We start from the raw sequence: 288,358 nt of genomic DNA, 5'->3' as shown, positions 1-288,358 counted from the left end.
CAGCTTGCTCAAAGCCTCTTCCAACCTGGCCTGGAACAACTCCAGGGATGGAGCATCCACGACTTCCCTGGGCAACCTGTGTCAGTGCCCCATCACCCTCACAGGAAAAAATGTCTTCCTAAGATCTAATATAAATCCCCCTTCTTTCAGCTTAAAACCATTCCCCTCATCCTGTCACTGTACTCCCTGATCAAGAGCCACTTCCCAGCTTTCCTGTAGCCCCTTTCAGTACTGGAAAGCTGCTATAAGGTCTCCTTGGAGCCTTCACTCCTCCAGGCTAAGCAAGCCCAACTCTCTCTGCCTGTCATAGGTATGTACACTTCTATAGGAAGAATTAAAGTGCTGTGCTAGTGCGTTCCTCCTCTGCACAGCTCTGCAGCACAGGCACAGGGCAACAAGCACGGCAAGAGCCAAATTAAACCTCTTGTCTGAAGGATCCTTGTTCACCCTGGACAGGTCTGTAGTAACAGGCTTGCTCCTTGATCTTTGTTCAACAGGGACCAAAATCACTGGAGTAATCAAGGGGAGAGGAAAACAGGAGAGAGTGTGTACTCACTGCGATGCTCAGCAGCATTGGAGGGTGCAGTGTCATTTCATGGCCGGGCTGACTGCTAGACTGGAGACACAAAGAAGAACGTGGCAGATCTGAAGTCTAGGATGTTACCAAATGAACCACAAATTAAAACAAAAGCAATTCAGGCACCTGTGCTTCTGGCCATGGCACAGCTCAGCAAGCCTAAGACCCCTACCCCGCAAGCTCTTGTAAGAAGGAAATGCACCAGAGGCACATGGTGAGGAAAGGTGTTGGATTTGGCCAGAAGCACCCAGTAGACTATTGCCCCAAAAAGCCACACAGGGAAACTCAGCCCCAGACTTGGTTTTACGAATTCAACTCACTTCTTACCATCCAAAAAGCTTTCTGGCACAAATGTGTCTAATCCAGGAGAGGGACCGTCCCATTCCAGAGCCACCAGCATCACCAGTTTGGGCTGGAGGGAGCAGTGGGATGTGGGAGCAAAGACGAAAGAAGCTGCAGCTGTTGTTCAGGGCAGTTAGGTACATTCACAGTGCAACACATGCACCTGCATCCCTGCCTGAATAGCATGAATACTCTTTTTTGTTTCACTCTTGATGACAGGAGAGCCTTAATTGGGCATGAAGAAATTCATCAAGCAGCAGTCTAGTGTGGCTGACGGGTCCCCATAGCATCTGGCAGCTGCCTTGCTGCAGCCCCGCGGCTCCTCAGCGGCTGGTGGCTGCCCCAAAATAGCTCAAATATCATCCACCTACTGCAAGCAGCACCACTCGCTGTGTGGAGCAGACAGTGAACCCAAAACCCTGCTCCTGCTGCTCCAGAACAGCACATGGGCTTTACCAGCTTAGAGTCGCAATGACTGGGTCATGGGCAAGCAAGGTCTCAGCAATTTGCTGGAAACAGAGATGATAAAGTATGTTTCCAACCTGAGGAGCTGTTCAGAGGAACAGATTGGAGGACCTGACACAGCCCTCTAAAACACTGGGAAATTTCTAGATGGTTTTTTTGCCTATAAATTCAGCAGGGCCCAACCCACACAGTGGCGAGGTGAAATGGAAGCTCAGCCATTGATTTCAATAGCTGCAGGCTTTTACTCCTGGTTTAATGTATTTTTAAAACTGGGGTGAGCAGGACACATTCTGGGAACGGAAACATCACCAGCAATTTCATCTCCTGGAATAATTTACCTGCACTTGCCTGTGCTTTGATCCAGAAGCTGCTTCAAGGACACCAAAAATCCCTTCTCCCATCCCCTTTTCACCCCTTAGCACACTCCTGCTGTGCTGCTGTCAGACTCAGCTCAATAATCTCTGCAGGCACAGGGAAGGCACCCTGGTGGCTTCTGATGTCCCCTTAGCAGAGCACCGACGCGCACCCCAAATACGCAAAATAAGCCCAGGCTTCCCCTCTCTCCTTCACTGGCAAAGAAGGTTACAGGGTCTCCCTCTTTAACTGGGATGGTATTTTATGGTCTTGCCCTGTTTCTTACCCTTCTAGTCAATGAAAATAAATAAATAAACAAAAATAAAACCCCTGGACATTAATTTCATTTCTGGTATTTTTATTTAAAAAGAAGGTTTGCTAACAGCAATCAGTACCGTGGCCCAGGCCCCTCAATGCTGGCTTTAGCAGTCCCTGCGACTTTCTCCCCACTCTGTCCATCCTCCGTGCCGGGGACAAATCAGGGAATTATCCAGCTTTAACAACCACTCCTGAATCACGGGAAGCTCCTTGGGATTGCAGACTTCTTCCACCTTGCAGTTTTACTTTCTGTCTCCTACTATCTCAGGAAACCCCTACAGCTTAAGCTGAGGTTCACAGCCAGGTTTTGCTTTATGATGCAACTAAACTCAAGTAAAAATGATTTTTAAAAAGTGCCAGGTTTAAAAAAAGATACATAAAAGAAATAATTTTCTGGAGTTGGAAAGAAACATCATCCCTTTGGTGCCAGATTAGCTCACATTTATCCGCTATAATGTTTCGTATACCTTAATCTTAGGCATCTTCATCTGACACTAATTAGCAGGCTGGAGGCTCCTAAGGGTACAGTAGCTTCTATGGTCCAAAACATGAAAGTGAGCTCTTCCTTTTACCACTTGAAGCACTCAGCTTTTAAAGAGACAATGTCAAGAATTGCAGCCCCAAACTGTATGCTTTCTAACTTAAACACAGCAGCAGGATAAGGCATAAAGGTGATGATACCCTGCCATGAAAGCACTGCAGCGTGTGTCCCGAGGATGCTGTGTAGCACTACTTGCTCCCCCACAAATTAAACCCAAACTGCACTCAATGAACCTCGGACTCACCCACATTTTGGCACTGAGAGCTAATTAGGAGACGAATGGAGTAGGCTAAACAAGCAGAAAATTAAACAGGCTAATCAGACCAATCTAATTGCTTCCCTCAAAAACCCCAAACTTAGAAAAAAGCAAACGGGGTTATAAAAACTTCTTTATATTTTCATTTCTTTGACGTTCATCACTAGGCAAGCATCCCATCAAGATGCATCTGACATCCTATTTAGCCATTCAGAACGAGAGCTAATCGAAGCTTGAAAGAAAGGACAGAGCAGGACTTCAGGAACACAGCGCTGCCAGTGTATGCTGGTTCTTTGTGGAGAAAGTGAAAATAAATTACTTCGACTTGACAAAGTTCCTCAAAGTCCCGCAGTCTCTCTGCTTGGCTGGGTCTCACGCCTATAACCAATATTTCAGAGGTTATTTCTGGAGGGAGAGAGAAAGCAGGCTGCTTAGCAGGTAGCATTTGGGAATTCAAGAGCTAGATGTACTTATGGTTTTCACGAGCCCTGACAGATGTTGAGTGTCTTTGACTGTGGCACAGTAAGCCACTTAATACTAATAGTACCGGTTTGCAGCAGCAAACCTCCATCCTGCCACGTTCCAGCATCTTTGCTCCTTTCTAAATTGCTCCTTAGGAAAGGAAGAGAAAATACGGGCTCAGCATCTTCCTCACTGTCTGCCCGGCTCAGCTCTGATGCGCCAGTTCTCTGGAGACCCTCACATCTCCTCTCTGAGCAAATGTCACTAGGATCTGCTTAGCACAGCTCCCCACCACCTCCTGGAGACCAAGCTGCAGCCTAGGAGGCTACTCCCTCACCCCTCTTAAGGCTGCACTCGGCCTGGTTTCTCATGTTTCGGATGGATCTGTGTGCGACCCTGTCAGGCACTGGTCCCTGCTAGGCAGGAGACTGGTCCTGCTTGGTGCCACAGGCAGACCCTCAGCTGTGAAAGCCACCAACAAACCTTCCCTGCCCACCCCGCTCCCTGCCCCTGCCCCTCCCCGCCACGAGCACGGAGCCAAGAACATGCCTTGCTGCAGAGCGCCGGCATCCTTGGCCAAACAAACTAACTACCAACCTTGGAACAGTCACGACAAACGGCTTAACGTTTACCCATCACCTAACATACCCTCAAAAACCAAGGCCACCTTCACACCCTTTGGATGTAAGTCAAATGCTCTTCCGAGCCCAGCAAGCCCACAGCAAGGGGTCTTGCCAAGGCCAGTCATGTCAGATGCTCCCGCATCTCTCCTGCTCCTTCCTTGGTGAACACCAAACAGTTATAATACTCAGGTCAATATATATAGGTACCACGTATAGATATTTGTGTCGCTGTTCTGCGCATTAACAAAGACAACCAACCCCACCAGGTACCACTTGTCCTTTCTGCCCCTCCCCTTCTTCCCATGGCTGTGCAGGAACGTGGCCGGGGACCAGCCTACGTGGCCCCGTCGCACTCTCCCACTGTCAGCTTCAAGGCTCCCTGCTGGTGCAGCGTCTTTAAGGCTTTGAACTCCAATGGCATGGTGTGTGGGCTCGCCTGCGAGGTGTAGCCATACTTCAGGCTGTCGTAGTAGTGGTACTTGACTGGATTCTGGTTCTGGTCCAGAGGAAAGGGCCAGAAGCCGTAGAGATAGATCTGGTTGCAGAACCGAGTGGCTAAGGTGTACATGAGGAGGCCAGTGGTAGGTCGCTTGATGTGCACCTTGTTTGTTAACCAGTATCTGCAAAGGAAGAGTAAAGCACGTTATTCCCCATGCACAAGAAGCTTGTGTCTTGCACATTTTCTCTCTCCAGCGTTTGACTGAGATATATTGGTAATTCAAAGTGAGAGGTTTCTGACTAGCACAAGAGAGTTCCGTGCCAAGAAAAAGCGTCTCTAGGGATTGCTTCATGAATAAGCATCCTCCTGCTCTCTATCTGGCCGTTATATCACACTTGTTGCTATGGCATTGAAGCACCTCATGCCTTGGCAATCCTCTATGAAAAACAAATTGCTTGCAACGGTGGCCTCCACTACTTCACCCTACAATTATCTTCCAATCTACCTAGGAGATCAATACCATGGACCAAACCAGCCACATGTCAAGTAGACTCCAGCAACCTCTTGAAGCAGACACACTCTCACACACACACACAAGCTGATGATTTTCATTGATGAATGAAGAGTTTTACTCTGACACAGTAAACACAACAGGGCTGTAAAACCGTTTGTCTTGGAATAAAGGGTCACGAGGCTGAAAGGGCTAACATATGCTGCTATGTTCCCATTGCAATCAGTGATTGCTACTGTGATCCTGGAACAAAATAGATCACCGCACGCTGCAACATCAGTCCATGAGATACGCAACATGGCATATTGCAATATAAACTTTACAATATGTGCCTGCTGCTGAAAAATATGTTAGTTTTATGAGGGATGGCAAAAAGAACAGGGGAAGGAGACACTGTGTAGTGATGCATGAGCGGAAACAGTATCAGCAGTTGCATTTTGGGCTGCCAATAAAAGCTATTGTAGCCTCAACATCATGTAAGAAGATGCTTCCTGCACCCAGTGTTTATTGCACAGGCAACTTATTTGGTTTCCTCAGCAGAAAAACGGTCAGAAGAGCAAAATCAGAAAGCAAAAGGTTTGGGGAAGGTAGAAAATCTCTTCCCCACGAGCACTCCCTCCTCCCCCAGCACACCTGATGCTGGGGCTGCCCCATAGCAGGCAAGGATGGTGCAGGCAACACACCCCACTATGTCACAGCACGTTGAAGGCCACAGATTATTTTAACAGGTATTTCAAAGGGCTTGAGTTCAGGTGGGTGACTAGAAGCACAAGGATAAAAAGCATGAGGAAGAAGAGCAAAGCATATTGCATTTCCGTGCTCTCACCCAGAGGTCTGGGATCCTGAGCTGGGTCCTGCTGTCAGACATGGAGCCATGGGAAGTGTCTTGCTCCTCATATGAACTTTCTGCAAGGTTCCTGAGGGTCTGGTGCTCAGACAGCAGGAACCCTTGGGAGAGCTGAGCCTTAATCCTGCAAATTAGCTTTTCACAAAAGTCATTAAAATTTAGCAACCAAGGCACAAAATGTACTTGCTTGTTCTCAGCCAGATAAGAGAAAAATTGACTTTTCTGGTGAATCAAATTCTTGAAGTAGAGCCTCAGCATGTGCGGGGTTTTACTGGGGTCCAAGCACCTGTTGCTTTGGGAAAAGACAAGCACAATGTTTTGGGGAGGTCCTCCTTGCCCAACTTATCTCCTTGACATCCAGCACAAAAAAGGAGCTAGACATAGAGGGAAAATTGGTGAGGACTAGCATCTCAGAGGCACAGCATCAGCATTTTCTGGGCTTGCCTCGCCATATGGGTTGCATGATGGGGACACAGCAAAGCTCACTGCGGTGCCAAGGCAATCTTCTCCCACAGGTAGACATAAAACAGCCTCCTTGATGAGTCTACAGGTAAGCACATTAGACTCCTGGTGCATGGAGAGAAATGGGAGATTATCACAACCATTTAACACTGTGAATTAGGGTATCTTCATGCAGCAGGGAAACTACCTGTGAAGAACTATGAAGCCCCATTAACCATGTGGCTTTGGGCAAAGACAACTGTCTGGGTTTGTCCTGCAGCTGCTCTAGCCTTCAAATTCTGCTTTCATGAATTTACCAGCTGGAGCACAGAAAGATACTGGAGATCTTATACCTGCCCAGAACATTAACTTTTGGGTTCTTTGAGAGGCTGTAAAAACATTATGAACATACCACAACCTCAACAGCATGATTAAGTGAGTCCTGCACATGGGTACAGGACATTCATGCAACCACCAATGTTTTAAGCATATTAACAATGACAATAGTGACCTGGGTCAAACACAGAAGTACTCTACAGAAACATGCCATCCTCTGGAACAGGCTGCCCACGTTGAGTCACCATCCCTGCGGGTGTTTAAGAGATGGGTAGATGAGATGTTTGGGGATATGATTTCGTAGTGGACAGGTACAGTTGGAGCTGATGATCTCAAAGGTCTTTTCCAACCTCATGATTCTATGATCACAGCATGCACAAACAGCCTTACCAAGACCAACAGGCTTGCACAACTAGAACCTAAAAGCAGCCCCACTGAAACCAATCTGGTGTAGTCGCCTCAGCACATGCAGCTAATAAGGACTCACACAATAATATCAGGGTAAGGAACAATGAAAATTCAGTTTCTTATAATAAAAAAATAAAAACCTGGCTCTTTTATCTGTATTTCCCTCTTATTGCAGGTATGGCATTGCAAAAACATGAAGGATGACAAGCCTTGCTCCCAGAGCATCACAAATTCTTGCTGGTGGCTGTAGCTTTGGGAGGCAGTGATGGACTCCAGGCTGTCCCAGCTCACCCACACAGATGACATATATAACATAAAATGACCAAACCATATCACAGGCCATGCCATAGTGCTTGCAATTTGTTTCCTGGACAGTGACAGTGGGAAATCTTCCAGTGAGGTCTGGGGAATACTTTTTAACCACTGGTTCGTGATGGGAGTATGGGAGCTACGTAAGAAGATCTCCCTCTTATCTCTACCATCACTGACCACTGAAACAGTGACCACATTCCTGGTGCAGTTGAGAACGGCTGGGAATGGAAATAAAACCTAATTAATTCTATAAATCCAAATGAGGTTGTCTGGGTGCACATGGGATGCTGTATCAACAGCACACCTTTAATATGTGAGGTCCGGGATTTTAATTAGGAGGAAAGATAATCTTGAAGCAGGCAGTAATTATTTTTCAAATTGGCTACACCAATCAACATAACCATTAACTGCAACATTTTATGGAAAGAGACAGCAATTAAAAGAGAAGAGCAAAGAACAGTCCTGAAGCCCAATACCTCCCTTCTCTGAGCAATTCTCACAGCATGGACCTCCTTCAAAGACTGAAGCTGTGTCATTTCTGTAACTAAACCCTCAGGGGTGCAAGCAGCTATACAGATAGGCTGGTGCCTGAGCGGGATGCAGCTATGAACAGGAACTGTGATGCTGGCAGGCAAAAATTGTCCGAGACAGCTCTTGTTTCGGATCATGATAGTGACAGATGGAAAATGCTACCAGATCTTCAAGGACATGTTTTGTAAGTAGGCAGCCTAGACACAACCCCTAGCACCTAGTTGAACTAATACTTGATGGTAGCCAAGGACAGAGGTTTCAAGAACAGTAGCTAAGAGAGTATTTTCCTAGATGGTAGGTGGTTCTGGTTGCTCCTCAGCAATGACAATTTTTCAAGTTTTCAACAAACTCTAGAAGTCTCCTAATCAGGACTGCAGAGCAGTGCTGCCAGCTGCCTGACCACACGTGCATGCCTCCTGCAAGGGGACTGCACTGCAGCCACAGGGGAAGCAACCGCTGTATTTGGACCTTGAAGCTCAGTGGGAATCCTTCAGGAGACAAAATGCTCTGAAACTGCCCCTAGGAAGCCACAGCTTCCACCTGAGCCAAGGAAGGTGGCAGTCTCCACATCACACATCTAGAGCACACACCTCACCGTGCTGACAGTGCTCATCCTCCCCTGACATCACCAAATTCAGGGAGCAGAGCCTGAAATGCTGGGTGCAAAACTCCTCCCTGCAGGCAGTGTTTGAAGACCACTAGCAGCAAGGTTAAGGTCCTGCTCTGTATTTACCCATCACCCTCTGATGTGTTTGAGAAAACCCTAAAGTAATTTGTACACTCCAGGTAAGGGTTAACGTGCAGGATAAAATGAACAGAAAATCCATCGCCCTGATTAAATGAATAAAAAACTCGGGTCAATGAAGAAATCAAGTTTCAGCATTATCAGCTGCATTATTTAGTGATACAAATCAGAATAGCTGAAATAATGCAATTTCAGACCCTTTAAAAACAGCTTATTCATAAAAGTGTAATACAAACACAAGCTGTTGTGGAGGTGCTAGTCCTTGACTGTCAGAAGCATGTTATCAGTCTGCCACACACATCCTACTTCCATTAATACTCATGAAAAAAGAGCTACAGATAACGAGAGCGAGTGCCCCAACAGTGCTCCACACTCACATTGGTGCAGGCGAGAACAGGACCCGCTGCTGCTGGCAGCACACAGACATTTCCCAGCTGCTGGGTGGATGGAGATGAAGTGCTGGAGCCCAGAGAACAACCACTCTCCCCTATACAGCTTCTCCCAGCCCTTTTCTGTCCATGGACCAAGCCTCCGCTGTCACCTCCACTAAAATAGCCGAGAGCCATATACAGCGATGAGATCTGCGCTGGACAGATAGGAATAGGCAGGTCCTCATCCAAACTCATGCTGACATTGACTCCAAAATCTAAATCTGGAGTCACAGATGGGCTTTATTCCCAGATTTGGGCTGGGGAAAGCCCAAACAACAAATCAAGCCTCTATATCCAGATTAGATCGGTACCGTGTGGCTTAGGTCTGGTTTTGGTGACTTGGCACAATAAAATAAATGCTGAGTCACAGATAAACAATTCTCTTCCCCTCCAGATCTTGAGCTCTGTGATGTCCTTTCAAACACAAACGTTACTCAACACCTACAAGTTAAAGCATTGCCAAACAAGCAGAAGAAGATAAATGTAACTGGGAAGGGGATTATCCTATTGCTTTCCCCTCTTCTTTCTATATCCCTCCCCTTATTTTGAAAGACAAAAGACTAAGTCAGCTTCCTCATTAACTGAAACAGATCAAATGTCTTGAGTCCCAGTACAGACACACCACAGCTCAGGTACAATGTGCCTCAAGTGCAGAAGGGGAGAGAATAATTGCTCACACAAGGATTTCTTTGTGGGATATCCACTGATATGTGGCTTTCCGAGGTGTTTGTTCCCCATATCTGACCCTAGTCACACGCTTGTGAATGGTTATTTCCATCCCTACAGCCTCTGGCCATCTTCATTCTTCACCTGAGTGTAGGATCACTGTCCTTAACCTTCTGTGGGTCCAGAAAGAGAAGGCTTTAAGGCATGAGTCTTCAGGGACAGATATTCCAGAGGACCTCTTGTAAGTGTAAAGGACCATAAGGAAGGAAGCATGAAGCAGTTGGTTTAGAAACCCCACAACTGGGTGACACTGGCAAATCAACAGCAGAACTGATCTCGTGACAGAGAGTGAGAAAACACAAGCTGAGAGTGCTGTGAGAAGGAAAAGCTGCAGCTTAGGTTTGATGTATTAGAGAAAAGAGAATCCTGTGGAGGGATGCAAAAGAACAAGGTGACGCGATCAAATCAACAGGTAAGGAGAAAAACCTACACATGTGTGTCCTGCATGGTTACAAGCAAAGCAAGGCTGTGGGAAAGGATGTGGCATAATCAGGATGCCAGGTGAAGAGAGACTAGAGGAGGGTTTCCACCAAGGCTCACAGATGGGAAGCAGCATCTGAGCAGCACTGCCCTGAAAAACCAGCAAAGGCTTTGGTGTTGTTTGGGTGTGAGGACTCAGAAAGACATTAGAGGCAAAGATGAATCCACCTTATTCCCCACCAGGCTGCACTTCTGATGATACGCACCAGAGCTGCACTATGCAGGCTATGGATCCTGAACAAGGCGCTCACTGTCATGGCTATTTGGATGTTAAACCTAATGGGAGACCCAGTCAAGAAGCTGGAAGATTTATTGATTTTTTAAATTTTTTTTTTCTTTCAGGAAGCTCTTAACAAAATCTTACAGTATTAGAATTGGTTACTGCCAAGAGACCCTCATGATGAACACAGTGAAAAATGCTAGACTAGATTATACAAGACAAACTGAAACACATCCATGAATTCTCCACAAGGAGTGAGAGTCAAACCTCCAGACACAATTATTTTCCCCTGCTTCCTGCATTTCATGTTATTTCTCTGACAAAAGCTGATTGGCAGTAGGGATTACAAGGCTTTTTGGAGGCACTAGCGGATGACTTATAAGGGGTTTGCTTGCTTCCTAGCCAGCAGACAAGCACTGCACTCGCCAGATGAATTGCTTGGGAGGCATTTTATAGAAGTGCTCTGAAGTGAGTCACACACCCTCAGAACGCATGGCACCATCCCTGTTCCCACACGCTGGCCCCTTGCCACAGCACAGCTTTCCTCCTCAGCCTAAGGTAGAGACTTGGCATCCTTCTGAGCATCTCCATCGAAATTCTCATGGCTCTGTCCCCTCCTGGCATGAAGACGGTGAGTTCAAAAGTGTAAGACCTACCATCTTATTGCACAGATTATCCAGAATCATCAACATAGAATGCTATCAGCAAACATTTAAGGCATCTTCACAGATAGGAAGGTGATGTCTCAAATGATACCGTGAAAGACAACAAAACTAAATACATTTTACTTATCTCGGCAACACACAATCTACAAGTGCCCCAAATGCACTGAAAATTTTAGGGAAAAATGCTCAATTGCCACTGAAATGCATTCTAGTCTGGGGGAAAACAGAGCAGGACAATAAATACTGTGGTTCAAGGAGGAGCCAAGAACTCTGAAATGTATTTTGCTGATAGTGAAGGAAAGAGAAAAAGCAAAAGTTTTGTAGCTGAATTGAAGTTGGCTGAGACGTTAGCCTTTGTAGAAAGTGCTATTCCTTGGAAAGAAAAAAACATGTAAGAGTGTCTTAGCTGAAAGACTTGCCCCATTTCTTTGTGATTTCTAAACCAATTTAGGATAAAATATGAAAAGTAGCTTTATCCAGCAAAAGATAAGATGGGACATCTCTGCAACTGCGGCCCACTGCAGAACAGAGGGATGTTCTGTGGGCCTTTGTGGATTATCAATTCTCTGTTGCATGCTACAAACCACAAAATGTATTAATTTTGCAGATCTCAGATCTGTCAAAGGGAAGTTTAATGCTATGAACCAGCATGTTCCACAGAGAGAGCTGGAGAGAGGGGAAGTTGTTGGAGACCATATCCCTGCAGCAGGAAGGAGCTCATACATAAAAATATAGAAATAAGGCAGTATCACAGAAGATGAATAAGTAAAATCCTAGTGATTCTGGTCAGTTTGACCTAAGGAAAGACTCCTCCTTCATCCCAAACGACAATATATCAATTACCCTGAGCAGATGGTCAAGACAACCCTACAGGTACCCAAGAGACTTCCTATACAGCACCAAGAGCATCAGCAGACACCCCTTCCCCTCAGCCGTGGTCAGTTCGTTCAATACTGCCTGAATCGCCCTTAAATCTATTCATGTCCAAACCTGAGGAGGCTGCACAGAGGAAAGGGCTAACAACAATTCTTAGCTTTCCCCCAGAACAGCACAGTCCTTTGCCCCCCAGCTCTAGGAAGTCCCTCTGCATGGCTCCTTGGCCAGGCCATAGCATACTGGGTAGGCATTGAAGTGCTCCCGTTAATGCTGGCTTTCCAAGGGGGCTGTAGTTTTAATTATACGAATAGTTAATTAGTAGGCAACCTTGTTTTCCTGCTGATAAGTGTGAAAGCAGGAGGGCAGGTCAGGCAGCAGCTCCCTTGGCTTAGAGGGCAACCCCTGACGAGGATTAGCATTGGCTTCTACAGTTATTATTGAATTAGTGCTGCCTCAGTGCAGCCATGACCCACCTTTCCCTATTGCCCCACAGCACAGTGACTGGCCCGAAGGACAGGATTGACGTCTCAGCTGTAGCTCAGACCGGGTACTTAGAGCCTTTCATCAGCATCAGCCAGTGTCTGACCACGTGCCATCCCCAGCACCCACCATCAGCTGCTGCACCTGCTTGCTGGTCTGACTGGTTGCATCACTCTGAGCCCCAGTATGTTTTAAGAAGCTCAAACCCACGTTTGGGGCTCCAACACTGCTCTGTGGGAGACATATAGGGACAACCAGAGTGCCAGCCAACCTGGCTGGACCACAGGGCTGCAGCACAGGAGGACCAGGGAGGTGCTGAGAGCTAGAAGATAATCTCAGCAGCAGAGCTTATCAAGGCATCCTCCTCTTCTCCTGAGGGAAAGTGATGCCCAGCCCTTGCCAATCCCTCTGCAAAGCTTCCTACAGGAAGTTTCTGGCACCAGGAATGGTTGCCAGCACAGGATTAGCAGCCTGTTGATTTAAAGAGCTTATTACAGGAGCTTAATTCTATTTTGACAGATGAAAGTAAGTCAATTACTGCTAGAAATAGCTCAGAATTTGGGTTGTGGCTTCCCCCTTTCCCCTCCCTGCAACTTCTGTAAGTTGTAGTATTGCTTCCTTCCCTTTCTTTACCTCACAGGCAGCTTTTACTGTAATATGCCTCCATGGCACTGGGAAGCCTCAAACACAGGCACTTGGGGCAGATAAGGTTCTTCTTGCTTGTTATTGCTGCCTGCAATGCATTGCAGCACCAGAGCCTCCATTGCTTCCAGCCTGCCTGGACTGACTGCAGAGCTGTCCCTCACACTCCTCTCCCTGGAGCTCCTGCTCAGGCTTCTTCTTGCAGGAAATGACCCCAAAATCTGCTTTGTGCCCACTCCCTGCACTGGGATGCAACCTAAGCTGGGACAAAGCAATGCCCAGCATGGATAAACTGACCAGAAAAGCTCAGGCTCAGAGGCGTTCAGGGGAAGAAGTGCTCAAAGCGATCAGGAAACATTAATGCTGAGGCTTAGAAGTGGAAGCACCAGTTACCCAAGTGAATTCACAACCTGTGAGATCAACAGGGTGTAGTCAAGATCAGAAGACAGCTACTGCCATCTCCAGCATAAGCTATGGCCTGCTTAGACTCTCTAAATGCCTACTGAATCATGACTCTCCCCAGAAAAATAAAGCAAGAAACCAAGAGCTTACCCCATTCCCAAGCCATTTACACGGAAGTCTCACCCCTACGGCACTCTTATGAACTCCCCATCCCCATCATACCTGAGTCTCATACACACATGAAGTTGCAATGAGAGAGCAGAAAAATCTCTTATTTCCCTCCCAATACATATTCTTTCACTACCACCTTGCTCTATTTAACTGACTAGCAAGATTAGATCATGTCAGTCCCCTTGCCCTGGCTGGTCATTTCTGATGAGCAGTGTAATTGGCACCATTACAGGAGCACACAGGCTACTCATGAACAGCTTTGGTCCTCTGCTACTGCCAAGCCCATCCAGGCTGCCACAACCTCCCTGATCTGAGGAGCTTTGCAACACTTGCATGTGTCACTCAAGCACAAGACAAGCAAGCTCAGTGAACCAGCATGCACACATTTCTCCAAGGAAGCCCTAACTGTAGCTTGGAGAGTTACCACAGCGACATCCAGGCTTATAGTTAGTAAAACACTGGAAGACTTAGGTTTCCTCTATTGCATGGCTAAAAGACCTCACACTCAATAAAGCAGAGCGGGGAAATCCTGCTTGTGAGGTTGGTCCCCAGTTCTCTTCGAGGGACCAGCCTCTGCCCATGGAGTCCTCCTCAAGGTCTGCAGAGAGAAACAGCTTGCACTGTTCGCCTCCAGCACAGACCCATCGATCGCTCTTCAGGAAGTCCACAAAATACTGCTCTACACACACCAGAAATGCTCTCACCCTCGGACAGCATGCAGCAGGCGCAGTGAGGGGTAGGCAGTCCTGACGTTGATGTGGTGCTTCAGGATAAGCTCATTCACCCACTCCACACGCTCCTTGCCTCCCTTGGCCATGAATGCTGGGATCCAGAGAATGCTGCCATTGAGGCTGTGGAGACGTTGCAGCAGCTTCTCCCTCCAAGTCTCATTCACCAGGTCCTCAAAGGCTCGTTGGATGACTGAGGGGTTCATAGTCACCAGGTCTGTCTTCATGCCCACATCTTGTGAGTACTCTTGGACAGGGGCCAGATTGCACCTGTAAAGGGAAACACGGAACAGCCTTTTACAATGGACATGAGAGAGGGCAATGACAAATTCTGATGCCAAAACCCAGGGCCAGTGACAGACATACCCATTTTCCCTCACTTTTGGGAAGAGAAGGAAGGAGAATGTGTGTCTGCAACAGAGAGGCTCTGACCTGGTAACGATGAGCCATCCTAATATCAGGTCATCATTCCTCAACATGCTGGCACGTGTACACATATTCCTCCAGGGTGATGCTAATAACAGGCATAACTTTGGTGTCTGGTGGGTGGGTTTGTATGAATCGCTATCTCTTCTGGTGTGGTTCAAAAATAACATGTAGCAACAAACCTCCTCTCTTTGCTGCCATGGCAGATTTGAAATGAAACAGACTTTCCCACGCAAGGAAAGTGCTCACCTCTTAACTCTAGTCCTGCTGGGGTAATCTTATCCCAAGTCTCTTTTCTCCTCTTGGCGAGCCTCTGCTAACAGCAGACCTGGTGGCACCAGCAGCTATAAAGACACCAGTAGGAGGTGGATGCCAAGACATGGTTTCCACAGGGTTTGGTTGTCTGGAGGCTGTGACTTTCAAAAAAATATCTTTCTGTAGTATTAATCGGTGCCTCTCAGGCTGTGCAAGCGGATACGAGCACACGTGCTCCCCCGGGAGCTCCCATGCCATAAGCATCCAGAGATGAGGGCTGAGAGGCTGCAGGATAAACTGCCAACAAACCACCCTCATTATATGGTGATTTCCTACAGCTCCTCACAGGGGGATCTGCAGCCATTAAGCCTGCATGGCTGTGCCATGCATGTGGCGCTGCGTTAATGCTACTGGGGACCAGATGATGGGGAGGATGCAGAGATGCTCCCCCAGCATGGTGAAAACCAGAGGGTAACCGTGTGTTTGCACACTGTGTGCTCTCCTGCAGTGTCTATAGAAGTTACAGTATTTAACAAGCAGGAATTGTATCTTAACCATCTGCCTTGATAATTAGCCATTACTACCATTTTCTCCAATTTACAGATGGGGAAACTAAAGGAATGGTGTGAAGAAAATCCAGCTACTGGCACAGGAGGCCCTTCTGATGTACTCATTGCAGGAATAAAATTGCTGAAAATAAACACTGGATCTGAAGATCAAAGCTCTATCCTGGACACAGAGCCCATCACTGGTCACTGCCAACCCCGCTGAGAAGGCTGCCAGGATGTAGGAAACTTTCCTCGGGAAGATGCAGGTTCAAGTGGTGGCTCAGATATCCTGCAGTGTCCATGCCAGACCTCCGCTAATATACGTAGCTTGGGAGAAGTCACTCAAAATCCTAATCCTTACACCAAGAAAAGCTCTTCTCCTGAAACTTTGCTGCCTCACATGAAAGCCCCTCCTTAAACTTTGCCGGAACAGCAATAAGTACTTTTACGCTTTGCTCACTCTGGTTACACTTCAGGACACAAACAACAATGCCCCGTCCCCCATGGACAGGACAGAGCTGCTTGCAGCCAGGCAGCCTGGAGCTGCCAGGTTTGCAAAGGGGGCAGGGGTGACATTATCCTCATTCCCATGTCATGCTGGGACTGCCTCTGTGAGCTGCTGATGGATTGGGCTGTCTTCATAATAGACCCGCCAGAAAGCAAATGTCTGCACATACATAAATCATCAGCAGACTCCTACAACCCCTCAGCTAACAGACGTACACGGGTGATGGGGATGGGAGGGCAGGTGTGCTCCTCCTCTCCATTTCAAGCATGTTCTGTAGCAAGTTCAGTGTGTGTCCCAGCAGGGGTCAGGATCTGCAACCACAGGTCCATAGGACAGTGCACCTGCAGGGACATCAATGCTGGGGATGGAATGGCCATAGTGGAGCATTACTAAAGATGTGCACAAGTGTGGTTCACCTAGTGCCTGAGGGCAGAATGATTTGGTGTATAATCGTGCTTGTGCCCATGGGAGAGTCCAAAATAAAGTTTATTTGCAAGAGGGAAAGTATGCGAAGAAAGAAAGGAGGGAATGCTTGGGACTGGAGGTGCTGGGGTGTAATGGTACGCTATGAAAACACATGGAGTGTATTTGCAAGGACACTGGGAGAGTACTTGGTGGTAAGGAGAAGACCTTCCAGCAGCATGTTCAAATTGGTGAACTCTAAACATGCACACAGGGTTGCAAGGTTGTGCTGCACCATGCAGATCTGGACTCCAGCCCCTTTCCGCCTTCATGAACCCCCCAAAAGCTCTCCATCCCCATTGTGTAGCAGGGAGTGGGCCCCTACCTTATCACAAAGCTATGTGCGTCAATCTCAGGGCCACAACCACTGCTGAGCAGGACCCCCGAGTTGCCCACGATGGCACAGGTAGGGAATTGTTTGCCCTTGAGGGGTGAGGTGCGAGGCAGCAGCTCGTACAGGTTCTGTGAGACGTTCATTGTGCTGTCCCTGTCAAAGACATAGTGGATGATGTCCCCTGGCTTCAGTGTCCCTTTCAGCACTGAAATGTCCTTCTCCGCATCCAAGAACTTCAATATCTGTTTCCTAAGTAGAGGAAAGAAAACAGCCCCATCAGGTGAGGTACAGAGATAACCTGGGTCATACATAAGTTGAACTCTTGCCTCCTAGCTACCCTCTTTCTCTGCCTAGTACATCTAATGGAAGCTCTCTGGCAACAGCTTACAAGCAGGTATCTTCATCCTAATGCCCACTCTTTCTCCACCCATCCCTTCCCAGGACAGGCTCACACGGTCAGCCTGCCATTAGTGGGGGGGTCCCTGCATTTGCCTTGGGTAGAGGGTCTTCTTTCCGCCTCCACAGTCCACTGCCAACACACGCTAATTCCACTTGGCCTGGAAAATGGGGGCTCAAGTGCTCCTTGTTTTGTTGTCACAAGGCCAGCTGGTTCAGCTGGGAATTCATTTCCAAGCGATCGCTTACAGATATGAAGCCTAGCTCAGCAGGAGATAAGCCTTTTATTTCTTACTTGACTTCTTTAGATGATATACAGAGGCAATTTGCCAGCTTGCACTGGAGAGAACCAAATCTGTCTCTTGTCCTATAGGTAATTACCAGTACCTGATCTTCAAAGAGAGTGTCTGGTTGTGTCTCCATTTGGATGAGGCTGGTTTAATGTTGTGCTTAATGCTTTCATTACTTCTGTCAACAACAGCTGGAGACGAAGAGTCATTTATTACTACTTCAGCTCTAGAGAAAAGAAATACAGGGAGAGGGAAAGAGACAGGATCTGTTAGCATCCCAATGGCACTTCTAATCACTGTCTTAGGCTCTGGCTTCCGGAATTCAAACTTCATCAGAAAAGCAAAATTGTTATTAACTAAACAAGAACTGGAAGCCTGTTTGTATTCTGCTACACTCAAGCAGTCAGACACAAATCCTTAAATACCTGCTTGCTTATGTGAACACAGACTTACAGCCAGGCACTGCTCTACAGAAAACACAATCTTACACATCTAGCTGTTGAAATGCATGCAACAAAAACATAAGCAGGTTCTGCAAAGACAGGCTGGCAGATGCACGCTCACAGACAAGACACCTCAGTGCCCTGGGGAGCCCCCAGAATTCATAGAGACATTTCCTACAAGGGCAGCCAAGGTTGCCAATCTGCTGCCTTGTGGTCACACATGAGCACCCCAAACTGGAGGCAGCTCAGCTCCAGCAGCTGCTTAAAATCCTCGTCAGAGAAGTGCAACCCTTACTTAATCCAAATCAAAAATTAATTTAGCTGAGCTTCTGGGTGCTGCTTGTGAGATTGGGCTACAAGCATCCCATACCGAACAGGGGGAAGTTGGCTCTCTGATAACTTTTCTCCTTGTTAGAAGAGAGCATGAGGATTTCAGCATCCGTATCACCAGCTCCAGACCCAAAAATGAGCAAGGTGATGGGTGACAGCGAGGTGCTGTGGTTTGGAGATGGTCACTGGGAGACCCCAGCCTTTAACCCTTGCTCTAAGAAGTGCATCAGTACCAGCACTTCAGTACCATTTACATCAAATGGCATGAATTAAGGGAGCCTCTGACTATTTGATTCTAGCAGCCACTCTCCAAAGAGAATACCCAAGCATCTCATCAAGAAGCTGTGCATATGTCTGCAGCCCCGAAAAAACCTTCACACTTCAGAGCACTCTGAAAAATACACAGCCAAAGCACTCGCTATCAGCTATAGAGAATCTCCCCCTCCAGTGCAAAGGGCTTTTTCCAGTTGGGAAATAGTTTGTAAATAAGTACATTTATAAAAATGTGTAAACTCCAAAGAAGGAGAAGAATGAGAGATGGGGCAGAGCTGGTGGCCTAGGCTCATGGATAACATCCAATTCTTAGGAGCACATCTCCAGCCTAGGGAAGGGGCTCCTGAGGACACACTGTGGCTTGTACCGTGTAATGTTTCAGAAAGTCAAGGAAATGAGTTTGTAAATGCTGGCTACCAGTGTCCTTGTGTGTGTTTGTACAGCACCTCTCCAGAGGCTGCCAGTCAAGGCTATTGAATTTGTTTGCATATGGCAAAACTTTCTTACAAGGTGTGAAAATCATAAAGGGAACAGGGTAAAGAAATCTCGGGAATAACTACGATTTTTTTGGTTTTGTCCATTTACTATGCTTTGATCATGGGTGGTGATCATCTTAACAGAATGACATCACTCCTCCTTGTGTGGTGTCACTAAGCTTTGCTACTATGTCACCTGGTAATGCTGGGCTGACATGAAATTATTGTAAAAATAACACAGAGAGACAGTGAATGAAGCTGCAATGCCACGAAATGACTCTGCAATGGAACAATGTTACTGAAGTGCATTACGATAAAAACCGAATGAAGTTCTGATGTTAAAGACAGCGATCGCTCTTCTAATAGCACGTAGTAAAAGTACGAAAATGGCAACTCTATCATTGGCTTATTTTCACAATAAGTAACTCTCTCTTTCTCATTCTCTCAATCACCGCAACTTGCAGATCCTTGGTTATTTGCAAATGATTATTGCACTGAGCTGGGGGAAGAAGGGGGAGAAACGATTAAGAAAATGCAAAGCAGAAGTGAAAAGAAACAGATACATTTGCTAAATAAGAACAGCACTATCCAGTGAAGAGGAGAAGCAGATTAATAGCTGCCTTACAGCAAAAACAAATGAACACAAAATCTAATTTACAAACCTATTAGATTTGCTATGTAAGCTGTTCACAGCTGATCTGATTGTACCTCTGCCTCCAGAACTCCTGCAAGACAAAGGAAATGCATTATTTATAAACCCAGCTCCTCTTTGCCAAGCATTGTTCAACAGTCAAAAGATCCTGCTCTGAAGGGCTCTGAATGGAGACACTGCTGCACCATCCAACATCTCACCCTGTCTAGAAGGGAGATGTCCTGATGCTTGTGAAGGGTTTTTCACATCCATCGTCACTGCTGCCCTACTGTGACTGTAAAACCATTCTGGCAAAAAAACCTCCTAACGAATACCCGCACAATCTAACCAGCCATCAAAGACATCTGGTCTCTGTCGTCAAAGCAGCATGCAGCCTACAGGTTGCATTAAATACATCTCTACATTTTTTTACAAGTCGGGAGTTAGCGGTGCATAGAGGTCTCCTCTATCTCCAGGCTGCCAAGGGACTTCCCCTGTCCTTCTCATGTGGGGACTGAGCTGGATGATCTGGACAGGATTCCCATCACTGTCTTCATCTTGGGCTTTCAGTTAAGAGCACCTAACATGTCCATTTTGTCCAGACCAAGCCACCAGCCTCCTGGGTGACTTGTGGAGAGCTCAGCCTCACAGTGTGACTTCTCCTGGCTTCCAGGGCCCCATTCCAGCCCTCTCTGATCCCATGAGTGCCCTGAAGCCCCTTGTCTCCACTACTGTGGCAAGCTGGCTGAAAATACGAGGCCAACTCACCGCGGTGATTCGCATGTGGGAGCCGAGACCCCAAATGCCTGTCCCTCCCATGGCCTGATACCTCTGCACAAGGACAGGTGCCAGACCTCCCTGAGCAATACCTGTGGGAATGGGCAGCCAAAGTTTCCAGCACCAGACACTAGACTGGTGCTATAACCAAGAACAGGTGGGTCCAAGCTCTTTCAGAAACCAATGCCACTCATGATCTATCAGTGTTCTGTTAAAAATCATTACATACAAATATTGGTCTGCATCTAGTTTACTGCAGAGCCCCTTCTTGCTCCAGACTGCTCTTTTCAAAGGAATCATAAAGAACAAGTGGCACATTTTCTGTGATGCTCAGTGGGAGTTAAGCTCTGAGTTAGACACATTCTAACTGCCACGTGACCACTGTTCTGTTTTATTGTTTCCCTTGCACAGATATCCACATGAACAAGTTCATAAAGAAAACCAAATTCTCTTCCAGCAGAAATATTGTTACCTGGAAATACATAACTTAATGAAAATGTATCTCAGGAGCACGTATTTCTACCAGTCCTGAAAAAAATCCCAGCTGTCTTAGACATAAATGGAAAAGAAATAGAGTGTGTGGATGTTTGGTGCCATCCAAAAACATTTTCAGACTTGCTGGATGCGATGTAAATTCCTTAGCTGGGCCGAGCACTGACAGCCCTCAGCACCACATAACATCAAACCCTTGGAAAAGCAGTGACAGTTCCTTTCCTCCCTCCTGCTGGAGATCATCTCTGGTCAAAAGTCAGAGCGATTCCTGCTCCGACACTCTCCTCTTTCCTTTGACAAACCTGCGAGTCAGCGAGCTGTTTCATTTTTTGGTGCATCAAGGGAACAGCAGGACTAGCTTATTTCTAGAGCCTACTGGCATTTAACAAGCCTCCGCTTTAATGGGGTTCACCACAGGGTGTGGGAGCAGACTGGATTAGTGTGCAAACCATGCATCCTTTCAGAGACATCTCCTCTGAAGGAGCTTTCCAAATGGGATTCACACTCCTTCACACTTGCTGTAAGACAGATAGGGACTGGATTAAAGGCTTAGAAAAAGAAATGCTGCTCCCTGAATACGTGCTGGTTCACAATCTTTGCAGGGAAAAAAAAAAAAAAGTCATAGAAATTAGGAGAAGACCTGTTAGCTTCTACCTCATCCATGTTTGCAGCCACGGCAGGACTGATCTGAAGCATCACAATGTATTATTCAAATGCATTTATCCAGTCTAGCTTTACATGCCCCCAGTGACAGGTCTCTGCATGTCTCTTCCTGAAATTAAGGCAGAAATCAGGGCTGGAGATATTGGACATGAGGAAGACAAGTTCAGAGCACATCTCCCAGCTTGCTGTGTGCAGAGGTGGTGGGGAAGGAGGTAGGCTGCCCAGATCCGCCACTGAGCAGCCCCTCAAGGATTGTTTCAGGGGTTAGTCTTTGCACACACACCCCCCCAAACCCACACTGTGAAAAGCAAGTTTTCAAAACATTGTAATGCAAACAGAGCAAGAAAGATTCTGCTGTCATATATGAGCATGGAGGAGGTCGCTCATCAGTGGAGGAAAGCAGGGCTCTGCTAGCCATCTTTTCATGACTTACTCCCTGGCCACAACCCCTGCTGCAGGCCAGCATGCAGCCCAGCAGCATCCAGGATGCTCTTCGTGGACACCTGAGATGCTGGCAAAGACATTGCTCTCTCTACTAGGCTTGGTTTCTCTCTTCAAACCATGAATATTGCCTGAAGCTGGTACATGATACTCACCTGAATTTCTCTGCCTGTTTAATGTATCCTAAAATGCTCCTGTGACATCAAAACCAGCAGCCTTTTGGCCCTTTGTGTCCTACACTGTTAGCTTGTGGGCACCCTCCCTTTGTACAGCCAAAGACAACATGTGCTGTGAATACAATACCATGGGAAGTATTTCCCTGCCCAGCCATCCAGCCAGTCGGTACCACCCAGACAAACCAGCTGCTCAAAACACCAAACATGGTATTTTCCAATGTCTGCAATACTTCATTACCAACACAGGCAAGCCAATATCACTGTATTGCTTCCCTTCCCCAACCCGGGAAGAAGAAAACATTAAGAAATTGGAGGTACTAATTAAGAGGCACATGTTACAAAAAAACCAGTCAGGCCATTTGATTATACCTTGCTGACCTGGAGTTTCAAATCTCTTGGCTTCAAAAGGCAAAGACCAACCTCGATTAAAACTGCACAGATAGGCATTGATTTTGAAAAGCTTTCTAGTGCTACACCGTGTTTAAATTGAATTGCTTTATTAATCTAGTTGTTATCAGTTTGATTGTATAGCCAGGTCCACAAAGTACCAACCTGCTTTCTAATCCAATTATTTACAAAACACACTTATTCTACTTCTGTTGGGATGCTTTCCAGTGATAAGTCACATCTATATGTGGTCACATCTATATGTGATCCATATGTGCTAATGCCATATTACTGGCTAATGCCACCCTTTCTCATTTTTGCTTTGAGATTTTCAAGCTGAATTTCCAAATCTGAGATATTATATAGGTCAAAACATTCTGTGCTCAGATGTAAAGTGACACATTCATATATCAGAGGATAAGAAAGAAAAGCTGTCTTCTGGTTCAGGCCCATATTTTCTTCGATGAATAATTTCTGACAAATCAGGTATGCAGAGACTTTTCTATTCACAGGCCATGAATGGGCTATTTAGGGGTTTTGCTTCCCTTTTCATCGTTTCCCACTTCCTAAATGATTCTCTTAATTGTTGCTAGGTACAGTTCAGTCTTGCTTCGAGCAATTTTGATACGTGAAATCAAAGCTGCTTTGACTGAACAAGTAGGTCACACAGCCTCTTTGGGTGAGCGGATCTCTAAGAGCAGGCTTTATGCATCCACGTTCTCAGGCTTACAGATTCAAAAATGTGTTTTCCATGGATATTTTACAATACCCACCTTCAAGTCACACTTCCCCCCAGCATCTGTGACAGACAATACAAATGGGAAGTGGGTATGAGAAGTATGAACTACCCAGAAATTTCAGCCACCTATTTAGGCACATTTGCAGAACCCATTCCTGGTGGAACAAAACTTCTGTGTCTTCCTGACCTTGGGCAACCCAAGGCCTCCTCTTTGCCCTCCTCCTCATAAAAGACAGGTAATAACATCTCCATAACCCCTAGAGGAACTGCTAAACAGAATTTATTCATCAGAATTTCTCAGAAAGAGAGTTCAGAAAGCCACAGTCTTTATAGGAGGAGTTCAAATGATTACACTTATCAACTACGTTTTCACAACTTGCTTTTGTCTTAGGCACATTTTACAACCCTTGTTTTACATCTGGGAAGTGTGTGTTCAGTGGCTTGGCCCTAACACCAAAAATGACAGTCCTACAAGCCAGGACAGGAGAAGACACTATGGGCTTACAGCAGACCTGTTCTCCCAGAAATGCTGCTTTTCACTCACCAACAATGAGTACAGCTCTTGCTGGCTGAAAGGGTAGGACGTATCACCCAGAGGACCACAGGAATTGATCTGAAAAGGTCTCACTGGCCTGAAATGCAGATGCAGCCATTGGTCTCCTGAAATGGCTGCAGGCTATACCCATAAGACAGTCTATATCAATTAAAAAAATATATATCATAGCTATATTTACCTTGCTTTTTAAGGGTTGCTCTGATGTTATTGTCAAGAGTGGAATTTCTGTTTTCTGTCTGAAGAGCAAACAAGTGTGATGCCAAGCCTGGTCAGGGACCATCCTCCCGAAATCACTGCCCCCCCAACAGATGGGGTCTCTGTGAGGCAGCTGGACGGGGAGGGGATGCCAAGCAGGATGCTCACAGACCATCAGTAGGATGCTGCTTTGTGGCCAGATGGATTCAGTCACTGTAACTAAGAGTTTTGGGGAAAGGGAGAAGCTGCTCAGCTACTGAAGATGAAATACAAACAGATAGATCACCCTCCTCCTCCCAAACCTGATAGACTTGCTCTTGCTGATGCTCGCAGTGATATATAATCCTGTGTGCGTTCATGGGCGTAAGCCAGACCTTGCAACACCGGGGACACACTGGTACCTGCACACCACCTCATTAGAGATGGGCTTGGATGCACCAACCGCTCTATTAAACAAGTGAATACATTTTGCTGACTAAGAACAGTGTAGTCATTAACTCCAGGTCTTTGGGGGGAATTGCCACTTTTCCAAGTTATCCATGGAAGTGAAATAATTGGCTTCCAAGTGTCAACCTGTCTAGTCTGTCCCACAGGGTGGAGGAGTAAAGGTGTCCCAGGAGCCCAAACTGAGCAGGAACCAAACCTAGAGGCTGGAAACTGGGATTACCCAGGAATCGTATCGTGGCTTTCCATCCGCACATCAGGGTCTCACTAGAAAGATGGAAGAAGTTCACATTCATTCGCAAGTCTGCTCGTGGGCTTCTCACTAGACGCTCAAGTTATTTCTGCAGGGTTTAGGTCAAAGCCACCCAAATCCATAAAATGTTCTGCTGTCACAGAATAGACAACATTTGGAGAGGAAAGGTTTCACTGCTGGCAAGTGCCACAAGTAAAACAACTTGCAAATTACAATCATAGAATCATTAAGGTTGGAAAAAATCTCTAAGATCATCCAGCCCAACCATCATCCCTACACCACCATGCCTACTAAACCATGTCACAAAGCACCATGTCCACACATTTTCTGAACACCTCCAGGAAAGGAGACTTTACCACTTCCCTAAGCATCATTTCCCAACGCTTGATCACTCTTTTTGATAAAGAAATTTTTTCTATATCCAATCTAAACCTTCTCCAGTGCAGCCTGAGTTCATTTCCTCTCATCCTATCAGTTGTTACTTGGAGAAGAGACCAGCACCTACCTTGCTACAATCTCCTTTTAGGCAGTTGTAGAGAGCAATTAGGTCTCCCCTTAGCCTCTTTTTCTGTAGACTAAACAGCCCCCATTCCCTCAGCTGCTCCTCATAACACTTGTGCTCCAGATCCTTCACCACCTCTGTTGCCTTTCTCTGTACATGCTCCAACACCTCAATGTCTTTCTTGAAGCGAGAGGTCCAAAACTGAACACAGAATTCAAGGTACAGCCTCACCAGCACAGAGTATATGGGCATGACCACTTCCCTACTTCTGCTGGCCACACCATTTTTGATATAAGCCAGGATGCTATTGGCCTTCTTGTCCACCTGGACACATTCTTGGCTCATGTTCAGCCAGCTGTTGACAAGCAACCCCTTTCCCATCAGGCAGCTTTACAGCCACGCTTCCCCAGTTAGAAACAAAAGCCAAAGTCAGGCGAGAAATGTTGGGAACAGAGATACATTTTTGACCCTGGAGATGGTGTTCTTGAACACAACTTTATACATTTCCTCTAAGACTGGTCTTTGCCATCCAGAAACACAGCTTTTGGAGGCTCGTTTCTCATCTCACCTCCCTGTATCACATTTCATAACACACCAAGAGGAGCCAGGACATCTGACACCTGCAGATCATTCCCTGAGATATTTCACCAATCACTTCTAAGGCTTTCATCATAGGGTGTGGAGCAGATTGCGAATAAGAGAAGTGGTGGCCATTGGGTAGGCCTGTGTACCTGCACTTGCCTGGTGAGCAAGGTTGTCTCTGTAGGGATTAATTTGGAAGATATTTCTAAAGCATTTGTCTGCTAGTATGAAAGATCCTGCAATACATCTTGATGAGACGTTTGAAATCACACTTCGATGTGTTTAAAATCTCACTTGTTCGTATTGTCACAGCTTGGCAGCCTGAGTGTCAAAAACTTCCTAAATATCAGGTCCTATTTTTACTGCTCCAAGTGGCATTCTTTTTATCGAATCATACAATCACATTTGGGTGGATGCGCCCACATCATGGCTTTCAGGAAAAATCACCTCACCCTGCTGGGGTCCTGATGCAGCTCTGAGCCGTGGGGGTCAGTGCTTGTGCAGCCCGGCTGGCAGCACAGCATCATCCAGCAAGCCAAGGAGACTCGGTGTAAAAGCACCAGCCAGCAGCCTTGCTGTTGCTCATGATGCTTTCTATCACCCGCCATGGATGGGGAAAGGCAGATCTGTCAGTTTCATACAAACCAGCTTTGCCAATTTGCTCGGTTCTTCCCATGCCCCAATCCCACCTCCTCCATGTCACCCATCCCACAGGATCCTTCCCAGGCACCACAACAAGATGGGAAGGTCAGAGACACTTAGCATCCCAACCTCTCAGGCGGTAACAGTGGCTCAACATCAGCTCCCACGTAAATGAGAGCAGGGGTTGGCCCCGAGATCTCTGCCTGGCTACAAATGACTGCAAGCATGAGCTGAGGACACAGGAATCAAGACACATGAGTCTGCAAAACAGACATACCTATTGCTTAATAGGGAATAAGCCAATTAGGCTGAAATGCTTATGTGACAAAACTGGTGAAGAATCACTAGAAATGGCACAGGTCCAATGACCAAAGGACACAATGGAACAGGAGGGATGCCCGTGGCAGCCTGCTACTAGGACACTGCTTGGGTATTACTCTGCACTGGGGTAAACAGAGCACTGCAACCAAATTCCTGTCCCTGCCTTGAGCTATCGGGTCTGAAGGACCTACAAGAGATGGGAGAACGCTTGGAGCAGCCTGATGGTAACTGCGGCCCGTGAAGAAGCCCCAGTCTAGGACATCCTGGCTCTGCCCTCAAGCCAGCATGCTCTTTCCCTGAGACAGAAATGTCTCTCTTGTACCTGCAGTGTCAGGTCTCAAAACAACACACACATGCACCATAATATTAGCATGGCCTGACTCAATCACCCCAGAATGCTCGTTTTATCACTGTTCTAAAGACAAAATACTAATAAACTTGCAGGGCTCAAATGCCACACACTTCACCTCTCCCATCCTGCATACTGGCAGGACCTTATTCCTTCCCACACCTAGGTCTTCCATTGGAAGTTTATTCCTGGCACCAGCTCAGTTTCTTTTGCTGTGTTAATGAAATAGCCAGCAAAGAAAAAGTCATTGAAGCAGGCAAAAAGGACACCATCAGGGGCTCTGGATTTAGCTTGTGTATTTAGTTCTCCCCTTCTGGAAGGCAGAAGTTAAAAACCCAAGAATCCAGCAAAGACCTAGAAAGGATCTGAGACAAAAGCCTCATTGCTTAAAAACCGCATATATACTATGTATTTTTCTTGAGATAATTTTTTCAGCCAACAGAGCAGAGCTATCAGGGAGTGCAAACAGCAGAGCATCAGTCTTGCAGCAGATCCTGACACCCTGAGCATTTGCGTCCCAAAAGGCAGAAATCCCAGTGGCTCCTGCAGCATCTTGGATGCTACGTATCTTGGGAAATGAGAACAGTGCAATATAAAAAGATATTGCATCTGAAGGGCTGTGGGTCCCCGGTCTCATCCTCCCACACTCATCTTTTGCCTTGTTTTCCCACTGCTCTGCACAACCCTTTGGAATACTCAAGGCCTCGTGTGGTTTCTTCTGCCACTGTTGATGTGGATGCTGAGGACCTCTCCTGGTCAGTAACATCAACCTGGAGTGGTTCTTCTGCACAAGCATCCTCGAAATAACATCACATGGCTACACAAAGAGTGCTGGAAGTGCCCAGGTAAGAGCTGCACCCTGCAACCAGCAACTGCCTGAGCTATTTGCCCACCATCACAGGTACTTGCCAGTGACAGTCATCTCAGGATCTTCACAGGGACTTAGCCCCTAGATGAGAATGTCCAGATGCCAAATATTGAGAAGTTGGCAGTGGTTTCAGAATTTGGCCTCCTCTCCCCTCTCCTGGCTCATAAAGCTACACCATGAAAATCCAGGCAGCAGGAAGAAGTTTAATTACCAACCGATCAGCTACTGGTTGACAGTTGAGTATGTTTCTGGGTGCCTGAAAAAGTGCTGGAGATGTCTTATGACAATGCTTAACCTTTGCAGGGGAAACATGCCCTGTTATAACCGCTGGCTGAGAGCTGAATTATATTCCTGAGGATGCCAGCAAAGTCTGGGCTAGGAGGTGACAGGTTGCAATGGAAGAATCATCCTTCAATTCAGAGCTGCCAGACACACGGGTGACACCTAGAACCTACTGCAATGCTGTTTGACTGAGGGAGGTCTTGAGAAAGTGCTTCAAAACTGTGACTGTGACAATATGTGCTTTTAAAAGCAGTCCTGCCCGTGGAGAGCGCTGGACAGGGAGGGATGGCGTGCTCAGCATGCAGATGGCCAGCCTACGGTTCTTTTGTGTTTGTTTATGATTTCCGTACACAATAACGAGAACTTTATTTGCAGTAGTAATAACAAAGAGTACAGCGCTTAAATTTGAAAAGAGCTGACCCAGTGCAGGAGCAGCCAGCTCAATGAATCAAACACCGTGCAAACAAGGAGCCTCAGAAGGGTCAACAGCAGGGCCAGCAGAGTTAGCAGGGTGATGAAGCTGCTGACTGCCTGACAGAGGGGAGCATTCCTAAAGCTGATGGCATTTCTCCTTGTAGTGTCACCCCCGAGTGTGTTGATCATTACTGGGCTGATGCACAGACTTCTTCTAACGGGGTTACTTGATGGCAGGACGTGGCATTTGTGCTGTGGCACCACTTACTGCTTCAGGACCGTTCTGGTCCCAGCAGCTACATACTGAGAATCTTTACTACAAGTTGCCCCCTGGCTCATCCTCCTTCCTGCTCCCAGCCTGCCCTCTCACCCCACCCGATCGCCGCTACCCCAGCAGGTTTTGACAGGACCACGACCATCTCCCTGGATCAGGTCTTTCACTTCCCAATTGGAGACAGTACTGCTGCTGTTGATGAGGATGCATCTAACAAGGTCACCACCACCATCAAGGCTCCTGCTCAGCCAAGAGAAGGAGGTGTTTAGATTTACAGTTGCAACACAAAGAAAAAAGAACTGTAAATACACTCTTCCCCCTTTCTTTCTATTGAATTGGAAGGGGCAGAGCTGCTGACACCAGCCTGCTCTGCCATTGTGTTTGCTGAAGGACACCTGAAGCTCTGCTCCCAGTGAATTTACTGTGTCAGGAAAATCCCTTGTTTCCAGAGGCAATTAGGGATGGAAACCAGAGAAATACCAGAATAATTATTGTCTAATATTGTAATTTGGGCTTATTTCTTGCTGCCAAGAATGACCCAGACATAGGGAAAAAAAACGATGGAAGCAATTAGAAGCCCGTCTTTGGAACAACTGTTTTCTACAGCAACCGTGCCTATAGATCTGTTTAAGTAATGCTGGTCTCAGGGACGAAAAAATAAAATACCTGTAGCCTGAAAGCCCAAGGAAAGATAAGGGAGCTCCTGTTAAACACTTTCCTGGAAGATGAAAAGCACATCTGCATGCAAGTAGACACCAATGAAAAGGTGTCCAAGCAGAATAACCCCACTTGCTGCATAGAATACAGGAAAAAACCCGACCCCTTTAGACATGTCCAGGAGAGACCAGGAGGCTCACAGTGGCAGCGGGATCTGCTGTGTCACTGCTGGCTGCAGTCCCAGGGCGTCGCTCTCTGCCCACGAGTAGAGCAGTAGCATGGAGCGGGCACCGTGCTGCTGACGGCTGAATCTCTTAACCTTACCGCTAGCTGCTCAACAAGCCTTCGCTAAATGAACCAACATTTGCAACTCCTTGTTCTCCGCAGTAAGAAAGACATTTCCTTTGCTTTTCAGATTAGAATAGTGCATTTGTAGGGTTAGAGATGGGAAACAAAATGCCCACCTGGGCAAAAGGGAAATTTAGAACACTTGTGGGAGCTGTTTTGTTCTCTTCATTGCTCTGGTCACTGGGGGTGGGACTGGCCAAGGCTTTGGCAACTCTGTATGCAAGAAGTGTTGGTTGGTGAAGCGCATCCTCTACCCCAGCTACTGTCCTCTTCACTGGCAAGCTCAGAAATTTCCTCCTTGAGTGTCTTGCAAGCTGCTGACAATCAGGACTGGACCAAAGTGTAAGTTTTCACCAACTACATTGGAAAGGTCTTAGAGGGACTGGTTACGTTTGTGGCATCAGGTTTTCTTGTTGTTCCACTGGATTGCTTGGGGGTCTGCTACTGCCTTCCATCCTTCTGCTCCCAGCCCTCCTCCTGGACACTGATTCCCGTCCGGTCCCACTACCACCACCATTCCCTCAGAACTCAGCTTATAGAAGGAAAACTATGGAGATGCATTTCCTTCAGCTTGCTCTAGGCAGAAGCACAGGGGTGTCAGATATGACTTTTTGTGGTAGCTACTCCTGTCCCTGCCAGGGCAGCAGGAGATGCAGGGATGCTTCACAGAGAGTAAGGAGAACTCTGCAGCCAATCTAAAATTAGCTGCTTGAGCTCAAGATGTTGTCAGAAGAGTTGCAATCAAAACTTACAACAAGTATTTTCTTACTTAAATCAGTGTTCCAACATTGCTATTATTTTCCAGCCCAATGAGTCATGGGGCTTTTGGTAGATCCCTGTCATACGCAACAAGCTCCATTGACTCGCTTTATATGAATAGTTACAGGGTGCTTGTGGGTTTCCATCCTGCAGAGAGCTATTACTCCTCCAGAGCAGACTAAATAATTGTTGGCATGTGTGCACCTGCCGTGTGAGCACACAAAAGCGTATGTTGGTGGAATACAGCACTTCTTCAAGAAAACCTTCTGATGGAGGGCAAATCTTAGACTAACTCTGGGTCAGGCATGGTAAATCACAGCCTAAAAGACCTAAATGGGACATTTATACTCCGTAGACCAACCCTGACAAGAAGCGTTATGACTACAGCACACTACAGACCACTTGGAGCAAGCACATCAGCCACTATTAAGGACACAAAATCTCTTTGTGGCATTCCTGAGCCTTTGAAAGGCAAGCATTAGAAAAGGGCACATGAGGAAAAAGTGGCAATTACTGACAAGCTTCCAGGCAGGCCAGCAATATTAGATACTCCAATTCATCACTTAAAAAGAGCAGAACGTAATTCCTCTTGTAATCAGGATAGAAAAGCATGTGGTCTGGACTAGCAGAGAAAAGGTTGACTCATATCAAGTCCAACCCATTACCAAGTGTCAAGTGCTCCCTAAGATGGCTCACATGCTAATTTGAGAAGTCACCTGGTGGCAGCGGGTCAGCAGCTCCCTCTACAGACAATCAGGACACAGCTGGACCCCTGCAGAACTGCTACAGCTGATGCATAATAACAAAGAATCCTTTTAAACTGCCACCAAGGAGCAGAATTTTCCTCCCTGTAACCCACAATAATTATTCCACGCGATGCCAAGTCCTTTGTCTTACTCCACGGTGAGAGGTCTGGCCCATTCCCCTACCCTGGGGTGGATGAAGAAATAGCTGTGATTGCATTTGCGTTCCCCAAGACAGACGCGAATGTGTCTTTTGTTTCCTTCCAGTGAAACAAAGAGCCGGAGCTGGAGCGATGGAGGGGAACGTAGGCGCCACCGGGCTGCAGGAAAAGTTCAGCAGCCCAGAACCAGGTGGTTCGCAAAGTGCCAAGACCGTTCGCAACAGCAAGACTTCACCGCGACAATGTACACCCGTGAGTGTGAGGAGCAACCCAAGGTGAGCAGTACGAGAGCGCCTGCTCACCCGCTGACATCCCGCAGCACCACCGAGCCTACAATTCAAGCGATGCGTGTATAGGTGATACGTATATATAGCGACAGGGATGGAGCAGAATGAAAACCTGCATGCAGGGGTGGCTGCAGGGCACGAGGAACAGGCTAATGAGAGCAACACAGCACTGGGAGCAAGAACTGCTGAATTTCCCTGTCCCAACACCTCTTTGTTTCACTATCTCCTGTCTGCAGGAGGAGGTATAAGAATACCTGGAGGAGGAAGACGGGACCGCTCAAGAAGCAAATATCTTTCTCAGAAACCTCTGACAGGCAGAGCAGCTTCAGCCACCCTTGGCTCCTACTTCGCTTTACCTGTGATGCTGGGAATGATTGTCTGTGGAAACAGCACAACTGGGTTTTTTCCCTTTTGCCAGTAATATTACATTCTTACTTTGTACCTAATGAACATTTTGTCCTTTCTTTCTGCAATTTCTCAGTATTTATAGGTGAGAGAAACACGTTCCCCCCTGCTCTTACCCATATGAGGCGTATTCTTCCAAAGACAATCCAAATCACAGGCAGGGGGCAGGGTATGTGTAAAAGTGGGCAAGCTGTTCGCTCCTCACAATAATTAGAGAGTGTTTCAATGCCAAGGAAAAAGAAGAAAAGAGTTGCACCTGCCTGCATTTCCCAGCACTTTTCAGTGCTGTGAGCCTGACAGGGGGATACCTGGTCAGATCTTTGCTTTCATTTATGCTCGGGCTGCATTGACCAAAGCAAAGGTGGTCTGTAGGGTTGTGGAGGAGGATGCTGAGACGTATAATGCATCAGCCAAATACTCCAGACCTGAGGAAGGGCTGCACAAAAAAACAGACCTCCCAAATCTCTCGTGGGAAGGAACTCTTCCCTCCTGGATGCACAAAGAGCTCCTGGAAAACTTTGGAAGGGTCTATTTCTCTACACTGTTGTGCTCTTTTGCTGTCATGCAGTTGACCTTAACGACATGATCTGTTTGCAAAAGATGCTGCTACCATGTGCCCTCAAACCTGAACACCCTTTATTATTCCCTGAACTGCACAGAGGGCACTTGGCTCTTCCACATCTCCCCATCAAAATGCTTCAGCCAGGTCGGAGCATTGTGTTGACCAACCCTGGTACCACAGCACTACACAAGGATGAAAAGCCTTTTATGCCACACTCCTGTGCTGAGAACTTAAGAGTGCAAGTGTTTGGGCCCCTGCTGTGTTTGGGATGAAAGAGTTCACTATACCTGAACCACTTGGGAGATGCAATGGTGAAAAGTAGTGGGTGGGAGAGAGCAAAGCAAGAGAAAGGGTCAGTTTGCCCTGCTTCATGATTACATCTTAATATAGCACCTTTGCTCTCTCCATCTCTGTATCAGAAGCACAGCTGATGTGGGAGCTTATCTATGAAAAACTGGTCTAGGACTAATGAATACCAGAGGGCGCTGGGACTGCAGGACTCCTCTTTCACTCCACGGGGCATAGGGTGCTCCTCTGCTTTGCTAGCTACCTTTTGCACTATTATTTCTGAAATGCTGTGCGAAACAAGCTGCTCACTGTTTCTACAGAACTTGTCTGACCCTGTTGCCATTTCTGCCGCTGCACTGCTTGGCAGTACTTCCTCAGAGGAACTAGAGCAACAAACTCAGATGCCAGGGCTTGGAGATAAGCAGCCAGCAAACATCCGATTTCCATACAATGAAGAGAAAAGAGAGGAGAAGAAAAATCCAAAACAACACTGGGAATCCCTAATGAACTAGGGTGAAAAACAGGATAACTAAATAACAAAACAAAATAGATTTTCAATAAGGGCACGGCAAGTTCTAGCAGAGAGATCTAGCAGATAGACAAGGAGAGACAAGAAAGAATAGAAGCCAGAAAAGAAGATGGGAGGAAAGCAAGGGGAACAGAGCAGTCTGTCCGATGGGGAGAATGCTTCAAAAGCTTTCATTTCCTTTATTATTATATAGATGTTATTATGTTTCTGGAGAAGGCTACTGACCTTTAAGCACTTCTTGCCTGTGGCATCCAATATAATATAACAATGAAACAATGACAAACATCCATGCACGTCACTTACAATTTCATCCCCAAGTGCCAGGTATTTGTTTTCACGGAATGCAGCAGGGCAATGCTACCTAGTCCCAAACAGAAAGACCTGCTGCCATGTGGGCACTATGACTGCACCCCACATTACTAGAATTATTTGATTTGTTTACTGTCGTGAGTTCCTCCTCAAGTTAATGCAAACCCTCCTCTCAGCATTTGTTCCTCTCATCCCCTAAGTTTCCAAGCAGCCCTCAGAGATGGGATTTTTTGGGTGGGTGGGGAATTACTCCTCTCCGCAGACTCTGGGGCTGCTTTAGCACCTGCCACACAGGGCGCCTGCAGGTAAACACCCACCCTGGAAAGGATCAGGTAGGGGTGATCACAAAGCTCCTGACACGGCCTGTGGGGACAGATGAGTAGGTTGAGCTCTCCCACTCTGCTCCACCATCCCCACCCAGCTGGTCCCTGCTCAATCTCTCCCACCCCACGGACTGGTCCTTGCTGAAGCACCCTGCAGACCGGTCCCTTATCTGCCACCCCTGCGGACAGGTGCCTTCTCCATCATGCCCATCCGCACCAGCACTGGCACCCAAGCCCTCTGGGCTGCAACTTGTCCCACCATCCCCGACCAGCAACACCAACGTCCCTCTTAGGGACCCGCTCCATCAGTCCATCAACCTATGAGCACTGCCCGCGCCCAAACCCCTCTCTCCAGACCAGCATCTGCTCCAACACCTCTAAGCAGACCCATACCCGCTCCAGCATCCCTACCTAGACCTGTGCCTGATGGCGCACCCCTGCCCGGTCCAGCATCCCCGTGTTTCTGAGGGGTTCCCCTCCCGCACCCCTGCCCTGCCCAGCATCCCCACGTTTCTGAGGGGAGCGGTTCTGCTCCAGCCTCCCTGCCCGGTCCGGCTGCCCGGTGCCCGGCGGAGGGCGGTCCCTCCTGGGGCTGCTCGGGAGCGGAGCGAGCTCCGTTCCCACTTCGGCGCGGCAAGAAACCGAGAGAGACGGAGACAAAGAAACTGTCCGGGCGCTCCCCCCCTTCTCTCGCCCCCGCCGCCTCCTCCTCCTCCGCCGCCGCCGCTTCGCCCTCCGCCTCCAGCATCCCTGCCCTCCGCGCCGGGGAAGGGGACGTTTACCCGCTCTCCTCTTCGATCTCGGAGATATCGGCGAAGATGAGGAAGCCGACGAGCAGCGTGAGCAGCGCCAGCGTCCAGCCCCGGCACGGCAGCGGCATGGCTCCCGGGAGGGGCTGGGGCTGGGGCCGGGGCCGCTCCGCGGGGTGCGGAGCGCGGCACCGTGTCCCGGGCTCAGCCCCGGCTCAGCCCCCGCCGCCGCCGCCGCCCGGCGGGGCCGCTCCGCCCCCCGGCGCCCGCCGAGCGCCCGTCCCGCCCCGCCCGGAGAGGGGAGGAGAGGGGAGGGGGCGGGCTCTGCCCCCGCCGCCCCCCGCACAAAGTTTGCGGAGCCTCGGCCAGAGGGGAGCTGCCGCCTCCCCGGCCGTGAGAGCACCTGCCCCGCTGGGAGGGGGCGGCGGGTGGGACTGAGCGGGGTTCGGGGTCCCCTGCCACGCAAACGGTTCCACGGCTTCGTGAAATGGGAGACGGGGTGGGAGCTGGGGAGCGGGCAGGCAGGGAGGTGCCCCTGGTTGGAGCTGGTCCCTTTCGACCCAAACCGTGCTATGCACTGGTGAGACCGCTCCTCGAATCCTGTGGTCAGTTCTGGGCCCCTCACCACAAGGATGTTGAGGCTCTGGAGCGAGTCCAGAGAAGAGCAACGAAGCTGGTGAAGGGGCTGGGGAACAGGCCTTATGAGGAACGGCTGAGAGAGCTGGGGGTGTTCAGCCTGGAGAAGAGGAGGCTGAGGGGAGACCTCATTGCTCTCTGCAACTACCTGAAAGGAGGTTGTGGAGAGGAGGGTGCTGGCCTCTTCTCCCAAGTGACAGGGGACAGGACAAGAGGAAAAGGCCTCAAGCTCTGCCTGGGGAGGTTCAGGCTGGACATTAGGAAAAGCTCTTCACAGAAAGGGTCATTGGGCAGTGGAACAGGCTGCCCAGGGAGGGGGTTGAGTCACCTTCCCTGGAGGTGTTTAAGGGATGGGTGGATGAGGCACTGAGGGGCATGGTTTAGTGTTTGATAGGAATGGTTGGACTCGATGATCCGGTGGGTCTTTTCCAACCTGGTGATTCTATGATTCTATGGTTCTGTGAAATGAGAGAGGGAATGGGAAGTGGGGATTTGCAGAGAAGCGAGTGGGGATGGGTGCTGGGGAGCAGAGCCAGCAGGCAGGGAGGTGTTCCTGCCCATGGCAAGGGCTTGGAACTGGATGGTCTTTAAGGTCCCTTCCAACCCGAACTGTTCTAGGATTCTATGGTGAATAACTAATCATAGTGTGGCAGGGCTGGTCCTGGCTGCGGGGGTGCCATGGGCAGGGAGGAAAACTGTCATGAAATGAGACAAAGCAAACTACTGTTGGTGATGGCAGTGGACGTACATTTCCCCTCTCTCGCAAATGAGCTGATGTTTCAGGGATGTAAACAAAGATGATCCCCTCTACTTTACTCTCATGAGACTCCACCTGGAGTATTGTGTCCAGTTCTGAAACTTCCAACATAAGAAGGATATGGAATTGTTGGAACAGGTCCAGAGGAGGGCCATTCAAGGGCCGGAGCACCTCTACCAACGAGGACAGGCTGAGAGAGCTGGGGTTGTCCAGCCTGGAGAAGAGAAGGCTCCAGGGAGACCTTAGAGCAGCCTTCCAGTACTGAAAGGGGCTGGGCAGGGACTTTTTACAAGGGCTTGTAGTGACAGTACAAAGGGGAATGGCTTTAAATTGTATGGGGGAATACTTAGACTAGACATTAGGATGAAATTCTTCACAATGAGGGTGGTGAGGCACTGGCACAGGTTGCCCAGGGACGCTGTGGGTGCCCCCTCCCTGGAAGTGCAGAGGGTTGTAACTAGACGATCTTTAAAGTCCCTTCCAACCCAAACCATTCTATGACTCTATGATGAATAACTAATCACACCTATCTCTATTGCTATTAATACCCTTTTTGGCAACAATAATTCTTTATGCTACTATCAGTAATGACTGACATAACTACACAGTCCTGCCATGACTCTCCAAATCTCACTGGAGTTAGAACCCGCAGAATTCATTTAGCAGAAACCTCACAAGGTGCTCCTTTCCCAAGGCAGTTGGATGCCACACTCGCAGCCCCTGCAAACAACCTCCTGCAGGAATACTCTTAGGTTTTGTTATGGAGAGAAAGAGTTGCTTTCTATCCAGAAAGGGAGATTAAAATGCCCCAAAGTTGGGAAGATGGAAAAAGAGACTGGCTGGACCAAAGAGCAGCCAAAAAAAGACCCAAGAGGTCGTTTCCCTACATCCCCCTTATCTGTTAGTCCGGTGCCAGCCCTGGAGAGGAGAGGCTGGCTGTGCTGGGGGTTAGGCAAGGCCAGCCTGGCAGAGTATATCCAAATCCAAGCATAATTCTTTCAGACCAGAAAGTTGCTGAAAATCAGAATATCTAGTGATATATGCACTACTGAGCTGGAGAGGGATGCAGTGGATTTATAATGCAGCAGATAGAAGAAGCACAGATGTGTTGAGAGAGAGAGATACTAATTGCTTACATATTTAAAACAGCATCTTTAGTCTAAATGGGAGGCACCATTAAGCAAAACAGAGCTATTAACTGGGGCCACTTGGAAAGCTGCCATTTCCCCTTCTGTGCACGCTTTTTGCATCAATACAAAAGTACGTTGCTCAGGGCATGATACGCCGTCAATGCTGTGTGATTCCTGCCCTGCTTTGCACCAGGGTGAGCATGTATGGGGATGTGTAACACCAGGTTTGTGTTAATGGGAAAGCGTATTCAGTGGAAGACTTTTCTTTTTGTCTGGATTACATGGAGAAAGTAGCCCCTTATGGCCAAGCTTTCCTGGGTGTTCTGAAACTCCTGTAGAAAGAGGAGACAAACAAATCACCATTACATTTATAGGTAAAAAATACAGTCTGGTGCAATTACACTGTAGTATGTATGGCACATTTACAGTCCCGTATACAGCTTTTATAATAGAGCATATTCGGGCCCCTGGAGAGAAAGTGATTTTAGGTGGTGGAAGTAGCCTCATAATTTACCTTCCGTGTAAATCTGAGAAAAGCCTTGTTTTCTTTCTGTTTTATTCTTCTTGAACTCCTTTTGCTCACCTGATTCTGGAGTTTCACAGCAGTGTGACTGGCCTGAGGATAAGAAAACAGGCTTTGAGGTGACCTTGGTGATTCAGGGACTGACATCGGGGTTTCCCGAGATGCAGCGGGGCAGAGCACCAGTCCCCTGTGATTTGGGAGCACCGCACTGCATCTGGCTTCTTCTGACTTACGCATCCTTGAGAGTACAGATGGAGATATCTGCTCCTGCATCTTTTTCAGCTCCATCCCAGGTGGTGTTTCAGCTTCTTTTGTCTGATCTTTCTGTTTCAGTTGCCAATCACAGTGGCAATGTGCAAGAACAGAAACCTGGATGGAGGCTGAGCAATAAGTGGGGGGATCATTCAGTGTATGGTGGGAGTTGGCTTGGCTGGATGAGAACTCTGAAATGCTGCTTCTGCCAAAGAGTAGCTTGTCTGAAAAGACATTCTGGGATTTGACTCTGCTTCTGCATAAGTCAATGGAAATGCTACTATTAACTGAAATGAAAAAAACCCAAACCCTCCTTGCATTTTGAGCTGAGAGTTAAGCTTGATGCCCTTCACAGGAAAGCTCCACTGCTTGGGGCTTGCACAAAGAGCTCTGTGAATCCTGTACTTGGTGCCATCTGTTGCTTTATTCCTCTGAAAGATGTAGGTCGGAGAGAAAGGTCATTCTTCAGCTGATCAGGCTTCAAACACAGGGACCAGGACCTTGAAGTACAGCTGGTTCTGAACAAGGAGGCAGCAAACTATGTAGAAGATGCAGGAACAGTGCAGTTTGCTGAATTATTTTGTAATCAATTAACAAGGCTGCCCAACATCACCAAGCGCAACTCTGCAATGAAAACCTAGAGATCTTGTTGCACTGCTGAGAGCTAAATTCTGCACAATCAAGAGTCTCACCATTGCGACAGAAAAAAAATGAATATAATAGATACTGACTGCAGGAGAGGACATTTTACTCTGCATTCACTACAAGTCCATCCTTTACAGCTTCCTGGCTAGATTTGGGGTAGGAAGAAATAGCATCCTAGTTTCATGCATTGTTCATTATCCTGAAGAACTGCAAACTGCTTTGGTGCAATTGCTGTAGTTCCTCAAGTGTTAGTCGTTCTGTGCATTCAATTCGCTGTGAATCCTCACATGATTCAGCTTAAACAGGTGCATAAATGTTGCAGGATTGGGTCCATAAGCGTCCAGAGCCTCAATTTTATGTCTCATTTGTAAGATGGGTTGCAGGAAGATGAGAGCAAACTGTCACAAATAGACTGTTGTGGTAGAGTAATATGTTCTGAAACAGAATAAAAGGTTATTATATCTTCTAGTTCCTAATAATTTGAGGAAATAATTCTGTATCCAGAACATTTGCAGTAACTACAATAAGGTATACTTAGAAAAAAAAAATCCTAGCATAACAGCAAAAAGAACTGCACCAGAACAATATTGCATTTTGCTGCTTTGAAGGGAAAAGAGAAAAGAAATGGCATTTTTACATTTTCTTTTGACCTTTGAGAAATATCAGGAATATGTAGTAGCCATATTCACCAACAATAGCTCAGAGGATTTAGAGAATAAGACTTAAACACCTAGGGACATTTACAAACAACTGGCAGAGAGGCAATGAATTTAAGATGTGGGTATGAAAGGCGCAGATACACAGGGAGTGCAAAAATAATACATATTTAAAATGCTTTTAATCTATGTGAGAAGCATCATTGAGGAAGGTAGTGGGTCCTGAACAAGCAAAGGGACAGAGAAGATGACCCATGAGGTCTTTGTCATGCTATCACAAATGGTAAGACCTGGTGCAGCAAGAGGTCTCAGGGGACCTTTCTCCATCAAATCTGTAATGCTGTAAAATGCACATAACTTTTATCATATCTGTCAACCAAAATGAACAATGTTTACAGCCCATTTTATACAACTAAACTGTACTCTGATGTGATGAATGGGCATGACAAATGAGAGCCTGTATTAACCAGGGTCGCGAGGTTTCATTGCTGCATTATTGGCAACAAACCCGTCTCTTAGTGCTTTCTCCAGTGAAACCCTTGGTCCCTCCTGCAAAAGACAGGCAACTCCCGAGGGGTATGAAGTCTCTTTTCTTCCCCTGAATGTTCATTAGCAGGAGGGAGGGATGCTGATTCGGTAGGTTTGATGCTCTCCCATCTTCTCCTGAATGCTCTTGCTGGTCTCTGCACAAGTGAGGGATCATAGAATACCACTTCAGCAGCAGTTCACAGCCATTTTGCTCAGGGATTAAAGAAAACCACTGGTGATAACCAAGGAGCTTCCAGAGCTGTCAGGTTCCTCACCTGCCTTTATTTGCTCTCAAGTATCAGTTTTCCAGCTGGATCTCAAAGGAGCTAGGACCATTGCTCAAGTGCATTCACCTGCCTCTTGTAGGAGCTGTGAGACTTACTAAAGGACTCACAAATGCTGGGCAAAGTTCATTATAGGCAGATTGATGTGAATATGGTTTGCTTTTAAGAAGACAGCACTGAGGTACGTGGCAGAAGCATTTAGATGTGTCCTGATGTCAGTGAATCTGAATTTAGTCACATCAGAAAAGCCCATAACTTCCTATAGTCCATCCACTGTTGAATTGACTGAAGAAGCATCGTTAATCCTCATCGCTTAGGCTGAGAGAGCCCTTGCTTTCCTTCGAGGAACAACCAAAACCCTCATTGTTTCTCTTCTCAAGGATTTTTGTTATTGGAAGGAGAACTCCAAGTCTGTCATCTTCTTTATACACAGAGTAGTGTAGTAGCAACAAAAAAGCTTTTGTGGATCACAAGGAAGGGAGAAGAAAATTGAACTGTATTAATTTCAAGCTCTATTAGTATTTTAAGAAAGTAAAATCAATAGAAAAGGATGGACTCAGTAGGGAACGTGACCTTATTTTCCCAGTGTCTGAAGGAGAAGTGCACACAATAGAGAGACAAAAATATTCACATCATAAAATCAGATTAGTTTCTTTGATGTTGAAGAAGAGAAGTTAAAACGCTTACGTAAACTGGCATCATTTGACTGGCATTTAGGAGAAGTGCCCTAAAAAGAAAAAGAGCAAACCCAAAAAAACCACAAAAACCCACCCCAAACCCACCCAAAAATCTACAAACCCAACCCCATCCATTAATCCTTTCTCTTTCTTTCTCTCCTGCAGTAAATTGCAAAAATGGTGTGAGCCATGCAACATTTCATCAACTAAAACTCACCATTGTCAGAGCAAAATGTTTGATATAAAACAAGAATGATCTTTCTCTCTTTTTGGTCAGATAAGCTGGTTTGCATTAATAAAAATGCCACATTCACCATGATATTGATAATTTGCATGTGAAAAGCGTTCCACCTGGTAATGAAAACAATTTTTCAGTTTTGCCACCACTAGTCACAAGAGATAAGGTCTGCTGTCCTCCCCCTCACAATTAACCACATACACACAAAAAAGGAAAAGGTAGAAACAAGGGAAAAGGTGGAATATGTGTGACAATTGCAAATTGCCTGTTATCCGAACCCAGTGCTAACATATTGATATTTCCAACTGCAGATGCACAACTGGCACTATCTTACAGCCTGGCCGTGTGTGCGTTCCAAGCCAAACACCTCCAGGTTGGGAAGGCAGAGCTATGTCCTTGTAGGAAGTTTTTATACCGTATTAATGACTTTCTTCGGGGAAAAGAAAACCCTAAACCAGTTTGCATCCCCCCCCTTTGTGGTTAGCAAACCGCTGGGTGGCAGTGCTGCGTGTGCACATATGTAAACACACACACACGCTCATTTTACGGGGGACACCACTTTTCTGGGAGAGGGATCTCAGACCTGGGTGTGTTTTGCTCATCCTTGATGCACTGAAGGCCACACTGTGGTGCCCAAGGCAGAAAGCAGGAGAAGAAAGGGCTGAAAGATGTTCCACCTTTGAAGAGCGTGGATGATTTCTGTGTTTCCATCGACCTGTATGAAACTCCACAGCTAGGCGTGAGTGCCAGAAGGTCAATTTGGCACTCCAGGCTGATCCAAGCTGCCCCAGCCTCACCTGCCTCACCTGCAAGGTGCACTCGCAAGGTTTGGCTTGCCCGGTGATCAGAGGAACAAAGCAACCCTTTGCTTACAGTCCTGAAACAAAAAAAAGTACCAATTCCCCACCCTGTTCCCTGCCTCTGCCCTAGCCCCTTGTTCTTCCCACCCCATAAAGAAATATCGCCAAAGCCATATTTTCAGTGACTCAGAATATGCGCATGTGCTTGGTTATGTATGAAGCATGCACATTTCTTGCATATGGTCAGCAATATTTTGAATTTAACAACAGATCTCCCTGAGACAATTCCGAGCTGCTACATATTTCTCATTTTTAATGGCAGATTTTAAGCGTTTGATAAACAGATATAGGCTTCAGATGACAAATTGAAACCTCATCTGGTTTTGAATCATGTCTCTTAGTTCAAAGCTGCTAAGATGTGGCATTTCTTTTAGGTTTGTTTCTGCAGTACACCTTCATCATGGTAATTCTGCCAGCATTTCATCGCCTTTAGAGCAGAGGTCATATTTGACTTTAGTTTTGGCCAGTTGCAACATGGCTGGTTTGATTAATCTTGTCCTGTATTTGACAGAAACCCAATTACTCTGCACAACTCTGTCAAAGAGGTAAATCTACCTAGTTTGGATAAACAATCCTACGTGTGAGAAGAAGAAATAAGCTGTGTATGGGCACCATGAAGTGTGGGAGGGGATTTCTTGCAAAATTAACTTGAGAGATCAGACTGTTCCTGCCTATAAGAAGATAAAGTGAAAAAAGACCCGGAGAAGACTACACAAGAATAGATAAGGAAGAGGAAATCTTTGTGATGTTCCTTTGAGGCCATCCAAATAAAGAAGACAGTGCTGCTAACCACTCCAATATCTATCACCTCAGTGATGAGCACACCTGAGAAAACCTACAAGAAGGCTGTCTTGCTTTTTCCTCGTCTTCTTATGGTCCTTGGGAAAATTTTGATCTAAATCTTTGCAAAATGTGCAGATTACAACAGCAATTACAACCACCAAAAAAAAGAAAAAAAAATCACATGCACACATGGTCTTTTGCAAATGAGAACTTTTCTGCAAAGAAAACATGAGTTTCAACAATATGTTCCATTTAGCAAAAGTGACAAAATCTTAAGGGGCAATGTAAAGAATGTAACTTTCTCTTCTCTCCATCTCTTTCTAAAGCTAAAAATCTGCCATGTAAAAGGCCTTCATTTCAGCTCTAGAATGGCACTTGATTTCTGTCTGCAGTGACTGTAGTTTTGCCCCTCATCAATAATGAATGCTTTTTTTTCCTCCTCTTTTATACTAATATTTCTTGTCCTTTATGTCCTTTGTGGTGAGCAGAGCTGCTTGAGTGACTTGCTTAGGCTTCAGAATAAAGGGAATTTTGAAAGAGTAAATTAGAGCAGAGAAATTTCCCCCAAAGAGCTCTAGCCAGAAGCTGAAGGGAGAGCATGGCTCCCAGATTAGCTCCTCCTGTGGGAGCAAGAACAGAACTTTGCCTAAAACTCTCTTCTTGGCGGCCAACACCAAGAAAAAAAATCATCTACATTCAATCCCAAAAGCTCTTAGGGCATTGCAAACACCCCAGTCACACTAGGAGTAGCCAGGACAGGATATTTTCAGTATTGTACTCCCCTTCTGGATCCTAAATTAAAGTTTTTGAACACACAATCCTGGTTATGCAGCACTGCCTTCTTGAAAACCCACCTCTCTGGAAACCTGATTTGTCAGTTCAGCGAGCCTGTTCCTTGGGAAGGAAAATTTTAGTGCAGCTTGTGCCTAAATGTGGTTTTTGCTCTGATCTTAGATCATTAGTGTCCTCTGTAGCGAGGAATATGAATGATTGATCTGCTGCCGGATTGCACCTCGCACAGTGTGATACCAGCAGAAGGGGGAGACTGCACGTAACACTCCTGACAGGTTTAAGTGTTCTGTACAAATGCAGAAGGAGTAAGACAGAGAAAAAGAGCCAGCATGTAGGAGAGAGACCACAGGCATGTAACAGCCTCCCTGACCTAGTGATTTATTTATGGCATTCCTAGAGGGGAAGAAGCCATGCAAAGATCATGAGCCTGCATGCTGCAGTAAGTGGTATGCTGGCATATATTTAGGAAGCAACAATACAAGGCACAAAAACTGCAGAGGGTGGGGAAACGCTTCCGCTCCTTGTGAGGTTATTGAATGATTAGAGTCAAGGAATTGGAGAGTTTTATTTGGAGGAACAAGAAAGGTTTCCCTTGCGTATTTCTATAAATAAGTTACATGAAGATTCTAGGGTTTACTTCCTTGAAAGCCAGGGTGTTTCCTCTCCCAGAGCACACCTACACCACGCTTTCCTCTTGGTCTGGCCAGTTCTTTCATGGGGCTGTGCAGGGTATTCTGGTTACTGCTGGCCATCTTAGGTCTGTTAGAGAAAAGGCTCCGTTTGCACTGAAATGCCTGGGAGATATATTTCACAGCTAGCTGCTGTCTCCAGGGTAGGTGAACGATGAAAGAAGCATTGCAGAGAATAAGTCTCCAATATAGCACAAAAAAAGGCAGAATCTGTGTCAGCTGAAGCAAGTCGCAATGTTCATCGACCTGATGAATACTTGCATTGGCAGTTGGAAACGTTTATGGAGTACAGTATTGCATGAGGCAACTGCACGAGGGAACTGCACCAAGATTAAGCCTAGACTCAGTGACAGGCCTGATTCTGTGAGGTACTGAGTCTCTGCTCCCGATGAAGACTCTGTTACCTTGGCCACCATAAATAGATGCTACTGAAGTGGTTCACTTTCATTTTGGAATGGTGCAGCAGGACTTGCAGCAATGGAGCAGGAGGCTGCACCCTGACATGGGGAGAGCAAGAGGGAACACAGGGTACTCATTAGCACTCATCAGACCTTTCAGATCACAAAACATTAAGCCCTAAATGAAAACACAATCTCACATTAGAGTTCTTGACTCTCATGTCTAAATTGGACCTCATCCAAAACAAAGATCTTAATCAAAAGCCTGGGCCACCCCATTTTATTTCTGAATTTAGTTGCTGCTTTATCTCTGAGGATTTCAAAAGGGGTAAACCCCTGTTCCTTGGGATCTGTTGGGACACAGGGCACTAAGTTTCCTAATTGCTTCTTCAGCTGTGCAAAGCTGAGGGACTGGTGACTTGAAAAAGTCTCAGAAGCATCAGCATTGACTTGGCTTGAGGAACTGGATTTAATTTCTCCAAGAATGGACTTAATGCTTGGACTGATATCCCTATCAAACTTGTCTGTCATTCACAGATGCCTAATGGAAAAAAAATAATCTCCGGTTATGTATGGGTATATAATAATCAATCAAGCTTTATCGCTCCTGCTTTCATTCTAGCAGCTTATAACCACATAATAAAAACATATAATGAAAACATCATAAAAGCACACAGTAAAAACACGTTCACCATGCAAGTACTGCCGTCTTAGCACATCCTGGATACAATTGCTAAAGAGCTCTTGAGGCTTCTGCTATGTACTAGTAACCTCCATAATACTGCATCACACCCACCCTTTCCACTTCAGGAATGGTATCTATTGAAATGATGGTGGTTGTGGAAGACGTACATAAACATATGAATTCAAGAAACTAAGAACACAAAAGGTCTCCAGAAGACTTTTGCCTTCTTGGCTTTACAAAGTTGGTTAGAAAATTCTGCGAGAAAAGCCTCTTCAGCCACTTTTTTGTATTATAGCCCTTATTGGAAAAACTTCATGAAATCGGTATTATATTAATACTCTTAACTGTGGTTTAAATTAAGGTTCATCTTCACAGGCACTCCTTTGCTTTACCTCAAAGGATGCAAACAGCTTGCTCTGCCTCCCTCCTCTAGCTTTGTTTTCCTTTTCCTGACACTTTTTCATATAAACTTGCTCTTGCAGAGCATGGTTTGCTCTCACTGTAGATGAATCAACACCCTGAACCTGCAATAGCACCTGGACTGAAGGATGACTCTGCTCCCTGACGAAAGATGTAGGTCCGTGCTGACTCTGCTTTACATCCCAAACTGCTTTAATTCATGTGAGATTGCTCTGCTGCACTGAGATACCAGTGGCAGAATAGAGGCACTCTTGGACTTCTTTTCCCAACCCATGTAGCAGCCACTCCTTTATGTGGTGAAAGTTGCTTAGGTTAAAGCCTTGTGTAGCTGGCCACTGAACCTGCCCCCTCGTCCTTTCACATATTTTCCTGGTTTCTCACACAATTATTGCAATGAGCAAATAAATGAGAAATTAATCATCAATCCCTTTAGCAACTTTATACTTCAGTAGCGCCAGAATAGTTACCTCTCACTTTAACAAGAGCCTCTTGAATTCTTCTCTCTTTCAAAGATTTTGTTTTGGTTTTGAAGCCAACATTATAGTGACATTGTGAACTTAATGGCTCAGCTGCCGGTTGATTTTTCTTTTTTCTTTTTTTTTTTTTGAAATCCAAAGATGTTACCAGTAACATCTAAGATGACTGAACCTGGTTATCCTAGAGATTAAAGGCAATATTGTTCCCAGTTTTTTTTCCCAGCTGCTTATTTTGTGTCTTTGGGAAGCACTTAGCACTCATATGGCTTTGCTTTTTTCCGCTGTTACTTCTCTCTCCTTTGTTTGCTTGACACTTTCATGCAGAGAAAGGGGAGAAACATAAACTAAGCAAATGTGATTTGATCACAGAGCTGGTAGGGGGCAGGTACAGTCAATCATGCTGCCTTGAACTCTCTTGTGTGCGATCAGCTGGAGTTTGTTTGGAGAGAGTCCTCTGATATAATGTAGCACAAAGATGCCAATCCAAAGCCCACGATCAAGGGATGCCTTTGCAAGGACTCTGGGTTGGGCATAGTATGTAAATATTCCCCAATATAATTTGCAGATGTGGGGAAAAAAATGGAGGTTACTTTACCAAAACCTGAAGATTGATTCAGCTGCAGAGCAGAAAATCCTGGCCCTGGTCCTTCAGTTCCTCTCATGAAACATGAAACCACCATCAGATGCAATTTTTTTCCAAGTTCTCAACCTCTTCAGAGGCACACTAAATTAACCTGAATTCCCTTGGCTTCCCTTAATCTTACAAAAATGCAAGATGCAAAGCAAACCCCTTGTTAGCAAACACATTACAGATGAAGGCAGCAAAGCCACCCCCCACTTACACCAGCTCTGAATTTTGTCCCTGGGATTTTAACTGTTCCTTTATCTACTGAAAAGGAATGTTAAAAAGTTTAATTGGCATGTAATGAGATAACTATAACAAGTTAATTAGTTCTCAATTAAATTGCGTTTACCATACGTTCTGAACGTGTTGCTAGCAATTAATGACACCTAATGAACTTGCAATAGCAACTGAGTTTACAGCGATAAGGAAAATAATAATAATAATGCTCACACGTGGTTTCATAGCACATTAGAAACGACAAATGATTTAATAAGTATGTGGTTAAATCACCATATCTTGTGCAGCAGCTGGAAGGGAAACATCTAACAGGGTCTGAGAGGAAACAACTGGCTTTCAGGATAGGTCTTGTTGGGAAAAATAATTCCCTGAGAGCTGTAGGAGGATTGCGAAGGAGAAGGGAAAGCAAAGCTGCAGGATAAGGTCAATTCTTCAGTTTAGACTTAAGAAACCATGACAAAGAAAGATCATAACAAAGAATTGGAATAAGATGGAAACCCTAGTGGATGAGGGAAAAGGGTTAAATTCTTTTCAAAGATCACTTAAGCAGGTGAGTATATGGAGAGCAATTTGTCTCTGTGTTCAGAGTTAACCTCCCCTTAATGCTTTGCACCATTAGAGTGCCACACTGAATAGGCATTAGAAGGAAAAAACTCTACAAACTAATTTACATTTTAATGAATTTTTAATTGAACAAAAATCTGTTGTTTCTGTTTAAAGATGCAGTGTTGACTTTGTGGTCTGTGCTGCTGAGAGCCAAGTGGGATCTTAATGTGATAAAAACAATGATAACGCTAAGCTTAATTAGGTTTGAAAGCGTGCTTGGTAAAGTGGCATGGAATAAAAATGTTACCTTCCTGCATCAAAGCTGAGCAGCAGGGTCAGGCAGAACCTGGACCTCTTGGCCATCCTGGCTGCTATGATGCAAGAAACAGAGCTGCAAAGCTCAACTGATGGCACAAGTCATGTGGGAGAGAAAATCTTGATCCCATGTGCAATAGGATCACCCACGGTAACTTTAGTTTCATCTTCTCCTGACATTAAGTCCAGTTTTAATTACAGGCAGGACCTACTGGTTTTTTTTTTTAAACATTATTTTCTGCATAAGAGGCTGTATTCAAATACCAAAGCCTGGGAATTGCACTTTCCAAGGCCAGGATTTGGAGGCATTTGCTCTCATCCCCTTTTCTGTCTTGGAGCGTGCCTCCAGCAAAATAAACATATCCTCCCGCTGTGCATCCAAGCCTACCTAGAGCTAGGAGGCTAGAGAAAAGCCCTTACATAAGGATTTTTGACCAACTGTGCTTAGATTTAATAAAAATGCTCCCCTGCATTGAGGTGCACTCATTTGCATTTTCTCTGGTGTACCTGTAATCCTCTTCCAGATATTTTTAAAGCATTTTTTTGTGTTTTTAATGTCTTGTACCAAGCAATGTGCAAGTTGACCGTGACACCTCCCCCCTAAGAAGCTCCATGAAATGGCAGCAAAGCAACTGTTATAACACTAGTTTCTTGCAGATCCTTTTCTTTCATCCTTCCTCTGGCTGCATCTGCTCCTGGGAGGATTGCTCTTTTCATAACACGCCCAGGGTTTCACATAATTAAACCCTGGTTTTATTAGTTATTATTTATTAGGTTATTGTTGGTTTGGTTGCATGATGAGCATAAGCTGAATATACCCCTCACCTCCACTAAGAGTCTCAGTATCTGACACCTCAACGAACCCAAATAAAATCACAGCAATCAAAAACAAACTATGGCAGCAGGTTTCAAAACCTGTTAAAATCACTGTGTGAGCTTCGTCTTAGATATCCTGCTGCTACCTACCAGGTCCTGCATTTTGCAGCAATTTACTCCACTCTTGCTCTGTTATGACACTTGAATTTATATTGTGTTTGAGTCACTAGCCTTCAATGCTCAACTTTGTTCTTTACATTATATGCCACTTTATTTTTTCCTTTTAAAAGTAAGGTTTCGCCTGACCAGCGCCAGTGGACAGTAAGTTGGTGCCCTGTTAGCATGGGCTGGAAACATGTTCCTTCCTAAACAGAGTGAGTTTTTCACTAAAAGGATCCTTGCATGAATAACGAATGCAAAATTGTTGAGACCACCTTGTCACACACCTGAAACTCTCCTTATTTCTAGTTGGAAGCAAGCAACTTTTCACTGCTCCATCAATTTTTCAGCTGTTGATGATTTCAACTTCAGAAGCATTAAGCTCCAAACTCTCTTCCCCTGCTTTGCTGCTCTATCTTGGGTCTCTGGAGCGGGATCATCTGAATAGAGCCACAGCTCTCCTCTCCTTGCCTTAGCTTGGGAAATCATTCCTTCCTGCCCCTCCTTGCTTTTCAGCAGCAGGAGCTGTTAGTGAAGGCTGCTGTTACTGGGTGTGATAAGCAGAGTGGTCCAAGAATAGCCCTTGGTCCTGACAGGGCATAATCCCAGAAGAGCTGGGACATTAGGAAATTAATGGAAGGGGAAAGATGTCACTGGGAATTCTGAATTTTAATCAGAGACAGCAGGACACAAAGCCACATATATTGGGAGAGGAAATGTACTGAGCACAGGACTCCGCATAATTTTGCCCTTCTGTGAGATGTCACAGTGGGGATTCGTCTGCCTGTAGCAGGTTAGTAGGGCCTCTCTGGGTAGGCAGAGTGCTGATGACTAGTTTCCCAGGAGCAGATCTGCAAGAGGTTGTGTTTCCAATGTATTGTGGTGTCTCTAAACTCCTTTTTTCGACTTGGCCATTGAGCATGGGCAGTCCTGGAGCTGTAAGGCTGGATGCAAATCCAATTAGCAGGGCTGCAAAGTCTCAGAAGATGGGCAGAAACCAAGGAGAGGCCTTTTTGCATGTCTTTCTCTTGTGGGAGCTTGTCAGTCCTTAGCCCATAAGAACGAGTTATCTTGAAATCTAGGAAACAGCTGCTAAATGGCAGAGATGTCTTTGCATTTATACGATGATCATTACTGGAGTGCGTGAACCCAGGCTTCTGCAGATAATTGTAAACGTGAGTGGGTGCCACCTCATTTTGCTTTTTGCTTCTTCTTTCAAAAGAGATCTTGCAACAAATTGTGCCCTTCCTCCCCGCCTTTCTCTTTTCTCTTTCCTTCTCTACCTTCATCCTATGCTGCTGCTGTGGGAAGTTAAACGTCAAGTCAATTGAACAATTTTCTATTTTTCTCTGACAGTTGCAGACATTTGAGACCACCTGGAACTCCTGTGGCACCAAGTGATGGACCAGACCAAGAAAGCATTGTCTCCCTCTCTAATGAGCCTCAGTGATGTGGCTGGCAGGTCCTGATAGGCTTCACAGCAGAGGAGTCTCTCTGCCATAAAGGTCACTTCCTAGTCAGCTTAGGACATTTCCTTGGAGGGATTTGTTGCTGAGGGCCGTGCTTGAGTGCAGCTTGATCTGGTGATACAGGCACTCAGACTGAGAAAACACTCATTTTATTGCCTTCAGAAATAGCGTGTAACTCAGTAAACTACTCTGGATGCCAGACAAAATAAACAGCAAAGACACGAATCACCATTATTTACTGTCGAGGTCTTTGCTGTCTGGTGGGTCCAGCTGTGCCAGCATCTGCAGGATCAGACCTCATTGCAGAGCCAAGAGAGAATTTCTGGACGTGCAGCTGCACATGAGTTTTTCAGAACAGGCTCAGGGGTTAGGACACCCCAAGATGTACCTTAGAGGTGTATCTACTACTAGCATCTGCTTACGAACAGGGAGAGGGTGAGATATGGAGCTGACTGTGCTTTTGCTGAGCTTGCGTGTGGAGTGGGCACAGCTGGCAGTTCCAGCACAAAGCTGAACATCCATTCTCAAGCGCTACCAGTCACAATTCACTGACCAAACACATATGACCAAGTTGCTTTTGTGATGGGCTGGAAAAAAAAAGCCAGCTGGTTGCCTTTTTTTTCCTATTTAGGTGGCTACGGCCCAGCACTACAGAAAAGATACTTCTCAAGTAAAGGATCCCTTCAAGATTACTTCTTTCCATAGCTCTATTTAAAATATCTCAAATTCTCCCTGATGATTGAATCAGATCCATTGATCTTGCACTGCAAGCTTTGCCTGTCTTTTCACCTGCTTCTGCCTCTGTTGCACATAGCCTGGTAATGACTTCAAGCTACAAGAGCTCAGTGCCTCCTCATAATGAGTCCATTTGTATCACAAAGCCTAATTTTCAGTACCTGGATGGAAAATATTTTCAAGATGCCATTCATGAAAATATCTTTAGTTCTGCACAAAGGATGATTTTGCAGTTCTGTTTAGGAAAATGCAGACAACAAAGGGAATCTAGCACAGAAGGACCCACAAAGCACCTGTTCCGCATACTGCAGGTCACAAAACACTGTCCATTTCTCTTTACCTAACTTAATATCTATGGCAAAAAATAGGCTCACAATATATTGTTCAGCAGGATGTCTCCCAATGTCCTAAGTCAGCATCTTCGGGAGAGAAAGGTACATGAAAGATGGATTTATGTGAATGTTGCTGCAGTCCTTTAAGATGTTGCCTCCTCCTCAGAGGGGAACATGGACCTGGAGCTCAGTTGCACTCAATCCAGTTCTGGCATCCTTCTTCAAAGCCACCATCTCCACATGTTGCAAGATACAGACCTGTGAGCAGAAGAGGCTGGGGTACTAAGCTGAGCGGAGAGAAGCTTTGGCAGATAGGCAGCAAAACAGCTAGGGGTTCTAATTGCTTATGCTGTTGCAGCAGGAATTCATCTGCCAGCGCTCTGTAACCACGAGGTCCTAGCGAGTATGTGGCTGTACACCCATTTCCAACAAGGCTTGGGTCAGTCGCGTTTTGTCCCCCACCTCCATAATGGGCATAGGCATAGAAAAAGAGTCTTTCTAAGTAGGGTTGATATCATTGACTCAAGCAGAGATCAAAAACTCCCAAGAGATTAGGCCTATGGGCTTTGAATGTGGATAGTTCCTAGCACAACAGACTCCTGACTTCAGTTAGGCCTGCTGCAAATTAATAAGTGTAATTAATTGTATAATGGATAGGAAAAATTAAACAAACCATTTCTGCCCTAGAAGGTAGAATTTATTTTTCAATAGCATACTTTTCAGGTTCTCACCAGGCTTCAGCTGCTTTTTGAATAATGAAATAGATGAACAGGTGAAATACATATGCTTAAACCAGGATCTTAATTTAAATGCATTATGGTCAAACAGGGCATGTTCTACACAGGCAGAGATCAGTTCGATAAAGCAAGGTACAAGGTGCTTCAGAAGTGTTTAAAAGCTCTTCCCATTCGGCAGGAGTGGCTCACATTTGCAAAACATTTATTCAAGTCTTAGTTGAAAATAAATCCTTGAATGTAGCTATGCTATTGAAAGGTCGCAAAGTGGCAGTGGCCTCTTTAATCATTGTCCCATTCAAGCTCTAATCAGCACAGCATATGCAGGAATGAGTGGTGGGAGCTGAGAATCACCTCCTCAGCAGGGTGAGGTTGTGTGTGTCTCTTCTTTCTAATTAGAAACTCTATTCAAATGTTAATCAGCAACACCATGATTAAGAAGGATTAAAGGGAACACTTGGACATTTCTCCACTGATGTGGCTAAAGAGGTTTTTGATTTCTTTTAACAAATAAGGATGTTTTTCTCCTGCTGGAAGTCAGTTTGTTTTCTGGGTCTTGTTCACCTTAGCAGAGAGGATGCCACCCCTCCTCCACAATGCAATAGAAGGCAGGTTTTTTTACCCCCTCCTCCTGACCTTCTGCATTTGTCAGCTATCTGAGCCACAAATCCTTGATAAATATTGTTGGTCTGCTGAGGCAGTGAGGAGAAACTCGGCCACCACAGCCAAGAGGAACTTGGGAAATACTGAAGACAAAGATGGCCTGAGAGAAGGTCACAGGAATAAGCTCTCTGCTCCCCTGATACTACCTTTGCGCTCCCTCAGTTACTCTAGTACTTTAATGCCCTTCTTATCCTATGTATTCCTGGCCAATATAGGCCCCTAAACTGCCCTGCTTGGATTTTTCTTTAAAGAAAGGAAGAAAATCACTAGTGGGGTGAGATAAAATCAAATTAATCTGAAGTGAATAGGAGAAGTCAATGGAGGAATATTCTTAAAGCTGATTGAAATGGACATAACCCTGCAACTGGAAAGGACAAAACCACTGGATGACTCCAGACCAGACGGACTGATGGACCACAGAACCAAGGGGCACTTTTCCATCTAGAATTTCTCTGTTCTACCCTATTCAAAGGGAAAAGATGCTACACAGCTAGAGACCACGTCCTTCTCCAATCCTCTCCTGAGGTGCCTGCATCACATGGCATGTCTCGCTCAGGAACACCACATGTCATTCCCAGTGCCCCATAATTAGGGAGAACAAAAAGTTCTCTTGTGTTTCTCCTGAGAGTTGAGCTCAGCTGGCATAAAATGAAACCATTTGTCTAATGGTCTAATATTTGGAAAAGATCCCTTCAAAGAGACTGTACTGGAACTGGCTAGTCCTCCAAACACATGAAATGATTTAATTAAAGGTGACAATTTAAACAGATATTCTAGTGGATAGTGACCTCATTGTAAGTCTTTATTTCACCATCACAAAATGTTAGCAGCAGGTGAGACTGCTCTCCCAAGTCAAATGTTGCAACGTAACCCAAATCCTGACACAAAAATTTTCTTCTGAACTCTGGGGCCAGGGAGTACTCCCTTCATTTGCATCTTTCAAAAAAATGAAAAATCCAAATAATCGGTTCATTTCTGGCAGAGAATTTGGATGCTGCCTCCTGCATCCATGCATAATCCTCAGCGCAGCATTCATTAAGCTGTGATGATTCATGACTGGCTTCTCCAGCTGAGAAACAGGATGTGTTTAGCCCTCAATTGCCCTTACTATCTGGAGGCATTTAACTCCAGGTGTGACAACATACAGATTGCTGTGGATATTTCAAGACTGTTCTGCAAAGTTAAGTGTTGACTTCAGTTGAGCTTCTGACAATACAGAAGTAGCCAAGCAGGGATTCAACCCTATACTACATGTTATATATGATTGACTGGGGCAAAAACCTACCAGTGTCTTTAATTCTTCTTGGTGTTGTATAGGGGGAAAAAAAAGTGGTGGCAATAATAGGCTGTGTGCTTGCAGAGTACTTTCAGGCTGGATTTATTTTTAAAGTCAGCTAAAGGATAGCACGGAGTCGTCAGGGACTTCTGAAAATTAGGGCTTTTTGAAGTGTACAATTCCCATGTTGAGATGCTGTTAGCAGTCAATACCCAGTTTGAATCTCCAAATATCAGCTAGACATTCACATCTCAGCCACCATTACTCAAAGAGTGACTCTTTGAACTAGACTCCTGTCCTTATCTGATGGAAATAGCCTGTAATCTTGGGAGGCGTATCTATGCCAGGTTTGATGTATCCATTGTGGAAAACAATGAGTTCCAATGGAACAGACAGTTGTGTAAGCTATACAAACTCATAGTCTACTGACCTATGGCAACATTCACATCCCTCCACTGTCACTGCTTGCTGATACCTGCACTAGCGATTAAGTGTGGCTAGATCAACCTGTCCACGTGACAGTAGAGCGTCACAGAAAAATCAGTGGAGAACTGGAATTGTAGCAAAGTTTGCCAGAGGGAAGGTGAGTAGGAAACAATTATTCTCTATTCTTGCAGCAGAAGAACAAGAGTATATCAAATGAAATTCTCAGATTGCAGAGTTAAACAAATAAGCACTTTTCACACGTATTTAAAGTGGAATGTGCTGCCACAGGATTCTGTCAAGGTAAAAATATTCCTGAACAGAAAAGACTGCCAAGAACCATTAAAAATAAATACTTAAAAATTGCCTAAAGAACCATATACACTACTACTGCCTAAAGGTGAAAGGACACAGGGAAATATTTCCTCTCTTCCTATACAAAACGCTTCTTCTGCTGATCAGTTTTACAGACAGAAACCAGAGAAAACCTGATGTTTGATTCAGCTGAGTGCAACCATTCTTACAGAATTACAAAAAAAAATGTTCTGTTAATGGACTTGTCCTTTCCAGGGAAGTTCAGGATCTCCAGATATAATTTTGACAAATTCTTGAAGCTAATTATATAATCAAATTTGCCTTTGACTGATGCTGGACAAGGACAGTCTTGTTGGCTGATTACAATTAATCCCAAGAGTCGCTCCATGGACTAATGGATTACCATGACTCCTAAAGGTAATTTCCTACCACCAGAGCACACCCAAGACAAGGTGAACCCCATGATAGAAATGCCATCCATGTACTTACCCAATAAGGATAGCGTTGCAAGCTTCTCCTCGCACTCAAGGTCGCAGTTCCCCTGTCTCTCAGCGTGAGCCAGCAGACTGAGAGGAGCCTGTCTCAGCTTCACAGCTGCCTGGGCCTCTGACATTTTACTGCTGTCACCGTGGCTGTGTCCATGCAGCATAATTCAGTGCTCTGCTGAGTAGCATCAGCCAGCTCTGATTCAGGCAGCAACTGCACTATTGGCATTTGAGCTGCATGCACGTGGAACTCCCTGGAAGTTAACATACATTGTTTGTCACTCACAGGACTACTTTGCTTTCTCATGCAACTTTGCACCATGGAGACACACCTTTGCTTAATATTAAGCACATGGTGGTGAGGCCTAACAACCCCTTTGCTCATCACTGAAACTGTAAAGACAAAAGACTACAAAGAAGAGCCACATTGGGCTGTGCCATCTTGACACATCTTGTTGCACTCCTTGCCTGCCTCAGGAAGGTGAGGAGGGAGACTGGCGGGGTTAACAATGGACCAGAAGTACACACTTACAACTTTAGTTGTTAACATCGTCAAATTCAGGGGCAAAGCTTAGCAGAGCAAGCAGCATGTCCCTTGTGGTTTCTGCCTGCACAGCCACCTCCTCAGCAGCCTGCAAGAGCCCTGCAAGCCTGCCTAGTGCTATATGGGTCCCAGGTGGTCCAGCCAGCATTTTCTGGCCACATCAAAAGCCCACACTTGGAGATGTTTTTTTCTGTAGCATAAGTGAGTCATGTCTTGGGGCAGCCTCAGCTATCTCCTTATGTTCACTGTGGTGCTGCCATTTCAAGATCTTGATCTCCTGTGGACAAGGGTGAAATACTCTCACTAACGAGCTGGCTCTTCTTAGCTAGACTGAGATCAGCTGGTGCTATTTATCCAGGGACAAAGAGTAGGTATCACTGCACTGGTATTCTCCCTGAGAGCTTAGGAGATACTGGTAAAGTATCAATCCCCCGTGTCTACAACTTCCACTTAATGAAAATGTGTCTTTGCGTAAGACCCCTTCTATATGCCGAAGTATTGGGCACCTTCATCTGGCAATAAAATTCCCTTAAAGCATTTAAAATAAAAAAATCACAGAGCTACAAAACACTGAGGTTTTGATCACAAATCGTTATGCTTCCCACATACTTAGAAATATATTCATACCTTGCTTGCTTCTTTCAGCTAACACTATCTCCAGAGGAGTTCTTCCAACTTCACCTACTTCTTGACTTGCAAAGAAATAAAAATCTTGATTGATGATCACAGGCAGATGTGATGAAAGCACCCCAATCAGAGGTACAGTGCTGTTGCCTCAGTAATTGTTTTCCTACTCCCATGGGAGGCAGCATGTACCAAGTGCTGAGTTTGCCCTTCTGGTAGGCAAAATTCTGCACCAGCAGATCTACATAAACAGCCACAAGTTCATCTCATAGGGCAAGAAGAAAGAAAAGAGATAAATTCAACACACCTCCCTGCCCTTGTCTTTACTGCTGTTAACATCGAGGCGTGAGCATTAGACAGTGGCTGTAGGGCATTTGTTTTGAGGTCGTATTTGGTTCAACAAGGAGTCTAGATAGAAGAGTACTCTATTAATCTTACAAGTTCTCGCTGCTCTTCCATGCATTGAGAAAATCTTAGGCAAGCTGGTGCCTTGAAGGTGTAGCTTGTCCTGCAGGGAGGCTGAATAGCGGCTTTACTGCAGAGCAGCCTGGAGGAAACATCCTGGCTGATCACACCAGGTCTTGTCTGGAAACGGGGGAGGGAGGTGCTCATCTTCCTCTGAAGTAGGGCTGATCTTCCAGGGTGCCATGACTTTTTTCCAGATCATGAGTTAAAGGAGTGCTGGATAAGTTACCAGTGTGAATGAACAGATAGGTTGCTTTTTAGGGCAGCAACGCTTTGCTTTACATACAGTAGGAAGGATATTTCTGTGTAAGGCACTGGGTCCTACAGTAGCCTGAGTCCTAACCTCAGTGGGACCTAAGGTTGATCCCTTTGGTGATTACAAAAATCAGCAGTAACTGCAAACAGCTGCATCTTATTGATGTGTCTTCCAAGATGCTGCAATTCTTACCCCCAGGCTGTCCTTTGCAACCCAAAACACTCTCTTAGTGCACCTTCTTTAGCACGTGTTGGTGATGTCTGCCGTAAAGAAGTAACCACGTGTCTGCTTTCTTGTAGTACCATGGGCACGGACAGCCTCTAAGCAGGGACCAGCCAACACAAACTCTCTGGGGGTCACCAGGGATTCTGGACCCCAATTTTGCAGGCACAGTGGAGAAAAAAGGCAGCCCATCAAGTAAAGTGATCCTACTTTAATGCTAGGCTCCTAATACTAATTCAGTAGTTTTTACAGCAGCAATAACGAGCCATAGAGCCATGGAAAGACAGGCAGGCAAGGTTCATTTTAGATAAGGTAACCATGACAAAATGACAGTGTGACAGACAACTGCACAAGAAGTCTCTCCACAGTTAAGGCTCTACTGATAAAATGATGCAACCTTCCAGCAAGAGCTGCTCAGTCGGGTCCAGAGCTTCAGTTGCTGGTGTTTCTCAGATGATAACTTCCAGGTAGGATTCTTCTCTGAGGAGAAGGAGAGAGGGAACAAAATTTATGAAGATATGGCTATTTTGGGATAGAAGGCTCTGGAGGTCCTGCAAGTAATGATGAACATGCCTATAGCACTGCACAGTCACTTTTGGGTTTATGTTTTCCTTCGTTGCAAGATGCTTAGTTCTCACAGTGAGGTCAGGAACACCGTGCTGATTTACAAGCACTCATCCTCTGTTTCCCACCCCAGTTTTCCCCACTATGCATACACATGCACAAAATTATTGAATTGTTAAAACCTGCTTCTGAGGGCCAAGATCTAGCCCAGCCCTCCACCTCCCTCTCCCCCCTGACATGGCACAGGGGAGGGTACACCAGCTTTCTCCAGCTGCTGCGACTGAAGGGCAGCCTGCAACAACTCCTGTGCACTGAGTTGGGTATAATGCTGGGTGAGAAGCCCACGCTCCTTCCTAGAGGTGCTCCTGGCTTGCTTTAGCCCTGGTCATCCCTTTGCAGTGTGATGCCCAGAGCCAGTGTGCGCTGCTGCACATGTGCACCCCTGAGCAAAAAGGACTGGGGAAGCAGCTCCAGATAAAGATTTTTGGCCGCAGCTCTGAACACTCCTCTGCAGATGAAATATTTATGATGACATGTTGCCTAGCAATGACCAGATTGCCCTGAACAAGCAGGAGATAAAATATACTATGGGATGTAGGAACCAGGGAGAGACTGTGAAGAGGAAAAAACAAAAAATATCAAAGAAAAACCAATTCCAAATGGCCACTGATTTTGCTGGGCTGAGGACATTTTACTAGTAAGAGGTGAAAAATAGATTTTGTTCAGTTAAGTGATGGATTGGTCAGACTAATTTCAGCAGCTAGGTAGAAGGCTTACAGGGATAAAAGCAGGCAGTCATGGAGCACTTAGCCGTTATGTAGCAAAATGGTTTATTTTTGTCACTGCTTGGCGATGTGTGTCCGGACAGCACTGTCCTGTGGTGTTTTCTTCCCTCTTGTTGTCAATGTGCCAAAGCTAATTAAAGCGATCTGGGTCTGTCTGTGAAGTGGGATTTAGTGAAACAACCTAATCAGGAAGACAAAAATAGCATGTATTTTTGTTGTTTGGGGGGAATTGGCTGGCTCAGAAAGAGTATGGAGGGGAGAGCTGACATCGGATGTCGTCTGTTTTGCCATCTGATGCTCCTCATTTGTCCTAGTGTATATTCAGAGTACTTTCTGGTTGTTTTTTTGTTTTCCATCTCCTAGATTTAACCCCAGTTCCAATAAGCTGATGAGCCAACAGGTGAGTGAGCTAGTGTTTCTGAAAAACAGCTGCTTTAGAAAAGCTGCCAGTACATCTGCTTTTCGATGGACCTCAGTACAAAAGAAGGGAAAAAGGGAAAGAGAGAAGTTCTTTTTTCTGTGAAAAGAGATCATCTCATGACTTCATTTGCAGCATTTGTTTGCTGCAGCCTTTGCAGAGGCCAGCTGTTAATAGATGGGCTGCATGAGCCTTCTCATTCAATTTATCACCAGTCCTGCACAAAATGATTCTGCTGCTTTCGCAAGGGCACAGTCAATCTAACTATCTCACATATCTAGAGAAGTCCTGATTACTTTAGCATCTACTGCCCGGTAATCTTTATTCTTTGAATAGCTCTATGGGAAGGGATAGCTCCATTTTACAGATTCACAGAGAAGTAGTGCTTAAAGCCAGAAGGGAACATTGCATTGTCCAGCTTAACACACATTGGGACATTTCACCTCTTACCTCAGTTCTTTGTGCCTGAATGATGTCCTCTTTCCTCATGGGACCCCATCCTGCCACCAAGAGATGGCGACTCCCTGGAGAGCTTATTGGTTTAGTTAACCTTTTGGAAACTGCTTAATCTCAAATCAGTGCAAGGTTGGTTACAGCTCTGAGCTGGGTGGGTGATGCACAGAGACCCTGAAGCCATAATCCTTAAAAGCAAGTAGGCTCTTCCTTTTACTTTAGGATTCAGTGGACTTTTAAGCATCTAAATTTTTTGAGGACCTGAATCTGTGCATTGCTCAAGGATCCTAAAGAATCAAATCAGAGCTTCTGGGTCAGAGATGCCACAGTGAGCTCCCTTTTCCTTCTCTCAAGAGGAGGTCTTTGAGGGTTTAGTTTCAAAGGTTTTCATAATCCTAAGGAATTAATTGAAACTAGGGGCTTCGCAACAGCCACAAGGGGTTTTGGGTTTTTTTCCCCCTATTTTTATTTTTCCCATTTTTATTTTTCCCTAATAATTTCAAAGTAATCCTCAGAGGCTGTAGTGGAGACTAAAATATGGATAAAGTCCAGTCTCAGAAGATATTGGTAAACTGGGGAGTGAAAAATATTCAGATCTGGACAAAGTGATTTATGGTGGCGGGTGAGGTAGAGCTACCTGTGTTGGGTAAATGATGGCTAAACAGGAAGGTACTAATGACAAATCTATTTGGAATATATAAAATATCAACAAGTGACCATTTCAAGTGGGTGCGTGGCAGCGTGCTGGGGAACAGTGTAGGTGCACTGGCAAAATTACACTCTCAGCAGCGAGGTTGGTGGTAAGCTGAGGAGGAATGGTCTCCACAGTGGTCAGAGGAGCAAATGTGTGGCTTTTGCTTGGGAATTTAATAATCAGCCTGAAAGAAACAAACCCCTCAAATATATGTGAGCGACTTTCCTGACCAGACCAGGAGAAGTGCAGTGGGATGGGACCAGTGTTTTTCCCTCCCCAGGTTTCAGCATGCTCATAGGCTCTGATCCTAGCAGGCTCCTTCAAGCACTTTGTCAACAGCTTGAGTTTCTGTTCTGCTCTGGCTTCATGGAAGCTTTTTCATGGAAGCTTTTTCAGCTTTGTCATTTTGATAGGCCAGTTCTATGACATTTTCTCCTCTGCTGGATTTGCCAGGCAGAGGCAACGCTTGCTAGTCGAGCTCCCAGCACTGTCCTTCCACAAAGCAGTCCCCGGGCACCTGCTTGGGCTGCAGTGATCCTTGCCAACCTTGCAGCTTTTCCCCCCAGCTTTTATTCAGCGCAGATGTTTAGCTGGGAACCCTGGGGATGCTCACTCAATTGCTTGTACAGTGGAAAGAAATCTCTTTCTCCAAGGTGGTCTATCATTTTGGAGCTGTACGTAGCAATGGGGGTGTTTGTGCCAGCAGTTTTGGGGACAAGGTTACCTTGCCCTGTCCTGAATCTCACTTAGAGTCAGCATGGGGGAACTAATTACTGCCTTCTTCAATAGATAAAACAAAGGCTGTTTAACTTTTGATGAGTGAGTGCATTGGGAAATGAATAGAACAATCTTAAACGCAACGGGTTATATGGTCAAAAAGAAGCAGAATGAGATGGCAGGTTCATTCAGCTGCTAAAATTGAGGCACAAGGGGCCAGAACATGACCCTCTCTTCTCCAAACAAATAAAAGGCTGTTTGTCAGAACAGGAGTTCAGGGGTGGAGCACATCTGTGTCAGGAGCCAGGCTCATCAATTACCATTGATGGACTGTCCCTGGGGAGATATTCTCCTCCACACCAGATAATGCTGAGTCAAAACCATGCCCTTCAGGAGCACTTCTTACCCCATGGTATTGGCTTTATTAGCAGCTGGAAGTGCGAGAAGCAGCAAATGCAGGGAGGAAGCCCCAGCTCCCCTGGGTTCAGGGCCTGGCTTTGGCAGTGGTTTGCTGGATGCCCTTGGAAAAGCCAATTAAGTTTTTGTTGCCTCAGATTTCTCAGTTGTACAATCCAGAGCTGTTCGCAAGCATAATTAACTCATACTCTGACCACAGTTTCAGGCTTGTGGTTTGTAAGAAGAAGGCCTGATTATTTCAAAAATTAGATATTGAAAGTATTAATAGATTTTTAAGGCCTGAAGCAATGACTGTGCTAATTTATTTAGACAACATTCATTAACCAGACCACAGAACCTCTTCTAGCAGTATCTACACTGCAGGCATGCCCGGAAGACCTGTGTGTGCAGCGGCATAGCCTCTAAAGAAATGTTAAGTCTTGATTTAAAGATCTCAAGTGACAGAGACTTCATCACATCTGTAAGTCAGCTGTTGAAAGGCTTGTTTACCTGCATTGCTGAAGTATACCATATTGCTAGTCTGAGTGTATCCAGGATCAGTTCCCACTGTGAGAAGATTAAAGAGCCGTAAATGTGAGCAATCTCTAGCCCAAGTGGGAAGCTGCAGACGGTGACTGAGAAGGCTCTTTGCATTCTGGTGGATAAGCTGAATAGATTAGGGCTTTAGCCTTTCAGAATAAAGCAGGTTTTTGAGATCTTAAATCATTCCTGGAACTCTCTCCAATTTTTCCACTTTCTTTAAGTTTTAGATGCTCAGACTGAAGAAAATACCAAAACTGATCTCACTGGCATTGCATTTAGATGTAACACATCCGCATTACTTACAATCTCTGTCCTTATTCATTCATGGCTCATATTTGTGCTCTTAGCTACAGCTTTGCGCTGGTAGTTGGTGTTTAACTTTTTTTTTTCTTCTTTTTACTACCTTGCTCTATTCCAATAGAGCTTGTGAACCCTCTCAGAATACCTTTTTACAACCTGATAGGTGTTCAGATATAAGGATATCATGAATAACTTGATAATTTGTTCCAGAATAATTTAAGAGGTGCTAAGAAGTCAGTCTCAGTTGCAGAGGTGGAGTCAGCTAGAGTTGTTCAACCAAAACTTGAAATAATACCCTGGATGGAGACTGGAATTAACTTGCAAGGTGGGGTTTGCTGCTGGAGCACATCAAACTTGGTGTTAAACTTATGAAATATTTTTTTCTTTTTTTTTTTTCATTCCTCACTGTGGGTTTGAGCAAGAACCAGCTAAGAGAATTACACAGGGTTAGGCGCTGCAGACATTTATTCTAAAATTTTATTGCTGAAATGGGAAAGGAAGCAGAACATCTGACTTGATCTGGGACAGTAGACCAAAATATGGCCAGGAGCAGACGAGCTTGTGTTACCCCATATAGGAGAGAAGATGGACAGGGAGAACAGATTTTCACTGGTGTGTGGGTTACACCTGTTCTTTGCTTGCACCTTCATTAAATACAAAGTCTTTGCAATACATTTGTGAGTTGCTGTGGGACCGCAGATGACAACTTTTGTGTACCCCAAGTAAGAACCGTTCTCAAGTACACAGCCATGGGGCCACAACACAAGAAATTACAAAAAAATCTTTGAATCACCAGGCTATAGAAGTAAATCAGAAACAAAACATGTCCATCAAAAAATAATTAAAACCTCTACCCTACTTCTCTTCTTCAACATGATGAAGGGACTATGGCTTTCTTATGGGTCTTTGTGTAGTGGAGAAGGACAGTGTATTTTCACAAGGAGCTGTTGGAGTTGTCTCTCAGACAACACCTGCATGTTCTTCTGTTGCTCCACCTCTGGTCAGAAGAGAATTGTCCAAATTGAATGATGATTGGAAATCATGAACCGTGAAACAAGTGGAAAGGCAAGCTGAAGGGAATGAGGACGAAGTCCTTCATGGCAGTGGTGAAAGGAAGGGGGACTGCTGGCAAAGGGGAAAAGGGCAATAGTTTGCAAGGTTGAAAGGGAAGAGCAAGTTTCCCTGAAAAATCTTATACTGAATAACTGTGATCAACCACATATGGAAATGTTTTGGCCTCTGGGAAAGTTCCTGAGGAGCTTCATAGAGGGCTTCCGGCTGCTGCACTCAGATAGCGAAATATCATCTTGGAGGCTTTGTATTGATGCGTGTGGAGCTGGACCATGGGAGCAGGCAGTGCCATGATCACCCATGTCATATATTAACGCTACCCAATTATGGGCCTGTGATTACTGGGGTATGTGCTGAAATATGTTTTTCTTCTGGCAATGAAGGTAGCATTTGCCTTGGGATGTCAATCAATAAAATATCTGCCTTAATTCCTATCGATTTATGTATTCATTATAATACCATATGATGAAAACCAACACTCCTGCAGTTTCACAGTCCCTGCAGCAACAGCAGCAGAGCTCTTGCAATATCCATTTTGCACAGTAAACCTCCAGATTTCAGATAGAGACAAACCCCTGTGAAACTCCCAGTGACTTCAGCTCTCCACAGGACTATGAAGGGGCAACCGTTAGTCACTTTGTATTGCTGTGGACAAGGGACCTGTGTTCACTTTCACCTCCTCTGCCGAATGAATGGGAAGAGAAAACCTCTCTCGTTCTTTCTACCTCAATTCAGCAATGGAGAACAAAGCTTCTGCTAAGTGAAAGTGTAAGCTTCAATATCCCATTGGTTACAAGACATGTTTACAGCCCGAAGAGATGCTCGGCAGCGCAGTGATTGGCTCTGCGTAATAATAGTGACAAAAGCTCCTTCTCCTGCCCAGGCAGCATTAAAACCTCCACTGCACAAAGGGCTGGGTGGGCAGCGGGGCTGCTGCAGGTCTGATGACACTCTCACAAGGATGCCCGGCTTCTGCTGTGCCGTGTTTACAAGGCAAGTGGGGTTTTATGCTGCTTTTGGCTCAGCGGGATCCTGCCAGTGTAGCAAAACCTCCTCTCTTTTACCTGGGAGGTGGCAAAACACTTAAGTCAAAAGATTAACTCTGACGTGGCTCTGTAGCTGCTCCGGAGGGGCAGAAGTGATGCAGCAGTTCCTCCAGCCTGAAGAGTGAGGGTTTGGGATGGGGCTGGCTGCTCAGCTTGCAGCTTTTTCTTCTTGGTTTAAAAATATCTGGGTTTTGCTATTCTTATACCTGAAACAATACTCAGAACATCAGGCAGTCCCAGAACAAGGCTACTGAGGCTTATAGTGTGATTCCTACCTCGCTGATACCCTCAGTCATGGCTTCTTGCTTTGTTCTGGGGAAGCCTCTACATTTCCCACTCCTCCAGATGCCTCTCCCAGATGTAAATTTATGTGCTGGCAATTAGAGTTAGCACAGGCAATTACGCTTCTGGGGTTTCTCTTTGGTCTCACCTCATCTGAGGAAGTCAATTAATCTCCCTACATCTTGGTTCTTCTGCCTGTAAAATAGATAATAATGCAGGCACTGCTCAGTATGGTTTAACTGAAGTGCTGCATCTCCCTGGCTGAGAGGGCTGCAAAGGTAAGACGGGTTTTTTATCTGAGGCAAAGTAAAATCCTGTTGTCTGACTGGTGGTCATTCTCCCTGCCGAACCACTAGCAGCCTGTGCCCACTCCTGGGATTGAGTGGGTCACCTTCCAGGACCTCCCACTCGCTGAGGCTCTGAGCCACAGGAGACCCTGCTAAAAATAACAGTCCTGGCACTTCTGCTCAGATGCTTCAGTTCATCTGTTTTGCTTTTTATTTTTTTTTATTTTTAAAAGTGCTGATTTCACTGACATTTCTTTTTTAAAAAAATGAGGAAGGAAAGGAGAGAAATCGTTCAAATAGAGATGAAAATAATGGCCCTGATAGGTGGTCACTGCTGAATTGGGCAGGAGGAAGGTGAACTGCAAACATCTCCTGTTGGGAGCAAGGGTGTGCAGGGCATAAAGATCTCAGTTGCAAATAACTGCTGGTCTGATATGAGGAGAGCAAAGCTATAAAGGGGAACAGCCCCATTATCATAGAATCACCAGGTTGGAAGAGACCCACCGGATCATCGAGTCCAACCATTCCTATCAAACACTAAACCATGCCCCTCAGTACCTTAAACACCTCCAGGGAAGGCGAGTCAACCACCTCCCTGGGCAGCCTAATGACCCTTTCAGTGAAGAATTTTTTCCTTATATCAAGTCTGAACCTCCCCTGGCGGAGCTTGAGGCCATTCCCTCTTGTCCTGTCCCCTGTCACTTGGGAGAAGAGGCCAGCACCCTCCTCTCTACAACCTCCATCTTGCCCAGGGTTGTACAGTGGGGGTAGGACACAGTCCAGCTCTCCTGGAAGGACAGGCCATCCCTGGGATCACAAAACCTCTCCACGCCTCCCCTCACCACACGACATTATTCCTCACATCCTCATAGCTCTACAGAGTGTTACATGGAGCCTTTTTTTTTTGCAGTGAAAAGCAACCCAATTAGATTTCAGGAGGAAAATTTACCAATTAAGTAACTTTTCTACTGAGAAAATTGCTGTGCACATGCCGTATCTCTTCAGAAGGAGATGTCCATTAGCGCTAATTGTGCTGGTGGCTTTAGTAATGGAGACACTAGTCTGTTTGGAGTCAGATGGACAAGCTTAATCCTATTTCAGTTACGCTACTGAACAGATAGAGGATGTTAATTACTTTAGTCACTAATTCTCTGGTTCACAGTGTAACCCATGATCCAGAGGGGAAAAGTTTTGTGTCCCATTATCATATCCCCTGCATCAACTAATGACTCAAAAAAATAAAGCAACATGTTGAAATTAATAGCTATTTCTACGTGCTTTGTGACAACTCTATTTTCAGTATCTGCTCTTTAAACACACAGTCTTTGGCTGCAGAAAATATATTGTGTCAAAGCTGTGAAAGCTATTTATTGGATATTTTTGATATACAATGAGTGCTTTTTTGGCATTAGTCCATTTTACAGCCACTTGGACTGTAAGGGGAGAGTAAGCAGCTCTGACATGAGTAGAGGAGGATGAGCAAATTGAAGAAAATATAATTGCAGTAAATGAACTTTCCAAGGCTCAAAGTGAACCAGAAGAAGAATCACTCTGGGGTATGGAGAATCTCCACATTCCTCAATAATAACTTTTTCCAAGAAAAAACCTGTAGCTTTGCAGCTAATAGGGTGTACCCAAGGAAGATACGGGAGCAGTTTGGAACCCTCCTCTGAAAAAATCCTTTGTGTTCTCAGCAAAAAATATCCTATTCACTATATTGGCCACCTTCCCAAAATTTCAATTTTTCATTGGAAGCCTACAGATTTGTCTATTGAAACCAATTTCTTCTCATAATTTGTGGTTTAGAGACTGAACATGTTGATTTACTATCTAATAATAATAATAAAATATTCTCGAGTTCCCATCTCTTCTCATTTTCTCATCCCATTAGTCTGTGCTCATCCATCTTAAACCATATAGGAAGGGGTTTTTCTGAGGTGCGGTTTGTTTTTTTTAAATAATGCTATGCTAAAACAAAATTTGAAATTCAGGCACTGACATGTCTGAATGGGTGCACTGAGCCTTCAGAATAATTTTTATGACAGGCAGACAGGTGAAAGGGAGAAATCACAGGAGGATTCAAATGTCTTATAAAATGCAAGAACTAACCTGAGTGTTCGCATCATGCTGAAACAGATGGCTTTCTGGAAGGTAATCTATTTTCTCAATTTGGTGTTGTGGAAGGCACATAAACATTTCCTAAGGAGAAGACGACTCCTTGTCTTCTGATAAAAGGCACCCGCCCTCAATGCAGCCAGTACCTGAACAAGGAAGAAAAGAGATATAACTGAAAAAAACATATAAAAATCAGGTTGCATTTTTCAAGTCTTTGTTGGAAAAGGGATGTGGAGAGAGTGAATAGTCCTAATTATTATCTGAGAAGCATTCACAGACACTAGCTTTGGGGAAGCCTGTGGCAGGTTAAGAGAGCACATCAGCAAGCGCACACAAATGAGGAGATACCTGCTCAAAGAAAAACAATGCATAAAACATCCTGCTTATGCAAATGTACGGTGATGACATTACCAGGCACTGATTAGGAAATAAATCTGATTTGCTTAGGGCCCTTTTTAAGCTATCTGGTAGCTGTAACCTTGACCCATTCCTCCTTATTTGCCAATCTCCTGAGGTTAGGTTCAGTACTTTGAGATTTGCAGGGGAAGGAAAGCTCCTGCTCTGAGGGTGGCCTGCAAGCAAGACTCCAGACACGGCCAATGAATAGGTCAGGGTGGCTTTTGTGTTTGCCACAGGTGAAAATGACTCTTATTCCATCCTGTAAGCTTCATTGTTCTTGCTCCTAAGGATGCTGGGGTATACATCCTCTCCAGCCTCGCCCAATGGAGAATCTAGTCATGCAGCACAGGAAAAATACTGAAATAACTTAAAGAGCAGGTTGGTTAGAAGTTCACTTCTCATTGTGTTTACAAAAGATTATAACTTTCTGGTCTCGCCGCAGGAGCAGAGATATCAGGAAATGGCAGGAACGCTCCATTAGTATCAGCTGATGTGGTCCCACACACCAAATAGCAGTGCAGTCCTTTGATCGCATTCATTGCTAGGAAAATTTTTCTGATAAACAGTGGCCATTAGCACATTCTGCAAGTGCCTTTTCTAAGCCCGTCTCATCTCGGCATCTGTGACCTGCAGAGACTGGTTCCTAGCTCTACAAATTGGCAACAGATCACATTAACAGATGGCCTTGAGTACACACGTGCCAGGACTCATTATGTGCCTCCTCTTCTTTTTATTTTTTTTTTTTTCCAGGAGCCATGTGTGGCCTCTGTCCAAGTACGTGGCACCATCTCTCATGTTTGGGATCATGGTGACACACCTTTGTAATACAAAAAAGGGGCTATCTCTATTTGTGAGGCATTCTGAAGTCCTCACTCACACTCAAAAGGAGCGAAGCATCTGTCTGGTTTGAGTAAACAGCTGCACATTGGTTTTGGACAGCTTGGAGTGGGCTGCTGGCAGCCTACACAAAACAAAGCTGCTGGGATCCACGCAATCCTTGCTAGACTCCTAGCCTTAGTACATTCTCCCAGCCAAAGCAAACCTCAAACACTCCCTTGGCTGAGATTCCCATGGTAGCCACAGCACGTGGAGCATGGAGTAGGAATTTTGTGGCAAATGGCAGCAGGCTGCAGGCAAAGCCCTTGGAAAGGATGAAGAGCCTGGGGTTCTGATCAGGGCACGTCGCTGGGCAGGAAACCTCAGCCAGGTTGCAGCTAAGGGACTCAGGTATCGTAGATTCCTCCTGATTTAGTGGATGCTGGACTTCACACTTTAAGCTTAATTTGCTTTATTTAGCTTCAGATCTGTGTTATTTACCTGATGGAGAAAGATTCGCCCCTTTGTCTTTCTGAAGATCACCGTAACTCTGCTGCCTCTCTAGTTGTGTCAACCTCAAATATTTGTCCTGGGAGAAATACATGTCATACACTGATCTGTCAGTCACTTCTTCAGGGATACTGAATCTATTGAAAAGAAAAGCCTGGCTTTAAATGACATGTCATGCTAAACTGTCTCATTACCTCAAAAGTGAGATGAAATGCATTCTCTCTACGTATCATTTTTCCCCCTCTATATCTCAGTATAACCCTTCATTCATGGGAATGGTGTTTAGCCTGGAAGATTATAGACTGGTCATAACCAAAGAAAAGAAGAGAAAGATTTACTTCAGTCATGTCAAAGGGACCTCAGTGAATATTAACTGATAAAGTATACACAGATCTCAGCACACCCTCATTGCCCCGCTGTGAATTTATCCGGCTTGATAAATGGGAGCAGTTTATAGAGCAGGCAGAAATTGATATGGGAGAGGTTTCTATCTGGAATGCTCTATATAAATTACTGGATACTTATCTGTGAGTAATTCCCTTGCATATGCTAACTGTCCAGATGCTTACAGCCAATGGCAAAGGCATTAGATAACCTTCGATTCGCAGTTGCTGGGGGCAATCTTCATGCTAAATAAATAGTTCATCTTTTTTGGGCTCAAATGTTGTATCTGTTTGCAAGCATCACAGGTACTGGTCTAGAAATGGATACTTAAGCTATAATTTTTTTTAAGCGGTCCTTCCTTTTTTTCTGCCTGCAATTTGTGCCTCCACTTTACGTAATTTAGCAGCCTGCTGCTTCTGCCTCATCCATTTTATCCATCAGGTTTCTAATGTGCCTATCTAGGTGCCTGTCAGGTAGATGGGCAGTTAAAGACATGATGTTTTAGATTACTCTTTCTTGCTATACATGCTCAATTGAGGGCATAGACTACTACAAACACATTCCTATATTTGCCTGTTAGGCAACTTTGCCCACAGTTTGCTTTTTTTTTTGCTACAGACCTACGTAGCTGAAAAGGAAATATTTTTCTACTAAGCTCAGCAGGCTTGGTATCAGAATTCACCTGAGTAAGAAGTGAGGCCAGGATGAAAATCAACCACTCAAAACATGAAGAACATTTCCCAGCACTCAGACAGGTGAGTGACAAATATCATCTTCTTTTGACATAACGCCCCACACCCCAGCTTAATACAGACATTGCACAGTGGTTTTGTGGCATAACCTGAGTTTGTAGCTCTATTTTCTAGAAACAAATTCACTACCTTTGATTGGAAGTCAAAGCAGGTTTTTTTTTTTCCCCAAAGGAACTGCATTGGTGCTCACAGCCCGTCTTGGAGGCCAGTGACAACCAGGTGTAAACGAACCAGGAGGAAGTTCATCACACAATGAGAAAACTTCAGTCTGCTGAAAGTCTCTGGGCAACTTACAGCAGCAAATCAAAACCAGATGGTTGGAAGCTGCTACTTCTCCAGCTGTCAAGTACTAAGCCAGAGATTCCCATCCCATTGTGATCCAGCTCCTAAGCCAGAGAATTTTCCAGCCTCATGGTGAAGGTGAACTGATACTGTGATCAGTGAATCAAGCACATGTGGCCAAAAGATGTGATGTGCTGGAAGCTGATCTGCTCTCCTTGCCTGGAGGGACAGAGCCTCCCACAGAGAGTGGGCACAAGGCTCAGGAGGTGCCAGCTGCTGCCTTCAACTTGAATCTGATGCTACATATCAGGCAAAGCGTGAACCTTCAGGCTAACCTAGAAGCTGAACAAGAGTGTCTACACTCCCCTCCTCATCCCAGCCATGAAATAAACTGGAAATAATTAAAACTGGGCTTAAGATACTATACCTCAAATGATCTTTGCTCTAAGTTTTGCTGGCTAACAAGCTGTGCTGATAAGTGCGATTTCCCTTGGAGATCAGTGAAGCTGGCTCTGACTGTTTGCTGGATTTTTATTTCACAGCTCTGGAAAAGGTGCTGATCCCATGCCTCATTCTTGGCATTGCTAGGGTCCCTGGCAGAAAGCTGTGCACAGATCTCACCACAGGGAAATACTTTATTAATCAAGTGCTGACACATATCCTCGCTATTTTTTTCCCCCGTGGTGGTCAAACATGTCATTTTGCTCCTAAAAGATGTCACCTGCAATTCTGCACGGCACAGCTGTATCGCACGGGCCTCCATGGTGGCAGAGGGTCTGGCTCTCAGCCTGTGCCTTTGGAAAAGGAGCCACGTTTCCCACCAGGCCTCTGGGATCTCATACAGATGCAGACACAGAGCTTGCATTTGACAACCTTCTTCCACCTTCTGAGGTTTAACAACTTGTGACAGTTGATTTCTACTGGCCAGAGCCTCTGGGGATGCTCTAAACAATGGCATCACACCCAGGCTTGGCTCTCTTGGAGTCCATACCCCCATCCACGGGTTTGCCACCCCCAGTGTGGGAACATCCTAACATCTCACATGGAGGCAAAGTGACAAAATGTCTTGTTCTCAAGCTTTCCTGGTGATGCCCAGTATTTTGTAAGCTTTTATTTTGTCTACCACTGCGCATTGAACTAATGATGTTGGAGAACTATCAAGAGCAAATCCGACTGTGCCCTTTCCAAGCTCAGTAGAGATGGCTTAGTTTATTTTCCCCTAGATTCATTACAGGCAGTTACACTGAAGCTCAGATTTACTTATTCACTCAATTTTCTGAGATCCTTCTGAGGTTCCCCACTATCATGATGGCATTTGGTCTCTCAAATCTTCTGCAAAGGCAGAGCTGAAGGGACACAAACCCAGTGTGTTTGAATGTTGAGGAGCATCAGTGCACCCTGAGCTCAGCTCTGTTTGGGCCTCTTGCCTGCTAATCCTTACTCTTAAGATTCTGAAAGCAGATTTTACGCCACTATTATTTTTCCATAAAAAGCTGACATTATTATAAAGGTCAATGAGAGGTAGAAACTTCTTTGCATTAGTCTCTTTAGCTGAACCTGGGAGCTACCGCCCATCTGCCAGGGTAACACTGGAGATAAGCCCAAGGTCTAAACTCAGCAGCAAGCTACCACTCTTCTAGACCTGGCCAGTACAAATAACATCTTTTCCTACTGCTTCATGCCTGTGATTTGGCCTGGAGAATATTTCTTCTGCATGCTGTCAACTACTATTTGCACAGATTTCTTTAGACCCAGCATCCAATGAGTGTCCTATGCAGAAGGAAATTGTGAGCAAGTTTCCTTCTCTGTCTCAGCAGAGCCGTGCACATTTCCATCTCAAAGGGGAGAAAACCTAGATGCTATTTCTGCCTCCTCATGGTTTGTTGCAACAAGGACTCCCCCTACTACCTGTCCCAGAGGAGAGAAGAGTTGCCTTCATTTCTAAATTTAGCTTTAATGAGTGCAAAATGAATAAGGTAGCACGGGAACCTAATCTAGTTAGCAAAGCAACAGCAGAAAGCACAAGGTACTTGCAGATAGCGTTGGATTTTGATATCCTATGCTGAATCCACAGGAGCATGGAAAGGACTCAACTTTCCCACAATTTCAGTAGTTAAGTAGGTATGCATTTAGGTATGAATTCAGCAGGTAGTCCTTCCTTCCAGTGATGACAGCGGAACTGTATTTGGCCTTGAGCAAACACAAGTGCCTGCTGACTTTACTGCTTGGATGCTGTTGATGAAGGGAAAAATAGCACAGGCTGGAATATATAAAGTTCTGTGCAAAATCTTCCACTTGCCACAGCCTGCAGATGTATTTCACTCCTAACATGTGCCCTCTGGCTGTTCCTGCTATCATCCACGCTTTCTGGTCTGACAGTGCTTGGGTTGCCTTACTCCTCAGGTCCTGAAGCACTATAGGGCTTTGTTCATTTTGAATCAAAACTCTTTGCTGCATTTATTCAAATCCAGAATCCCAAAGCAACATTATTAATGCACCTCAGCCTTGCTCCAGACCCAATTCTCCACTGATGCCCTTTGGTCCCAACTTGCATCATGCTTTCCACCCTTCACAGTCCAAAAGAATGATGATCTACTTCATAAGGTTCCCCAGCACCAAGATCAGGCTGCCAGGCCTCTTGTACCACAGATCCTCCTTCTGGCTCTGCTTGTAGATGGGCATCACATTCGTAAAGCTTCAGTCAACTGAACCTCAACGTTTAGCCAGGATGGCAGATAAATGTTGGAGAGAGGCTTGGTGAGCACTGCTGCCAGCTCCCTCAGTACCCTTGGGTAGATCCCATCCAGCCCCATAGACTTGTGCATGTCTAAATGGTGTAGGTCACTAACCATTTCCTCTTGGATTATGGAGGGTTTATTCTGCTCCCTGTCCCTGTCTTACAGCTCAGGGGTCTGGGCACCTTGAGAACAACTGTTATTACTATTGAAGAGAGAAGTGAAGAAGATATTAAGCACCTCAGTTTTTTCCTCATCCTTTGTCACTGTATTTCCCCTCACACGCAATAAAGGATGGAGATTCTCCGTAGCCCTCCTTTGGCTGCTAATTTATTTATAGAAATGTGTCTTATGATTGTAAATGATCAAGGCATTTCCTTTGGTCTCACATGAAAGCTGAAACTATCTTCAGAAACAACAAATTCCCCCAGTTCTGTGCTGATGCCACCACTTTCTGCAGAGTCCTGGGGCTTCCTTGGAGGTCTGTGGACCAGATACACATAAAGGATGTGCATATTGAATTTCAAAAGCATCTCTGCACCCACACCTTCCAGTGAAGTCATCTGAGGAGGCTGCAATACTCTGAATCCTTTCCTAATTAGATCAGCAGTCTCGTCACCTCTTGAGAGGGCTTGGTATATCCTCTGGCTTTTAGAGGAATTTTGTATTAAAAACAGAGATCTGATAAATTGGAGCCTCCCTGAATACAGAAAGAGATGCAAGGACAATAAAGTCTTTCCCTTTCCCCTCCCTGCAGTTTTGAGTAATGATAGCTAGAGGAATACCAGTTGTTTATAAATAACCAATACCCTTTTCATCCAAAGGGATTTTAGTAGCAAATTGATCCATTTTTTTTAAGACATAGAGGGCATTTACAACACGCTCCATCAGTTTTCCCGCTTGGATTTCAACTTTTAAATACTGCAACCAGATAATCACAGAAGAAGAAATAGATATTATCTTTAATTTCTCACTAATTTACATGGACTTTGTGTCAGGGTTGTAGCAGATATAAATTATTTTTATACATATTTCCATATCAGGGAATGAATGAAAACAGTAAGCACCATCAATTATTCAATCAAGTACAAAGGGAGCAAATCAGCTGTGTATAAGCAAATTGCTCATATGAACACTAGGGTCAATTATCCCCTTATACAAGATATTTCAGCAATATATAAATTAATACAAAAGGATGGATTCATATTTCAGTGCTCTCTCAGTTGCCTGGTATCATGTAGATACTGCATGTTTATTTATCACTGGTGGGATGAGGGTTCATTTGTATGAGTAGGCATAAAGATGACACTAGATCTGTGGCTCATTACCATCTGCAGGGTGAGTTGATAGAACAAGGAAATGGTGCCTAAGGAAGAAGGCAGCATTATCATTTCCATTTTACAGATGTAGATGTGGCTCTTCGGGACACGGCTTAGTAGGCATAGTGGTGTTGGGCTGACTGTTGGACTTGGATGAACTTAGAGGTCTTTTCCAACCTTAATGGTTTTATGATTCAGGTGAAGAGTGAAGGCCTAAGGAAATAAGGGCAAGAGGAAGTGTATAAAGGACCAAGAAGCAAGTCCTGTTTTCTCAGCACATGGTGCCTGAGTCACAGGGCTTATGTCTGCTCAAGAAGCCCTACACCTCAGCAATACAGCAAGCAGCTGCAAAACTGCAGCTTTGCCCTCACCACCTCCAACAAAACAAATGGGATTTAGAGATGCTCAAAGATAACAGGCAGCCCAGAGGTCACTGGGGAGCCAAATTCTCACATTCATAGATCCCATAGGGGAGACCTGTGTGAGCCAAAATGAACCAACAATGGTGTAGGGGTTGTGAAGATTTGTATAAATGATACTTGCGCATTTTCCTTGGAGATATTTCTGACCTTTGCCATGAATGCTCATACAAATGATATTTTTGTTTGAGAGAACAATTGTGCAAAGGAATATGCTCAGAAACGCACATTTGAGTGAAGCTTCACTACAAAGGGGCTTATACAGCCATGCAGAAATCTTTTCTGCGTATAAAAGTTTCAGTCCCTCAGGATGTGAATTGAAGTAATACGATCTAGGTAATACATTTTGCAAAACAGAAAATAGCAACGAAAGGCTGGCAAAGAGCCAGATGCAATTGAAACAAACTTAAGGACTGAGATACATCATGGACCCTGTTTGAATAAGGAGCACAGTCATAAAAACCAAGCCTGTTCATTCATGAATAATACAGGACCAAGAGACAGGTCTGAATTTGTCATGTAAATTATTTACTGTAACTATGAAATGGCCACCTGTCTAGGCTCACAGCAGTGTTTGAACCTGGACCCTTTAAACGAGAAAGGAAAAAAATGAAGTTGCTTAAGCTATAGAGGAACTTGTTTGCTACTGCGGAGCAGTGCTCTCCTGCCCTCCTGCCCAGAGCTGTGAGCCGGGGACGTGACCTCTGCTGGGCTGAGCCCTCCATGTTTTTAAGGCAGGAAGCATCTTCACGGGGGTGAGGGGTCTTGTCATCTTGTTCTGCTTATGAGGTGCATCATCAGTGATTATTTTGTCCCTGGTGCCCAAACTGGAGACCAAAGGGACCCCAAGGTATCCTAAGAAGCCAAACCTACCAGCAGGACGTCTAAAATTCCAGAAGGTATCAGCACAGACCACCTCCAGAGAGAATCAAAAAAAAATCCCAGCAGATCTATAATAAACTACTTTTGAAAGCCACTTGGCATACTTGTTTAAATAACCTCTCTTACTCTCCAATTCTCTTGTTTTTCTCAGGGTTATCACGGAGAGGAAGATATTGATGAGTTACTGGTGTGTCAGGGAGTGAAGTCATTTACTCTGCTCTTGAAAGCATTTATTTTTGACCTGATTCTCCAGTGTGTGTAGCTGCAGCATCTCTTTATTCCTTCATGTTGATTTGGACATCGGGAGAAGCATCCTGAAGTAGAGGCAGCGCACAGACACAGTTAATGCTGCACTGCCTGGGACTAGAGGAATACCTGTCACCTTCAATGCATCTTGAAAAAGCAGATACCTTGTAGCAAGGAAGTCAATAGTTGTTTAGTTATACTGAGCTTCTAGAAGGCAAAAACTCATTTTCACTTCTCTAAAGAAAGGAAAGGTCCTAGATATCAGTGCATTAGCTCTTAAGAATGCCCAATCAAAACACTGGCTCCTGGAAAGGTTGTCACCTTTTAAGAGAAACGTCTTACTGAAATCAGCAAGGTCTTTGTTCTCTCTCTCATATGAGAGGGGTGATGAATGAAAGCAGGCAGTAGGCTCTTAAACTTTTCCCCAGAAATAACCCAAAACTTTTCTTTGTGGTGCATTCTGGCTTTGTTTGCACTTAACTAGAAAACTGAAAGAGAAAAGAGAAAAGGTGAATGATGCCAGGCCAGGCTGTCTCCGAGTTTTGACCATCAAAAGGCTTCTTCAGCAGAAGCAGCATCAGCACGTGTAGTGTGGATCAAGAGCTACCTACAAACTCCAGCCCTTCTAGAAGGTACAAGTACTGCTGATGACTTCCCTCTGGATATTTTTTCCTGCTCTTGCTCAAAAAGGTAGCTTTATCCCTGACCCACACAACACATCTGTCCTTTTCAGATATCTCTAACAATTACTCCACTCACGCTGGAAGGCAGCATTGCCAGTAGGAAAGTTTTGATTGTAGCAGTACATTAACTAAAATTCTAATTAACTGATGCACCTTTTTATTGTTTCACATTTCCACTATCACATGGTCTGCTGTGCTCCAACAGTACTCTAAAATTCTAACTTGTTTTGTCTCTCCTGGCTTTTAAATACTGTTGCATTCCCATTTGAGATACACATACCAAACCAAATACATATGCATATTTACAGATACATTCACCTTCTCCTGAGTGTGGCCCCCAAAAGGCTGCTGCCGTAATTGTTTCTAAAGCCTCAGCCCGAGCAATGATAAGTTTTAAATATAACTACAATAATACCAGGTAGCTAATTCCAGTGATGGCAACAAAAGAGCAGGGAAAGGAAGGAGATAAAAAAGGAAGCAGCTTAAATAATATTTGCTGAAAAGACGATCCTAAATGTTACTAACCTGATTCTTCTCTGCCATCAAAATTAGAGTGAGGTATCTCTGGTTCAATGAGAATAAGACCCTGAAAGGTGGCAGAATCCTTTCTGTTAACAAGCCCGTAAACTAATGGCTCTTGAAAAACTCTGCACACCAGGCTTTATGACCTGCAGATTAGACATGATGCTAGGGCAAAGAGAGTCCCCTCTAACCTCATCTTCAGCTGCAAAGTGCATTCCTGTGATGAGCAGGCACTGGGAGCTGCCTGAAGGCTCCTGTTCATGTTGCACAGACCATCCTGTAGTGTGAGGGGCAAGTTTACTCCTCACTGCCATACTGAGTCTATCTGAGAATAAGATGAAAGTCTCTGTCCCCTTTTCTCTCTCCTCTCAGCAGAGATTTTCTTAACTTGCTGTATATTGAGGCTGGTTTTATTCTTTCTGGCCATCTCCCAAAGGTGAAAATGGGACCTCTGCTGAGCATCATCACCACCCTAGGCTCCAGGCTTTTAATCAAAACCTGAAATTCCTTCTATTTAAGGCCAGGGAGGTGACTAATGGACAAAACAGCCTGAAAGGTGGAGGAATGGCTCTACTGAAAACTGATGTGGCAGCCAACAAGGTCAATGTGCTCGGCTAATGTTCATGACAGCCAGAAAGCCCTGTGGACTTCATACAGGGAACAAATCCCCCTGATCTGCACTTTGTCCTCCTCAAGCCCATATTCAGCTTTTTCCCCCTTACCTACGAGGCCAGTGAAGCTACCAGATTTCTCCAGCTGCCCTTCACCTTCATGGATTTTTCACCTCTAAAATAGGGATCTTCTTACTGGGACCTCCATATTCCTTAAAATACTGCCTGTAGCCATGATGTCTCTTGCAGCCAGTGCTGTGTTCCTCCCACCCATGAACAGAGGCAGCAGGACTTGAGCAAGCTCTGCCCCTGAATTTGGTGCTCCCAGTAAGAGAGCGAGCATCGCACTGGCAGGGCAGTGCTGGCAGCTCCTTCCCAGACCCTGTCGGGAGCACCAGCAGGGAGACACAAATTTTCAAAGAAGCAGACACAAAGCCAGTTTTAAAATGAATGTTGGCCTCAGACTAACAGGGAAAATGCACCATTTGCTTTGATTTTTAAATACATTAGTTCTTCTCTCAAAGACTGAATCAATGGAAAAAGGAAACTGAGTGATGGATAATCCTTTACTTGTTTGGGGATGAGACTTAACCTCACGCTGTCTAGCATGGACTGCTGTTGGGTCATAGCATGCTCTTGCATTTCCCTCAGAGCAGCTGTGCTTGCTCCCATGTCTCGGGTAACCACCAGGCTGGTGATGCACTAAATGTGGGCACCGGTGTGCTCTGGAGTGGCAAGAAGCATCTGTGAGATACTCCAGAAGGTCTATATGCACTTGTATTTTTGAAATAGGGCAAAATATTGGATTTTAAAGTTTCCACAAAACTGTAACGTTAAGCAGAAAAGATTGAAGGCAATCAAAACATTTCATTTTGATAAAAGTCCAAATACTCTAACTTATTTTATATGCTAATAGAATTGAAGCTACAGTTTCCCAAAAAAAACCTCATAGGGATCCAATTTCAACAAGACACTGCAAGCTTATCAGATGTCATTTGTATTAAATGCCACTGGAATGGAGCTATTCTCACAAAAATTCATAATTATGAAGAAATGACGTTTCTTCCTAATGGACGGTATTCTGACTATTTGTATTTAGTAGTCTGGTTTTTCACCTTGCCTGCACAACTCAAAGGTTGTTTATGTGAAAGGACAAGTGCCATAGAATCACCAGGTTGGAAGAGACCCACCGGATCATCGAGTCCAACCATTCCTATCAAACACTAAACCATGTCCTTCAGCGTCTTGTCCACCCATCCCTTAAACGCTTCCAGGGAAGGTGACTCAACCCCCTCCCTGGGCAGCCTGTTCCAGTGCCCAATGACCCTTTCTGTGAAAAATTTTTTTCCTAATGTTCAGCCTGAACCTCCCCTGGCGGAGCTTGAGGCCATTCCCTCTTGTCCTGTCCTCTGTCACTTGGGAGAAGAGCCCAGCACCCTCCTCTCCACAACCTCCTTTTAGGTCATGTCACAAAGGAGCCCAAATCCACCACATTATAGAGGAGACACCTGCTGGGGACCAAAATTCTTCCTTGTGCTGCTGAAAGTTGACTCATAAAACCAAAGCTGGTCTTGATATGCAGCATCTCTTTCCAAGCAGGCTGAAAAGATTAGTCATTTCCCCCTCTATCCCTCATTTATCAGTCTGCATCTTGTTCTTTTTTTTTGTCAGGCACTTCTGCTGGCAAAGTTTGCAGAGCACTTGTCTCGGTTAAGCCTCGTTCAGTGTCAGGGACTGGAGGTGTTGCTGCAGCACGGCTCACAGACAACAGCATCGTTTGGGAACGTGCTGAGCGCTTTCCTCTGCCCTGTACAAAAGCCGTTTTGCACCGCACGCCTGTATTTACTGAGCCTCATGTCCACAACTCCCTGCTACTTGCATGATATAAAATGCCATTTGCCATACAGAAAGCAGCAGGGCAGCTTGGGAGCAGTGAGGGAGGAGGAATTTAGAAGGCTTACAGAGGCAGTAATGGCCAATAGCACCACAATAACAAAAGGGCAGGTACCACGGCGGCATTTTGAAGGCCTCTAGGTATCTGCAAAACGCAGATGTGCCTAAGCCCTTTGTCTCCCCATCCAAGGCACAGGAAACACAATTCAGCACTTGGCTATCATTAACACACCTGCTGTTTAAAAGCAAGATTTGAAAGAAAAAACCTTCAGGCTCTCGGTCTGCTGAAAGTACCTGTGCGATCTCATTACCTCATATGAGCCATGAGGCAGGATCCATCCCTCCAGAGCTGAGAGACAGACAGCAGGAGGTACAAACAGAAAAGCTGTGGATTAGCAGGCAGCTGCCTCTTGTGGAGCAACCCCTTTCTCCTGCTAACGAAGCCTCTACGGATTTGCAGGGAGGAGACAGGATGGTCCCTGGCTGCTCAGGGTCAGCCAGGACACAAGCTCTCTGAAGACAAGCAGTTTCTGGTCTTGCAAGGCACAAATCCGTGCTCCTGCCTGGCCTGTACTCGTCACAGGAGTGATGGGGAACAGAGACGGGGATAAATACTTACTTTTGCCCTGCTGTGAACGACATGGGATCTGTTCATCTTCCCTTCAAGGCTCTTCAAACAAGGTTTGTAGTAAAAAAGGTTACAATTTTACAAAGGTTACATGTTTCATCCTTCCAATATTCTCCACTCCTGTCTACCAGATTGCTGTCTGCGTGATCCCTGTGCCGGTGAGCACATATCCTAGGGCACACTCTGGTTGCAAGCACAGGAACAACAGAATACAAAATCAAAACCAATCCTTTCAAGCCCTAACAACTACTTCATGCAGCAAGCTCAGAGGCACTGTAAGGATCACCTGAGGCTTCAGGAGCAGAGCAAACTTGGTGAAGAGTTAAGATCTGCTAAGCATATTCCTGGATACACAACTTTCTCAGCTTGGGGCTCTCCAGATTTCATCATCAACCACTGCCTTAGACTGGGTCCAGGCTCAGAAGATCACAAGCAGTTTGATACCAGAAATGCTGCCAGCATCACATCCTCCCCGAGTCCCTGAGACTGGCTCTGTAACAGCAAGGCTTACCCGAGGTCCAGGGACAGCGAGGAAGAGATGCATCAGAGAGGGCAGATAAAGGAGGAGAAGGAAGGAGGCAGATAAACTTACGCTGTTGATGTGATGCATCTGTGAGCCCTTTCTAATTAAAGCGGGGCTCACAGCAGAGTCACACAAAAACCACTGCTGCCAATTAGGGAGGGCTGAGCACTGACACATTAACCTCCCAGTCTCGAAACATTAACTTTACCAGGTGTAATATCTTCTAGGTGACATAAAGGTTAATAATCTGCATCCACAACAGAATCCAGCTCGGTAAATACCCAATTAACCGGGTTCTGTCAGAGATAGCAGCAAAATGCAAGGTCTAGGACAGCCGAAGGAAAGCCCTGAAAAGCTGGGTGTGATGCATGCTGGTGTGCACACCCACCGGGGGGGACAGCGGGGGACCTGTACGGAACAACCAGTGGAGCATGCAGGAGTGATACCTTCAGAGGGATTCTGTGTAGCTAGGCTGAGGGAAACCAGTAAATTGAAATAAATAAAAGACTATTCACTGTCAACATGTAGTAAAACATTTCTTCCAGCCTTCCTCTCTCCCTCCTTCTGAACTATTCTCCAAAGCTTCTGTTATTTGAAAGTGAATTCAAAGCTACGGTGGCTGGATTCAAGCTGTATGCAGTAAAAGAGAAGGGTTTTTTTTTTTACTCATTTTTAATCTTTGTTTTGCCCTCTGCCTTCCAGAAGAGGGAATTGGAACAGGGAAGGATAAAAACTGAAACAAACAAGGAATAACTGAATATTCAACTCAGTTTGAATGTAATTGCCTCATTTAGCATCGTTTTGTAGAAGCTCAGGAGAAAATTATTTTCTTTTTGTACAAAAGATTTGAAGCATTTAAAAATAATGGGACAAAGAAGTGCTCACTTTTAATCTGACCAGTGCAGCAGCTAGAGCAAGCGCAGATGGATATCGTCACATACTCACGAACACGCCACTCTGCTGGCCTGACCCTGTGGCACTGGGCGCTTTGATGGAGATGAAGGGAGAAGCCTTTGCAGTTCTTGGAGCATGAACAGCTGCAGGGGTTCAGGGTGCTTTGCAGGGCTAAGCCACTTCACTGAGTTCTTGCTATTTTAGCTAACAGCTCCCTGTTTTTTTTCCTGCACTGCTGAACTGACACAAAGAGTGTCAGACACATTCGTCATCAATAAGACATTCGGTATTTTTCCTAACTGCTCAACTCATATACCCCTACTCATTGTCTTCCAGGTGTTCAAGTTCTCCCATTCTGCAACCATCTAGGATGTCCTTGTCCTCACCTCCTTTCTACAAATATTAATTAAACTTCCCTTTCAAAAAATCTGCCTTACCTTCTCTGTCAGAACCACATCTTCACTGGGACCTCTCTTCTGAAGGCACCGAGTATGCACAGGAACACGTTCAGCCCCACTGCCATTCCTACCAACCTTTAACCTCAACATCAAATCTCCCACCCAAAGTCTCAACTCTGCTTTTACTGAAGCTGAAACCTTTTTGGGAGAGGGTAGAGGTACCAGCCCAGCCATTCAAGCTGGGAAAACCAAAGAGATCATCCAGTGAGACAGAAGAAGAATGAAAATAGTGGTTTTAATATAATTTACAGCAAACTTACAGTATGTATTTCACATCACATATTTCTAAACTGCTCATCTGGAAAATATAAGCTGCAAAAATACAGAACACAGTACTCAAAATATATCGAGCATGTGGTTTCTCTTTCTTTTTTTTTTTTTCTATTTTTTTTAAAATTAATTGTACAGTGAAACATTTCCTTTTCCAAACCAGGTTTCGGTTTATTCTGGAAGTGCTGCTAAACATCTGCCAAATTACCAGCAGTCAAACTAGCACACTTCAAAGACCTTTCTAAGGACCACTTTCCCTTGGGCATTGTAGGACAAGACTAACCTACAGCCCAAGGTAGGAGAGCAGCACCTGGGCTCAATCCAAGCCCCATGCATAATGCTACAGATCATCTGTGCAGAGAAGAACCTTTTTCACATACAACCACCCACAAATGCTGCCCTGCCTAGGTGACTATGAAGAATGGCAATAGTATGAGGGGCAAACATCACTGACTGGTCTGGTCCGGTCCGGTGGTTGGGAGATACTCCTCCAACATTGTGGACCCTGCTCAGAGCTCTTTGTGGGAGTTTTGAGCCATAGGTGTAACAGACCGCATGACTTGGTTGTTTCTCCAGCAAGAAAATGAATGTGGAAGCATTCTCCACACACCAATGGAAGATTGTATCCACGTACCAGCTGCAAACACTTGCCAGAGAAGTCCTGAGCTTCTGAAGTCTGGATAAACTTTCATCAACAAGCCAATTAAAACATGCATGAGGATTTGGAGGGCATGTGGCAGACCTGCCTCACTGAAATGTGCCAAGTCTGTGATTACACCATGGGGAAACAGGATGGAGAAGGGAGCAGGTTAAGGAACAAAGTAAGTTCCTAATATTCTTATTAGTAAAATAAAAAAAAGCCCCTCAATGTTTGCTAGAGCCACAGAGGGGCCATCTGGTAGAGTTAAGAACAGGAGAACTTCTTTCCCAATCTGCTTTGAATTTTAAGCTCTCAAATTTGCTCAGCTGTAGGTGCTGCTAGGGGATCTCAAGGGTGGAAAATAACCAGGTTACTCAGGTAAGGTATATGTTCCTGATCAACCTTTGGTAAACACCCAAAGAGAAATCAGCCAAACTAAAACTGCTTTTCCTCCATCATGAATAAACAGCCAAGTACTAGCTGGGCAGTACTGATGCTTCTGCTCACAAGCCACTTCAATTTAAGAGCTGCTCTCCTCCTGCATATTTAAGCTGCCCTCACTCCCTCCACTCTGTCTGGTTTTCACATAGTGCTTGTGTCTCATCTATACAGGGAAAAAGGAATTTTAAAATTCTTACAGCAAACATTTCCCTTCTAATGCCATTTATGCATTTCTAGCTCACACGACCCCAAATGGCCCCATGCCTGGAATGTGATTCAAGTATATACAGCAGGGAAAAAAAACATTTCTGCAGACTGCAGTTGACTTGTATCAAAAACTTAACCAACAGCACATTTATTGTACTTTATTTACATGGTAGTCACGTATAATATAATACAATACAGCGTTCCATTTGCAGTGGTAGGCACTATGGGTTTTAAAAGGTCACAGCTCTTCCCCTGCTCCCATCCCCACCCCTGCTCCATATGGATATGGTACCGAAGTAAGCCAAGAGCTCCATTTTGCTTGAAACGCTGTGAAATCTCAGCGCTGCTGCACCTTTCCACTGAACCCTGCTGAGATGGCTCCTTCCTAAAAGTAGATGATGGGAGATGCTTTCATGTGCTAACATGGTGACTCCCGAACTTTGGTGGTCACAGACCACAGCAACCCTTAACATTTGTCAGGGACAGCTGTGCACAGCCTCATCACCATGCTTTGCACTGAAAGCATCGTGAAGGCAATGTGGGGCTGTAGACATGTTACAGACCTCTGAGCACAGCTTATAGGCCACCTGTGATCAACAGAACACAGTTTTGGTTCCACTGTAAGATTTTAGGAAAATGGCTGTGAGTCTTCAAGAAGGATCATCATCCTCCAATTAGGCAGAAAGAGCCACAGGTGAAGAACAGGGGGTCATTTCTCCCTTTAAAGTTCACACAGTTAAGAGTTGTGAGGCACCGAAAACATAGCACTGAGATGTAGTTTACATTGAGGGGTAAATGAGCTGGTATTTGTGCGATGCCATACTGCAAAAGAAAAGGGTATTGAAGGGCTAAGATATATGTAGCAGGGAAAGATGCCTTTTGCTGTCCTACCACCAGGCAATTAAATTGGGAAGAACTACGATATGTTAGTCCAGATGCGACTCTCGAATTTCTGAGAGACTTTTGCTTCCAATCCAAGAGCTGTGCAAACACTACAAATAAAATTTGCACCACCTGCTTCACCTTAATACCAATTTGGTTTTGTCTGGGTTCATACCCTTCTCATGTTTGCTCTCAGTAATTACTCAAATGAATGCATTAACTGGTAGGAACACCGGGAGGGGCAGAGAGTTTCAAGCATCTGTGAGAGAATATCCCTCAAAAGCGGATTGTGAGTTGGAAGTGGAAGCCAGCACTTTAGCTGTCCTGGAGCACTGTATGTCCAGTGGTGCTCAGCTCACTGGCATTGAGCAAAGATCCTCTTACTTAATTCCTAATCAGATATTTTTGAACTAAATATTTGTACTGATATGAAAATCCCAGCCTAGAGAACTCAAGGAGCAGAAATATCCCCCATGACTTCTATGTCCAGCCAGAACAAAGCAACGTGTATGAATTACAAGGAAGTTTTTTCAAGTCCCTCCAGACCACAGATGATTTGTAGAAATGATCTTGCAAATACACTGGAGGCGTCTTCTTGGTTTTCTCAGCAATTTACAAGAAAAAAAAAAAATTCATTTATGCAGCTGCTATAAGTTATTTGCTGACTTGGACTTGACAAGTTTCTTATTGCTTTCTGCCATTGGCAGACACCAACTTCATGTAGAATGAGCCCAGCACCACAAACTCTTGGGGTATTGCTAATCTTTTCCTTCCTAGGGCATGACACTCTTCTCAGCCACACTTAATGTGAAGAAAGTGAGGGAAACATTGCAAACTCATGGTATCTCAAAGACTCCATCCCTGGAGTCACTCCATTCATCAAACAAATAGAGACTGAAGCAAGGTTTTGATAAGCAAAACAACATATACACTACATATATCCTACAGTCCCACTCTTGCAGTCATCTAAATGGATTCCTCTGCCCATGCGGCTTCTCCTGAATCCCCTGTGTCCTCTCATGACTGAGGGACGCTCATACCTGAGCAGCTGTGGCAAGACTGAAGCTAAAAAAAAAAAAAAAAAGTGGTCCACCTTCATACTCTGTCAAAGAAAACACTGGTATTGCTTCTGAGGAGACAGACCCTGCTTGTGCTCCACTAAATTCAGGGAACAGACAATGCCCAAAGATTTTACTTGGCATCACTAGTTAATAAAGAAGTACCTAATGTCTAAGAACTTCTGAATAGCCATTTGTTTTTTCCAGTGAAGCAATTGTATTAAGACTCAGATTGGCTAGAAATATGAATGGAATGACAGAAAACATCATTTGCAGCCTAGAAGTATTAGATTTAGTGTATAAAAACGGAACAAACTACAACATTTTGAGCATTTGTAATGCTAAGTGAGACCTGCTGGCATTCCAGGCAAATATAAATGCCACTCAATAACTCTGAACACCTCATATTGACTTGCTTGAGCCAAGCTGTGCTTTGCCACTGGGAGGAAGGAAGAACTGTGGCTGGAGAAAGGAAGATCATGGTCAATTTGGAAGAAATGCCCACAAACCATGGGTGTCAGGGAGGTATGGCAGGCACGTCGAGCCAGAAGCACAGAAGATAATCCTTTCAGGGACTCCAGGGGGCTCAGCCACAATGCCCTGGTTGTTCCTTTCTGCTTTGGATCAATCTCAGCCATCAGATAACAGAAGCTGAGCTTGGCTCATGACAAAGGCTCCCAGCAAAGGTCTGCCCATCTTAATAAACTGCTGCCTACATTCACACCAATTGTTTCTTGGCTGCCTGTCTCCTGGAGTTGCTGCCAACAAAAAAAAGGTGAATTACAGTAGCAGCATGGGATGTTGGGAAATGTGAAATCAGATTTGGGTAAGAAAAGCAAAAAACTCCTAATGCAAATCGTCAGTATTATTGCTTATATTCAGGGGTTCTCTGCCCTATGAACAGAAAGCTTGTGAACTTTGCAGGCATTAATCAGACCTAGAGAGTGAACAACAAATCTGCTTCTGTCTGCAAAGACAGTTCATGTGAAACTAGGGGAATAGATGAGCATGGCTGTCTAAAGGCAGAGTAGGAATGTGTCTGGAAACTCTTGTGACTAAAGGAACAAAACTGTTATCACATCAGCACAGTGAATCTTTTCCATGTGTCTCTTAATATTGACAATTCCCCATGTCACCTTCCAAGAATAAAACAAACATCATAACAAGATCGTCCCTGGTCTTAAGAAAATACTGAGCCCAACACGCTCAGCTATGACTAACTCGTATGGCAGCAAAAGCCACGGCTGACCGAGAGGCTAAGGCTTCACAGTGCTGGTAGCCTTCATGTCATCTTGGGTTTGCTATGGAGTAAAACAGGTTACGAGATGGAGTCACCCTTCTGTCTCCCAGGACCTCATTTACTGAGAAAAAATAGGTATCTGACTAAGACACAAAGGCAAACCTTAAGTACATTGTCTCCAACAGCAATGTGATGAGCTTAAAATTCACAAGAGACTCCAAATCTCATTCATTCCCTTAATTCTTGAATTTTTTTTTTTCCAAAAAAAAATGCCAATGCATCTCAGCCATTTGGAAATAGTCCAATCACTTTCCAAATGTCTGCAGACAATCAGTTCAATTCTGAAGCATTTTGAAGCACAGCTAACTCAGCTAATTGAAGCTAATTCCTCTCTGCATCTTTCCCTTTTCACCTTCCTTGCAAGGTGAGACCCAAGTGAGATTAAGAGTAGCAGCACTGAGTAGTTCAGTGCATCTTGTGGGCCTATGGCAGTGTGAGGCCCCTATTAGTTGAATTCCCAAGGAATGGATGGTTTGTCTCAATAATTCACGTTGGCCTTTTCAGTCCCACTGTACATCCAAGATGTGCTGGGTAAAGTCAGAAAAATGTATGATTTCAATATATATATAAAAAGAAGGTTCTGAAAATGCATCCCCTTGTTAACAAGGATGCAAAAAACCCAATTCTAGTGTCATCTGCACCCAGTTTAGATTGGGGTCTCCTTTTGATTCCACTGAGGCTACACCAGAGTGGTATCTGTGTAAGGGAAAGGAAACCCCAACCTCAAGTCATGCAAGGCAACTGGACAATCGCATAGAGACTGCTAGATCTCAAGTAGTTTTTGTCTTTTTTCAAACATCCCATTACTTAGCAGGTAGCCATGCAGCCAACACAGTGCTTGGAAATGTCAAAATAACATTTCTGCTGAGACTGAGGTCTCAACAAACCCCTGAATTTCAATGCCCCTGAAAATGGAGGAAAAATTTCCACCATTGGATCGAGACTGCACAGCTCAGACCATACCTCTGTTTTCATTCCCAGGAAAGGGCATTTTTCTAACTGCATCCGTGTTCTTAAGTTTCCTGCACGGTTAAGGCAGTTGCGGGATGGAAGCAAAGTGCTGACAGGCTAAGGCCCATAACTGCAATTTGGGAAGCGGGAGGATGTCTGAGACTTTTCATTTGTTATTCTGTACCAAACACTGGGTTGCAGGAAAAACTGACTTGTGGTTTTGAAACCAAAAAAAACAAAGAGCCTGCTAGGATGGATGAAGGTTTTGGTCTGTGTGTTTTCTTTAAAGCAAAGCTGTTCTTGAATCTGTACCAAAGCACTGACAGTAAAGCCCTTCATGATCCAGGCATCTGATAATCCTTAAATAAAAAAAAGGAGTGAGACGGGGAGAGAGCTTTTCAAAAGTCGCATTATCAAAAGAAATAAAACAACAATCATGCAGGAATTTTAAGTTACAGCTTAAAAATACTGTAAGTAACCCCATTAAACTGCATCTCTCATACATACCAAGAGAAGAGACGAAATGAAAAAAAAAATAAACAAAAATGAAAATGAAACGTTAAGTGCCCTGGAATCCTGTTTCTGTAACTCCATTCAAGGGGGGGCTTTTGACTGTACTGACAAAGAACAGCTCTTGAACACCGTGAGTTTGTTTTGCATCATGTCAGCATGCCATTCTCCTTCACCTTGGACTTTCAGAGTGGAATAAAATGAAATCGTGAAAGGGGTTATAGAATTTCAAGCAATCAGGCTTTTAGAAAGGCTCTATTCTGTGACATTTGTGTTTGAGTCTGAATGTGTGTGTACAGTACAAAATTATGAGCTAACATTTGAAAAGACAGCAGTCTATGCAATAAATTTGCAGAATGAAGAGAACTGTACAGAATGATTTCAAAGGCTTATACTTGACAATTATACATATTTTATGAGACAGTTATGTACCCTCTGCCTTTTTAAAATTCATTGTTTTATGGATGCAGTATCTCTAGTTTAGCAGTCAGGATACGCTAAACCAATCTAATGGTCTAAAAAGCATCATTTACCACCCAACATAACAATGGCACTGCATAGCTTAATAACTTCTTTTTTCCTTAAACTCCTTCATTAATCAAGTGATTCTTAACATGGCTGAAAACCAAGAATTAAATAGCTGCAGTTACAATATTTGTCGAATATTTGGCACAGTGGAGTTTATTTGATACACCCTTGCTTTTTTTTGCCCTTAATGTTGCTGAACATATATATAATGCTGCGCGTAAATTACAAAGATACATGTAAAATCAGTCAAGTGGAAGCAGTTTGATACCCCACATCCATGTTTCAATGCTAGATAAGAGCAAAATCTGCTAAAATGGTGTTGAACACGAGTAGTAACTAATTAACCCTCTGCATTGTCCCAGCTCTGGGGTGTCCACTGCCAGCAATGGACAAGGACTTGGTGAAGATCTGCCCTCCACCAGCTGCATGGATGGGCCATCCAGCATTCAATTGTATGTGCTAGGTGACTCCTCTAAACATCTGCATGTTCACAACAGCTTCAAAATACAAACAAAAAAAGAGCTTTTTTGATTACGATGCTAACCCTTAAAATTCTTCTGACATTTAGTTCATTAGAAATGGGTTTGGTTCCTGGGGAAAATTCATTAAACACAACCAATTTGTATTGCTTCCCAGCAGGAATGTTTTGGAAAAGAAAAATATGCATGCAAAATAAGCCTGACCCAATGCTTCTTGAAATCAGATGAAAGCTTCCCCATGATTTTTGCAGGCTTAGATAAGACTGTATTGCAAAAGCAAAGCCAAATTTCAGCCTGCATGGGTGCCTCTTGAGGATCTGAATGAAAATTTCAGAGCTGCTCAACGCTGGCCAGCCTCTGCTCCTATAGCTCAGCCTTCCACAGGAACACTATTTGCACATCTAAGGGCAAAACATGGCCTCCAGGAGGGGAGATTATTCCATCTTCCTCACACGGCTTCCACCAAAGTCAGTGGAACTTCTCAGGTGAAAAATAAAATCAGTTGTGAGAGCTGCAGGATTAAGGTCAGTATTCCTTTCATCTTGTACACACACATACACACACACACACGCACGCACGCACTTACTTTAAAGAAAACATCCATCACACAATTTCTAGATTGCAAATTATATATATATCTCTTTAAAAACTGGAGAGAACATAAACAGCCTCTCCATATATATATATGTATTCACCGAGTCACATAGAATATGAAAAAAACTATATTATGTAAATCATCATATTATCTATAATTCTCCAACTGACAATTGTTTTTATAGAGACACAGTGCATTTGTTCTCTTTTTTAAAAACATTATGTGTCTTCATTGGCTTGGTAGCATATTAGAATGAAGGCGTATGGATAAAAAACGCAGAGGATTAGACAAACCCTTTGAGTCCCATTATGTTTGGGTGAATTAAACAGGATCCTTCCCCAAACTAGCATAAATAAATCCTCCCTATGGAAAAGCATCAGCAATTTAAGGGTTAACATAGATTTGGAAATAATTAAAAAAAAAAATCTTATTAGGGGACTACACAGACAATATTTGGAATTCATCCCCCTTTAAAAATGACAGCACATTTGGCAAGTGTGAGCAAATGTCTTGAACTTTACTAGGTTTGAGAGATCTGAGCACAGCTATTCACAGACAACCCCAAACCTGCAATCTGCGAATAAGCCTCGGCTGGAAGGACTCAGATACCTTTAACAGCATTGCTTGCCACCTGGAAGGTTTCCAGCAGCTTTCAAGGTATTTATCGTGGACTCATGGCTGGTGACAAGAGTGTGACTGGTGGAACAACTCCAGCACCGCTCCCTCTTTGCTGTTACAGAGCGCAGTGAGTTTGAACAGCACCCAGACCGGCTAACCCTTCAGCCCACACTGCGGCACTCTATGGATTCCTCGGACCCCATTCGCAACTGCAAACGATTATTCCAGCACTGCTGTTATCACCTTGCTTTCTCCATGCCTCATGCCCATGCCTGTCCGTTTGCTGAGCTCTGAACCTCTGTAGATGCCCTTCTTGGTAGCTTGTACTGCTATCAAAGGGGCTGGTACCCAGCCACAGTGGCTCCCTGCTTTCTCCATCACCCTGCAGGATGTCAGAAATGATCCCAATAAAAGATGCTGTTCTCAAGAATCCTGGCTAGGTCTGATTTTGAGAAAAAGACAAAAGTTTCCTGTGTTGCTGTTGTTGTTTCGCAGTTGTTTCTTCATTCGTGCTCTCTTCTTGTTTTTATTAAAAAGGACCTTTGCATTATTAATATAGTTCACCCCTCCACAGTCACTATAAAACAGACTCCATATTTTCACACCACTCATGATCTTCAAGGTTATAGATAAATTTTGTCCTATGTGATGGATTTTGGGGCACCGAGTCCCGCCCCAGATTGTCTAGGGTGAGAGTAGAGGCAAAAAACTCACTAGTGCTGAGACCACCTTCATGGTTCTTGATGTATCTTTTATAGTTTTTCCTCAAGCACTGCCAGGTGGTTGTGTATAAGATGAATGCAAAAGACTTCAGAGCTATAGCAATGCTAACATACAGGTATCTATAGACCACATTGTCGTATAGTGCGCAGGCTCCTTGCTCGCCACAGAACGTGCTCCAAAACAGACACGTGGAGTCAATTCCAGCCCCAAAGATCAGCGGAGGTGGGATAAAACCTGTCAAAATAAGAGAGACAAATCATGCTTTTATGATCCTTACGATACAGAGACCAGACATGATTGCAGTGAATGGAAAGAAAGGATACTTTATCAAGGTTAATGGTCCCAGCTGCAGCCTATGATTCTAATTTTTAAAGTTCTAAATTAACCTAAACAGAGCTTGTGGATGAGTTTTTAGCTTGGACTCAACATCTATGGAAAAGATTCCTGCCCATATCAACTTGCAGGAAGGATTTTACTTGAGTAGAAGTGGCTTTTATTAAGCTTCTCATTTGCCTAATGAGAGTGAGTGGAGGGGTAAATGAAAGAGGAGGAGGACAGCCTTGCAGCTTGCTCTCTGTTCAGATATTGGTAATTCTACACACTAGGGTGTTCACCTGAAGGATGTCACAGGACTCCAGTTCAGAGCCTGCATTCAGCTGGGGCACTGAGGTCAAGTTTTGGACCTTTCCCTCACACAGAAGAAGGTTTTCTCCAGGTCTAAGGAAAATAAACAATCACCTCTAATAGATGCTAAAGATTAAATCTGAAAAGAAGGGAAAATTTCAGTGCACCATTAAACGAACTGTCACAGCAGGACTCTCCCACAGCCACTGCAGCTAACTACTGATGAGTGTTCCTCAATCATAGTTTGCAGCAGAGCTGTAATCTTAAAGCAAAGTAATCACTCCATTCTCATTTAACTAGTAAAGGCAATGTTTTTCTCCTCTACTTTTCCCCATTCTACAGGGACATTGCAGAGTCCCTGTTTCACATTATCCTCACAGTGTTTAAGACAATCACATTCCAGCTTTGCACTCCCCAGCCAGCACAAGTGCACCAAGCTCACAGCGCTCAGAAGAACATGTGGATGTTCTACATAATGTAAACCATTTCTCTTCCAACCATTATACTTAGGGAGGGAGGGTGGAAGTGGATAAATCCTGGAAAAAAAACTGATTAATTTAATCAAGTGGTGGGTTAAGACAGCAAGCAAAGGAGAGCATGGTCTCTATTGAAACCAAATGGCAGATGGGTAAAACATACCCTTGGCAGAATCACTCCACTTGTAGGTGCTGTGATCCCTGAGACACTATAAATACACATGCAGACAAACAGACACAAGGATTGCAGTTTCTAGACAGAAAAGTGTTTAATCTTGGATCCAGTTTCATCATTAACCTGGATTTCCAGCCTTAAAAAAGATACCTTCCTTCAGCTTGTTATGAACAAAATAGTGACATTCATGACACATATCCTAAGACTACAAATAAATTGGTTGTCTTCACTGTTCCCTTTGGTAATTGAGATGTCTTTATTTTATTTTGTTGATGACTAGCGCTCTGCAGATTTTGTTTGATCTTCCTTATACATTAATAAATGCAGGAGTTGAGAGAGGCTATATGGGCTTTTGCTACTCATTTTAACCAGTCATTAATAGCACATATGTAGTAAATAAAAACAAATGATAGAAAAGGAAGACAATCTTTCTATTAAAAACACTAGTTTAAGTCATCACATCTAAAAACCTAGTTATGTTCTGGAAAAAACGTCAACACCGACTCCCTGTTTGTCATTTCAATGACTGGAAATACCAGACTGGGCTGGTTTTGCTTCTAAGTTAAAAAATGTTTTAGGTTTTGGGTTTATTTTTGAAACCTGTGGAGAAACACACACTCAATATGGAATTTAAGAATTCAGCTGGACTCCTGCCAGAAACAAGCAAAGAGACTGAGTTGCTGACTGCAGTTTGTGTGCCCAGTGCTGCACTGGGACTGGATGCCACCTAGGGGGTGACATCCAGATGCGGCAGTGACCAAGGAGGGAGGAGCCGTACACTTTCTGCACGAAGAGAAAACTGCATTTGGATTATGATTTTGAGATGTGAGCCCCTAGTTGTTACTATGCTGAGCAATGTTGATACAAAGCTTTAGCGATGCATAGACTGAACTTCAGAGAGAGCTATCATCTCCATCTGCTGGCTTCAGACCGCTTTCCAGGTTTTCAAGATCATTTGGGCTGAAAATTGCTCTGCATAAGGCTTGAGGAAGGACCTCTTTCACTGAACTCCAAAGTTACACCTATGGGAATGTAGGCACAGATATGGAAAGCTAAAAAAATATATATATGAGAAATTTCTATCAACCAGTGAGTGTTTCAGGTCATTTTTACCACAGTAGAGGACAAGATACTCACAGGAGCAACTTGGTGCCTAGATGCTCTGAGACATGGGAGTTGAGAGGTTTCACTGCAGATTGGTAAAGATCTTCTGAGAAAGAAGCACTGTGTTTTTGTCAGGGTGGAAGAAGAGAGGGAAACAAAATGGGCTCACAGGAGAAACAAAAGTAATTGCCTTGGCAGGCAGAAGCTTTGCTAGGATGCATAGTGAGCATCATCCAGAAGGGATGCATCCAGAATCTTTCAAGTCTAAAAATCTTTGCTATTCCAGACAGACATTTCCATTCTGAACCTTTGGGTCCAATGGCACTGCTTTACACTCTTTTCTGATAAACTGCAGTAACAGTCTTATATGAAGACACTGTTACACTGTCCTCTCTCAGCAGAACACCTATGAAATGAGATAATACATCCAGGAGGACACCAGGAGAATTCAGTCATGTTTCATGTTATTACAGTGACTATTAAAGAGATTCAATCACGTTTTACCTCTTACTGCAAAGTGTTGCAAAATTTTCTGCTATGTATATATTTCACTGCAGAAACTGTAGGGCTGTATAAAAAAACTGCTTCAGTCTTACTGAAATCCATTAGCTACGATTGCACCTTCGGGTCTCATCCCTCCTGTATTTAATACTCTCCTTTGGTTCAAGAAGCAGCTATTATCACTCTCTTCTTAAGTCAAAGCTTAAAGGTGAACTTAAAGCTTTTAAAATAAATCAGTAAAGCTATTCTCAAACCTCAGGTTGTTAACGGCAAGATTTGGATACTCTTGCTCATATTGAAAAGTACTGTCTCTTCATTTTCTGTGGGTTCAAGCTACATTTCTAATACGCTTCGGATGTATTGTCTTATTTTGCGCGAATTCCTTAGTGACAGAGTAACATACAAAGATTTAAGTTTAAATTCTTACTGTGGATTCTTTATTAGAAGGGAAAAAAAAGATCAATTCAACTTAAGCATGCACGTCTGAGCCTGGTTTTGGAGAAATTCAAGATGCTGCTATCTCAGGAGGTTTCTCTCTTTTGAAAGTAAAACAGAAAAAAGAAAACATCTCTCCCCTTCAATACTTTTTCCTTTGGAAACAACAGCTCACAGCCACCCTCCTCGCACACTTGCCTGCTGACACTCTGCATTCAGCCAGCAAGAGCTGAAAACAGGCCAAACCCCGAGAGCAGCCCCGACAGCTAAAGAAAGTGCTGTCTTTGCAAGGCTTCTACCAAAGCAGACCCAAGTCAACCCACTGGCTTCCCTTTGAGTTCTCTGAGCCCTGGATAAGATCACTTGATGGAACTTTCTCTGACTGCAGCCACTTCACCAAAAGCAATGAAAATCTAACTGTTTTCATTGTAAACTGGTCTGGGACCACCACGTCCCTTTCAGCTAATGGGGAATAAGATGTTACAAAAAATAAGTACATGAAGTCACTTAATCAAAGTGATGTATGGTACTGTGGGATTTTTGGCCCCTTATTTCCTAGTGTCTTGCTGCAGCCTAAGAGATGGTGTTTTACTCTCCAGCTCATTCTTTTGAAAGCAAGGGGTCAGGCAGGGAAGGTACTCCCCATGCTCTTCTAAAAAAAAATGGAAATTCCACCCCCGCAACACGCAAAAGCCCTGTACGTGATATGGACCCATATAATGGATCACAGAGGATTTTGCCCTGAACCATTGAGATTAATGAGCTAGAATATAGTAGCTTTAAACCAGGAGCCATCTCTTCAGAAGAGGACAAAACCCTCCATCCTGAAGCAGGCAAACAACAGCACAATGTGTTCCTTTTAATTGATACATGAGAAGCACATACTGGTCCAGAGGAACAGGCACAGCATTTAAATAGGGTATTAACCCACAGGAGGATAAAAGGACTCAGCCCGTCTCATTTTACTGTTTTCCTTTCCAAGAGAGCCGAAGGAAGGGACAAACACACCATGTAACGTAGGTCCTGTCCCTTAAATGAAGATGAAACTACATATTCCTTTACTTGAGCAATATGCAATATACTAGTAATTTTGCAAACTGCTGACATGTTAATAATAGATATAGGAGAGTAACTGGTTGTGTGGGACCATGGCAGAAATGGTCATTTCTCAGGCAATGCTGCATTTTCTTCCATTAGCACAATTCAAATGTCCAGAAAAGTGCTTTCAGGAGTCCTGACATGGTGTCCTTCAGAGAGAGAGCTTGGACCCCATCGCATCAGACGCCGCTCATGACAACCACAGCATTGCATGGAGTAGATATTAATTTTTGAATGTTAAAAATACAGGGAGGAAAGGATAGGGGAGAAAGACATGAGATTTTTGTACCTACCTAGCAAACGGAGAAGCAGGAAAAGCACCCCCAAAGCGTAAGACTTGAGTTCGGGGCTCACGGTTCTGTAGGAAGGAGGGAGGGAGTGAGTGAAATCGATTCTCGTTGTTCTGCTGTGATTAACAGACCCTGTGGCCATTCTCTGCTGTCAGCCAGGATGCCACCACCACCTCTTCAAAAAGTCATTAATGAGGTTTTTCTTCTCCCTCCGCCTGAACTGCCTACAGCCCCAAAAGTAATTGCATTGGTGATAGGTTCAGGAATTTAGCTAAGTCATTAATAACAACAGCTAATCTTGTCATTGGATGGGGAAAAATGAAATTCCCATCCCAGTAAATGATCATTTACAAGCTCCCTATCATGCTTTCAAGGTTCCAGATATTAAGAATTGGAGGGAGAGAAAAATTTTGTTCTGAAACTTCACAGACTACTGGGAACAAGAAAGGGACGACGGACCAAAAAGTTGAGTCAGGCTGTTACATCAAGCCTTCCAGTGAAAGTGTTCAAGAAGACTTGTTTCCACGTGTGTGAATTTAACACTGAAATTCATTTTATGCTGGGAAGACAACAGTTGCACTGCCTTTTGCTATGAGCACAACCCGCTCTATCGCATTAGTGTTATCCTTCAAAGGTGCTTTAAAAAATAATTCATAGCTTTCTAATTCGCTTAGCTCAAGGATGCTACTGGCTGAAGTCATCCTCTTGGGGTAGGCTTAGCAAAGCCTTTGGAATTTCAGAAATCCTTAATTTGGTCTTAAGTCTTATAATAGCATTTTGTTTTCCACAATATATAAAGGGTGGAAAAGCAGCATATGATCCCCATAAGAATAGATTCATCATACAGGGGAACTTTAAAAGCCTCAGCTGCCTCTTCCGTTAGCTCCTTCCAGAGGGCTGCAGGCAGCACTGCCAGTGGCACCCATGGTGGCAGTGGTGGCCCTCTGTATAAACGAACTTGAGGTGCGTCAGACACTATCGATTACAGAAACAGCAATAGGTTTTAAGTTAAGACCTTTCTGATCACGTGCCCTCATCTCACACATTACACAGGCCACATCACACCATGACCCCTGCACAAAGCCTGTAAGCCAGTGAATTTCAGCGGACTTTTTGGGCAGACGCCCCAGGCTCAGAATGAAGCCTTTTTGCCATGAGGTATCTATCCTTGGAAAAATGTTTCAGTGGTTAATGACTTGGCTCAAATAAGATTCTACAGTTGCATGGGAAATGAAGGAAAGAGTATTAAAGTTTATTTTACGGAAAAAATAGATTATCACATGAAATATTCACAGAGGGTTTTTAATCAGTGGTGGTGTCCTTCCATTCACTTTTTTGTATTTAAGACCAAAGTCAATCCCCATACCTCAGAGTGGAGAAAAAGTTGCAACCTGAAAACTTTTCCTTTTCTCACTGACTACAATACTGAAAAAATGACTTGCCTAGACAAGACATCTAATTTGTAGACACTGAAGCTCACTTTAAAATTAATCATACGAGCTGCCTATGCCACTTGGCACTGCCGTGGACACCAGGGACATACTCAAATGCCCAACTTTTTCAGCAGGAGGGCAGTTGCAAGAGCACATGAGGTGGTATATGGCAAACAGCTCTTTTCCTTGCATTTTAGTAGCTGTCAGTGATTCTGAGAGCAATGTAGTTACTAATTTGGATGTGTGAATTGTTTATTTCCTTCAGCTCTGAGCGGAATATTTTTAACATTTCCTTCGCTTTTCTTATTCCCTTGTATTCTTCTACCTGGGTGGCGACTGGCTTATCTCATTTGAAGTCGACACTAAGACGTATCCATTCAGGATCCTACAGGTACTGGCAGCTCCCTTGAATAAAGAACTCTTCAAACTTCAAATTACTTTTGCCACAATATTTATCATGAGAAATTTGATTTCCCTTTAGCTACTGTAGATGCAAAGAGAGAAACGAACTAGTAGGTGGAATATCTCATTTTGTATCCTGCAGGGATACGTGCCCTCACAGAGCTGTTCTGTCCAAGATCCACTCAAGAGTGCGTTTCTAATACAGACCTTATTGATTGAATTTTATTGGAATTTTCCAGGGAGCAGAACAGATCTGCTATTTATGCCTCTGGTTATTATTCTCAGTAAGTGACAGCCTGGACAGATAAGTAATTCTGGGTAAACGTGGGCTTAGATATATATGTATATCATAAGGTGAAGTGTTCCATGTGTCTGGAAATAACACAATGTCTGCTATCTGAATAAGCTACTTTTGCCCACCTATTCATATTGGCTCAACTCAAAGATGTCCTTCAGACATTCAGTTTTCCTCTGTTCTTGGACTTGGTCCAGGGTAAGAGAAGTTAAACTCTACTCAGTGTGGTATTGATCAAAGCTAGCTTTTGCCACACCCTTTCACTTTTCCATGTTTTTAATATCTCCAGGACATCTCTAAAGGTATTTTATCAAGGCATTATATGCTGAGAAGAGTGGGCTGCAACTCTGCTCCTTTCCTGATGCAGTTGTAAAGGTCTTACTGCCTGCCTGGAAGCTGCACATCTGGATTTCCCTTCCCATGCTAATCCCATCCTTGGTAAGAACAAGCTTACCCATCTTTCTTTGCAGCATCCCTGCAGGGATCTTCTCTGTTGGCAAATCCAGTCCCTCCTCATTCCCATTTTATCAAAGCTGTATTCAAGCAATTCTCATACTCTGTTCAGCAGTCTGGTACTGTAGGCACTGAACTCACTGGGGCCATGCCATGGACCGGCCAGGTGCTACCAGTCATAATTATTTAATTAACGCTTGAAACAAACTGAAAGTCTGCAGGACTGCTTGGGTTTTCACATCCCCAGTTCCTGTCTTCATGTAAAGGCAGTAACGTACGAGAAAGCCTGTGCCTACAGCTCTTCATCTGCTGAGAAGACTCAAATAGCTCTTGAAAATATGGGCAGCTCCTTCAAGGTGCCTCCATCAGGGGCTGCTTAGTCAAAGGCGGATTTTCTGATACACTGTGCCTGCACTGAAGCCAAAGTCATTGATATATGGGGACATTCAGCAAAAAAAAGGCAGAGGCCAGGAGCTGTGTAGGCCCCTTGGCTCCCTGCAGCTCCCAGAGGTATCTCATGGTCCTCCCACCCCTGCTCCCACCCCATGAGCAGCCCCCAGCAAGGGCATTGCATCCTCCTGGCAGTGGTCCTACCTGATGAGGATGATGACTGACGGCGTCTGCGCCATGGCCCCAATCATGCTGCAAACGCACATCACGCAGAGGAATGTTAAGAAGGCCTCTTCGCAGCCAGGACTGGGGCATTTGCCAGGAACGACGGTGGCATTTTCAGCAGGGACTGAGGTGAGGCACGAACAGCCACTGAGGTTCTGCAGAGGAGCACAGGGGTTCAGGGGAAATGAAAGGCATGGTCCCCCTTCACCTTCCCTCTGTAACAAGGGCTTCCAACACCCACTCTGAATCCTCTAATGGTCAATTAAATAACTCCCAAGTGCTTATTTGAGGGAGGGTTGAAAGGATTTCAGAAGCACATCAGTTCTGATGCGTGCTACCAACAAGGGAAAGCTGTCCCTTGGCTTGTTTCTTTTCTTCTGCTCCTTTCAAGTCTCTCCCATAAATGTCACTGCAACAAAATTATTATCCAGTTATACCCCTTTGGAGGAGAATAAAGAAATGATCTGTGTCCCTGAGACAAGGAAGATCCCCAAATTATGTTCTAATTATCTTCTTATTTACCTCTATCCCTTTGGCTGTTGCCATTAAAACTGAACTACACTAAAAGCAAGTAAATTGGTAACCCTGTTGTTGGCTGTGGGTTCAGTGCCTGCTTCCAGCCCCCTGAATTCCAGGAAGGAGCCAATGGATGCTGTGGCTCACCAAGAGCTGAACTATCACAAATTGGCAGCACAGACCCTGCTGGACTCATGTGCACTACAGGGCTAATAAACAACATCTGGTTCAGAGGGATTTGTATTGAGCTAAAAGCTTAAGTCAGGCTAGATAAACTTTATCAATATGTGATCAGAAGGAGGGTAAAATGACTGCATTTTTCTTTGATCTCTCCAGCAATGCAGGATGTGAAAAGACGCTTTGTTTGCCAGTCAAAGATTTAGGGATTTTTTTTTTTTTTTTATTTTCCAACTTGCCCTCCTGAATTTCTGAGTGGGGGATGTCAGTGCAATTAAGGCACACAGTACTACCAAGAAATCCCTTAACGAATACAGAATGAAATGATCATAAATGATTCATGGCTTGTCTTCATCAGCCCGCTGGGTTTGCAGGTCACATGTTTGTAAGAGAAGTAATGCCATAAAATAAAACATATTGAAAAACAGCTAAATCTCCTCCCCTTCCTCTCTACCACATTCAAGTAGAAATTCCTTTGCTTTTCTGCTGGGGTTCCCTTAGGACCATACAAAAGCACTTACTGGTTCACTGCCTCCAAAGATAAGGATCTGTGGGGATACTACTCCAGCCTTTCTGACACCAATCACTTTCTTCTACACAGGAGTCAAATGATTTTCTTCCAAATAAGTGCACAGAGGGCAAGAAAGACGGCAGTGCAGAACTCCAAGAGAGGTGGAGTGCAGGTGCCTTTCTGGTTGGCAAGCCATAATTAACATAACAAATTTCTGTACTGTGAGTTAGAAGCTGCCACCTGTAGGCTTCGAGATGATGACAATTAGCACCACTGCAGTGATGTTTGCACAGAGACAACAGGAATTTGTAGTTCCTGGCTCTTACTGCAGTGCATTGCTAGCAAACACCCTAGACACAACATCTAAGCCCAGGGAACTACATACCTGTCCTGAAATAACTTGGGACAAAATTCACATCTTGGCAAACATGCATAACTGGCTGCTTATTTCCCATGGGCTCTCATCAATGGAGAGAAAGTACCTGGTTCTGGCAATGGTGAGGTGGATTCTCCTCCTGTTGGTGTGATATTTCACAAACCACAAGGCAGGTCCCCACTTACATTGCCTGAAAATCTACCCCTCAGTCCGCTTCTTCAACCATTTTGCACCAAGGTGCTAGCCCAAAGCAGCACAAGTAGTTTGTACCAACTACATCCACTTGCTTAGCGCTACGCCTCACCCTTACCTGGGAGATCTTTGATCTTTTATTACTGAGACACTATACAACTCAGAGACATCAAACAAGGAAACATCAAAGATGGATTTTTACCTCTGTCCTGCGGAGAGGCAACTTCTTGCTACCCCTGCCAAATTGCTATTGATTTCCTTGCTTGCAACCCCACCACATTCAACTACACGTTACCACAGCCTTCCACTACCCAGCAGCTCACGTGTCCATATTTTCTGTATGCACATGAAGCTGCACAGATGCAGAGTTTGCACCTTTAACAGCATCCTGAGTTTGGGATAATTTTCTTTGTAAATTACCCACATTTTTAATTACTCATTTTTTTAAACCCTGGCTCTGCCAGGGAAGGGACAGGCTGGTATTCATGCATCTCCAGCCAAAAGGGTAAGAGAAGCAATGGCATCAAACAGACAAAACGTCTGGTATGCAAGGTTCATTCCCAGGAAGGCTTTAAAGAGAAATTCCTGAGGGTGCCAGAGCTCTGCCTATTGGCACTACTACTCCTACGGCTTTTTGGACTGGTGCACCTCTGCAACCAGCTCAGTAAGAGAGAAGAAATGAAAAAGAAAAAACTACCTGAGCTACATATTGCTTTTAGAAATTGTTCACAGAGGAAAAGCAGAGAGAGGCAGTCCGAAACATCCAATGTAGTAAAGTTAAATAAAGCATTCAGAGAATTTTATGTCCAGTAAAAAGCAACCCTTGGCTCATCACAAACATATAACATTCACAAGACCCTCTAGACAGGTCATTACCTGGATTATGGGTTTAAAACCTGGTTTGGCAATTTGGCTTTGCCTCAGGGCCACTGCATGGCCAAACTCGTCCATAATTCTTGATAATGCCCCTTCCAGAGGATGCTATTGCTTTGTGTTAAAAACATTACTGCAAAAAAAACCCCCAAGACAATGTGATGTAAAGAACCCCAAGATGATGACAAAAAGGCAAAATAAGGAAGCATGAGTAAGAGAGAAGTTGAGGGAGAGTGAGGTTTTTGCTCAGAGGTTTGCTCTTGCAGAGCATGACGTCAGGCAGCTGCAGACTGATGGGGTCAAGCTGAATTTTTATTACTCTGCTTCTTCCAGAGGCCCTGAACTGCACAGTGAGGAGGTCACTCCCAAACTCTAGTTACGGACCACACCAGCTGCATTCTTCTTAAGGACTCGGTGAACTGGTGAGACACTGTTCTGTGTGCCCTGTACAAGCTGGCTTCTTGTTAAAATGATCCTGTTGCCGCCCCAGGTGCAGACCTGTCTCTTACTGGGAGGAGGAAGAGAGCAAGAGGTAACACCTTTGTGTGTCACACACTTGTGAAGTCCCTTGTGGGGTTGATGAAAGCACCTTGAGACTGTAGTATTTCAAAGGGATGCCTACATCTTCGAGGCTGGAGTGGGAATTCAGGAGAGAAGAGGTTTAAGCAGGATGAGCTCCCAGTTCATCTGGGCTGTGAGGCTATACTGGCTAGCAGGGAGCTTGCATCTCTGGGAGGTTCATCTCTTTAGGGCAGGAAGGGAGGTTTGATATTTCTCAAAAAGGAAGGATGAAGCCATGGAGGGATAATCGCGTGTGGTGAGCACTGATGTTTCTGCAGCCACAAAAGGTCACTGTGACCAGGCTGATCTCCCACGGGCTCCACAGAGGCAGCATGGCAGCAGTCAGCATGCCTGGCATGGCTCTAGGCTGGGAGCGAGGACTGTAGGGACCTCACCAGTTCCCACCCATGGGAGCAGCAGGCACTAATTTTCAGCATAATCCTGAAGAATTAGCATTTCAGCAGCAAAAAATCGAAAAGCAGGCTTTTAAGATGTTAAAAATTCCCCACATTGTCTTTACACAGAGATAGTTTGGTCTTTAAGAGTTTTCCAAAGGAAATATATTCTTAGATATGAAGAACTGAAAAATAGAGAAATGTCTTTGGATGGAGTCTCTGCTCCCTTGACAACTGCTCTTGCTGCTGCCTCAGAGTAAAGCAAGGAAAGAGAGAGAAGCAAGAGGAGCAGAAGAGAAATTTAAGTGAGGGTGAATAAAACCAGGAACTGGTGTCTAGGAACCAGATTCAAGAGAAGAGCAAGAGGAAAAATAATACAAGGATTGCGCAGGGCAAACACAGGCAAGTGGAGAAGCAGGGAGATGGAGAACTCCAGGAGAAAAGAGAAGCAGGTCCCACAGCTCAGGCTAGTGAGCTCTCATGGAGGATCTGTGTTCTTCCCGTGGACAAATGTGCAGATCTCCTCTCACGTTCCTTGGTTCCATGGTAAGAAGAAAGATCAGAGAAGGAAGAGGAGGATGGGAAATCCCATGCCACTCTGTGGGTGACACTGGCAGACAGCTGCTGAAGTCAGTGGGCATTTACATGACAGAGTAAAACATAACAGCAGCTCAGGCCCATCTGAGATACAAGGTCAGCTTTTGGGTGTGTAACCACTGATGTCTGTAAACGAGCTAATTGTATGTGCTAACTTCACTTCCTGGCACTCACAGAATTGTTCCTACAGGTGAGAGGTCCCCAGCAAAGCCCACTCACCGTGCTGCTGCAGCCAGCAAAGCAGGCAGATAAGTACGTGACTCCATCTGCCCCACAGACTGGAGTGAAGGAATCAGTTTGGCATTCACAGTTGTTATTGCAGGGGGAATATGGGTCCAGAGATGAGGTTGGAGTTGAGCTGTGAGAGAAACAGAAAGAGAAATTAATGGGCAGTGTGATGGTATTGGCCAGCCTTCCCAATCGTTGCCATGCAAAGATGGTTTGGGGGGGGGCAGTTAAGGGAAACAAATTACTAAAAGCAGTGGACTGGTTATGAGGATCCCAGATTTAAGAAATCCAAGCTACACCCTTTCCCTGGGGACAGAAATACCCTGGCCTCTGCAACACAGAATCTAACTTGAGGCTTGGGCTGCCTCGTTATCCTAATGCAAAGCCCCAAGGAAACCCAAAGAGATGCTGCAGAGATCGCTCTGTATTTTTCTAAAATAGTAACTGTGAGCAACTGACAGCCTTAAGTTGTCATCTTCTAAAGAGTGCCACCACATACTGAGAAGCACCAGAAAAGAAAATACAGAGCAACTCCCTCCAAGTCTTGTGAATGCTACAGAGCACTGTAGCCTCATTTTTCCCATTAAAATGGGCCTGGAGCCACGCACATCCTCTCTACACCGTATCTGAATTTCTAGGCATCTAAAACCTGGTTCTACAAATTCCCCTCAGGCACTTAAATGTACAAAGCAGTGCATGTGCCTTGCTCCTAGGAGAAACCAGATGGTGTAGTGGACCCAATGCTACATAGGTGGCCCATAGTGCAAAATAAGGTCTGGCACCTTTCAATTCAGTTTGACCAACTTTCGTAAACTCAACTGTCAGCTGCAGGTACCCAACTCTCACAGCGATGACTGGTATGAAAACATCCCAAACTAAGAGCCTTAGACAACATTGCCTTCTATATACTTGCTGTATATGGTTGTCTAAGGGCCAGCACTGCTCAAAGTCTGCCTGTTGAGGACAATAAAATGGCATTTATGTTGGTAAGGCTGCATGAGACCCTGAAACCCTCTGGGAACTCACTTGTTTCCATAGGGAACAGTAACCCCTGCCACAGGTCCTGTGTCGCATCCCAGGAACAGGAAAGACACGTAGCAAGCTGTGGACACTAGGTTCACCAGCATGGCCATCCTGATAGCTCCTAGAGCAGACAGGCTGAGCTTCTTCACCAAGAGGCCACCCAGGAATATGCCCAGACACGCGCATGGTATTGCCGTCATCCCTGCAAGAGAAAAAATCTGTTAGCAAGAAGTGTGACCCAGGCTCAGTGAATCACATTGTTACAGCTTTTTACTTCCCAGCAGAAAGTTGTGTGTGCTAGCATGGGGAAACCTTGTAATGACCAACTAGTGGAGTAGCACCAAGCTGGGGTTGCCCAAAAAGAGAGGAAAGGTTACAAAATAGGTACTTGCCTTCCACTGAGGAACTGGGATCTTCTTCCAGTTCTCATGCATATTCGAGGGAGATGCCAAAATTGCTGAGGCAGGCCCACCCTAACCTAAGCAGCAACATCTCTAACACTTCATGCAACAGCTGGCAGATGAGAATTTTCTGAGGTTTCCAGAGGCTTTGGATAAGCCAAGCTTCCTATACTATGAAAACATCAAGTCTTCCTTAAAGAATCTTCTTAAAATGTGAGGTGCAAAATCACTGCCAGAAGTGACTCACTTTCCAGGCATAGAAAGGCATTATCACACTAAGCTTGTCTGGGTTCATTTTAATCCTTTTGCCACCAGTTATACTCCAGACCTTACCTACCTGGGCTAAGCTTAGAAGTGCATCCAAATCCTTGCACTTCCAGACTCCCGTAAAGGCCAAGTGGGAAATCTTTGTTTATATTGTGAAGATTATGGAACTATTAAAGTCTCCTTTCATAGTGCTAGGTCAGAAGCAGGATGTGCTCTGGCTTACAGAGTGATTCCCTCTTTGCTGACCATCCAGCTGTACTCACAGGCTGACTGACCAGGCATCTCTCACCAAACAATGTAGCGGTTTTCCTTTTCCCAGTGAGTTAACAGTGAATTTGCTTTCCTTTGCCAAGCCTTTAATTTTCAGGAAAGATGGAAGAGCCCAACATCTTTGAGATCTCTGCCCTTCTGTCAAATCCTATTAAAATTCACCAGCGCTTTCCTGTGTTTCTGGGGAAGGCAAGATTGACTGCAGGGGATTGTTTCTTTTGGAAAACCAGGCCAAAACCAGAAGATATCAATGACTTCGATGGGAAAATAAATAACTGTCAGGAGAGCAGCTTGCAAGCTCCTTATTTTGGTATTAAGATCCATCCATTTCACAATGTCCTAGTTTTTGACAGATCACTGCCAGCTGCCCATCTGGTGAGCTGTGGTTGCAGATCATCCAAGATCAACTTGTAGATGTCTTAATTGGGTGCCACTGAAAGGATGGCTGTCATAAATAAATTGTTGGGTTTGCTTGGGAATAAGTAGCAGGAGAAAATAAATGAAAATCCTGCCTGTGCATCAGTGTCCCGACAGGGAATGAATGAACATTAAGAAATATATATATGGGAAATGGCAGCAGCATAGCATGGGGAGAGAGAAGGGGCATTTGAATGATATCGCTTCATACACAAAGGGCTCACCTAGAGGGGAACTGATTGCAGTGGGCTGCAGTGGAGAGCACAGTGGAGGAGGATGGATGCCAGAGGTCTGCTCTGGGCTCTGCAGCCAAGCCACAGCTCAAGCCCAGCCCTCCTACTCAGAGACATATTTCTAGATGTTGGGCACTTTTTGGGTTGTCTAACTGGTAAAATAGGTTGTGGTTACCAGCTATGCTGAACACTTTTAAATGTCTTCGGGTGCTGGAGATTTGGTGGTCCCTGTCATTACTCACCCAGGAGCTGGTTGGCAGATGAGGTGGTGAGGTTGAACTGCTGCTCCAAGTATTTTCCCAGGAAGGCGGCGAAGCCAGCCACGACTGCAATCTCCATGCAGGCTGCCAGGATGATACAGGTGAAGACGGGATTGGAGAGTAAGTGCTTAGTTACTTTGGGGATCACTAAAAGAGAAGAAAAAAGGAGATGTTTTTGTGTAGGCTCTGCTTCAGGGGTTGGAGATGCCTTGCTGCTCTCCTGCACGACAAACTCAATTCGAATCAGGAGTAATTTTCTGTTCTGCACAGAGAAGGTGGTTGAAAAGTGGCAACACCAGAACAAAGTGAAACAAATAGTGTCATTTAAAGATTCAGGTATCAGGAGGGTGCGAAAAGAAGTCACTTGTCATTACACTTACGTCTTAGAGCTGATTTTGAAATTCTGAAGGATGACTGTTTTCCAATATTGCTTTTGCTTCTCCCATAGGGAAATCAATCAAAGCTTAGTATTCTCCTTCTCCTTCTGCTTTCCCTACCTGCTCTTCATGAACAACACTGAGTCAGTGAGTGGGTTCCATGAGCTTTCGGACACAAGTTAACCCAGCTTACACTTGACCTTTCCTTCTCCTGCCATAGAGATTTGCTTCATTTTCTTACTCCCCCATAACACTGACTCACTTGCTGCATATATATATATATATATATACACTTTCTTGCAGCATATCTGGGTGCAAGGTGAAATTCTCCTGCGTAGCCTGGGGCTACAGCCACCCATGGGGGTAAAGGACCTCATGCTTGGGACAGGCATGTTAGCCTGTATGTTCCCATAACCCAGAGCTTCATCAGCAAAGCACTGGCTCCCCACACAGACCCTGCCAGCCTTTGTAGCTGCAAGGGTAGAAGATGACACGTTGAGCTATTCACTGTATAAGGTGCACACGTGCTGTATTTTCATGATCCCTTGGCTCCTCCCTCTCGAATCATTAGCACCCAGAGTCCTCTTCTCCAAACCCGTCTCTATTTCCGATAAGCAAACACGAGTTACCTTACAAAGGGAAATCTGGCTAATGAATCAGATAGCACATTTTCTACTTCAGTGAACATTTTAATTATTGCCGAGATAACACAGCTTGAAGAGGAAAGCATCCCAGTACAGAAGAGAGCCTTGCTTTGTTTCAATACCTGATGACTAATTTCTCCCTGAATTAAATGTGAAAATCATTAAGTTTGAAAATTACCTCGCTGAAGTGTAGTGAAGCCTCAATGGACCCCTATTTGCATTTTCAAAATCCATCCCCCACATCCCCCATGGTGTACCAGGGTCTGGCAGATGACGGAATTCTCTGGTGCTGGCTCCTGTGTTCCCTTAGGAACTTTTTTTGGTGCAAAATCTAATTGCACTGCCCTCAGCACGTGAATGCACAGGTCTTTATCAAGGCTCTGCTTGGGTCCCCTTGGTCCTTTTTTTTGGGGCAGGGGAGAAAGGGTTATAATTAGGTTCAATCTAACCTTTTTGAAAGGGACCACTCCAGTTTTGGGTCTCTTTATATCACAAATGCTTTTTCATGCTGTATAAAATTCCTGCTTCCTGAGCATAATGAAGGTGCAAGAGGCATAGTATTTTTAGTAGAACAAGGTCAGGGGGGAGAGGGAAAAAAAAGGTACTGGTAGGGAGAAATGGGGGTGGGGGAATTCAGCTGTGGATAGATCTCAGAAGCCACCTGCTGCCTCCTTCAGTTCTTTAGTGGCCACCTACAGAATTTCCTCTTCTTGCCAGGAAAAGGAGGGAAAGTGCAAAGGTGGACTTGGCAGTGCTGAGCGTGAAAAGCTGTATTTAAGGTATTAATGCCTGTTGTGCCTCTGGAGTTCAGTTTGTTCGAGACTAGTGGATTCCTTGACATGTAGCTTTGTGCCAATTCAAATGCAACAACACAAAGGTCTACATCTAACTTTATCCACCAAATATCCACACTGGCTGTGTTTTGCATGAGGGAAGTGAAGATATTTATTTTGGAAGTTAGCAAAGCTGTTAGCCAACCATCATGCATTAAGAAGGTCAAAATCCATCCTTTCTACTTGGGGATGGAAAGCAAAAATTTTTGCAGTGTTATTGCACTATCTTGCCCAAGAGAGGAAGCCCTCGTGCCTGCCTTGCCTGGCAGTGTTGGACTACAAGCCCCATCGCTTCATCATTTCTTCTCCTTCCTGTTTATCTGAGTGTGAGTTTTCTGGGACAGATCCTGTTCTCCACTGCATGTTTGACCACCGTCTACTGCAACAGGGCTCTGCACCATCTGGAGGGTATAACATAAAACCCAATGCAATGAGTGCAGATGCAATGCAGGCAATGCCTTGCAGCCTCCACCATCTCCTCAGCCAGGGCCAGCTCATTCCTTTTCATTTTCTAAAGGAAATGATAATCAAGACTCCCCATAAAAATGAATATCCTTTCATCATGCTATTGCCACCCATTAAGATGAATCATTTGACACCTACTGCTGCCTTATCTGTCTCAGTTCTTTGGGTGAAATACCTCTGGGAACGGGATTAAAAGTCAGCAGTGAAATTTAAAAAATCTCTCAATAGACTAGAGTGACATGCTTTGAGCTGCCTGGCATATGGTGCTGACTATGAAGGGAGAATGGGAAATGTCTGATGGAGACTGTAAAGCCTTGAGGAACACAACTGTGAAGGATGGCACTTCTCCACTGGAGCCAATCCCAGTAAAAGTCATGATAAACATTATCCTGCATCTTGTCGGCCCAAAGGTTACTTGAACATTTCATAGTAGCTCTTTGGAGCCATAAGTCTGAAGTCAAAGTGCATTCGCCAAATGGGAAAAGGGAAAGGTCTTTCGGATTCAAGATAGTCTCAAAAATCTACTTGGAGAACCCACAAGTTGTATCAGACATGGCACAGAAAAACTCACCCTCCCACGCTCAGAAGGACCAGCTCATTTAACATCCTTATCCCAAGGCACCCAATACACTACAGAAATGCTAGCAGAAAAGTGATTCTTATAAGAAAAAGAAACCTCAGTCACTTTTCACTGCTTAAGTACTTACAATCCAACTCTTCAGATCACCCATGTGCAGCACTGGTCATAGAACCACGTATAGGTTGGAAGGAGCCCAGGAGGATGTTCCAAAGCTCTCCAACACCCCTGCAAATGCCTCGACTTCCCAACTTCTAACACCCTGAACATCAAGCATCCTCTCTATCTCCTGCTGTGGGGCCAGCTGTGGGTGACAGGCCACGGGCTTGACAAGCAAACACACTTATGTACACCAAGTAGCATTGATTTGTCACTAAACATTGGGGAGTACGAGGGATAATTGGCAACCTCATTACATGAGGTTTAACTACTCTCTAGAAACGACAAACTGTAATCATCACGCTGGTGCTTGAAATGAATTGTTTGGAACATTACAATCACCAAGGCCCCTTTTTCCAGTGGAGCACCCTATGGAGACATGTTTCCAATTTGCAGTAAAGATGAGAAACACAGAAAGCAAACTAATAAATTAGAGGGAAGTTTACAGCCCCATCCACCTAGGACAGTGTGGTGAAAGAAAGGCAAAATGTAATGTTGAATCAAAATACTACTTTCTAATAGAAATGTAGAAAGCAAGCCTCATATCTGAACAGAAAACAAAAGGCAAAGCCTCCACCTGGCTTCAGGAATAAGGGATGAAGAAAATACTGCAAGTAGCAAGAAGAAAACACCTACTGGAAAGAGGTAGCTTCTATAAAAGAGAAGATGGGGTAAGGCAAGATGTGCTGAAGATATCTCAGATAAGTTTAATCCATGTGGCCTTGGCAAAATGAGTATCACAAAGGATATGAAGGAAAAGGATGATACCTATGTCAAAGGGGCTTCTTGAAAGATACAAGCTTAAAATAACAGTAATATTTTCATGCATGGAAAGCAGGTTCTTCCGGTCTATCAATGTGCCTCCAGCAACCACCTTTGCTTGACTTCAGAGGGGAACATAAACCTCCTTCACCCGTGTCACAGAGATAATGGCAAGGCACAGTATCTTTTTGGAGACAGACATGCTCTGCCTGACCTCAGCTGCTGCACAGCTTCTGCCTTGAAGAGTGGAGGCTGAAGGTCTTTCTGAATTAATCAAAGCTTCTGATAACAAGGATGCTGGCTTTGAAACAGCCAAGAAGAACCTGCCAACAAAGTCCACATCCTCATGAAATCCAAAGCAAAGGAAATTAGGAGACAGACTGGACCTGATGTGGGGGCCTTTTATGATCACCCGACATCCTCTTACCTAAGCAAGCCTTTTAGATCTTGGTAAGAAGCCAAGACCCACATCCAAAAAGGCATTAAGATCTTGGTACCCATCTAGATCTGGGCCAAAGACACACCACTCTCGCTGGGAATGAAGCTACAGATGGACCCCTCTCCAGGATGCTGTTGCGTGATGTTAACAGTCATGAATTTAAAACAACATGTGTCAGCCATTAATCGCGCTCAATCTCATGAACTCCTCTGGAGGACTACAGGCTCTCCATGGCCTGGGACCCTCCTCCACAGCTGGGAGCTTCTGGCCTAGTGGTATGTGTCTGCTCCCAGAGACCACTTCTGGGGAGAGAAATCCAGGATTCGGAGCAGCTCTCTCTCTAGGTATTCAGCAGATTGGTACACAGAGCTGGAAGAGACCGAACAGAAGACAAGACAGCTGTCAGCTGTACATTGCAGCTCTCCTACGCTCTTGAAAATGAAGCTGGACAGAAACCAAAATGTTTCCAAATCTAGGGAATTTGCAGTTTTGAAATTCATTTAATTCCATAGTGAGTTTTCTTTTAATTCCTTGTGAATGAGCTTCTCTCTCCAAACCTGGAGGATTTCATATCAACTTCAATCCTTTTAGGTTTTTAATCTCTCTTGCCAGCCAGACAGGCACAATGTAATGAATTTCTAGTTTAAATCGTTGCAAAACAAAATGCATTTAGAACAGAATGTTTCAGAGGTGTTAAAACAAAGCCAGGAAAGCATTCTGAAACCAAATTTCATCAGAACTGACCGCTCAATTCAGTAGAAGTGACATTTCCGTAAGAAAAAAAAAAAGATTTTAACACAATATTTCCAAGCACGTCCTGGAGCAGGTGGTGGGTTAGAGGCAGCATGTTAACACAGAGTGAGAGGGCAGATGCCGGACAAACACGAGCAGAGGGCACAGGTGTCCTGACACAGCCAAGTATCATCTCTGGCCCCCAATAGCAGAGAGGTCCCCAAGGCAGACCAGAGGTAGGAAAGCAAAGCTGTGCCCCTGGAACAACATGGACTGCTGCAGCCCATGCCTAAAGTGCTTTCACAGTCCATATGGAGAGCACAGGGCTAGAACAACCCTGCCAAGCTGCCAGGTGAGAGCAAAGAGCAATGGCAGCATTTATCCATCCTTTCCCTGCTATTAATCCTTCACTTCCCTGTACTCCCTAAAGAATTTGCGTTGCCTAACTCAAATACTAATCAGGTAAAGTGGTGCTGCATTCATATGCCTGTTTAGCAATGGTAACTGCCTCACAGGACTAGCCCAAAGCTTTCTTGCCTGAGCTGCTGTACCCCTGCGCAGAGGTGCTGTGGCAGCTACTCACTGCCTCTGCTGCCTTTGATTACCTCTTCACCTTGTGCTGTTCAAAGACATGGGTTTTATTTCAAGTTTGAACCTCCTCTTAAGGCTGCTTCTTTTCCTGGCATGAAAATACGCCACAGGTAGAGATGCCATGGATTCCCAAGAGCTGGGCCCTCCCTCCTGTTTAGATCTTGATAGAGATGTAAAAGACTTTTCAACACTTCCAGCAGGTTGCTTTTGTATTAGTCCTAGCTTTTCTGCGTGCTAAGGCTAGAGAAAGCCAAGGAACCTTGCCCAGCCCTGCATCTTAGAATCATATAATAGTTTGGGTTGGAAGGGACCTTAAAGATCATCTAGTTCCTACTCCCCTGCCACGGGCAGGGACACCTCCCACTAGATCAGGCTACCTGAGGCCCCATCCAACTTGGCCTTGAACATCTCCAGGGATGGGGCATCTACAACTTCCCTGGACAACCCGTTCCAGGGCCTCACTACTCTCACAGTGAAGAAATTCCTCCTTATGTCTAGTCTAAATTTTCCACTCTCCAGTTTATAGCCACTGCCCTTAGTCCTATCTCTACAAGCCTTTGTAAAGAGTTCCTCCGACTTCTTCTCGGTCTCTTCTTCCTGTCATTCAGCAAATCTTGTAGAGTCTCGAGCATCCCTCCCACATGCCAGCCATGCCATGTCACTAGCTGATAACCGTGACCCAGCTGGGAGTGTGTCTCCAAGTGACACCACCCTGCTTCCTCTCCTGCCATGTCCACTCATGTGTGGCAGTCATGGCAAGGCTTGGAGAATATAAAACAAAATAAGAAATAATCAACCCCCTTCAGTAGCCAAAAAGGTGACTCAATTCAGCCTCCAAGGATGAACTGTTGATGCACTGTGTGTTGGCACTATCAGTCTAGAGAAACAAATCTTCCTCTCCTCTCCACACTACGCGTAAGAGATGGACAATCCACACCTCCACACTGACAAGGACCTACAGATGGCACACACAGGCCCAGGACTGAGATGCAGAGACAACACTTGCTGAAAAGGAGTCAGAGTTCTGGCCACACAAACCCCAGTGAGCGTTTCCACCCCTAACCCCATGTACAGGTACATCCTCTGCTCTTTAGCTTCACAAATACATGCAAATTCCAATGTCCATAACAGTACAGAAGATATGACAATGCATGCACAGATAATTTTTTAACTCCGTATATAATTATCACTCCTTTTTTTCCTAGGATAAAGGCTAAACAGTCTGACTTTCCTCAAAGGAAGCTTCATAAAATCAACGAATAGGTTAAGGATACAAGGTCTTGCCAATAAGAATGCATACGCATTTTTCAGCTGCTGGCAAAATAATGTATATACACAGAAAGATTCAACCCACCACCTTAAACATTGCTTATCAGAAATGAATGAAGCACATTTGTCTCCCCTTTCAGTACATGTCTGAACATCTCCTCCAGTCGGTTACTTTAGCAAATACGACTCTTGACCACGTTCCAACTGTGACAATAGCAGCAAGAGACTTGAAAGGAGATGTCAGCTACCAACACTGTCATTTGTGACAGCCTCAAAGGCACAACTAAAAAGGTCATTCCCTGTCTTATTTGATGTGATGTAAATTGTATTTCAAAGTCCATCTACAAAGAGACTTCTGGAATACCGACTGATTTGAAATGGGGCTACCTGCAATGAGAAGATTAATGTGGAAGACTGTAATGCCTCCTGATGTAACCAATACTGTGAAGCATATGAATGTGGCAGTTTAATTTCTCTACTTCAGTGAGCAATAGATGCTCTAGCAACCACCCCATAGCCTCCCTGAGGGTAAGAAACTCAACTTGTGCAGCACCATCCTCAGGGAGAACTGCTGTCCCTCTGTGCAGCATGGACATGACATGTTCTTTCATTTCTCTACATGAAAATCTGAAAAAATTTCCAGTGCGCATTCCCAGAACTTTGGCCAGAAGCAGACGCTCTGATGAATCCACGACAAAAGCCACAGAATTATCCAGGTGGATGCACCATGGGAAAAGCCCACTCCGCAAACCTGACACACTCCTTGCAACAAGGACAAAAGGATGAAGAAATTAATTCTACTGACAAATTTTCAAACAATTTATCCCTTTACCTTTCTTTTGAACTTTCTCATCAAATTAAGATTTCACATCTTTGACCTTCCCTTAATGAACAACCACATCAACTATTCAAGGCATTTTTATATTTAAGAAAACACTTTTCTCCCCAAAGTCTCTTTTTTCTTCCCAACTGCATCTCATTCAATTCACAATTAAGGTGACTGCACAGGGAGCAAGTGATTTTGTCCTTCTTTATCTACGTGCATTAAGCAGTAATGAAACCCACTCTGCCACAGTGACAGAGAGCGTGAGCGACCACGCTACGGAATCACCCTCTCAGATGAAGGATTTTCTAGTGCAACGTCTAGAAAGGATATCTGCCCACACCCTCCCACAAAATGCTGGATCCTTAGCTGACTTTAATTAGGGCCAGGTCCATTTCCATCACTGCAGGACAAAATATGGGGTTTTCTATTCTAATTCACTACAAGTCATGTACTGCCCTGCCACTTTGCTGCTATTCTGGGCAAGTACCCACCTGGTCCCCATCAGAGTTTAAGAGCTGCGGTGGTGCCCAGCATTACTGCTTTGTATCTGGGATTGCACTAAGCTGCAGTTCCAATGCTGAGAGCTCCTGGGTTTTTTTTTTTAAGCTCCCTTGACTGGCTTGCTTTCTGTTTCAGGAGGCAGAGAGGAGCAGGTCAGCAGACTAGAAAGAAGTTCACAAATTGCTTTGGCAACTGTGTTTCCCTTCATTTTTTTACCAACTCTACAGGACTGTGGTGCATTTCTGGGGCTTTATAGTTTAAAAAAAAACCCCAAACCTTTCAAGTGGAACAAAGTCTCTCTAAAATGAGGAAAATGCCACAGATAATTAGAAGCTAGGGACTGAAATTTCAGGATACTGAGGGTTTTTTTTGATTTTTGTGGGGGACTAGAGGTATATAGCCCAAATCAGAGACCAACTGTAAATCCAACCGGATGTTAACCTGTTGCTTGACACTTGCAGAAAATGTCTCACCTCGTAGCTGTTGGAAGCAGGTCGTGCTGCTCTCCCCATCTAGCGGGTGCCGCAGGACCCCATTGCTTGGCTTGGGTCTCTCATAGTCCCTCTCAGGAAGCATGGCCTGCTCGCTCTCCCCGGTGTGCTCTGGTCGAGGAGGCAAGGACTGCGGGAACCCGAACATCGGCAGGGATGAGAAGAAGAGTAAGGCACCACACAACAGGAAGCCTCCCCACCATGCACCAATCCACCGAGGATCGTCTGGGGTGATGTCCAGCTTACCTGGAAGAGCACACACATATGTCAGTGGCCTAGCTGTCAAGTGAAGGACAAGAGCATTAATGATCCCATAGGCTGGAAGATGTTTGTTGGGGCCTCTGTTGGCTGGTGAGAAGCTCCTAGGCACAAGGTGGGGACTCACTGCGCTTCCCACATTGATATCATGTGAGCCACCAGTGCATAACAACCTCCAAGAAGTCCTCAGGACAAGCAACCCATCACCCTGTCTACCCAGATGGTATATCAAGTTTCTGCAGCACCCTGTAATCAGAACTTTTCTCCAGTCATTGGCTTTGTCATCTCTAGGGTGCTGCCATGTACTGGTGTCCCACGTGCTGGTACCAAGGTTTTGGACATAACTGTCCCAATGTGTCAAATGTGCACACATAGCTAACATACCTACTGGCACAAAGATCCGCACAGAGAAGCAGCAGCACAGACAAGGTCAATGCATCTCCACCAGCTTACCCTCTTCTACCAGGAGGCCAATGCCCCTTTTGGTTTGAATTTGCAGTCCTTTTCAGCAAAGGACAGTGAGGCTTTATGGGCAACTGTGACTGTGTAGAGGGTGAAACAGTCCTAAATATTGGAAAACAAACGGACCCACTGCATCAAATGGGCACAGAAAGAGCAGTCATCAGAAAATGAAGAAAAGCAGCATAAAAGACATGGATATATTGTAGGCCATCACTCAGCAGAGATAAGGGAAAAAAGAGTGCTGGATTCAGTTTGGGAGAATAAAAATAAACAACAGGAGAGAACAAACTGCTCCTGGCAGCTGCTTCATGCCACAGCCACTTGGCAAGCCAGTGGAGATGCCCAGTGCTGGAGCTGACTTGTGGGGAGATAAGAGTTTGCATGGCTGGAATAACAAGCTCCTTCATTCATGATGTCTGTCTGGTTACCGTCACTCTGAAAAGTCTGTCTCAAGCAAGGCAATCAAGTTGTCTCTCAAGCAGAGACAGAAGGAAACTCTTTTCTCCTTAGGGAAAACAACACATAGCTCTCAAATAGATATAAATTTTGAAAAAATAGTGTTCTGCAGGGACTGAATTCTTCTGCTGTTCTTTCTTCCTGCCTGAAGTGAATTTTTTTCAGGCTCTTGGGAAACAAACACAGCCACGTGAAGAAACACAAAACCCAAGGTCTTCTTCATATCCCATTCCTAAAATAAGTCCTGTACCGAGGGCAGCGTGTCCGTGTGCCCTGGCATCCCACACCTCTTGCCTGAAATGAGGAGTAGGACAGGGCTCAAGCCTCTGGAGCTCAGTCTTCTCATGCCACCCTGAGCTGCAAGGCAGAGACAGCTGCAACATGGAAACTTTTTCTCATACAAAAATAGTCAGAGGCCATGTGTGCCCCAGCATTTGCATGACAGTGATGGACCATGGCCAAAGCCAGCTGGACCTGCAGCTGGAAAGTGCTATACCCTTCCTATAAGCTGCTAAGTCACAGCCCCACCAGGCTTCATCGTTCTCCTCTGTGGCTCTGTATTTGTCTTTGATAGTACCAGATGTAGATATCCAGAAAATACACAAGAAGAAAGGCAACATATTCCTGACGTTATTCTTGCAATTTGTGTCTCAGAGGCTTTCTAAGCCAGGTTTGGCGTCATGTTCATTCTTTTCTTCTAGAAACTCATCCAATTAATTGTGAAGCCATTTGTAAACTTTCCACACCCCACAATGAGGAGTTCCACAGCTTCACCTACTGGGAGAAGAAATATCTTCTTTTGCACATTCAAATCTGGAATAAATCATACTTAATAGTCAAGGATTCAAACAAGCTCCTCTGCCTAGAGGACCAAGCAAGTATTTGACATAACTTTGCTAAAGCCAAGAAATAAAAAGGGGCTATGTGGTGTTTGACTAAGCTGCAGTTAGAAGTCTTAGGCATCAAGAAAGATACTTCTTTACCACTCATTTGACGTAATTTAGATAATTTTATGATTCTTCAGCTGCCACATAAGACCAAGAAAGTGCAGTAGCCCTTATCCAGATTTGCACAATTCTGTTCTGAGTCCTGCAAAGTTCAACTCCATCCTGTGAAGAGGTATTTGCAACAACACAGAACTGAAAAGCACATTCAAAGGGAGAAACACCCCTGCAGCAGGATAAAAGCCTGTGGGATCAGAAAAAAGCTAAAAACTATGGAAAAAGAATCTGAGCAACTGAGGGAAAAGAATGAAACGTCAGATTTGCAGTCCATAGCCGAAGGGCTCGGGAGAAACAGAGAACAGCCTGTTACACACTGTCCTCTAGCGGCAAAGAGCGCACAGTGCAGGTAGAAATAGAATTTGCAGATACGTTTCTTAATGAACAAGAAGACAACCTGCAAGCAATTTGCTTTAACCCAAGTGCAGAGTCCAGGTGAACAATATTCAGCACTACTTTTGGAAAAAAGCAATAAGGCAGTAGGAATGAGCCTGTCCAACGTGACAGGGTCAATCACATAAGGTGCCAAACATGAGCGTGTCTCCATCAGACAGCCTGGGCAGCCCTCCCAGGTCTCAGAGAAGGCTGCTCTGGATATAGTAGCCCTGGCAAGGGGACTGAGTTGACAACTTCTGAATCCCAGTCATAAAACCCCTCTAAAAGTGACAACCATACATGCAAGAGGCACTCAAGATGGAATGAGAAGTAGCTACCAGCTTATGAGTATCAACATTTTTGTCCTGCTGATACAACATTAACACACTTGATTTGAAACCAAACCCAGCTCTCCTTACTTGTGTCAATGAAGACAGCATCCACGTAGATTTTGGTACAAAAAGAGCCCAAGATAAATCCACAGGCTGGTCCAAATACCAGCATCGTAAACAGGATCCCTACAAGGAGAAAGAAGAGAGAAAATTAATATTAGGCTCAGGTTATTCATTGGAGGTGGTTCTGCCTGTCTCCTGCAAGATGCCGTTGCCCTACTCATTTCAAATAGATAGGGATGTGTCTGTACGTCAAATGCTTCAGGCAAAAGAGCACCCTAAATGTGTTTTGCTTTTTCATATCTCTACAGGAAAAGGAATAGATGGAGCTGTGATAATGCTGAAGGATTTCTATTGAGCTGAGAAGACAGTGTGGATGTACACTGTGTTTTGGTTGGCTGGCTACTCTAAAAGATGTCTTTCTCAAAAGCACAGGGTAAAGTCGACCTGCCTGATCCACACAGGGAAGTCTACCTTTGTCATCTCCATCTAAATTCCTGGTAGACAGAGATATCTGCAGAATTTCGGGCCCACAAATCTATACAATGCAGAGATGTCAGTCTGCTGGATAAAGTCCTTTGATAGAGGCGAAGCCCTTCTCCCCACTGTACCCACATAGCAAGTATTTCCCAAGGCACACAGCTCTTCCAACTCCTCATAACTGTTCGCTCCTCCTGCAAAACCTACATGCAATTGCCAGTGTAATGACAGGCAAACAGCTATTGTTTGCAAATTACTTATTTGCTTCAATACAATATTTCAAAGCATTTATTTTCACTCCCATTTTGGCCCTGAAACAGGAGCACTACAGGCACACCGCCAACTCTCAATTATCCAGGGCAGAAAGACAGTGGGACACAAGGATAATCCAGAAAAAGAAGCAGTAAAGATAACACAAAACGTTTGTAACAAATAGACAATAGGAACATATTTGGTACCTTCATGTTTAGGATGGGAAAACAAGTCCCCAAGGACCCTTGTAAATAGCTTTCCAAAGGAAACATAGGCAGGTCTGAGCAGCATAGAGCAGACCAAACACCTGCTCATTCACTCTGGGGCCAAGTGCTGCTGATGGACTCATGTGCAGTGCGAGGGAAGGGACCCTCACCCAAGGATGTGCTGGGCTGTGCTGGCACCAGTCTTGGTGTCACTGCTCTTTGGAAACATCCTGTGAAGAAGCTTATTCGCATCTGGATGCTTTTCTCACTCTCCTTCAGCAGTGGGGTATAGCCCACATCTCTTGCCAAATCGCTCTAAGGGTGCTGCCTGGCATCTCGGTGCATTCATAATGCACTTCAACACAGCTATCTCCGTCTGCAAGTTCCTAAACTAGAAACTTTCATTTTCTTAGTTATTTCTCTGTGCATTTCTCAGGAGTCAGAGAAATGACAAGACCTGCAACATATTCCCATGAGACCACCAGCCCTATGCAAGGCAAAACACACCTGCCGATGACAGCTTAGCCAAGCAGAATAAGCTGGTATGGTCAGAAATAACTCCACCTTCATTTTTAAAATGCAGAGCACAAACTAATTCTTCCAGGTTTGTGGCACCGTGACTTGGCTGGATTAATAAGTAGGCACAAAGCAACAGCATCTTCAGCCAGCCACTTGTGCAGAAACCCAGTACACTAATGCCTTTACAGCTATCACCTTCAGAAATAAGAGGCAGAAACAAAGGTGTTGGGAAGAAAAAAAAGTGTCAGGTTGTATGAGCCACTGTAAGAAGTCACCACTGTCAGAAGATTAGCAGAAGCTGCCATCCTTTGTCCCATCTCAACTAAGCTCAAAGTTACAGCAACAGCACCATGTTGCAGCCATGCTGCCAGCTTAAATTAGTCCTCAGGGTCTCTGCCCATATGCCCACATCAGCAGTGGAGCAAGCTGTATCCCCTTCCACAGTCACTTTGTCCCCAGGCACTGCATTTGGGCTCCATGATCTACCAGTAAGTTGGGGAATTTGTGCTCTTCCATCAACAAAGCTGCTTAGGAGGCCTGTGCCTTGCTCTATAAAGCTGCACATGGGAGATCCCAGTCCCTGGTTATCTGCAGAAGCACTTCATGAGACGTGAAATTAGGGAAGAGACAGATCAAGAGAGCAAGAAGGGATTTCTTTTCCCAACACACACAGCACCATCTCCCTCTGTCCCATCCCCAACACCTGCCCTTCTTGGCTCTATGAAATATCTAGTGGCATTTTATAAAATATCTAGATTACAATATTTTTGGTCACTAGATGGCATCAGTGTTTGTCATTCATCCTATAAATACAACGTGGAGCAGGTTGGGTGAGGTTGAAGCTCAACAGGCTCTCCAAACATGATGGTGTTAGAGGTGGTGGTGGGGTAAGTGTGTGTCCTACGGCCCCTGGGAAGATTGCACTGATGGCACGGTGCCATCTTCACCCAGGTATCAGCCACACATGTAATCAGGCTGCACCCTTTGGCTGTCTGCATGCAGGAAATCACAGACTTTTAGAACAAACTGCTCTAAAACTGTTGAATTTTCAGTCTAGAGTTGAAATACACAGCCTCTACCAGAGGACTGGCCAGTGCTGTGACTCTGATGAACAATCCAGCAATCAAATATCAGGTTTATTTTTGATAACTTTCTATGAATTATGAAATTCTATGTAATTCTAGTCAAGCACACATGTATACAGTGTGTCGTGCTCCCAGGAGATGTGCCTGGAGCAGTGACAAACAGAGCTCATGGTTCAGGTGAAGAGCTTTTGGATTTCAGCAGGACTCGACATTGTTCTACTTTTACTTCCCTACCCTATAAGAGGTAAGGAGAAGGAAAACTCAGGAAGACCTGAGCATCTTCTCTTTCCCAGTCCTGGATCCTCAGCCCAGACCCTTGTACCCACTACCACAGAGGGCACCAGCAGAAAAACCCGCTCCTCTAGAGATGCCTGAGGTTTCACATCCACAGGACGACCCTCTCTGATGGAAAGTTGCTGCAGGCACCAAAGCACTCCAGGCTGCGGCAGGTTCCTACAGGCATCAAGGAGCCAAGGGGGCCGCTGAATTGCTGTGCCATTGCCCTGATGGGACTTGTGTATGCCAGCAAAAAGGTCTGCATGGCCAACTTAGAGCACCCACAACCCAGGAGAGGGCAGCTCTAGGCACTGCAGGGTTGGTTTAAGTAAGACCTGGAGGACAGGATACGTCAGGCATGACCTGCTCTCCACAGGCAGCAGATACCTGCAATCATTTCTCCCCACCCTCTTGCTAGTTAATGATTTTCTGTAAGTGTAGAACAGCTCTGGACAACAGGGAACACACCAAAATTGTCATTTGGTGCTGATGCAGGCTCACATAGCTAAACATGGAGAGAGGTAAGGACCAATTCTAACTCTCTAGGTGACACCTTTTGATATATTAGTGTTGGGTTGAAGAGGGACAAAAGATTGTCCTGTGATGACCTCCAAACCACAGGCACAGTTGCCAGACAAAACCACAGAACTCAAGTGCGTTTCATGGAGCAACGGGTGAGACAAAGAATAATAAAAAAAATTATTCTTCACCAAAAAAAACCCCCAGGGAGTATTTTCTGCTTTTTCCAAAGTAGAAGAGAACAGGGACCTTTGGCTAGTGGTCCATCAGCAGGAGGGAGATGCTTATAGACACAGCTCAAAAGCAAATGTCAGAAAGCTGCGGGTAGTGCAGGTACATGCACCGGCACCTGAGACAGGTGAATGCTGCCCCTTGGCTCTCTGAGCATCGCATGGTAAATCACCACTGCAGAAACTGACTGTGTCCTCAGTTATTAAAACAGCACATTTTGCCTGGCGTCTACTGCAAGCGGGAAGGCATAATCTGCTCTACAGGGTCCTCGCTAGAGGGCAATGTGGGACAGAGCATCCACTGAACAGGGAAACCAGTATCTGAGATCTTACAATAAGGTATTAAATTATTATTCACCTTTAGGCTAGCTTAAGAAACCCTCATGTTAATTGTGTTTTTACTTTTTTCTATAGTTTGTCCTAAAATCAAGAAAACAACTGAATCATTCCATGCCCTTTTTGTTATCTTTTTTCAAGACTGATAAAATCCTACGATTGCAGTAATAGTACCTTACACTTTATCTCACAAGTCATGCATACAGTGATGGATAGTTTAGGGTCTGTACAGAGCTGGACCACACTCAAAGATCAATGGAGCACACTGCTGGGCACAAGAATAAGGCTATCAGGCAATTGGGATAGAGCCTGTGGTTGAACATTTATGTGGAATTGAGGGCTCAACGGGAAATTACCCAAGTTAAAATTAGCTTAAGACATCCTTCCTCTTTCGAGAAATTCTGCATGATTGCTGTACACCCCCGTTATTAGGAAAACACTTCCCACATCATCCACCTAGCCATGCAACCAGGAAGCTGTTCATTAGTAGAGAAAGTGGTCTAGCAAAACCCCTTTTCTTGGTTCTGGGGGTGCTGCTAAGGATAAAGAGGTGCTAAACTTGGGGCTAGCTTTCAACACCACTTCCTAGGTCTTTTCTCATGCTTCCCTCTTTTATATCAGCCTTATTTGATAGAGCCAGAGAACACTAATATCAAAGCAAAGAGATAAAGGTCTAATCCAGGTTCCATCAGCCTCTTGCAAAACTCCCACTGATGTCAACAAAACCAGCGATCAGTATATGATACTGCAGCCTCATTCTCAGCTTAACATTAGTTTCTACCCCTCAGAGCAGCACATTACTAATTATGCTCCTTGAGGATACTGCCCTGGACCAAGGAAGAACACGTCTTGTCCCCTATGTTAGCTTTACACAGAAGAGTGGAAATTAGGATGAAAACCATTTCTCCCTTCTGCATTTTGCTGGTATTTTTATTATTAATTTTTGAGTTATTTTTTAAATTTTTATGAGATTATGGCAATTCTCAGAAATACTCAAGAGATGCGAATTAAAAACCAAAATGACCTTGCTTTGGGACATTTTGTTTGATAACTCAAAAGTATTTCATTTCCATTTGGGCCCTTTTAAAGCACATATTTTGAAAATAGCTAATAATTTTCAGCTTTCCTGCTTTATTCGCTTCACCAGTCTCCCTGCCTCCCACAAAGGCAGAAAAAAACCCAGAAAGAAGCAAGCCAGGCTGGACTGAGAAATCGGAAATATCTTCCTCCTCATCTTTTCAAATGGAAGCATTTCCCAAGTCTTACTTTGTCCTGTCAACTAGCAGACATTTTCCAGGGGCTGAGGAAAGGGCTGGGACAGAGGGACTATTAGATCTGACACTTTGTGATGGGATTTTATCACTAGGAAGGCCTAGGACTGATAATGCCATTTTCCACTAGAGCAATGGGAAGGGGCAGCAGCAGGTACCACTGCATCTGTGGAGAGACCGTGGCACAGAGACGCTCAGTCAGTCACATAAAGTATACAAGAAACAAGTTGCAAAGACAGGGATAAAGGATGTCAATATTTCAGTAACAAAGAGCCGTCCCTTGGCAAACCAAGTTGCTTTCCAGCAGCAACAGGATCCTGAAACACAAGCAAACTTACGTTGTCTGCAGCATGAAAGGGGCAAAGCATCAACTTGACCTCTGTGATGAATTAACTGGGGACAGTAACTCCCAGCAGTAATAAGACATCGAGGAAGATGCATCAAGGGTTGTCAGCCTCAGCAAGGTACAGCAAGGAGGGATCTCAGGTACAGCTCACTAGGGAATAAGAGCAGCTTCAATGCAGTTATGGGCTGAGAAAAAAAAAATGCAGGCAGCTAAAGGACACCAAGACACTTTGATTCAAAGCCGCAGCCTCTGACACAAGGAAATTTGTTTTGGAGACGTCCCGCAAGTGCCAGGTGAAAGTGAGCCAGGCAGGTGAGACAGCACGCAAAAATATCAGAGCAGGAGCCATTCCTCTTACTGAAGCCACACACGTCTCCCATCACATCCCCATTTCTACTTCCCAACCCCTTTCCGATACAGCACTTCCCACGTCTGTCCTCTTCTAACTACAGGCCTTGCTACTTTAAATGACAGCCTGAAGTAAAATGGTCAGGAGTTGGGGTTTTGTTTTGCATTATGAAGGGACTAAGGCACTTTGTAAGGGGATTCAGTGAAAAATTGTAGGAATGTCAGAAGTACCCTATAATATGGAGAAATAAGAAAATTAAAAAGTCATGTTAAGCTGTCATCTTGTCCTTATACTCCTCTTAAGTCCTGAAATGAAGCATTACCAGCATCTGCCATTTATTTTGCCCAGTAACAGACTATGCATTAATGTACAACAGCAAGATATCTATTTGTCACTCACTCCTCACAATGTTTATATACAACTCAAGGCCTGCTTCAGGAACATACCTGAATCAAGCTATTTAGCTTCAAAGGAACTGCCCTAGGAACACAGACGGTACTAAACCAAAGCTTCTGTCCTCATCTGCCTCAATATCAAACTGGTCCAAACATCAAATCTTCCAGTCAGAAGTCAGTGCCACTTCCAGGTTACCAGCACAGCAACTTTATGCTTCTTTATGCCTTTGCTCTGTGTGCTGGGTGCCACATGTCTAATGTTCAACTTATAGTGCAGTTTTTGGAGACACATAATTCAGCAAGCATCTCAGCTTGGTACTCAAGAGTCCACCTAGCACTGCAGACCCATGCAGCAGCTCCACACAGGCATTCTGCTGCCAGGACTGAAAGGTTATTCTTGTTTGTGCTAGCTGGTTTAAAGTTTACCTTAAGCACATCTTCCTGAGCCGCAGTCACCAGTGCAAACACACCCTGAGCCCAAGCCCTGACCTTACCAAGCAGCAGACTGAGATATGACTGAGAAGTACTCGCTTCAGATAGCTGGGGAAGAGTTAAAAAAGGTTGGGAGGTTACACTGAGAAATGTCAATGCTTCCCCAGTGTTCCCAACTCAGGTCACCCTTCTAGGACAGTCCTGGGCAAACCCCTGGTGTAGCAGTGGATCCCGTTTTATTTAGCCATGGAGATGTGGCTGATACCTGCTGGGCTTATGGTCTCCTTGAGCCAGCCTGCTCCTGCCTTGGCATTTCATAAAATTAGGATGTAGGAGACTGTGCACTGAGCTTCTAAGGAGCAGCCTACTTCCAGCAAGGCACGTGGCCAAAGCAATGCCTCTTCCCCATCTCATGACCCCAAGGGACAGCTTTGGTGGGTAAAGAGATGATCAGTTTTGAAGATTTGGGAAACTCTTTCTGCAGCAAAGCTAATGTAATCATTGCATCGAGGAACTACATCCCCATAGAGGAATGGATTGGGAAGCAAAACGTGATCTCTGTCAAGGATGACAGCAACCAGGTGCTTCAGCAATTATCATATAACGAATGCACGGGGTATGTGGAGGAGGGCAGAGCATATACATGTGCTGCCATAGCCCTGGGGATGCTGCTGTGGACATGGGAGAGCATCCTACTGGGATGTCATCCCCAGCACCCTCCCTGCTGCACGAGTGAGCTCTTTCTAAAAGCACAAAGGGAACTGGCTTTGCAGAGCACAAGATAATCTCAAAACCCTGCTTGTCCCACATTTCCCGCTGCGTCGAAGGCTGATGTGAAGGGATTACTGGAATATCATAATTCCTGTGCTCTGCGACCTGCCCTTAAAGAAACACCAGCCCAGCACAGCTCACGGGAATCAGAGGTGCAATGGTGAAGACTGGAGATGCTGTATTCTCCTGCATGCAAGGTACTGGCCCTCAAGGGCTTGGGATAAGAGCTTCTGCACTCACACTAGGTGGGGCACACCCTGTCACTTCAGTGGGCTTTCTCTGATCTCTATGAGCTGATGTAACCTTGAAAATGCACAGTAAGGGTAGGGGAAGGCTGTTTCCTAGCCAGATGGCTTCTTCCCGCAGCAAAACCTGCTGGAGTCATCTGGCACTGCCCATCCTCCCAAGCAGACCGTGTCCATGAGCCATCCCGTTCCCACGTGGGTGCAGGGATGCCCACATTCCTGCAGAGCCCAGCAACAACGCTCAGCCCCGGTCTCTCCTTCCCAGCTTTCCTGGAGACAGTTATCCTCATTTACCATTGAAAGACATAATTTTTCCCTGCTGCTCAGCTCCTTGTCTACGCAAGCAGCTGCCCAATATCACCTCCCGCTCCCTTATTGCTCCTGCTTGTTTGCACTGCTGCAGTTGACTGTAGGGAACTTGAATAGGTGATGTTGGACCAACGGCATGTTTTGATTTGTTCTGCTTCCTTGGTGCAACCACTGAAGCGAAGGGAATGTTAAAACAATCCTGACAGATGTTTCCAAGTGCCTGCAGCTGTTGACTAATGAGAAGCAACTTTGGGATAATTCACTTTAATGTTTAGTCTTTGCTCTGATGGGGATCAAAGTGGTTCCAGCCCTGTGTTGGTATGAGATGAAGTGGGGAGGGAGGAAAAGGTCAGGGGGTTCTGCCATCTGTACAGTAGCGCATATATATATCATTTATTAGTTTTGCCTCCAGCCTTCAGGAGCTCAAAAAAGTAAACCACTCAGATGAGGACAACTATTTAGGGTTGCTCAAGTGATGCCAGACATTGGGAAGGATGTCTTGGCACTCCTGAGTTCAGTGAGAGACTGAATTCCTTGTTCAGCCATGGCCTTCCCAAGGATCATTCGCTGCATCTCATAATTTTTTCAACTTTTAACAAAGGCTATCCCTCCTTATGAATTGTTGCAAGATGCACTAATGTTACGCAGTGCTGTAGTGACACAAATGTATTTCAATGACACAAAATGTGTTAGAAGAAACATCTGAAATTTGGTTCTGAGCTCTTCTCATTGAGTCCAACAGCTCATTGCTTTCATTTGCGTGTGTGATACACAGCACCTGTAAAAACAGTAGACACTGCTGTCCTGAGATGTCCTATTTCTCACTGTCTGACCTGCAGCTGCTTTTGGCCAGTGAAACAGCTCCAGCAAGCAGCAAGCCTGCAAAGTAGAAGTGTTGGATTGAGTCTTATTTCTCCCATTTCCGTGGGACCATTTGTCATGAGACCCCCACAGAGGAGTTCAATATTTGATGGCCCTGCCTCTAGCCAGTGAAATAAATTATCGAGTTTGAAATCAGGCTGCCTTGTATATCTCCTGTTAGCTTCTTCCCCTCTTCTCCTATCAAATCTTTCCATCAATCTACCAAATAATTTTTTGCAGCCTGTAAAATCAGCTCCTGCTTCATGAAAATTTATTTTTTTTAATGCAAGCTACTCACCACTGTATGAAAATGTTGCAGGACAACTTATTTACCCCTGTGTTTAATAAGACTTAAAGGCTGTATCTAAAGCTGGGGGTGTGGGGTTCATTTGCTTATCAAGAGACGGGGAAAAAAATGCACCTGTGCTACAAATGTACGAAACTTTTAATGCGATTCTTCCAGGGCTGGACAGAGAGCTCATGGCAGTTGCCTTCCTCCTGTGTGCTGAAAAAGGCTATTTCAATTTCTTAATAGCACAGTGCTTTGTTCTGGTCAGTACTTGTCATTCAGATATCAGTCCCTAAAAAGGCCGGTAAGACTTGAAGGTATGTTCATGGAGGTTTCTCCCCAGACTACCAGTGTCCCTTTAAATATTGATTTCCATCAGAATTCAGGATTTCTCCAAGGAAATGTCTGCTGCCTTTGAGATGACATCTGATTCCTACAAGCAGATATTTTGCCCGGTGAATTACCCTGCATTTTCAATTATTACCAAGCTTTAAGTTTGTTTTATCAGCAAATCCCTGTCCCCAACACTATCAAGGCTACATTTGAAAGGATCAATGTTATACTAACGACTGACAGTCCCAGGGGATCCTGATGCACACACATAATGTTTGCTGAGCAGCACAAAAAGTGGCTGGACTTTTGCCTTAGGAGCACAAGATCAGCATCCAGCCCTGAATTTCCCAGAATGCCCAGGTGTACTTCTGACAGCAAAACCCACACCCATTAGCTGGTTTGTGCCCTCGTTCCAATAAGCACAGAAATAAAGAAAACACAAGCCAAAAAGCCCAACCCAAAATCAACCAAAAACCCATCCCAGACCCCTTTTTGTATTGGCCTTTACGTCACTGCTTTCCCCAGGTGCTGAGACAGGACCATCAAGAAGATTCAGAGGAACAAATCATACCATGACAAAAGCTCCACGGCCCTCACAAGCTCCGCAAGGTAAACTATGGGGATGCTCCTGCTACAAAAGTCTTGGGATTACTTTGGTCCCACCAGTTGGCACTGGAAGCAAACTGTTTCCCCATCCAGAAGTTTTCTTCCTTAGCATCCCAGTGCCCTTTGAGGCGGTGGAGGAACTCCTTGCTGCATTTCTCTCCTTACTGATGGGAAGCTGGAGAAGAAATTTGCTTATGCTAATCAATCCTTGGCAGCAGTCATACTAGACACTAATCCGCTAGCAATCTCCATCAGTCTCTGCATATTTAACTAAAGCAGCGAACACTCGTCGAGGATTATGAACGCAGTGGTATTGTTGTAGCAGTGTTTTCCTACTTAAGCTGCAATCACTCTGACGCCCTGTCTCCTAATATTTACATGCAGTCTACATATAAACAACGTACAGAATCACAACAATACATGCAGGCATCCAGGTCAGACACTTTGCCTACAAAAATACATGCACTGCGTAGTGATTTAATAGATTTCCCTGCACCACACAATGCTGCCTCCATTATTGTCTGCCAAAACACTTATGTTCATGGTGTCTATTTATATAAAGCAGCATCCTTGAAGGTATATATATTGCTTAATGCTCATAAAAGATATCCCTTCCTCCAGAGGATTTATAGGTATAATAATTTGGACACACATTGCAAATCATGAGAGACAGGGAACTGGGCTGAACAAGCTTCTTGAAAAATGATTTCATAGTTCAGTTTTCCATCACCTTCTTTAAAAGCAAACAAACAAAACCAAAATCCCATGCCCTGTCCAGTCAAGTGTATCACAAAAAGCCAATGGCAAGCTCCTCCTACCCCGCTGATTCACATTCTTGTTCCGGAAATTTGCTTGTTAACACATCAGAAGAAGCCAACTCGGTCCAAGAAGCAGGTGTAAGAATGTACCTAACTATAGTGCGCAAATTGAGGGCAGGCTCTATACATGCTGATGTATGAGCCTACGAGACATGGATTCCACACCAGCTGTAGCTGTGGGCTTGAACAAGTGATTTCCACCTTTCAAGAAAATTTTCTTTGCTATTTACCTTGGGACACAGCTACCAAAGAAACCCTGAACAGAAAAAAATGTATGCTTAAATGCCAAGTACACTTTTTGGAAGTGTTCAGGTCACATGCCTTTGAGATGGGTTCATCTCCTCCCAGCTGTTAAACACAAACACCTGTTCTACCAAATCTGTGTCATTGCTTTAACTAAAGACAGTCAGATTTCCTTGTGTTATTTCCCAGGAATTGTGCCAACAATAGGTTAGTATGGAAATGCACTTTAGGGCATTATGACAATTTTCCTCTGAGTTTGCTGACCAGTATCTCATTCAACACTGTGGGTTTTGATCTTACAGAGGATATAAAGGATAGGGGTACATTAGGCAACTGCACAATGTCCTTCTCATCTCTCCTCTATTGGGCAAGCTGTCTACCCCACCTGTGAGCACAACCTACATTTGTTAAATGGGGACACAAGCCCCTTCTGAGGGTCTTGTGCATTTTTGTCTCCATCACTTGATTTCTGTAACAGCCAGCACCTCCCATCCTCCTTGTGCATTAGAATGCACTAGGAAAAAAACCCCAACAGATCATATCGCTGAAAGTACAATGAGCTATTCACACATACAAGCCAAATCTCAAAGCTTGAAAAATTTGAATTTCAGCATTTTATTAATTTGCAGGTTGGTACAACACCACCTTCCTTATTTATTTATTTAGCTGTACACTGAGTTCAGCACAGCTGTAACACGTTTATTTGAGGATAAGGCTGCCAAGATTGCCTCCTTCTCACTTTAACCTCAGCCTTGGGGGTATCCCTTCCCATCCCACACACCTTAAATGCGGAGTCCCTTTTCTAACTGACATTTTGTGTCAATATGGACAGCTTGATGCTTTTCTAAGCAACGATGCAGTTAGGAAGAAAAGTTCATCTCTTTCCTCCCCACTTGGCCTCCTCCATGCCAGCCTCCCTGTACGAAAGGCTCTTCCATGCAGATCTCCGCACTCCTCCTTCCCATCTCTCACTTGACAGCAGCAAAAGATCACTGCTGCAATCCCAGTCCTTATAATACCTCTAATTTAGCATTTGCCATTTTTTCCTTATACCAAAATCACTTGGGATTTCAAGACCTCTCAACCAAGCATCAGCCAGAGAAGGTATTTTCCAAGATCAGAGGACATAGATTCATTCAGTCTGGTATGGTGCTGCATCCCCTGCCAGCTTGCAGCTGTCCCCACATCCCTTTCTCCCCCTGGCTGATCGAGCTGTTGCACACATACAAGTGTAGTTTTCCAACCCAAATGCAGTACCTGCCATAGAGTCCAGCTCTCCAAAATATAGGTGGAAGGTTCCTGTTTCTGCTGTTCAGACATTCCTGTGTTACGGAAAACCTCCCATTGTCCTGCAGTCCCCATCACTCCTGCTCCAGGGCTGCCAGCTCAGTCAACAGCTCCCTGAGAATTTTAGCTATTTTTTTCTCCTTTGTTTCATGTTTTTTTTTTGATTTTTTTTAAAGTCTGAGAGGAAAAATTCAGGACAATTAAAGGTCAACGTGGTTTGCTCCTCTGCAAAGGAAAGCAGGAAGAGAGTGAACAAAAAGCAACAGCTCCCCAAGAGCTGCCTGGACAACTCCTTGCCCTCCCAAAAGCCACCATCAAAACTCTCACTCTTAGCAAGATCAGTTTTCACACCTTTTGTGATTTCTCTTCAAATCTCCCCTTGCCTGATTGCTGCTCAGGTTGAGACTACACTGCACTGTGCAGTGTGACTCATGGGCAATTAGTACTGGGTAAGCCCATCCTAAATTCCTGAAGCAAGGAGGCCTGGGAATCACCAATGACGTCAGCCAAGTTGCTGGGAACCTAATGCTGATAACTTATCTGTATCAACCATTTAGGCAAGCGCTGTGCTTTCCTCTGCAGAATAGATTTAATCTAGTCTAAAAATGGCCGAGCTATTAGGAAAAAAAGGAAATTGAAAACAAAACTTCTGTTGTTTCAGCTCCTTGCACTGCAAATGCCATTAGGAAAAAACCACTTGCTTTTGACAATAGTAATTCTTTGCACTGACCCAAATCTCATTGAAGTTTATGGAAACTCTTCCACTGACCTCAACTGGTTTTGTATCAAACCCACCACTGTCGTCTTATGGAGGACGGCCAGTTAGGGTGCTAGCCTGGGACCTGCCAGACATTTACTAGTGAGCAACCATGGCTTGTCACTTGGATCCTTGCACCTCTTTCTACGTATCTCATCCCTTCGAGGTCTCTCACTGCAGGGGCTGCTCAACCCTTGGCCATGCACAGGCTGGAGCTCCACATGATTTGTTGGGATAGGGTCAAGAGTATGCTGAGATCTCCCGATACAACCCGTGGGAATTGCTGGGGGCAATGTGAGGCTGTGGCTTCCAGCGTGCTTTGCTTCATGGCAATCCTACTTTTCAACACGCTCTATGCAAACTTCTCAGCAAGAGAAATTTGGGAAGTTCTAATTTATAGGTGGGATAGCAGTACATTCCCACAGAACATTTCAGAGCAGGCAGCGGAGTTTGCCCAGTGTGACAGCCCCTTCCAAATATCCCCCCCACTCACCCCATGTGGTGAAGTCTGAGGGATGCCAGATGCTAGTCTGGGGGATGGGGAGGCTGGCTGGATGCAGGATAATCCTCCAATCTAAGATTACTTCCAATATAATTTCTAGCAGTCGGTTGCATTATAAGCACAAGCCCAAGAGGCTGGATCCAAGAGGACTATGTTCCTGATAGAGTATCATTCAGCATTTCATCCCTAGCACCCAGTCTTCCCCCTACTTCCCAAAATTACAGGCCACATGGATGTCTTCCTGAGGTTTCCTACAAAGCTGGAAGCCATGGGGTGCTGCCAGCCGCTCCAGTGCTGCTTTCATATAAATATTTTCCTTTGTGCCAAGGAGGTTCCTGTCCCTGAAGAGTTTCTTTCTCCCCTGGGGAGAGAACAGCTGCTGCTATCATTATGGGCTTGTCTCCCTTAATTAAGTATCCACAACCACAGCGGAAAGATGAAAACAAAGCCCTTTTCCAGTCCTCCAAGAGAGGATGGAGGCTCTGGAATAAGACATCAATTCCCTTCCATGGTAGACCTTAGACTGTCTTTTAAGTTAGGTAGAGAATCAAAAGCATCCAAATATCCCACTTAAAATAAACACACCAGAATGGCCCAGTTAAAGGTGTTCAGTGGGAGGAAGCCCTTGACAGATGGAAGCAACCCTAGTGGGTCAAGTTGGATGAAAAAAGAAGGTACATGATGGCCTCTTGTTCCTGAAGCAGAGCCTCCAAAACTCTTTCTGCACACCTCTTCACAAGCGTGCAGAGACCTTTCAGGAGCAGGTGTGGCTCTGCAATGTCAGTCTCCTGGGAGTAATGGCTTAATGATAAAAACCAAGTTTCCACTTTGTTCAGAGACGTCTTCGCTGGATTTGCTACTTTTTGATGGGATTCATGCTTTCAAGAGGGTGGAAGTTCAAGTTTTTGTTGTTGCTGTTTGTTGGGCATTTTCTTTTTTTTTTTCAAATTTTGATGTTTAAATCAATACAAGCCCCTTACATTTCCATACTCTTGGCTTCAAGCTGCTTCTCTTTGTAAGCAACCCATCATGACAGTTACACAAAGAAGGAGCAGCAGTCAACCAAGTAATTGCAACTGTCTCAGAGCAGTATTCCTGAAAGTCACCCTGGTACTGTCACCACTGGTCCCTGCCTGCCTCCAGCGCGACTCTCTTCATGAATTTATGAAGACTCTCTCATTTCTCAGATTGTTTATTACCCTGCTTCCAGGAATCACCTCCTGGAAGAAGTTAACCCCTTAAGACTACGTAGGTAAGGGCTCAGAATGTGACATGAGTTTCAGACAACAGGACTATTCTGGCTCGACCTGAGCTGAATTAAGAGAATTTATAGAGCTTGTTACCCCACCTATATGCTGCAAGTCCTGCCAGCCATACTGCCAGTGCTGGCAGTTCCAAGTCCAGTCTTGCAAAGCAATTCAAATTAATATACTCATACTTTTAAAATAAACCAGCTGAAAGAACTGTTACAGGAAGGAATCCTACAGAGCACATGACAGGAGGCTAGAAACAGCAATTTCCAAACCAACAGAGCAGCATGCTTCTTCCATCACCATTTTATACGGTTTATCTTTATTGCAAAGTCCTGGTAAGTGAAATGGATCTGTCAAAGGCTTACTGACCAACATGCCAGGATGAAGCCAGGAGGCTTTATGAGATGATGGCTGCTCAACCTTATTTTCATTTAAGGGAGGAGGAAAAAAGGATTGGATGCTGAAAATTCTTCTCAGAATTTCAAAATGGAACACATTATTATTTTGGGGTTTTAAAAAACATTGTCACTTTTACATGATAAATTTTCATACTGTATGATATATAGCCATCTAGAAAACGAAGAGGTAATAAAACCACTGATCTCAGACATTTTGTTCTCAAAGTATTGTGGAAAATTTCATAATTTGCCCTAATTTCCTCCACATTCCATGAAAACTCAACACCTCGCAGGAGAGAGTTGCTATTTCACACCCTGCTCGGTGAGTGCCAAGCCCTGCAGGGTATGGCTTGGCTGGCCCACACAAACTGCCACATGTTTCAGCTGGTGTGGCTTTGGACGATGATCTTTTATTTTTTTTGAGTTTTTTGGCAGAGTTTTTTGTATTCTTTTGGACAGTAATTACATTTTCCAGGGCAGGCTTTCTGCCAGAGCTCAAAATGATGACCAACAGCCCCTTTTTAACCACCTGCTACAATTTCAGTCTTGATTAGTTATTAATGTGCTGTTGAAACCCACTACAAGAAACACCCTTTCTGGTTATGATACTAGTCTGGCTTCAGGGAGAGGAAGTCTTGAAAGGAGAACATGGAAATACTGTAAGCAACAAAGACAGCAATTTGAAGGTCGGAATCTGTAGAGATTTTGTACAATGGTAAATGCCTTTGTGAATATTCAGATAGCACCGGCCTTGTCCCCACTGTTCCCACATCAGCTGGGACTGAGCAGCTTTGATACTATACAAGCAAACTCAAAGCTAACAATAGGCAAAACCAGAAAGGAAACTTGTGAAAATCTGGGGTCTTTTCCACCTGACAAACATGCAATCCCATTTTCTTCTTGTGCTCTAGCTGGATCCAGGGACTAAGACAGGCTTGAAAGCGCTGGGTTTCAGCAAGTGTATGGGCTTCACCCCTAACACTGGCTTCACGGACTCATTGATGCCTGACAGGAAGTAGGGGTCTTAAAGATACTAAATTCTTATGACTGGCACGGAGAACAGCACGATTTCTGTGCTATCTTCAAAGGTAAAGTATAATAGTAGCAGCCTGGCCACAAATCCTGTCTGTATTTATATGTATGGTAGATGCTTATTATATGGTATTACAGAGGGATCTCAAAGCCCAGTCAGAAGTTCATCTGTGGGTTCGGAGGATGTAGTAAGCTCGTCTTGGCACGAGAACACGTCTTTCATTTCAAAGTAAACCTCTTATTTCCTCCACTCTCTAATTTCCACCCTCTAATTTTTACAATCTCATAGTTCTCAAAAAAGAAATGATGGTTCCTGACACAGGGAAATCAAGTATTGCAGGAGAAAGACTCTCACTCTCTCTTGCTGAAGGGAAGAGGCTCCTGTCACTGTGTATCACACACTTCAGGTATTTTCTTCACTAAACCAGAGCAGACAGAGAATTGAGGCACCAAGAGGCTAAGGGATATGACAAAGGACATTCCTAGGGTCGCAGGGAACCAGAGCACTAATGCTACATCTCCTTTCTCCAGCACCGCTATCAAGAAGTGCTCAGATTCCATATTACTTCACAGTCTGCTTAGATGGATCCTTTCTCATATTTTGTGCAGTCACTCACTGAACTGCATGTGTTTCTCCTTTTAATGATCATCGAGTCTTAATTTAATCTTCAGCCATCAAGCACAGAAGCGAGTCAAGGGATTGGCACACATTACAAGCAAAGAGGGACACAGACGCCTGGCACCTTCACAAAGCAGCAGTCCAAAGCAAGTAAACACAGTTACACTCAACATGAATCTCTGTTCTCTACAGGTACCAAACATTAGAGGGAATATGACTGACAACATTGCTGACATCCTGTACAGGAGCTAAAACACAGAAAAAAACCACTTATCCTGACTGAGGACCACTCAAATGGCAGATATCTTTGTAGACTCGGTCATGAGTATATATTGTCTAGGATAACAAGCTCCTTGACACTTCTTGCATTGCATCAAAGCTATCAGGACTTCTCCAGACAGGCTTTCAATGGCATCCTCCCAGCATCTTGGGCTGCAGCTTTTGGCTGTGAGGGCTGGTTTGCAAGAGTTTCCCTCTAAGTAGACCTCAATAAAGTTACCACAGGATCTTAATAAAAATTAATGTGATACTCTGTTATATGACATCAAATCCACATTCTGTGGAGTTTACAATATATGAAAATTACAAACTTAGTTTTGTGGTAAAGCATCACCACTGAAATGCCCATCTCAGGAGAGCATTCTGCCTTTACTTCCTCTCGGTTGTTTTATTATCTCCCAGAAGGTTTTTATTATTAAAGCTAGAAACATGTTTAAAAGGATCCAGAGTGGACACACCGAATGCTTGGTACTTATTATGATTAATGCCGCTTTGCAAAGCAGGCATATGTGGGGACTGCAGAGCAATGGGAGGTTTTCCTTAGCACTGGAATGTCTGAACAGCAGAAACAGGAACTTTCCACCTCTGTTTTGGAGAGCTGGACTCTGTGGCAGGTACCACATTTCGGATGGATAACTACATCTGTATATCTGTGCAGCAGCTTGATCAGCTGGAAAGCATTGTGCTTCACCTCTGCCAGTGTAACCTGAACTGAGGGGAGGAGAAGGGGACTCGGTTTTTTATATTACCCTGTTTGCGCTCCTTTTCTCAATGAATCTACAACTCTAAAAGCACTTAAGGTGAATTCCTGATACGTTTTTTTCCTTTACATGGTCAAATCCATGATTTAATCAGGTTAGCACTCCATGGAGATAAACTTCTACAAACATCATGGTGGTTTCTCAGTGCACACTGCATCACTGGGAAAGGCAAAGCACACAACTTTCAGCTTTAAAGGCTTAGGTTTCTCTCTGGGAAGTTTGGCAAAGCACTGCAGTAAAAATAAAAGATTTTTCCACCCCCGTGGAAACACTTCCTTTAGTCTGTTATCAAGAGAAACCATCAGACCTTGTGATTTTTGTTTGCCAAAAGAAACATTCTCAAAATGCTTCACTGGAATTATTGAAACATTATGTGTTGATGGAGTGAAAAACAGCTACCTAGACTTTGTTTCATTACATTATTAGATTATATTAAAAAAAAAATCTTTTGTCTCCATCCAAATGACAATGTTGACAATCTCCTGTTGAATATTTGGACAAATTTGATGTAATCCTGCAAAACACCTCAATTTGTATGAATCAACCTTACAGAAAAGTGCCAGAGAACGAAGCATCCAGCAGACACAACCTAGCAATCACACTGTGAGTTTTACTGTGCAAACTTGATGTGTCTCGTCTTCCCAGCAGAAAGGTGCAGGGATTACACCAAAGGGTTTTCTGATCTGAAAGCAACATTTATGAACGTCCTCAACCATGAAGGCTGTAGCAGAAAGTTTTAATCTTTTCATTTTGGCAAGATTATACACAAGACTATAGCAAGGAATATGTCTAAAGGAAATGACCTGGGCACTGAAATCACTGACTGTATTCATTCTCCAATGCACTAATTGAAGCCTTCAGGCAAATTATTATACCCATCCACTTAGGAAAGAGCAAGGTTTTCTTTCCTGCTGAATGACCATTAACCACATAATACTAACAGGGGTTAGTAGCTACTCAGAATGATAATTGAAGTGTGTGTCATGAAGGACAGTTTAGCAATACGCAATTTTCAGAGTCCAAACAGAGTCCATCTAGTTCATGACTACAGGAACATGTAGCACTGCTCAGCTGTATTATTGCAAAGCTATGTTCGGTCACATCTACTTTATCACCATAAGACTGCTCTTCCTCACTTCTGTAAAGGTGATAATTTTCAGATGACTACATCTACAATTTTACTATGCAGAACTGAGCATTTATGCTGATTGTTAATACTGAACTAATGAACAAGTGGAGAAAAGGAAGATACAAAAAAAAGTGTACTTGATGTACGTGAAAACTACAATTCCTTTCAACAGCAGGTGCTGCGATTCAAAAAAAGGTGCTGACTGACACAGTCTGAAATTATAAGACCCTTCTGGGGACACATAGATCTATGATGCTGTTTATATAAGGCCCTTCACACATCCTGAAGTGAAAAGAGTACACAGGCGCTGCTGCAAAAGTTGCGTTTAATCCTGCCTTTTGACTGCTCACTGGCACTGATCCTGCTTTCTGCACACTGCTTGATAAGAACTGTGCTGCAACCACCCCGTTTAGTGATAGAAGGGACCGAATAAAACCCTGGCCCCTGAACCACCGCTTGGTGCCATTTCTCCTCCACCACTGTCTGTAGAGAAGAGTGCTCGTGGTCCTTCAAACCAAGATAACGGGAGGAAAACAGGTCACCTCTTGATGCACAGAGGAGAAAAGCCTTTCCACAAACATTTATAGCCTTTTAATATAGGCACTGAAATAATTATGGTCTTACACAGAAGTGATAGAGTTAGAGAAAGGTTTTAATGTGCTTGATAAAGGGAAAAAGAGCTTGATGAGAGGCATCCAGCATACCAGATACCACATCTATGTATCTTCTCACCTGCCTCTGGAGACGGGCACTGGAAGCCCACCCTTTTGCATGAGGAAGTTTGCTTTCATTTCACTGTTCTCCCAACATTTGTCATGGGTGATCAAGAGATCTGAAAGCCCCTTCAGACAGAGCAGCTCCAATTCCAAACCTCCTGCTCTCAACCTAGCACTTCCAGAAAAAAGATCCCAGTGAGGACTGTTTATTTTTTTGTTTGTTTTTTTTTTTATTAGCACAATCAAAAATACCAACCTCCCTTATGCCAAACATGCACTTCATAATCTGCCAAAAGAAAAAGACACAGCATTATTGTTACTAGCCCAGACATTAGAGTACTGCTCTCTCACCTGCCTCCAGGCGACCACATTTCAATTCCTTCCCTTGTCAAAAGGAATTGCACCTGCACCACTCCCTGTCTGATCCCAAATTTCACATGTGACTATTCCTGAACCAGAGGCTCCCAAACTTCTTCCAAATCATACACTGGCCAAGGATCAGAATTTTACAGCTCAGGAAGCAAACTGTGGGGGGAAAGTACCAGCAGCAGTCAGAAAAATCAGATTTTTTGCATGCTAGAAATCCACTAATGAGTGCTTCTCTTTCAATGCAGAGGTTCTCAGCCACATCAACATAAGAGGCTTGAGCGAGCTTAGCTCTCCGGAATATGTGTCACGCCAGACCCAAATCACAGTGCTGTGATGTCATGGCCAACAGCAGCTCAACTCCCAAGACTTGCCTTTTTTGCACCAAAATAGCAGTTAAGCCCGAACAGGAAGTTCTGAAATATTCATAACGATGGAATTACAGGTAACACTTAATCCTCATTACTCACTACTGGAATTTAGGCAGCATACTGTCTGGCTCGTGAAAAATCCAGAAGGAGAAGGCAAAAGAAGTTAATATATGTGAACAAAGTACTGTCATTTCAGAAAAGTGACTCTGTGCTGCCTATTGGCTCTGTGTAATCTTTGTGGGCAGAGAGAATGCTAATTCCTCTCCCTTCATCTGTCATTGTAAGAAAAAGTAGAGCTAGCATAAATAAAGAAGAGATCAGATAGTTAAATATTTTGCTTCCAGGTACATGGAACCATATTTACAGTGTACGAGTTGCATCGAAACTTCCCTGCCTATTTAAGGACAGTTTGGTAGGTTGTTCTCCATGTCCACCCAGCATCAGCAACAAATGTTGCTGTAAGACTGGAGCCACAGACAAATACTTTCTTTCAAACGCAGCCATGTGCCCTTTTTGCTTCTCATCATTTCTTTTCCATGCAATAAGGGCAGGCCAGCTGGCCGAGCCACCAGTGCAAAGGCATCCTACCTCGTTCAAGTCAAGAGGAACAAGATTAGGAAAGACCTGCTTATACTGCTTGTGGTCACTTGGCTCATTGTGGTTTAGGGAGGGATCAGATGAAAAACTCTGCCTGCTGGATCAAGGGTCAGCATCTCCTAAATATCAGCTAGAGGAACAAACTGCAGCTGACACAGCACAGCCTAGAAAAGATCACATTTCTGTGGCCTCAGTTTAGTAGTAACACTCCTTTCAGGGACTGCACATTCCGCAGTCCTTGATCTCGAAGTATTTTACAAGGAAAAAAAAAAAGAGTAAAAATATCGTCTTTCTCCCCTCTGAAGACAGGAGAAACTCAACCCAATATACCTGTCTCACTTCCCAGTACTGGCAAACAGCAGAGGAGACTGTACAAGCCAAGCTTTCTGGGCTCTGCCCAGCACTCCACCACTAAATAGCTTATCTCACTCACATTGTGCCAGGTACCACGTTACGGGTCTTTTTGGCTGTGCTGCATTCCCCCTATGCTTCTCCTACAATGAAAGGAAAGCAGCAGATAAGCTGAGGATCCTTCTGCCCCTCTCACAGAGACTTCCTTGCCCTTCAGCCACACTCTCTTCTCTCCCTGCTGAATGAAAGCTCCTATTTCATCCTGGTGTCCTGACCGAGGCATCTCACATCCACTCAACACATTAAAGCCCTTCAAGAGTGGAGGCTGCTGCATACTGATAAAGCCAGCAAGCACCATGATTTTGAGCAGAAGCTCCGAGTTCGCCACCTAAGGCAGCAGCCGGCCAGGCTGTCAGCCCACTAAGCAGTGATGGAAACAGAGGACATCCACAGAAGCTCTGTACCAATAAAAAAAGGCCTAGAAAATGGACTGCCAAGTCATAAAGCCCTCCGGAGCATTGCAGGGAAAGCATTTTTCCTTCTTATTCTTAGGAGTACAAAGATTCATGTTTCAGTGCTGTTACTGGATACCCTGTAAATGAGGACACGTTGGGCACCACCAGATACTTCACAGGTTCTCCGGGTCATCGCAGTGATGGGGTGACAAGGGCACAAGTTTGGGATCTTGCCACCACAGACACGACTGTGACAAAGCTGTGACTACAGCACAGTTGCTCTGGCTGGCTTCCAGCCTGCCAACACTCGTATCCCTGCACTTGCAGCCTTTAAAGGGTCACAAAACTGATCTCCAAGGTAAAATAAATGGCGAAAGAAAAACCTGACTTTCAACTTGTGAGATTCCTGTATGCATCAGGCAAGTTTGAGAGCTACCTGCCACGCTGCAGAGCAACATCTGTCCGAAAATGACAGGTGGTGCAGGTCAGTGGTCAGGTATCTCCACCTGGTTGTGAAATGCTTTACAGACGTAGGGTAACAAGCAACCTGACAGCCCTCAAGTTTGCACAGAGCATGCTCCAAGGCAGCGGAGAAAGAAGAAACGGAGATGTGGTCTTCAACATGCAAGAGTGTCAAACTGCCAGAGCCTGTCCTTCCCACCACTGGATTCTGCCTGGTGGAGACAGAAACGTGTAACAACAGAATAAAGTAGGATTTCCATCTCTGACATTAAAAAAATGAGCAATAAGCCTACTGCTCGTTCACAGCTCCTTTGTGCTGTCCCTGTCGTGTGGGCAGCAAAAGCTGATTGCAGATTGCTAACAGTACTCACCAAAGCCATGTTCAAAACTGCCATTTGCAACTGATTAATTAATACTGCTTGGATACAGACTGTAATGTTAATTGAGATAAGGGGGAATTTTAGAAAGCAACACTGATGAATGCTCCAAGGAGCTAGAGAAGGGCTGAACGTGGCTGTCTTTCCCCTCCAGAAACAGTGAAAACAAACAAACAAGTAAAGTATAGACCTGAACAAAAAGGGGTCCTAGTACATTTTTAAACAGATCGCATTTGGTTAATTTCAACTAAATGCTATGCAATTTAATTTCCAGGGCTAGAGGCAAGAATAATACAGACCTGCTGTGTTGTCTTCATCTGTCTTCTAATAAACTGATTAGAGCCCAACACGTTAAAGCCCTGTGCACCATTATCTATTATTCAGGTCCCTAAAAGATGTTAATTAACCCGCATGTTCTGAGAAGCTCCATTGTAACACATACAATAGGGAGCCACATGGCACAGTCAAAGCACGTGTTGCTCACTGGTTTTGACTTAATTACATGGGCATGAAGCCAAGGTGGCTCTGGAGGAAGAAATACAGTATTGCAGAGACAATGTCCAGATGCACACATCAGTTTACAGTTCATTATATTACCAGGAAAAAAAACACAAACCCATCTTCCTCTGTTCTTACATGACAAAAAAAAATCTGGCTTAGTTAGAACTAGGTTATGTCAGGGAAAAGCAATACTAAACAAGACAGGTTTGGGTTCAAAAAGCAGAACTCAAGGAGTTGATCCTGCTATGCCGCAAGAGCTGAAAAACAAGTGCTTTTTAGGTTGAAATGCAAACTACAAACTAGAGAAACTGCACAAGGAGGTGAATGGGGTTTTGACTCAGCTCCTGGTCCCTTGGCTGTTGTGAAAGGAGAGGGAAAACTAAGAACAAGAAAATTCTTAGTCAGCTGCTGCAGCCACAAGCACAGCCCCAGCACAGATGAGGAGTCTGCAGGAGATGCTTTACCAGGTCTCCACCAAGCATACATAAATACAACCTTTCAGCGGTATTGCTGTAGTAATGACAAAAGGCTCCTCTAAAACTTCAAAATTATCTCACTGCAGACTGACTGCAATGCATGAGAGTACATGGTAACGAATTGCATCACTATTTGAACAGGATAGAATAACGTGTTCAACCAAAACCACCAAGCCACAGTTAGCGTAGAAAAGTAATTTTCTTCCTATATACTAGTAGTCTTGAAGTAGACATTTCACATGTAGAACTCGGGGTCAAGTTCTGAAAGGCTGCAAAGTTGTAAGCACTAAACCCAATACAGTGCAAAGGGATGAGATCAGCCAGTAAGGCTGCTTGCTCTGCCTCCAACACTACAGGGCCCAGATTTAACGAGACAACAGGCAGACCAACTGACCCTTTATACAGCAGGAAATACTTGAATGATGTCTTCTACACCCAGTCATTAAACACTGAGGCAAAGGCAATGCAAACTGGGAAGGTTTCTGAACTGCCAGTGGCTGGTTTCCCAGAGCAGGGTCTCTGGTTTAAGGAATGGGCAGCTTGAGCTGCATGGATGATAAAGCACTGCGCTGAGCATCCCTGTACTGCATGGGTTAAAGTACATTGCCTGTGAAACTGAGATGATGAATATCAACATAAATCACTTACAGGTATTAACTGTTGATTTAGGGCCAACACAATCATTACCACAGGTAAGCAAACATCATCCCTACCTACAACAGATCAGACAGGATGAAAGCCAGCACTGTGGACCTCATGCTATTACCTATTTTTTTTTTTTAAACAACATTTTCAGAAGGAAAAAAAACAACAGGCTTTTCCTACAAGACTGTAAGTAGCATAGAGCAGGTGAGGTTGCAAGAGGAGCACTGCAATTGCTGGTTGGAACTAGTCTTCTGCTAGGACTGCACCCAAAGTAACACGTTGGAGCTTGGCTAGGAGCACATTAAGCTCTTCTTCAAAGGAGTCACAAAACGCAGCTGACAGCAAATGAGCTCAAACTGCTCCTCTGCAGCCAGGCACCTGGCTCAGAACTCGCTGATAAGGGCAGGACTTTGCTCTGGGGCAGGAACTGACTCTGCCCCCCAGGGCCTTCATGTTCTGTTTCTCTACCACAAATCTAAACCAACTCCATAAATCTGCTAACACAAACTGCTAGTGGAAGTTATGCAAACATGACACATGCAACTGGAGGTTTTGAGAGAGCCTACCTTCTTGTTCATCTCCTAGCAGAGCTAATATCTTTTTGAAAAGCTGTTTTAAAAGCTGCTAGATCTGCCAAGTGTGCATTCCAGCCTGCAAAACCCACAGCCTTTGGGAGCATATTACTTCGTCCGTTATATTTTATGGCCACACAAGCAAGACCTTTGTGATGGGGTTTCAGATCTCTGTGGTGTCAGGATTTCGTAGTTAAATGCAGAAGGACAATTTGTTCCTTGTTCTCAGAAAGAAGGAACTCAAAGATGTTGACAGAATTTGTATCAGAATTTAATGTTAAATAAAAAAAAAAGAAAAGGTTACTTAACTCAAGCTGTCCTTAAGCCCCTGTATGTTGGAGGGAATCAAACATCAGGGACAAGTTATCCCATATATATTTATCACTGATTTCATATATTTCTTCATACTCACGGAAATTTGGAGAGGAAAAAGGCAGTTTGAGATTCCCTTCCATTTATCCTGCTGAATCAACTTTACTTGAATTCACCTGTGCATCTTATACTTTTCCTAATACAAATGTCAAGCTCTCCTCATGCTTCCTCTGAAGCCTCAGTAGTGCAGTCTTTACAGATGGACCACTGGACTGGAGAGGTCACAGGTCTGGCCTCTCCCTGTTTTTCAACAAAAAGGAAAGAAAGACAAAAAAAAAAAATCTATACCAGAAAAACTTGGTAGTTGCTGAAATATCTGCTCACTAGCACAGAAAGTGCGAATGCTGAGCAGGTCCCCTGATGGCAAAGGAACACTGCTAGCCGAATACCAGCATCACCAGGATTTTATTGCATCTTACACCAACCCTCCTGCACATCCACCCATTAATTCCTACCGCTGACAATGGCAGTATTTTTATGATTGACCAATATCAATGCCAATGCCATTAATATCTGCGTATATCAGTGTAAGAAATAGTGCAGCGTTAATTGAATGGCTCAGCGTTCATTTCACCATGCATTAACACTGCTGAAAGTTATATAATGCAGTCCCCAGGGAACATTTTACCATATACCATAAACTATCTCAAGGAAAAAAAAAAAAGCAAAGACAAAGCAAATCAGAAGATTAGAAGGCTAAAAGCTCCTAGCAGCTTCTCCCCTTCTGGAGGGCTGTTATTCAATCAGCTTTTATTTACATTATTTATCATGTGGAAGCAACTGTGCTTTTCAGTTGCTGTAGCTTAAAATATAATAAAATATGGTTGCGACACAACAATACCTGGATCCTCCAGCCAAACCCTGCATTTCAGTGTCAGGATGTACAAAATATTAATCATCTGATGCAGCTGCTGCCGCCTTTGTGAACAGAGCATATATTTCACTGTGCCCTGGCACATTCCTTTTCCTGAGGGCTTTTATTAAAAAGAGCTTCTGAGTTACTGAACTGTAAGGTTTGCAAGCCAGAAATCTGACCCAATATCCAGGTTCATAATGCTCTTGGAAAATATTTAAATCAATGAGCAGACCCAGACCCTTAAATCACAACAAAATAACACCCGACACACCATTATACAACAAATCTTTTTTAAGAAGAGGCGGCTGATAAAGCTTAACTCCCGGCATCATTATTTGCAATGTTTTGTAACCAAGGAGGCCAGGTTCCTACTTACAGATTAGTTCAATAGACACAGACACAAGACATTTGGGCTGAAAAAGCTTCTTAGGCTTCATCTTTGGGTCGTGAGTTTTGCGACACTTTCATTAAGGAGACTATAGGCACAATTCAACTGTGCAGCAATAAAACACGCTTTGCCTGGAGGGGAACGCTGAAGGGAAATCTCTGATCATGCTGACCACACACTTGGGCTGCTGAGACAAGGTCCAGGCTCTGCTGTTGCCTTAGCCTGGCACAGCAGTAGAAGTCCAGTAAAAGTGTGGCGTTAGCTCCTTAGAGCTCCCCAGCTTTCAGACTAAGTTCATCTGTCTGTTCACCCCAGACTTTAAGAAAAAGGAATACAGAAACACAAAGGAGAATAAGAACATTTCTTTCAGCTGCAGCGTCAGTTCTGATGAGAACTGGGTCATTTCTGAACAGCTATTTCAGCCATTATATCTAATTACAAAAAAGGAATCAGTCGCTAAAAATAAAGCTTCAAGTGCCTGAACTATATTAAAGGCAGATAATTAACAATCAAACAGAAGAGGCCATCTTCTCTGTCATGTTGAGCCCAGGTCTACTTCTGAGACATATAGTTCAAGTGTATTGTTAGCATGGCAGCCCCATGCGAAAAAGGACAACAGCCACAGCTCCTGGTTGGCGATACCAACATACGGTAACCTCTTTCTGGGAGCTTTTGAAAAGAAAGAATCCCACAGCACTTCCGTATTTTTGGCTGCTGACAGAAACTTGCATAGAATTCACAGATACAACTGGTCCATGAATTGGCCAAATCGTGGTTATCTCTCTCCAGCTAAGATACATCCCTCCTATTTAGACATGATGCATCTATTTTATAGATGCTCCATTCTGCCAGGACTGAGAAATATGCTGAGGTGATTCAGTCCACCTGACACGCAAACAATCCTCTGGCAACGCCTCCCTCCTTCAACAGGCTCCACAGTCAGCCTTCAGTCTCTGTAAAAAGTCCCAGATGAGGATGTCTCAAGGCCACTCTTCATCCCAACTTTAGTGGGACCACCAAGCCAAGCTTCCTGGTGGGATTCACGAACGAAACACCTTTGGACAAGAATGTAGGAAACAGTGCAAGATTGCACAGCCAGTGATGGGCAGAGCCTCAAAGCTTGTTTGATGTACATAAACATGCCAAAGATCAGACGTATCTTTGAAGCACTTGGAATTGCAAAGCTGGAGAGGAGTCTCACAAAAATAATCTTGTTCATGGTACATCTTGTTCTTCCTATTTCTAAATGTGACGGGAACGCTGCGAGAACAGCCTCTGCCATCACAGAGTAGCATATTGTATTCCCAGGCCACGTAGCAACAGAAAAACAGAGTGAATGGAAAAAAAAAAAAAAGCATATCACTTTCACATTGTCACCCTCAAAAAGACCCTATGTTAAAAAAGAAGGGGGTCCAAATTGCCTAATATACCATTTGGAAGTTTTTCACACCTATTTTATCATCAGAGCACTTCTCTTGAGGACAATTTCACAGAGGAGACCTAAAAGCTACATCGGGTTTGAGAACTACATCCACACAGGGGTGAATAAACTGCCTTTCCTCCTCTTCTTCAGAAGACCATGGATGAAATTTATCTGTGCAAACTCAAGAGAAAGGGCAGGAGGGACACAAGGGAGAGATCCAACCCAGCTGCAATGAATGAAGGGTATCAAATACATCAGGAACAACAAAACAGCACCTAGCCTCTGACCAGGCAAGTTCTTGTCCAAACCCGACTGTCTGCAAAGTGCAAAGCTCTATCCACTTTCTTCTGCCCCACTCTGCTGCGCTCATTAGACCATTATTTCTTGCTCACTAAAAAAAGAGTACAGCTATTAAAAAAAAGAGAGAGAGTTGATAGCACTTGTGAGGGATTCCTGTAAGGCCAAAAGGGATCATTATGAATACACACCAAACAGCCTGTACAAACATGGAGAACTTCACCTAGCAATTTCTACATCACCCCAGAGCATCTGTTTGAGCTAAGGTAGATCCTTCAGATGAATGTCTAGGCCTGGACCAAGAGATTCCCAGGACAGAGAATTGTTCAGTAATTTTTTTCAATGGTTGTTAAACTCAGTATAAAAAAAGTGCATCCCTCATTTATTATCTGAACACATCCAGCTTCAGCATCCCACTACTGGATCTCATTTAGTCATCTCTTGCTCAGCCAAAACATCCACTGCTATTGGATATGTGTCCTGTTAAAATCATTTGCTGGGTGCTTGTATATCATAGTAATAGGCAACATAGGATATGCGATTTAAGAAGGCAGGAGATGGGACAACATAGGCCTGTGCACTCCTGCCAAGCTAGAAGACACAGATGTGAAAGGTGGCATTTGCCATCTCTCCCTGCCCTGCCTCAAGCCACTGGCCAGGCACATGGCACTGGGGAAGTGACGCCACCTATCAGCTTTAATATAAGCAGTGCTCCAGCTCAGCAAGTTCCTTTATGGGGCTTCAGAGCACTTCATAAAATCTGTTAAAGTAACTTCGGGAGCCTTTGTTTTGCTGCTTTTGAGCTCTCTCTCCAGAGGGAGTGGGAGGCTCCCACCTCTGAGGCTGGGAGTTGTGGATGCTGTGAAACATGGCTAAGCTGTTTGCTCATGCCATTGGTTACAGGGCTAAAAGAGGCAGCACCTTTCCATGTAGGCATTGTCCTCCCTCGAATACTGACAGACTGAGACAAGGCAAGACAGATCATAGCGTCAGTGCAGGAGAGGTTTCTACTGTGCTCTGCTCATTGCTTATTGGTGCCACGAAACAAGTTGCTTCAGCTCTCTGTACTTCAGTTTCCCCCACCGTTAAACAGAGATGAAGATTTGGTAACGAACTACCTAAGACATGGGTATTACCACCAGTCAAATGAAGAGAAGATAGAGTACTCAACAGTTGCTTCTTCAATATCATCAAAACTACGCACAAAAGAATGGCCAAAGTTCCCTTGAATGTCACCATCTTGGTTTCCTTCTTCATTCAGTGCTTTCCCAGCCATGTACTGCTCTTTACTCATGGCCAGACTGTTACCTGGGCATTCAAGAGCACTGGCATGAAAACTCCAGGCAATGTGCAGACATGATGGGGAACAGATACTCATAGCCCAACAAACTACTGAAGATGACCAAGTCCTGGAGTCAGAGAGCGTACAGAAATGCACTTTTAGGAAAGAAGGCATGGATGAATCAGGTAGAGAAGAACTAGCTGCAGAAACCCATCAAGCAGAGATGTCCAGGCAGATTATGCAATTTGTGACAGCAGCTATTCGAGCCTGTTGTTCAGGTTCTGTTTGAACCATCCTCTCCCTCCTTTAGAGGATCATTATCTTACACCCTCGTCTCTCACTTTTAGCCAAAACCCTTTCATTCTTCCCCAGCTCCTTCTCAAAACCAACTTCTACAGACATCATTCACCTACCTGTACATCACTCCCCCCTGCTGTGTGTTTATCGTATCTGTTCAGATCTCGACTCTACAAAGACATTCATTACGTCACACATGCAAAGACTTTGTTATAGCCAGACTTTCAAAAGCTTATAAGTGGGATTAAATAGCATCTGGTTGACAGTAAGTTACGGGAATCAGCAAGTTTTTTTTACACAGGGCCATTCAGGGTAATTACTAATCTCACATTCATTGCAGATGCAACCTTTTCTGACCCAATTCTCAATAGGCAACATCTGTCTGCCTGCAAAAATGTACATCATTGTGCTATAACTCTTGCATATGTAAAAAGGAGCTATCATGTATAAAAAGCTCCCCTTTTCCTTAGAAATCTTTCTACAGATTGGCTGGGTTTTGTCCTTCTCTTGTACTGCCTTCCTTCCCTTGCCAAGAGCCAAGGCACTTAAATCACTTGCAAACACGCCTCTTCATGGCACGGGCTATCCTGTCCCATGCTTCACTGCTTACTGAAAACTTGCCCTTATAGTCTGCGAGACAACTTCTCCAGATCCTAAGAAGCACGAATGCCAAGGCTGGGGCTGAAAGCTCTTGAGGGTGGGGAAGAAGCAGGGGAGCATTGTGTAGCATCCAATCTTTTCCATCACTCTCCAAATATCTCTCAGCTCCAGCCAAGGCAGTCTGTCTGTTTAACTATAAGCTAATCCAAACTTGCACATTGCTCACAGGTTCACCACCTCCTCTGAGAGTGCTACTAAGGGATGCTGAAAGAAAGATAAAACTAATATATAACCATTTTGTCACTGGTTAACACAGTACAATTACCATAAAGTTCATGTTCCACAATAGGCAACAGGCTCGTAAAGCAGTGTAATACAGAAGCTCCTGTAGATCACAGCTGGGAGCACAGCTGAGAGCTAGGAAGCACTCTGGGTTAAAAATAGGACAGTACATGGAAGAGGTAGGATTTGTAACTTCTAAAAATAGTTCTTCTAAAAGGATGCCTCTTACCTTGCTCACACATCACATCAGGCCTCTTGGCTGGTACTAGTAGTCATATAAGGATTTTTTTCCTGGTCCTAACTTATTATTTCAGAAACATCTAATACTAACTCGCAAATTAAAAAAAAAATAGTTTCTGCCATAATGACTCATTCTGAGAACTATATTCACAAATGTTCCCTTCCCCCTACCAGAAGAAACATTCCAGGACCATGTGAGCAAGAAAATACAGTGGCAGTTTCCAAATAACACGGGCTCCACTTATTTAATGTTTCTGGCAAGCCTCTGTTCCCTGATTCAGTGTTTCATATTTGAAACAAAAGAAGAGAAAGATTACAGACTAGGTTTGTGTGGAGGCTGAGAAAAATGTAGGTCGACCAAACTGAATTTCCCATGAAGTGCAGGAGAGCAGTATTGTCACACCATAATGGTCTCCAGCTGTTACGCCACCAAAACACACAGCTATCATTTACAATACATGCATAGAGTGCTTAAAAGCGTGTACAAAGCTGGCTCGTCTGACAGGTCTTACAGAGCAGTCACTAACACAGGACTGAGTATTTATAGAAAGCAGAGAGAGCGATCGTTTGGTCACACTGTTTACACAGGTCTGCTCCTGCTGCGTTAGTACCTCAACTAAATCAGATTGGGATGAGGAGGATTAAATTAAATGATTCTCCAATTTCCCGCTGCCTTCTGTTGCTCTGCCAGCATCCCTGCTAAACTTGTCGTTAATGCATAGCATCAAAGTTGTTATTCCACAGGACGAGGAAAGCCCAAACTGCACTGCTGGGCAGAGAGAAGGGGGAAGCAACATTATCCAGCAGGCGCAGCGTGGGACTTGCAATGGAGCTGCTCCTCCCAGCTCTGCCACTGGCCTATGGGGTATCCCTGTACAAGGAAATCTGCCTTTTTGTCCTCTAATTTCCTGATCTCCAAAGTCTCATGTCTCTGTCAAGATCTTTAAGATCAAGGCATGTTCAAGAGCTAGGCTGGTTTCTGCTAAAATAAAGGCAACAAAGCCTCAGGGATTAGAGAGACCATTGGATCAACCAAGCAAAACGTCTAAGTTAGTGGAATTCCTCCAGTTCTTCATTTGTCCATAAAAACTAACAAGCCATGATTCTGGCAGGTTGCCACAGGACTATGACAGCAGCTGGTAAAAATTACGGATTCGTTATTTTTTCCCCTTAATTTGGGCATAATGAGGGAAGAGCACTGAATGTATCGATCTATTTTAAGCCAATGCAGTAAGCAGCACCATCTGACAAAAGTGCTGGGCATTACATATTTTCAAAAGGAAAAGATGCCTCGATTTGGACTGTCCAAAGGATATTGCCTTTCAGTGGGCCCCGCAGCCCTGACTTCAAGACAGGTGAAATTCCATTAAACACTTGCATGTCTTTCAAAATGTGGATCTACAGTCTCTTTTCACAGGCACTTTGACTCAGCTTTTGGGAGAAGAGGAAGGAAAGAGAAATATAAGCAGGTTTTTCCTGTTCTAAACCCTGGGCTGGCTATATTTATAATGCCACACAAACTGTTGAAAGGTTGGTTCAAATGTCATAGTAGCAACATCTGAAAAAGCCTCAATTTTATCAGTAGACTCCTTCAAGCAACACACAACAATAAACTATGTACAGTATGATACAGCTGCTGTGTAACCAGCACCCGAGGTTTGCACTCTGGCTAGTCAAGTGATGCCTTCACACTATTTCTGCCTCAAACGGGGGCTCTAGGAGACAGCTCAGGAGAAGTTCATTTGGTACAACTTGCCCCAGGGCTTTTCTTTTCAGCTTTAACAACTTACAGGACAGAATAGCCTGGGAGCAACTTGAGATATATCCAGTCACAATTGACTACAGATAAATGGACTCTCCTTACATCGCAGAATTGCACTTCCCAGCATTTAATGCCAGAACAGATCCTCATACCAGCTAAATCTTTATTTGCTTCAAAAAGTCAGTATCTTCATCCATGCTTTCATCCCATCACGCTGTGTACAAAGATCCCAACAACTTGTGCTTAAATATCACGTCTCAGAAAGATGCTTAGTCTTGACTTGAAAACTTCAAGAGATGAGAAGTCTGTCCGCAGATTAACCATAGAGCACTAGAAGGAAAAGCACTGGCAAAGCTGACATTATGTAGCAGGAAAGCTGCTCATCATGTCCTGATCCAGGGGTTAACAGTCTGGCAGACCAGTTTCCAGCCTTTGACATCACAGCTTTGTCCAGAAGCTGAAAGGCTATTCAGCAATGAGTGGTGGAGACCTGAGGAAGACCGAGCTCAGGGCATTATGCAGGAAAGAGGCAAATCGATCAACTTGAGACTACTGTAGGCAGGGAAATTTAGCAATTTGTCTATCCTATATAATCACCTTAAAGAATCAGAGGGAATTTGAGGTATCTGAGCAAAAGAATTGCTTATTCCTGGGATATAGGTGTAACTGAGGTCCCATGTTTGTATTTTGAGGCGGAAAAAACAGAGCAGGTGAGCATGAGGTACTGTACCTGTAGGCAGAAACAACTACTGCATCTCATCAGATCCACCATGAGGCATTGGAGTCTGGTAGAGTGTAAACAGCAACAAGAAGGTTTCAGGAATCTATTTTCTTTACTTCTAGCAACAGGCTAGTGTCTGGGCAAGCAGCTCTGGTGCCATGTAAATCTGTGGCCTCTCTATAAGTGCAAAGGCACTGAAAGAGAGGAATTTATTAAAGGATACAGTGACATGCCTTTGATGCATCAAAAGCTACTCTGTCTGCCTCTCTGAATAACTGAATCATAATTCACAAAGGAAACTCTTCTGAAGTTTATTTCTTCTCTAATTTGCATCTTGTTTTCTTGCTCCTTTTTTGTAACTTGTGCTTTGAAAGCACATTTCCCTGCCAGCAGCAAAGCAGAGCCTGGGAGGTGAGAAACCTCCCTCCCACCATTGCAAGGATTCTTCACTTGCTGCCTACATGTTTTCTAACACTGGGCAGACCCTACCCACCTGTGGGAAGGGGGGAGCTCCCTCAGAGCTCACCCATTACTTGTCCACAAGGACACTGGAGACACCTCCATTCCTTATGCAGAACTCAAGGCTTGGAGAAAAACTGCTTCATCAGAAGGGAAAAAAACCCATACACGTTTACTGTCAATTCACACCCACCCCACCTCAATCAATACCTGTTCCCACGCTTTTCTCAGCCAGGTTTCTAGGAGTATGACTGGCCTAATGCAGACTCTGAGTCTCTGCAATTTAGCCAGCTGCAACCACCCCTTGAGGTCTATAAGAAAGCTTTGCATTTCCCTGACATCCTTTATGCAGTGTTACGAAAGCACGTTACGGATTCCAGCATTTCTCTAAGCCAGAAATTGTTTTGACTTCTGCTGCTTCCCAGGGACCATGTTTCAGCCCTGAGCATATCAGGGCTCTGCACCCATACCTTTGGCAGAGTTCTATCACTGTGGCCTTCTGGGAGGTGGTTTAAAACACATTTATTGTTTTGTGAAGGGATTTTAAATACAGCAGCATCCCATGCTACCAAAATCCAGGGGATTATTTTTCAATGTCTCTACTACTGCAGGCCTCTTCTTGAAGCTAGAAATTATTTTTAAAGACAGTCTATTAAAACAGCTATAAGACCATGACAAAAAGATACTTTGGTCATACACTCAGACAACCGTCTCCAGTGCCAGTTTTGCCTTGCGGGAGTTAACAATTTGACCTTCAAGCTCCTCCATCAGGAGGCAACACAGAGGCTGGACAGAGCTGTACCCACACCTCCAAGTTCAGTGGAGGTGAAAACTCAGCAAAACTGACAGCTCAGAAACTATGCAAAGTTTTCGCATGGGAAAGACAGATTTATCAGGTTCCTGGCATCTTAGCAACGGCTCCATAGCTACAGCCTATATATCTAACCCTATATGCAGAGAGAAAGAAAAAAGGGATTTCAAGGTCAAAGCATTGTGTGTAATTTTCTCATGAATAACGCAATATCAGCAGCATGAAAACTTCCCTTCTGCCCCAATCATGGATTTTCAGTCATCAGAATTCTAGCAGTGTCTCTCCATTTCTCTCCAACTCTCATAGGTAGAGAGTTGACAATTCAGTAAACTAAACTGAAATGAAGGCTCAACAGAGCGCAAAATCTGAGGCTAGTTGCAGCCTTTGAACCAGACCATTATGATATTTTGGGTCAGTGCATAGGAAAAGAAGTTGGGATAGAAAAATGTCGAAGTGTAAAACTGTCAGAAAAAAAAAAAAAGATGCCAGAAACAATACACTTCCATTCCTCCCTGAAGATGACTCTCTTCGTGATACAATACAAAAATAATTTTACACACCAGAGATCCATAAAGCCCTTTCAGATGGAATTGCACCAACTGACATCTTGCGCTGGAGCAAGTACAGTGAGCTTCATCACTCGATCTCATGTTTCAAGAGTTGACTTTGACCATGAAATTTTATTGGTAACGCAAAGATTTTTCAATATAGCAAAGCTGATGATTTTGTAGTGCTGAGAAAAGGAGACACATTTATTTTGATCATTTTATCTCGTCAAAGATGAAACTAAGAATTTAAACTTTAAACTTCAAATCATAAATGGGTAAGTTGAAAGTTACAGTACTTCCTCGGCTAGGAAACACAGAAGTACAGATAATTTAGTGATCATTCAAAAAGCCTGACAGTCAACCTCGCAACCTTTTTTTTTCTTTTTTTTTTTTCTTTTTTTTTAAGCAAACTGCAACATAGGACCTATAATGTCATTACTAGAAATATCCTTATGAAGAGGTAGCAAAGATACGTACTAAATCCACTTAAAATAAATTTGCAGTCACTCATGTATTAAAATCAATGACAAGAAAGAGAAACATCTGAAACGATGCATGTGCAATGCTCTAGATCTTAGCCCAGTTGCACTCTGAAATAACTTGGCTAAGGTTTTTCCAATTAGACAGTGCTAGCATTCGACAATTAACTTAAGCATAACTTCACTGTACAATTCATTTGTCACTGGAGCAAGAATGCCTCCTTCCACAAACATTTCTATGTGTATATCATCTGGGAGGGAAGAGGCAGGTTAAAGGCTCTGAGTGCTTCAGAAAATCACAAAAGATGAAAGGTTTCAGATTTCACCTAAGAAACAGACCATCAGTAACCACAAGAGATCATTATCATCTTATGGGGTTTAATGGCTCCATGTAAAAACACACATGAAGGTCTCCTGCCACAGCCCAATGCGCCACTCCCATAGCAGCTTTAACTGGGGTCTTTGCTGAAAGCTTGGTGTTAAACAATCGGAAGGCAAGCAAAGTTCGATTTTGTTCTGGGATGGTCATTGAAGGGCCATAATCAGCAGCTGCACCTGGAGACCTCTTTGCACTGCACCAGACCTCTAGATGGAGAAGGATGCTCTGCAGGACAGAAAATATGGCACTCATGACCATTAAACTGATTTCAAATACTTGAAATACATCAGTTTTCTTCTGTACATTAATTATTGAATTCAGTAATCCTCTTCCTCAGCTCCCAGGGGAAAGCTAGCACAAATAGACTTTGTCAATCATTATCTATCAGTCTTCAGCCCAGATTCCCAAGGGGTACCTTAGCACATGAGCCATTTAGAACTGGACTGGATGGGCTATCAGCATTCTGTATCAATTGGAAGTCACTTTGCATTCAACCCTGAGAGGATAGGTTTGTAATAAATATATGCATAGTCCCATTTCTCAGGTTCCACTTGGTGTACTTTTGTTAAAAAGATAAAAATGAGTTAAAAAAGCCACTGGCAGAAAATGCTCAGCTTGATCCATCCAGGTCAAGGATCCTGGAATGTAAATACAATGCAAGGGAAGGCTATAAAATAATGGACTTTACTGTTTTCAAGTGAGCCTTTCCAGGAGAACTACTTCATAAATATCATGATGCCTTCAAAAATACAGTGCCCTCAAATTAGCAGGAGTAGTCTTGAGTGAATCTGTTGAATTTAATCTAGGATCTAGATGCCTGATCTTTTCTCATGCTTATTCCCTAATCAGGTACTTAAGCAGAAGGAGAGAGCAGCAAAGACAATTGTCAAGCATATTCACCTGCTGAAATGTGTCTCAGAGCCCCTGTACATGACCCCAACCCTGCCTGTGGTCACGCAGCCTCTCATCCTTTCTCACCTGGATCATCATGCCAACCAAAGAAAAGTAATGCTAGGTAGAACTCTGGCAAAGTATTTTAGGAAGCTTAATCAACTAAGAGAAGGAAGACCAAGCACCGAATAATCAACCAGGCATGAGTCAGCTGCTTCTTGCAGACAGCTCACAGGGAATAGCATGGCTTATTGTAATATTTATTTTATTACTGTATTCCCAAAGAGCTTAAAAAATGTAATAAAATACCTTTTCTTCCCCAATTAATTTTTAAGTTGCGGAACTCACTGATACATGATGAGAGTCGAAACCTTAGATGGATTCAGAAAGCAACTGGACAAACCAAGAAATCTCTTTTACTGCCAAATAACATAGTGTATGTGTGCGCAAACAGGAGGGTTTCACTTCACCAGCTGTGAGACGGGACAAAGGGTAATGCAACGAGGAGTTAACATCACACCAAACCACCAGTGTTTAAAATCCCAGCCCTGGTCAGTATATGAATTTGAAGACATAAGCACTCAAATTATATGACCCAATTTGTTTTATATCTATGCAACGTTTGCCCCATGAATTTTCTGTCATGGAGAGGCCCTCGTACAGCCACAGAAACATAGCAGCACAGAGGCAAGAGCTCCTCTTGGTGCCCAAGCTTGTATTAATGGAATTCAGTCACAGGTTTGCTGATATTGACCCTGACTGGTATTCAAGAACACCTGGAAACCACTCAACACCTTTTGGGAATAAAGAAGCATTAATAATTTTGCATAAAACATACATAAGGTAAGACACAGAGGTACAGAGATACTGAAAGATATGGTCACAAAGAAGAGGCAGTAGGAGAACAACCTAGATCCCAGACCAAGAATCCTCAATCCAGTAATTCAGGCATATCAGCATGAAACCTTAAGTGGATTCTGGTTGCAGCCATCACCGTTAAAAGCTCTTTTCTTTGTCATTCCCCTCTAGTCAAATGTTTTACTTTGCAGAGAAAAATTACATTCCTAGGTTTTATTTACTCAGGGACTGTGGTGACCCAGCAATCAGCTCCAACACCCTTTGGTTAGGTTTAAAATGCCAATGGCCAAATAAAATGAGAGGTGATTCATCTTTCAAATACAAACTGCTTGCAACTGACTGCTTTTCACACACCAAGGAATCACTGGCTTAGGGGTTTGATATTCAGAAGAAATAGGATTTCTGCAAGTGACATTTACAATACACTCACAGACGTCCCACACCGGCATATGTAGGGTCTTCTCTCCTTGAGTTTCATTACATGGGAGAAGGTATAGAATCCATTCACCAATAGGCAGCATCTCTGTAAAATAGTGGGCAGATTCCAGGAACAGTTAGATTCAACTGCCTCTTCTGACACCACATGCAGTGGAGGAGCCTCTTTTTGCTCTCATACATGGTCAAACTGTAGTCTGACACCATGATCAACAGCACAGTGGCTTGAAAAAACATGCTATAAGCTAGACAAATTTTTCTCAAGGCTTGTTTTATTAAGAAATAGTTTTTCTATCAAAAGGTAAAAAACAACTGCAGTCCCTTCTTCCCCAATAAAAACTTATTTAAAAGATTATTAAAAAGGGGCGGGGGGGAGAAGAGAAATTAAATATCAGGAAACTTGAGAGGGAAAGGATGATTAGCAAAATTTGCTTAAGTGCTAGAAATAAAACTTAGTCCATTCCATTCCTGCTACCATGGTGGGAGCATAATGCAATTCACTGGGAGGCCTTAGCTCAACAGACTGGCCACTCAAACACTATTACACTCCTCCAAAAACAAAGTTCTTCTTTCTGTCCCAAGTGCTCCTTCCATAAAAAGGTACACAAAGATATGGATAGATGTCATATTGCACCTGTTCAATGGGCAAAGAAATTAGGGCAATTAATTAGTACTCACAGCTAGCACAAATTTAACTTTTCTTTAGAGATATGGACCATAAAAGACAGTCTAAATTTCTATCCCCAAATCAAACATACAAAGGACGTAATTCAGAGAGGCAACGGCTCAGAGTATCTTCTTAAAAACTTCTGCAAATGGAAAAAAATAATGAAGAGAGAGTCCAGCACTGATTCTTTTCTTTATTAGAAGTCGGTGCCGACCATATGTGCTCCAGCCTTCTGGACACAAGAGAGCCACCTGGCATCAAAGCACTGCACCTAATTAGTGTGATGGATTGATTTCTCCAAGAGGCCAAATTAAGCAAAGCATTAGTGTTATCCAGCTTGTATCAGCATCTCACAGTTCACAGAGCAGGTGACACCAGCCTGGCAACTCTATGAAGATATGGGGAAAATGTGCATCCCTAATGCTGGCCGGCTGGCCAAGAAGACAGCCAGGATTTGAGGAAACCTCAGGTTCCTGCCACAAGACCTCTGCTTAGGTAGGAAACTTCACTCAACCTTGACTGCAACCTGCTAATACCTCTTTTTATTAACCAGCTGCTCTTTGCCCAGTAAGCCCCACACCTTACATCACACTTCAATACCTTGCCAAAACCGACTTATCTTCCTTCTCCCACTGCATGGACAATACCCTTTCTCTGCCTCTCGGCACTATTATAGGCAACCTTGGGGTCCTGTCTTTTGTTCACATAAGGACGGCTTTTTGCAGGCAAGAGAACTGGCTAAATTCATCTGCCAAGCCTTCACAACAGCAGTAATAGGGATCACACTTAAAGGGTCCCTTTGCAGGTCACAAAGTCTTTTCAAAGTAGAAGCAGTTACTTCAGGAACTCTCGCTATAAGGAAAAATAGCCCTGGAGTCCCCACTGCTGTAACAGACTCAACAAACAGCTATGGCTTCAAAAATGAAGCAGAATTTCACTTTCCTGTAATCCTAAGAGCAGATTTTTTTTATTTTTTTTCACTTTGTAAAGCCAAAAGCAGGAGTAAATCACACAAAAAGGAAGTAAGGCAATAAGATGAGGCTTTCGTTCCTGCTCAAGTTTGTAGGCATTGCTGCAGTGTACTTCACTGTATGAGAATAATAGACTGCTGCAGCCCCAGCTGGAGTGCAAACATGCGTTGAAAGCCACAGAAACAAAAGATAATGAAAACAAATTATTTTTTAAAAGCTGAAAAAAAGATGAATTTGAATATGGCAATACATGTTTATTTTAACTGAAAACTGCGACAACTGTACCAATAATCCTCTTCATATACAGACAGGTTCAGGGCAACACTAAATGTTAAATTATAACCACAAACCTTCAAAACTGCAGGCTGCTAAACACACACCCAGCAAGTCAGGTTTGTTTTGGTTTTGATGAGTACACCTTTGGCCAGGCCAGTATGTACCCCAACACAGACTGTTTTACAGTAAATGATGCTGCAAACTATGCAGCACAGAAGCATTTTGCTTCTACCTATGAGCCCCAGGCTCCCCAGGGTGGCTGGTCAGGTGTGGTTTTGTAGCTAGCAGAGCATCAGAGCAGACAAGATAGTGTCTTGGAGGAAATGTCTCAGCGCCTTATTCCAAGAGTCAGTTCAAGGGAAAGCAAGGAAAGGGGTAGGGCTATCAAAAGCCTCATTTACCAATAAATACGTAATTTTTTTCACCATGTTATCTTTATGGAACAAGAGAAGGGAAGAAAAATAGAAATAAATTAAGTAGGATTTCACAACTGGAATAATTTGCTCAAATATCTTCCCCCCCACACTGTTAACAGAATAGCTAAGCAGGATCCCCTAAGCAGCGATCATCAGGCCAAGCAGATCAATTCCTTACATGCACTTAATTGTCTGAGAGGATGTTGTAGGAGAAGGGCATAAGCGTCACTTAAAGCTGGAAAGGGAAAGTGTTAATGATTTCATAAACCAGGAAAACATAGGGAGGGAAACACCTACAAATTTATGCTTGGGTAAAGGTCACTAGGACTTATAAGCCCTGTTTTTCCTCCTTCCTTCCCCTTTCTCCTGACATCCTTGTTGAAAAGACATTTACAATCCCCCTGCATGGCTTTATCGTAAGATGACTCCTTAGTTTCCTCCTCTGTAACTTCCTTTTGACAGGTTTACCCAAGGGCACGTTGGAACAGCACCTCACAGACATCTGTTGCTCTGATTCCCTTCTCGAGCTTGCCAAGAGACATCAAATGGATTGCTTTGCAAATACAGATGGGAAGATGTGACCTATGGGTATAACCTACATGGCATCCCTTTTGTAGGTAAAAATAATAAAACCAAAAATAACCACAGTCTACACGCAAGCCCTAGTCCCTGCCTTGTTATAATATCATGTTATGGTAACACTTCACCACTCCTGCTAATGCTCTGTTCTTTGGCAAAATGGAAAACAGGAGGTTCTCTACAGGGATTATAAACTAGAAGGTTCTCATCTCCTGAAAACAATGCACTCCGAGAACAGTCATGACAGAAAAGTCACCCCATGACTATTCGCAGAGCACTGACAGAAAAATGCAAGTATCAGCCTTCCCCACAGCATCATATGCAGAAACATCTCTCTCTGATGCCAACTGCACAGCTCACAGCTTAACACCACCAATGTCAGAGCTCTGCCTTCTGCCAGAAAGATGCCTGCACTTAGGGAAATTCTTCTCAGAAGAGGCAGCTCCTTTTGTGTCAGTCTGAGGTGTCCCACCATCACTGCCCAACGCAGATGCCACCTTCCCTCAAAAATGCAGAGAAACAGTCTGAGGATATTGTGGCGACTTCCACTCCCAGATGTAATGACCAAATTAAAACTGGCTTTTGGAGGCAGTGCCTGAATGACACTCTCAAAGCAGTTTGGCATCTGTCCATGGATTTGCAGCGTGCTGCTCAGCAGCCAGCAGCAGGAGCAAAACGAAGAAAAGCAACCATGATGAGCACTGATGTGAAGCGAGACAGACGGACAGAAAGGCTGCAGACAAACTTGTGGAGAGGGTAGCAGCAACTGATGAAGTGCCAGATGGTTACACAGGGAAGTTTTGCCTTTCTTCGTGGCTAATAGCATTGCCCTTCCAGCAGCTCCACTCTCAGTGCAAAATCTGTTCTCATTCAGGTCTCGTTGATTAATAGCTGTTCTCCAGTCCTCCTGTGCCAGTGCAGCAGGACCCAGCTGCTGCAGTGGCCCCAAGCAAGAGAGAGACAGGGAAAGGAAGGCTCTCAGCTGTCTACAAATAACGTGTTTGTCACACAGTTTAGACCCAAATAAACTATTAGTAAACTTGTCTCAGTGATTTTGGTATTCTATAGGCTCTGCAAAATGCCTCACTGAGAAGCTGGGTGCCTGATTCCAATGGATGGGAAAGGTTTGCCTGCATATGTCTGTGCACACATGCATTGGATGATCCAGGCTGCCTAAAATAACTGCCTAAGCACTGGCAGTTGGAGGCAGATGTCTCTAATGACCTTGCTATTGAATCTTTTGGAGGTCACAGGAAAACCCCTGTTCGAGGCTTTAGCAACTGTGACCCTGAGCAATAACTGGGAGAATATTCCTCTATCAGACCTAACTCATATGGCTGTACATACAGGATCATAAAGAAAAGTCCCTCCATGCTACACGATAAGGGTGACTGCAGGTATCATTGCTTTGTCCTGCCCTCTCTTACCCCTCAAGGCCAGACTCTTTTTCTGGCACCTGCAGCAGCTTTGGCACCGATGGGAACAGAACAAGTGCTGCCTTCTTGCCTTGATGCTGGCTGAATTACATCTTCCACGTCAGTGAAAACCACAGAATCAACCCTCAACAGCCCACAATAACCCACTGCACAGCACATAGATCATTAAAGAATGTTACTGATTCAAGAATCAGTAACATTTGCTATTTGAAAGATCTTGCAAAGAGTCAGTGAGGAATATACCACCATTCTTCACGTACATAATAAATGTTATTCTCAATTTGCAATTCTCTAGCACACATATTCCCAAAGCTTCATCCTCATTATCAGGAAAGGCAGTGAGCAACACAATAAAACAAACTTCTGTACAGACAAATCCCACGCAAAACTTCCAACTTCTACCTCCACATTCGTGCACTAATGACACCACAGCCACTTGTGATCTATAATATTACAGCTATAAGATTACAGCACCGGTAATGATATAAATAGATGGCGATGGGCACAGATGATGTCAAAGATGAACAGTCAGGGATTTATCATCCGTCAGGTGTTGTATTTGCAGATGATGGCCAAGAGCAGCAAAGAAGCCCACAGCCACCCTGGACAGTTTTGCTCCATTTGTATTTTGAGCTCCAACTCTGCTGTAAGTGTTTCCACTTCCTGAGCAGCTCCCCAGTATTGGCATGGTGGTATTTCCATTTCATGCTATCCACAGATGAAGCTGCTGACTGACTTCACCTACACCAGGGTCAACATGCCACCACACCCCCTCGCCTCACTGTGCAGCAGGGATGTGCCCTGACCCTCGTGCTGCACTTTAAAGTCCAGGGCTGTGCAGTGACCTACATCAACCAGCGTGACCACATAGACAGGCTGCTTAGAGCTAAATGAAAGGCCTAAAAACTTGAAGATTTGGAGGATTACAAGGGCAATGAGGCTGAGTCAGGTCCTAATCCTCAGTATTTGCCTGATTTTGTGCACTAAAATGAGATCTGACATGGCATACCGCAAGTTTTTTTTCTTTGTATGTGTTCACAACCTTGTAGTATTTGACATCATCTCTTTCTTCCCCAGAAATTTCATCACCAGAGCTTGGAAGACTGTGTTATGAGTGGGACCCCCCGATATAGCCCTTTGGATTTATTGTTATCTTGAGGTAGAGAGACCTGAAGACACAAATCGTCCCTGTGCTCCTTCAAGCCAAAGCGGCAAAATGCATCATGTGCTGAGTAAAGTCACAAAAATGTTGCTTTTTTCACAGCATCTTCTTGACCAGGTATATGGAGAAATGAGGAAAATGAGGAAAATTTTAATGAGGAAAATCAGGATGTAGAGCTGTATCCCAAAGATGCTGGTAAAATATCAGTTGCTCAAAACAGGTAAAACTGTATACATTTATTGCCCCTCTGAGCTGTTTCAGTAACACAAGGCATCTATAAAAATGATGAAGCTACTTTGTAAAAATTACTTCTATGATACTGGAAATCCTTATCAGATTAGAAGAGCACTGTAAACAGCAATGTAGCTTGGTCTGCACAGGTAAGGTGGGTACTTGCCATTGCTCCTCTGTTGTCACAACCTGTCCCCAAGCATCCCCAGGGGACAAAGCCCAGCAAAGATGGGGCAGCATTTCACAGCTGTCCCACATGGCGTAAGAAGTGCTGCCTGACACCATGCAGTGACCAGCGGTCCTTGGCTCAATGAAATGTCTTTAGATATCTTAATTAGACATTTCCTCCCTCGGTTTAGTCATACAAATATCACAGGACAGGAAAGTGCAACTTGGCAGCACAGAGAAGGCAAGGAGCAAGAGGACTCCCAGCCCAACTAGGGACAAGAAATCCAGAAGTGTGAATTTTGGTTTAAGCATCACATTTTCATGAGAAAAGAAAAATCTGTGGTCTGAGGGTTCAATTACTGACAGAAGAATAGAAACGCAGGAAAAGTACTTAGATTCCACAAAAAGTCAGGAAGCCTTAACTACAGCTTAAAAACTATTCCATCACCACCACCATTGTAAGACCTTGATGAAACTTGTACAGGGCTTTAAGGCTTTCAAGAAAAATTTTAGATAGAGCACAAATGTTTCATGGATCAGACAATCCAATTCAAGGCTTTGCCTATGCCAGGCAGTTTGCTGCTTTTCCCAGCCTGCAGTGGTTAAAATGGGATCCTGCTCACCCAGGCACAGGCCTCAATATGGGTGCAGTTGCGCAAGCAATAGTAATTGCACCTGAATAGATATTCACTTCCTTAAGCAAAATAAACTATACCAAAGAAGATAGTGTTCCCTCCAGCCCTGTACTGGGAAAAAAATTAATATAAAAATAAAATCATATCTCTGACAAAATGTTTATTTATCGACCTCTGTTTTCCAGTGTAGGCAAATATTTGAACACTCATGGAGACAGAAGGCAGCGAAGAACTGAGAGGGAAGATGAAGTATCTCACTGTCCAATTTGCATGGATTTACTAGTGTCTTAGCAGTGATGTTTCATGGTCTATTTTCCCCCAGGAAAGGAGGAAATGGGCTGACATCCCACTTTCTTTTTCACCTTGCACTGTATCACCTCCAAATTAGCTCTACATGGAAATACGCTCTCTCCTACAGCAAATAAAACTTTTCCTCATAGCACAGTAAGTTTTTCTTCTAACTCAAGACTACCATTTTAAATACTAACTTGCTCCCCTTACACCATTTTTTTAGCAGTAACAGCGTGAAACAGGCACAAAACAGGATTCCCAATAACACCTACTCAATGCAGCTCTGAACCTTGGTCAGGATGTGATATTAGTGGAGCCCCAGCTAACAACTGATTGGAAACATTTTCACATAAAAAACCTTGTTTTTTCACAGTGCAAACTAAAAGGGATGGCTTCAAGTCCCTTCTCATCCAACCACTGCCATTTTTCAACCACCCCTGTATTTTCCCCAAGACGCCTTCAAAATGAACAGTATCATCTTTTCCTGTTGGATATGATGTTCTGCTCAGAAATTTCAAATTAAAAGAAAAGTTTCAAAGTAAATAAACATTCCAAAAGATAATCCTTGATTTAGTAGTTGGAACTTGTTTCTTTGACCACAACATTAAGATTTTAGGGGTTCATTCTGGCTTAGAAAAGGAAGGGAGACAGCACTGCTGCTCCAGTAAAATATCCCAGCTACAGGAAAAGCAAGACTGGTAGTAATGCCACAAGCTGGGCAGAATGGTGGGATTAATCTCATCTCCCATTAAATGACATCTTCACTTCAAAGGATGAAAGCAAGGCAACCAGAAACATCATCCTGACCCTCTTGAGGACTCCCCGATTTATCTATTTGGTTCAACATCTTCTCCAACCTGAGCGTCTGTGGGGTTGGTGCATGTGTGCCTGTACACCATCCTGCCTCCTTCGTCTGCTACAACAAGCACAGGCTCTCACTGCAGCAGAAGGATGCCAATATTCAAAGCACAGACAAAAGCTGCTGGATGGCCTAACCCACTCAAATGCACAACTAAGAAGTATTTTATTAGCCAACGTGGTTGCTGCACTGGAGCTGTTTAGCTTGTTAATCTTACGGTGCCTGCATCTCTCCAAACATATACACAATATTTCTTTGCCTGGTGTAGCTTCATTGATTCATGAAAATGGCTCTCCCTGCCTTGTCACTTCTGCCTATCCCTGGGGAAACACAACCAGCAGACAACACAAAATCTACAGAGCATTATCGTGCCTTTTCTTGTTTGAAGTGCTCTGTACATTTCTGGGATCCAGAACACCCTCTTTATTAAATAATGTAATTAGTCACTTGGATCTGGAGCACTATCATTAGACTGCAGCTTCACAACATAGGTTAGGAAAAATGCAGTTTCTATACAATGTGACATGGGAATGACCCGGACCACAGCTCACTGTCAGGGCGTGCTGAAGTACTGCAAAAACTACCCAAACTCCCTGAGCATCCAAGTCCCTCTTGTCCCATAGAGCTGGACTTGTACATAGTTTCTGCCCTTCCTGCACTCACCCTCTTCCTCCAGCCACAAGCTGCATTATCTATGCTTTACAGAAGGCCATTGGGTTGGGTTTTGAAAGCTTTTTGGAGTTCACACCTCCCTACAACAGTGGGGTACACTGGTCCTTCAGCAGGACTTTCCAAAACTTGCAACAGCAACAGCAATCCTGGAGCTCTGCTTTGCCAGGTGGACTCAACATCTGCACAAAACTGGGCTGGAGGAGCAGGAGAGCTCTGGTCCACACAGCACAAAGAAAGGGCTAATTCAAAGTTTGTGCAACTACAGCTTGGTTCATATTAGTTTAAACTTCCTCCACGGTTTCTCCTTCCACCCCATCTACTCTTGGATAGGCAAGATCCTTCTTATCTAGGTACCCATTTCTACATGTGGTTTCATTAAGCTGGTGGATGAGGTCTTCTTATCCTCTGCAACCCAGAGTGGTGAACAGAACTGGCTCATAAACAGTGATGCTCAGGAAGAAAAAAGAGGAAACCAAGGCTCACTTACCCTTGGTTTTTGGTGCTACTGAAGTAGGTTTTCATAGGCTGATAAACATACTGACAGTGCAATTACTCCAAAAGAAATCATAATGAAGAAGAAATCAGTACATCTACAAGGCTGTTTCCACTCTCCAGCCTCCAAGGAGAATGCTTCCCCTGTTGATCAATGTATAGGGGAAGGAGATGCTAATTCTTCCTAGCAATACTTTGCCTTTCATCTGAGATTTTCAAAGCACTTAACACTGAGCATTTACTTTGTTAATGCTTAGAGGACCCAAGAGAGGAGGGTCTCACCACTTTAGGAAATCAATACAGTCAAAACAGCATCATCCCTCTGCTGAAGACTATGGTCTGCCCAGACTGAACAGATAAGGTGCATCAGAGGAAACTAAGCTAAAGAAACTTGCATATAATTACCCACTGAGATTATGAAAGTAATTCTGTTTCCCCATGTCTCAGACTTACTCACTGGATCAGACTTCGAACAATGCAGCCAATCTCCCCACACCAACCAGAGGCATAAAATCCTGATGCAACAGATGGGAAACACCACAGGAACTTTGATTTGCGTGAAGCAGAAGTCAGAGAACAGATACTTATTTCTCTGGCCCCTAAAAAATGTTCCCAAATACCTCCTCAACAAGCTACAGCTCAAATACCTACAGAGACAAATCCACCATTAGTGCCAGGATAAACGAGTGGAAAAAAATGTATATGTGAACAACAGTCACTCCTCTTTTCAATTTCAGTTATTTTGTTCCAAAGCAGAATGTATTGTATATTATTCGGGTCTATAAGTAATTTATATATCTGAAAGAAAGAAGGCAAGGTCTTAAAAATTTAGGTACCACACGCCTACACACACATATTTGTTTATAGAAATATATGCATGCACAATGCTCTGCTATTCAGGCACTCGGTTTTCTTCAGACAGCTCATTTCCTTCCCCTCTCCTCTCCTCCTCTGCAGAATCACAATAATGAAGTTAGGTCTGGCAACATTAGTGAAGCACTTTTTTAATCCACCCTTTCAAATTTAACTGATATCTGCCCAGACAATATCAAGAGAGCAGCTGAGGCCCCCTTTGTCAGCAGCCTTGAAAGAGTCATAGGCAAGAAGATAATAAGAAATCTTATTACCAGCTTGGAGACGACAGAAAGAGAAAATAGGGATTTGGAGAGACATATAAGCCAAAATCGACCCTAGGCAAATGCATGTGAATAGGGCTTTCAAACACAGTACATCAGGAGAGCTGTGTAATAGGGTTTTAAATGTGTACAACACAACTAACCAATTAAAAAGGCATTTTATCAGATGTTGGGCAGCTGTACCTCTGTCAGGACACAGAAGTAAATACTTACCCTCAGCTGAAGAAAATAACTTGCCTTTCTGTTTCAAGTTGAGGGCATCAATTTTCTTCTGTTCTCTCCACTTCTATAGTATCAATGAACAAACATGGCATTCTTGGTTTACAGAGGATGCTTTTAGATATCTCTTTAGAAACACAGATACTCTGCATGTATCTGGAGATGCCATCTAAATCTTAAAATTCATCCCAGAAGCTGATCTCAGTAACAAGATGCTTTTGACACAAGATAGCTTGCAGGGTAATAGCACTACATACTTGCCTGAAAAGTAACTGAAGTCACCTTATTTTTTGGAATTTCCCATTTTTATGACTTATTTATCACATATTTCTCACAGAACATAGTTTTTTGGCAGATTTTGACCAAGTGGCATTTTTATACTCAAAGCTGGATATCATTTCAAAACATATAGAGGTTTCGTAGCCCGGCAAAGAAGAGACAGGCGTATAAAGAAATCACAAATAATAGTCTGATCAACAGAATACCCTACACAAACCCTTATGGTAACTATAATGTCTGAAGTAGTGATGCTTTGACCTCTGTTCTCTTTCCTTAAAATAGGGCTGGCACTCGATTACAAGTCTCCTGGAAAAGCTCCAGTACACTACTGACAAGACAGGAGAGGAGCTTTTGCTAGCAAAGGCACAATGACCCATCACCTCTATACCTTCTTCAAAGACAAGGCTAAGCAATGCTTTGAGGAAAACATTTTCATCAATTAGTCTCAAAAGCAAAAAGGAGAAGAGGATGGCTCATTACCAACGACAGACGGCTCTCGGCAGCAGATCTTCACACAGGGATGACTGTATCATTTCCCAGTTTGGGGGCTTGGAAACCTGAGACATCGCAGAGGTGAAGTGGTTTGCCAAGGGGCACTCGCAGTGACTCTGCTCCTTCTGATTTATTAATAAACTCTATATACACTGACGCAGCTGGAAAATATGATGGCCTATAAAGACAGATGATAGCTGCTTTATGGCCCAGAAAGGTAACACCAGCTGAGCGTATTTCTAAGCACAGTTCTAAAAGCAAAGTTTTATGTAAGTGCTCATACATTATGGCTGATCCCACCCCAAAAGAAAAAGATTATAAAGTCCATTGTGCTTTGCAATTAGCAGGAAGGCAGGGTGTCCCACTGGGGTAGAAGTAGTTCTCTCAAGCAGTAGGATCTAAGACACTATCCCATCAGATCTGCTGGCATGACCAGCTTCTTCCTAAGTTTGGGACATACTCATTTGAAGAATCTCAGCCTAGCCCATATCAATTCTCCTTTTGATTGAATAAAACACAGGATCTTACACCAATAAAAGATAAATGTGGGCAGTGGCCACCTTTGCTGCTCTGCCAGAGGCTAACCATAAGCAATATGTCACTCACGGTGAGAACAGCTCAACCCTGCACACTAACCTACCCCTGACCGAGGAGAAGGTATGGACTGTCGAAGAAAATGATGGATGTGCTCTGCATCAGGTTTGAGACTTAAACAACAAATTAATCAAGTTTGCAAGAGAACTAGAGACCCAGGCTGTAAGTCTGCTACGTAATGCAGATATGGCCTATGCTGTTGCAATTGGTCCTCATAGGGACTGCGCCAGCCCTACTCCTGCAGTCACATCTCTGCCTAGGATACACCTGAGAGCTACGCTGACTTAGTTTAGCTCTGTGCCTAATCAAAATTAAAAGCCTCTTAGGAAGACTGCAATCTGCCAAGACTTCAAAGGAAAGGTTAGTTAAACAGCATGACTACCTGCAGACCCAGAGGAATGAGATTTTCTTTCACTGTTATAACTGAAAAGCTACAGCTGTATACAGCTGTGTGCCATGGCAGGACGCTGTGCAAAGCGTGTCTTTCCCTCTCCATGTTTTCCCCATCTCTGAAGAGATATCCCTCCCACCCTAGCAGTTCTCTCCTACAGCTGCTATGTCAACAAGGTACTTCTCCAGCCTCAAGGATCTGCTTCTCTTCTTCAGTCTCTCTACAGCTAAGAGGCACCAACTTTAAGAGCTGACAGGTTATGGTAATGGTGGGTGCCTCCTATCTCCACACAACTGTCCACAGACCATGCCTCCCAGACCCCAGGAAGCACTTTCAGGAGGTGTTTCCCAGGATCAGGGGGAACAAAACTGCAGGGCTGTGTGTTATTTCTCCAGTAATTACATTTGTTTCCTGCACATGGATGTTTTTCAATTATATTTGAGAAGTTACTGTATTCAATGACATGTCTGCACACTTTTCTACTGATGTCTAAAGATGCAAATACGTAGCCTGGCTTTTGTGGACATCGTTTTACTCATCAGATCTCAAAGGGCAGACAATATTTGAGCACAGTCCAGCATACTGCACTAGATGCTGCAAGCCTTCCTTATTCTGCTGCAGGCTTTGATACCTGCCTGACTTCACCTGTACTGTCTTTGGTTTCCACAGAAATTCATCAACATCCTCACATGCCTATCCTAAATGGAGCCTCCCTGACCAACTCTGAATCAAATCTAATCACCAGCTTATTGCCTAAACTTGATTAGTGCCTTTGAGTGACAGGAAACAGGGAACATTCTATAAATTGAGAACAGGGCCAGGCTTAATAAAACTTGATAAAAATTATCTCTGGAAATAAGCTTTCTGATGGTGTTTGAAAAAAAGAGGTTCCGTGAGATGGTAAAAACAGCCTGTCCAAAGCTCTAAGCCTCTGTTCTGCATTTGGGCTAGCTTGTATAAAGCTCTGTGTGAGTAGACTAAGAGTAGGATGGCAGCTAGCATTTTTTACCAAAAAAGCTTTAGACAGATGATAAAACCAAACCAGGAGACAAAAGTAGGAAGAAGCGTCAATGCTAAAAGTAACAGAAGAGCCAACAGAGGAGCAGCCCAGCCATGTTTTAGAGACAAAGGATCCTCTCTGTCATGCACAGCATTTAGAAGAACAACACTGGATGACACACCTATGCCAATGCCACTGTAGCATCCAGAGAAGCTCAATGACTACCCTGGGCAGCTGCATACTCTGTCCTTAACATTGGGGGGCAACATCTGAAAACTGCTGTCACAGAATGGGAAGTCATCACACCTCCATCTATGCAGAAGGCCCTTTGTGTGGTACTTGCATCTCCTCCAGAGCTATATGGAGGTGATCTGAAGAAAATGCAGTTGGAAAAAACAAGAAACAAAATACCAGCCTTGCTGTTCTGGGACACGGTTGTTTGCAGAGCTAAAATATTTTTGGCCGCATATACAAAAATCCAATTCAGAGCCTCCTCAAGTTCAATTGAAATAATTATTTCTTTTATATTCTTTTATATTTTTTTCTGACTTTTATATTCTGACTGACCCTAAATTTTCAAGGAGGGTTATGTTAGTTTAGGGTATAAAATACTGATTATCAGCTACTTCTTCCTCAAGTGCAGACAACTATCCTGCTCCTTCTGTCTGACTTACCACTAGGTCACCAGCAAAATCAAGCTTGCTTTGTTCAAGGCTTGTTACAGCAGGAAACAAGACACATGGTAGTGCTGAAGTCTTGTCACGACACCAAAAGTGCTGTCAGAGGTAAACTGGCAATCTCTCTGAAAGCTCAAGTAGAGGAGCAATGCCTGGAAATGAAGCAAGGAGGGGCCATGTTTTCTGTGCAACAGCTGGGAAAGAAGGCTACAAGCTTCTTTTCAAGCCCAGCCCTCATTTAACTGAAAAGATTAGTCCAAAATCAAACCGTAAGCCACTCTCAAACCAGCAGCAGGCAGACGACACATGCAAGCGAGCAGCCTGCATGCAAAAATCAGACAGCAGTAGAAGCAGTAGCTTCAGTTTCCTCCTGGAAAGTAGACTGGGGAGTTAGACACAGCCTGGCTCCACAAAACTTTGGAGAATATCATATCCCACTTGATCAGCATCCTTTCCTACACTTTTTCCACAGCAGACTTAAAGGGCAGCTATCAGAAGATCACCATGACACTACAGGGAGGCAGCACAACAGAAAGGCTCCAGCCTGGGTGGCAGACTCCCACCTGGTATCAAGGACTTGATTCTCAACCCCACAGACCAGCCAGTCCGCCTACGTGTGAAACAAAACTGGCTGGCAGCTCTGGGTGGAAGCAGAGTTGTAGAAAGCCAGAAAGGGAAAAATACATTTATAAAACGTACTGTTTTGGGAGAGCTACAGCATCTTACAGCAACACAGCTTTACAGAGTAGCTAATTAAGCCCAGGCAGGATGCAGAAATTCTACTCCAGTCCTGTTCTTTGTGCCAGTGCTATAAAGACAGAATCAAAACCAGTAAGTATGGCTGATATGCCTCTTTGGCTTAAAGGATGCCCACTGCAGTTGGTGGGCTGTGCCACTGGCTCACTTGGCATTAGAAAATCTGCCTTTTGGACAGATGACAATAAGAATGGTGCCTGCTGCTCTCTCCTCCTCGGGGCAGGGCAGGGCTATAGCTGTGGGACCCAGTGAGCACCTTTGTTCTGGTTCCTGTATGAAATGAGTGGAAGGATTAGGTATAAAACATGTAACTTTTATAACTCTTCCAAACCACATCAAACAGCACATCTCTGGTTTCAAGGAAGTGCCACGTGTCACAGCACTTGAGTATTCTTTTTGCCTTGACCACGCATGGATAAACTGCATAGTAGTGATTACCATGACCGTTAAAGCATCTGACAACACCTTAAATGAGAACATTTCACCACCACAAATAAACCTTCACTAAAGCAGGAAACATCCAGCCACAGACCATGATGAACAAATGGTGGCTCTATGTGGTTTGACAGACATTTCCTTCCTAGTAGCAACCGTTGCTTTTACCTCTTTGAAAATATTACTCAAAGCCCACAACACCCTCTAAGGTTTTATAAACGAGCGAAGCATAATTGAAATCATTCATCCAAAGTCTTGGAGGCAGTAGTGTCTCAACTGCACTATAATCGAAGTAATTCCTTTCCAACTCTGCTCCTCAAACATGAGCTTATACTCAGTTGCTGAGAATTCAATAACAACTAATTTTTGCACCACAAAAACCTAGCTGTCTTTGCTGACAGAGTTCCCACTCTGCAAACTATATTATTGTCATTATAGATACGTAAAGGAAAATATCTGACAATGAAAAATTAAACAGATTCCACCAAGTGCCTCAGCTCCATACAAAAAGCAGATGTTAAAACCTTTGAGTGGTGTCAAAATCTCTCTCTCTAAAGTGGCAGGTTTTGAATGGTTTAGTAATTAAAAACTCTGAAGATTGTTGGCTTTAGTTCAGCACCCTTCACATTCACACAAAGGCTTATTTCTTCCCGCCACAGCACCAGATATTGAAGCACGACCGAGATATTTAAAAAGCCAGTCAGCCACCAGCTCCCATGAGAGAATGGCAAGAGCCAGCAATGCTAAAATTCCAACATTTGCAGAGCCTGCTCACATATCATCAGTCTGTCTGGGTAACAAAGAGACAAAAAATTGCAAACCCACATAAAACCACAGTGTTCACACCTTACAGATGAGGTAAGGGTTCTTCCTACAAGTGTTGCCAGCTCTGAACAGGGAACGAGTTAACCAGCACTTCAAGGATGACTTCTCAAACACATATCTCAGTGCTGTAGGCACTGTATGCCCTTTATCAGGTTAAGTCTCTAATGGAGAACCAAACCCTCCCATGGCACAAGCTTAAAGATCACCATCTTTCCCCTTGATTTCTTTTTAGGTCTTAGTACTATCACGTCATTCTCTTTGCTTAATCTTTCTATTATAACAAGCCCAGTGATCCATGCAAAATTGTAGGCAGAACAGCTCATTTTATCTTGAGATGCTCCATTGCAACAGAGTCACACAGAAACATCTGTAATATCAATTTTCAGTATCAGAATCACACACTTTCTCCCTGTGCATCAGTGCCAGGTTCTTCGAGAGTGCACACCAGAGCCATCGCCTACCCAAGGCTACTCCAATTCAGCCACATGGTGGTGTTGATTATGTGTAAGGCAACAGCTTTGTCTTCCAAATTTTAACTCTGTCTTGAGCAGGCAAGAGAGCAAGCTGCCTCATAGGGACTAAAGAGCTAAAAATGAAAAATTAGCATGTGCACATTATCATCCAGAGGAAAGAGAAGCCACAATGGTCCAATTCAATCATCAGCAGAGAAAGACAATGACCCCTCTGTCCTAGTAGTTCAAGAGCAAGAACCTCATAGAGATATTAAGCACAACCCCAAGTGGAAGAGCTAATGAAGAGCAGAGAAGGCTGAAGCTGAACATGGAAGTAACCAAAACCCAGTCCCCTTTGGAGACAGGTATGGCCCAGAGGCAGCTCTGTTTTGAGTCTACTACTACTGAGTAGTAGACTCCAAAGCTGTCATAGTTTGGCCAAACTTCATCACTATTTTAAGGGGAGATTTCAGTATATTCCTCCCAGAATATACAGAGCATACTAAAACACAAAACCTCCCTATACAGTTAATAGATCAAGGAGAAAACCGAGTCCTCTTTTTACACCAAAAATATTTTCTACACAGAAGCTGTGTTAGTAGTTACATTTTTTTCATACACTAGTGCACAACAAGAGTTAGTCATATACCTCCCGTTGACTCTAATGAGAGCCTTATGGCTAGAACAGCAAACAGCTTTTTCCAGAACATGGTGGGTGGAAGTAACTCCTATTTTAATAGGTCAAGAGTAGTGAAAAAGACAGAAAACTAGGGAAAAAAAAAATTAATCCCCTTCCATGCCTGGAGGTGAAAGAGATATAGCATATGTGTTCTGTGTTTGATTTCAGGGGCTTGAAACGTGTCTTCATATTAGTTCTTAAAATTTTCCAACAAGACAAGAACCTAATTTTCAGAAGAGATGCTGTTTGCCTGATTTGTTCCTTCCTATAGGATGAAAAACCTCCATGTGGAAAGGATACCACTAAAATACAGGCATAGAAGCTGATAAATGAAACCTAGGTTCAAGAAAGATCCCATAAGAAATTATATACATTGTCAGTGGTTTAAGGCTGGCAAAATTAGATTACCAGGGCTAGTTAAAAATAAAAGTCTTCTCCAAAGAGCCACAACATTTCAAGCAAACTTGCATTCTGAAATAGAAACTCACCCCCTCAAACCTATACTTAGAAAGAAAGTCTCTAAAAAAATACAGTCTGAGATTTCATTTAGGAAAACTGAAAAGTCTTGTAACTGAGAATTTTCAAAACATTTCTGAAGCTCCTTAAAATGCCTACAGCTCAGCTGTCTGCAAGCTGATGAGCTGGGCAAAAGACATGAGAACTAGGTTGTGAAGGTTATTTTAAAGCAGAGCAGTCTTGCATGGTGCACATGTTTGAGCAGGAACATGGGAAGCTCTACAAATCCCACCTCCAGAACAGCTAACCTGGTGCAAGCCTGGAAGCCCAGATCACTTTAGAGCTGCAGTTCAGCTTCCAGCTTCTTTTATTTGACGGTGCTGTTATTCCAAAGGGCCCATTAACAATAACCTTAATATTTGCATAAGGTTTAAAAACTCTATACAAACATCAATTAATCCTCTCAACAAATTTGTAAGGCAAGCCAATGAGTATTATAATTTTGATTTCATGGATGAGAAACCTAAAATACATGGAAGAGGTTAAAGCCAGTATTTTCAAATGAGTGGGTGAACAGAATGAATCTGCACTTCTGCTTGAGTGAAGTCAGGTTGGAAGCACACACAGACACACACACAGGCTTTGGTGCATATACAAATCCAGTCAAACTGAAGGCATAGCTCACGGGAGCTTCACTAGGCTCAGCTACCTTGCTCAGAGACATGCAGGGAGGGAGCTGCACAGGCAGTGGAATCCTGCCTCAAATTCTCAACTCAGATTTTGAACGAAATGCAACACAGAGGTGGAGGTCTAAATACAAATAAGCTCCTACAGTTTTCACAGAAAAGGCAAAAGGGTCAACTTCTCTCTCCAAGAGATAAAAATTGCAGTGGGAATCCCTATTTCACCGAACAAGAGGGACTCTACATTAGAGAGAACCTTATAGTGGTATCCCAACAGGGAAGAAGGATCCAGGCACGCCTGTTAACTATATCTATAGACAAAGTCAATGAATGTCAGTTCCAAATCCATGGGAAAATGAGCTTTGTTAGTTTGAATGCCCACAGAAACTCTTAAAGGATTTTTAATGCATTATCAGTCACTACCTAGGGAAGGCAGCATCAGGTTGAGGGGAGCATCCCAAAAGTACAATAGAGAACTCTGCTGCCAAGCTATTATATTACTTGCAATTCTGGTTAGATATTCAGGTTCCTGCAGCAGCAGCATGGCTGGCACACCTTCATGCAGAGGCTGACAAGGTTTTCTGCTCAATATTAACACTATTTACCATACCTGATACTCATCTTCATGTGACAGAGGTAATTTCTGCTTGGGGGCTCTCAGTTAGACCTTGATTATTTGCATTTAATGGTGGTACAATAGGTAAGAAGGTGCTCAATGAGTACAGTAAGAGATGGGTCCCGAAGTCTTTCTTCAAGGACATACTGAATATTATTCTAACAAGCACTACTCCAACTCTCCCTGTAAACAGCTCACCCCTTAAATCCAACAGGTCACATCTGTTGATACACCAGTTATGGCTGGGATGGGAGTTTTGATTCTCACCCTGCAGTGCTCTTCAGGAGCAGTACAGTGGCTGCTTGTTCCCCAATGCCAGGGAGCTCATTCATCTATTGCTGTAAACAGCAGAGGTTGTCACCAAATTTGTTTTAATGTCTGGTTTGTTTTGAAAAAGTTTGTCAAGGGCATTTAAGTATTTGGGCTGGGGATTTTATCATCTTGCTCTTATAAATCCAAATAAACATCTTATCTGCTAGAAAAATGGATTAGTTATTAAAAAGTATAAATATGCATAAGGAAGAATACTTTTTTTTTTTAAGATCTTAAAATAAAGGGACATATGCAAAAGTCATTACTGTCTGGAAGGACAACCCCGAGATGAACAGTGCATCAGGCACAGCAAAGGCTAATTTATACAAGCCAAAAACCTTCTGTACAGAGTATACTGAACTGTGAAACAGGTTTGATCATGGGCCAAGTTATGTTTCCTAGGCTGATGCGTGATTATCCAGCATGACTTTGCATTACAGCACAAGGGCACTGGTGTGATCTATGGTAGGGAGCTGTAGAGAAACCACAGGTATAGAGACAAAAGCTGAGCTTTTTCAATACAGAAAAAATACCCAAACACATTTTCATTTCAAGTACAAGAAGCTTTGAGTTAGGCCACAGTTTTTAACTGTGGAATCAAGGAGAAGAAGAGTAAATTAATTCTTGCTTGATTTATACCAAGCAAGAATCTAGTCCCTTATATGGTTTTACTGCTGAAATATAAACTCATTAGATATATTCAACTCCAACAGCGACACTTATCTTGAGGGTCAAGATGCGAGGAACCACGCATTTGCTGTCAGAAGCACATACTGTAAACCCTGTATTTTCATAAATCTCAGCTGCTGTTCAGGCAACAGACACTTTTAAACAGCTAATGTGCAAGACAGCATTTTTACAAGCCCAGTCTGTAGCATCTCTGTGACTCAAGTTTACTCACTGCAAGCAGGGATGAGAACCTCAGGGTGAGTGAAGGCAGCATGTGCTTCGTGGTCTCTGCATGAGAAAAGCCTCCCTGTGCTCACTATAAAAGCTGATGCATCCCAAGAGAAAGCTTGGCCCGTTCACTATGTCAGCAGGAAAGACTTGGCTCTGTTGTCACCCTTCATGAGTGGTGACATGATGTGGCAGGGCTGCAGGGAGGACAACCTGCCCTGTGGTTGGTTGTACAGCATCCCTATTTAGCCATGAAAGATCTCCCAAATATGAGAATTAACAGACCTGAATCAAAGTTTCTGCTGATCCCCATGGCTACAAAAGCCCAAGACCTAGAAAGCAGCTACATGGCAAGGGGAGAGACTATAACCCGTGATCCCCTGCCTCTCCCCCTGTTGCAGTGCTGCATTTCAGCCCACCAAATGCATTAGCCTGGCATTTTAATTTTTCCTCCCTGTTTCTTGCTACCCACAGAGAAGTAACTTGTTCCCTGTCAGGCCGCTCTACTCACCTGATCCTATTGTTTCAGTTCATTCTGACTGTCTGCGTGGGAAGGACTGCTTAGCAAATGAGTACAAAATGTGTTATTATCAGATTTTTCTTTACATTTTCTACCAAGGTGGTATATGTACGGCAGCATGTTTCAGCTTTCCTCTCTGAGCAGCTTGGATATAGCCTCAGAGTTGTTTGGGATGGAAGCTGGTTAGAAAAACTGTTTCAGTTTGTTCTGCTCTCAGAGCACTGAGCTGAATTACCTCACATTTAAGCATTATACCCCCAAAAGGTACTTCTTGCAATAACCCTTAATGCTCAGTGAAATATGAGTAGCCTGCTTTGCTCTGCATACTGTAACAACAGAACACTCTCATTTTATTTCTCTCCTCCGATCAAATAACACTGGAGGTTTTGAAACTTAAGACACCATTAAAATCTGTATTTCCAGTAGTCAGTAAAAGACACATGAATAACTGAATGGGGCAACAGGGCATAAATGATTTTTAGGTGGTATGTCCCACTGGTCTTTACTAAACACAGGGACAAAAATGTAAACTATGAGACTTTTATACAATGGTTGTCTTTCAGCTCTAAGTAACATTTCATAGAATCACAGAATATCCAGGTTGGAAGAGACCCACTGGATGATTGAGTCCAACCATTCCTATCAAACACTAAACCATGCCCCTCAGCACCTCATCCACCCATGCCTTAAACACCTCCAGGGAAGGTGACTCAACCACCTCCCTGGGCAGCCTGTTCCAGTGCCCAATGACCCTTTCTGTGAAAAATTTTTTCCTCATGTCCAGCCTAAATCTCCCCTGGCAGAGCTTGAGGCCATTCCCTCTCGTCCTGTCCCCTGTCACTTGGGAGAAGAGGCCAGCACCCTCCTCTCTACAACCTCCTTTCAGGTAGTTGTAGAGAGCAGTAAGGTCACCCCTCAGCCTCCTCTTCTCCAGGCTAAACAACCCCAGCTCTCTCAGCCGCTCCTCATAAGGCCTGTTCTCCAGCCCTCTCACCAGCTTCGTTGCTCTTCTCTGGACTCGCTCCAGAGCCTCAACATCCTTCTTGTGGTGAGGGGCCCAGAACTGAACACAGGATTCGAGGAGCGGTCTCACCAGTGCCGAGTACAGAGGCAGAATAACCTCCCTGGACCTGCTGGTCACGCCGTTTCTGATACAAGCCAAGATGCCATTGGCCTTCTTGGCCACCTGGGCCACTGCTGGCTCACGTTCAGTCGCTGTCAACCAACACCCCCAGGTCCCTCTCCTCCAGGCAGCTTTCCAGACAGACTTCTCCTAGTCTGTAGCTGCACAGGGTTGTTGTGCCCCAAGCGCAGGACCCGGCATTTGGCCTTGTTAAACCTCATGCCATTGGACTCTGCCCAGCGGTCCAGCCTGTTCAGATCCCTTTGCAGAGCCTCCCGACCCTCCAGCAGATCAACACTTCCACCCAGCTTAGTCGTCCGCAAACTTGCTAAGGGTGCACTCGATGCCTTCATCCAGATCATTGATAAAGACATTGAACAGGGCTGGACCCAGCACTGAGCCCTGGGGAACCCCACTTGTCACTGGCCTCCAGCTGGATTTCACACCATTTCCCACCACTCTCTGGGCCCGGCCAGCCAACCAGTTTTCCACCCAGGAGAGTGTGCGCCTGTCCAGGCCAGAGGTGACAGTTTCCAAAGCAGAATGCTGTGAGAAACTGTGTCAAAGGCTTTACTGAAGTCCAGGAAGATACATCCACAGCCTTTCCCTCATCCAGCAGCCGAGTCACTTTGTCATAGAAGGCGATCAGGTTAGTTTGGCAAGACCTGCCTTTGTGAACCCATGTTGACTGGGCCTGATCACCCGGTTCTCTTGCATGTGCTTCATGATAGCACTCAAGATCACCTGCTCCATGACTTTCCCTGGCACTGAGGTCAGACTGACAGGCCTGTAGTTTCCTGGGTCCTCCCTGCGGCCCTTTTTGTAGATGGGCACAACATCAGCCAGCCTCCAGTCCAGTGGAAGAGGAAAGGATGAAGAGGAAAGAGGAATCACATAAATATAAGGAATAAGTAACCATCTTGCCACAGGAGACATTATCGTAGGCATACAAAGCAGCCTCAGGGCTGTGAATGGGCAGAAGGAGACAGGGATCAAAATATGGAGCCAAAGCCAAAACTCTCAATGAACTTTGCTTTGATTTGCCTGTGCAACAGCACTAGAGTTACCTGGAGTGACCCTACAGAAGGAGCCCAGCCGCAACAGGAGTTATGGGGAGTAGTTGTGGCCAGATTGTCATAGAAATGCAGGGTATTTCATCAGGTTAAAAAAGAACAAGAAGGTTCCCTCTGTGCATGACAGTAAAGCAGCAGCCTCCCTGCTGACCCTGCAGAGGTGAAAAGGCAGAAAGACAGGAGGGTTTAGCTGAAATTAAATAAGACAGTGGATTAGTATGAGATTTTTATCCTTGACCTGGCTGTCTCTGTTGCAGATGGCTTACACCCAAACACACTGGCAGAAGAGAAACCTGGAGACAAGTGATACATTTTTGTCTCAGCACGGTCAGAGGAAGGAAGGGAGGAAGTTGTCCTGCTTTTCTGTATGCAGGGTAAAATTCATGTCCTGCAGTAGTAGAAAGCTTCTCCCAAAACACCTTACAGTATTCAGCACAGCAATACTGAGTACTGTACAAGGTTGCTCAGGAAGAAAGAAGAAACTAAACAAATAGAAAAAAAAAAAAAAATTCACATCCTCCACACATCCAAGATTTACATTTGAAAACAAATGCAAAAGTTAAAAAGCTACAGACAGTGGTATAAAAGAGGATTCTCCTCCTCTTAGCCAGTTCAGAGAAATGTACATGAATCAGAAACAAACTCTTGGAAGTTTGCTGCCATCCTTTCATTCACAGCATGAGGGCTTCCCTTCCCCAGCCACTTCTCACAGACAGAAGCTGCATCAATAACCAATTCATCCTACGCTCCAGGATGAGATGCTGTAGGCAGGAGTTGGCTTTCAGTTAAATCACAGTCCAGAGCCGTTTCTGCATTTAGCCTAGTGGTACAGTGTGCAGCCCTCCCTGCGCTGGCAGGCTGTATGAGGAAAGTTTGCCTAAAATAGTTGTGTGTCTTACTAACTACAAACCACAAACAAGTTCTGCATTAAATGCCATAAAGACAGCAGCTACTTAAAAACCTCTTCAGAGCAGGTAAAAATCATAAGGAGAAGTGAAAAGCTTTTTTTAAGCTGTAGTATACAAGGAAGCCTCTGGCACAACCCCCTCTTTTCCCACCACAATCCCATGCTGGCTCCGAGTTCCAGCAGGGCAAGGTCAGAGCAGCCTTGGCATGGTTGTGTCCTGCAGCAGCCACCTCAGCACCCGTACGGAATCCCAGGAGGACTTTGAGGTCCCTGTCTTGCCAGCCACAGCAGACCCATGCAATTAAGAGTAAGAGGTGTCATGAAACCAGCAGAGTGGCTTTGGGATGCAAACCTTTCCCAGGCCTCTGTCAGCAACTCTGCCTGAGAGCCACATACATTTCTAGCAACACAAAGGCTGACACAGGTGTGAAGAACAGCAGCAGCAAGGCAGCCCCTCCATCCCCTGGACCAAGAACTACACTCACATTTCTTGCTGTCCAATGAAGTGAGATTGTTCTTTTCCATATAATTTCTAATTTTGAAACAACCCCTAGAAAAACCCATGCTGCAGCTACCTTAGAACATCCCAAGCAACCAAAACTTCGACATACTTTCTTTTGAAGTTCCCCCCCACCCCTTCTTTTCTTAACCCTTGAAATATTGACTTTGTACACAGTAAGACTGGCTGATCATACATACATTCCCAACCACAGGTCTTCCTCATCACAGACCACCCTGCTCCCATCAGTTTGAAACTCCACCAGTGTCTCTAGGGTCTTCAGAAGGAACAGCGTTAAAGCAAAGTGTGACCTGAAGGAACCTCAGAATGGTGTGTTCTCTGAGCAAGCAATACCTGCCTTTCCTGAGAATTTGAAAATAAGGATGACGGCTGCTCTCTCACAAATCCCTATTCAGTGTTTCAGTTTAGTAGACTTAAATTGTTCTGGCATATAATGCAGCCGGAGGAAAAATGCTCCCCCGAGCTGCTGCAGTTGCTTGTTTTAAAGCGGAATAATCCTGTGTAGCTCCTCAGGATGGATCACTGGAAATGCTGGGATTCTGTGATGTTAACAGCCCATCCCAAGATGACACATGTAATCCTTCAGCTTTAAAACCAAACCAAACAGAACCACATAGAGGACATTCTCCTTCAGGTCTTGTCATTTTCAGTCCAGGAAACGTTTTGCCCACTTCTGCATTGTAGCCATTCCTGTGGTGAAGTGAAGCAGCAGATTAACATCCCTTAGAGGCACCCTAGTATGACTTTGAGGACAAAACATTGCTAATGTTTTCAACAGGGGAGATAGGAGAGAACCAGAACTGCACATGTACTCATCTCTAGGGCTGTCCCTGAAGCCATAATTCAAGATTAGCTCACACGAACTGCGGGAGCAGATGAGCTTTCTGGAGTTGGAGGAGAAAATTTCAGTCCTTAAACAGTTCTGCTTATGCAACTCAGGTGCTCTTGGAGCAATCTATGTACACATATGCATTTTTACATGCATCTTCTTATCCATATATGGATTAACAGCAGCACACACTGTCCTTTCTTCAGTTCTTTAATGTCAACACTATGACTGCAATTCAGCTCAGTGGAAAGGAGGAAGGCTCTAACAAAGCAGGGGGAATCAATACATGACAACTATAATTCTCTGCTCAATAATTACACAGAATTTACACTGCTGAGTAGGCTCCCTCCATTGATTTTTACAAAAATATTTACTGCAGCAGGAACACAGGTGTAAAGGCACTGCCTTTTCACTGCATTGATTTCAAAATAATAACCAATTTCATACTGTACAATGCTTTAATACCTTCAGAGACACACCTCCACACAGACATGCACCTGTGCCTACAGTGTTCTCTTCCCCTCCCTATTTCTCTTCTTTTGTTCAAAAACCCAAAGGATTACCGGTCCAATTGCTCACAAGTGCTGCTCTGAGCTACCTGCTGAAGACTTTCCAAACAATTCACATTCCAGAAACTCTTTTTATTTTTCACTGTCTCAGTAAGAAATGAGCACATGTTACAGAAGGTCCTGAATCCAACCAGAAAGGAGAAGCATCCCTGGAATCAAGTCAACCAGCTCCACCCCATTACATAATTGCAAGGCTGTCAAGATCGCTGGACAAGTATAATACTTCAATATCACGGTGCCAAGTTAGTATAAAATCAGACAATGCTCAGGCTGTAAACCACACTGTCACAGGAAGAACACCCAATTTTATCCCAATACCAAGAAACCCCTCAGAGTGTGTTCTGCGAAACTAGGAAAGGAATTAAGAAGAGAAGTAAAAACCACAATGTCACTGTCTAAGTCTGAAGCAAACTTGTATCTTATTTCAAATTTGAATGTCTGGCCATTCAGCCTTAGAAAATAGAAAAAAACAGGACTAGGAAAGACAGACAAGATGAGAAGAAATAAGAAACACGGAATAGAAATATGGAAGGAGAGAGCCACTGGACTGGGAATTTAAGATTAGGACAACAGATAACTGAATTGCATGGAAGGGGTGAACAAAAAACAAATAGTCTCTCATGGCTTGTGGGTACCCAGTCAGAAGATGCAAAAGTGATCTGAAAAGAAGAATTTAATCTGTGGAACTCGCTGTGGAAACGTGTTGCAAGACCTAAAATTTAAATCAGCTTAAAGTCACGTTAGATAATTTGGAAAGTATGGGGTCACTAAACACAGTACTGGTCTGGATGTAGCCTCCAAGCCAAACCTTTGAATAGTTAGAAGCTGGCTGCAAATACCCAGGAAATCATCCTCACTTTGTGTTGCTGCTTCTACATGTGACCATTTGTTTCCAGTTACTATATGAGACAGGGTGCAGGCCAAAAGGGACTCCAGCCACAGCTGTTCAACTTTAATGTGGCATAAAAATCTCTCAACTCTTCCTAGTATAAATGCATGAATGTGTATGTGAAGGGGAGGGCAATTCAGCAGTACCACAGAAAGATGGACACAAACTCTTCCCAGTATGAAGGAAAAAATCGCCATCTAATTACTTCCCTGCTGTTGATGCTGTCCAGAGGGAAAAAGCAAGATGAACCACGAATCTGAGACTGCTTTCCCACAAAATACCAGTGTACAGCAGCTCCTATGGACTCTCAAAAGAAACTCCCCCTTCTCCTTAAAATGAGAAGGGACAAGTGTAATCCTTTGACCCAAGAGCACAGATCTGGATCCAAACTGGATTGAAATAAATCAGTGGTACACACAGATGAAGGGTACCTATATGGCTTTCTGTATTTTTCTCTTAACTGCAAGCTTTTGACTTTCAGTTTCTAACTTTCTGCATACTCTAAAGAAACTGTTTTAACTCCAGGAAAAACAAAGGCAGAAGGTCAATACTGCATAAGAAGGTTCACTTCTCTTTGTTTTTGCCTCCTGAGAATGCTGATGCTACTAATTTGCCATGAATTTCATAAGAATGACTCATTATCTAAGTAATAAAACATTATTTCCCTCTCTCCTCTTAAAGCTCTCAAAGAGCAGGGATTTTTAGGAGTGTGATCACAGTAACATGCCGTGGAGGGTGCAGGGGCCACAGCTGGATGTGCAGCTCTGGGTGCAGCATTTATGTCTTGGAAACCTCTTCCAGGCACTTTGCGCAGCCATGCAATGATAAATGGCATATTAGTGTCTGATGTGCTAGAACAGAGCTTGCTGCTGCCTGCTGCAATTACAGGCAAAGCAGAAAAGCAGAGGTAAGGCTTCCAGAAGTCAACTGTTAGAAAGATTTGTTGAACATTTCTTGGGGTGGCAGTGGGCCCCTTCAAAACCCCTTACAAACAAGCTTTTCCTAAATTTTTCCTATGTTGGGGACACACCAAGAACATTATAAGCTGCAACAAGGGCAGTAAAAGAATAATAAAAAGAATAAAGCCTGCACCTAGGCTACTGAGTAATAAATATTTATTGCCTTTCCTTTTTGCACATTGTGGAAACAGATGCAAAATGAAGTTCAGCAGTTTGTAGGAAATGAGCCAAAATTGGTTTTCCTGCTGCTGCAAACAGAAATGGCGCCTTTTTACTTTCTTAGTGGTGCAAAATACGGCTATCCATCCAGGACAGGCCTGAGATACTGTAGTCTTCTCCTAACCTCTGACATCTCTGCTCCACTCAACACGTACCAGTGCTCCCACAGTCCCACATGCTCAGCAGCCTTCCCACTGGGAACAGCAAATCCCTCTGTACCAGGCAAGACTACGCAGTGACTAGTGGCCCTCCAAAACATTGGGATGTACACTACAAACTAGTCAAGTATTGCAAAGACACAGGAGCTGTTGCTACTTTGTCAGGAAGCCAAAATTTTAATAGCTTCTGTTGTCCAAGGCACAAATACCAACTCCTTCTTTTCTCACACGATGAGAACCTGGATTTGTACCTTCACTCAATTCTTTTCAAGGAAACCTGTTACATTCTCTCAGACCTTTTCCAACGTAACCCCACACTAACAAAACCGTCTGTTCTCTTGTTGTGCTGCCAGAAGCACACAAATGCTACAAAAAGCCACACAGAAAGGAGCAACACAATTGCATTTTGTTTGTTGGGTTTTGTATTTTCTCCCCAGATTAAAGGCAAATCCCACCATCCAAAATACAGCTTAAAAACCAGAAGTAACAGTAATATACAGGGAAGAGACTTAAGACAACAACTGCCACAAAGTTTGAACTCAAGAATCCCCAAATCAAAGTTGTCTCATAGTCAGTAATTTGGCTTCAAAAGGGATGGGTGGGTGCTTTAATTTGTCAGTGGTGTTTCGTTGCCCTGTGTAGTCACTTTAGAATTATGAGTCCCACCCAATATCTCAAGTGACAGGTTCCTGCTGGGTCACACCTCACATCACTGGAAAATATAGAGGCACAAATGCATCTTTCTGATTACTTAGTTGATGATGCATCAGGTAAGAAATGAATCTGGCCAACTCTTCCCAGGCAGCCCAGTCTTTGAGCACCCATTCATCAAGAGAGTGGCAGCGCTCAAGCAAACCCCTGTAAAACAGACAGTGAGGAAGAAGGGTCCTTTTCCTGAGTGGACCACTCTGAAAGCATGGTTATTAAAAGCAAGCTCTGGACAGTAAATCAGGCGGAAAGGGTGAGGAGAGAGACCACTGAAGAACAAGAACTTTGCTCCCAGGATATGATACTTCCTTGAAGCAAGAAAAGATGGGGAGACAAGACAGGTAACGTACAGATTGTCCAAGGTGCATTTCTTGCCATAAAGGAATGGCTGAAGTGCACCACACATTGTCAGAAGCCATCAGAGAAGCATGTAACGTGTATCAGTTAAAGGAAAGAGAGAGAAACCTAGGGAGCGGGTTTGTGCTGCAGAAACCAACCAGGTCTCTGGGCTGGAGTGGAGGAAGGGCTGAACACACCGGGAAGGGACTGCGCTTACTTACAAAGGTTCCACTGGCACAGCAGGTGAGGTGGGTCTGAGCAGTATCATGTGCTCATGAGACGCTTCTGCAAACAGCAGCATCTGCCAGACGGTGTAAGCTGCTGCTCTGTTTCCATGCAAACTCTGCCCACTGTTTCCTAATACAGTTTGGGTTTTTTTCCACTTCCATGTCTGAAACATCTCCAGTTGATTTACAAAGCCACTTTCTTTTTGTGGAAACGTGAAAGCTCTCCATTATTCAGCACTTATTCCACATGGATGAAGGTCGTCAGTCTCCTTAAAGAGCTTTCTCACAGTGGGTAACATTAATGGCTGTACCAAGATGAAATTAATTTCATTCTCCGAAATCTTACTTTTGACACTGAACAAAGTAGGTGGGGTGGGAGGGAACAGCAGCAGCAAGTCCTTGCATGACTCTAGGGGAATTACACCTCAGGCACCTGGACCAAACCTCACAGACCCTTCCTGCCCTCTCCTCAGCACACGCAACAGGCTCTGGGGTGAGATGATCCCTACTGGTTAACACAAAATACCAAATTCCTGCTCTAGCACACGATCTTGAATACTTATAAATCACAGCCACGGCCCTTCCATAAGTAACATTCACAACATGTTGACAGAACACTTTCAGGAAGTCTTAAAAACCCTTAGGAGCTTAATAAGGTGAACTACACGTAAAAAGGTACTTTGGTCATAAGAAAAAAAAACAACCCACAAGATTCAAACTATGTCCTTAAAGAAAGGAAAAAAATGGGGAAATAAAGTACAGTGAATGGTATTAGCTTCCACTCCCTTCACTGGGAAAAGCCACCGTTTCCATCATATTCCCAGTGTCAAGGGCTGGGTCCCAACAGCTGCATCTCTGCCAGAGATATGTGGGGCAAGGGGAGTGAAGTAATAAAAGGTCTGATCATCATACGCCCACCATGCAGTTCTCATTACAATGGTTACAGCGTTCAGAAGCCTGTGTGAACCCTCAAGCAGAAAGTTTAATAAACCTCTGAAGATATGACTGATGCTCATTATGACAGATCCAGGCCATACAGCTGGTCCCAGGATCAACTCCATCAAAGCAGCAACCAATGTTATGACCTGGGCTGAGGCTGTACCTCCACTTTATCTGAAGCTCAGCCCTAACAGGAGAAGACCTCAGCGGTCAGGAACCCAAATTCCCCCATGTACAGCCCCTACTAATTGGTGCAGCACAGAGAATGCATCCGTGCTGTGGTGACAGAGATTTTGCCTGCTCCCAAGGTTGACGAGCACTGTTCTCACTGCAGCTGAGCGCTAAAAAGAGGCTCTTGCTCCCAGCTCCTCCTCATCTCTACCTACCAGAGGTCACCTAGCAAAGTCATCTAGTACAATGACTCCCAACCCAATTCTGCCTCAACAATGCATATCAGCTTTAATCCTTTAAACAATTGATCTTCTGAATCTGGATCTTTTTGACTGAACAGGGTGTGGTGACACAAGCAGCTCTGCTGGGAGTTCCAGTGAGATGGGACAACACCCACTAGTTACTCATAGCCAGAAGAGAAGAGAGCCAGACTCTTAGCCAGGAGCAGCCACCCAGAGAGGCAATGATAAAGCTACCAAGGTGGCTGAATGCAAAACCTGCTCGGGGTGAAAAAGGAAAGAGTTTGCAGCAGGGAGCTGCAAAGGAAAGATGACTGAGCCAAGCAAGTGTGAAAATTAAGATGGGTGTGTGTGTAAGGTAGTGTTGTGACACGCCTCTTTACTATGGGGGAAAAAAAAAAAAAAAGTACCAACAAAAGAGAACATGGGTGCCCTGTTTTCTGCTGTCCTGATCTACCCCTGCTTAGGTCACCAGTATCAGATGGTATAAAGAGCCCAAAGGAGATTTGCCATCATTGTGTAAAAATCATATGCCAACAAGCACAGAAGGAAAATAAATAAAAAGCTAGTGGGTTAAAAGTCAGGCTCTCCGTCAGGGCTGGAAACACAGCTTGCTTTTAGCTTTGCTGCACAGCTCAAAGACTAAAGCTTAAGCCATGATATTAAGGTTCATACGGCTGAGAAGATATTGGCATTTGGGCAGACGTCAGCAATTATTTCAAGCGAGTTACAGATACCAAGGGCTGGAAAGGCAGTAGCATTTCTGCTGTGCAAAATGTGACACGCCAAGATATTTAATCTGTTGCAAATGATGTTCCATACGAACCTTAAATATTGTGCTTCTTGCAGCTGAAAAACAGATACCCTGTCCTCTACACACACTAAGTTTTTGGTCCAGATATATTGATGCTCCTGGCTTCTCCCATTCACCCAAGCCTCTGGTCCCTTCATGGGGCATTTGGGGCTGCTGTGGTTTGAGTTAAAGTAGGATCAGTTTTCTAGCTTCAGCTAAGTCTTGTTTAAGTAACTTCCATCTTCTGAAAGTTAACTGCATGTTTTTCAGACAGTGTTTCTGTCTGGAAGTGATAACGTGGGGCACTGTTATGCAGAAAGGCCATTGCTTATACTTATTCCTACAGTAACCAAGGCCATCCTCAAGCTAGTGAAGCACTGTAAGTAAAAGAAATGAAACACGGTTGCACTTGCAGGGACGGGCAGACAGGACAGGTGACCCCAAACTGAACAAGAGAGTATTCCATCCCATATATGTCATACTTTGTATAAAACTGAGAGATCACCAGAGTCTCTCTCTTCTTCAATGGCCACCATCCAGTGAGGATCTCATCTATCTGACTGCACAAGATCCCAGTTTCATGCATTCCTGAATCAAGTTCCTGAGGCCAGCTCCCTCCAGACACACACCTTCTCCCATGCTTGCTCTGCAGCACCTGTGGGGGTGTACAGTCATCAACGGGCAGGATGAGGATGCAATTTCATATATTTGCACGTATTTTATTATTTTCTTATCAACAGTATTTTCGTTGTTGTTGTTATTTTCATTAAAGATGGTTTAGGTTTATTTTCCAACCCACAAGACTTATCCTCTCATTTCTTTTTCCCTGAGGTTGGACAGAGAGGGATTTGGGAGCCCAATTGCTGGGTGTTAGCTGCCAAAATTGGCCAGGCTGGGGCTAAACCATGACACAGACTTCCACAGCACTGAAGAGTCATAACACCTTGTGGCTCCAGGGAAAAAAATGAAATGAAAATGCCTTTAACATTATCTTGTGAGCACAGACTTGGCGATGAGTGCATTTTACTAGTGCTGAATACAAATCAGAGGCAACATACAAGCACATATTGCCTGGTAAATGATCAGCTCAAGCTTTCAGCAAGTCTTTTCGCCTTGCACACCCCCACGAAAGCGCTGCTTGCTTCTCCAAAGAGCACATGGAGGAAATGGGACAGAAGAAGGGCAGCCCAGGACACAGTGCCCACTGCAGAGCTCTCAGCAGGAGCACTGCCAGTTCCCACGGCCGGTGAGACCGCTGCCTGCAGCAGCTTCGCTTTAAAGACCTGGGCAAGCTGTGACCCTGGAGGCCAGAGCTGCCCAGCTGAGGGTGCTTGTAACTTCACTGAAAATAACAGGCATTTTAGCTGCTGGCCAAATAGAAAATGTCACTTTCATGCTAATTTTCAAGCTTGGACACAAGCATTTGTTTTTCAAAGAATGCTCCAGAAAGCCTCTGCCTTCTGCACAGATGGGTACAGCCAAGATCTAGGAAACAATCCACCAGAACTGATGAAAGTTGATTTTACTCCTTATGAAATTATTGTATCTGTGATTTTGTTGAATATAAAAGATTACAGTTAAACCTTGGAAAAATGGAAGCAGAAGATAGCTTTCATTAAAGAAAATAAAATATCACCAGTACTTCTACTGCACAAAAAGCATATTAAAGGTATTCCCCTAATCAAAAATTAACATTCAAGCTAAGCATTTGACTTGCTACATTCTTTTTTTTCTCTTTTCCAAGGGTTGCTTTATTGGTTTTTGGCTTTTTTTTCTTTCTTAAATAAAAGTTTTCTCTAATTTGCTGCTAGAAAACCCTGAAATGGTGGGAAGAAAGTAGAGGCAGTGTATCCTATGGAGGGTTAGATCATGTCCAGTTGCATAAGAAATGCAGAGAAACAGGAGGGAGGAAGTCAGCCAATGGGATTTCAAGCTTGTGGGATGTTACAAATCTAGGAAACACTTTTTGCCTCCTTGCCATGAACCTAGATGCCACACAGGGCAGAAGGTAAAGGCACAGCTCCATGTGCTCAGGTTGAGTGTGCAAGGAGACAATCGCTATTTCCACTGCACCGTAAGCTCGACATCACCCTTGAAATGGGCCAGGACCATAAGGCACTGATGAACCTTCGATTTATTAATAACTTTCTTTGCTACCTAGAGAGATAATATTAGAATAAAAAAAATCTCATTTTAATTTCCCTTGAAGTAACTCGGGAAATGATAATTTTGACTTGACCTAGGACATTCTTTAATTATTATTTTTTTAAACAGTTTACAACTTCCCCTGAAGGGAGCAGTAAACTAGTTGTGTGTAAATGGAGATTTACTTGGTCACCAGTTGTATGCAGGAGGGATTAGACCTTCATCATCACTTTTAGAACATCATGGGTGCAGGCACAGCACTACATAAATGAAGAGCTGTGCCAGACAAATAACAGGTCGCCCATTCAAAAGGGCTTATGTTAATTACGTTAATCCAGCAGAGACAGAGGAGTGTGATTAAACAGTCTCTACTGCCTGGGATTTGGCTGTTATCCAGCGTTAATCCTGCACAATCTGTGTTTGAAGTGTGTGTGTAAAGGGGATACTGTAATCACCTACCCTTAACATCAATGCCAGAGACTTGGGTAGATGACGGCATGCTTAATTGCAGAAGCAGTTCCTGGAGAGCAGCACCTCCAGAGACGAGCCCCGAGTCCCTCAGCTCAGCTCAGCTCCTACAGAGCAGCCTGTTTCTCCCTCGACCACTGTGAACCCAAGGACACCAGGGACTTGACGGTATGTAGTAACTTTAATTAAACCCCAAAAGCCTCTTTAAGGAAGAGCAGAAGTCAACATAAGAAACACAAACTTGTTACTAAACTGTAACACTAAGCTGTTTCCTATGTGCCTGCAGGATAAAGTCACTTTCAGAGGGGAAGAAGATTCAGTCACGCTGACCCTCCATGCAGACATGTGAGGTTAGATTTGAACTCCATCTCCAGGAGAGAGGAAACTGTACTGGAGGAGGGTTCAACCTCCTGCTGCACAGAGAGGCCTACTGAATGACAACAGTTGAATCTCCCTTTTCTTCAGCCATAACACAACAGTTATGAATTTAACTAGTTGAAAAAGGATGCTGACCCATGTGCAGCAACATAGGCTATGGTATCAATGGAGTCACAACCCACAGTCTCTACCAAATTGACGGAAGAAAATACGGGACAACACGCAGTGATCAATATGATCCAAGTGAAGCCATTTAATCAAAGTTCACAACACATTTTATACCTTACTTAGCTCAAGCAAGCCATTGTTTTGCAAGCTGATTTGATAATTCTTCATTAGCAACAAGTAATCATTAGTTACAATACATTATTCTATTTTCTCATGAGAAACAGCTATGTGAGCATTTCAGTCTACAAACTGATAGACTACAAAGTAACAAGTCAAGGACTACCCAGGAAAGCTTCCAGTGAGAAATGAGAGGAGTACAAGGTAGAACAACTCTCTATTGTTGAAAAGAGAAACCTTGAAGACAGTGTGTCATTTACAGTAGCTGCTTCTTCTGCAGTTAGCTTTAATTCTGGTGCAAAAGCTGTGAGGCCTTATGCTAAGGTGCCTTTATTTCATTTAGCATAAGCTGCTCAGTGCTTGGGGTGCTCATTAAATGTCCTCTGGTTCATAACCATCCATCACCAAATCACATTTGTGACCAGCAGAAAAGACCACCCTTCAGGCACCTGAAGCGACTTTGTGCTCCACAAGCAGGTTGCAACTGAGAAGGCTTCACCTGGGTTGGATCTCAGTGGTCAATACTGGATCTTCATTTCACCACCTTCCCGCAGAGGGCCAGAAGTTACAAAGAATAGAAGGTGCAGACCCTGCAAAATTGAGCCTGCGATTGCTTTGTGCCACTTCCCCTCCTTACAGCAGTGAGCCAGCCTCACCCCAGCAAAGCCTGCCAAGCACACTCATCATCCCCGAAGGCACAGAATGTGGCATGTGGAGTGACACAGCAGGCTGCAGCCGTGACTCTCCTTCTGCAGTTTCAGCATAGCAAAAGGTTATCTCAGCTTCTAGGCCAGCAGGTAGCAGACCCTCACCGCTGCTGGGAGGACCCTGCTGATATACTATCTACCTACTGTAACCAGAGATCAGGTTATTTCTTTGTTTTGTCTCTGGCAGGCTGTCTCCCACGCAGAAGCATCTCCCCGGGAAAGGCTGCAACAGCCTCAAGTCGCTGCTAGCAGGTATGGGGAGCTCTGCCTACCCACTGAGCAACTTTTACCAGCCATAAATATCACCTTTGGCAAGCAGATAGCAGTTGTATGCTACCTAGCACAGCTCCAGAGAGAAGCCAGGAGGAAAAACAACGAATAATCTGCTGAACTTTAAGTCTTGACAGTGCTAGTGTGAACTCCACCATGTAGCAGCTGGATCCAGCACTGAAGGCTATAAGAAGCAGGACCAGACGTACAGCTTCTACAATGGTCCACTCCTAAACATACCATTTCTACACTTACAGCTGACGATGAAGCAAAACCTTAAATCTAAAGGGACCCATTTAAACAAATTCCATTCCTCTCTCTTGCACATCTCTCAGAGAAAGAAAGCCTCCAGGATAATATGGAAGAACCAAGACACTCATAAAGTCTGAGGGTCCCCTCCTCCTCCTTGTCCCTGCTTTGCACAACAGAAAATAACAAGTAAAAAGGCAGGTCTGAGAAATGTTCTATTGCCAAGCCTCCTGGACAGAAACCCGAGGAAGTAATTTAAACATATACATTCACAGAAGATGGTAGGAATATGACTAAAAGCTATTTCTAATTTCTCACTCTCATTTGCCAATGCAGATGCTATACCTGGAAAGTCATTTCTCTGTCTCAGCAGGGAAAAGGGGACAGAAATCCAGTACACAATGCAAAGAAATGCTCCTTGGGCAGGAATCAAAGAGTCAGTGGTTGAGAGCTGCCTGGATACTGCAAAGTGCAGATCACTGCTACAGAAGTCTGGTTTGCAATGTATTCTTTCCTACTGTGGTAGAAAATCTCACTTATACAAGCAGGGAAGATATGAAAGTATAGCCACCCTACTACCAGTTTTGTGGTGGATAAACTCACTGCCAACTCTTAAAAACCCCCAGACTTGTGGATTTGCTGTACCTGTCATTCCCAGAGTGTCAACAGAGGTGCTTTTTGATGAGCTGCTGACAGCTAGTTTGTTCAAGGTTTGTGTTTTCTTTGAAAAGCTCAACATCCCCAGTATGAAAAGCAACAATGTTTTCATTGGGTCAGCAAAACAGGGCAAATGCAGCTTTTTTTTTTTTTTTTTTCCCCACTCTAACCCTAGATGGGGGAAGGTATGGCTTCCACTCAGAGTAGCTTGTACCAAGCCACCCGGCTGGGAATGAGTTTTGCTCTGTAGCTGTATAACATCATCCAATTCACAGTTGGAGGTTTTCCAGTTAATAAAATGGCCATATGGGGCATTAAAAAATGAAACAAAAAACCAAAAGCATTTCCTTCCTTTGACACCTCCAGTCTCAAAATTCCTCCAATAAAAATGCCAGCCAAAAAGTAAAACAGTAGTCAGTGGTACCCCTAAAATAAAAGAGTTATTTTTCTTACAGGGTTTTTACTCAATGCAAGCATTACCAGTACCTTTGATCAGTGTGCTATGGGCAGAAGACAAATAAGGAAGAGTTGGAGGCAGTAATTAGTATCTTCAGTAAACACTGATCTCTTTGGGAACCAGGCTCCTAGCACGCTTGCTTCCCCTCCTGACACCACCCACACCCACCATCAAAACACACTGTTTATTCACAAAACAAGCTTTCTTTGCAAGAACATGGAGACCACGTGGGTCCCATGTTCTAGGAGGCGGCACACAGCGATGCCCTTGAGAATAGCTCAGCAATTGTGATCCAGAAAGGCAGCATTTAGCCCAGATTCTATTTAGACACCTAATTCCCACAGTTATTGATTAAAATAAAGAGCTTGAATTTTAACAGAAATTAAAGAGCCTTTTGATGTGATGATCCAGACTTCTGTAGACTTAAAGGAGATGGCCCACATCATGTTTCTCCTATACTGGCTTAGCTCCTATGCTAACTCTAGTTGTTTTAATACTTGCATGTCCCAGCCTTAATACGCTGCTGCTCACCTCTAGACTCCATCTCCCTGTTTCACCTTACTTTTGTCAACACCTTTATTTTTGCCTCTGCTGCATGAAGCCTTCACTCACGCAGATTTCCCAAACCCTTACCCCATCCTAAGTCTTCTCCAACAGCTCCCTCATGTGCTGTAGAGTCATTTTCAAATTGCCTTCCTAGGTTGCTGTAAGCAGCAAGGAATTTCTCAAGCATATCCTTACCTAGTACTACACCTTACTTGCCTCTGCCTCCCTTTGCTCCTCTGGCTCAGGTCTAGAATTTACTGCCCCTCCAGGCCTAATAAAGCCCAAATTTGCTGATTTTAAGGCACAGAGTTAAGTCTCATCTGTTTACTCAGATTTGGAATACGACAGGACAGTGAGACTGATTTATTCAGAAGGTTGTGCTTGAGCTGCTTGTCTCCACATTACTACAGTTTTGGGGGTTGGAGAGTGTGAGACGAACTCAAGGAGCTACACATGGGAATATTTTATCCAGTAACAACGTAGAGCAGTTCCTTTTCACCTCCCTTGGTTATCTGAGATTTTCACTTCAACAGGTCTTTCATGCATTGCCAAAACCCGTTTAAGAATACATTTTTCACTTACTGGGATGGCCTGCCTTAATCTTCACCAGCCCAGTTGATAATAGAAAGCTTTCTCTAACAAGAAAGCTTTGATGATCAGTCTGACTGAATTAGGACATCCATATGTTGTTAGCTAACAAAATACAGGTGTTTTTTCATCACAAGGGTAATTGGTGTCTGCAGCAATGACTAACACAGAGATGTTGTCCCAGTTGTGGAGTTTTTTTTTCCCACTAATATTATTTCTTTCCAACTCTAATAAGCTACACAACTGTCTTGTATAAACAGTTACAGCACGAATGGCTTGTCCAACAGTGAGGATAGGAATATACTGAAAGTCACAAGCATAAAGCAAGGTTAGTGGAGAGAGAGAGAGAGGGGGAGAGAGAGAGAGAAAGGAAAGAATTGACGCACATTGCATCTTGCTCTTCTACCTTTTTGAGCTCTTGAATTTCCACTATTGCTTTGATATGCTGCCTTCGGCAAGATCCTCCACCTTGAAATACAGGCAGTCTTGTTTAGCTGCAGTGAAGTGCTCTGAGGTATTAAGTCAAAGAGCAACATGACCTGCTGTTAACATCCATCCCAGAAACTATTTAAATCCTCACATTTTAATTGGTTAATAAAGGGCCAAATTTGGATAGCCACTTCCAGACAAAATCCCTATTATTGAAATCAAAAGAGGAATTAGTGAGAGCAGGCCTTCTTAGCTCTAAGGAAAAGCCAAAAACCTCATTAGCAGCACAGCTAATGAAATGGCTGCACCTTGGCAAAAAGAAATCGGCAAAAAGAGTTTCCAAGTGCTTTCAAAAGAGCAAAGTTTCAAGGAGCAATTTAGGGACTAGACCCCAAGCTTTGAGAAGGCAAAGGTAAAATGGTTTGTCCAAAACCAAAGGGTAAGCTCCCAGCTGAACAACCCCAGCCTAGGCAAGCAGAGAGAGAGGTCTTCTGCAGCCCTCCTCCAGCAGCATAAGCACTCACAGCTCACAGCTCTCCTTCACAAGATCTTCAGCATGCTGTGTTCCCCAGCTGGTGTGTGGTGCTCCCTGGCCACACTCAGGATGCATTCGGCTACCAGAGCGCAAAATGCACATTCATTCCCAGAGTCTACAGCCCTGCAGATTGCCTCCACACTGCCCACATGAGAAAAAACTCTTCCCACTCTCTTCTCCACAGGCCTGAAGGAGCTTTGCCCTTTTGCCTGCTACGCTGGGGAACGACCTGTGAAGAGCCACCCACGTTCTGCAAACCAGTCATGATAAAAACACACCTCAGTGGCAGCTTTGGCAGCTGAATGCTGCCAGGCCCTGCGTGACCTTTATGTCTGTGCCCTGGAACTGCCTGGGACATGGCAAAACCAAACACTTCAAGGAGGTTACTCAAACAGCACCTGTCTGGCACCCAAAGGGTATGAGCATCAGCACCCAGCTCAACCCCAAGGGCAAAAAAATTTGGTTGAGCACCTCATCCAGAAATAGAAGAGGCAGCTGTGAAAGACTGAAAGCAGGAGCTTTTGTGAAAGAGTTCTGCTTTCTCCTACGCACTCACGTAAGAACCTTCTCCTGCACATAGCCAAGTAAGAGCCAGCCACAGGTGGGGAGGTGTAAAGCCAAACCGAGTAGCTTTCCCTGTGGCTCACAATGTGACAGACATCACCAAGAGCAGCAGCAACAGGGGCCTGAAGCCCTGCTAACGTTGGGCAGTCAAGTGTGTGTCAGCAGATACAATAAATCAGTAACTATTTGCAACTTTCTGGCACCCGTTATCATTTAACAATACTTCAGGTCACTGCCCTTTGTTGCAAGGTTACTGTGGTACAGCAAAATTCATGAAAGCTGTGTCTTGCTCACTTGGCTGAGGATGAACGGGGTAATCGTTTCTGACAAGTCCTAAAATAGCCTCCATACCAAATTCTTTGTTACAACGGAAGAAGAGGACAACACAAGACTCGGTACTGGGCAACAAGACTTTCACTACTGCTTTGAGACCAGTGCCCTGGTTCGTGCTGGTGAAGGGGCAGATACTGTGCCTTGTCCTGCCGTAGGAACACACATGCCAAACATCTCCAATACCCCCAGTGGCAGCCTGTAAACTCCTTATGTACAAAGAGGTGGGGCATTTCCTTTGACTTTCCAGGACTGCACAAACCAGTCCTGTTTGCGCCACCATGGAGATACAATATAGCTTTCAGCTCTTGACAGGGTCAACTCAGCACCTTCCAATTAATGTAATTAATTTTATGAACCTCAGTACTAATATGTGCTGTCCTCTGTTTTTCTGCCACTTAAATGGCAAGGACGTGGCTTTAAAGATGCTGTCCTAGGAATGATGCACCTCACCAGGCTCTCCCAGCTGATGACTGTTTGAAATACACTACAGAGAAACCACCATCCTGAAAAAGTGAAATGATTTTTATGAGACACCAGAGCCAGCGAATCCCAATTAAGCCAAAAATCAGCTGCAGAGTACACAGAAAGCACACAGTAACATGGGAACAGCTCCCACCCCTAATATGCTCTTACACAGTCATTTGTGTTGGACTCAAGCTTTATGTACTCAGCTCATAAACAAAAAAAGCTATTAGCAGAAGGTTAAGGGAACTAGAGAAATTGCTGTAAAATAACGGAGGCCACAGGATTTACAACTTTGTGCATATATACGTTTAATTGAATAAATACATTCAGCTACCACCTTACACAACTCGGCCTTCCTGCCTGCAGTGGGGAAGGTTCTTCCCCTTAATTGATTATTGTTACTGCTCTAGTACACCCTACACACTTGTTTACATTTCCCTTTAATGTTCCAGGATACTACCACTGGCACTGCAAAAGGGGACACGTGTAACTGAGCCAGCCCTGCTGACACACAGCAAATTAGAACACGGATCTCTTCCAAAGGGGAATAATTATAAAAGGTGGCAGGTTATCAATGGATCAGTGGGTTAGGCCACTGTAGTTCATACTCGTACATCCGCATGAAGCCATGTGATTTAATCCAACCCCAGTTAGTCCATGGGAAGACAACCTAGTGAATCTGATGTAAAGACACTTTTAATAATGAACAGGCATCACAGCACACACACTGACAACAGCACTTCTTTTACTTTAGTGTTAATACCATATCTTTCTCCAGCCCTTGAAGACTGTGGCAGAAAGAAAAGGCTCTTCAAATCATCCACAGGAGGACGCATTTAATAAACAAAACTATTAAAAGATTCTGTCAAGTCTTTGGGCTAAAAATATCATAAAAGTATAAAGTTGCATGTACCAGCAAGAAGAAAAGCAACTCCCTGGAACAAGCACTTATGCTTCGCAAGAGCATGAGCCCACATGGAGGTGGACAAACTCACTAAGTGGCTCGTGGGTAACAAGCAGGCACACAGAGGAAATCATAGAGTCATAGAATAACCAGGTTGGAAGAGACCCACCGGATCATCAAGTCCAACCATTCCTATCAAACACTAAACCCTGCCCCTCAGCACCTCGTCCACCCGTGCCTTAAACACTTCCAGGGAAGGTGACTCAACCACCTCCCTGGGCAGCCTGTTCCAGTGCCCAATGACCCTTTCTGTGAAGAATTTTTTCCTAATGTCCAGCCTAAATCTCCCCTGGCGGAGCTTGAGGCCAAGTCAGCTCTAAGTTCCACTATAGAAGACCAAGTAGAAGTAGTCTCTAAAAGAAAAGCAGTTAAGGAAAGCACAAAGCTGGCAGAGTGTTAAGCAGGTGAGCTCAGAGAAGCATGTTCCAGCAAGAAGGGCTTTTGTGAATAAAATACCCATGTTGTCCGCAGACCACAAATAAGACCACCAAAAAGGGGAATGGCTAAGTGGGAAAGGCCAAGTGAGGAGTGAAAGAATAGGCAGCCAGAATAGGCAGAGCTGTACAGACCTCTCAAGCAGGTCTTAAATACCTTCCGATCAATATTCATCAATGGAGGGTCTCAAGAGGCTGGAGATACAACTTGTATACTATAAACAGAAAATTATTCTACTTGTTATGGTTTAGAAATGTAAATTCAAACATACATTTCAGGAAATTCTGAAGAAATTCACAAAGCCAAGTGAATTTCTTAACAGAGGAAAACCAACCCAAAACAACAAACCACAGAATGAAACAATATTCAACAGAATGGGGACAGAAACAATGCCCGTCTCGACACATTTCTGTAGCTACCCAGGGTCCTCATCATCTTTACACAAAAGCTATCATGCTGTAGATATCAAGCTATGGAAGGAAAAGAATACATTTCCAGCCTATAAATCAAACGTCTGCAAAATCTGTTCTTTCAGCTCCAAAGTACGCATGTTTCTCAGAATTATGCGGTGTCCCCCAGGAAACAGAATTTTAAAAGCTTAAAAAAAAAATGGAGACATTTGCTATTATGAAAGGTGCTGTCACTGACTGCTCTTTCTACAGTCCTTCAGACACAAGTAGTTGCATGTAAGAATACTGCTTAGACAATGAGGGCACATGCTGCAGAGGGCTGGGATTTTCACACTCTCCACAACTTCTATGGCTTTCTCTTCAATGGCATCGAAGACCTTCACTTTTGTTTATAAAATGAGAAAGCCCATTTCTTTTTTTTTAATATTTACTGATAAACCCTAATATACATAATATCAGATACACAGTAGATGAACAGTTTCAGAACTTACAGCAACTGCTTAGCATACCAACATGAGCTTCCTAATAGAAAGCAAAGTATCATTTCTTTGTATTACCACATATAAAATCTTGAGTCAAACTCTGATGATTTCAGCACCTTGTGCTGATAACTTGCTATTAACTCACCACCATAGACACTAACTCTCAGATTTAATTCTTGTCAGTCAAGAAAATGCTTCTGCTTCTCCAAAACACAATGTCTGCTGTCATTTTGACTGACGTAAGATACTATAAGTGATTGTTCAAATGGACAAATTTATCCCTGGAGACAGCAAGATTCCAACTACGGCATATTTGTCTTCCTCTGCAGCAAATCTTGAGTTGGTGCTTAAAGCAAGCAAGAAAGCACCAGAAGCAAGAGCAAGCATTTCTCTCTGACTGTCATTGCATACTAAAAAGTTCTTCCACACATTCAATGCAAAATAAACCCATACTGCTACAAAGGTCAAAGTCAGCAGTAACATCTCAGGGTCCCATCCTCCTTACTGGGTTGCTCCTGTCCAGGCAGATGTGGAAAGAGAACACCATCCTGTTGAGTTCTTCTCTTACACCAAGGGTAACAGCTGGAACAACCATATCATAAACCAAAATACACACGGGAAGGGCCAGACAAACATTGGAAATGAGACAGGAGAAAGCAGCTGAACAGGCACGTACAGCAATGTGAGCTTTCTAGTTTTCCATCCCTCCACCCTGCCACAAAGCTGGCCAAGAGCAGCTCCTTACCCCGTGAGCGCACTATGCTCAGGCACACCCTTGCACCACCAATAACTCAGGGACACTCAACACTTGCTCAAAACTTGCCCGTTCTGGGACTTCCTTGAATAAATTTTTCACATTAGAGCAATTTCTGCATGTCAGTCAGGAGTCTGTAGTCCTAGGTCCTGAATGTGCAAGTTGTGTGCCCATGAAGATAAACACTGATAGAGCTTCAATAAACTTAAAGAGAATCTCCAGCACATTAAAGATCAACACAGCATTCTTCTGAAGGAGCCACACAATCTGGCAGTGCTCCCTCCAACATCAATATCAATTTCTTCCATCAACAGGAGACAGAATAATAGCAACTTCCTCTATATAATGCAGCCTTTAATTGTTCCAGATCAAATACTGGCTCCCAGAGGCTATTCATTGTGCTCTATAGGTAACCATGCCCTAGACAAGATGCAACAACTTTTATCATCAAATGTTAAATGCTGCAGGAAGCCCAGAAGGCATATATGGAGACTGCTAATAACATTAATCTACCACATCACTGCACTTACTCTAACCAAAACATGTAAACCACTGCTGAGAGCAATGTGGGTACTCCAGTGATGAGAAAATACCTGCAAGCTCTTGCTCATCCGAGAGGCAGCAAATCCATACAACCACTGTCAGATCAGGTCGTCCCCCCACCCCGTATCAGCTCCATGATGCTTCTGATTGCCCTTCTAATGACAAAGTCTTCATTGATTTCAACAGAACTCAGCAAGACCTAGCAGAAAATGAACTAAAGAAAAGAGAGAAATGTCAAGTGAGTCATTAGTGCGCGGAGAAAAGAACTGTGTAGTAAGTAGTCTTCAAGACACTTTTCCTCATTTAAAATAAACGATGCCACAAATTGAGTTAATCCTTTGACATTAGTGAAGCTGCAGCAATAATGAGCCCTACAGAGTCTCCAGGAGTGAGGAGTTCCTCTGCTCAAAGAGCTTACTTATGCCAAATGCCAATAAATGCACAGGTAAAATTAACCTGCTTGTTTGAAAATCTCCAGATGGGAGTTCAGATCTTAAATCCAAGAGCAGATTCAAACTGAGACAGAAGCAAGCAAACTTAACACCAAACTAGATGATCTCCCCAACTTCAAATAGTGAAGCAAATTCCTTTATTTTTTCATCATTGGGCCATTATTGCCAACATTATGACCTTTATGTTGGGCAGGCATTCAGATAGTAAAATGGGAGGAGAATGTATTTCCCATCATTAGCAGGAGTAGGCACAGTCCCTGCTGTCTTTCTAACTCTCTTAGGGCACAAACGTGTTTTCTTTTGAACATCTTTTGGTGTGTACTCCCACACATGCATCTTTTTATTTGATTTGCCCTCAGTTACCACAACACAGCCCTTTTTCTAGGGCTGGTTACTACAGCAACAGAACCTGTTTGAGTTTGGTTGCAACACAGTGCAGACACCAAAAAAAATATGCTATTAGCTCAAGAAACATGAAACTACATGTCAGCAGCCCATGCTACAGAGATATCTTCCCGTAATCTCACCTCTCTCTCTACAATTATGAAATTCTATGAATCCCCGCCTCCTTGGCAGAGCACAAGCATGAACATCCTCTGCCTTCAAAGGATGCACAAGAGATGCACTGCTCACTATGTCCTCTCACTGCAGCAAAACCACAACGAGCCAAATGGGATCAACTTCATGGCCAGAACTGTATCATTACCCACAGATATTACTGGTTTTAACTGCTAGTGCAAGCAGTTTCACTTCAAATTCTATATGGTATCACATCTGCATTCTTCTGCACACATATTAGTACTTACAAATTTTTTTAAAGAAAGAAGCTTGGAGAGGTTGCAGTTGGGTTTGCGGTTTCTCTTTCTTTTGATCTAGAGGAGTCTTCCTGTATTGTCATTTCATTGCAAAGAGGCTGCATTAGCTAGTGTATGAAGTTACTCCACTGAAGCCTTGTACAACTTGGAAGGAAGAAACTCCTCTCAGTGCAGTGTGTTATTTCTATCTAATTTAATGCCTTGGGACAAAACAGGGTTTTTATTGCAGCAGGTGAAAAATTACTAGTACTTAGCTGTGAGGCGAGAGACTCTTTCTCCCCCACAGCAACATATACATACTAAACATCAGCAATATACTGAAGACAGCGTGGACTGGTCAATCCGATCATTTCTCAGCTACAGCCAGCCATGATGGAAAGTTCAACCAGACTATTACTGCTGTTGTTAATTAGTTTCCCTCCTGAGGGAACAACCTATGCCAGATTTGCTCCTAATTTGAACTGAGGGAACTTACCCAAAAATCGTTTTATCCGGTGACATAGTGTTGCCCCTACTGAGTGAGCATGCTATTATGAGAAAGCAAACTGATATAAATATAGCACAGTGACAGTATACACTCTGCAGCGATTTCCTCTTGAAACAGAGGAGAATGAAGTGGGTAAGCTGCTCAGCCAGCTTTCTGCTAAGGCCACTGAAAATTGCATTGATGACATCAACAAAAATAATCAGTTAAAGACAAATCTCAGCAAGTAATTCTCAAACTGCATTTTAAACTGAGCAATTTGACCTCCTCTCAAGTATCCACAAACCTGAGAAGACACGTAACATTTCCACCAGCAGCTTCTCAATTTATATTCATTCACAGAATAGATTTTTTTTCTGTAATTTTCCCCTGTTCGCTTTTATTTTTACCAGCCAAATTGATTGCAGGTTGATGCATGAATTAATCATCCCATAGCAGAAAACCTACTTGTGATGGACAGGTCAGGACATTAAATTTCATTGTTGGTATGGCTGATTGGTTGAGCGTGCATACCCATGCACTCTTCTGGAAACCATAATTCATATGTAGAAGTCCAGATTGTGATTTTCGTAACAGAAGCCAGTAAACCAAACAGCCCCAGAATGCTTGTGTTTTTATTTTTTTAAACTCTACATGTAAAAAGGAATATGGTTAGAAGGGTATATCTGAACGAAAAATAACGAAACAGCATAGAGTAAGCAGAAATCATTTTTCTGGCAGTATTTTCCCAGCTACAGTTGAACTGCCAGCTTTAAAAAAGTTATTTTAGCATACAAGATGAATGTATCTCAAGAACAAAAAGAATCACTCTTCCTAACCCTCCTCTCATATGCTCTCCTCAATCCTGTTCTCAGACATGAAGCATTGCTTAAAAAATGCCCGTGGAAGAGACTGAAAGAAGTTGCTGCTTCTCTATATCGTTATTTATAATAGATAATCTTAGAATCACTTTTAATTCCAGCTCATCATTTATGATGTTGGCAAAGTTGCTTCAGTGAATCTAGTCTCATTATTCACCTTCGGGTCGTACAGTATCTTCTATTTTATAGATCACTCTGCTTTATCCAGAGCATGTCTTGCAAGCACTTACAGAACCAAATGAAGGTGAATAATGATGCAAGGACAAAGCTAAGTACTGAAATACTACAATTTTATGGCCAGTTACAGGAAAGTATCAGCATGCTTTGAATATGCAGAAGAATGTCTTTAAGTAGCAATACATCCAGGAGTGTCACAGTGTGCTATGTAATTTGCCTTACCAACAGGCCTCTGCACTATCCCAATAGACTTTTCCTGTTCAGAAAGTCGGTGGGACTGTTCAGCTTCGCTGTCTATGGTCACGCTCCAGCCGTGCTCAGTTATCCTGGGAACTGGATAAAAACGTCCCAGCAATGGGATCATCTATTTGGTTGAAGGTCATTTCAACAGAGGGGTGATAGGACAAGCGCATAAGTTTGGGTTACTAGAAACTATGCTAATGAGTGCAGAAGAATCACACACACTTCACTGATTTACTGCACTGGAGCCTTTTATCTAGTGACAAGTCTGGCAGACAGAAGAATGAGCCAAGCTGCTAAGTCTTTTCAGAGAACAACTTCACCTGCAGCCTCTTTAAACTTGCTGGAGGGGGTACCACTGCTGAAATCCTTGAGCACCTCACACCAATAACAAATTTCATTGGCTACATTTCACATCTTAACTATTTGGAAGAGTTTTGCAATATGATCACCAGAATCATCAGTTTCACTTCAGGCTCACCGTTTCTCAAAATAAACCTCAACAACTTCCACATCCCACTCTGTTACAGGAATCATGCTATCTAAGGTCCTGCCATAGGATGCTGGGTCACAGCAATTACTCTATAACAGGCACTTCCTTGATAGAATGTGATGGTGGTAGTGACAGGACATGCATCTTCTCTCAGTCTCCTTAGACTTCAACAATCACTCAGACACAGACAAATGCTTTGGAACATGAAGAGAACTAGAGTACGTTAGGAAGAAAAAACCGATCCTGACATATGCCACTTGGAAATTCTTCACCTAAAACTCAACCATAAGCCACCCATGTCAGATCTGAAAGCAATTTGGGCAAATACAGTAGAATCAATACAATCTTCCTTATCATCCAGTAATAACCACCATGGCTGTCAACCTTTAACATTGCTACAATAAAAGCAAATACTGCTGTTTCCCTGCTGCTTATAACCACTTGGTGTACAGACTCATGCCAAGTTACCTTCACAAGCACAGCAGCACACGGAGAAGAGGTCTCAAGGCATCCTTCCCACTGGCATCACACAGATGAGAAGAACGGGATGCTATACCACAAGGAAAGCATTCAGTGAGAAGTTCAGAGAGCCTTACCTATATACAGGGAGGAATCTTTCCGCCTCACGTGGTCATCAATGTAGGAAACTCCCAGGGGCTGGACAGGGGTAGCACCAATGCCCAGGAGGACCTGTGCTCCAATAAGCAGCAAGTACATCATGTTGGTAGCAGTCCTATTCCTGCAGATAAGGTCCGGGTCTGGTCCCTCATCACTGGTGGACCCGTTGGCAGCACACACATCCCTTCCTTCAGCCCCCCAGCGTATTTCTCCCGACTCATATTCGTACTGGTGGGTTAGAAATTCAGGCAATGCAGAAAGGAGGGCACCCAAGGCCATGACTATCCCTCCACATCCTATCAAGCGTGGCCGGTGTCCTCGGGCTCCGAAGTAGCTCACAAAGAGGATGAGGGCCAAGTTGCCAATCTCGAAGCTGCTGGCAATGACGCCCACATCAGCACTCTGAAGGTTGAATCGCCGCTCCAAGGTGGTTAAAACACTCACCTACAACAGAGAAATCCAGAGAAAATTACTGAAAGGGAATTTGACCTGCCTTCTGTCCTTCCCACATGTTCTGCTAAAGCATAAGTTTCCTTGACTTTCCCTTGAAGCCAAAAGCCTACACATCAAGGACATGCAAATCACAGCGCTGTGGCAGTTGAGCTCCAAGCATGATCTGACTATTCAAATACAACCACATCAGAAGGTCCTAATACCGAGTGACATTTCACAGCCCACCACCTGTCTGAGCACATGTTCACTTTGAAATTCCTGCATACATCAATGTATATTTTGGGTGCCTGCAGAGACCCATGACTCCATGATTGGTTAGCGTCTCTTTGGACTCCCTTTCTATTTGAATGCGCAGCCTTCACATTGCAATCATGATGCCATGGAACCAAGGCACAAACAACATCACACCTCACATCATGCCGGACACCCAATCTTTCTCTTCAAATGAAGCGCAGTTAGCAAGTAGCAGAAAATCTTGCAGATACTTGTCTTGCACACCAGCACAAGGGCATCAAGTCAGTCACAGACAGTGATGCACAAATAGGCAATTTAGCCAGCACAGAAGGATTCTATTAACTTATATAAATAAAATGCTGATCAAAGAGTTTAAACTGTTTGTGGATTAGTTAATGACTGGATTGTCACTTACAGAATATTTTTGAGAAGACAGGCCAATTAAGGTTTACATAAAAGATTTAAAACCACCATAGAGAAGGGAAGATTTAATAAATAGTAGTTATTTAACAGTAAGAAGAGAGAAGCAGAGTCTTCAAATATTTAACATGGCTGCGAAAAAGAGTGACCTATTCTTTATATTAAAAATGGGTAGGACAAGAAGTGACAGGTTTAAACTGCAGAAGAGATGACTCAGTTTAAATACAAGGTGGGGGAAAAATCATATACTTTTACTCCTAAGGATTGTGAAGCAGTGAAATAAGCTGCCTAGAGAGGCTGCAGAGGTCTTTACAAGAGCACAGACCATCAAATGTCAGGAAAGACACATGTATGACTGATCTTGCCATAGGGCAAGAAAACGAATGAGATCATTTCTTGAGACCTCTTCCAGTCTTGATTACATGGTACAATGAAACACAAAGCAGATTTTCTGCCACAGTCACAAAACTGATCAGAGTACACTGATAAAACATTAGGTACCTCACTTGATGTCATCCCTGCTCAAGGAGAAAATTCAGCGCGTGCTCGTGTCTATAGGAGTGTCCCCCTTATACAGGAAAAAATAACAAAAGGGATCTTGAACATGTCATAGAAATGCCAACAACTTTTACCTTGGATAAAAGACGATCTTGTTTCTCAGATGGCAAAAGATGAAGGTATTTAAGGTTGTCCTAAAACCGGCAGGTTACTCTATTAAAAAAAATGTGATAAAGACCTCAGAGCAGAATGCAGCCCCTGGACAGAATAAAAATAGCCTCCCACTGGAGGCATTGAAAAATCTTTGCTGATAAACCTCACAAAGCAGGAGCCAGTCTGACCGACTTTAAAGTATTCTGACAGCAGCTTTTCTCCGGGGGCAGTTGGCCTCTGTTAGGATACACCAGGGCACAGTGGGACAAAGACAGCCCCGTGGGCAAGAAAATGGAGAAATGGAAGCAACCTGCTTGTGCTGCTTTGCATAAGCAAAATCTCCCAGGCCCGACTCTGCTAAGTGTCCAAGTCAGATCTCCACACAGTCTGTTTTAATGATTTTTGAAAATTCAGACTTCATCCCATAGAGGCAGTTATTTTATGTCGCTGCTAAAATTCTCCATCCCCAAAGAGCCAAGACCCGAGCAAGGCAGAGAAAACCCACCCCTAAGAATCAAATCCTATGACTGAAGGCAATGCGATAGCAATAATTCTTTGCACGCCAAAGCCAAGTGAAGCTGTATATGTCAGAGGGAAAGGAAATTGCCACTTCATCTGAAACACCAGATACAGGTACCTGTTGGGATTAAAATGGCTCTGTAATTCACCAGGGGAAAAGGTGTCCTCTCCTGTAAGGGCACAACATAACCTGTACCTGTGCCAGCAACCTCGGCCACGCTGCTCCGAGAGTAGTGCTGGAGCACACATTCAACAGCAACGTCACTCTTCCCAATCCTCCACAGGAGCCAAGGCAACAGCTGAGCAGATGGGGACAGACACTGCTAGAAAACACTACATTGGTATTTCAAAGCAAGGCACACCAAGGTGGAGGGACACAGATAACATCTATCACCCCAGGCTGCCCCACCAGACACTCATGCAACAGAGGTAAAATCATCATCTAGAACACGGGACTGGTTTTATTGCAAGATGTGATCTAACAGGGCTGATGCATTCAGACCGGTAGTACTCCAGACTCAACAGCACACAGCAAATACCAACAGACTCTAAGCAATGCAAAGCCCTTGCCTGTGGGAGCCCTCCTTCATGCTACCACCTCTAGCATGTCCCTGAGGAACAGGGCTATAGCTGAGGTCCCCTCAACACCAATTCTGGCAGAAAAGGATATCTCCCCGAGATAAGCACATAACTCTGAGTGCGCAAAATCATGTCCATGATGCTGATTTCTGAGCTGTACCTAGACAGGAAACTCATAATTACTCATTACAGCTGTGTAAACTGAGGTATAGAGAGCCAAATATTAATGAGACAAGTACAGTCAACAAAATTAATTTGTGATGGAATAATTTAGGCTGGAAGACGGAAAGCCAACAGAAGTGAATTCTAAAGGCCAATTGGTATTAACTAGCATTGGAAGTTTCTTCCACGTTTCAGCCCAGCTGCCAAAATTTAGGCTTTTCCCATACATATATCCAAGAGGCTAGAAAGCAGGGTGGCATTTAGAAAAAAGTGGGTGCCACACCTTACAAAGGACAGACTCTGGACAGTCAGATTTCAAATAAAAGAACTGCATCATTCCTAAGTGCAATTCAGTGACAGTAAATTAATGGCAAACCTGAGAATCAAACCCAGAAGTCCCAATTCTGATTCTGTTCTTATTTCAGCAGGACTTAATTGTTCTTTGCTTTTTTATAAAAAGCTAAACCAGTCACAATAGGGAAACAGAGTCTTGCCATTCCCTCACAGTTTCTTTCTTTGCTTTGGTGAAGAGAGTAAAACAAAAAGCAGAGGAGGGCAGAAAGCAAGCTCCAGCCCTCCTGAAAAAAGCAAGCAGGAGTTCTTATTCCTCTGGTCAGACCACACTGCGTTTCCCAGCCTGCTTCTTCTGACTGTAGCTTTGCCACCCAGTACTATCAGTTCTGTCTTTATTAAGTGGGGTATGGGATGCAGGGGGAAGAGCAGTGAAAGAACAAAACCATCAGATCAGCCTTAAGCATCCAGAGGAAAATAGCATTTGAGTACAAAGTGCTGACACCAACATCAGCAGAGTAGCCTCCAAAACACTGACAGTCATGAGGACAAAAATATCGCAAAATAAAACCAGGGCTAAAAAATAAACCGTCAACATGCAGATTTTTAGCTAGAGAATACCAGGACACAACCGCATCATATGCAGGGTAGCTGCGGCCCAGAGAGCACAGCCCAAATTCTTGCTTTGGCATTGGCTGTGACTTTAAAACACAGAGGCCAACCACAAAAATCAGCGTTAGCACAGCAGAGATGTTACCTGCATTTACTCAAAACAAACCTCTGCCCATGGCCAGACTCATTCTCCCACCCTCCTCTACTGCTCCCCTTATGAGGCTTCCTGAATGTAAGGTGTAATCTGACTAAATACTTGCAGTTTGCATGTGGGATGCTTTCAGCATCCTTTGTAACTGTTAGATAAAAGAGCACTGTACTGCCAGCATTTCCTTTCACAGGCCTGCTCCCCAGCAGATAAGGCATCACCTCTCCTAGACATGAATTCTATTTATCAAAAGTTACATAAAGTATTGCAAAAGACAGGACAGCTCCTGTAAAATACTGACATCATGTGAAAAGGCTGCAAGGATTATAAAAAGTCCCTACGTGCTGAAACCAGGTTGAGCATTCAGGAGTGCAGTCCATGTGGATGTTGGTTTAATAGCTGGGATACGGAGAATGGAGTGGGGTGGCAGCAGAGACACTTAAGATGGACAACATCCTGCTAAAACACAGCGAGGAAACACCAGGAGCCCACGTTATTAGCTGTGAAATTGCTATTTCCTGGCTCCTGTCCATTTATACAGCTGTTTTGCAAGGGCTGGAAAGAATAGATTAAGAGGATATTCAGTTAAAAAAAAGTTTCTAAGCCAAGATGAAAACAGTTACCAGGAAGCTAATAAAACAAACCAGTAAAATATATGCAGACAAGATACACACGACAAGTTTCTAGGAATGAGATACACGTCTGGATTGACCCCAGCTAGGGGTGTGAAACCATTCGCTGGACCAGACAAGTCCGGAGAAGGCACAAGAGGACAGAGGCAGAGACAGCACTGCAATTGTGGCAAATGCCAGTGCCCACGATGTTTGGAACAGCACTGAAGGAGTATGCACCTGTTCTAAAGACAGGTCCACCTTGCCTGCTACTCATGGCCTCGTGTCTGTCCTGCAGATTGGTCCTTAGCAGGTCACTGAGGCCCTGACCAGCGCACTTTAGCTGCAGCACTGTGCACAGACCTCAACCATACCAGCCTCAACTTCTTTCTCCACATTTCAAGGCCTCCACCACCCCCTTTGATAAGAATTGCCCTTCTGTCTCTGTCCTGCATTCGCTGCACCAGCAGGATTCCCATTTCACCCACTCCAGACATCTCCTACCCAGTTTTAAGAGTAGCTCCACTAAAATTTAGCTATGGCGTTAGAGATCAACAGGACCATGTGGCTGTTGTCACTCCACAAGTTCATGCTCCTCTCAGACATGTTTCTGTGAACGCATTACCTAACATACAGCAACAACAAGTAATCAAAACTTTCACTGTGCTTGCACTACCTCCTCTTCCAACAGAGAGAAACACACACGTTTCTCTTGGGTGATTTCAAAGACAACCTCAAAATGATCCATCCAAGTTACAGGGGTCTCCTAAGTCCACCCTAAAACACTCTTCACTGATTGAAAAAGGAAAGTGAACTTACATAATGCACATGGTGATAAATGACCCACATGAAAAAAAACCAACAATAAAACCCAAAAATAAATCAATCATATTGCAAGCCCTCTAACTAAACCCAAGGAAGCTTTTGCCATGCCATTCTGGACTTATTTCAATAATACATGCTCACATTCATCATTCCTGTCCGCCCCAGATCTATAGATCTTGGCATTTCTGAACCGAGGTAAACTTGTTCTCTCTATAGACTGTTTATTTCATATTAATACTCAGCAAAAATGCAATCCACAAACCTATTTCATGCTATTGCCCCACCTTATCACTATGAAATAAACTGAAGGCTGGGGGCACGATTATAGAGTCAGAGACACAGTGCACCGAAAATGAATATCATATTGTTCGTATCTCCAGTGATCAAGTCATATTCACCCACAGAGTCTACAGATAAGTTCATTGTATTAATAATACAGGGTTATATATAGAAAACACATTGACTTTATGCCTGAAGGGCCTTTTAAAAAGGCTTCTTTTTAATGTAAAATACATTTTCTCAGTTATGTGGTAAGAGATTGGACTTGAAGAGACATGTCTGCAGTGCTACAGGGTGTAAAATAATTGCCTGGCAACTATATTCCCAAAGGAAAACAAACGTGAACCATCTCCCACAGTTTCCATTACAGAACTGGGAAACACAAGATTCCTCAAAGAGCCGAAGTGATTCTCCCAGAAACAAAGCCACTGCTTCCACGTGTCTCCACCCACTCCTTCAGCTGTCACCTTGTCCTCTCTTCCAACAGCAACACAGGACAAAGCAAAGAGCACCCCAGAGACAGAGGAAAGCTCTCCTCCATGTGGAGACGTTACCTGTAGGCTCAGCCACCCTTGCTGCCTACCCTCCCCAGCTGACAGCTCAGCCACCAGGCTCAGGCTTCAGACTCAAGGAAACAAGGTTGATCCTCTGCTCTCATGTTTTTCTGCTCTGCAGTTCCAGTGTTGAGAGGATCACTTATGGTTAAGTCCAATTATTTTAAAATGCAGGCAATTCCCTTGGCATTTTGCCCACTCCTTCCATATTGGATGGTTGGGAGGAAGGCAAGAAACTTAATACCCTTCACCTATTCCTCGCCACCACCATTCCTTGCTGTTCCCCAACTAACCGAAACAGTGATGGCATCAGCACCTTCCATCTCAGGCTGCTCATCACTTGTGTCAACACTGTTCCTGGTCCAATAAAGTCAGTGGAAACTTAAAAAAATGTTCTCACCGCAGATGCTGACACCCATGCTGGCTTTGGGCATGCAAACATAAGGGAATGCAAAAAAAGGGTGGCAATATGAACACACCCAAGCTGGCTCTGCTCAAGGGCTGGAAATCATCTCTGCATAGAAATTTGCATTCACATGACAGGGATAATAGATGCTGCAGCTGAACCACTGCTGAGAAGTAGGGTGTTATTAGCTTGGCTGTTGCTGCATGTGCCTATACTATTTCTAGGCCAGCACTGGAAAATCTGCAAGTCACTGTACTGGTGCCATGAGGAGTTTGCAGCTCGGATCCATGTCTCACTGGTGCGAAAAATTCATTTCTAAATTCTAGCAACCAGGTCTGAGCCCAAATTAAGCACTTGTTCAAGGTCAGGATTTTCAGTGGCCTGAGTAGAAAGAGTATTACACTGTGCAGCAAGAGACACAGCACAGCACACTCCTGCTCAAGGCAAGACACGCTTTTTTGGCAACCACCTTTCTCTGAAACCATGCAGAAAACTTTTCTACCATCTCTTTTACCCCACTGTGCATCTCCTCCCCACATTTCAGTAGTAGCAGCATCCTGTGTCACTTGCCCTCAGCCAATGCAGGGTACAAAGCAAGCGTATCTGGGTAACCTAGCTACGCCACAAACACTTGCAGCAATGCTGTACGCTGTTGCATATTGTAGACAGAGCATGTTGGCACCCACAGATGATATCCTGTTTGGTCAGGAGTTGATACACTCAGTGCAAAGCAACAGTTTGTTTCAAAAGAGCTTAAACCAGGAAAAAAAAAAAAAGGCATGTGCCTCTCGAAGTTAAATGAGTGTATTTTCCACTACTCTATTGAAATTGGGATCCACACTGATCTAACGTGCAATATAAAAAGCTAACCTGTAATCCAGGCACTCATTGCAAAAAAACAAATACAACAGTGCCATTATCTTCACCAGCTGTTTCCTAAGGATCCTGCACAGGAACCAAGGGACTGATCTGCTTTCCTTGCCTCCCTTGAGAAAGGGAAGGAGCACTTCCCCATTTAGTGAGGTGCGAACAAAAAGATTGTCAGGGGTGTTATCTGTAACCTACCCCCTCATACCCATCACAGAAAGTTAGCATGAGTCACCAACAGCTCAAAATAGACCCAGGTACAGAGGACGGGGCCACACTGAACTTCTGAGCAAAACTCGGAAGGTTTTCTCTACTGTTCAGAAGATGCGCATCACAGCTGAGAGCTGCGGTTTTTTAACATGCTGAAGTCCCAACCTATGGTGCTATTAGCACAACCACAGACCGAGTGACCACACAAAGTTTCTTGCCTCAGAGCCCACTGGTTCAAGATTCACCTCACTGTGTGAAGGCAAGGTGATATCTTAGTCTCTGACAAGGTATCTACATAAATGCATCCAATGCCAGAATCCATTTGTACCCTACACTTCTCTTTAGCAGCATACATACAACAAAGCTAGTGGATTTTTTAATCCTTATTTATTTTGTAAATGTTACGTCATTTTCACTGGTAGAAAAAAAAAATGCATCTTAAGTATGTAAAGTGGCAGAAACCTCAACTCTGCAACTGCCTTTTTGCAGGTTGGGTTTTGTTTTTTTTTTTTATAAAACCGTAGCACAGAACAGTGATGCTGGCACATTTCATATCCAGAGGGTGAAGAACTCCATGTGGAATAAGTGCACAGCAGCAGGGCCTTGCAAGCAGGGGTGGTCATTAAGCTCCATCAAAGCAAACAGCCAAGGGAAAGCAGTTGGAGCCTCTTTGACGGGTTCAGAGGTGGATCTCCTATTTTTCCTGTGGCCAGCAAGTAGGCATAAAAGGACAGAGAAAGAAGAATTTAAACCGTAAATAACTCAAACATAGGCTCCTACAGCATCAAAGGCACTCTTGGCCATATTCAGAACTGGCAACAAGATTAAAACTGGGCACCCTTCTCCTGAGTTCACTTCCAGTGGAGAAAGGGAGCTAAAACTGATGTCTCTGGAAGACTTAGCAGAAAAAACGCCCCTTCTTATCTACTATCAAAGCACTGGAGAAGCAAGATCCTAAGCTGTCACACTGCAACACCCTCACTTCTCCACCTCCCCAAATCATTGCAAGTTTGCTTGTTTATCTAACAAAACACTCGCCAACACAACATTTCTATGCCTGCAAAGAAAGCTTTCTACTATTAAACAGGTTTTCTACTAAGCACAGCATAAAACATTAACACAAGCTTGACATGAAAACCTGTCATGCGAAGGACTTCATGTTATCTTAACTTATGATCAAGAGCTGAATTCAGGGCTCAGGGTTGCATCTGAGTTACGCCACAGTGCAGATCAAGGAGAGAGGTGTGCAGAGCTGGTTGCAGAGGCACTCCCAGCTGCCAAGCAAGAGCCAGGACAGAAATGACACAGGCAGGACACTCTGGGGCAGCATTAATAGAAGCTTTGATGGAAACTGAATTCAGTTTTCATGGTTGGAGGACAACAGTGATTATATAAAAGCTATATACTGAGAGAGGAGGTTTTCTGACAAGTCCTACTACTTTCCTCCTCATCTGTTCTGGCTCTGCTGATATCTCTTGTGCTTCTCTTCTCACTCAGCAGCACGGATGCCCGGCTACAGCAAATGGGAACTCGGCTTAGGGAGAAGTTAGAGGCATTTCTCATTAACCAGTACATGATATGCGTTAGTTTGGTAAGCCTGGGGAGGAAGCAAGCTGTTTAAAAGGGAACCAACAAAATGGCCACACTGCATTGTCAACCCACAGCACTTCATAACAAACTCATAAAAGAAACGCCAAACTACCCTAAGTACCTGGAGGTGGAATCAGGGTCTCTCTAGCACCCAACTTGCAACATCCCTAGCTTATCCCAAAGCCACATGAGCTGCTTGCTTATTCCTATCACACTGCGCAGCCCACACAAGAGCTGTCCGTGTCATGCTGCTTATTTGCTAAGTAACACCTCCTACAAAGCTGTTCACAAACTACTCATTTCTCCTTCCACGTTGTCTCTCTGCAGAGCCAAGGGCAAGAATCGGAGCTGCGTGCCAGCTACTGCCAAGCATTACATTGAAGAATGGAGCAGGTTAGGAGGTAAGTGCAGGGGGTTCATAGCACAAACAGACAAGTTGGGTCTTGAAACTGAACTTAAGCTTATGCCCACCTGAGAATGTATTATCTGAACGTGCTCTGTTTGAAGAATGGGGAGTGGAAGTCATAAAGGACAGACTTACGACAGTTGCATGTTTAAGTTGGACAGTCCTGAGCACAACACAAGCCATGCAACTTTACATGCTGTACCATGATATCATCTCCCCATTTTGCCACTTCTCAAAGGTAGTAAGCCTCTTTCCTCCCGAACAGAAGGTGATTTACAAGTGTCTTTTAAAATAACACACAAATAACACACAGGGAATAACAAGATTCTTACAGTTAAGGAAAAATTAAACGGGAGATCTAGCTAGAACTTGCAGACTTGTCATAATCTCACTTGTCTCAACGTGTTCCTGTAAAATGGAGATGGGAGCACGGTTTCTTGGGACTCACTATGAAGTGAGCTATCAAAAAGCCAATGAACAAATGCATCTGCTAAGGCTGTACACACAGATGGCTGAATTTCACCCCTGTGTCTGCGGCATTAGCAACAACCCGTGTCAGAGACAGGCACTGCACAGCAGATGACAGGGTCCCCTCACTGTAGAATCACCAGACCCTGCAAAAATTCAATGAGCACACGCAAGGAAAACAGACATCACCAGCTCTTCCACTTATCTACTAAAGTCTGACATGAGCAAAAGCACAATATGAGAGAGGTTCCCATGGAGGATTACTGTCCATACAGCAGTGGCACACCAAATTCTGAGAGGAATACACAATTCAGGCACTGTAGAGGGGCAATGGTTTTGCATTCAAAGTTCAATGCCAAGCCAGAGACATTCATTAACCAATTAGTGCTCACATTGGCTGCACAAACTACCTTCTTTCTCCCTGTATTTTCCCAATGTGTTTTCTCTTAACCCTGATTTTGCAGACGCATGGCAGACTAGCCAGAACAAGAGCTGCATGCATGGCTGCAGTATTCCCACCACCAGCAGGAACCTGTCACCTCCAGGTGCATTGCTCAAAACCATGATAAGGGTCACTGGGAAATACACAGCAAGCAAAGGGACAAGAAAGCCATATGCATGGAAACCAAGAAAGACAAAGCCCCTAATATCTCAGCAAAGTGGCCCATGCAATCCCTAAGTATAAGTTTCTCAAACTCGGGGATGACACTAGTAGACCTGGGACAGAGAATGGGGATGAGTCCAGTCCAGCCTGCATGAGGGAAACTGCAAACCGGTACCTGCATTAGCCTGTCTGAAGGCTGCCTTAACTGAATGGGTTCGACTTGTGGAAGGATTAATCTTCATCCAGTCTCACTTCCTACTATGCTAGATCTTCAGTTGTCTTTAATGAAAGCCTGTTAAAGTATTCCTAGCAGCTCCATGCCCATTTTCTTGCCATCATACATATCTTCAATGGTTGTTTCAAATCCTGTGTTTTCACCTTCTTCCACAGTTCTTCACTCATCCTTCTCAGACAACTTCTACACAAAGTCTGTTCTCCTTGTATGCAGCTTCTCCCTGGCTCCTGCCTCCTCAAGGTACTAATTACAATACAATTCATTAGTCAGGCACATAACATTTAGACTCTGAATTTGGCCTGCTTTATATGAAGCTAGACACCACTGAAGCAGTCCATTACAGTCAATGACAGGGAGAGTTTTCAAAAACACTTCAATGATTTTGGAACAAGAGTTCCATTTTCACAGAGACTCAAGAGTACATCACTTTTGTCAACAAGAATATGGCTCAAAAAGCATCTCTGAAAAATAACACCCTTGGGCTCTTTTAAGATCCATCACTACCAAAGAGCAAGAAGCTCTTTTCCTGTGAAGGCTCAGAAAGAAAAGAGCTACATGCTTCAGCCCTGTGGTTTCAGGCAGGTGTGAAGGAAGCACAGATACCATTCAGCTGGCAATAAGGCTGCATTAAAGCCCAGGGTGACGGGAGAAGCCTCACAGATCAAGCAGAGGTAGGATAATAGAAGATCACCATCCCATTAATTCATTTAATTCAATGTGTTGTGGTAGCTGACAGAGACCTAGTTCATGGTCCACACCAGGTTGCCTTTCATTTCAGTTACCATCACTGTAGCAGCTCAGTGGTAATCATCCCAGCTCATAAGATGACCATGAAGCCAGCCAATACCACAGCTGGCACATTTGCAGAAGGAGAGAAAAAGCCCAATGAAGGCATGGGGAAGTCCATGACAAAACCAGGAAATGAGCCCAAACATCCCCGGTCTGCATCTTCATCAGAAAATATAAATAGTAGTTGTTCCTCAGCCAACAAGCATTATCCCACAGGCAAAGCTGTCCTGTCCCAAGTCTGCCACATATCGCATTGTCCAAATGCGAACAAAACCAGATTTCTCTGGGCACGAAAATTAGCTTTCACTGATGAAGAGAGTCAGTTTGGACATGACAGCTCTGGACAGCCAGCTGCAAAGCAAAACCCTGGCTTGAAAACAGTGTGGCAGGGTTGTTCCTCTTGTCCCTGCCAAGATGCCACCATCAACAGAATCTGCCTAGCCAGTAGTACAGGCTCAGAGGAAACAAGTTGCTGTTTCCCCATCATCTCATCTCTCACTTGCACAAGCCAAGGGAGCAAGGGAGAGTGCAAGGAAATAGAGTGACATGGACTCCTGGAAACACTCCATGAACTTAATTTTTCGTGATGCTGTCTGGACACCAAGAGTTCTGAGCATAATCAGGATGCTGAGAATCAAATTGAAAGTATATGAATCTATCCAACATGCACTAGAGGAGGCAAATAAAGGAGAAAGCAAAGGTCATTCTAGTCTGGCTTGCACTTACAGTGTAGCAAAGTTCTGTGCATCTCTTAAGAACCCCACACCTTGAAGCCTCAATGCAATGCCTAACAGAAATCTGTAACGTTTCTGTCAAATTCAACACTGGAGTGACCAAACTCATCATCAGAGTAATGAGACACACTCCATTCATGCCAAAAGGTGCTGTATGCTAAACCAGGAAACCTCATTTTTTCCACAGGCCATTTGCAGAACATTTTTGCTCATTTCAGCCAACCACTTCCCCAAACATATAATAACATCTGAGAGCAAGTCATTTTGAAGATGAGGAAACAGAATATTGAGCTGGGACATTACAGGAGAAACGGGAAAAAAAATTCAGACATGAGACCATACAACCTTATACCAATTGCCAGACTCACTCTGTCTTCCACGAGAAAGAAATCCAATTCAATGAAGCCATATGACGACTGTTTTCTGTAGCCCCACTTGAAGGATTCTCTCTATATGTAAAAGGAGTTAAATTTTCCAAGAGGTTAAATTCTGCCTTCCTACCTCCATGCCAGACTCTCCCTCTCTCTCTCCCTTGACTCAAAGTCCCAACTACAGAGTCCTCAGCTGTTTTATTCCTAACACTGTCCTGGATGAAAACAAGCCAGTTTCTCCTGCCAACAGCCCTCTGGTCACAGCAATGCAGAGAAAGCAGAGAACTTTGCATCCACATTTACCCTCCAAGTTATTACCCTTCTAACCAACTGCTCACTGGATGCCTGCCCATAGAACACCAAAGCTGCAACTTATTAATGTGGGAGCATCATGAAAACTCAGGTAACAAGGGGCCCTGGACACTGCTCAGAAGATTTACTTCAAGAGTTTGTAATTTGAAAACGGCAGAGAACTGTTTCTAGACATTGCATCCAATATTTCCCAAGAGTCATTACACAGAACTACAGTAATTCGTTAGGGATCTATTTAACTAAGAAGGTAAAATAAAAATTCTGGCAAAAACCTTGTCCAGCACTGAATTCAGCTGAATTATTCAAATCAACAAATGCCATCTCAACTACAAAAGGCTACACCATAAGGATCAACTGCTTTCTCAAGACACAGCAAGAAGAAATTTGAAACTTCTGCCTTCTTGGTCAGAGCTAGCACTGAGATTAAGAGCAACACAGCAGCCTTGATGCATCCTAATCCACAGGAAACACTGGACTTCAGTATAGGGCCAGCATTTGAGAAAGCTTGTACAGCTGTGCCAAGTAACACAGCAAACCCACAAAGCTGTGCCTCTAGCACATGGTTTGCTAGCGTGGCTTAACTTCAATAGCCATCAAATAACTCCCAAGCTGTTTTTGGAATCCATTCATTCACAGACTCGTCAATGCAGAAGTGGCCTCAATTGAGCAAATAAACTCTTGGAAGTGAACAGTTTATCTAGCTCTATGGAATACTTGAAATCTTTCCTTTTCAGCCTTTGCTCTCGAATTCTTTAAAGTTGGTAGGTTTGAATCCCAAAGACTGTGGGAAAGCTTTTGAGTAACCCCAAGCTAGCTCCCTTGATGTACACTTTTTAAATAGTATTAAAGATCACAGATTATAGCAAGAGAAGAAACAAAAAAAAACCCAAAACAACCCAACCTAGACCAGCTTCATAGCACTGTGATCCGAGGGCTCAAGCTACCCCTGTAGGTTTCGATACCACCTTCTAATGACAGAAATACAAACTTGGTGCCAAAGCACCCCTCTTTGGACCAAAGCCTGAGAACACAAGAACAGGAACAGAACTGAGCTCAGTGGGCGCTCACTGCACTGAGCACCTCAGACCACACCGACTACAGGAACACCCAAACCAGCTGATACTACAAAACTAACATCACTGCCCTTCACAAACAAGCACCCCTAGACAAGGCATCCCTTCAGCTAAAGCTCCCATCTCTCAGCCAGCAGCTGTGCTGACTTCAGACATAAGGACCTGCATTATAACTAGCTGTAGGCAGCAGGAAACAAAGTGCGCATCTCATACAGAGGCTGAAAGGCCCATTGTAATTAACTGCTCTTGGCCCTGTACATTGATCAAGACAAAAACAAAACCACAGTTTTCTTTTGCTGGTAAGCCCTAAAAATGCTGCCCTCTATTACTCATAAAGGGCCCACATGCCCGGTGCTTTCTCTGCCCATCACACAAACTGAAACAGGGCTGAAAAACTGGAAATCTAAACTCAAGTTTTCCTCATTGAAAATCAAGGCCTAGTTACATGTTGCTATTTTCCCACTGTTTCCCAGTGACAGGGAAAGGATCAACCCATAATCTGGCATCTCAATACATCATGCAACACTCAAACCATGTCAGGATGAGAAGCATGATTTCCAGCAGATGAAAGTCATTAGCATGGCACAACACGCAGCAGGACACCACTGGGGACATTTTTCAAAATAATTTTCTTTCAGTCAGTATGTTTAGCTTCTCTTTTGGAATCTTCAGATGCTGCCCCTCTTCTCCCTTGATATTTCTCAGTATAGACAAGCATGTGTGCCTACAGGTCTGGTTCTATTCAGAGGTGCAGGGGACTGGTCCTTCTACTGCATCAAGCAAGGCACATGCCAGTCCTCCCGCAGCCTTTCAGAGACTCCCTTCAAGCCAAAGTGTGAGGTTTGACCCACACTCCAGCATTGTAATGTTCCCAAAAACCTCTGTGGTCTATTGCTAATGACATGTCTAACCATGTCTGCACGAAGCTGAGGAGAGAAGTAGAAAGAGGTACCAGCTATTTCACATCCTCCTTCTCAGAAATAAAAAAACAAGAACCCCAAACAAACTTTTTGCACATCTTCCTGTTTAAATTCTACTGGAGAAAACAAATACCATTCATTGTTTAACACGATGTGCTGCAATCTTATGAAGTTACGGTGTTCTCTCATTCACTGTTATGCCCTTGGAGAGACGAGGTGCTGAGGGGCATGGTTTAGTGTTTGATAGGAATGGTTGGACTCGATGATCCGGTGGGTCTCTTCCAACCTGGTTATTCTATGATTCTATGAAAGCAATGAAACAAAGCTGAAACTACAGCAAACTCGGAACTGTCTCCTGGTATGGCAATAATACCCATCACTGCTGTCCTCTGGCCAGCTGAGAGCATGCAAAGCTCTGTCTAATACAGGTTCCAAGCCAACTCCAGGGAAAATACTTACTTTTCACCTTACATGAATGTACAGAATAATTCATCTGTTTTAGGAACATAGTGGGAACCACTACCTGGTACCTCAACTGTAAAGCAATTCCACATCATGTAATTCAACCCTTCAGGCACTAAACAGTTAAGTATCACCTTAAAATACACTTCAAGGCCATTTCTTATATACTGACCCCAAATTAATGCTGATTTCAATTCAGCCAAAAATCTAACTTTTAGTGGGAGAAAATCAAATATACCACTGTGTGTTTTGAAAAATTAGTAGTGAAACGTTTCTGAAAGGTTTCTTTAGTCTTTCACACCCCACAACTCTTCCCAAACAGACAAGCTTTCTTTCAGTTTCTTTGTGGTAGAGTTTGTAGTTACCATTTTATTAGGAAAAAAACCCAAAAACACAAGCTAGAGAAAATGTTGGATTCAGATGCAACATCAAAGCACCAAAAAAAACCTAACTTGAAAGCAAGCCTGACATAGTTGCTTCAGAAACCATAATGCTGGGTGAGTCACGAAGACCTCAATACAACCGAATTATCACGGTTCCTTCAAAAAATTCACTGTCATTTTATGGATCACCTTAAAACTGAATTTTAAGTCTTTTAGCTCTTTCAGTAAACTAAGGCATTATGAATTATACAGGTGAACAGCACAGTAAGCCTTTTAAAAGGACATTTAAATATTAAAAATAACACAATTTCAGCAATCCTAGCCCCAAAATTAGACCATTATGTTGCATGGAGAAACAACTTCTGTGCCCCCACACCTGTCCTCACAGCCACTTATCTAAAAGTCACTGGGTCTGCAAACATGCAGAAATCATCCATGCGACAGCTGCAGACACCAAAAAGATAAAGATGTTAAAAAATACAGGGAAATCACCTGGCTGGTTGGAGAGGAGAAAGGATACAATGCAGGGAGAGGCAACAGAAAGGAGAAACAAAAACAAACCATTGCAAATTGCTTTGCCTTTTGAACCACAGAAAACAAATAACATTCAAACAAACCTGAAATAAATATTTTGCTTTTATGCTACAAGCAGTCATCTAAAATTATTGAGCAGTTCAGGCACTGCTGCAACACAAGCCCCAGTAAAAGATCTGCAACTTCAATACAAGGGGCGCTGTGCAACAGCAGAAGGAGGTGGCCTGCCTCCCTCACTTCAGTAGGAAACACTGAAGTATTAAAATGCAGAAGCACATCACATTCAGAACAAAGTTGTAAAAGAGAAAGTGCTAACTGGAGAATTTACAAAATCTGATTTTAGTTCTGAGGTCTTTCCAAGATTCGCTAAATGAGGAAAGGCAGATCCAGTCACAGTTGCACCACAGATTTTCATCTCTACACGATTACCACTGCATCCCCACTTAAAACTTGGGGAAAAGGAACAGTTCCTTTTCTCTATGCTTTGATCCATCCACTCAAACTGAAACATCTTGGATGCAGGGACCATCTCTCTAAATACTATAGAATGCTTCCAACAAGAGGGCAGAGCCCCCCCAGCACAGATAGAAAGAAGTGCCAGACACTCCAGGAACTCCCTAAACAGCTTGCTATCGCTATTGATCGCATCGACAGCGTATGAGGCATGGCAGCGCAAAATCTGTACTTAGCAGAGCAGGCAATGCTATTTGCATTGCAGTATGTATGTACAAAGAGACAGAGTCTAATGGTTGCTCCAAGGTGACCTGGAGAGGGGACTCTTGGGGTTCTAGTCCTGGTTTTGCTGCAGAGTTATAATGAAACCTTGTAAATGAAAAGCAGTGGCCCATTTTTCTACGCAACAGGAAAAATGAATGCTTCCAGACTTCACTTAAAGGAGTTACTACACAAAGTATTATCACGTGTTCATTTAAACTTTCTTGGATAACGCTTAGAATATATCACTTCGCAGCTTCATCTGGTGTTGATCAGAAGACAAAGCTACACTAATTCATCCAAGCTGCAACCTCACCCACTATATAATATGCCAGTTCAATCTGGGTACCGTGAAGGAATAACTAAAGCTGAAGGAGCGTACAAGTAAGGAAGCACATTACGTTGTTATACAGAGCACAAATTCTTCTTGATGAATTGCACAGTAACTCTTCTGAAGCAGTAAATCTACACTGTTGTAGCAGAACACAAGCTGGCGCTTGGTCCTTTACAATATCCTGAAAATAGGGAAAGGAAAATCCATGCAACCTGAGACACACCCCTTTCTGGGAAACAGGGGATATCTGCTCTCCCTTGCTGAGAGGGAGAGGAATCACAGTTCAACTGAGTCCTCTCTGGGACAAGGGCTACATTACTATTTCAGGAGACACACTGCATAAAGTTACTAAGCAAGAACACAGACCTTCAAACCAAGGTACTCTCTGATCCAATTCAGGGTCCCTTTAAACTTGAGCTGCATTAATGCTGCAGGCCATTAAAACTCAGAGAACTAGCTGTTACACGGGCACACAGCAAATGCTAAGGGGATTCTGGAAGCAAAGGCTGGCCAAAAGAAATGAGACATTGGTTTTACAATGGATCATAACATTTCTAACAGACTGCTCTTTCTTTCAGGGATTACCAGTATCACTTGGTCCTTCCAGAGAAAATGAAAAACTGCCACACTTTCTGCTAAAAATAATTAAATACTAAAATCAATTAGTCCACCCTCTCCCACACCAAGTGCATTTTGCCTTTAAATGTATTTAACCAAGAAGGCATCAGATTGTAAGTTTCGATTTACTCTGCAAATGGCACACAATGTGTAACGTAAGAGATAAACATGTTATCTCCACACCATTTCATCTATTAGTAGTAAATAAAAGAAAACATGAAACCAAAGCATAAATGCCAGTTACTCATAAGTCTTCCCAATACACAAAAATCCAACCTACATCTGAATTGGAATTTTCTTCTACTCATATACATAAAGTCCTTATGTTAATAAGACAATGCCACACTCCCCACTCAAGCCCCAAAGGAGTTTGAAGGCATCAGAACCCAGAGCTGGAACTGGTTTCTCCTCCACCCTGTAGTCAGACATCCAAAAAACATCAAAAAGTTTCTTGGAGAAGAAATACAAATGCAGTCAAAAGATGTAGTTTAGATAACTTTCCGCACAACTCAGCTGCAGAACAGACAATATTCTCTAATGGGAAAGGCATACTAGAAACAACTTTCCAGAAATAACATCACCAGCAAAGATATATTAAGGGAAAATGAACTGTAAGCAATAACCAGCCAATGCTTGGCAATCTTCATCCTCACTAAAATATTTATTTTCACTCCGTGTTTTTTTTTTCCCCTTAAATACTCCAGTGACAAATAAGTTATGAGCATTACAGCTAATTTATTACTCAGCACTGCTGAGGATGGAAACAAAAAAAAAAAAAAGGACAGTAATATTTTAAAGCTGATTCTTATTCTAGGAAAATAAATACTTTAATAAAAACAATAATAAATTCAATGGGAAAAACTGCTCTTGCAGTTAAGTCATTGGACTGAAGCACCTGAAACTGGAATTCCTTGCTCTGCCAGACTCTTTCTCTGCCCATGCCTAAACAATTCAGGCTCTGCTGCTGTCAACCAAGCAAAAGCTTTACCAATAGCTTCAGTTACAGAATCAAGCTCTTAATCTCTGCCTCAGTTTCCCAGCCTGCAACATTTCTCCTGGCTAGTTTATCGAGACTGCAAATACTCAAGAAAATTCTGCTGCAGAGCACCAAGCATAACAGAAAGCTTTGAAGCATTGCAGTACTTGTGTATTATAGTTGCCTTTAATGACATCCTCCACGCAGACCTCTCCACTGACTTCAAGGAGGGTTTTGCCTGAGCTTCTACAACAGAAGCTGACTACTTTCTGTAAAAGGAAAACAGTATATATTTTCCTCATTTAACACAGGAGGGAAAAGGGTTACAGAGCAAAGCAACTTACAAATACACGAACAGAGCTCTGCTCTTGATCCCTCAGTTCCCTGGTGTCCACCTCACAAACCCCCCATTTGTGTTTGTTCCAGCAGAAACACTTTCATGACTACCTTCTGTATTTATCTTTGACGCTTATGTTTTGCCTGAATATGGAATTTTAACATTTTCATTAATTCCCATACCTCGGCAGCAATAAAAACTGAACAGAAGCCGCCTTTCTCAGAGAACACATGCAAACACAGTTTCACCTGGACACAGTCAGCGCTACTGTTTCTGCAGACAGTTTAAGAGGCTTTTGCAAGCTGTCGTCAAACCCCGCTGCCTGGGCAAAGCTCTAGCCAGGAAGTTAAGCGTAGCTCAAAAGTTTTCATTCAGCAAAACACAAAACAATTTGGCATTCATTCCCACGCAAACACCAATGCACCCTCCTTGGGAGGGACCAATTATTTTCCTTTCCATCTCATGGTCAGGCCAGTCATCCTCTATCGCTTGATAAAACACATGAATGGCTGCATTCAAAGCTGCAGCAAACAGAGACAACTCAGTCAAGCTCTGTAAAAACAGCTATCTGGAGCACATCAAATAACTGTTCCTCAACGTGCTTCCCATATGCATGCCCTCTATCTAAAGAAGCCCGTGACTTTGGCAGATGTTGGGTGCTTGCAACTAGGTCAGTCTGAACCGAAGCGAACTGAGGCTAAAGGCTAGGGAGAGAAAATTAAATTGCGCTCCTGCTCCACAAACTGTGGCTGTCAAACTGAGAGCTCTTCACCTTCTGCTAAGCAATGATTTCACCACTGGCTAGGCAAAAGGTTTGACTGGCAGAGTGATGAAATCCCTTGACAGTTTACCATCAGGAGCACTTGGAACGTTATTACCAGTTAAAATATTCCAAAATGTAATGCCTGTAGGAATTCAGGGGTGGGAGGGACAGGGAGGGAAGCATTCCCAAGGTATGTGAATCGGCCTTATCGAAATCCTCATCTCTGCACGGCCAGCATGACTGATCACGTTGCTGCATTTGCCTGAAAGGCACCGGGCTCCAGCTGGAAAACGGAGATTCCAGCCTTTCCCTCCTGGTGCCATCTGTACCAGTAACGCTCGGCTCTTTAATCCACGGACATACGCTGCAGGAGACCAACTGAGTGGAAATCCTCTGGGTTTTTTAAAAGTTGCTGCAAAAAGCCCAACCAACTTCTGCAGCAAGAATTCCCGCAGACTACAGGCAGCATTTTCCCTACTGCCACTGCAGTTACTGGGAAATTCAAGTTTCCAAAAGCACGCAGGAGTAATTAGATGAAGCTAAATAAATGCATACACAAAACCTTACAAGAATATGCAAATAACAGGGTGTATTCAGCAGCCCCAGAAATGAAGGCAGCAGTGCAGGCTTGTATTTGCATAAACTACATGATATGGCACCAAGTCCTCGTGGAACATGTGCGTCTTGCAAATAGCAGGAATAGTAGTTGACAAATATTTTGGAACGTCATAATTGATCAAATACTCCCTAAAATTTCACATGAAGAACCTTAAAGATACCGTACTAATTAACCACAGACATCCACTGTTGGCATTCTGGGGTATTTTCACTGCTGAGTTCTGTGGGAAAAGAATTTGACTTTATAGATTTTTATCAGCATTTATTATTTATAAAGCCCTGTTGGCAAGCAGAATGTTTTATGAACAAATAAAACTGAATGATCTTTGCTTCAAAATCACATAATGAATGAACGTCTACTTTGTACATATATTCAAATGGGCACTGCTGGTTTATTGTGGAGGGAACATGGAAAAAAAAAGCTTTTCCATCTCTAATAAGAAATAACAATATCTGCTTCTAAATGTGATGATCTGAAAGCTAAACTCAACCAAAACTGAGCTCTTCAATAATTCCTAAGAAGTCAAGCCCTTACCTTGTTTTCTCAACAAGCTGACTTTTTGCCCTCATGGTCTCCCTGTGCAGAACAAGGCAGACAAAAACTGAGGAAGCCCTATAAGGCAAAAAAAGGTTTCTCTTCCTGAGTTACAAATAACTAGGGAAAGTCACACATGTGGCCAAGCAAAGCAGAACTACAAATACAGCACTAGTTCACTGCTGTCAGGCTAAAATTAGCAGTTTATTCAACTGCTCAGAACTACACACTCTGCCTGTGCTCTGCAGCATCTCCCTCTTTATCTGTCTTTCTTTTTGCTCTCCGCTTTGTGTTGCCTGCTAATTTGTCCCTCGGGGAGCAGCCTGGCACACCACTGCTGAGCCCAACCACTCCTGCTCATCCCAGGAGCCCGAGTAAACGAATATCCACTTGCAGCTACACCTGGGCAACTCTGTAGTGCCTCCACTGATTTCACCCCCAAGGCAGCACCTGAGAACAGCACGTGGCCCCATGGGACACCTGGTCTGCAAAAATGATTAGGTACTCCACACTTTCCAATAACCATCTTTCCTAACCTTGCTTTCACCCCTCCACTACACCTGTAAGCACAGCACTCATCCAGATTCACTATAAGCATAGATTTACCCTCCAAGGACAATTCCACATTTGCACCTGTTCATTGTATGAAGAACAGTGTGGTACTTGCAGTGATGGGGGATAAAGGGAGGAACGCTTGCCCAGTGCAGCTGGGCCACTGCTCACGCATGCTGGGGATTGTTTTGAGTTTAGTTTGCTTTTTTTCCCCCCTACTGACCAGTTGTCCGTTCCTGTTTGTGTATCCGGCTGGCTGCAGGGGCATCACATCATGCGGACAGTCCTGGAGAACGGCACAGGGCAGGGAAAGCAGCACCTAGGTCGAGTTAACCCCTCAGAGGAGGGAGTCAGGACTCCGGGAACTATGATGGCAACAGCGTTATTTAGCGGGACGAGGGTGCACGGGCTAGAGCACAGTACAAAGAATGTCCAGGAGTTGAGGAAAACAGGAGAAGAAACACTGAACTAGTGAGGAGAGAGCAATGGGAAGGAGTTTGAGGAAAACACCATGCTTGGCGTGCTGATCCTATGCTTAGACATCGTAGTGGAGTGTGCCAGCACACAGCTCCCTAGCAGATCTATATGTTTCCAGCACACTGGGTGACATCACCTCAGCGGGCTCTTCCTTGGCCGTTACTTTGGGGAAGGATTATCCCATAGTCATTCACGCTGACAGCTCATTTTGCAAGTAGCTCATCGGAAATAGTGTATTTACTTGCTAAGGTGTTACTCACATAAAAAAAGCACATCCCTGACTGGCTCCTACAAATTCAATTATATCCACCTGTGCTCACGCAGGGTATAGAACCACTTAGTTTATCCCAGCAGATGTGATATAGTTTCCTTTGGAATTAGAAATACATTCTGAACTAAACTTATGTGCATTATTACATGGAGATGACTGCTAATTTCCATTTCATATTAACAGACAATATTAAGCGTAGTTAGTTTAGGCACATACCTTGAAAAATTATGGACCCCGTTCAGTACAAATTTGCATAAGTATAGAATCATAGAATAACCAGGTTGGAAGAGACCCACCGGATCATCGAGTCCAACCATTCCTATCGAAGTAGTTACAGCGTGTGAGAGAGGAGCCGTGCTAAATACTGAACACAAGTACAGAATGCAGAGATCTTACGCTCACTGTATAATACATCGTATGTAAGGCACCAAAAAGCCTCGGAGACTACGAATACATTTCTTTTCCATGGAAACTATAATTCTCAAATAAAGCAGGCTATTTTGAGAAATTTAAATCGACTATACGCTTACATCTGCTGGCGGAGGGCTTGGTTTTCACAGGCTGCCTCTCTCGGTGCATACTCGGAGGCACCAGCACAGCCGCACGGACATCTTTCCAACTCTTGTACTACAGTTCTGCCTCCGACACCACATCTCGCTACGCAGATTCAGCGCAAAGTCTTTATTTTGGCTGCACCCAACCCGCCTTACGGGACCGCTCAGCCTCACCCCGCCGCACCCCCTCGGCGGGCGAGGGACATCAGCAAGGCAGGAGGCACGAAGCAAACGCCCCGCCAGGTTTTTCTCAGTATTTAATCAGAATAAACTGGGAAAGCCGGCAGCCGCGCCGGGGGCTCGGGGGCAGCGGGGACAGGGCTTCCCGGCGAAGGGGACGGCGAGGAGGGTCACCCCCCCCCCCCGCGCTGCTGAGTCATTTACGCCTCGAACCCGCGGGGCTGCGGGTCTCCGAGCCCACCCGGGGCCGGGGGGGGCGCCCGCCGAGCCGCCCCGAGGGAAGGTCCCGTCCCCGCAGCCCGGGCGGGGAGCGCCCCCCCCCAACTCACCAGGTAGGCTCCCACCGTGCCCTGGGCCAGCATCAGCGCGCACTCGGACACCAGGAAGAGCTGGATGCTGGAGAAGCAGGACACCTTCCTCCGCCGCCCGCGCTGCCGCGGCGCGCCGGCCCCCGGGAGCTCCGCGCCGCCCGCCGAGCCGCGCTTCCCCGGCATCCTCCCGGGTACCGAGCCCGGCACGCGGGCCCCGCGCCTTCCTCCTCCCGCTCCTGCTCCTCCTCGGCGCGCCAATCACAGCGGCAGCCCCCGGCGGCGGCTGCCTCTCCGCCCGCGGGCTGCTGCCATGGCCAGCGCGCCGCCGCCTCCCCGCGCCCCGGCGCGCTCCCTCGCTCCGCCGGAGAGGGGCGGGGGCTCCGCGGCGGGCGGGGCGGCAGCCGCAACACCCCCCGCACGCACCGACCTGGGCAGCCCCCGCACACACGGATCTGGGCAGCCACCCCCCGCACACACAGATCTGTGCAACCCCCTACAGACCTATGCACCCGATCCCCTGCACACGCAGATCTGTGCAGCCACCCCCTGCACACACCGACCTGGGCAGCCCCTCCACAGGTCTGTGCAACCCCCTACAGACCTATGCACCCAATCCCCACCCCCCCCCCCCGCCCCCAGATCTTTGCAACCCCCTACAGACCTATGCACCCAATCCCCCCCCCTCCAGATCTGTGCAACCCCCTACAGACCCATGCACCCAATCCCCTGCACACGCAGATCTGTGCAGCCATCCTCCACACACACCGACCTGGGCAACCACCCCCCGCACACACAGATCTGTGCAGCCACCCCCCCGCACACACCGACCTGGGCAGCCCCTCCACAGATCTGTGCAACCACCCCCTGCACACAGATCTGTGCAACCCCCTACAGACCTATGCACCCAATCCCCCCCCGCCCCAGATCTGTGCAACCAGCCTCTGCACGCACTGACCTGGACAAACCCCGCACAGATCTATGTACCCAATACCCCCCCCCTCCCCTCCCCAGATCTGTGCAACCAACCCCATGTACGTATCGACCTGTGCACCCCCCCGTGCGCACAGATCTGTGTAGCCAACCCCTTGTGCACATCGATGTGTGCGACTAACCCCTGCACACAGATCTGTGCAACCAACCCCCTGCACATACCGACCTGTGCAAGCCCCCCCAGATCTGTGCAACAACCCCCTACACACACACAGCATGTACAGCAACCTCTGCACACACCTTCACCCTGTGCAACCCCCCTGCAAACCCCCCCATGAACAGCCCCCCTACACATACTGCATGCAACACCCCCTCTTACACACGCATGCCGTGTGCACCCCTCCTACACACACGCACACCTTGAGCAACAACCCCCCTTACACACACTGTGTGCAACATCTCCCCTTACACACACACGGTGTTCAACAGCCCCCATCGTGCACACACACACCCCGTGCCGACTCCTCTCCACGCAGAGCCAGACAGGGCTCCTGCACAGGCCTGGAAGTTTTTCAAGCTGCCCTCAAATAGCCCTGATCCCCTTCTCCATCCTGACATCCTGGGCTTGGTTGCCCTGATTTCACTCTCCCGCAGGTACAGCTTTCTAAAGGGCAGGGGGAGATTGCATAAAAATTGCATGTTCAGAGAAATAGGTGGCAGTAGGTGTTGTGCGATGCGGCATCGCTGCTGCGTGGGCGAGCGCTCGCCCTCAGCCCCGCGCCTCGTGTCCCCGGCCACGTGTCGTTATGATGATGGCTTTTGTTGCCACTCCCACCTCGAGTTCTAATTTCAAGAGATATCTTCTTTTAAAAACCTGTAATCATCACTTCTACTATTACAGATCACATTCCTTGTTGGCGTAATAGCAAAACCTGATCTGCTTTGCTCTTCAAGTGCACTCGTCCAGTTCATTTCTGGGTCCACACTGGGGGTTGCTGCCTCACTTCTCTCTGTTATTAAACTTTCAGTTACATGGAAGTTTAGGTACTTCATCCATTCAACACTGAAATGTCTGTGGCCTTTGAGAAGAACAGGTTTCTGTGGGAGCAGAACAGATTTTTCAAAAAGAACTACATGATTTCGATCGTAAACTTCATTTTCAAAGGTGGTTGAGGCTTTGAAACTCCTGAACAGCTAGGGTGATGCCTTTAGAACCTTCTAATTTTTCAAGGCAGAAGCCAGACATCACCAATCATACCAGAAAGTCAAGAGAACTGACACCTTAAAGTAGCCCCCTTTTTAAGTTTCTTCTCCCAAAATATCATTATATGGGGGCACTTTATTTTGGCCTTCTTTTAGATGAGTACCTCTAATAAATTTGATGCTGAAAATTGGACTTGACCAGAGGCTTCACCCAGGTTGATGAGTCTTTATTCGACCCAGCTGATGCGCATTGCTTTAGCAGAACTGCAGACTGTCATCAGTAAGAAATGCTAGAAACCTGGCATGCTCCACTGTTGCCCTTTGCTCATCAGCTGCCAGCAGCTCCCTCCCATGCTGAACTTTGGCTTGCTACAGCTTTTCCAGCCGTTCTGGGCCATATCAATAGGTATCAATAGTCCTATCTACCCTAGGGACACAGTCTCCAACACTGAGGGCCTGAGGTAGCAATATCAAACAACAGTGGGAAGAACATTCTGGTGCTTGTAGCTGAGTGGTCTTAGACTTAATGAGATATATATCAGTCTCTCAGACATTGTGGACCTTGCAAGATGCATGTTAGAAGCTACCTGAGGCCTCAAATGCCAACGTTTTTGCATGAGGTCATGAAAAACTGGCTTACCCGTACAGGCTTCTGCCAGTTCATAAGGTGTTTTTTTCCATCCAGGGAAAACTAGTTCTTCCACCAAAAGAAGAAAAGAGCTCATTTCCTTGGAATCTCTTTAGACTACAGAAGTACATACTTATCTTCTTTGTAAAATGTTTACTTAGGAACCTCTGCTATAAGAATTCTGAAGTTAGAAAGGTAGAAAGGTCTCTGTCTCTAGGTGGGTAGGTTTGCAGACTGATTCAGTCAGCGTGGTTAGACTGTTGCTTTGCACCAGGTAGATTCTGTGATGCATTATAAACAGGATGGACAATCTAACAGACTTTTCAATAAGTGAAAATGTAGGGGTGTTTCTTAAAACACTTGAGCATGTAGAATTATGGCAGCAGAAATCAAAATTCCTTGTGAAAGAAGACATTTGGGGGGCATGCTGGTCTTTCCAGTCAGCTTTACCTGGTTTACGTTAGGTGCTAAAGGCAGCAAAGCTCTGAAAACTCATATAATTCACCAAGAGTCTATCTAGAGACCCAAGTACATTATGTACTGCAGTTACCAATATTCAGGTTGATGCTTTAAAGCTCTTGAATATATATGTATATATGCAAGTGCCATCATGTGTCTGTATCACATCTTAGACATCCTGTTCGAAGAGTTTATCCAGGGCGAGGAAGCAGATATACTGCTTGTCTGTCATAAGGAAAACAGCTGCTAGAAAATTTGACTTTAATACTAATTATTTGAAACATCTGCCTAGTTAGTTTATGGCAGCAGAATACAATTATCAGTTAAATTTCTGTCCAGAAGAGACAGAATGCCTGGATTTTTTTTTCCTGTCCTTTATGCTGTATACTTGCACTTACTTCCTTTTGAAAAATTCCTCATGGCTTGCTCTGTTGAAAGAAAGAATAAGGGTCTTGCATCTCCACTTGAGTATGTCAGTAGACCCGAGTTTGCTTTCTGCCACCTTTCAACACATCACATTCCTGAGAGATCTCAGTACTGTGCTTCAGGGATGAACAGGTGACCTATTTGGATTTAATAGTTAATTATTGTTATACCCAAACAGTTTTTCTGGTCTAAATTGACTCAACTTTAACTACTAATGTGCAGAATACTAATGTTCTTGGATTATCATTAGCCTAGAACAAAGAGGGACTTTATAGCTAGAATAGGCCCTTTCCTTCACAACTCAGTAGTTTTGCCAACGCAATTCTCAGCAAGCATTAGCAACTTTGTCCCCATAATTATTTGTATTAAATTTCTTGCAGATGCCTTGTCAGATTTTTATAAACACTTACTCATTCATAGCTGGGAGGCAACGAGGTGCCACAGATAAGGTTGGACACTAAAATCTGCTCCCTTGAGACAGTGTTACTACATCTTGTCTGCTGGACACCTCCTTATTGTACCTGCAGGCAGGTGTCAACATTCAGTTTTCAGTGACATTAGCAGCTGGAGTTTTCTTGATCTGTCATCATCCTAAAACAATTTTTGCTCTATTTATTTATTTTCCCTCCTGTTTGTGGTTAATCTTATTGCAAATTAACTGCGTAGTCATGAGTCTTCATACTAGGCAGGCTTAACTTTTTCATCCATGTCTGGAATCAGTGCATATGGGATATGGGGCTTATGGGGTTTTTGGCTAGCACAGAAGAGCGAGGGAGAGCTATGAAGGATGAGGACCTTAGGGAAGCACTCATTGGTATCTTGTACCCTAAGGGGCAAAAGTGCAAACTTAAAAAGAAAATCTAAGCTTAACCATCAGCAGTGTTGGTAACGGGAGGAGGAACAGTAGAGGGTGATTTTCCTTAAGCAGAGCTGGTGGAAACCTCTTCTGTGAAATGTGCCAAGGCCAGCAGCTGATCTGTATCGTTAGGCATCTCTACAATTGCCATTGGAATAGTATTCCCAAAGCTTCCGGACATACTTTGGAGTCCAGGGAGATAACATGTGCCTCATCCAGCACAGCCACACTGGAGCAGCAGTGGGCACCCAGTGTACCTATTGTTGCTGAGGTTGCAGAAGAGAACACAAGAACAGGTGCAAAGAGAAAACAATGGTCTCACAGGAGACGTGTCGGTCCTGTGGTGTATGTTAAAAAACATCCAACAAAAGCAGTGCTGCAACCATAACTACTATCTTCTCTCACCAAAACTGCTCTGGATATTTTCTACAGGGCCACTGTGTATTTTATTGCTCTTTTTCGCACTTCTGTAGGCCAGGAGCAGCTATTAGAGTTTGATACTTGCCCAAGTGTCTGCATCCTCTTCCTTCCCTACAGCTATGGATTTATACACGATTTGCACAGTGCAGTGTTAGGGTTTCTCTCCTGTCCGGTGGCCCTGGGTGCCAAGCAACCCGAAAATCACTGTTAATCTGGTGTGATTGCAGGATTGACTGAGGAACATCATCTTGAGAGTCACCTTCAGGGGATGCTTGCTTCAGCCTGCCAGGTCAACACTTGTCCTGCCCCATGATCTGGTGGAGTAGGTACTTTCGACTGGCTTCCAGGATGTCACAGCACTGCATTAGGAGCTGGTTAATAATGTTCCTGAGAGGTTTGCATTCTGCTCCATTCGAAACTATGCCAATGAAGTTAAAAATCAGGCACAACTGTCTCAGATATCACTCTCGGACAACACCCAGTTGGATTTCTGTCCAGGACAGTGCAGTCATGTCGAGGCCAGTTTTCAATTGCTTTAAGCCATTTCAATGAAAGGAAAGTTCATGTGCTGCCAAAATGGATTTGAATGTAGCATAAATCATGTCCTCTTGGCATCAGATCTGCACCCCTGGCTGGTCCTCCTTGGTGCATTTTTCTGCGGGAAGGCTTACATATTAAGAAAATGAGGAATAACTTGAGATAGGTTCAAAAAGCAAGGAAGAACATATAAATAAATAAGAAATCCCAGGACTCTAGCCAAGATGCTTTTCTTTGGGATGGCTTTGAAATTCTGGTTTGTGATTCCCTGGTGCAAAACCCTACAGATCAGCTAGTACAGGAGGGAGGTGACAGGGAAAGGATTTTAGTAATCTGCTGTTGTAGAATCGGGGTATAAGCAGGCACACCAGCCTAAAGTGTACAGCGTTAAGGAAGGTTGAGATTGGGACAGTGTGTAGATATATCAGCAGCTGTCATTTCCAAGATACCGTGATGCTAACAGTTTTAATGCAGTTTCTTTCTATAAACACTTCTGACTTTACTGCCTTGCTATTTTGAGTCCTGCTGGAAACTTGGACTCATTAAAAAGGCATTTCCTTCAAACAAGCTGATTAGATAGCTGTTCCTTCCCCAAGATGACGAAAGGCTGGAGACCACCTCACTGAAGCTAAAAACTGCAGAAAATTAAGACACATTAGTTTAACAAGAGATACTGGTTCACCTTGAAATCTCCCACTATGAAAACAGTTAAAAAAGAGGGGAGATTCTTAAATGCAAGAATTGGATGACTTGTCTACAATCTACGCTGCATAAACCTAGCTCTTAACCTCCAATTATGGCATTCCTGGATGAATGAGACTCAGATCTGAAGGCAGCTGAGTAATCTCTAATGCCATTGACTTCATGAGACCTGAGGGCATGTGACACTTTTACAGGAGAACTAAGCACCCAGCATGATCATAGTCTAAATGGAAATCAGAATGACTTTTGAATTAAAGCAATGTGATTTAGCAAACACAGTATAATCGTGGAGTACCTGCAAATATTGACATCAGCCTAACACCTCATTTAGTAGGAAAGTTAATTTGCAGAATCAGAAAATGAAAAGCAAATTACTGGACAAGAGACTACCGCTTTCCTGACTGTAAATCAGCATCCCATAAAGAAATGATTGTCCAATCTATAAGTCAATATGCAATAAAATATTTAATTTCATTACTGTAAGGATGAGACCTCAAAGCTCGAACTGTAGAAGATAATTCTATTTGGTCAATCAAAAAATAAAAAGGGAATGTAATCTGTTTTTGTTTTACAAATTGATGTGCATTTATGAAACAAATAAGATACCCATGGTAGGAACACCTTATTACTAATGTTCTGCTTTCCTGACACTGTCACACTCTGGAAAATATTCTTGGCCAGACTCGTCCGTGGCTGATGATGCAGCAGAAGGCAATGTTCCCTGCAGTCAGTAAGAATTTGTCTTCCAGGTGGTGGGGATAGTACAAGGAGTGATGGTGCCATCTTTTATGTAGGAGGTCACACGAGCTATCACACAGTCGCTGGTGACACATGGATACTTCTGTCCACCTCTGAGCATTAGTCTTAGTGGGTCAGATCAAAGTTCTTTCCTTGGATTTAATTTTGACACCTTACTTTGGTTTTTTGTGCTAGCTGGACACAATTCAGTTCCCTCTATGTGCTGGAAGTTGTTGAACAACAACTACTTTCCACTTCTTAAAGTAACTTCCTTTAATGGCAAAATGCAGCAGAGCTTTTATATGAAAGTTTTTTAAGTGCCTTGGACCAAGGGGGCTGTAAGCTCTTGCTTCGTAAGCATGTGGAGTTCCAGCCACACACTGAACAGTTGTGTCTTGAATCTTCTTGCTTGATAATAACTTGACGGACTCAATACTTGTAAATCAAACTGTCTCCTTGGTAAAGAAATTGTTTACAGAGATACTCAATGGCATCTTGAAATCTAGCCCTGTGTGCACGGACTGACTTCCTGTTGAGCCTTTTATCTACTGTCTGTGACTGTTTTCTCTATGGATCTTGCACTTTTGCATGAGTGCTTTGAATCTGCCATTCGCACTTGCTTTATTCAACGCAATCATATTTCTTCCTCTGGACAGTATGTGCAGCATGTATCTGTCTCACGATACTAGTTCCTGGTTTTATTGAAATTACTGGTGTATCTCTTTGTAGAATAGATTTTATTAACATGGCTGAGCTGGTAAAAACCTGGCTTTGCAGGATTAGCTGGATCTTCCCAATGGAAGTGACTTTTCTGTGTGATTTTGAGGTGAATTTGTAGTACTAGAGTATCTGTAACAAATGCTGTAGTTGCAGATGAAAGGCCTGCCTTACTTTACTGTGGAGGATGTTACTTCTATCAAGCTAAGGTAGAGGTGTTCATGGGACAGTTTGAAGCTAAATACTGAGCAAATGACAATTCAAATAGCTTCCTAGGCTGTCGATGAAAGAATCAAGACAATCAGCAAACACAAAGTAGGACTAGTATAGACAGAAAAGGGAGGAACTGCATTCACGATGTTGTGATGTTGTATGGTGGCTTCTTAAAACAAAAACAGCTCTTATAAAACCAGCTTATTCATTGCTCCTTCTTTGGCCATAACAGAATTTTCTCACCCCTTCAACTGATGCGTGGTGCTAGTTCAATTTGATAGCTGCTTCTTAGCAGAAGCTAACAGTATTGTTGGCTGTTACCTTATATACTTATGTAATTTTAGTTGAGCTAGCTTGATGTAAAAGAACACCCTTTTGTCATCTTAGCTATACCAGTATCTTTACGTACCAGAAGGTCAGGCACAATCTTTTTGACTGGACATGTATACCTCAGTTGAATATTATTAATACTAATTAGCAACAATCTGCCTTTGAAAACTGGCAGCACTGTGAGTATATAGTGAGCATTTTTGCCAAAATGAACTCTTTTTCTTCTGTCTTGTACTAAAAGCCTGTAGTAATTGACTTTCAGCATTCTCGACAGCCTTTGATCCTCAAAAGTTTCACACACGTGCTAAGGGAAGCAAGTAGGAACCTCAAGAAAGGAGTTGGATTTTTAAAAAATATTTTATTCTGGAGAACACTGATTAACCTTTACTATCCTGTTCGGCGTTTAGAGTTAACAGGATAACTTAATTACTCTGGGTCTGTGAAAGCATGTGCAACTGAAATGTCTGAGTTTAGTAACTGGCTTTTAAGGCACGATCATCTGGTATAAATACTTAAATCAAGCGTGAGGGGAACCTTTACTGAGGACACTGATAGTCTGGCTGAAGACCTTGCTGCAGATTTCCCACGGATCTGTAGGCAGGTTGTATCCAAAGAGCCCCTGAGTCTTGCTGCATCTTTTTTATCGTTAAGGTCTCAGCAAATGGAACTTCCTCATACGAAGGATCCTTACAGTGCTTTGTATGAAGGAGTCTAATATCCCTGAAGCAGTGATAAAAGTGCAGGATGGAGGAATGCAGCGATGAGGGGAGTTGTTGACCTCACTGGAACTCAGACAAGTCCGTGGAAGATAAAGAGAATTCACTTGCCCTTGGACTGACCTCCAGTATGAAAATGGCAATGCAACGAAAGGATGAAGGATAAAAACAAGTCATTGATAACACCTCAGTAAGGCAGAACAGTGTTGCTCTATCTGACCTTGAAATAACCAGGAGCATCGGGGAAAAGTGCCCAATTCATTTACTGTAAAGCTAAGAGAGCACATTTTTAGTTGTGGTAACAGAACAACTCTCCTTTGACCGCCCCCTTCCCTGCCTCTGAAATCATAGAATCATAGAATAACCAGGTTGGAAGAGACCCACCGGATCATCGAGTCCAACCATTCCTATCAAACACTAAACCATGCCCCTTAGCACCTCATCCACCCGTGCCTTAAACACCTCCAGGGAAGGTGACTCAACCCCCTTCCTGGGCAGCCTGTTCCAGTGCCCAATGACCCTTTCTGTGAAGAATTTTTTCCTAATGTCCAGCCCAAACCTCCCCTGGCAGAGCTTGAGGCCATTCCCTCTTGTCCTGTCCCCTGTCACTGTGAAGGAGAGGAACAGCTTAACAAGTTCTTACCAAAGTTATGTTCCTGCTCCACTTTCCACTGCTATTTTAAAAAGAAAATAATCGGGTTACAGGAACTATCCTGAAAGCTCTTGCATGAATATTTGCTGTTTAGGTAGAGGGACCTGCAGGTGAGCAATCATTTTCGTTGAGAAAGAGCCAGTTTCTATCTCCTACATTTTTGAGGTGTGAAGAGTTGTCCAAAAGCCAAGAATGACTTTCCGCTAATGCTGAGGGTGCAGCCATGAAGGTTTGGATGTTAATTGTTATCTCAGGGCAGAGAACGACATGGCTAGTTCAAATGGATCTAACTACTAATCTCTCACAACTAATTTGGATTTATCTCTCCTCTAAATTAAGAAATTGGTCTCAGCTTCTTATACATAAAATGGGACATCGCGAGATGGAATTCACTCCCCCACTAAAACTGTTCATTTTCCCAGAGGAGACCACATATTCTTAAACAAGACAGTTAACAGACAACACCTAACCCAAAGAAAATGACCTTGAGACATTGTTTTCAGAGATCTTCCCCTGAGCTCAGTGGGTTTTGCTACCATAAATCCACCACAACTAATATTGTCACCACAAGGATGGGAACTTTGTCCCATTGCCTACTCCAGCTCTGCTATTGTCCTGTAGTGTAATTTCTTTGTCTGGTCTGCACTGAAGATATGTGAACAACAACAACTTGTAAATATCATCTATTATCAACCTTTGCATACTTTAGCTTCCTTTCTGACTTACAAAGTCTTTTTTTCTGAAAACATCCTATCCTTTACCAAAGATATGTTTGCATAATTAGAATGAAGGACAGTTATTCAGATGGCGATTGTTATTTTTTTGTACCTATGGCAATATAAAAATCTCCTTGTAAATAAATCTTAAATGTCGCTTCAGTGATTTATGACCTGTGGAAGCTGAGAGATGGATTTGAATACAGATTTTGTTATAAATTATTTCCTTGAATATTCGTCCTAAATGCAATCATTTATTGTTATTAATAGTCTGTGCACATCACATAGAAGAAAAATGGAGCGCAACATTTTAAGACAACCAGTGTGCTTATACAAAACTTTCTTGCATAACTTCCTCCATGTGGACTTAGATCATTAATCTTTTGACAAGGAGATGGAACTTGATTCTTTTCTTTGTTAGCACCAAAAAAAAAAAAAGCCAGTGCATCTGCTAAGGGGTGAGAATCAAGGTATTTAAAAAAAAATTGCTTTGATAATATTCAGTTTTATTGACTTACATAAATTGCAGCAGCACTGAATTGATCTGTTGTGGACTGAAGTTCTAGAGGTACGAATTTGGAGTCTGCACTCTTCTCTACATGGATATTTATTTGCTACCTGGACGTCATGATACAGTAATGGCCATTTAAGAGGGTGATTTTTCATTGCAGTTATTCAGTTGTATCGACATGCCTTTCCTTGATCAAGCTGAATAGCCTGTCAATGAACAAATGCTATCATTTGCTTGAGAACAGCAACACATCTGATCAAAGTATTTCTATCATATTTTCCTTTCTGCTCTTTTTCAGTGAGAGATGCTTTCCCCATAGTAAACATGTATATTTCTATGAAAGACATATTTCTGTGAAAAGCATGTTTTTACATGATTTATTACTAAAAGCAGTATATTTGAGTTACTTGATTTTCTATTAGAATTCTTTGTTCAGTAAGTAAATAGTATAATAAAGATTTCAATACCTTTTATCTATCTTTTTCTCTGCATTTATCAGTGAAGCTCAATTAAAAAGTAAAAATATGTGCATTTTAAGTTTTAAAATGGAAGCTGAGACATCAACATTTTTGTCAAATTGCTTTCTCCATCTTGACTAATTAGCCAGCTGTAAGGGCAGAATGTATGTCAGAGCTCCTTGTGTTATGAATTAGACTAATATTGCCAACATTACCACAGTTTTCACATCCTACTGAGCTTTTTGTGGTTTTAGTTTTCCTAATAGAAGCATAATAGGGGCACATTTACATACTTGCCCTGATTTATGAGTACATTTTATTTGTGGGGAGATTACATTGTGGTGGGTTGGATGAGTTTGGGTTTCCTTGATAGCCTCTGATTATTTTTCATACAGGTAGCCCTCAATAAATCAAGTGTCTCAGCTGATCTATAATAAAGTGAAGCTGTGACTCATTTACCTCGTCTTTCCATGTATGGTAACTCATTAAAATGAGATTTTTTACGATGTTTGCAGACACCGGCTGATGGTGTCATTTAGGAAACTCAAATGCTCCCTACAGAATATGAAATATTCAATAGATCGTAAATGACTCTGGACAAGTTCAAAATATGTTTTTTCTGAGGGAAGCTTGCTGCTTGATGAATGTGGCCATCACTGGGCTCCAGGGGTCACCTGAAAGCACAAGAAATGTCCCCTGCCTTTTCCCTAAATTAACATACATAAGGTTTTCATGGAAGTTCAGTATCTCGGCAGTTCTGTGCCCTGCAAAGCATAGTGAAGCTAGTGCTTTCCTAAAGATAAGTATGTCCCAGCCCTGGCTGCCAGGCTCATTTTTTGGGGAGTCAGGCATATGAGTCCTGTAGAAACACCACAAGAACAGATTTACAGATTTCAAGCAGGAGATATCATGAGCACTGCCAAAATAAAGAAGTTCCTGAGCTTGGAAATATGGCTAATACAAGCCTGAGGTCATGAAAAACTTAGATGCTGCCCAGTGTTTGCAGAGCATCTGAACCCAGTCCGAAAGAAGGAATTTACAGCAACAGTTTTCTTAGTCTATCATCTCTCTGTTGTCTTGTGTTTCCAATATATTGCATTATACTTCTTCCTGTCTAGCACACTTTAGTGTCCATGCTAATAAAGTATCAGTGCTCAAATACACTCCTTGAATCTTTTCTTCTTAAAAACTTACAGCTGTTCTGTCATGTTTACACTTCAATAGCAAAACCAAACCCCAAATCCTCTGTGTCCGCCAATGAGCACCCATACAGCCATGCCATGAGGATCCTGGTCATCTTCTTAGTGATATGTGTTTTATTGTCACTTGGGTGTCTAGTCTGTCACTCAGATGGCAAGTAATTTGAGACAAGGTCTATACTCATGTTTTCTGTTAAGTGGCTAGCGTGCAAGGGAAGCAGAGGGGATATTAAATAATAATGACAATAATAATACATCTGATAGAGTTCAGTTCCGCTTTAGCACTAAATGGAAAGCTGAAAGCCTCCCTATGGATCTTTCCATCTTAAGCACCAATGATTGTGCCAGATGCATCAGTCTGAAATTAGTGACTTGCACGACAAACAATACTGATACACGTGTTTAGGAAATCTGTGCCCAACTGGCACATTTTGATTAGCTGCAAATGACGACACTGCCATGTCTGTAATGTAACTCATAAAATGTGTAGGTGGGGTCCATTTTTTTTAATTGCACTGAGACAACATAGATCCATAAATGTGGTTCATGTCCTTAACCTCCAACTTTATAAGAATCTTATGAAATAATATAAAAAGCAATGAACAAAAGGACTTCCTGCTATGATTTTTAAAACACCTGCAAACAGCAAAGGATTAGTAGAAAAAAAAGAGGAATGAGGAAACAACTGAAGATGAAAACCACTGATCCATTTAAACACAGATGAAATGATTTGACAATGTACTGGGAAGGAATATTAAAAAGATATAATACAAGCTATTAATTTTCACTGAGGGTCAGTCTAGGAGCTTGACCAGCATGTAAGGTTCAGGTTAACCCTTCACAGTGGGGAGGATCTTGCCATAACTCACTGCTTCTTACCCTTCTGAGGGACATTGATACAACTCATGTAATAACTGGAAAATGTTTGGGACAGGTAATAATATTTATAGAAAGGAAGGACAGTTTGGAAGGTGGAAAGAAGTCAAGAATTACAAGGAAAGCTAACAAATGGCAAAATCAGAATGAAGAAGACCACTGTAATTTATGTCTTATAGTGAGTGGAGAGGACATTAAGCAGTGAGACTGGTCTCGATTAAGAAAGCAGTTTGTGCTATTAGGGCTCCCCAAGGGAGCAGAAACCTTCCAGCTCCGAGGGCAGCATCTGATACTGCAAACTCCCTGTGGGCTGGGCTCCCCTGGTCGTTTTTAATGTCTGTATGCTGCTAGAGTATTTGAGAGTCTTCCACGTTGAGCTGAACAAACATGAAGCTTTTACAAGACTTCAGGATGTCACTGGCTCATCCTTCATTCTGAAGTACAAACTGTCTGCTGCTTAGTGCTTTTGGAGGGGAATGAGGACGCTGGGAAAAGGTGTACGAGCAGTTACCATGAGGAATTCCATCCTTATTGCCTCTATTCTGAGCACTCGTTCACAAAACAGAGCATTTACCTCCTCTCAGCTGTTTATCCAGCCAACTTTTTGTCCTTGTCCTTAAAAAGAAAATTAAACTATACAAAAATCACTGCATTTGTCTGCAGGGGACAGTAAATGCCACTCTATTCATACCTTACTACTCCTTCAACTATCCCATTGCCTAGTTGTAGAAATAATGAAGTGAATATCTCTGTATCAGCCTTTTCTATCATGATTAAGATTATGTCAGTCATAAAGGTCACCATATGATAGACTACAGACCACAAGTCCCCACAAGTCAGTGTGACTAACACATTAAATGTTGGATTGCAGCTTGGTGAAGTGACTAGTGTAGTGTGAGAAGTGAAATCAATACTCACTCAGGTGAGAAATGTTAGAAATAAGCATCCATCATCGGCCATGCTGAGATGGCTGAGAGTCTGCAGTGCCATATATTCATGTTCATAACCTAGATGTTACCTTAAAAAATAATCCTGAAACTCAGTAGCAGTGGCAAAGCTGAACACTTACTGCTCCAAGTCTGTCTTCAAGTTTATCAGTGTACTTTATTTATTGAGCATCAGTCTCCAGCTTGGAGGTCCTGAGCGATCCCACTCCTGACCTGAGGGACCTGCTCTGCCCTGGCACCTACTCCAGCAGAAACAACCCTACTGGAGAAGATACAGAAGTGGAATCTGTTTGGAAAAAACTAGCCCAACAAAACCGTAGTAGCTGCTTCAAGGGGATTGTTTTTCTATCCCTGACAAGAGAAATATTCCAGGTATAGCTAGATGCATTTTTAATGACTCACATGCATGTCATGTGGAACAAAAGCTTTTACTCCCCATCCTTTCTCCCTTCACAATCTTCCCCATTTTTAACATGTGCTCAGCACCAAATCAGATAGATGTATTACTGGCAATCTCAATAATCTCTAGCTACATGATACCATGTTATATCTTGTTGAATCAGAGTTAAACACAGATGTTTGTAGAGGGCAGCTTGATATCTATATCAGTATCTATTTTTCAGTTGTATCCTTCTCTATGTGGTCTTCAAAGGCAGATTTTTTTCTTCTACATTTTATTTTGATTTCAAAGGTGTCTTGGTTGAGCAAACAAATAGGCTTTCATATTGATCTTATTATCTGTTTACAACAGGTTGATCTTGAGTTCAGAAGCATTACTGTTTAAAAAGCATTGAAGTTGTAGTCATGAATACTGAACTGGGTTTTATGTACAACCTTCTGGTCTTGAAAGCAAAGAGAAGTGCTGAGGCATTTAGCATGTGTGCTCCTTGAATATATATTTTCCAGGTCAATCTTAAAGGGAGCTGCTTCTTTACAGAAGCAACTCCAATACTGAAGCAGTAAGTCCACACACACACTCTTAAAACTTGGTCCCATTCAACAAATAATTAATAATAAGAAATAAAATTGTGTTTGCGTAACCTTTCTATAGAAGAAGCCTCTAATTGGTACAGATATCAGTGCAAAGAAGCACTCGGAAGAAGCATTGATTACAATTCACATTGAGACACCACTCACTAAAGGGCAATCACTTATTTCATTAATTACTTCAAAAACAAGGTTTAGAGAAAGTTGCATATGAAATAATCATGGGACTGTAATGATTCTGATTGTAATGTATGTCAGTGTTTCCACTGACTTCGGGGTGAGAAAGTTGTGCCCTGTCTTTTAACAGTTACTGGCTGCTGCACTGAAAACATATTCATTGCAAACACCTCAAAAAGCACAAGAGAGAAAATTAAGTCTGGGTATGTTTCATTTCTCCAGGCAATTTTTCTTCCTAGGTTACAAGAATCTATTCTTTTGAGTTGTTTAATAAAAAAAGTCACAGAGTGTAATTGTTAAAACGAGCAGTGGGAAATGCAACAGCCTGACAAGAAATTACACGTCTTATTTATCTCCCCAGAAGTTGCTCCCCCAGGAGGTGTGCGCTGGTGAAATGGATTGCACTGGAGTATGTGCCTCTGATGTTTGTCAGAGGTATTTCCCTGTGGCTCTGCAGTGGTTTCCTCCCCACTGTAGGTCCTAAAGGTAAATGCAAACCCAGGTCTGGACTAACCTTTGAGTCTTACCAGAGACTTATTGCCCCCCTGCTCTTGCTATTAATGCTGAGGCAGAAATGAAGCAGGTCAGAAATGAAGCAGGTCAGGCAGAACTGGAGATCTGTGGGTGGCCTTCTGACTGCAGGAAAAATAAATCAAAACTCAAGGAATCCCTGGGGAAGAGGTGCTTACAAGCTTTCCCTGTAGATGCTTGAAAAACTGCCTGAGCACAAAGTATAGTGCAAGTCCTAGAACAACGGGCTTTGGCTGAAATAGAGATCAGAATAGATAAGAGGAAAATAATGTTTTGGGTACATTTATTTCAGGGATGTGGCAATATAAAATCAGATCTTGATTAACCAGATTGGAATTCTTCTGTGCAATGATTTAACAGCACGTGGATGTACTGATAGCATTCGCTGTCAGCTTAGTTAATGCTGGTACACCAAGCTCCAGCCCTAGAAAACTCACTCATTTTCACAGATAGCTATCTGAGGGCATCGAGGCTCTTCTGAGATGGATGGCTTCTTCTTTCAAAGACCCTAGCTACTATTTTGATCGCTGCGGTGTAAAACACATGAAGAGAATTTAAATTAGATTTAAATAATTTCTTCAATTTTCCTGTCATTATGTACATTGGGAGGAAAGGGGGCATGCAAATAATGAACAATATTGTAATTATACCTTCAGAGGGTTTGGCTTTTGTAGGGCAACTGGGCCAACAGATGGTGAATGCAATTTGATGTACAAAAGTATGAAATAACTGATCTGGACAGAAGGATTAAAGTGGAGTTTGGGTATAAATTGAACATGGATCACGAAAATTATATTGGGCTATTATGGGAAATCACTGAAGCCTGAGCACAGATGCTGCAAAAGACAGCAAATCAAACTGCACTGGCATAGCAATAGAAACAAAGACAAAAGGTGAGAGCGCTATTGTTTTAGTCTTTTGTGAGTGATACAGGCTTTGATCTGCTGGAAAAAGAGAGCTGCCTTGAGGGAGCGGCACTGAAGGATCTTGTCTGGGAGCAGAAAGTTCACAGAAGCTGGGCTAATTTACACTGTAAACTACAGGATGATGTGGTGATTTTAGAGAAACATCTCTAAGAAAATGCTCCATCAGGGCATTGCATTTCTTACACTAGCACTCAACAAGGTGGAGCATCTTGTTAGTGTTGGCAAAGTGGACCAGGATGAGGCAAAATGGTCAGGCTGCTTCTTCCAACGCATAATACAAGCACAGTGTGAGTAAACTAAGGACAGGCACTTAAGAGCACTTAATAGGAGGCATCAAGTTTTCAGTTGATAATAGCCACTTAATCAAATAAGTCTTATATAAAGTCCTTCTAATCCCAGCTCATCAACTGAAGCACTGCATCACTGGGGTATTCCTTGGGCAGAGTACAGTTTAGCTGACAAAAAAGACAAAAAGATATCAGGAAATTTGAGCAATGCTTCCAGCTGTGCTGCTCACTCTTGAACGACACGTGGGATCCCCAAGGAACTTGCCATCCCTGAAGTTATTTAAAAGATGTGTAGATGTGTTTAGGGACATGGTTCAGTGGTGGCTTGCCAGTGTGAAGTTAAGGGTTGGACTAGATGATCTTAAAGGTCTTCTCCAGCCTGGACGCTTCTGTGATTCTGTAAAGTGCTGGCTGGCTGAGCTGGTTCCCAAAGAGGGCTGAGGCATGGGATACATTGGTGTGAATGCATTGCTTTGGTGCTTCTTTGCACTGCTCTGCACAGTTCCTTGCATTCTGTGCACCAGGACGTGCTGCTCTGGATGTGCCCCTGCGATGACTACTTCATTCCAGCTCACCTTTGTGTATTGGAAAAAGTATTAACCCATTTCAGATGGATGTTACAAGGAAGCTGCCTCACAACTCTGTCTCTCCTCATTTTTAGGAAAGATTGCTTTGGGGTTTCCCCTTGCCTATGCATGGGACTGCAGAACTGCCACAGGAATATAAGTCCTGGGGACCTGTTGCTGTGATTCAGGAAGAGAAATTGTGGGGTCTGTCACTGGAGAGGTCCAGTATGGAAGGACCCCTGAAAGATTCCCCAACAGAAGGGAAGAGGAAAGGCTGTGGGATATTCCAGTTGCTGAAGTAGCTCACTGCATGTGTCCAACAAATTGTAAATTGAATATGCTGCACTGAAAAGCCACGACCAGCCCTTCTGTCTAAACCCACAAACACTCCTGTGTTCACGGTTAAGCTCTTCTAACAGAAGTGTGGTGCCATGGAGTCCCTGCTAATCTGAACTTTCATGGCAGTGCCTTCCTGCCTGGGGACGATAATAATGTGTGGCTGGCCTCGATCACCAGGACATCACTGTTCTCCTTATTTCCCAGCTGGCTAAGTTACTCTTGGCTGGACATTTGGTGGGAGGAGGATTGCTTCAGTTCATTTCCCACCTGACCAAATCAACTCATTTACTCTTAGAGCTCCCACTAACAGAACTGGTATAGAGGTATGAAGAAGTTTGTATTTGCTTTTTCATCCACTCACAGTCACACGGTCCGAAATCAAATTAAACCTTCACCCTAGAAATGTGTCCTTTTGTGAGATGCACGTAATTCCTGCAAAGGCCCTGGGAGTGCTGAGGAGTCAGAATGGTGTGGCCTGAAGGGCTGAAGCACAGTAAAAACCTAACTTTTGGATTTAATGGCAGAAATAGAAAATAATAGTGTTGGAGAAAATCAGTTTAGTGCAAGTAAAAATGGATATTTAAAAAAAATAGTTTTCTTCAGCTTTGGATTATTTACCATTGTAAACTCTTTCCCCTCTTAAAAAATCAGTTCTAGGTCAATTTTTCAGTAAAAATCCTGTCTCAGCATGAAGAAGCAAATCTTTTCAGCTGGAAAACTTACCCCTGCAACTTCCATGCCTGCAGTGAGGTATTTTGTTTTAAAAATGTGAACATGAGAGTTAGGACATAAAAACTTTTTCCAGCCTTCATTGTCAGACTAAGTCAGCTCAATTGCATTGGCTCAGTCCACCTGAATTTCTATTTTAAGGAATTTTTTTTTGCTCAGAACACTTCAGCTGGATCCTTCCCTTGAGCTACCAAATCCTTAGATTCCAATTCTGTTTTTCTTATTTTATTCTCTTCTTCAGAAATTTGGGGGCTTACAGACAGACTAAAGAAATTTGCCAATTTTTTCAACCATGTCTTACTCTTTCTCTTCTCCCCCTTTCCCATGGGTGATCTCCACTCTTCCAATTCCCAGAACCTGTTACATCTGGAAAGAAGTCATCAAGCTGGAAGATAGGCTAGTAATACATAAACCAGGAGTATGAGGAAAGTTATAATAATTAAGGTGGAAACCTGACATGAAAGCAAGCCTTTAGGGATAGGTGACTGTTAGTTAGCTTTAAAAGAAATTGTAGGAGTGTGCTCAGATCTTATTAGTAGGTATTCCCTGGGTAGAAAATATGTAAGATATCTTAAGAGTTAAACTGGAAAAGAAAATCTTCAGTAAGGGGTACTTAGCTCTTAGGAAGGACCAAGAAGAATTTCATTTAGATTTAATCTAGTAAGAGTTTTCTGGTTAAGAGATCTGCTCTCTTTGAATCTTAACTCTCAAAGAAGGATTCACTAACATGCCAACTATCCGACTCTGTCTGTAAGTGGTACATATAGACCATGACAAGCATTACACAAGCCAAGCAATGATGTGCAGGACAGAAATCACATTGTTATCACCAAACTAAAGCTGAGATGCCTACTTCAGCAAAGAAAATCTGTAGCATGGGTGCCCAAGCAGGTAACAGAAGGAATTTTGATGACATCTGCATAGCATCTGAGATGAGGCAGCAGAGAAAGGACAGGGTCCCAAATTATACCAGACCAGAACCTGCAGCAGAGAAAAAGTACTGATAATTAAGTGCTATATTGGACATGCAGTGTGTCCTGGCTCTCACTTGATTTTTGCCCCTTCATTCTGAGTTTGGAAGACAAAATACAATGTGTCCTAGCATCTCTTGGAAGTTATTGATCTCATATCTCTATTCCCTTAGGGAGAAACTAGGATGGGTGCAGTGGCAGCAGAGCCATATCAATGTGCTGCAGCACCTGAGCAAACAGCCTGTGTCTCCCCAGTCACAACAGCTCAGGATTATGCGTTCCTGAGCTGGCTTTACTGCACAGGCATAGCTACACTTCTCTGCATGCACAGTGTGGACACTCCTTTAGGTATCTTTCTATGACAAAATTGGCAGTGTCATTGTCCCTGATATAAGTCACACTTCACCACAGCAATTCTGTGCAACCCAGTCCTGTAGGAAAGGCTGGTGTCCCAGGCACTATACAGGTAAGTAACAATGTGTGTTCCTCCCTGAAATGCAGAAGCCAGGGGAGCAGATGAGATCATGTGATCTCAGCAGACGCTCAGGAAGGAGAGAAGGAGAATGTGCACTGCAATGAACCACAGTTAGCAGTAAAGAGAAAGTGTTAGCCTTATAGCTGTAATAAAAGCATTGAAATCTGGAGTGGAGGCTGGTGGCAGTTCTGTACTCCCAAATGTCTAACCACACAGCCCTTGAGCTCTTCACTTCAACTCACCATACCCTCAGCATCGCTTGCTGCCTCCTCTGTAAGCTAAACAGGTCTTTCCTCCCCTCCAAGAAGCCCAGGAATACTGCCTGCATATCCCCCACCTGTTCCTCTCCCTATTCAGAAGGAATGTTTCTGAAGTGTTCTGCATCTTCATAGCATTTTACAAACATTGGCTAACATTGAGTTTCCAGCAAGTAAATGCTCTTTGACATAAATTTGTTTCCCGTAGCTTTAGAACAAAAGGTGGATAGGAAAAGGTGTTGGCACAATGGTCTCACTGGCAGAAAACCAAACCAAGTGTAGAAGATCCAAACTGGGTATAATGAGGGATAAAGATCATCTTCCCTCACACCGTTGGTGCAAGAACTCTGGTTAATATTTTAAGACATGAGCTGCTGTTATTCAGACAATGTTTCTTATTCTCCATAGTGTTTCACAAAATGCAACTGTTTAAAAAAACCCCACTTTTTGCCTGTACGCAGTATCAATAAAATGAAGTCTACACAATCCCACAGTGTGACCATACTCCCTGATGTCAACCCAGATGAAGCATCTCTCTATTCCAAAAGAAACAAAATGTTGTGAGACCTGTCACTTTTAGGAAACATAGCAGTCTGTTTTCTTTCTACTGGCTCTTCTCTGAAGTACCTCTTGCTTGACTGACTTCAGTTTTGATGACTAACCAGCCCATTTTCAAATACCTAGAAAGTGCTTTTCCCAAACAGGGAAGGATGTGGATATTAAGTCCAGCAGTGTTGTGCTCAAATACAGATCCATTACTGGTGTTCGTTAATCAACCTGGGAACATTGTCTGCAAACGTAACTGTGCAAGGGCTCTCCTCTGAGTATACAGAAATGTTTATAACTTCTTCTGTACTTTCAGTGAATGACAAAATCAGTGTTTATTGATACTTCAAGTCTTTGGGCTTCATTTTTAAGTTTTCTGCTGAAGCGTAACAAGATACAACAAAAGCATTGTTGAGTCCTGTCTGCTGTACCTCCTCAAACTCGTATCCACAGGCAGGTTGGATGGAAAGGGCGTACAACCATTTGTATTTCTAAGTAAAGCCAAACACAATAAAGTGAAGCTTGGATTTCTACAATAGTGTGATTTTTGCTTGGATTTTGTAGTATTTTCAGAGGTTTGAACTCTGGTCCGATCTATTGTCTCTTTTCTGAGCACATTTCCTAGTGATCCTTCAGATGAAATTTGGCTTCAGCTGAAAGCTGGCAGAATTTGACCCACAGGTTTGATGCTTTGGGGGCAGGTTAGAGGCAGACAGATAGATATATGGAGATGCAGATAGAATGATCTCAGGAACCTTCAAAAGCCCAGCATGAAGCAAACAGTAAAGAAACCCAAACATGTCAGCAAACAAATGCTAAAGTCAGAACAATCGGAATAAATGTATCCATACTGGTCATCTCAGGGAAACCCCACATAACTGGATGGATGTTCCTGCCCTTCCCCTTTTACTCCTTATTGTTTTGCAGCCAAAACCAGAAATGATCCTCCCCCATTCCCCAGGCTGAATTTAATCTCCCACCATGTCAGCTACTAGCACCTCCTCAGCACTCACACAGACAGTTTGGGCACTGCCAAGACTCTTTGTGATGCCAGAGAGGAAAGATTATTGTCTGCTGAATCAATGAAACCTATGTTAAACTCAACTATCCTTCCAATACTCTGAGCATTTTATTGCTGCATGTGTCTGAGGAAATGAGGACTATGTGGTGACAAATGCTGAGGCACAACATGTACCTCATTGCTGCAGGGATGGAGTCATCTGCATGGGAACCCGATATAAACGCAACAGGTATTTGTACTTTTAAAGTATAAATTTAGAGCTAGTTAAGTACACAAAAAAACCCCTCCCTCTCCAGAAATGAGGGGACAGTCCCAAAGGTTAAAAACTCTATGGTGGCATCGTTTGGGCTTGAGTTAGAAAACAACTACAGCGTTAGAACTGTGTGTGGAAATTTTTCAGGTGACCACAGTGAAGAGAAGTTTGTATAAGTTCCCTTTCCAGTACTGCTTTATCCAAGCACAAACTCACACATGCTACACAAATCCTGGCAGTTGGCCTCCTGAGTAGAGAGGGCTGAACACATGGCAGTCACCGTGTGTGTGAAGTACACTTTGCCCCAAGCTGCTTGAAATCCCAAAGATTTCCAGAAAATTGCAAATGTTACACTGTAGGTTGGCCAGTTCCACCCTACGCAGTAATTTGAGTTCTTCCTCTAACTTCTGTCAGTATTTTTAAACAGGGCTGGAGCCGCCTGTATCTAAAAATACTCCTCTTCTACACCAATATTTGAGATTCCATCTGATCAAATTCTATCTGTTACGCTACTGTTTAACAATTAGGTATTAATGCTTTTTAGTATCCATCTTCTTTCTCTCCCTACTTGTCATTGCTAGGTGAATCTTGCTAGGACACACTTGAACTACACAGATTTACAGAAGAAATATGTGTTTTTCACAAATGGAGAGTCCTGTAGCTCACAGCCTGCAGTGTTTCCAGGATGTGAAATAACACAGTCAGCAGGACAACATGTCAGTCACTAGTGCAAGCCAAAAATAACACATGTAAGGCCAAACTTGAAGGGCTGAAATGGTGCGCTTGGAGCAGATGTTTAAAAGCTTGTACACAAGCTATAGGCTTATTAGCCAGCCTGGATCAACTGCAAAAACCCTTTGGGAAGTATTAAAGCTGTTGGCTAGGACATTCACTTCTCCATTGGAGGCACTGGAGATTAGTCATACTTAATAGTAAAAATAAAAGCGCTAACCTGGGCTGAAATCTTGCTTAGAGATCTCCTGGATCTGGTGCCATTCCTGTTTTGAGCCAAGTGTTCATTAAGTGGAATAGGGATTTGATCTTAGAAAGAACTAAACAGGCATATTTATGGGTCGAGAGGGTGTTATCATAAGGAGGATGGTGTCAAAACAACTACTTGAGAAACAGAAAATTCAGTAAGTAAGGAAGGATAATAGATGGGAGGTTATACAACTGTAAAAGACAGTATATTAGAAAACATCTGAGGAAAGAAGATTGCAAGATTCCTGATTGAGACACATGCAGTGGTAGGACTCAACAAACTGGCAGTCCCAGCCTCATTTTTCTTCCATTCCAACATCTATGGAAGCGCCAGATCCAGACATTTTCCTTCAGTGAGAACAGGCAAATATTGATGACTTCTTTTTTATTTATTTTTTTCCCCATTCCCCCTACCCAATATCTCAGTAACATTCTCTAATGCTCTCTGATGAGCTAACCTTTTCCTGTCCACCTTTACTGTTTCTGCTCTGACTTTACTCCTGTATGTTTTCTAGCTCTAACACTGTTTCTCTTGTTTGTTACCATGGCAAGAAGGTGCCCATACGTGTTATTCACAGTGAGAAACCAGAAGCCCTAATACTCCACTTAACAATTTTGCAGCCTAATGTGTGAAAACATTAGCTAATGGAGAAGAAGAAAACCAGCTTTCACCCTGAGGTATGGATGTTTGGAGCTGATTTCCTCAGTCAATAAGCTTTTGGCCAAGCAACACCACTTTTTTTTTTTTATTTTTTCTTCATCACAAGAAAAAAATACCACTGAAGCTTTTTCTAAGTGCCAGATTCTATGAGTAACAGGCTGGGAGTAACTACTTCATTAGTCTCCATGCCCTCCTTCCCACACCTAGTAAGTGGAGTACATTAAAAAATGGGTTTGTTAGACTCCACAGTGAATAAGCAGTTTAGCTAGGTAAAGAACAGAGAAGAAATAGGTTGAGGTAGGGTGATGGAGAAAAGCCAAACAATACTTCCTTTGTTTTCTCTTTCTCTTAACAGAAACAAGTCACATATACTATTTTCCCTGGCCTTAGCTGAAACTAGATGAGTGCTTGGATGCCTGCTGAGGGAAACCCCATAGTGGTGGTTCTTGCTTTTGGTCCTGCGAAAAACAAGGACCAAGACAAACGTTCTGCACGTTTATCTGAAGTGTGTAGTCCCATTAGTTGCATGATTAAGAATTTAAATTATTTTTTTTCTGATAAAAACCAATGACTGTTATATTATAAATTCCACTTCTCTGGCATGTGTATGTGAGTGCTCTACCAAGGGTAGAGGCAGAAGTCACAGAACACGGGGTAATGTGGAGCTGTTTTCTTGCAGAATAGGGCAGGAACTAAGAAATGATCACTGGTGCAGCTTAAAAGATCAGGTTAAGTCCTGGAACAAAAGCCCACTGAGAAACTAATCTGTAGACCTTGCAGAGAGTCAGGAAATGAGCTCTAGCTAAACAAGTTATTCATAATTTTTTCCCCTAACAATGCAAGCATGAAGTTCTGAATTGTAGTACAACAATGCACTGATATAACATCAGATTAACTGGTTTATTTGTACTGAAGTATAGTGTGGGTAACAACAAGCTTTCACTAAATGCTGATTTCAAAAGGAAGGGTTTGTGTTTTCCAGGCACTACTGGGAAGATGTTAAGCTTGCTTGAGCTGGGATGGATATTCTGGGAAACCAGGTGATATGGACAGGTTGGGACATCTGTCTCCTGGTTGTGCAGATTATAGGAATGCTGACTGTACATTTTACTCCTCTCAGCACATTGGCCATGGTTCTCTGTTATCACTTGAACTAACTACATTGTTCTGATTGGATTTGGCACCTGGAAAAAATTTCTTTTGAGAATGAGGAACCAGCAATACAACCTGGTGCAGCTGGTGTCATCCTAGGAGTGAGAAAGAAGGTTGGCAGAAAACAAAAGTTTGACCTACATAGAAAGATCCATCCGTCTAGAGAAATACTCCTATGCTTCCTAGAGTCAGCTTCTTCACTGTTTTACCTGTTGGTGTTCTGATAGCTTTGCAGAAATTGTCTATGTTTTTGCTGAAAGGCAAAGAGGTGTTTTTTCCCTGCTGGAGCCTCTTTCTCTCAAGACTTTTGCCCAAAGTGTGGTGCTAGGGGAGGCTTCAGCCATGCAGACCTACCATCCTCATGTAGTTTTCAGCAGCATCCCAAGAGTTCTCTTAAGACTGTTCGGCTCAGTCATTACTTTGCTTTTGGGTTTGCTTTTTTTTTCCTCTCAGCTGCCTGCAATTCCCATGAGCTGGTTGTATTAATAAATGGACCTTTCCCTACACCAATCAGACAAACATATGGAATATGGAGCACTAAATGACAAAGCAGCACTGCATCTTTCTTACCATCATGGGCCTTCATGTCTTCCTGGAGAGGAATTTCCTTCAGCTGGCTGCATCACGGTTGAATGATCTTCACTATTAGATGCAGGGCAGAAGTTAAAGATCATGACACCAAAATCCTTTGTATGTAACATTACAAATGATTTGCCTGCAAATGGAACAAAATGTTGGAAGATGATATCAAATAAATGAAAATAGCACCACAATTACTCATGTAGAGCATGATGTCCCAGATCTTCTAGCTATTATTTCAAAAGTGCTTACATTTCAAAAGATTGAGGACTTTTTCTTCCTCATCGTAGGGGAAACTGATGCTGTAGAACTGAAACCGTGATTGTGGTGCATGCTGTGTGAGAAACAGTCACTTGCTGCCTTGGAAACTTTGAAAAGACTGTCTCTCTGATTCTAGTTTCTCTTTTTCTCACCCCCTAACTATGTAAGACCCACTCATTTAGGTTTGGACTCAGCCTGCTTTTCTTCCTAGTACCCATTACACCATCACTGTGTTTTGATATCACTGACCTGGAAGGTGGGCAAAAAAAAAATCATGGTTTGATGGAGGAAGCAGGATGTTTTTCCTGGATAAGCATTACTATAAGTAGGATACAGTAGAAGAGATCCTCCATGTCATGGTGATGCTAGTATTGCAGCCACAGACACTCTTCCCATTCAGCCATAGGGGTAGCTGAACTGATAATTTAGATGTAATTGGGCACCACTGATTCTATTTAATGGGGCTCCTAATAAATAGCTTTCCTGCCTAATTGGTAGAGTTACTGTAGAAGGGACTGGCCCAAAGTATGAAGCGATACAGGCACCTAACTCCCACTGAAATCAATTACACTGAAATCAATGAGAGTTAAACAGCTGAACAGCTTTAAAATTCTGGCCCTTGATGTACCCCAGAGCTGTAATTTATCAAAACACCAAATAAATGGCATGCCTAGTTGATTTCAATGGGAGTGATTGGTTTATGAGAGTTATTACTGGAAAGTCCCCAGCTTTTAATGCATGTCTCCTCTAATTTTTCCTGAACTGAAGTCTACTGATGCACAAATGCAAAGCAAATATACTTGAGTTTGCGACTGCTTCAGGAGGGCTATCATATGGCATCCAACATATCTTTTGATTTTGGCTGTGATGAGGAAGGGCACGAAGGATTAGACAGACCTCTGCTCGTCTCATGCAGCCATTTGTGCAGGTTCTTATCAAGGCAATTGATTTGAGGCAAAATTCTGAGATCTTTGCTCCATCAAAACTCTCCTGAACATCACTGGTCACAAAATCAGCAGTGACCTTGAGGATGGGGCCTTTTCTGTATACTGCAGTGCTGTGAACCACCTGCACACAAAACCAGGAGACTAGCATGAGTGCTTTATTCTTTCAAAGAAAAAGGTAATCCAATTATGGTGAACTGGTGCTTACTGGCATGACCTTATTGCTCTGTTACAGCTGCTAAGCAGAGTGCCTTGTCTCTATAACTGTTGTAATGTGCTTCACTGCTTTACATGGTATAATATTTCTCAGTAGCACCAGATATTAAACTATATCTTAGTCTCCATATCCCTGAGAAACTGAGAGTTACACAGGACTGGTAGTGAAAGGGCATTTGCTTCTCCTGGGGTCAGTATTTAAAAACAACCTGCAGTGAATGGTGTACTAATGACTGACTGATCTATGTCCCATTGTAGTAACACATTGCTATTGTAGTTTAATCATAGTATATTTTAGTCAGTTTCTATTTACTCTTCTATTTCCTCATGCCTGTTGATCCTTTGGCTTTAGGGTCTTTTCAAAGCTGTGAGCTGAGAAGAAATTAGAAATCCTGTTTCCTGATGTGAAGACTAGAGGTGGCACTATGCTGGGTGGCCTTGTAGGATGACTGGTCAAATTAACCTTTGCTGCAGCAGCAGACCCCTCAGGTGTTCCTGAGAATTCCAGCACCTCTGGGATCACAGCAGGGTCATTTGTAGGCTTTGATGGATGAATTGATTTTTTTCATTTACGAGGATATTTTCATGATGCCTCATAACCTGTCAAACCAAATGTCAAATGTCAGTCTTTCAGAGTGTGACAAACAATTTCTATTCTGAGACGGCTGCATGTTGTGAATAAGACTGCTGATGTGACATCAAAGACATCAGACTCTGGCATCCACACTTGATGAAAATATGTAAACTCTTCAGTGATCTACATTTTGGCTCGGTGACTGACTTTGTTCTTTCCTATTCAGAATAGCAGTATTTCCTCGCTCCTCCCTTGATTGACATTTTTCTTACATTTTTGTGGTGCAGCTCGGTCAAAGGCTTGAAGGTGTGAAAAAAAAGGATCAACAAAAAGTTGCATCACATTCCAAACATAACTTGTGTTGGCACTGTTTATATTGTCCTTTTTAAACATGCCAGCTTGCACTTAAGTTTGTCGCGTTGCATGACACAGTCTGCTCTCAGCTGTGCTGCCAAGGGTAAGCTGGTCGTTTTCTCCTGTCATGATACCCAAGTGTCTTAACTCAACAGGCGAGCAAGTTTGCTCCAGCCTTCAGACAAGAGGCACTAAGGAAACAGTGTGGTTAACACTGAAGAGATGCTCAAACGTGGGCTGAAGCCCTAGCTGCTCTGGATGTGTCTTGCAGTCTGTGAAATCCTTATAGGATAGAAGGCTGCTCAAGATGCAAGTAGCCTCCAACTGGATTTTTTTAAGAAACAGAGCACTTCATTCCACATGAGGAGAGATACGAGGACTTTGAAAAAAGCCATGAGGTGCTTCTTCGTGCTTCATTGCTTTTGGAAAAAGCACCTTGATTTTCTGCTTAAAACTTCCTGCTGAAACACTCACATTTTGTGCAAGCAACATGAAGCTGCCTCTAAATGCTGTGCTCATGGTTCTGGTGGGTTTATTTTCTCAAAGAAGCCTGGTAGGGGCACATTTTAACTAACAGTTGTGTATGTTTGGACTCACTTTTCTTTCTTTCCTTCTCCTCTTTAAGTTTCTTTATGCTTTCTTGTGTAAGCAGGCACTCTCTTCGGTATAATGTGATCTGCTATTCCACAAGCTAACCTAGGTCACATTGTTCCAATGACAGCAACTGAGAAATATCCATCAATCTTTTGCCTATTAATGATATAACACCTCACAATGTTGTTTCAAATTCTCTCTGCCTGTACACACAGCAGTCCCCAAGTGTTGCCTTCTTCCTTTTTAATTTGCTCCTAAACCGATGCATGTTTGGCACTGGAAAAGTTCTTTGTGAATTTCTGTATTCCTTGGAATGATCTTGCTGACAATTTTGACCACAATGTGTGAAAAACCTGAAATGTTTGCAACCTAGTAAAAATGAATTTGATAAATACGTAAATCAAAATATATTTATTTATAGCCTAGCAGAGTTCAAAGACCCAGATTACAGACAAAAGTTCTGTTATCTATAATTTCAAGTGGTTTAACACTTCAGGATGTCAAACACCAGGAATGAACAAGCACAAAAATACTTTTTTCAGGGGTAAAATACAATTAAATTACTCATAATTTCCTTCTGTGCTCCAGTTAAAAACAAATAAATAAAACGTTTGTTTCTTTCTGTGTTTTTTCCTTACATTGTTTCCTTACATGCTTACAAGCAACACACCCTTGGTTACACAGAAGTCAATCGATATAGGAAAGTGCATCTCCGTTCAGGTGGGCTTTGTTAACGGTACAGCCATAAGAGGCACTTTGTATTTATTTATTATGAAGGATGCCTGGATCAGAGGATTATACCAGGGAGTGAAATCAAATCAGCTTAAAAAGGGGGAAAATAAGAAATGTATTCATCTCAAAATGAATACAACACAGAGCTTTCAAATCCTGTTTATTTACTTTTTTGTGAGTGGCATTTCCTTCATTCCCCATCAGTCATGCCAGCTATTGATATTTCTTCTGTCAGACATTAACATTATCTGACTGAATGACATTATCTGTCTATTGACTGCCTCGGTTTTCAACCTCTTTGGATTTGCAGCCCCCCATAGCATTTCCCAGCCAAGGAATTTAAGCCAACTGACAAGGAGCGTTAGTCAGAGTTACTTTTCATGGACCTCTCAGAAGTAAATTAAAACCTCAGAAGCCTTAGGTTGGATAACCCTGATTCTATAGGATAGATATTTACATAACACCATTGATGTCTCGGTGTCATCAGTCTCTAGCTGGATGAAATACAGTCAATAAGAAATTGGCAGAAAATGCGGAATAAGATTTTTCTGGGCATTAGGAAGCCAGATCCATAGCTGGATCTATTTTCTGTCTCTGTGGGCTGAGATAGAATTTCTGAGGGGGGCATTCTCTCATTCAGATGGACAGATGGACAGATGTGATCCAAGCATCGTTTACACTCAGTGTGCATAGACAAGGAGTTAGGAGAGCATCTGCAACCTCTCACATTCATGGGAGACTCTAGCTCAGTAAGATCCTGTCTCTATACTGAATGGTTAACTCTCGGACTTGCTTGTACTTTATTTTGCACCTGAAGTAGTATTGAAGACACATTCCCTTGGGTTCCTCACTGGTAACAAATTGTACCTTCCTGAATTATGCCATCTTAGTGTGTGTTTCTAATCACTTTGTGTAGACACAGCTTAATATGCAAGCTATGACTTGCATAACACTTAGAAGCTTAATTTTCAGAGGTACCTTTGCCCCATGGAAATCAGCAGGAGCAGATCAAATTGCTCAGTTTTATCTTCCCATAATTTTTTAAATAAGCATAAGAAAACTATATAGTCATGGGTAGAGACTCAGCATTTCTGCAGTGTTCAGGTGTCAGTCAGATTTGCTAAACTGAAGAGCTTATTCCAAGTCAAAACCTCAAAGCTGATGTTTTGAGGAAGGTCACGTCCAACAAGTTGAAGCTTCTTCACAGTCAAGAATTTTAAAGGCATATGGACGTATGAAGTTGTGTTGGTTTAATTTACAGTATGACCTAGTCGTATCAAACTAATTACAGTTTCTATGATGGTTTACATTTCCTTTACTTCATTTAAGATAAAATTGCCAAATAACTTACTTAGTCTGGAATATGATAAAAAAAATCAAAGTAGAAAAAATGTCTTGAGGTGGCACTCCAACTTATAGCTTGCTTAGTTACACAAGAGTAATTTGTGTATAGACTAAACCTGGGAAGTTTAAAAGCCATTCCTTTTTGGATATCAGACACCAATGATGAAGGAGAGAAGTTACCCTCTGCTCATGTCCCCAGTGTTTTTATGAGATATTAATGAACCATTTCATCCTTTAATAGGACCACTGAGATAGAAGTAGTCTATTTTTTATTTTAATTGTTTTTCATTTTCCAGGGATCAATATCTAGTTGCTAGAAAAGATGCAAAAAATTCCAGTAATGTAAGGCAGAGAATTACTATGTACCTTGAGGACCGATAGGCAGGCAATTGAATTTGCTCTGCAGTGTGAGCCGATTTAAAATTCTCCACGTTGATCTTCCTTTCCAATATGCAGAGTGGAAAGAGAAATCATGTCATGTAACATAAACTATGAAGATGGAAGAGAGGCCCAGTAGCTTATCATATATATGTTCTAGACCCAGTCAGTCATTTAACAACACCGCTACAGTGGTGCTCTGGCAAGTGAGATAAAAAAGCCAGTGCACAGGGCAATCAGAGAGCCCATTGATATCTGAGAAGATGATGTCAGGGTTTGTTGCCACCAACTCTACTTGATCTCCGGAAGAGACTGTGTTTAATGCAAGCAGCAAATGTACCAGAGAAAATATTTTTTTGGCAAGACTTTTCTTTGGTCCGTTTGGCATCCAGTTGCCACTACTTGAGGGCTTAGCATAAACAAAAGCTACAGGATTTGAACACTTTATAGTGCGCTCATTGTATTTTTTAAAAAAAATGCTATGTATTTTCTGTGCTGTAGTAGTCTGGTTTAAATTTTCTGCATATCTGCTAGTACGAGAGGCTCCAATGGGAAATTTTTACCCCTCTCAGGAGTGACAGTGAGACACTATTAGAACAGAAACCAGAAAGCACTGTGGGAAAAGCCAGGATTTCCATGTGTTATTGCCAAGTCCTGTCCCCAAACCACATTCATCCAGCTCTATGAACTTTCTAGTGTCATATGGCAAATGTGCTTTTCCTTTCCTACCTCAGACCATCTGGAAGAGCTGTTCTTAGATGCTCCGTAAAACAGAGTGGTGCAGGCTGGAAATTTTCAGATGGGCTTTTTTCCCCATCAGAAATTTGCCAATTCAGTGAATAAGGAGCACCCCAACCTTCTGGAATTCTTGTGCAAATCCATCAAATATCCGAAGAAGCCTTCCTTATCGCCCATATTTAAACCTTGCCTGTTTTTTTGCTGGGCTGGCACCTCAGGAGGGTTTCTGGCAGCCCTGGTAATGCTTTACTTGGCAGCAGCTCTATTTTAGAATTGGTTTTATTAAAAATTATGGCACATACCCCAGAATGAGAATTTCAGCCTCTAAATTATGATACCGCATTGATATAGTGGCTGTGTTTCCATAACTCCATAATGTGATCCCTGTATGTGTGGTTGGTAAAATTCTTTGTAAAGATTTTCCCCAGTCATATGGAGATTTCAGAACCAGACACATGATTTTCCTGCATCGTTTGTTGTAGTACTACTTGTTTGATTATAGCTGACAATGTGCTGGATACTGCTCCACATACAGCAAGACAGAAGAGCTTCTAGGGTGTGAAATGAAACTACATGCAGTATTGAGTGTTTATGGAAAGCGAGCAAACAGATATGGTCTGCTCCTCCAAGCTGGAATTAGAAACAACCTGTGTAGGGTTGTCTGAAAGGCAGTCTGTTCCCCACATTTCTGCATGTCAAACAAAATAGTGATGTAGTCTTTGGTATTTTAAAGGATGGCTGGGAAAGACTCGAAGCTTTGCTCTTGCCAAACTGTTGGCAGCCTGTCTTTCAAGAGAGAGGTCAGAGAGAGCCTGAAATCTGAGTTTGGACCAAACCAGCCTTTGAAGAGAAGGATGGATCTGTGAATTGTCATCATGAGGGTGCATGGGTCTACAAGCCACGAGGGAGAAGATCTAAGACAGGTTCAGTAACATCCAACCCCATTCTTCTCCAAAAAAGGCAGGAGGCCCATCCGAGGTCAATGCTCTGCATCATTTCTCCTCTCTGTTGCTTTGAGCAAGGCAAGATCTGCTCCTGTTTGTCTGAAGGGGCTATATACAATACAGCATCTCTTGCAGGCCCAGAAATGGTTTCTCATTTTTGCCCGTGAAAATCAGATGATTTTTCTCCATTGTAATGGAAATAGCAAAGTGCTCATAGTGTTTCAGTAGCCATCCAAGTCCAAGAGGAGAGCTGGCAACCCTCTTGCATCATTTCCAAAAAAATTAACTGTATTTTCACTGCTAAATGATGCTAGGGGCAGAAGCACTGAAACCATTCTCCCTCTCAGTTCCAGGGATAGGCTTTTCAGAGAGATACAATTAATCCCTAGTGATTACAGGTTATTTCCTAACCAATAATTGCAAGGCAATTAAATTTGTGGAAAGGAGAGCAGGGTGGCAGCAGGAGTGGCTGTGAGAAAGAGGACTGTCAACCACAGTGCCTGGCAGAGTTAAACTGTTGCTGCATCACCTGCAAGTTTCAGTTACCAAAGCACTATATTTTCATACACAGTAATTATATTTCCATCTTGATTTTTGTCCTTTTCATTTGTCACTGCCATTGAATTTCAGGCATTATGTGTCACAGTTGAAAAAGACTTGAAAAATCCATTAAAAGCTTCCATAAAGAGCGATTTTTCAGACAAATGTGCAAAGAAGAAACTGCTCCCCTCTGATAATTAATAAAAGTAACTATTCATCAAGTCATGTGCCAGGTTTTGCAGTAGGAGAGGAGCATTAAGAGCTGTGATGAGTAAGGTCTTCTAGCCTTGAACCTAGAACCTAAATACATCAGCAAATACATGGGCAGCAGCTAGCAGAAATACAACATTAATTTTAGCCACTGTACTGTTAAAACATGTATTTTCACTGGCAGGCTGCAATTGCCAAACCTTCATAAATCTTTCCATGGAGCCAGCGCTATAAGCATCATTGGTTTAACTTTAATCCCTTGGGTTGCTCTAATCTTTCACCCTCAGGGGCATTCAAATGACCTTATACCTAGACGGTATCTGGCTGATGTCAGTGGGAGTTTTGGACAAAACCACCCAAGAGGTTTAGTCAGCCAGATGTGTAACCAAGCTGCGATAACTTCTAGCTATAGATTACGAATTTGTGGTGAATATTTAATCCACTGGTTGATACACAGTGCAGAGATCAGGAGTTTATTATGGTCATACTTGAGCAGAGCTGATTCAGCGGCTCAGGCTGTGGTTTGCACTGGGATGTGGAGAACAGCACTGGTTGAATGCTTGTGTGTCATTAGGCAACACAGTGACCCCTCCAGTATTCAAACAGAATTCTCCCTCCTTGAAATGTCATTTCTTGTCCCTGTCTACAGGACTTAATTTTGTTATGTGTAAAACGATGCCCCAGGTTTCCAATGCAGGGTGTACCCGTTAGGTCAGAGCTCTGTATATTTTGTCATAGGAGCTGGAGAACAGGCTTTGACTCTGGCTTGAGTGAATGATCTGTTTGATGAAATGCTTTGAGTACATATGCTGCGGGGTTTTCTCCCTTTCAGCCTCCTTCCCAGAAAAAGGAGCCACAGGGAATGAAACACCTCTGGCATTCTGCCAGCCTCTACTCACGAGCCTCCTGTTCTGATCCCACAAAAGCAAAATTCTCCTTGAAGTTACACTTGGGTAATTCCATTGAAATGAATAAAATTTTTACAGTGTGATCAAGAAGAAAACTTGTAATAAAAGTTTTTTAAGATATACTTACTTCGTTCTCCATTCTTTTTTTTTTTTTTTTCTGGCAAAAGAAGTATTTGGAGCATTCTCCTTCCTTCTTGCTCTCTTGTGGGTGTAGCTCTTGTGAAACTTTCCATTGTTAGATGTGTCTGCAAAAAAAGACAAAAAGAGACAAGCTGAATGACATTTCTTTTTTTTTGTCGAAAGCTTTCCTCTGCAGAAGAGCTTGCAAGAAGCGAAGAGAAGACATGGGAACTTGATGCTGTCTTTAGACAAATGTAATTCAAAAGGATGGGGGACTTTAGGATGTCAGCCTAAAAACGAATGGCCTTTCTATCAGAGTACCAAAGGGAACATTGACTGTTCCCTAGTGGTAGAGACCTAAGATCTGGAGAAATAAAATTATATGCCCCTAGTCTCACACGCATACAGAGTAATGGAGAATTTTGATGACAAAGCCACGGATTAGTATATTGGGCACTGGCAAGTCCCTATTTGTGGTTAGTTTGCTGCTACTGGGGGAAGCCAAAATACCACTTTCCACCCAGAAGTGCCTAGGTACCAGTGTTAAATCTTGGATTAAACTCTCTACCTGCAAAAAAGGGTTCTGACAGCAAGTCGATCCAAAACATCTTACCAGCAGAAGATACCTTGCACAGAGACTGTGCCTACATTACAGTCCAGCATGAGCCACAACCCCCCAGCACTTTCTGTTTAGTTCTTTCTAATGACAGCAGGAGGAAATTAATCTGACTATCGCCATCTGAATTCTTGTATGGGACCCAGCATGGGTTTGCTGAAGGCTGTAGTGTAGCAATCATACTGTTATCAGAGCCTAAGATAACTAAGCATGATAGAAGGAAGAAGAGGGTAATTACTCATGAAACCAACCAGCAAGGACAGGAAAGTTCTGCACCCCGGTTACATTCCCATATCCATTACATAATTTCTCTTTTTTATTGTTAATTTTATTTCAGAGTTTTACAGCTCTCTAAGTGCACAATATTGAACATGTAATGGTTCGTTTAATTTAGAATAAAATCTATAATTCACTGACATTTAACTGAGTCTCGGAGCTATCATCCTGCAGCAAAGTCAATCTTTCTTTGCTGTCTGGTGTTTGAGAGCTACAAACCACAGGTAATCATCAGCCTTCTTGATTGTTATTCTTAATAGGAAAAGGAAGGACTTGGAAAGATACTGTATTCAGGAAAAAAACCCTCAATCTCTTTCCTTAAAATATTGCACTAGTGTCTTTCTTTTACTTCTCAAAATGAGTATGCCTCTAAAAAGGAAGTAGTTTTATGGTTTATTTAAAGGATCTAGGGGTATTTCTCTACAGTCTGACCTCAACTTGGTATTGTGTTTAATAGACAAATCTCAATACAGAGTAGAAAACACACTTTTTTTTTTTAATAAAAGATTATCCCCTCTTCACAAATGGAAGTACAGTGGGGTATATCTTTTGCAAGTGAGTCACATCAGGCTTTAACCTGAGACTTGTCTCACTAAGAAAGTTTGCCTCTGGCTGTCTCCTTTGCTTTTTACTTGAAGCTGACTTGTTCTGCGCTCTTCCATGAACATAATGCTTCATAGCTCTCATTCTTCATCTCTGAAATTGTCTTAAAAAAACAGCATTAAGAGGATATTAAGATTATATAGTTGAGTGCTCCACTTGTAATATATGACTTGAGATCAGTTTGCCTAACCAATCATAGTTCAGTCCTCTCATACATATGAATTTTGAATAAATAAAAATCACATTTCCCCCCCACAAGGTCTGACCTGAAGGAGGTCTTATGAGGGAAAGTGTTCCGCAGCTTCACTGTGAACAACACCTCTAATTGTGCCTGCAAGGAGAGCATCATTTTTTCTGCAGATAAAATGCTGTGGTATCTTTGTGAAGCGTTAATTATGAGCATTAGTTTGCTTTGAGTAACTCAGACTAGACACCTTCCTATAAGATCAAGGAAATGCCTCTATGGTCACAAAATATAGCCTCACTCCTTCTCCGTTTAGCAGCCCTCTTTTCATCCTAGGAACAGGTGCTGCCTTAATTTTAAAGACAGTGAATCAACAGGGAAATAGCCTCAGTCCCAGCAAGCAGCTGTGAATGTTGCTGGGATGGTGTCCTCAGGACTGCATCCAGTCTACACAGGATCCCAGCAAGAGCTGGAAGTATTTCCTCAGGAAAGAGGATAAATATTCCATGTCCAGTCTCTCTCCAGGTGCACAAGTGAGCGTACCAGTGGGTTTGGGTGCACCTTTCTGCCAAGAGCTACTCAAACCCTCATAGATTTTACCCATTGTTTTGCAGGAATCTCTGAAGAGAGTGGCCAAGGGAAGCTCCCCATGACTACTGCCAACCCACTAGCAGCCCATTGCTCTGCAAGATCTTTGTCTCCTGCTCCTCACCAGCCATGTTCCTCAGATAGTACTGGGTGAACTTCAGATCATGAAGATGCTTGAGAAGACTCTGTAATAAAGTTTACAGGAATAAAAGGGAGGAATTCAACTCTTCAAATAAAATAGCCACCTAAGGGAATGAAGTTGTTCATTAATTTATTTCAAGTCAAGCCTTTATACAAGTTTATGCACTTATTTTGCCTCACAAAATCTTTTCAAGCATCATCAGTTCTCATCTAACAGGAGGTGCTGGAAAGCCACTCCCAGCTGTACCAAAGCATTCACAAACCCTAACTGATCTCACACTGCACTGTCCACCCTCATCCAGTACTTCTGCTAGTCATCAGTTCCTGATCATTTTCCATTTCTACTGCCCTTATGTTCAGATTTCTTTTCCAAAGGTACCAGAGCATTCAGGGACAGCAGGTACTGGTCAGAGCTGAAGTGTTCTAGAGGCAGGTTTGAGGGACCAGCTTGGGTCCCTGCAGATGCTGCAGGCAACTGGCAGCAATGAGGGTTTGAGTTGAAAATCTCACTATGAGCACCCAGCAGACTTGCTTGCTTCTTGGTGACAAGCAGAAACTGATGAGAGCAGCGTTCAGGTCCTCTGAGCTGCAACCTTCCCTCTCCCAGTGAAAGTCAATGACTAGTTCTTATGATGACATGGACTTCAGTGCCCTGACACATCCCTTCTAGCGAAGAAAAATGCTTAGCATACAAACCCCCTACATCAGCATTTTGAGAACATTTTCCAATAAAATAAATCAAATAAAAAGAGAGAGAAATTTCCAACTGATAAAACTGGCCTAGCTGGTCAGTTCTGTTGCCCTAAAACAATCAGTCATACCTAGAAGCTAAGCTTTCATGAAAGGCAATTGCATCTTCATGTTGGTAATGCTTTTTGTCATTGCAGTATGTCTTTAAGGTACCTCTGGCCCAAGTATGGCTAGTTTAACATAATCTCTTCTGATAGCAAATGGGACTTTTAGTCGCAGTCCAAAAGGCTTGACAGTGTTGCTTTCATCTTTGTACCATGCATGCTAAGGATATAAGCAGAGAAATATCACTAACAATACATCAGCTAGCTTATATTGTCACAAAGATTTCAAAAAAGACCCTGCCACTTCCTGATGACACCATCATTAAATCCAGCTACCCTGGAGCGTGATTAGTGCAGGCACAGGCAAGACAACATGGAGAATAACCAAATGAACTAGCAATATCTACTCTTTGAGTAATTCTGAGTCATCACTGATTACCTAGTGTACATCAAGAAAGGAAACAAGCAAAGCCAAGTTGATTTACACTCCAGATACAATATATTCTGCCAAATTGAGGCTAGTGTGACTATGTTGTCCTCGGAACTGACTACAGTGGTGCTACATCAAGGAAGAATTTGGATTAGTGTGTGCTGAGAAATTAGTGCTTGCTAAAAGGAAACAAGACAAAATCAGGGAAAGGCACTATTTTGATTAATTTTGTGATGTGACGTTTTATAAGTTCCCTTGGAAACTGTTTGCTGTTCGACATCTGCTGCTTCCTAAATGCACTGCTGTGTTTGTAGCATTTTGAGAAAAAACCTGTAATCATAATGACCTCTTTTAATGCACCACAATGAGATCTGACCGTAGCAATAAATCATAACCCATCCTATTCTATTCTCATTGATTTTGGTGGAACGAGAGCTTTGCCCAAAGGAATAAAACCATGTGAATAGTTTGTTAGCTTCCCATCACTTCTTTCTCAATTCATTACTACTTTGCTTTCTCCTTCGATGACTGGTCATGGAAGGTTATTCGGTAAATCATTTTGGTGAAGAATTCATGTTCATCTCATTATATACGAGAAAACTGTTCGTGTTTCATCTGCAAGGAGATTAACAGGGATTATATCTTGCCAGATCTGCGGGCGACATGATACTGGCCTTATCTCCTGATTGGCTAGGAACAATATATTATTTTTTGACTTTCAGGTACAAGTATTTCCAGCTGCATCAAAATCTACTTGCCGGTAGGCTCTGTAGGTATGTAGTGCTCCAGGGACATAGACCATGAAATGGCATAGCTTCTCCTCATATTAACTTTCCTCTGCATCTTTAGTTTGACCCCGTCAGCCCTGTCACTGCTCTGTACTCTCAGATATCTCAGGAAAACTATTGGGGAAATATCCGGGTGTGAAAACAGAATTTTCCTTCTGAAATAAATTCACGACAGTGAGGAGTGATGCAGCCACCTGAGCTGAAAGTGAAGGCTGCTACGATAAACTAAATAATATACAATTTCTCAATTTAGTGGACTTAACAATTTAGTGGAAAACAGGCTCCTGCAAGCAATGAGGATGCTGAATGCATTTGATTAGGTTTCAATGTAAGGTGGGATATTCTTTAGGAAATAGAGTCTAACTCTTAGTTAGAGAGCATGATAAAAACTTACCAGTGGAGGAGAGGTTTAGGTAACATTTCAACTAAACAACTGTTAGTGGCACAATGACCCCTGATTTTGGAGTAGCAATTGCTACATCTAGCTTAGATTTAAAGAGACTCATAGAGCACGTTAAAGGAAATCAGTGGTACCTGTCAGTGGGACCTCAATACCTGAATCAGAAACACTTCAAAGATTGGCACGAAGAAGCAGAAACAGCATGAGTTGTGTGCAAACCCACATCTCCTGGATGGGGAATGGGAAAAGAAGTACCTGGGACTGTCCTCTACCCCACTTCCAACAGCCTACCACTGGTCAAGACAAAAGCCATTTAGTTAATAAGAAAATGAAACTTTAAGAGGTGAGTGTATTATCTTTGCTTATCAGTTGTCACCTCAGAGCTGCACTATGGGAAAGTCTTCATCAGGCTGAAATCTGTCTCATGGAGCCTATTATTCACGAGGGACTAAATTAATATGAGGAGTACCCTTTAAGTATCCCATTTGGCTCAGGTGTTAAGCAGCAGGCGAGAGGTTAAGAGGAACATTTTCAAAGGAGAACAGAAAATTTAGTGGTGGAACTTCTGTTGACATTAAATCCCAGACATTGCTTTGAAAATTTACCACCTAAGTGCTACCTTAAATCTCTAATACAGTAATGGTGTTAAACAAGGCACGGACGACAGAGAACTGACTTAAATCTTGGATTGCCATGATGCTATTAAAAAGGACGGTAGCAAATCTAGTGCTTGGTCTTGATTAATTATGTGGGAGAGATATTATGGGTTGACCAGCACTGCCATAAGCAAATTACTTATTAAAAAGGTTATGCTCTTTTCTTTTCCTTCCCAAATACCTCTAAAATGCTTCATCAGCTCCATCTGAATGGAAAGAAGGGACTTCATTGAGGTCACCTGCAGGTGAGCGTTCTCCAGAACAACTCACAGATTTTCCTCTGCTACTGGCTGTGCCAGGAAAACAGAACCAGTCTTCTTTATATCCATGGGTGCGGCAAATCAAAAGGCTGTCCCACCAAGCAATACTTCATATATTGAAATTGCACTTGTTTTGTAAGGTGAGGAACAGACACTGGTTGTGCTAGTTCACCAGGGAGGATTAGGGTCAGGAATGCCTTGCTAAACAGTCCCAAGCATCTGCCTTGTGATGATGCCTTGGTGCCTTTTTTCTGCTGATGGCTCTCCAGCAGTAAATCCTGGTACTTAAAGCTGGAGAGATAAGGCTATCAAAGACATAGGTGGGAAACACTAACATAAATGATCTCCCCAGTATCACAGGTAATTCTGCTTGTACCAGACAACAACATAATGGTTGAGAGAAAAAGGATCAGTGGTCCTGAGTGGTGACCTCAACTTGACAGCGTGTTGTCTCCTCTGTGACTCAGTTGGTGTTGCACTTTGGCCTGCGGGGGAGCAAGAAAGTTTCTAGGTGCCTGCTGAACATGTAGAGATTTGGCATTCAAGAAAAAAAGCTGTGTTTGCCCGTGCTTAGTAGCGTTGTTGTTCTCTCAGCTGACGAAGGCTCCCAGAAGGACATTCAAGTCAAAGGAGGTTTGCAAGCACCCCAGTCCCAAAGCTGACCAGAGAGAGTAAAGTCTACTGGACCACAGGTCTTATCCAGAACTGTTTCTGGCGTCTCTGGATCTTCCCAGGTGTTGGAGATCTAGAAGGAGAAGGAAACCAGCCTCATATTCAACCCACAATGCTGGACACTGCTTTTTCCATTTTCATTCTTTCTTCCCTCCTTCAGTGAAATTTGTCTGCAGAGAGGATGCCAATATTCTTAGATGCTGTTTTCATAAAATAGAGCAGAGCTGCTGAAATGTTTCAAGTATTTAGAAAAAGTTGAGTCTTTTTTTCCATAAGGAATGCAGTTAAGATTTGTTTGAAGCATCTGAGAAGCTTAATGAACCATGGCAATGCCTGTAGCTTTTTCACATTTGAAAACTTTTGTTGCTAATTAACTTCATTAATAGTACTTAGAGGCACATTGGCCAATATTTACCGAGTGCTGGCATTACTGCAAAGTGCCAATGGACTCAGTGGCTCAGCAAATGGATTCCCTACAAAAAACCTCTACGGAGTTGTACTCATCGTGGTCAGATTGTTTCTCCTTTGTGAAAAAATGAAAGCCTCATTGATGCTGTTGTTTAAAAAACCACAGTGATGTTAAATGAATAGAAGGAACTTCCTAATCCTGCTGTGGCTGTTATTGATAGCTGCATTCCCACAATGAATTCACAGAGCACGCAGAGAGCTCGCTGCAGGATCATGGCCTCAAGCTGAATATGGCTGCAGAAGAGCAATCCTGGCTCTGCGTAGATGTCTTGGTGCTCGAGGGAACATGCTGCAGAAACATCTGTTCCACAGACTGAGATGTGCTTGGTGGCACTGAGGAACGTTGCTAGTGAGGCTGGCATGGCTGTGGATGCCTAGATGACTACAACATGAGCCTGGCAAAATTTTTGACATCTTGACGTCCACTGGGTAGTTACCGAGTGTATTCCCTATGCACAGTGGCGTGCTGGTTTTTAATGAGATGATCCCTGAAAAACATCTACTTTCCTAATCAGCTGAAGAGGGAGTTGATCAGACTCATACTTCTGTTACTCTGGAAATGTGGAGAGGTTTCTTGGGCACAGAAAGCTGGGGTCCGCCATGGAGTCCAGCTAGTTGGACATGACAGAAGCTACTAACTGATCTTGTGTAAAACTGCAGAATTCTGTCACCATTACAAGAAAAGTAGCTGGAAGCTTTTCTCCCAAGGATTTTCACAATTTTTTACCTCTTTCTTAACCTCTCTTAGTTACAGTATAGCCTTCAGGGGACACTGTTGAGCTATCCACTATGAATCTAAAATATATTCATCTAGATTGGTGTATATATATGTATATAGATTATATAAACTTTGTCAAAGTCAATGCCAAATGTAAGCCAAAGTCTCTTTGACTTAGATTTCTAGTCAGCCTATCCAGATTACCATGCTCTGCAAAGGAACTTCTACCAAGCAGAAAATTGTTTAAAATACTTTTTTTTTTTTAATATTACAAGAGCATTTCTATTGGTATGATGGTTCTGGGAGGCTTCTCTCCAACCCTTTTGGCTTTTACTCCACTGACAGGATTTCAGTATATTCTGGAAGCTGCTGAGAAAAAAAAAATTGCTGAAGTCCCCTGGGAGCAGAATCCTCCCCTTCTGGTTTTGCAGGCTGAATTTCTCTTAAGAATTAAGATTTTTCATCATTTGTTGTCCATGAGAGTAGGATGTGGAAGAAAGCTTGAAAGACAGAAAATCCTCTGTTTGGATGCCATAGTTCTAGACGGGTCCCTGAGTGCTGGATGTGCTGATATGGAAGAGGTCTGACTCAGCCCCTCACCCTGATCTGTCTTTGGCAGATGATAATTTTCCAGTGCCCACAGGCAATGCCGACATCGCCTGAGGACCCTTAACACACTGCTGCCTGTCACTGTAGTTGGGATCCTGTTCCACTTCTGCCTGAAAACTAGAATAAGCCTGTGCAAAAATTGAAGGTCAGCTCTCTGGAGAACAATATCCCTCCAAGGTCTGCATTGAATGTAACACCCCCTTTTCATTTTCCTTCTTAATTTATTTACTCTGAAACTATATAAATGTTTCAGATTTTTTTTTCTTTTTTCTGCATGTGAGACCTCACATGAAAAAATGTCTGGTACTTTAATTAATAACTTAAAAGCCAGGATTCATGCTGGTACTTTCTTAGATGAGAAGGGAAAGGTAGAGCATTAAATACGGTTTTAAATAATCAAAGAGGTATGTGGAAGGAAGACAGGAACTTAGGAAATGGGTGTGCTTTAATGTAATTCATCAAAATGAAGATGCAAAACCAAAAGGAGGAAACACTTGAACTGCCATCTCGGGGCTGAGTTCTGCTCATGCCTAGTTATCACCAGCCAAACTCCCAGAAAGTGATTCTGCAAATACTCTGTACAAGGCGCCTCATTTATCTTTGTGTCACTGGCTTCAGGAGCCCGGTTCTGCTGCTGACTCTGCTATGAGCACAATTGCATCGCTGCTGTCAATATGAGTTGTCAAAAAGAGATGAGTTGCTGCAATTACAGGGGCAGGAAGAAGAACTTGATGTAAACAGAGCAAGACATTTGGCGCGCTCCTAAGGTATTTCCATCACTGGCCAGCCTCTGAGGGCTTTAAATGGGTACAAGGCTTTGGTCTGGTTTAGCCATCTCTAAAGGGCTGTAGTGTTTTATCCACTTCAGCTTTCTAAGCCTTTAGTGCCAAATCCTTGTCCTTTGTAAGTCTCCAACAAAATCACGGGTGGTTTCAATGGGTGTAGGATTGGGTCCCTGGAGCACTTTAAGTCTACCACCCTAAATCCTTGAAGCAGCTTAAATGATAAGCTACTTGTTCCAGAGTTTTCAGCTCACAGACCCAGCTTGTAAAATACTCTGGGCAGCTCATCATGTACTTGACTGTGAGCACACACAAAAGCATCTGCTTTAAAACACAGAGATAGCATCATGAGCCTTTGTTATCAAACTTTAAGTGTTTTACTTCCAGAGAAAGTGGGTTTTTTGTTATTTTTTAAATGTAGTAAATAATAGTTTCCAGCAGCTATCAGATGAGATACTGTTCCCTGAGCTGAAGCAGGGGAGATGGTACTGAAGGCCCTTGGTCCAGATCCTGCTGATGATGCTGCTTGCTGCTGAATTCCAAACCAGCCTTTGTGCCACCAGGAGCACTAGCTAACATACCCTGCTTTTGAATGTCAATCAGAAAATAAAAGAGCTGGCATATAAATCACAAAAACTTTTCTATAAAAAAGTCCATATGCATCTTTGATGCTGTAAGGGATGTTGTGCCGCTCAAATCAAGTGACCTGCAAGTTTCCAAGTGAAAAATGCAACACTCCCCTGGCCTTTTTTTAATAGCACTGGTGTAAAAGATGGAGGGAGGCTTCCCCCTCTCTCCCAGGACACATCATCTTTGTCAGGATTTTGCCTCACTGTAGGAGGGAAGTTGAATGGTGAAGATGCCATCACTGCCAACCAAGTGTCACCTACAAGACAGACATGCTTCTGTTACAACTAGGACTGTATTTTCAGGGATTTCTTTATTGTTCTCAATAGCGCCAAGCTCTAATGAAAAAGAATGGCAAAATTTTAACTGTTTCAATGTCTTCCCAGCTGGAACTGAGTTGTAGGGAATGGTTTCACTCACGACACCTCCTTCCTTTCACAGGTTAAAGGGAAATCACGTGGTTTGTGGGATGGTTTCAGTCTTGGTCATTAATGTTTATCTGACTGAACGCCCTCACTTCTGAATGAAGGTTGATGTTGAGTAAATGGGGGAAGAACTGAATGTTTCTGTGGCTGGTGGGAGTCAAGTACCCATCAGTCAGTGGGCAATGGTGGCATTTGCAGGTCAGTCCTTTTCATAGAATCACCAGGTTGGAAGAGACCCACCAGATCATCGAGTCCAACCATTCTATCAAGCACTAAACCATAACCCTCAGCACCTCGTCCACCCGTGCCTTAAACACCTCCAGGGAAGGGGACTCAACCACCTCCCTGGGCAGCCTGTCCCAGTGCCCAATGGGGAGAAGTGCCGCCTCCCAAAACTTAATTCAACATGACACAATGCCTCCATCTCTTTGTGTCAGAGTTTTTGAGGGAGCAACATCTCTCCCTGATTGCCCCTGAAACACACAGAGAAGGAAGGCCAGGGCAACAGATGCTCGCTAGCAACAGTAAGAAACAAAGCCACAAACCTTTCTGAAAGCTGATGATAAACTGCAGTGTCTGAGGGTTAGGGAAAGATGAGAATCAGAAACATTGCCCTTTCTTCAAGCCCTGGGAAAGAAGGGGGTCAGGCACTGCAGGAGCAAAAGCATATTTTAGTCTGCAACAATTTCAGCCACTTTGAATGTCCTAGAAGATCACCAAGAGGCATTTAGACAAGACTGCTGCAAACAGATAAGCGTCTTTAAAGGGAAAGGAAGAAGAGAAGCTAGGCAAAAATTTCCCTGCTTTCCTATCCTTTTCTCTGTATGAAAGTACCTGTTTCACAGTTGTCTTTTCATCTACTTTTTGCACATCTGCAAATCAAACAATTATGGCCAGACCTAGGCAAGGGGATATTTTAAGGAACTTATTACTGCTAAAATAACAGCAGTTTGCTACTTAAAGTATAATGGCAGAGACTAAGATGATGTCTGAGGTTTTTAGCCAAGCTGTCTCCCTGGAGATGGATGTCTCCCTTCCCTGCAGGAGATTCAGCATTCCTGCAGTAACGTGGGAGGCTCTGATGGTGCCTGGCTCACATCTTGGGGAGCTCTAGGAGCAGATACAAAGATACAGGGACTGTAGTTTTCTTTTGGCTACTGCTATGTGAAATCTTTGCTGTATCTGCTATATAGCACCATTGCTAAGCACCACCTTGATATTTCTTCTGTATTCCAGTCCATCTCTCTTCCCCTGCTAGTCCAACCTCCTTTCTTCTGCTGACTCCTACTAACTCATAGACACCAGAAATTTTCCTTCCAATTTTGCATACTCCTCTGCCACCTCTTTCTCTTTTCTTTCCACCTTGCTCATCACCCCCTGCTTTTCCCTGTCCTCTGTCTTCATCAGCCCTCCCCTTCTCAAACTCTCTTGGCTGTGTCTAGAGAAGTATCATCTACTGAATTAACAGCTGCAGACTGGAGACCAAGAAGCCCTGAGCTGTTTCCTGCTAGTGTTGGTGAGCTTTTGTGACCCAGTCTCTTCCTGATATTCCTTCCCCATCTATAAGCTAAAACTGGAAGAAAAAAAAAAAAAGGGGGTGGGGGGCAGGGGAGCTGTGTGTCCTTTGATTTAAGCACCATATAAATGCAGGGTCCGATTGCTGTTAACTTCTTTTGTGAGGAGAAGTTGGATTGGCCAGATTTTCTGATGGAGGCCACTGGCTGCCCTTCTTGGCTGTCACACATGCCAATCTCATGCAAGATTTCACCGAATTTATTTTCCCACTTTTCCCTTCCAGGATGTGGTGTGCTTGGCGCAGGAGGTGCAATCCATGCAGTATTACTATTAGGCAATAAACAGTGCCAGTGAATGATTAAAACCCACGCAGAACTGCTGGTATTGATTTTTTAAGCTCTGTAAAGAATTGCATGGAGTTTTTTAACAGGCATTACTAGGATCACCCGGGTCATCCATGGGGAATCTTTAAAATGCCATCCTGCAAGAATGCAAATAGTGAAGTTTTGATTTACAGAGGCTCTTTCCCATACCCATGCCCTGGGCTACCATTGCCAGCAGCATTTGTAGGGACAAGGCTTTGGCTCCAGGGGTATAATTTCCACCCTTATAATGAAAACAAAACTGCTACCACGCTCAGAAAAGCAGAGTGGTTACTGCAGAGGGGATGCAAGAACAGACTGTCCAGACACTGATGGATGTTGGTAATATTTTCTGCCCTTCTCCCTGGAGTTTCATGTGCTGAACAGCTTCTAGTAGAGCCCTTCCTCCCCTCCTGCTTGCTTTGCAGTCCCAGTACACTATTCTTTCCTGCCTTCTCTCTTCTTGTCCTCAAGTTACACCATCCCTGTTAGCATTTCTTTCTTATTCTGCACATCCATCCTATCTCTGCTTCTCACTAGTCCTTCAGGACAGAGAACATCCACTTGACCATCCCTAACAAGCGCACCTACACTGATGGACTTTGCACTGGAGCCTATGAAGAACACTCACACTTCCTTACCAGCTCATGCATTACACCAAGAAGCCTTTCGCCATAAATTCACAACCTTTCACAAGGTGATAACCTACACCAAAAAGTTGATAACAAGAATGCTGTTTGAGAGGCACTCTTTAACCACTGTTATTTCTGTAGCCATTGTTGAAATGGGGTGCCTGTTACCGCTTACCATCAGATTATTGTCTGAAAAGCTAATACAAAAACCAACCAAACAAAGAAAAACTCCAACCCCCATCCTGTATTCAGATGTTCTCTGTTCTGATTGTTTTATGGGCATTTTTGTATGCAGAGAAATAATGAAACATTGCAGAAAAATCCCTAAGGCATATGTGGGATTTCGATCCCCAGCCCTTACTAAGAATCAACAAAATTTGTGCCCAGGAGTGGTTTGTGTCTTTCAAAAGCTCTCCTTTTGATTTTCAGGAGAAGATAAAAATGAATAGTTTGTCCTGCAAAGTTTCTTGGTGAAGACAGAAGGCATACAGTTTTCAACACACCTTTGTGATTTAGCATTATTCAACTTCAAGACTTAGAAACCAAAGTTTTAAGTCATCTACACACCTCCAGGTGCGACTTGAAGAAGTGCTTGGAGGTGCCTTGGCACTTGTAAATCTCTCATCCTGCACAGCTTTCAGAATTGAAAACTTAACGCACTGGAAAGCGACGATCCTCTAGGCGTTGAATATAATCTTACGGATGCCGTCCTTTACTCTGACAAATGGTAAAAAATAAAAATAAGCTTCTTTGCAGAACAAATATCTGAAAAGCAGGCCTAAACCCCAGACTGCAAGCAATGCCAGTGAGAATTTGTGTTATGTAGATATCCTGGAGCAGTGAACAGGAGCAGTGGACACCTCCTGCCACTGCACAAGATCTCACAGGGGAGATGAGAGACCCGAGTGACACATCTGTGACCAGAGATGCTTTTAGTTTCCAAGAATCACTCAAAAAGAAGCCTTTTGTAAAATGGAGTTAATTAAATGAATCTTGAAACAACCAAAAGATAAGTCACTGCCAGGTATGCTGCTTTTAAATAATAATAATTAAAAAAAAGTACTAAATAGTTCTGTAGATTTCAATGGGACAAGATTTAGCATCCTTGATAGACCCATCTGCCTAAAGGCTTGCATCTTATCTGATCATTTCCATGGCAACGGCTCTGGGATTAGAAAAGGATGAATGTTTAGGAATATTTGCTGGAATTTCATGGAAGATGATGAATTGAGGATTACTTCACTACCTACATGTTACCATGGAAATCTGCATTTATAAATTGCATAGGATTTTAAATGCCACTGTTATTAGTATAAATTTGTGCTGCTTTTCTAAAGACTTCCAGCAAGAGAAGGTATCTCTCCCATTTCACACCTCTCTACCCTATTGAACATACACATAGTGCAGAACTAGAGTGATGCTGGCTGGGGAAGCGGAAACAATTATCAGATCTTGGACCTAATTTTTTCTTGCCAGACAACCTCCTAAATGAAACAAAAAGGTTAAAAGAATGAATGTACCTCACACAGAGAAAAGCCCCTAATAAAACCAACCCCCTCCTCTTGATTTACATATATTGAATGGAATTAGATAGAGAGATGAATGGGTTTATGAAATATAATGTCTGTCTTGTTGACGTGGAATATCCCCTTTCAGTCTCATGAACCTCAGATTATTTTTAAGACTATTTCCACTGCTTAAGTGGAATTCTTAGTTTAAGTGTGAAACAAACCTGAATGGTCTTCTTTATAAACTACTTGTAAAATATTCCATTTTGGAATAGACTGCTGTGCCCTACCTCCAGGACCAAAGCCAGACTCAAGAACTAATTCTTAGCAAAGCCTTGGAATATAGACATATCCCATTTTTGAAGCCCAGAGCAAAAGACAGCTGAGAAATAATCCCCATCCGTACATAAACCATGAAAATTCAGAGCATCAGAAAAATAAGCTCTGGAAATTTTTATCATAGATGCACCATTTCTTCAACAGGGGCCAAGAAATCATCTAACTGTACAAAGAACTGCAACAATCATAATAACATACAATAGAAGGAGATAGTAACTCAAAGAATGATATTGTAGCTGAACTGTGAATTTAAACTGACAGTCCCAGAGCACCAATGAAAATTTGCAGAATCTCGAGAAGTAAACATTATTAATGTCACTTTTTATATTGGGAAACTGAATCTAGAGAAGCTACCCCAAGGGTCAGCAGCCTGGCTGAGGACATGGGTCCAGTCTGGCATTATACAAAACTCACTGGTATTTACTGGTTATACATCTTCAATAAGGAATGGGTGTCGTAACGATTTATGTTAGAGTGATGCAGACGTAAGGATCTCCTTAGGGAAGAATCGAAGGTGTTCTCTAAGGAGATATGTGGCTGAGACAGCTCCAAAATGAATTCATCAGCACTGACAGTCCCATCAGTGCAGAGTCTGTATATACTGACATCCTCACTCCCTAAAACTGAACAACCTATGCCAGGGCACTGTCCTTCTAAGCATGGACAACTTCTGGTCATCCACCCACCGCTTTGCACACTTCACTATTCTTCATGGGCCTTTACAGATGCCAGGCTTGCTGCAATTACATTGTGACAATGCCACGCTGGCGATGTCAATGACCCGAAAATGGGGTGGAAGGAGAAGATGGTTTACGCTGTGGAAGGCAGAAGAGGCACACCGGCTCACACCCTCTGCATAGACATGCCCATGCTGCATTTTTGGTATTAGGAACCAGTCAAATTCCAAGGATATAGTGGCTCTGAGGACACATCACCCAGTTGACAATCCCATGACAACATGAAGACCCCAGCAGCAGCCCAGGGTGTGTTAGCCGTCTCTTTGGAAGCTGTTGTGGTTTCTCCTTTGTGCTGGGGAGAAAGAATTGTCTTTGCCAACGAAGCATCCTTCCAAAACCACTTGCCTGTGGCAGGGACCCTACTGGTCCCCAGGTTTAGTGACACAGGCAGCCAGCTCAGGGCCTGGGCTTGCTGAGGAGAAAAGGTAGCAGCTAGTGCTACGTGAATGGGAAACTGGTTCCAAAAGTCACACATTGTCACGCAGCTCACTCTGCCAGCAGCTGATAGCGTTCACCCAGCTCCCAACCTCCAAAACACAAAACTTCCCCACAAGCCAAGGGCAAAAGACCTGGCAGTAAAGTAATGAAGGAAGAAGTAATGACTCTTGTTCTTGGAGGCATTCAGTCAACCGTCCCTTGTTATTCCTAAATTGACCATCACTGCCCCACAGAGGGCATATGGTGAGATGCCAGGTGCTGAGCAGCTCACAGGACACCTCGCAACTACTTGAGGTCCACCAGCCATACATGAAGCAGCATCAGGGCCCAGAGCCCTCTCCCCTTGCCTGTGTTATAGGCTCCCAAATTAACACAGATGATTAAATAGCCAGATAGCATTACAATCAGTGACAAGACTTACAATGACTTTTTTTTTTCCCGGTGCTCCTCCTTCCTACCACTTTTTAGCATGCTTCTGCTTTCTTGAGCCAACTCTGTTTTATTTTACTTGATTTTTTTTTTTTAAGAAAAATCACGTAAACAACTTCTGGGCCATTCTTCTCTGCGAGAAATGGGAGGCAGATCCCTCTGCCTGCCTGGAAGCCCAGATCCCCTCCTGTCCAGCCTCCCGCAGACTTTCTCACAAGCAATAGGAAATACTTAGAGCAGTCAGAGCTGCAAGGAGGAGGCATGGCACCTTCTCAATGGTGAGAAAATCAGAAGGGAATCAGCTGTTTGGAAAACCTCCACCCTTTCCTCTGAGATAAGGTCCACTGCTGGACATAAAGCCAGAGACAATGAAAGAAAACAGCCAGCGTGGGGTGGGGTTTCCGCCTCTCCCCTGGCTCTGACCTTTGGGAGCAGCATTTCCAGAGGCTGTGAGCCCATGACTGGCTTCACTGTCCCACTGTCATACACTCAGAAATACTCCAAGCACACCAGAGTGATCGTGTTTTCCTGGAGCCCAGCCAGTCACTGACACAGAGCATCAAAATGCCACTACCTCTTCCAAAGCACACACTTTCTCAGAGGAGGTTGTGCAAGACTTCAGGTGTTTAGGGGGAGACAAGTCACTGCAGCAACGTAGTTTTGCCAATGGAAATGGGTGGCTGCCCAGTACCCTGCCATCCACTGCCTAGGGGAAATGGAAGGGAGCATTAGGACAAGGTACTTGCACACTTCTGAATTGCCAGCTCTATTTTTGGCTGCTGCAAGCTGGAGCAAGTGCTGTATCAAAAAGAGACTCATTAAAGTTCAGGCAATGAGATTCTTCTGGTTTTCTTAGCAGTTCATTGACAGTTTTTAGCTGCTGAAGTTCAAATATTGCAGGGCAATAAAAAAAGCTATTTTGGAGGACAGTGGGGATGCAGCCAACAGCTTGAATAGCCTTTTCTTCCAGCCCTGCACAGACAAAATGCTTGTAACTTTCCACACACAAGGGAACAATGGATTTCAGTTACAGAAAACGTTGGCTTTGAAATCAGTGAAAACAAAGTGGGAGGATGTCAGCCTTATGGATGAGGGTGTTTCTCTGTTAAGGGCAAGGGTTTGGAACCAACCTGAACCAAACACTGACACCTGCCAAAGACCTTGAGATCCTGGCAAAACCCTTCATCTCAGTGTGCCTCACCATGTCACTCATAGCACAGGGATAGTCACCATTTCACACCTGCCTTCTGCAGAGCAGTAGCATGTGCTTTGCAAGACCATCTTTTACTGCAAAACTAGTACAATAGGAGTTGTCCTCAGTGTTATATGCACCATGAGACAGCCAGTCCTCCCTTAGTAACATGCAAGAAAATAAGCAAGCATCTTTTAAAACCTTCTCTTCAAAAAGCAACATAAAGAAAAAGAGCTGGGAAGAGAAAATATATATTTTCACATGAAGAAAAGGTGATCAAATGCACTCAAGATGTTTAGCCTTGGGAGATGATCCCTAGTTGTTGTCATCTTTCCTAAGTAGTTATCAGAGCAATTATGTATGATTTAGTAGCTTGCTCTGTTACAATGCAATTTTCTGTGTTGTCTGGCATGATAAATGGAATTGCAGATCTGGCCCCTGTATGACTTCCCTGAGCCTGCTGTATGGGACAGGTGAGAAATATTACATCAGGGTAAAAAAAAACCAAACCAACACTGGGTGATACACAGGAATAAGCTGGTTCTTGCAGGTTTCTCTATGTGTCCTTAGCAGTCAGTAAATTATCAAGAGGGAGAGAGATATCCAGAGTTAAACACAAAAAAATTGACTCCACTGTCCTTGAATGGCTGAGATCAGCGCACTGACTTCTCTGGGAGGTTTCAGACAGCTGTGATGCTCTGCTGGGCAGCTCCTGTTGCAGGCGAGTGTAGGAGATGGGTGCTGATCCTACTGTAGGAGGGAGTCACTCTCTCCAGTGGACACTGCTCTTTTGGAGTCCTCAGGACACAGTCACAGGCTTTCCCTCTCAGCTGTGAAGATTCAAAATACCTTTTCCTTCTCTGAGTTTTAAGAATACAGCATTCTTAGTGTATCTCATAACTCCAGGAGCTGGATCCCACTAAATATCTCAGTGCTCAAGATAAAAATGCTACATATTTCTAGCTCTGGTAACCTCAGACCTAGAGAAGGTCCTTGCTTTTGACTAGAGACATCCAGCAACACAGGATTTGTTTTTGGAGGAAAACAAGGTTGCATTTGGTATGAAGTAACAACAACCTTGAGATTTACAACTGCATATTTGCTTCTTTTCAAACAGACCTCATACATCCCACTGCAGGTTTCCTATACTAGTAACACTCCTACAGATTTTTGGTTACTACTGCAAAACAGTGACAACACCACAGGCATGACTACTGCGTGTTGTATCTTGAGATCCTTTACATCCATGCAGAGAATCTTTTACATTTAGACAGTGGCATTTTGTCCCTGCATGAATGCATGTGACTATATGAGATCACAGATACACAGGCTGTTTCTTCACAGAAGTGCCCTGTTTGCTAATTAAGTATGAAGTCAGCTTATAACTAACTCATAAGTGGGAAGACCCTGTACAACAGGAAAAAGAACAACAGCGAGAGAGAATATAGGATTCTATGCACCTCCTAGTAAAGCCAAAACACACTGCAGCTTGCTTTGCAGTGCTAGAAGCAAACTGAAGAAATGAAATGCAGTGATAAGGGCTTCCACTGAAAGGAATAGCAAAGCTCCTGGTGACATTAGAAATGCTGGATTAAAAACCTAAGTCTTACCTCCTGCCCCACCCCTTCTTTATACTTTGAAAATAGCTATAGGAAGTAGAAAAAACATGACTTGAAGACAGACTTTTCCTCTTAACGCCCAGCTTCCTTCCTTGAACAGTTGGGAGAAGTCTCTGCTACACACATCGACGAGCAGGGGCTTTATTTGAAGTTCTTCTATTGTTAGGAAAACCCCACCAAAAAGTCTGTGAGCCCTTCTACAGACATCCTAGGTCAGAGAAGTCAGTCATGAAGTACACAATCTTGTTGCTTTAGGATTCTATTTTATCCAAGAAAGCAGGATACGAGATCTACTCTGGCCGCCTACTCTCAAAAAAGCAGTACTTCAGGCATGGGTCTCTGCAAGATAACATTTGGGCACAGGAGCCAAGTTTATCCACGTAGCCCAGCACAGGCCAAATGTTTTTGACTCACATGGCTCATGTAAAGCACACAGACTGTATTTAACTCAGACAGGATAACCTGATTTTTTTTGCTGCCCAGTGGAAGTACAGCCATGCTCCATGTGGAAAACAGTGCAGGAGCTGCAAAATGCTGATGTTCATAGCTGAAGATTAGCATCCTCCGCAGAATGTATAAACAGCTTCAGACAGCTCCACTGAAGGAAAACCAAGATCAGCATTTTGCAACAGAAGGAGATTTCAAGAACCCTTGAAGAACTGGTGCAACCTTAATGGACTTGCTTTGGGTGGGGACATTTTTTGGCAGAAAAGATTGTTTAAGCCACTTTGGAATCATTACTGAAACATTTTCCATGACCAAAGACAATGGAAAGATAAATTTTGGTACAGGAAACTTACATTTCAGCAAGTGATAAATTTTGGGAGAAATTTTGAAATCACTTAAAAGAGTATTTCAGTAGAGCTCAGATGAGGGCATGGATAGCATTTCAGCAGGCAGGATTTCAGTGATTACAAGGGTTTCCCATTCTGCTTCCAGCCAACTAACTCTTCTCTATTTATTACTTCTGCTGCCAATTCATCCTCCTGGTCAGGCCAGAAGGCACATCACAGGGGAGCTGGAGCTCCTCTGAAGAAGCAGGCAGTTGGGGGCTGTGGCTGACTCACATCTCTGCACTGGGAAACCCCAGCCTTTACATCCTTCCTGAGACTGAGCAAATGTTAAGTTCCACAGGAAGGTTAAATTCTCCTTAAGTTAAAAAGCAAGGAACATACTGTTTCAAGAGCTCTAATCTACCTGGAAGTGCAAGATCAAGCAGAACTACACCTTTCAAATAAGCAGCACTGCTTCATATTCTTGCCAGTTAATACTGGGTTTTTCCCATCTGATCTCCATTCTTGGGGGCTGCTCAACCCTCTTAAACAGCAGTGGGCACCTGTCCTTTAATTATGTTACACTTCCAAACACATAAGCTACCAGGTGAATTTATCCTTGAAAGTCAGGTAATAAGCCTCCTCAAAATGTGGAGAAATCTAGCAATCCTCACATTATTGAAATCATAGCTCTTGCTCCAGTCTTCTAGGGTATGTACCCCTCTACTGAAGATCATAGCCAAGCATAAGGATCACATAAACCAAATATCACACTACACAAGTTTTTAAAGTCTCTTGCGGCCACTAGCAGCCAGGAACAGTCTGAGGAAAGCTGGATGATAAGATGCACCCAAAACATACAATAAAAGGCTTAATGAAAGATGTCAGAGGAAACCCCAAGACTTGCCTTTGCAAAGGCAAAGAGTCTCTAGGAGGATCTGCAGAGATGTTAACCAGAACAATTCTGAATCCTTGCCTAATTCTGGTAATTACTGTCTCATGATTTATAGGGTGTCTCAGAGGCTGTTACAGGGCATGGCCACTTTGGATTGATAACATGCTTCTAGAGTGCAGCAGTTTGTCACTTGAGGAAGAGTGCAGGTCAGCTCAGGATAGTGAAGTGTTGCCAAAGTCAGATGTTTCTGCCTCTTGGAGGTGCCATCTGCCTGTCAGAGCTGGGTGCAGCCAATAAGCTTACCCTGCAGTCATCTGCTTCCACCAGGATCAAGGTGTGGGCACATGATGGATGGATGCAGTTAGCTGCATTGCCATGCAGCTCACAGGATGCCCAGTGTCCCAGAGGCATATACACTGTGTCACTTTGAAGACCAATTAGAACAGATGCTGCGTGGTGCTAAGCCTCCAGAGGCTCCCCCATGCCACTCTCACTCTCCTTTGAAATAATGTCTCCTACTGTGTCCCTCAGAAGCAGGGTTGGAAATAAAGTCAGGTGTAGGTCTGTAGTGATCTCCTTTCATCAAGTCCTCTACCACATGACTTCGCTGCACATCCCAGACTAAGTACCAGCTGTAAGAATACAAACTTAGACAGGCTTTTTGATCCATGCTGCCCTGGAGAGTTTGGATGCTGCAAGTAATCAGTTAACACAGACTAAAGGAATAAAAACAACTTTTAAAGAGACTTGTGCTATAATCAAATTTATTTGTAGTATCAAGGATATTGTTCACGAATCAGGGAAATGGGCCAACATTACAGCAATGCATCTTCTAGTCTTTCCCTAGGTCTGTATAAGGAGAAAGGGGTTAATTTTGCCTTGAAAATGGAAGGATTTGGCTTTCTGTTCCCTGCAGTGGATCACTTCTAGCTGTGAAGCAGAAATGTACAGCCAGTGACAACCTCATGGGCTCCACGAAGAACTCTGAGTCTGTAAGAATTAAAAAGCTTTGGTACAAACGTATGTCATCAGGGCATTGCTGAGACGCTGAACAGGCAAACCTGGGAAGAGCAAGGAAGTGGAATTTGTCCTCTTCACATGACTTCCAATGATTATTTTTCCTGCCTAGAAATACATTGCAAAAAAAGAACAAACTGTTCTTATAGCTGAGGTGCCACTCCTTAACCCTGTTACTCAGAACTGGTTTGGCTTCATTTTTACAAAATTTAATGAACCATGCCTGAAGCTTTGAAAAATAAGTATTTGATTTTCACTTCATAGCAATTTTTTGCCACCTGTAACACGCTCAATTCTCTATTATTGTTCCACTGTGTCATGCTGAAGAAATAGACAGTGATGGCAAAGAACAGTTATCTGAGCTTTCCACGGTGAGGCAAATCTAATGCCAATAACAGTATTTTGTATCTGTACAATAGTTCACTTGCGTGATACCACTGTATCTCCTAGTAATGCTGTAGAGAGGTCTCAAAGCTTCTCAAAACACAGGGTCTTCCTTCTGGGTAGATAGAGAAACTGAGTCATGCAAAATAATCACTATTTAAATCGGTATTCAGAAAGGCATTTAATGAGATGCTTAAACCATTCTGTTTCATAAAGCATTTAAGCATGTCCTATACGGGATAAGCTGTCAAGTTGTCACTTGAAGAATGCATTTTCCAAAGCACTGAAGACTTGGCAACTCCAGTTGAAAAAGTGTGGCTTTTAAGACAAATTTAATCCTTTTATTTCCAACCTTGTATTTCCACTTGAGTGAAGCAAACAGGTAAAAACATGGGTAACATGTTTTGGGTGAAACATGGGTAAAAACAATGGGTAAGCTCAGTGTTTGCCTGTTCCAAAGTTTGGGGGCAAGAGGGAACACAACCCACATTGGGGCCAAAAGAAGAAAAACCCTGAAATTAAGCTGTAGAAAGCATGACATTCACATGAGCACAAAGGGCTTTTTCCAGTCTGAATAGCAGCATGAACTTGTAGATAAACAGGAAAACAGACAAAACTCCCTTTTACCAAGCTTTAGATCTGGAAAATGAATTCCAGCCTTCCCTTCTGCTAGGGAGCCTAACAGAAGCTATTTCAGAAGTTACATCTTTCAGCAACCTCAAATTCCCTTAATGAGCTCACCATAGAGTGATGGACCTGTATAAAGTAGTAATATTTTCCTTCAAGATGATTCCTCTTTAAGTACAGCCTATTCACTCTTCAAAATGCCAGGTGGGTAAAGTACTTCCCAAACTGTATTTGTCACTATCAAACAAGACAGTGTTTGCACACTTGGGAATAAAGTAAAAACAATTATCTTTTCACATACTTGAAAAGGATGTTCCACAGCCACCTGATTGCTTTATCTTCATTATTTTTAGTTGTAGAATTATGTAAATAACAATTTAGAGAGCCCAGAGGATTTTGAAGATTCAATTTAATGATTTGTAATTGTTTAATTGGACTGTAAACTGGCCCCTGCAGGGAGCTGAGCACAGGTACAAGTATACACTTCATGTCCCTACCAAAAATTGCTAATTGCTAGCTCTTATATGAGCAACAACTTCAAACCTCTCCCAGTAGCACAGCGGTTCAGCACTGCTGAGTATTAAAACTGCATTAAGTTACAGTTAGGGAATGCATTACAGTGCCTATAGCTTAAGCTGGACATTCTCAACAGGCAGCAGAACTCAACCACAGTGTTCTTACCTCCCACGAGCAGACACTGATGACAGCATGTGGGGAGAAAATGTCATTAGCAGAGAGAAATGAAGAGTTCTAGCTCAATCATTTCACAAGCTACACAGTCTAGAAGCAGCACATGATGATTTAAGAAAGCAAGAACTTGTCAAGTCTACGGGTTTCTGGTGGAGATGTACCCAATATTTTGGAGATGTGCTCTGAGAAATCGATTTCAAAACACATCTGGATAGATATTTCTTGGATGTTGGAAAAGAGCCCTATAAAAAAGACACACAACTAACTTCCCCATGAAAGCAGCAAGGATCTCAAATCACAATCAAAATGGGGACTGTGCTTGCCTCCGAGCTAATGGTCCAGGTACACTCCCCTAAAACATCTTCTCTCCCCTCCCAGGGAGGATAAATGGGGCAAGGAGATAAACCACTGCAAAAGGGCAGCAGGTGTCTGGAGGAAAAAAAGCCAGAGAGCCCGAGATTATTTCTGCAGCAAGACTAACTGGCTTGACAAATGAAACATAATAGAAAGTGCCGACTCTGCTCCATTCTCCATCCACCTCTACTCTGGTCATTTCATTTGACCTTCTTCCTCTCAACAAAATAAAATGAAATGCATATTTTACTGTAAGCTTCTTTACAGTGCAGGCTGCAAGAGGCTGGAGGGCTCCCCTGAGGGACTGAGCTAACTAGTGATTGCTTCATCCTTTAATTCCAAAGGCCAGGGACTTTGATTTTCAATTTCCTTTTATCCAAGGTTTTTCCATTATGCTCAAGTTGCTTCTCCATACCCTTTACTGAGTGACAAGTGTGTGCTGGAAGGTGACAGACAGACACCATATGTGGCTGGTACCAGAAAGAAACATCTCAAAACCTGCTTTTCTGGATTGTTTGATAAGGTTTGTCTCTGTATGGAGACATACAGCTAAGCAACCCACTGTCAAATGTGATTAAAAATATCAATCAAAAGCACCAAAGGCGCCAAGAGATCAGGTGAATGGTTATCAATACCCTACAACCAATTTTTATTACACAGAAAATAAATCTGCTGGTTATGTGGCTGTTGTTTTTTATGGGACTTTGTGACCCCCTACTTCCACCACTTGGTTAGGCAGTGGAAGAGAAGCATAGCGATGTAGTATTCAGTCCTTGACCATCTGCTTCTTCCACAGAGCATTTTTCTTCAAGCCATCCATCCTTGCAAAGTGTACATTGTCCCAAAGTTCACAATACACTAGATCCTGTTAGTCTGGCTAAGACACCTCAGACCCTCATAACAGGCAATTACAGCACACCATGCCCAGTATGGACTGGCTTTCTTCCTTACCATGGGAAGTAACTTTATAATAAAGAAAGACAACCATAACAACTTAATACTATCCAATGTACTTATCCTTATATTCATGAATGGTCAGGCAGGTCAAGTCCAATGCTATCGTGTTTGACTCAAAGACAACCAGAAAATTTCACTCCATGAATTCCTGTGACAGATTGCTGGCTCTAAGCCAAAGTGTTGACAGGAGACTATCATCCACTGCAATACCCTAAGATGACACACACACATATACACCATCACTTTCCTCTGTCAGTGCTGATTGGCAACAAGCTTCCCTGTCAAGTGCATTAACCATCAGTTAACCTCGTATCTAGAGATTCCACTCCCCTCAATATCTTTGATACATTTGTAATTTATTCAATTCAATAGAAGCATTCTCAGGGATATTTTGAAGTGGCATAACTGAAAGTACTAGAAACTCTTGACTGTCAGGCAATACTCCACCAAGACACTTCCCCAGGGGTCATACATGCTGGATAAGAAGCACTTGAGAACCAGCACTGGAGACAGTATTAATTTGCATGAACCAGGTAGTCTAATCCTGCACAGCAGTTGTGCATTATACATGAACGCATGTACATTACTATGTATGCATTTACATATACATACAATGAAAATGTAATTTTATGGGGATTATTGCATTTATCTGTTGGTTTGAGTTAGTCAGAGGTCAGCACCATATGCTATTTCTGGAAACT

At 43.7% G+C, this 288,358-nt stretch overlaps 2 protein-coding genes and 2 long non-coding RNA genes across 5 annotated transcripts; 1 reads left to right on the top strand and 3 right to left on the bottom strand.

The window, feature by feature from the left end:
* Window positions 1-2,079: 2,079 nt before the first annotated feature.
* Window positions 2,080-35,443, bottom strand: ST8SIA2 (ST8 alpha-N-acetyl-neuraminide alpha-2,8-sialyltransferase 2). Its single transcript, XM_069866502.1, has 6 exons — window positions 35,212-35,443; window positions 19,733-19,795; window positions 17,646-17,774; window positions 16,854-17,111; window positions 14,306-14,599; window positions 2,080-4,558 (listed from the first exon to the last, which is right to left on the bottom strand). The coding sequence occupies exons 1-6, from the start codon at window positions 35,307-35,309 to the stop codon at window positions 4,273-4,275; spliced, it is 1,128 nt and encodes a 375-aa protein (XP_069722603.1). The 5' UTR covers window positions 35,310-35,443; the 3' UTR covers window positions 2,080-4,272.
* On the top strand, window positions 30,014-32,449 carry LOC138725773 (uncharacterized). The gene is made up of 3 exons (XR_011338303.1): window positions 30,014-30,405; window positions 31,833-32,001; window positions 32,250-32,449. It is a non-coding gene; the product is annotated as an uncharacterized lncRNA (long non-coding RNA).
* A 22,632-nt stretch (window positions 35,444-58,075) lies between the features above and the next one.
* Window positions 58,076-81,217, bottom strand: LOC138725471 (uncharacterized). The gene is made up of 3 exons (XR_011338242.1): window positions 81,112-81,217; window positions 67,514-67,665; window positions 58,076-58,328 (listed from the first exon to the last, which is right to left on the bottom strand). It is a non-coding gene; the product is annotated as an uncharacterized lncRNA (long non-coding RNA).
* A 1,486-nt stretch (window positions 81,218-82,703) lies between these two features.
* SLCO3A1 (solute carrier organic anion transporter family member 3A1) lies at window positions 82,704-254,404 on the bottom strand. Of its 2 annotated transcripts, none has more exons than XM_069866543.1 (10): window positions 254,287-254,404; window positions 204,660-205,125; window positions 118,513-118,611; window positions 115,524-115,787; window positions 106,858-107,022; window positions 105,031-105,229; window positions 103,996-104,134; window positions 99,558-99,733; window positions 96,384-96,448; window positions 82,704-91,911 (listed from the first exon to the last, which is right to left on the bottom strand). In XM_069866543.1, the coding sequence occupies exons 1-10, from the start codon at window positions 254,290-254,292 to the stop codon at window positions 91,532-91,534; spliced, it is 1,959 nt and encodes a 652-aa protein (XP_069722644.1). In that variant the 5' UTR covers window positions 254,293-254,404; the 3' UTR covers window positions 82,704-91,531. The 2 variants fall into 2 exon arrangements, with proteins under 2 accessions (XP_069722644.1, XP_069722643.1); XM_069866542.1 differs by lacking the exon at window positions 254,287-254,404 and adding an exon at window positions 228,642-228,808.
* Window positions 254,405-288,358: the final 33,954 nt, after the last annotated feature.

The sequence above is a fragment of the Phaenicophaeus curvirostris genome, chromosome 12 (assembly GCF_032191515.1).
Source record: "Phaenicophaeus curvirostris isolate KB17595 chromosome 12, BPBGC_Pcur_1.0, whole genome shotgun sequence".
Lineage (NCBI taxonomy): Eukaryota > Metazoa > Chordata > Aves > Cuculiformes > Cuculidae > Phaenicophaeus > Phaenicophaeus curvirostris.
This window is presented reverse-complemented; position numbering and strand designations above follow the sequence as displayed.

What these genes read in the sequence shown, in the direction of transcription:
- SLCO3A1 (XM_069866542.1), bottom strand. Translation starts at nt 228,806, where the DNA reads ATGCCGGGGAAGCGCGGCTCGGCGGGCGGCGCGGAGCTCCCGGGGGCC. An exon ending in ACTGTTCCCTATGGAAACAA is followed by an intron (nt 104,135 to 105,030) that starts GTGAGTTCCCAG and finishes TTTCTCTCACAG; the next exon opens with CTCAACTCCAACCTCATCTC. An exon ending in TCAGTCATCATCCTCATCAG is followed by an intron (nt 96,449 to 99,557) that starts GTAGGACCACTG and finishes TCCTTCCTACAG; the next exon opens with AACCGTGAGCCCCGAACTCA.
- ST8SIA2 (XM_069866502.1), bottom strand. Translation starts at nt 35,309, where the DNA reads ATGCCGCTGCCGTGCCGGGGCTGGACGCTGGCGCTGCTCACGCTGCTC. An exon ending in GAGATCGAAGAGGAGAGCGG is followed by an intron (nt 19,796 to 35,211) that starts GTAAACGTCCCC and finishes TTTGTCTTGCAG; the next exon opens with GAGTTCTGGAGGCAGAGGTA. An exon ending in GCACATAGCTTTGTGATAAG is followed by an intron (nt 14,600 to 16,853) that starts GTAGGGGCCCAC and finishes TTCCCTTTACAG; the next exon opens with GTGCAATCTGGCCCCTGTCC.